General features: G+C 36.6%; 11 protein-coding genes and 1 pseudogene across 19 annotated transcripts; 10 read left to right on the top strand and 2 right to left on the bottom strand.

Moving 5' to 3' along the window:
* Positions 1-27,550: 27,550 nt before the first annotated feature.
* Positions 27,551-44,832, top strand: LOC124645527 (hemicentin-1; the record flags this gene model as incomplete). The annotated part of the gene is made up of 13 exons (XM_047185331.1): positions 27,551-27,700; positions 28,351-28,534; positions 29,900-30,094; positions 31,600-31,794; positions 31,883-31,954; positions 32,065-32,185; positions 32,386-32,532; positions 32,732-32,916; positions 33,836-33,991; positions 34,619-34,717; positions 35,009-35,042; positions 35,266-35,462; positions 43,508-44,832. Coding segments are annotated over 12 exons (1,722 nt in total), but the record flags the coding sequence as incomplete, so codon positions are not given.
* A 345-nt stretch (positions 44,833-45,177) lies between these two features.
* On the top strand, positions 45,178-114,527 carry LOC124645528 (G-protein coupled receptor Mth2-like). 9 transcript variants are annotated; one of them, XR_006986250.1, is made up of 9 exons: positions 45,178-45,744; positions 98,656-98,827; positions 105,283-105,474; positions 107,803-107,881; positions 109,570-109,751; positions 109,842-110,010; positions 110,289-110,495; positions 111,076-111,490; positions 112,977-114,527. XR_006986250.1 is itself a non-coding variant. In XM_047185334.1 (8 exons), the coding sequence occupies exons 1-8, from the start codon at positions 82,051-82,053 to the stop codon at positions 113,089-113,091; spliced, it is 1,530 nt and encodes a 509-aa protein (XP_047041290.1). In that variant the 5' UTR covers positions 82,036-82,050; the 3' UTR covers positions 113,092-114,527. The 9 variants fall into 9 exon arrangements, 3 of the variants coding, with proteins under 3 accessions (XP_047041290.1, XP_047041289.1, XP_047041291.1); XR_006986246.1 differs by lacking the exon at positions 45,178-45,744 and adding an exon at positions 55,889-56,380; XR_006986249.1 differs by lacking the exon at positions 45,178-45,744 and adding an exon at positions 55,891-56,380 and having other exon boundaries at positions 110,310-110,495.
* On the bottom strand, positions 64,510-64,627 carry LOC124645546 (annotated as a pseudogene).
* Positions 114,528-122,769: 8,242 nt separating the features above from the next.
* LOC124645526 (probable G-protein coupled receptor Mth-like 3) lies at positions 122,770-123,235 on the top strand. The gene is made up of 2 exons (XM_047185330.1): positions 122,770-122,924; positions 123,022-123,235. Exons 1-2 carry the CDS (start codon positions 122,770-122,772, stop codon positions 123,233-123,235), a joined length of 369 nt encoding a protein of 122 aa, XP_047041286.1.
* A 5,910-nt stretch (positions 123,236-129,145) lies between these two features.
* LOC124645529 (G-protein coupled receptor Mth2-like) lies at positions 129,146-139,134 on the top strand. Its single transcript, XM_047185336.1, has 8 exons — positions 129,146-129,571; positions 129,755-129,920; positions 133,080-133,271; positions 133,529-133,607; positions 136,635-136,825; positions 137,341-137,509; positions 137,658-137,843; positions 138,845-139,134. Exons 1-8 carry the CDS (start codon positions 129,146-129,148, stop codon positions 138,903-138,905), a joined length of 1,470 nt encoding a protein of 489 aa, XP_047041292.1. The 3' UTR covers positions 138,906-139,134.
* Positions 139,135-141,861: 2,727 nt separating this feature from the next.
* LOC124645524 (G-protein coupled receptor Mth2-like) lies at positions 141,862-147,669 on the top strand. Its single transcript, XM_047185329.1, has 9 exons — positions 141,862-142,105; positions 142,805-143,052; positions 144,221-144,392; positions 144,928-145,119; positions 145,436-145,514; positions 145,809-145,993; positions 146,243-146,411; positions 146,733-146,927; positions 147,525-147,669. The coding sequence occupies exons 1-9, from the start codon at positions 141,862-141,864 to the stop codon at positions 147,667-147,669; spliced, it is 1,629 nt and encodes a 542-aa protein (XP_047041285.1).
* Positions 147,670-149,512: 1,843 nt separating this feature from the next.
* On the top strand, positions 149,513-157,334 carry LOC124645535 (probable G-protein coupled receptor Mth-like 3). The gene is made up of 8 exons (XM_047185345.1): positions 149,513-149,947; positions 150,535-150,706; positions 150,875-151,066; positions 152,203-152,281; positions 152,371-152,546; positions 155,680-155,848; positions 156,833-157,018; positions 157,226-157,334. Exons 1-8 carry the CDS (start codon positions 149,513-149,515, stop codon positions 157,332-157,334), a joined length of 1,518 nt encoding a protein of 505 aa, XP_047041301.1.
* Positions 157,335-165,938: 8,604 nt separating this feature from the next.
* LOC124645543 lies at positions 165,939-170,723 on the bottom strand. The gene is made up of 3 exons (XM_047185356.1): positions 169,470-170,723; positions 166,709-169,089; positions 165,939-166,629 (listed from the first exon to the last, which is right to left on the bottom strand). The coding sequence occupies exons 1-3, from the start codon at positions 169,708-169,710 to the stop codon at positions 166,336-166,338; spliced, it is 2,916 nt and encodes a 971-aa protein (XP_047041312.1). The 5' UTR covers positions 169,711-170,723; the 3' UTR covers positions 165,939-166,335.
* Positions 170,724-173,211: 2,488 nt separating this feature from the next.
* Positions 173,212-181,822, top strand: LOC124645536 (G-protein coupled receptor Mth2-like). Its single transcript, XM_047185346.1, has 8 exons — positions 173,212-173,517; positions 175,807-175,984; positions 176,734-176,916; positions 177,330-177,408; positions 177,833-178,020; positions 180,531-180,699; positions 181,062-181,244; positions 181,533-181,822. The coding sequence occupies exons 1-8, from the start codon at positions 173,212-173,214 to the stop codon at positions 181,675-181,677; spliced, it is 1,431 nt and encodes a 476-aa protein (XP_047041302.1). The 3' UTR covers positions 181,678-181,822.
* A 1,578-nt stretch (positions 181,823-183,400) lies between these two features.
* Positions 183,401-188,177, top strand: LOC124645532 (probable G-protein coupled receptor Mth-like 4). The gene is made up of 8 exons (XM_047185342.1): positions 183,401-183,772; positions 184,147-184,318; positions 185,585-185,764; positions 186,041-186,119; positions 186,198-186,382; positions 186,649-186,781; positions 187,340-187,531; positions 187,700-188,177. Exons 1-8 carry the CDS (start codon positions 183,428-183,430, stop codon positions 187,797-187,799), a joined length of 1,386 nt encoding a protein of 461 aa, XP_047041298.1. The 5' UTR covers positions 183,401-183,427; the 3' UTR covers positions 187,800-188,177.
* Positions 188,178-190,616: 2,439 nt separating this feature from the next.
* LOC124645538 (G-protein coupled receptor Mth2-like) lies at positions 190,617-196,831 on the top strand. Its single transcript, XM_047185349.1, has 8 exons — positions 190,617-190,984; positions 192,818-193,001; positions 193,625-193,804; positions 194,122-194,200; positions 194,291-194,484; positions 194,861-195,032; positions 195,326-195,505; positions 196,163-196,831. The coding sequence occupies exons 1-8, from the start codon at positions 190,673-190,675 to the stop codon at positions 196,263-196,265; spliced, it is 1,404 nt and encodes a 467-aa protein (XP_047041305.1). The 5' UTR covers positions 190,617-190,672; the 3' UTR covers positions 196,266-196,831.
* A 6,968-nt stretch (positions 196,832-203,799) lies between these two features.
* On the top strand, positions 203,800-221,680 carry LOC124645537 (G-protein coupled receptor Mth2-like). Its single transcript, XM_047185347.1, has 8 exons — positions 203,800-204,168; positions 206,755-206,929; positions 212,784-212,963; positions 213,524-213,602; positions 217,099-217,292; positions 217,558-217,726; positions 218,867-219,049; positions 219,613-221,680. The coding sequence occupies exons 1-8, from the start codon at positions 203,833-203,835 to the stop codon at positions 219,776-219,778; spliced, it is 1,482 nt and encodes a 493-aa protein (XP_047041303.1). The 5' UTR covers positions 203,800-203,832; the 3' UTR covers positions 219,779-221,680.
* Positions 221,681-222,078: the final 398 nt, after the last annotated feature.

Here is a 222,078-nt window from a genome sequence, read left to right as displayed (position 1 = left end):
ACTTATACTATTATTAACATAATTGTTAAATACTTGTTATTAACAAAGACTTAAGATATTAAAGCAACCTGCCCGAGCTAGGTTTATGTAAACCTGTGTTTCAGGCCATCACTCTACGACTTATTAATATAACAAAGGGACAAATACAATTATGTTACTTAAGTAAAAAATATTTCTTATGACTACGCAACTAAACATTCTATATAAAACATATTTAAAATAATATTTTAAGGTGTTTACGTGTCATTGTACGATTTCTAGAAGTTTTTCTGTGTCAGTATAATTTAATTTTGAGATATATTCAGATATTTTTTGAGATTTTAAGTTACTTGGAAAGAGAAATCTAGCAGTGGTGCTGGTGAGTATACTTAAAATTTAACCTTACATCTTAATGTTCTCCAAGCAGTTAAAAATGCAATTATTCTACTAGCTTACTTAAAACCACTTATAACCCTTTGAAGACTCCATAATGGACTCCCAATTACTTACCGATATTACAAGCATTCCACTAAATTACTACTAAACCACAAATCGCAGTACAATAAATTATTCTGCATACTAAAGTCCATAATAACTTATTTAAACGTACCCAACTAATAATTTATTGACGATTACCGCATAACCATGAAACGTTTTGTCGATAGTTCTTTTTTATTATGAAAAAGAGCAAAAACATTGACCTCAAGTTTACTGCTACTGACGTTTATGCAATGAGTAATCTATTATTATGACTGTTGTTTCACGAACAATTGAGAACCTAAATAAAAAGCCTCTCCTACCAGTGTTTTACAAGGAGCAACTGCCTATCTGGCTTCCTCAAGTCCAAGGTTTGCTTAGAAAGTCGTATAAACTTAGAAAAGTGGCATATCTCTCAAGGTTGGTTCTTTACCCTCTATCTAGGGGACCACGACTATGTGTAGGTATTTCATATACGAGTTCATGTAAAATGACATATTTTATGCCTACTTTAAATAATTATTCTTTTTTGTTGTGGCATACAAGCCTAGACCACAACTAGGTACAATTAACAGAGCTACGGTATGCTTTAATTTAAAAATAAGTACGATATGAAGTCATAATTTACAATAATTCCCCTCGTGCCATAATCGTAAAATTGCGAACATGAAATAAGTACTATTTTTGAGTCATGCTTAAACGTGAACATAATATTTTAATGTTGATTGAAAATATAGCAATTGTATAAAAAATGTAGTAACTTAAGTTTTATTTATTTAGTTTTTTCCTCACAAAAAGATACTATAAAAATGAAGAAAATGCCTTCTAAGAGCTAAAAACTAAGTCCGTAAAGAGTATCGCAGTCGCCTGTACGGTGGACAGGTCATTTGTATTACTATCGTCCGCCGCAGTTCATGTTTCACGTCAAACCAGAAAGCGTTTTCACCAGCATGCGGCTGACATTTCGGGCCCCACACGTCCGTATCCGGCACTGACGCTGCTAAAACACCACTTTTTAGTTTTCACCACTTTTTACCTTTTGACACGGCTCACAATTTTATAGTGATTACATTTTTGCACGAGCCTATTTTTTTCGGCGAACCTACACGTGTGTTTTTTTATATTTACTGACATGTTAAAACATAAGTTTTGTTTGTATTTTGTTTGTCCTGTTTAACTTTTGTTTTTGGACGGATTAGACCGTGTTTCGGTTTAGTTATGACTTTATTAGTTTTTCGTGGGAAGGGCTGCCGGTAGCGGATTATCGAAGCTGTTATGAGTTTTGGGCTTGTAAGTTATTCATTGGTTCGTGATTGTGTTGATAAATAATTAAATGAGATAATATTTAGGGACACGACATGTTTTTTATTTGGTCCTATTTTTTAAACTCTGTTCCATTACGTAGTGCAAATGATGTAATAACCTTTATCAGGTTGCCATTTTTATTACAGACTTTACGTAGAAGTGCTCTGTAAGTGCATAAATTGAACCTAAGTTTAACTTGCATATATTTTTAACCTAGAGACCCATAACTTACTATTATTACAACTACTATTTTAAGTTAGCAAGCTTAGATGTAATATTCAACGCAGAGTCTAAAATGCTAACATTTTAGAATTACTGCTTTGTTCGCCTACAATTTGAATGTAATTTACCCACGAATTATCCTGTTCCGCATAACATTTCGCAAAAATGTTTTAAGAACTTATTCATTATAACCGCTCATAAAATACCAGAACCAATATTGCTTTACACAGAATTCGTATTGTCCAAATCCGAACAAAAGGCTCCACAAATGCATAAAAGACTTTACGGGCCCAAACACATGGTTGACAGACCGACATATTTTGTGACGTCAATAGTTTTGCCAATATGCTGTGACAAAGCCCTTTAGTTTATCTTAATCTTTTAGGGACGGCATCCGTCACGCCAATTAGAGGGACAATAGGCCATTATTGCGCAGTCACCACGATCCTATATAATACTGGCCCATTAGTCATTTACATCTGATAAGGAACCATCCACTGCTGAGCTGACTCATCCGTCTTTTTGCATGCTCTTGAGAAACGGGCAGTGGATACAAAAGAATGTATCGATGATAGATGAATCGATAAGAGAATGCGAAGTCAGATATAGATCGGTTTGCTTGATTAGAGTTGAAATGTGTCTGAGTTGGTCAATGTTAATGTGAATTAATATTTGAATTCCCTTTAGGCTTTTCCTGCTTGTTCTTGAGCATGACTGTCACATTAGGAGCCTAGTAAATTGGATGGACTAATGTCTCGGTGGGATGACGTCGATATAGCGAGTCATTTTGGTTTAATAGCATGTCGAACATTTAATACATATAGGCGGCCCTTTTTTTGTATTATTTTCACTATCTTCTATTTTGAATTACGGACATAATTTTGATCCATATTGTACTCAGCTTTACCTATTGGAATTAGGATATATGATACCACGTCAATTACCGGTAGCTGCCATTAGTTTTAAAAGCCGACATAGGAAGCAATATCAATTTGTTTTGGACATTGAAACAAGACTTTTTTGTATTATTTGTACAAAAAATTTACTATTCGTTCTGTTCAATATGTATGGGTTTCACACGCAACGGTTCAGATTCAGGCAATTGTGAAACCCTATAGTATTTTTGTCAGCAATTTGGGAACATTGCAGAGGAATCTTTTCAAATATTTAACCATTACCGAGTCGCAGGTGCGTGTGATTCACGCACATCATTACGTGGACGCACAGAACGGAATATCCTGCATATATCACCACAAACTGTAGACGTGCTACGTTCTGTTGGTTTATTGCCAATATTACATCCTTGCGCTAGTTTTTTTCCTACTCATTTCGAAACTCCTTAGCAAAAGAAAACATTCTTTGCTATCTGGCTGCGGGATGTGCGAGATGGCAAAGGGAAGTGGGTCACTGCACACGTGTGCACTAGTGCAGCTACCTCCATATTTCATGTGTTTACTATTTTAAATTAAAACCAAGTACTTGATACAGCAAGTCGTTATTTCAAGCGACATACAAAGCCCGCGGCTCGGTACATACTCGGTTATTCGCTTAAGTGCATCGCGCTGAAATACAGGACATGTTTTATACCTATATGCAGTAGGTGTTCCCACGGGCTCGCCCGCAGTAAATATGTTTTACGATACATAAAATATCTTGATTAAATATCGCTGAAATGCATGTTCGGTCGGGAATTAAAAATCTTATACAGAAATTGTATTTAACGTGTGACAAATTATAATTAATTGACATTTATAGAGAATTCCATGTTCTTCCTTTAATACAAAATAAACATTGAATATTAATTATGAACCTCGACGTATTATCTGACTGAGATGAAATCAATAGGAATGCAGAGGTCAGAGGGTACTTCTTCCCCATAGAATACAAAACTTTCTGTAGCATCCGCAAATGAATGAGCAACTCCTCATGTCGTGAGGGCTATTCACAATCAATAGCCACCTTTGTAAGCAGCCCCTCTTACACAAAGGGATGTAGGTACCAAAGCAAAATAAACGCCTCGTCCTTCAATCATAATCCCCGTATCTTTTGTGCTCATAGCCATCCACAAATTCATTAGTTTATTAATAATTACAAAGGGAGCAGTCAAAACAGATTTCATATATTTACTTTCACAGTTTCACTTGTCACGTACTACTAACAGTGGCGGTTAGTTGGCAAGTTTTCCCATTTAACTTGTTGTCGCAACTTATTGATATATTTACCAAGTTTCGAATTAGTTTAGCACTTTTAACACTGCGCTGAATACGCCTAAGTGCTCGGCGTCTTAGGGTTATGGAACATAAATTGCTGTACCTATGATTTGTAGCGATAAGTAGATTTGTTTCGAACAATTGGTATCGGTTTTGTAAGCATTAAGATGTTCTTATTTATTGATTCGGGTATGGTTTTAAAGTTAAATGTAGTAGAAAGATTAGAGGTTTTGGAGAAGTTGAGTTAAGAAATTGAGGAATAAAAATGTTTATTTATTTTTGGTAACTCTTTGATACTTGTGTTAACTCTCAAACTAGGTTTATTCGGTTATGGACTACCCCAAATCAACCGCTTTTCCACAGTCAGTCTAACTTCGATCGACACACAAAAAAGATCCTTGTTCCTGTTCCGTGTGTTCACTTTGGCGAAGCCAGTAAAACCGCTGTGTATACCATACAGAAGGCTCAGCTCAAAGATAAATACTCTTCTATACGTTCTCCGGGAGTTTTAACTGCGAACGGTATTAAACTAGTTCGTGTTTTAGAACAGAAAAGGCTTCTGGATCGATAGCAAAGCTCTCCTGCCGACTTCGATGAATGTTTGAAAAAAAAAACTTGTGTTTACAGCTTAGAATTTCATGGGTTTAAAATAAAATAAGCGTCTCGGCTTTGCACGGTTTCGCAGTAATATCTATCTACACTAATATTATAAAAAGGAGATACTTGATTGTTTGTATTGATCTACTGAACTGAATTCAATAATTATTTCGCTGATAGGAAGCTACATTCTCTTTGTTGAAAATGGGCTATGTTTTATGCCGGTACGGGCAGTAGTTCCCACGGGACGCGGGTGAAACCGCGGGAAAACTTCTAGTAAATTATAAGTCAATTCCTCATGAATCATCATAACAGTCAGAGGACGTCCACTGATCTGATGAATATGGTGTAACACTATGCAAATCCCTAAAAATATAACTAGTTTTTGAGTATATCATAAACAGACTGATGTAAAATAAAGTTTTAAAATATGTAGTGATGATAAAGTTGGGTGAATATTTTGATTATCCTTTCAAAAAGGTCAGGCAATCATGTGGAAAATGCAAAAGTATTCGCTCAGAAAGGCAAGTTATTCAATTTATTTTGTTGTCAAATCTCATTTCAACTTTCGTGATTAGTTTTTAGGGTTGTTCACAAGGAAGCTTTGTAATTTTGTCGTGTTGTGCTTTTAATATTAAATTAATCTGTTCACCTGTCACTCATTTGTTTAAACTCAAGAGTACACTGCAAAATTTTAGACAGCCTACAGTTTGTTCGGGCTCATAATCAGTGTGGGAATAAATGTTAGTACGCATATAATATTTGCCGGTATTAGACCGACTAAACAGTTTGATTGAATTTATGATTTTCTTAAAAAAAATATTTTTCATCCCACCATCTCGGAAAGAGTAGTTTTACCCTTTGATATCTGAGCGCAAAAGCCGTTTTTATCCTCTAGAGCGGCAAAGTGATTTGAATTTAGAACATCGTGTGCAAACTCCATTTGTTACAATCTTGATAAGACTTTTCAAACAAATACATATTAAACAAATAAAATATTGCTTAAAATAATTATTCAATTAATTAAGTTATTTTTATTATTGTTTTAACATAGATTTTAAACTGAGTTTTCAAATAAATGAACTTTAATAGGTACTTCTTTTTAATTTGATTCTCATATGTGCGCGCCATTTTGTTTTTTTGCATTTAGTAATTTCCTCGATGAGGTGGGATGAAAAGTTACGTGTTGCACTCGAGTGCAAAGATTTTTCACCTTGTGCTCTTTTGATTCCCTCGCTATCGCTCAGGATTCTAATTATTGAAACACTCGCTACGCTCGTGTTTCAATTTTAGAATCCTTCGCTTGCTCGGTCATCAAAATTGAGCCCGCGGTTAAAAAGCAACTTTGCACTCTTGTATAACAAATAACTATTGTTGTATGTTCAGAATATTTGATGTAAACTTTAGCACAGCAGTTACCAAGAAGATAGCTTTCGAAAGTCTACTATTATATTATGCCTGAATTAATTGTCTATTTAACGAAACTTGTGTAGCAATCAGGGGCCATATAGCTTTCTATTAGAGAAATATGGTTTGGAACCTGTCCAATAGTTCCAGAATTACCTATTGCTGTAACTTTACCTGTATTTAAGTATTCAACTGAAATAATGAGCAGCTTTAAACCTAAAACTAAAGTCAAACACGTTATCGAAATACAGCAATAAGACAGTAATAATTATAGTTATAATAGTTTGAAATATCACACCACCCTTTTTGAGCGTGCTAAGCAGAACTCCCTCCGGCATCATACATTTGTTTAGTTCACAGCGCTGGTATTTTACAAATGACAACAAAATTAACCTTTCTACGTTATTATAGACATGCAACTGCCTGCCCCCTGTTAATCTAGCGTGACGTGTACCCACCTCGTAAAACAAAGTGTGATCATAAAATTCTAATTCACTTTCTTAGAAATCAAGCATTACTTTACTCCACTCATGACCTACACGGTACTATTACGTATTCTTAATTGCCTATATACACAAGTCATACTGTTATTAACTTCAAAATTTTAGTTTCTGCTTCGTAATATTTTTATGAAACCCTATTCCAGCTAGTGCCTACAAATTACAAACTTAGTGTATTTTAAAACTTCCTGTATTTTAAAGGAGTCACATTGAAATTGAAATCCAGAGAAACTTTAATTAGTTCGCTAGATTTTGATGGTGGTTTCAGGATTAAAATCTAAAGTAGCTTCTGCCTGTCTCGAGAAACTTGCACATGCATGGAACAAATTAGAAGTGCGAGATATTCTCGAGTCTATTTTTATAACTGCTACGACTTCTGCCCGCAACTTTGTCTGGCTTCTATTATGGACTATGATAAGTTTTTCACGAAGTACATATTTTACGATAATTTAAGAATCTTTGCACCGTTACTCAGACATATTGAAACATTCGTATACCTTTTAGTTACCAGAGCAGCAGACTCGGATATATATATCTAGTAAGCAATCAGAAATCTATACCACGCACAAGCCACCAAACTAACAATTCACACATGAACAAATTCAATGATACTCTCATATACCTCACGAGCTTGCGAAATACCATCAAGATTAAGAACGGAATTTCAATCATATCCCTCTGAAATAAAGACGATTTTCCAACAAGGCAGTTTTGAGACCGTTGTAGAAGAGGATTAAGCTCAGCGATTATCCGGTGTATTACTCGATGCAGTCACCTCTATGCCCAAACAGACAAACAACGTAATTCGCATCGTACCTAGGTACTGTTCAACCAGCTTTACAAGCGCATCTATGAGGTACGTACCTGCATTGCCGCTGGGAGAACGTATGAACTCCCTAAGCTAGCGTTTCGAGGTGTATGTCAAAGGTATCCGCGTCAAAGAAAAATTGTGGTGTGAATTTCAAAAGTACGTTCAAACTTATAAGCTTATGAACATTTGCGGTTGGTTTTTACACAGTTACATTTTCCGAATATAGGTTAGTTTAACCCGTAGAGGAAGTATGGTTTTTACTTACCTCCTTTATAAATTGTACTTCATGTTTTAATCTTGTGCTCTCAAACTCATTTAGACTTAATCCGAAAGCTTGAATACATTTTAAAACAATACACATTTAAACCCATTGAAGCTTATAAGTAATTAATGCTTACATCGCCTGAACCATGATTAAAGAGAAGAGAAAAACACGTGCATCGTTAAAGTTAGGCCATACTTACCTTTTCAAAATATTTGAGACTTCTTTAGTGACAACACAAATATCAGCCTCACTTTCCAAAGGGTTTGACAGGCACTTAGTTTCTCAAAGCCTTTGCTTGCCTTCAGCATCTGTTGCATTTACCTATTGCCATGTCGGCACATATCTTTTGCCACACTGTCAAGGATATCACGTTGTCTCAAGAGAACTTCCTAGATACTGTAGTGTTAATAAATCAAACACACTCGTACCAGATTAACAGGATTAAGCTAGATAGAAGTTGATCCATGATTCAGACTCAGTGCTTATTTGATTAGAAAGTTATTTTGTTCCTTCGAGATTCCTTTCTTTAGTTAGTGAAACTTATTAGTGCGGAGTAGATAGATGATGTGTCTATGAGTCTGTCTAAAATAAATTATTTGCTAGGTTATATACTAGATATCTAAATGATAATGGATGAAATATGTAAATATGTATTGTAAATATTAGTATTGTAATTAATAAAAAAATTTAACAAGCTTCATCAATAAAAAAATTTAATGGATGAATATTTTTTTTCATTACATTTTTTATACCCAAGAAATACGAAAGAACTTGTATTACCTATTGAATGGTGTGGTAACCGTAACTCAATTGAAGTCTAAAAAGTTTTTACGGATAAAATAAGACACTATTTCGATAATGCCCATTACTGAAGATAATCACTCTGAGTACATTCCAAGGTCTTCATAGAACGTAAGATTTTAAAATTAATTGATAAATTGACGACGGAGTCGATCTAGCGCTCAAATCCCAGTAATTTGAGCATTTCATCGTCATTACTCGCACTTTAAGTAAAAGCTTTCATGGTTTTGATAAGCACTCGTTCAAAGTCGTGAGCCCCTTTTATGAAGGTAGCTTTTACTTCGATTTTCACTAGATTTTAGAAAATCTAGGACCATAATAACATGACCAACACCGACTTACCTGTTACCTATGTCATTTTTGCTGAATCATAATAGCCACAAATAAGGGTTTCGGCCATAACGACAAAAGTATTAAAAAAAGGCGACTTTAGTGTTATAGGAAGTACCAAAAGATACTCTATAATTCAAACATAATAATAACATGTGCAAAACCGAGGCGCGCCATTAACTGTCAACACCACAGCTATTTCAAGATCGCAGGTCGTTACAAAAGTATCAGGTAGCATGAGTGGAAGGCATCATATAAAAGCTATAGCCTCACTATACTTCGCTATATTGACGCGATAGTGACCCGATTCTCTGAATCGACTCACCCACCGTGATACGAATGATAAGTAGCCGGCACTGGTTTCTTTCATAGCGAGCCATGACAAAGTTATAAAATATTATTGTTTTGTCACGACGTAGTCTTTGCACAGCTAAGGTATATTTCCCAATACATACGTATTTTACGGCAGTATTTTTACGCTGGCTTTGTTATCAGCTGAATAGATAAAAAAACAGCCTGGAAGTTTATGCCGCGAACGCAAATATGACAAAGAAAATATTCTTGCGCTAAAAACGAAAATAAAGGTTTATATCCTGAGTATGTATGTTACCTTATGTATCTGAATTTAATAATAATTCAACCAATAAAACCCCAATTTCATACTAATTGATCTAACTCAAATCATCCGCAAAAAACAAACGCCCGTACACTATGAGATCATTTTTTATCTGAATTAATTAAATTACGTTGCGAAATGTGTAGCTATTATTTCTGAGCGAATTAAATCTCTTCGGATCGACAAATTATAGGGCAGACCACACATGTTTGTAGTTAATTGCAAGCACTGTCTCACACACGGCGTCACGATAATTCGGTGTTCGTGACTGTACATTTTAATATTGCTGTCTGAGACGCGTTGCTATGCGTTGATACATCGATACTTATGAAAGGTTTAAAGGTCTTTCACATGACCAGGTAGCCGCTGCGAGAACTCAAGGGTATAAGATTGCTTCTGACATTATTGTACTCGAGTTTGTTGGCTTAAGAAGATGCAGCCTATTATTATACACGCAATAATATGTTTTGATATCAGTTAGTGAATAGCACTTTTTTCTCAACACAACCGCTTTAAGCTCATCACTTCCGCACAACTAACTTATTGTCAAACACTTGAAAACACAATGATTACGCAAGAACGTGCAACAAAAGGCAACTCCCTTTCGGCTAATCCTTTAATTGTTTGAACACAATAAATCCTTAAACTCACCCGAACGGGTCGCAAAAAACATACGTTGACAGTACATTATTCATAGCTGATCGTCGGACGCACACACGTGTGATATATTGTGTGAGCGACCTTTATTTCAACCTCTTGCTTTCATTTCGCCCCCAACTGCTTATGAATAAAAGGTTCTCTGTTCGTCGGTTCTCAAGTACATTAGCGATGTTAATATACGATAATCGTGTTCATAATTGATGTTTTAGTATTGAATGTCTGTGAGGGACCACTTCAAAGCTCTACTGAATCTAGCAGGACGATTATATAGGTTCGTTTCAAAGGATTCAATGTAAACCACGTGAAATAATCTCTTATGCGGGCGGTTTGCAAATTCAACCCCTATTTGATCTCGTAGTCTTTTTGGGTGTGAGTTTTATTTCCATTTATATTTAATCATTCGTTTTCATTATGAGTGTGGGTGAATTAATAAACGAGTTGATTTTTTAAATAACTTTCTTTTCGATATTAATGAAATATGAGTTTTCATGATTTGAGCCCTGAGTTCCGGGTCTAAAAAAAGATAGGTACTTATAATACTTTTGGAATAATAAGCTCGTAAAATTGTACTAGTCAATAACTTATTATAATACCAGTAAAACCTGGCTATTTTACATGAACAGTAGTTGGTTCTTCCATAAAACTAAATGGCAGTGAGTAGGCGGGTCGGGTAAAGAAAGCGTTAAAATAAGAAGATATTTTTATTTCACAACTTTGGTAACGGATATTTCGATGATATAGTTTTGTTTACGTGTCATGGGAACTCCTTGGGGGTTTACGCGTAGAACGTAGACGCTCACTGCAAGATTGGGGAAACTACCTTCTAACAGCATCAGAGATTTCACTTTGCCTTTGAAGAAAATTGATTAAGTTCAACTTTACTTAACGTAGTTTCTCACCATTCAAACAAGAACTTGATGATTACGCCAGTTCCCATCGATAGTAAATCAACAAAAAGACACACCTTCTAACGCATCACTATGAATAAAGTTATGACGAACAAATCGACCGAACCTATGACCCAAATCTGGCAATAACTCAACACAAGCCATCTTCAAGGTAGATAAAGGGCGGCCTTGGTGTTGTGGACTGCTCAATGGGCCTTACGGTGATTTCATGGCGTATTGGCAGGATGAGGCCGATCCCATCATTGTTCGCTAGTACGTGGGCGAATGTACGCCACATTGAGTGCTTCGGAATGTCCGCGTTGAAAAATGAAGGCGAAACACGATAGCAAGATTGATTGTTGCGATACCGAATTGGTGCCTTTTAATCATTTTCTTTTTTTGTGAAAATGTGCCTGGATTTTATTCAGGTAATGTGTCGATGGGTATCGCACGGGAATCTGTTCTTAACTAGCTAGGCAAATTATTTTTTCCACAAAACTAGTGGTAAATGTGTGTAATATAAAATAGCAATGAAAACAAAGGTCGTTGTTAGCTGAGCTTTATTTTAGTAATAATCTGCCTACACACGAGCGAAACCATAAAATTATAACTAAGCACTCGAATTAATGAAGCTTCACATTTAATTAATTTGCGTTGACCACAAATAATTAGCTCAAACAAATGTTACAATTTTATTTCGTTTCTGACTAATGTGTCCCACAAATGTAAGCCGCGCAAATCCCAGTTTCATTTTACAAAATTTCACCTTCATACACCTTGAAATGGTATCTACTTTCCACGCGGTTGATATTCAAAGCATACGAAGCGGTCGACCCTGCCAATAGTTGGTACACAAGCCGAAATGTTTATGAAACTCCTTTAAGCCGCTTTTGAGCATCGCTACTGAATGCCACTCAACCCTCCAGTACATCAAGAGGTTCCATTAACCCGTCACTCGCGAGCTAACGTTACAGTATCTACTTAACCACGTTTTATGAGCAGACAGCGCCATCTATACCAAACTGGAAACGATTGTTTAATTGCACTACCCTAGGGAACCATTGCACGGATGGGTTAAAAAATAACGGCTATCCACAGGATGGCACATGGTTATTTGTTGGGCGTGGAAATTGAGATAACAAATGTATTTTTGTTTCATTAAAAAGAGCAGTTGTGGCACAGTTGTAACTCAGCGGGGTGAAGCTGTCTGTTGGTTTCAGGCAAAAGTGCACTTTACGTTGCGCGTCTTATTTCATCACTGCAGCTTTGCAAAAAGCGAGAGACTGTGTCTTGAGAAAATTAATAATGTTTAAGAATTGAAAAGGACAACGAGAGACTAATGATTATGGGTGTGGTAGTCAGTAGCGTCATTACCGCATTATAAGGAATAGCCTTACCCTTCAGGAAACTCTAGTGGGATGTTTTATTACATTTATAACGACCTAAGCCTTTTTGTCTTGCGTGATGACAGATCTTGTCTTTGAAGTTTAAGCTCTAAGCACATGGAGTAAGGCAGTTAGTCATATGACTCTAGAACACTGACCAAGTGTTTACAGCTATCAAGTTATGAATAAAGGGTTGTATTATGAAGACACCCTATGCTTATTATCGGATCAAGTATCAGATATCAAGTAATTACGAGTTTATGAGCGCAAATACAACAGATGCGTTATGTTAGGCAATACGATAATTATGTTTATTAGTTTCATTAGAATGTTTAATTAATTCGTGGTTTTTGGGTTACCGGGATTTTGATTATTAAATGTGCAGTGAAAATAGAGACTCGTGAGAGTACTTTGTGTACGATTTTTTTAATTAAAATATAAATCAATGTAATGTATACAAAGTACGTACCTACTATGTAGTATGATTATCAGATTCTGACAAAGCTTAGAGTTAAATCGATTTTCGAACAAGTTAGAAGTATCCACGGTGGTAATACGTAGTATTATGTTTAAAGTAAAGTTAGTATTTGTTCGGCACAACAATTTGTGTTGCGATTTTTGTTCGGAATTTCATCCCAGAGGATTTTTATCTTTTAAAGGCTTGTTTTGTGTAGATCCAATGTAGCTGAATACTGTAATAACTTCGAAGATACATACTAAAGTAGTTTAACTAGCACCGTAATGTTTTTATTTTTTATTTTAGGCAACTATTTTATCTCGTATACAATTTCCAATCATTCTGCATCAGTTAACATCATCGTATCAATCAGCCAATTGCCGCTACAAGGAACGCCAACCATCATTAGATATGTCTCAAAGAACAAAAATATTATTGAAACCCTAAAAATAGCTGGTTATTATTCCCGAAGATGTTATGACGCCGATAATTAAGAACGGACCTGAATATTCCAAAAATACAAATTGAACAAACCAATTAATCAATACGCGTGTTTTTAAAAGCCTTTAGGCTCAAGAAATATGCTGATTACGAACTGTTTTCGTGTGTTTCTCCCAGAAAAGAGGCCTAATTAACCTCAGGTGTTTTATTGAATAACTTCAGGCTTCATAACTCATTGTTATTCCGCCCACGCAACCTTATTTACAATTAGTCATCGCGAATAAATCGAGAAGAGAATACATTCCGAGTAGGTATCGGTAATCGAAATTGTTACTCGATTGTGAGTTACGTACGGCAATCAGCGGCGAGTTGATGATTTAAACACATACAAATTATATTTTTGTGAGATTGCTATTAATTATACGGAAAGCGGTATATTGAGCTTCTATGTTTTAGGGTACCGTTTAGTTTAAGACCATTGAGGCTAAAGCTTAGGTATTTAAGACAGAACAAAATATTGTATAAAATGAAAAATAATCTTAAATTTGTTTTTCGAAGTAAAATTAAGTATATTGTTATTGGTAAAAGCGCAAATAATACTTAATATTTTATGTGAATGTGATACGTGACGTACATTTTAGTCACAAATCACTTAATGCTTTCAATTTATGACGGCAATCACTTTATTACAATTTCTTTTCAATCGTCTTTTGGAGCGGCCCATTTAGTTACGCCTTTTATTACGTTATAAAAATTATTTCGATAAAATTTCGTCCCTACTTTTTGAGGCTCTACTCTGCTCTATTATCATTTTCCAAAATCACATAATAAATATTTTGAAGATTTCAAGGGAAAATATTTATATTTTATTTGTTACATATTATGAGCACAGAGAACAGATAAAATATAGATATGAGCACAGAGAACAGATAAAATATAGAGTATAACATAGGCGTTATAAAACCTTAGAAGGCTGAATAAACTATTTAACACATAATATTTCGTTGAATAACTCAAAAATTAAGACAACTTTTACCAATTTATTACTCTTCAAAAGCTACGGAACCATCATCTTATAACATTACGCAAACCTAACCTTTGACATTGTATAATAACAGCAAGTGCAAAAGATTGTTCACGTTGAGAAATGAATGATGGGGCCGTATGGTGTGTAAATGTCTTGGCCATCCATCTTTCGAAGTAAATAACTATGTATGTGGCAATCGGAATTATAACTGGCGTATAACGTGTTAGGTTCTACCTACCTCTTACTACTTGTTCCAATCTTTTCGATATGTGCCAAGTCCTGTCTATACCTAGCCGTGTTCTAGGTTTTAAGGAGTATTATGAGTAGGTATTAGGTGTACTTTGTCTGTGGCCTGTGAATTCTAAGGGTGCGTTTAAACTAATAGACAAATGCACATTGTGTCCTGACCTTTCATTTTTTAAATGAGAAGAGCGGAAAACTGTACCAGCTTCAAAAATGTTGCGAAATAACGTTCTAATTAAATAGCTCTATTTCTTTATTCGCTTGGGTTTAAACGCACCCTTAAAGAAAGATTGTACTTACGAACTTACGAAGAAACTTATACTGAATATTAATGGCGTAACTTTTCTGTAACATCTTAAGTTAGCTACAGATTATGATATCAAAGTTTCTTTAACATAAGTTAATATTTAAATAATTTGTGTTCACAAGCATGTGTGAGGATAAATCTTGACTGTTAAAAGAGATTCATATACTTTCACTTTAACAGGCTTACCTACATATTGTTGTTAATACTGACATGTTGGTATTAAAACAACTAAAGCTATAATAATAAATACTAAAGTAAATTGCTGTGACTTTCACGCTAAAACTGCTCAACCAATTTAAATATGGAAGTAAAACGCATATAGTCAAGGGCCTGAGAAAAGACATGAGGCACCTACTTATTATTAAAGTACGGGCTAAGTTCCTTCAGGACGCGGGTAGAACCGCGTGAAACATGTAGTATCTAAATAATTATTACAAGTTTCATAACCATGTTAACACATTTTATAAATTACAGATAAATCTCACTATTAAATGTACATACTACACCTACCTTTCAACAGATAAAAGGAGATGGTATCAATGAATGATTTGAAATATTCACACAGCCTTGAAAGTCATTGTCAAGCCATTGAGGCGAGGAATAAATATTATGTACGCATTAACGTTCCCCAGATATCTGCGTTAATTTCCCACGATAGTAATCGAGGTAGATATGGCATGTTATACCAGCTGATTACATGATACTACAAATAGTAGTTACCGTGTTTTAATTACTGAGTTACGCAGTGTTGGTAATTTTTGTAGACGGTTAACTGAGCAGTTTTTGAGATGGAGATATTTTTTATAGTGTACGAATGGGTTATTGATGGTTATATAGTTGGATTTTATGTGGCCCCGTTTTTTTCATTTTATTTATTTTGTATAGTGTAAAGCCTAATAATGCAGTATTTTTAAATCATCATCGTACTTTTACTACATATAATAATGTAAATATTAAAAAGCATTTTATATCGGGTGTGTCGTTCATAATCACATTAAATGAAATGCGTTAATATACTGGTTAATATATGTCGATTATAACAAAGAAAAAAGAAAAATACGTAAAAATAAAAAAAATATTTTTTCAAACAAAGTAAATAGAATAAAAATGTGCGAAAATTAGAACACCATATAAAAGTCAGTCATTACAAACAACGGAAATTCTCCCTTGAAAACTGACAGCTGTCAACTGATCAAAACATTCGATACTCCTCACTTTATCTCTGTTTTATACAAGATGTTGTAAATTATAAAAACGAAAAATGACTCCTGTGGCTAAACCACTGAATGGATTAGGATATTTTTTTTACAATTCGCCATAGAATATCATAAAGTATATGCGATAGGATTTAATGTGATTGTGAACGACACACTCTGTATATCTACATAAGTAATTGGTAGCTCTTTCCCACACTATTTCAATCAAAAACACTGTTTTCATTTAAATACCACAGGATTTTCATTGTTTTTTTTTTCGAAACATAAGGCATGATTTAGCTAACCAGTTTTAAAACTAGCAACAGGTCTATTTAACACAATAAGTGCACGAACCATGACAGCACCTTCTTTCATCCTCAAGCCTATAACGGTGAACATGTACCTACACTCTATTGTTATTCAGGGGTACCAATTAACTAATTAGTAAGGCGTAAACGATGATAAACAATCGTTGCTATTTATAAGGCCATTGTTACGAACAGACAGACTAACTTACTGTTATAAGTGATTCATATTGTTTTAAAGAGTTTCTTCTACATCCTACGCATGTAAATTGTTCGTTTTTGGGTGTACGCATAATCAATGTTTGAGGAAGTATGTAAATACTTTATTAAAGCAAGCGTATCACATTGTAGGTTCACAGTATGTCTTCTTGATGGAAAGTTTCTGAAGTACACCAGAGCTAAACTTGGCCTTATCGTAAGTCCGTCTCAGTTTTAGCTTCTGCGAATGCTTCTCAAGGAAACCGATGGGTAAATAGGTATTATTATCTAAAGAATAAAATGTAGGTACTATAGCAGAAATGTAAACCTTTTCTCTGTAAATTCAGACAGACAGCCATACTTACTTCGAATATTCTGGTAAAAGATATCCATTGTAGTCATATTCTAATAACTGAAAAGTCTAGTATTCTTATAAAAGAAGTCTTCCTAACTTAAAATCTCCCAAGAAAGGAAAGAGGGAATACATATAAAACTCAACGAGATCAAATGTAAGGGGTAGTGGTGAGTTTTCATGACTGTACTAGTGATTCTTCACGTGCAATTTAATACCAGAAGTTAGCAGAGTAAACAAACCACACCATTCTTAACTAATTTTCATAGTTTCTAATACTAAGACAATATTACCCGCTCGTATTACAGATTATGCGTTCATTTTATTCACACTTTAGAGGCTCTGTTATTTTTTTTGTAATTTACTTGGTAGTCCAAAATTCCTAACGATCTTATCGGAGGAAAAGAGCATAAACAAAAGGCTTATAATTACCTACACGTACAAGACGTGCCTCAAAACGTCTAGAAAAGTCCATGTGTTGTAGTTGCATCCTTTGGAAAACGTATGCAAGTGACAGGAAAAGATATGGCTGCAACTCCGACCAGGAACAATTTAGATAAATCGCAAAAGGCAATCTAAGTCTTTCTTCAAACGAGATTTGTTTTTAGACCTTTTTGAAACGTCAAGTTTTACTGGCGAAATACCTAAAAATCCGTATTGAGTACAGGCTTAACGGCTAGTATTCACGTATGCGTATTGGTTATAGGGGCAAGGCTTTTTGCCGTATACCGGCCATAATTCCAAACTTTAGGGCACACTTATCCCGCCTCAGGAATCGTATAAAACCGCAGCCAGGCTTTCAAACAAAATTGATGTGCCAATTAAGGCCTTTTATTTTTTTTCTTCTTTATCAAAGAGAAATCCGCTGTTTTAAATGTTAATTCGTATGTGTTATTCTGTATGTAATTGTGTGCAATTTCTATTTACACACCAAACGTTTACCTTTACGTTAATTGTTAAATAATATGGCATTGTGTAAGCAATTGTTGCAATCAAAACAAATTGTTATAGCCGCGTGTAGTTCTGGGGGAATTAACATTGTTTTTGTTTGTCTTGCTCGTCCCATAGTTGTGTAATCTAATGTGTTGTGTACAATGACTATATTGGCTTGTAGTTACTTAGTAGGTATGTGTCCCGTACAAACCCATAGGGATTGTTATCGAAGGTATGTTAATACGTGTGTATATTCCTAACCTCGGTAGGAACTACAACAAAAATAGGCAGAGAATTGTTTATGAAAATGAAAGGTTTTATTTGCACAACAGCAGGCACAGCGGCCACTAAAACAACAAGCAAAAGAAAATATCCACAAGAATAGAGGAGTAGGCGTTCTAGGACCGAACGTGTAGGCCTAGTAAACCAACACTCGTGCAAACATTTAGGGCCTTACTACAAAAACTTTAAACCCTGTTTTACACTTGTCTAATAAAATTTTGGCTGCAAAATGAACCATATGTCAACGTCATAATTTGACATTTTTTTAGACAAGGCATAAACTGACGTTTAAAAGTTTTTGTGGTAAGACGGTTAGTATACGTACCTACTAGCTTAAAAAATTGTCCTAAATACTTTTTGTGGGGCCCCTTGAGGCCGCGACCTTCTGGGGCTGTGGGATAGTACGAAAGAGTTACCGCGGCCTTGGTACCCAAAGGAACAAGGACGAGTATGAGTCAGTAAAAGTCTGCCTCTCCACTGCACCCACAGCGGAAAGGGTCATTTGATGATTTCCTAACAATAAAAGACCTAAATATTTATTTAAATGAAAAGTTATAATCCAGCCTCATAATTATATGCTAGTAAGCATGCTTATTGCGAAATGCTTTACAGAAGCTTTGAGCTGCATTCGCTGTGGTAGCTTTGACTTGGTCGCGATGTCTCGTGGAAAATAGGTGCAATATTATTTTGGGCTTTCAAGTAGACATAAAGCGTAGACATAATTTAGTTCAGAACAATGTTGCTTTAGTGTAGAACATAGGCAGTTAGCCAGGCATGATGAACAAATGAAGAATTACGGGTTATACCCAATGCAATAGCAGTTTCTTAAAAATAACTTAATTTAAACAATAAAAACTAAACATAACTCACAAAAATTCAATAGGTAAAACTATTGGGAATTCACTCAGATTGCACGAAAATACATAATCCTGCCGTGTATTTCATTAATTACGCTTACTCATAATATACTTATTTTCAAAATTACTCGTGTATATTTTGTAGAATATCGAGAAATAAGAATTATTCAATTTCCATTGAAATTAAATTTTCATACTTAAAAAGTCTTATTTTCATGGTAGCTGTTTATTGGAAATCGCGTGTGCGATAAGTATTTAAAATTAATCTTGGTACTCTATCTACTTACCTACGTAGCTACATACAACTGTAAAATATACTTCACATGAAATTATTAATACGATAAATGTACATATGTAAGAAGCAATATTTATCGTATTTTTCATAAATAAATAATTGAATACAATATTGTATTTTGCTATTTAATTCGTGATGGAACATAATAATGAATTCAACAAGGTTTATTTTTATAACTGCAGCATTTCGCCTGAAGGCGGGTTTGCTAATCGTATCTGTTAGGCGTTCATCACGTTTTACTGTTTAAACAATAAAAGTATGCGTAAATAGTTATATTTTATTTACTCATCAATTATTTAGTTATCAACGGTTGTTTTCATACTGAACGCTTTTATATTAATTTAAAGCTTTGGTCTTTGATTTGTATTTATTTAACGTATCAAACATGATATTTCAGAAATGAATTTGATTTTTTGATGCATTTTCGTTATTATGTAAACACCTCTGTTAAAACCTCCACCTATGTTAAAAACTGGTAAATAACTATATTTTTATTGTAAATATGTCTAAATTAAAATACTTACCTTATTTCAGAAATCAAAAACAAACAAAATTTAACCTAGGTACTTCATAAACTAAGCTACAAATCTGAGTGGTCGGTAATGGGTATATTTTTGTAAAATATTTCAAACGTTTTCGACTGGAAGTATTCCCACGTTTCTTACTCGCGACGGAGCGTTTCCTTGATTCGCTCTTGGTGGGTCGGACACGTACAAATTGAAGGTAGACGTAAACGTTACTTCGAAAAGGACTTCTTAAAAAATTGGAACCGTTGACGATTGATCGTAAAACCATCTTATTCGATATTATACGTAGTTACTCTGCCGACGCATCTTGTGAACGTTTCAGTAAGATATTGAACACCTGTCTACCTATTTATATACTTTTTTGAGGTGTTGAATTAAGTTGATTGAAGAAAGCTAAATTAACTTGACACATTTTCTTTTAAGGAAAAGGCTACCCATATACGACATAAGTGTCATATTTTTATATAAAGGTCAGGCGAGGTGTTAGGGAGGAAAATCTAAAGCAAAAAGACAGCAATGCGAAATCGTAGACACCAACTTCAACCAACATAACAAACGCGGGCGCGGCGCGGCGGGACGGGACGGCGACGTGAAACAATGTACTAGATCGTCGCGTCGCGTCGCGTCGAGCGGGGCGGCTCTGTGTGGCGGCCTCCGTAATATCTAGTACATTACAACTGCTCAGTGTCGCGTCGCCGTCCCGTCCCGCCGCGACGCGCCCGCTGTGTGCAGGGACCTTAACTTGGTCATTTTAATCAAGTAGACCAATCCAAACATTCCTATAAAATGTTAACGTAATTCAACGTATTTACTTAATCCTCGGAACACGAGATACACTCAAGATCGGCAGACCCAATGACAGACATTGAGATCCCTACGCAAGCTCAAAGGCTCAATAGGATCGACGCCCCAGGACTGCATTCGGCATCTCACACTACGTACCTATACTTAATTACCTAGGTCATTAGTTTGTGTGCTGAAACTGCATAATTAGCACCACAGATCTCGCCAGAGCGCTGGTATAACTCATTTCCGACACTTGATTTGCAGCTAACGTCCTGATAAGCTGTTGATGTAGCCTCCGTTTCGGTAACTAGGTAACTAATCTAATGTTTAGCTCGTAAATATCTAAGTGTTATGTTTAACTGTCTTAAGGAAATTAGTTTTCTTGTATTGTTGTGGTGCGTTCAATGTTTTGACGAAACTTTTTAAAGCAATGCACTGTCTCGTTCGTGAAGTGATACAATTTTCATGGAAAAAGTTTGTTTGTTTGTTATGTTTTTATGGTAAACCTCAAACATTGCCGTAAGTTTATAGTCTGTACAGGAATAGGTAGTGAAGACTTGAAAACGAAAAGTTTTGTAACCGAGGTGCTTAACCCTATTCGAAGGAAAGGTGAAAGTTACTTTGCGTTTGTCTTCAGTAAATTCAATACCTCATTGTTTATTTTAAAACTTTATCTATTAGTATTAGTATTATTTGGTAACATTAAGTAGGATACTAACACCCCACGTAGTGTACTTAGGTTTAATGCAAAAGGTAATACAAAATTCCCATTTCCATTTCTAAAGCTGCGTCATTTACGATTCCAGAATGTGCAAACTCCGCAATAGTTCTCACATATGGCGTTAATGTATCCTCTTACGGGATATCACGCGCTGGAAAGTAAAAGTACCTTCCCAGATGTTCATAAGACGTCCACGGGTCATAAACCGCTATAAACGCGAGGCGCGGTCCACACTGGCGGATATTGCGTCCCGTATTGTTCTCCGCGGTTATTAATCAGACAACTGTCTCTGTTTTGTTTGTGCGCCCTAACAACGTCACGCATGGCTTCGGAGAAGGTGAAACTTGCGTCTAGTGTGCTCGCACAGACGCGCAACTTTTTACAAACATTAATTCGTATTTGTTGTTTCTTTTTCTTTGTCCACGTAGCAAAACTAAATGCGAAAACATGATTGAATTCTTTGACTGAAATATTACTTTGGAAAACGATTGTGGATTTGACAAGTTACGTACCTAATGTGTTTTATGTTTCGAATACGAAATGCCTACGTAAATAAAATAATTGTTAAACTCGTTTCTATTTTACATGTTCTGTGCCGTGTCACGTCGACAAAGTTACCGTTTTTCATAAGCTTGTTCTAATAAAGTCCGCTTTGAGCTCATTAGGAAGAGAACTCTACCTTTCTTCATTAGCATCTCCACGGGAAAGTGACATTATTTTTTTGAAGTGTAGTCGGTATTTATTAAAATGTTTTCTAATGAAGCAAAGGAGTGCGAGCTTTATTAGTCGCACACGTATCGGAAAGAATTAATAGTTAATTAACGTAAGCTATGTTTAAATGAATACCGACGTTGTTCTTTGTTGTGCGTTGAACTATTTTACTCTTAAACTGTTATGGTAATTAGTAGCTTATTGGATTTTTTCGAGGTATCCTAACAATTTATAAGGTATACGTAGTAAACGTTTTTTTAAACAAATGTAGTCTGATGATTGTTCAAATCCAGTCCAGAAGAAACTTAGGTGAGTTTTAGATAGACCCCCCAGATACTCACTTATAAAAAAAAGCCTAGGATCCAGATTGGATACAATATTAGTTCCTGTAGTAGGAACTAATTTTTTAAAAAATTTAAAAATAGTTTTCAAACATGCACTTCTATCTATCCTTACCTCTAATACAGGCATTATGTTGTATTTATACAGGAATGAATTTTAAGCAGTGCGCAAAAAAAAAAACTGGTGGACCAGAATCGTTAACAGAACATATCTGCATCATCAGTAAAAAAATTTTTCATTCTTTTGTCCGCCCTAAAGTCAGCAAAATATGGATACCAACTATTATTACGCGCGCCGAGCGGAGCTCCGTCAGTAAACCGGTTTCGCGTTGCCGCCGTGCATACTATGACGACTGTGACCGTACTATCGGTTACAAAATAAACATCTTTCGATATCAATAACTTTTCTTTTTTGTACTAAAACACTACAAAATAAAAATATACGTATCTATAAAACTTATTTAACTATAAGTTGACAAAGTTTGCGCACTGGATAAAATTCATTCCTGTATAGTTGTACTGAAATATGGCAATAAAGATTAAATTGTTTCATATTTTATATGACAGTTTTCCCGCTTACCAATTTCATAGAAAAAGCAAATTCATAAAATATACTTTTTTACCTTTTAGCTTTGTCATGGAGCGAAATTGAAATATAGTTTGTTTTACCTATTTTCTTGTTTCTACCTACATTCAATGGTGCTGTTTGCTATATTGTTGTTGTATTTAAGCCTTATTGTGAATTACAAATTTTCATGGTAAAAATCTTACTCGAAGTTTTTTGTTACGTTTCATGGTAAACCGCAAACATTTTGTCCAGTTATTTATGCGTAGTTAATATACGAATTCATGCGAATTTTGTAGAGTAAAAGTCGCTATGTGAAATGAGCATCATAATTTTGTTAAACATACATACGTACCCAGTTTCGCAACGGATGAATGGAGAAACTTAATGTTTCTGGTAATATCAAATACACATTTCCTTTCAAAATTAACGTACCTACTTATTGCGAATTCTCCATTAATTTACTAGGCTGAATTCAGGAGGCTCAATCTATTCTAGACTTGACGACAGAATTTGCGGCTGCAAAACGTAGTCCTCTAATAATTAACTGAGACCTAAATGTCAAACTATGTATTGTTTAAATTAAAATCAACTCTGAGTGGACAATCTGACCCAACCCTTCTCGCTTCAAGTATTCTACACAAAATACCCTAACAAGTGACATTTCAGTGGCCATCTCTATTGAGAGATACCTACATCAAGTCCAAATGAATAGTTTTCAAATCGTAAATTCCAGAGGTCGTTTATTTGAGTTCAACCACAAGTAATGTCCATTGAAAACTGCCGTTTCCTTCCCGTTTCGACTTAGAACCCCTTTTTAACGGGCCTTAGCATTATTGGAAAATATATCCAGCTATTTGTTAGCCGTTTTCGAATTATTTCGCCGTGTTTCAGGTTGATATCCTAATCTATGAATTTGTTCATTTTTGAATATGTCTATGTTTATATTCCTCTTATTTGTAGGAATAAAAACGAAATACGAATTCATTATTTATTGGACTTTTTTATGAAACTGAAATGAGAAAGATAATAAAATATTAACTAAATAACTTATGTAAATAATTGTCTTGAATCATACAAATATTTTTTCATGTAAGCTGTAGAATATTACCAAGTACTCTATTAACATTTTCAAGATGTCTGCAATTACAGTCGAAACTATTTCGAAAAAGACAAAAGAAAGTTCAATTCATCCCCAGATTATCTTCTATCTTACTTAGATAGCTGTTTTCTTTCTTTCCTTCCTTCCTTTATTGCATGTTCCCGAGTTCCCATTGTTTCCATTACATATCAGTTTGGAGTTATTATGTGCAAATATTGGCCAAAAGAATTTCAATTACGAGTCAGGCTTGGTTGAAAAGATCATTGTTATAAATTCACATGTTCGAATTTTATACTCAAACGTGTATGGAATATTTTTCATAGGCAGTATTTTGTTTGGATACCATTTCGGGGTTTTACGAAAAAATCATTACAATTATAATGCCTTTTGTAAATCCCTTAACTAATGTAATTCAATATGTTTAGGTAGGACATACCTACGTAACTGAAATTTCGAATTAAATTCTACGCAAAATGTTGAAATGCTGTTATTTAAGAAGATTTACTAGCGGATATTAAATTATCTACTTTCGAAAAACATTATAGGTACTCCTACGGCAGAAAAGTAAAAGCAGACATTACTTTGTAGCTAAGCCGTATTCCTAAATAAGGCTATTTGAATACAAATAGAATAAGATTTGCTCAAAGCGAAAGTCTATTATCCTCATACAGGTAATCAGCAGCTAGTATAACTCTGTCGAAACATATAACACACCTCTTTACACGAGATTGCGTGCCTGCAGTTACACATCACAATAGTAAGGTTTTCTCTGTGCACTCGCTCTGCAATTTAGCAAATCGTCCGACCTTATGTTTTTCACGAATCGTTGGCAAAGATAAAAGGAGCAACCGCTGAACCGTGCGCTTATGCAAAGCGTTGAAATCTCGTTTTTAACATGCACGGCCACATACTACAACAGCCAAAAGAAAACAGACGCACAGGGATTAGCGCAAAACTTAACTCGTTTCTACTTAATTAAAATAGCTGTTTCTATTATTTCCGTATCGCTAAAGTTAGATTTAATTTGGCCAACTTTAGATTTATTAGGACTGACCGTCAGATTAGTTTGTACTTTACTAATAAATTTAAATCCTATCTGTTTGTGTAATTAAGGTATCTTTTTAATTAATGGTCGGCGTATATCGTATTAATTTGAATATTTAGCCCGGGTTAGTCTGTTTAGTTAGAATAATTTAATACGGCCGTTGTGGTTTACTGACAAATTAATGAAGCTATTTTGTATACAATTGGTATCATTTAATTAATACTTATCCGCACTACGTGTTTGCCACCCACATTCATGAATTAAACTAAAATGTGTTCAATAATTACGTTACTATTGATAGAAAAGGTTTGTTCATTTATTAACGTGCATTTATTGCGAAGTATATGGTAGAAAATTGACCTTTTGTGGTAAACAAAGTCCCGCGTCTTCAGGGAATTAAGATGGAGGACAATCCCAGGGTCGAATAAGTTTCTTCCGATAGATAAATAGACAGTCCAAATTCAACACAACAAACAAAAGAGTGAACAACTTTATCAACCGTAATAATGTGTTTCCTTTCCCCAAAATATGCACGGGAAATGCGACCGACTATCGTATTTTTACGTAGCTAAAGACAAACATGAGTAATTTGAGTTATATCAACATCATGTTCTACTCTTTTTTTTAAGAAGTTCGAAATCGTTGGAAAAGTGCTCTCACTGAAAGTGGTGCTCAAAGTACATAAAATACATACAAGCTTTGTAGGTTTCAAAATACGTGATAAATAAATCAAAATTATCAGCCTGTATAAACGTCCACACGTCCGCTATCGTATCCCCAAGGAACGCCACAACGACAATGTTCGCGTTCCATATACCATTAAATTGAAAAATAATTTAAACAAAAAAAAAACTTTGCTTCAACATCGAATGCTGGACTGCTTCCTAAAAAGACATGATTGCTTCCACTAAACTATTACTCGCCTACCAATTGAACGCTGTCATTCAATGAAATTAGGCCTAATAATCCTATTTGTTCGGCGACATAATCCGATGCTAAGCATGTCGCTACATATTGATAAACAGATCAACGATTAAGATCCGCATTGACGGTTATTCTCTACATAATAGGCTGATTAGACATCGATGGCATCGGTGGGGTATATACGTACCTACCTCATTATACCTGCCTCATAGTGTATATATTCTGGATATTATATACCACCGAATTTGTTACACAATTATATCAGAACTTACCGAATGAAACCAATTAATGAAATTAATTAATTTCCGTGTTTTTAACGAAATGTTGATGCGAATGATACTGTTGCTGACGTTTCAATTATACAGTGACGTTTGACGAAAAAAACAGGAAATAGCATTATGTTTATAAATTATTAAGGCAATTTTTATTATTTGCTACAAGTTTCAAAACAATTTTCAGTGCTCATGAAAGAAAGGGCTTTTCTTTCCCATAAAATATCTGAGTGCAAAATTACTTTTTTTAAATTACCCATAAAATAATTTTAATTCTTGTTTTTAAGACTTACGAGCCATGGTTACTCTATTAAGGATTGATGAAAATCTGTCATTCCGTCATAATTACCGTCTGAATTCAGGTTAAAAAAAATCGAGTTATGTAACGTCCAAATATTTACAACAGTTTATTTATTCCTTCTTCGTGACATTATTAGCTTAGTTTTCAGAACACAGACGAAATAAAACACAGCAATAAACGTATATTATATTTCTATTATAGGCAGTAAATACACTACACTGGCCTATAGATCTAGTTTGGATATTTGCCCAACGCTTTTTTAAATCGATATTCAGGCCACGAAATACTTATTACAACCACGAAGTTTGTTCCACAAGTATTTAATATAACTCGAACAAAAAGACCCCTATACACATTCATACTACTTCCTGGTTTTTATCCTTTGAATTAAAGATCTCCATTCATGGTCCGACTCTAGCATCCAATTTAATCTCGACAAGTGATTTAAATGTAATTTGATATTTGAACGTAATAACAGTATAACATGCTTTAATATAATTACGGATATCTGCTTTAATTTGCTTCTATTTATGAACATACTAATTTTGATCAATCTCAAAATTAGTATTGTTAAGCTTAAATTGATTGGGTTTTAGTTTTTATAGCCAACGAGGAGATGGAACATTATTTCTCACGATATGTAATATGCAGCCCATTTGTGAAAGTATGTAATCACTATATCAACAAATAACTAGATAATAAGTAAGTATGTAACTATTTAGTAATCTGTGCTTATGTATGTACATACTTATTCTAATTATTTTTTTAAAAAGGTTGTGTAAAGCATCAACAAAATTCCAATTAACGAAACTCCTTTGACCAATTAAGTCTAAAACAATTTGATTTCACCCATTCCCTTAGAAAACCGAACTTTGAAGGGGTTAAGTAATTTACCGAACTTTCTTTTCAGCCGGTGGGCATTTACCGCGGGAAGTACGAGTGGGCGAATGAGAACAGTCCAGTTGGGGGAGACTGCTCCCTATGGGTGCGCGCTGCAACCCTGCAACTAGACGATGGACAGTGGCAGTGCCAAGTCACTGCCAGCAACTACGATGTGCAGGTAATAATTCCCTACAACAGTTTAACTTGGCCCGCTTGCCAACTTAGAACAAGGAATTTAAGGTGCAAAGAGACTTGGAATGTTGTTTCAAGACTTGACGATTCAAATTAAGGCGATGTCTTCCAGGTGTCGCGAGTAGTGTTTTTTATATCTGAGTTTAGATAAAAAATGCAGTCACATGCGTGGACAATTCTGAAATTGAGGACCTTCTCCTTTTTTAGATGTAATCGGCTTAATAAAAGGAGGATTAGCAATGTTTATGTGTTCATTTGTTTTATTCTGTTGAATCTGCTCTAAAGTTTAGCACTCATGTAGGTATACCAGATTAGTAATTACCTACTGTGTTTCGACAACACCGGGTATTGGATTGTTTGTTCCGCCTTTTTTCACTATTTGGATACGTGGTGCTGAATGCTTATTACAAAACGAGATTTAACGAGTCTGTGTTTTGCTGAAATGGCTTAAAAGCCTAATTGCTCGATTGTTCACTAAACAAACACAATGACTGTGTTTGAAATTGATAGCTCTACAACCTTGCGTTAAGTAAAAATTGTGAAGAGGCCTAAAATAAGACTCTTAGAACTAACTTTCTTGAGTCAAGTTTTATAAAAAATCCAGCCAAATAATATAGTCTTATACACCTTCTCCAGGATGCCCTATCCAGTCCACCAGCAGCACTAGCAGTGCGGGTACCTCCACAATCTCCCCGGATTCTCTTCAATGGGTCCCACGTGATGCCAGGACAGAACATCACGGTCCCAGCAGGGAATAGAGCTACGGTCGTCTGCGAGGCCAGATATGGCAACCCTCCGGCGTATATCGAGTGGTATTTGGGTAAGTATCAATAACAAAATAGATTTTGAATGCTAATTTAGAAAGTAGATATACTGAATATATAGGTAGTAGATAAGTTGTTCAATATACGAGACCATTAACATATCATATGTATGTTTCTAGTGGAACTTTGACTATCGGACAATGAAGGATTTAAAGCCAAATACGATAGATAGGATCCTCAATTAATGGGAAATCTATGCACACATAATTCAACGAGAAACCCCATAGTTTACTTAGAGCCCCATGAAAATAAACAGTTTGTAAATGCCAAATAGTAATTTATCGATGTCGGCCAACTAATAGCGAGTACATACTGGTCTTTTAATCAATCTAAAGGGGTACAGCCCTCGATTAAACGGATCCCTTCATATAAAATTCTAAATGTCATGTCATGTGTTTGATCTAAACCAACCTACAAAGCGCCATGCATTTTAGACGAAGCTTCGCTGTCAGGGATCGACATTGCATTAGCCTGCTTTTATAGACATTATTAATTGCTATTAGTTGCACTAGAGGCCTATTTTAAGGGGCCTTTTAATGAAAATTGGCAGAGTTACACGGAAAGGGCTGTAATGAGATAAAGTGAGCTCTCTGTAATAAAATTATGCTGTAGGTTATTGAATTCTTCAATATCATTCGTATTTTAAAGTACCTAGTCTATTTGTAATGTATAAACATTTTGGGCCAAGTTTCCTAAGAATTCTTTCCTTCATTTGTTCATTGGATTTTTCGTACATTATTATTTGATCAAATCTCAGTTCGAAAACGATATTCGATGATGTTTGAAACTGCCCACATGTTCGATCACGATATTTAAAAATGTAATACTGAATGCCATTCACAATAAATGAAAATCTATAAATAAGTATTTGTGTGATTCGTACAGCCATAAGAAAATATTGCTATCGTCTTCATAATCCATTAACTTCTAGCTTATCACGTGTGACATAATAGGTGGTCTGTAGTCTACACATTAACACATAGGCAGTTTTGATTAATCGTGTCCACAATAGCGTGCCCAACAATACTTTGTCAATTTGTCCACACTGTTACAACAGTTACCTTTCCTTGCTTTGATTTACTTATTTTTAAATGGGCTGTAAGAAATAATGGGCTTTATAAATTATTTTTGTCGTCAGCTATAAATATGTCCTTTGAGAAGTCACCTTTGAACTTATATCGCCCGTAATTCTTATAGTTTTTTTGCATGATTGCCTTATAAATAGCAGTCATAATGAGCTTTAAATTAATCCTATCAAACAAGGAAAATGGATTTGATATGAACACGAAAATATCGTTGCATTTCATCACAAAAATAACTACATTAAATTATTGCTAAAGTATCCAAATATTATTTTTCAGAAAAGGAACGCCTGACAGCTTGGTCACAAACCAATGCCTCAGAAGTGGAAAGGCCACGGGTTTGGGCAGCGCGATCCGTGTTGGAACTTGGAGCCACCAGATCAGCTCATGGCCGTCAGCTGGCCTGCAGGGCTCATCATCCTTCATACCCCTCACCGTACTACAGGGATTCTTATACGATGCTGGATGTAACATGTAAGTATGATTATAATACTCTAGTTTCTGTAAATAATGCAGATTATGTAGATTTTATCCGCGTCCCGTGGTAACATCTTTAAAACCTAGAAAAGACATAGCATTTGTCACCCGTGAATAGTCTAGCCTCTCAATAGTTTTTGTTTCAAATCGGTAGTTTCGGGATTTACCCTAAAGAGTACGAAAAACAAACAAAGAAATATTACAAAAGGCTATTTTAAGAATTTATGTCTTAGTAAGATATGAAAGTATGGACTTACAGGACTTTATTTAACGACAGCACAGGCGTATTTACCAAATAACTTAGTGTTTATATCCTAATGTTTCCTACGAGTGCAAACAGCATTATTTGAGCAGAATTATTTCTCCATTTCTTTGCTAAAGCAGTCAACGTTAGTTTCGATGTTTACTACCTCAAACTAGCTAAAACAAACGCTCTAGTAAAACAGGCTTCCAAAGTGAAATTCCTTGAGCAAACAGGCATCGCGCCAGTTTTTTGTAATTAGGTCCCTGAAGAAACAAGAATGTTTTCAAAGGACGTAAGTGTAGCTTGTAATCACATACAGTTTGTTCGTTTTTATTTTCTTTATTTCGAGAGCTCTGGCTCACAAAATAGAAACAATCAATAAGCAATTAGCAACCAGCATTGCTGTTGTAGAAAACAATTGGCATTCACAAATTGATCCTACGGAATCGTAAATAGGTTGGAAGCCCGGATCGAGTGGTATTTTTCTATTTTTCCTTTTCTATTTGTAATTACGGTCTCTTCACACGTAATTTGTGGGTATGGAGTAGATTACTATAGCGAAGAAAAGATCTTTATAGAAGTACTATTGAACTGAGGATTGGTTGCATTGCAATTCGATAAGTGGTTTGGTGTTAGAAGTTGCCTTGTTTGTAGTTCTTGTAGTACCCACTTGAAATAACAGTTGCATTGGCTTTGCAAGGGCTCAATTAATAAATGAATGTTCAAAAGGCTTTATGATTATCGTATATTATTTATCTATGGCGTTATTTATCTATAATGATTGCGAAACAGATAATTTTGATCTTACATATATAAAATGTTACAAGCTTCATTTATATACTGAGTCAAAATCTTACATAGCCGCATCCCACCTGGACAGACAAAGTTCTCGTAAATATCAATCGTTGGCGACTTAAACGCCTTACAGGTTAAACTTTACTGTCCCGCGTCGTGATTTACTCGCCTCTGCATAGCTGCAAGACTTTTACTCGGAGATTGCAATTTATTGCGCTAATGTCTCGATGAAGAGGAACCAAACTTTTACCTGGATGACATCATGTTTTGTCTACAAATGCCGATGGTTGCATTAATAACGAAGGCAAATACGTTTATTGCGAACTATAATATTAAACTACATGAAGAAGATGTTCACTTTAAAGAACACTCTGTATACAATGACACAAAACGTACTTAAATTATTTATGAATGAATTTGATTTGTATCTTAAACTAAGCGCATGTCATCTCCTTTTTTCCAGTTGTTCCGGTAGTTTCCATAATCGGAGGTGATGCGAGTACCCTGGCCAACTTAGAGGAGGGTTCTAGTGCTCTCACTCTGGAGTGCCGAGCTGATGGCAACCCCAGTCCTTACGTATGGTGGACTAAGAACGGACAAGTCATCGCTACCAATGGAGCGAAGCTGATCCTTGCTCCAGTATCTAGGAATCATTCTGGTAAGGATTGTACTAAACATAAGCCCATTATTTGTAGGGTTCAAATTGAGAGTTGCTTATTAAATGATTTTCGTTGGATTGTTTTCAGGTATTTACGGCTGTCAAGCAAGGAATTCTTTGGGAACATCAGATTCAGTGAAGATTGAAATTGATATTAAGTGTAAGTATACTTTTCATTGCCTTTGATCCACGAAATATGTCTTTCTATGTAGGTCAACATTCTTGTAATCATGACCAGCCTGACTACAACTTTGATTCTTTATGTTTCAGATCCTCCACGAGTGACCTGGGTGGGACCTGATACCGTGGTTGAAGCGAACCTGTTCTCTCAAGTTACGTTAGAATGCAAAGCTGAAGGCAATCCCCCGCCCTCTTACACCTGGTACCACAAGTAAGTTATTTCACTCCAACAAAATATTACAAACTTGTATACTATATACTTATGTAGTTCTTGAAATAAAGTTCTTCGTTCGTGCCCATGTTCCTGTTTTACTCTAGCCGATTAAAGTTATATACTTAGAAGAAAATAAAATAATGAAAGAGGAATGTATAGCTTTCCATATTAACAAAACGTGATTTAATTTTCTCCAGCCCAGCGTCATCAGCCCGTATCAACTCGTTACAAGACGGCGCGTACCCAATCTCGGTGACTCCTCAACTACAGCTGCACAATGTGTCGTACGACCAGCATGGACGATATACCTGCGTGGCTACCAATCAGATCGGATTGGAAGATCGGTGAGATATCCTTTTGATACTTTATTATGACCTCTCGTAGCCTACCTTACCTTTGCAGCGCATGTCATTGCGCCAGTTCCTTAGCATTCCTTCTTTGTCTTCTTTTTAAATGGAATGGAATCATTGAAATGATAAGGGCAGATGAGACTATGTAAACTAAACTATTGGACATAACCTAACATCATCACGTCTGTTTCAGGTCCCAGCAATCAGAAGCAGTAACCCTGAACGTGCTAGGTCCACCAGTGGGCGCCCAGTCCGGCGCAGCGCATGCGTGGAGCGGCGGCGAGGCGCGCGTGTGGGCCGCCGTGTGCGCCGACCCGCCGCCGCGCCGCGCCGCCTGGCTGTGGGGCAGTCTGCGCCTCGACGTGCCCAGTCAGATCGGTATGTGACGTCACACTGTGCTCGTTAGTCTGTGCCAGCACTCGTGTGGGCCGCCGTGTGCGCCGACCCGCCGCCGCGCCGCGCCGCCTGGCTGTGGGGCAGTCTGCGCCTCGACGTGCCCAGTCAGATCGGTATGTGACGTCACACTGTGCTCGTTAGTCTGTGCCAGCACTCGTGTGGGCCGCCGTGTGCGCCGACCCGCCGCCGCGCCGCGCCGCCTGGCTGTGGGGCAGTCTGCGCCTCGACGTGCCCAGTCAGATCGGTATGTGACGTCACACTGTGCTCGTTAGTCTGTGCCAGCACTCGTGTGGGCCGCCGTGTGCGCCGACCCGCCGCCGCGCCGCGCCGCCTGGCTGTGGGGCAGTCTGCGCCTCGACGTGCCCAGTCAGATCGGTATGTGACGTCACACTGTGCTCGTTAGTCTGTGCCAGCACTCGTGTGGGCCGCCGTGTGCGCCGACCCGCCGCCGCGCCGCGCCGCCTGGCTGTGGGGCAGTCTGCGCCTCGACGTGCCCAGTCAGATCGGTATGTGACGTCACACTGTGCTCGTTAGTCTGTGCCAGCACTCGTGTGGGCCGCCGTGTGCGCCGACCCGCCGCCGCGCCGCGCCGCCTGGCTGTGGGGCAGTCTGCGCCTCGACGTGCCCAGTCAGATCGGTATGTGACGTCACACTGTGCTCGTTAGCACAATGAGCCCGGTCTTCAGTTTATCTTCTTTACCTGAGAATCAATCAACGAGCTTCAGTTCTACGCGTCATTTGCCCACTGCAAGCCTAGACATTTGACCTCTAAAATGGATCAAACGACTTTGCTCTGTCAAGTTGCTCCTGTAGTTTGTTCCTTATAGAAATTCCGATCTAAGCTGTTCCTCATTGTTGCTGGTATTCCTTGGTTAAAAATTAAATTCCCTTTACCCCCCAGGTCGCTACCGTACTTTAGAGCCAGCGATGGACGGCGGCTGCTATCGCTACACTCTCCTCATCTCCAACACGGGCATGTCGGACGCGAGAGTCTACGTGCTGCACGTAGAGAATGAGAGGGGATTCTCTTCTCATGCCGTCACTCTTACTGTGCATGGTGAGATTTTAATCTGATATTATTGCAATAGGATTATAGAATTGTTATTACAAATTAGTAGAAACTTGATATTATTTTGAACAATGACGTCTTAGGGGGACGAATCCCTATATCCTTAGGAGGTTAGGAATTATGGAAAGCGTCTATTTCTTGGTTTGTTTATGGTTGACTTAAACTTTAACGAGGCTTCTTCAAATTATTTTACATTATTAAAAACTAGATTAAGCTACCTTTACGCATGATAGCATGATTTATTTTCCTTAGAGGATAGTTTTACATTTTCTTTTAATGGATGCTTGACTTTTTGCACAATATTGACCGTTGTTCACAATTATGAAAAAATATTTTCCACATTTGTAAAAATATTCCAAACTAGTCCTTTGATTTAAAAATCAATAGAAAATAAATTACATATTTTGGTAGATTTTTATAATCTACTTTAATTATTTTACTTTATTTCACAAAGCTGCCTTTTGCAAGCAAATCTTCAATACAAATTATTACTTTGGTTCAATCTACATTTTACACAGCATGACCTATTTCAACCCCTGTAACCTATACCAGTGCCTGTATGCATGTGATAACGCGCCAATAATTTTGTTCACGCAGATAATTTTTCGCTAACAGAGACTGCGCATGTGGCGCCTCTGATTGCGGCGGCGCTCGTCATCGCCGCGTTACTCGTCATCGTGCTGTGTTTGATACTGCGGTGTAGGAGACGGAGAGGTATGTTTTGCTGTATTAATAGTACCTTTTATGTAGAATTCTCCTCTATACATATGTCTGGGCTATGAAATGACCCACTCCAGCTATGGGTGCAACGTGAGGTGAGGGAGTTGTAGACTTTTAATAACCTAAATCCATCATGTTACTTCTTTAGCCCTTTATGTATCAAGGCCGCGGTAACTTTTTTGAACAATCCCGCAGCAAATGTCGATAACTGCGTTTGCAATAAGTAAGGCAGAGTACATAAAAAAATGAGATGTTCTAATGAATCTTTTCATATTTTTTTTACAGAAACTGTGGAATATAAGACTGAAGATTTAGATAGGTAAGTTTGTTTTTCTATGGATAGTTATTTACTTATTTATTCCAAAGACATCACATAACTGTTGTTGACTGAATGTTTGCGTCACTGCCCAGTGCCGCATTAAAATTCTTATGTATGGAATAAATGCAATATATTCCCTTTTTATTGTTATCCAACTGTAAAATCCTGAGCAGTCAATAACATCAACTTTATCACAAAATTCATACTCCAACTCAATCAACAGCGAAAAGGCAGCGTTACCAGCGGACGCGGTGTACACGCCGCGTGAGGCGCCGCGCGCCGCCACAGGGTCCGTGCTGGGCACCGCAGGTCCCCCAGCAGGGGCCGGCACAGGCGCGCGCTACTCGCCGGGCGCGCTGCAGGTGCGGCGCGCGGCCGTGGTGCTGCAGCCCCCCACCACCGTGTGACCATCGCGCACAGGTGTGAATGCACGCATGTTACTAACAATACCTACTCATTACATACATTACGTTAGAAGATATTTTGGGAATCTGAAGTTAGTTGAAGAAAAAGTTGAAAGCGGTTATTGAATTAAGGTAACGTTTGACTTTATACTTTAGTAACATTACCAGTTTTAAACAGGAAAATACTCAACTTTTCTTTGAAGTTATGACTGAAAACATAAACGGTGATGAATGAACTTTCCAGCAACACAGCTGTCTATTATTAGGTACTGAACTTTCATTGAAAAGGACAATGCTATTCTTTGTATGGAAGTTGGGCTCAAGAGTTGCCCACAGTAACTGCATAGTGTATTATGTTCCATAGGCTTATAATAGGTCCCAGACCGAAATATTTCGAAATCTATCCCAGGAGTCCTGAGAAAAACTGGTTTGACTCTTATTCAATATTACGAAAAATATGCTTACGAACTCTTTAACTATTCCACTTTTATTACCTTAATTGAAATGCATTATAATATTAATCGATAAATACGAGGTATTGAACGAGATTTTTTTTTACCGACTTCAAAAAATGGAGGATTTTCTCAGTTCGTTTGTATTCTTTTCACGTAAGTACGTGCATAACTCCGTCATTTACCAACCGATTTAAACAATCATTTCGATGCTTCCGGCAACAAATGTCGTAAACGCCATTTTGGCGAAAATGAGTTAAGAATGCAGCCCTACTTAATTTTTGGCGCTGCGTCGTTCTAAAAATGTGAAAAAAATATTCGTCTAAAAAAATACTTTTACATCCAAAATTTTTACTAGTATAATCAAAATTTTTTAGAAAAGAGGGTATGTATAACTCATATTGCTTAGAACCGAATAAACGTGCAGGTCGTATAATACAACGTACAAGCAGCTGTCGGTCGTAAAAACATGAAGACATAATTAATGGTAAATACACCCTACAATCATTTTTAAAACGTAAGCTCTGCTGAGAAACAGTTGTCGTAATGTCACTTGGTCTTGGAGAATCTACAATCCACAGATTCACTGTTTATTCACAAAATATTTACATTAATTGAAAAAAAAAAACTTATATATATATACAACTTAAAACTAATACAGTGCATCAAAAAATTGCTCCTCATCGCTGTCACTGGGTAATGTACCCAAAAGACTGGCGATGCCACATGATTGCCACGTTGGATGGCAATGCTCAACCTCTGTGCGAAGCCTTTAGGTCCCGGGAAGTGTCAACCAGGCGCTGGGAAATATCCCTGGCAAGAAGGTGGGCGCTCGGACCCCACGGCCCTAGAGTTTCAACCCCAAATGGCTCAAACATGTAATCTATATATATAAAAATGAAACCCGATTTCCGTTGTCACGACATAACATGAAAACGGCTTGACCGATTTGGCTGAAAATTAGAGGGGAGGTAACTTAGACCAGGGAGAAGGTTTAAGAATACTTTTTGTCACCATCCGGCTACGGGACGCGAGTGAAACCGCGGGAGAAAGCTTATAAGGTTACTATATTTGCGCCGCTTGAGGTTCCCTGCTTGTGCAGCGGCGGAGCCAGCACAACATGCAGTTCCGGGAAGGTGAGATGGCGCAAGAGTGTCGACACATGTCGCGTCCCACACTAAAGTCCTACCCACCTTCCACGGAAATAGCGACATGCCGTCTGGTCTCTTGCCATCGTCGCGTGCCAAGCCATTTGGTTCGAGTACGGCTGGCACGCCGACGGCAACAAGAGCGCGACGGATCACGTCGTTTATGTTGGCATGTCATGGTATGCGGCCGGCACTCCGGCTGCACGACAGGCCGTGGTGACCGAGGCTGTTGACAGCTTCCCCCCGCAGTGGCAGCAATGAGGAGAGCAGCATGGAGCACCTAGTCGGAAGCAAACGGCGAGTCTGAAGGTGGTGTCATCAAACATGGTGCCTGTGTTTGAGGACACAATTATGTCAATTTGTGTTTTATTTTTTTGCTACAAGTAATGAAAACTCAACTTACAGTCTTAAATTCATTATTTGCTTCAGATATTTCCATGTTTGTTACATACCATCACATCAGGTCGTGGTGTTTACACTCATTTTTATTTCAGTATATGGTTTTTAAAACCAAACCCAGAACTATTGTATTTAAAAACTGGTGCATACTTCTAACTTCCGTTAGACAAATCGTTCTCCATTGATTTGTTAGTGGTCGTAAATACCAACTTCTTGAATCTTCTGGGGTGTATGTCCAAGCTAACTTTTAAAATAAGGCTTTGACATAAATAGCAATAATATATTATGAAACACCAACGTATTTTACGTATTTCTTGTATAGAACACAATTTTACAACTTTTAAAATTAAAAAGATATAAGCCAAAAACGAAATTATTTTTTGTTTTTCGTTGATTACCAAAAGTGCTATTTTGGTGTTTACGACCTTTGTTGTCGGAAGCATCGATTTTATTGTTTGAAAGAATTTACTTTCCAAATGGTTCCTTTGTTATTCGGTCCAGGGTCTGGTGATAGAAACCTTAAAACAATAGGGAAATCTCGGAAATTGTAAGCACATATCGAATAAAAACTTGTCATTTGGGTATATGTCTCCGACACCACAAAACAGTGGAGGTTAAGACCTGACCTGACGGTGGAGACGACAGTGAGACGAGGGAACTCCTCAACGGTATCTATTTACTACCTCGTGTTCGAGCTTATTTTATTTGTCTTGATAAGATTTTTCCATTGCCATTACGGATATTAATTGCATGACGCTACACGAACTTAGGACTGATTGTGGTAGAAAGAGACTGAAAAGCAAGAGAAACAATAGTTACTTTTCAATTTATTTTTTTTTTTTTTCCTGTTAACAGTGAAACCACTAACTATCTGAATATTATTTCAAGAAAAGAGGTTGTTAGGTTTGTGGCTGCTTAAAATGGCTTGCTAACAATGGCTGGCTAACATTAGAACCGGTTTTTCTCGGGACCTCTGGGACCGATTTAAAAAATATTTGGATTCCGTCTTAAGAGTGAAGTAAAGAACCTATCTTAACCATTCCCACTACTGGGCAAATGGCTTGGGCTTTATAAAGTGACTGTTCAAGTTTAACATTAGAACCGGTTTTTTTCGGGACCTCTGGGACCGATTTCCAAAATATTTGGATTTCGTGTTAACAGTGCAGTAAAGAACCTATTTCGACCACTTTCACTGCTGGGCAAATGGCTCAGGCTTTGTTAAGTGACTATCTATGGAGAACATTTGAACCGGTTTTTTTCGGGACCTCTGGGACCAATTTCCAAAATATTTGGATTTCGTGTTAACAGGGAAGTAAAGAACCTATTCTAACCATTCCCACTACTGGGCAAATGGCTTGGGCTTTATAAAGTGACTGTTCAAGTTTAACATTAGAACCGGTTTTTCTCGGGACCTCTGGGACCGATTTCCAAAATATTTAGATTTCGTGTTAACAGTGAAGTAAAGAACCTATTCTAACCATTCCCACTACTGGGCAAATGGCTTGGGCTTTATAAAGTGACTGTTCAAGTTTAACATTAGAACCGGTTTTTCTCGGGACCTCTGGGACCGATTTCCAAAATATTTGGATTTCGTATTAACAGTGCAGTAAAGAACCTATTTCGACCACTTTCACTGCTGGGCAAATGGCTCAGGCTTTGTTAAGTGACTATCTATGGAGAACATTTGAACCGGTTTTTTTCGGGACCTCTGGGACCGATTTCAAAAATATTTGGATTTCGTGTTCAGAGTGCACTATGGAACCAGCTGGAACTACTCCCACTGCTGGGCAAACTTTGAGCCCAGACCCTGGCATTGTCCTTTATTCTTGCCGAGAGATTGTTACTGTTTTGTTTTATAAAATTCTACATTGAAATTAATTATATCTGCGATTATTCTAGCGTGTAGCCAAAATTATCTTATAATATTTCTTCTCTGTTTGACGTAATTTTACAAATAAAGTTTTAATTATTCTTTCAAATAGAAACAAAGCTTCCTAAACCGGTCAGCAACGATTGAAAATTGATAAACACACAAATATGAAATCAACAAACCCGTGTTAAAAACCAATTAAACTGTAGTGCCAAAATACTTCAGACTCGCCACTTACTTCGACTACACTTTACAGTCATATCCTGTTTTCACCCCCGTAATATAAGAGACCTATCATAACACCTGATGATTACTGCATATTTTGTATAAGCAGATCATTATGTATGAGTTATTCTCAAGTATCACAACCAAACCACGTGATTGAGTGAATATTTCGTATTGAAAATGAATTCTATTCCATTCACACGTAATCAATGCTTGACGACATTTTGTCGTAGCGACGTGGTGCGGTTGTGATACCTACTGGTGAGCCCTAAGTCATCTCTAACTACATAAGCTCATTCAAGTTTGTAGTCTAAGCTCTGACTTAATGATCTTAACAACTTTGAGTGCTGTTCTGCCTACAATGACTGTATATTAGAGAGTGCCATATGAATAGAAAAATAATACATTGTTGTCAATTTGAGACAGTCATTTAAAGATATTAGGATCCTCAATAACATTACAAATAAAATATTTCACCTTATTTGCAGGCCTCATATTTAGAATAGCTTAGATGAAATCATTTATGTTCCTTTCATCATTAAATTCATAAACAAATCCATTAAACTTGGTTATGGAGGGATAAGTTTGTGAGGTTCAATTTACTAAACTAAGGGCGTGTTCATACAAAGCGTCCACGGCGTCTAAGGCAATAAAGTCTCGAAAAACTCATCATAGTAATAAGCTGTAAATCTCTAACTTTATTGCTTAACCAATTCAATCACTGACCACATTGAAATAAAGACGAAAGTAATCAATCTTTCTACTTGACTGCTTTTACGTTCGCTTAGTATGGATACGCCCCACCACGATAAGTTTGATATTGGATTTTCCGCACCATTAGATAACGCTATACATAAGGCATGTCATACATTATCCTTAGCTCCCAAATTAATTAGGACTTCACACACACTGATAAAATTACACGAAAACCTGTGTTCGAGATAAAATTTATTTATGTTCCGGGAACCGTTCGTACACATGAAAAGATACGGCGCATTGAAGGATCTAAAAATAATTTATCTATCGATAATTCATTATGAGCTATGAAAAACATCGGCATTTCGAGGGTGATATTTTGAGTACTACGTAATAGAGTTCTCCCTTATGCCAAAAGGGAGAACTCAAACTCTGATTTGCTACTCGGATAATAAGTCTTGGTATTCAAGGACGCGTCAATCAATCAATTGAGTCGTCAATCTCAGCAATTATAAGTCCGATTAGAAAAGTTCTTTTAGTGCTAGGTAGCCCATTTGTCAAGAGGCTTTTTTATCCGGGTGCGCGAAGAATTTTCCAAGGGGCGCGGATAGCGGGACATACATAAACATTTTTCTGCTGCAATATACCTACCTATCGTATGCAATACGTTTGTAATCGTATCGATTTCAATACTATCATGGTCATTATTAATGAGCTTGTCTGTTTTTAATATGAACTCTGATGCCTGTTTTTCTCGTACAAATATAGGCAGTTCATATCCTTGTAAAAACTGAAACAGAACTAGTTTTTTTTTTAAATTTAAAATTAATAGTCCTTAATTCACTATCATAACCAAAACACTCTTGGAACACATCAAATCAAAGTAAATTTTTAATCAATGTAAAATTTTACTTCAGCCTATTTCCATATGCCACTTCATTCCGATTCTTCTAAAAAACATCCTAATTCAAGGATGTCCGATTAAGTCGTCGGTGAACTTGGGCCATAATATTTCCAAAACGACGACCATGTTTGTTTTAACCGTTTAATTTGTTTACGTCTGATACATATTGTGACCTCATGGTGAACATGAATGTGCTGGTATCGAAACCCCGTTTCTACGAAATTTGATGAACTCACCACGTCATTTGTTTTTATACGTCATTTGTATATCCGATAATAATAAAGTAGAACTATAACGTAAGTATAACCACGGAAGAAGGAAAGATAGCGGAGATGACTTAGGGAAGGTAGGTCAGGCGCTTTCTTGTAGGTCGAGCAACGTAGGGTAGGCGTGATCATTTGCTGGAACAAACGAGACGTTCCTAGGGTTCCTTGTACAATCAAAACCAATCAAAAGTCAAAGATTGATTCAATCAATCTTTGACAGATTGGTTTTGATTGATTGGTGATTTTATTTTGAAATTAATAGGCGGGGTAAAGGGCGGACACGGGACTAATGTTCCTCGTCCCCCCAAACACCTGCATTTTGACGCGCATCTTTCTTAGGTGATTTTGCGTTATGACATCTCTGCTGTTCATTCTGTTCTCCATGATTATAACTAATTTTATGTAATTTTGTCTAATAAAAACTTGATGATATAAAGTAGACCGTACTTACCAGCTGTTTATCCGCGGTTTCACCCACGTCCCGTGGGTACGCCGCCTGTATCCGGATTATTCTTATTTCCCGGCGCATACATTTAGGTATATAGCTAGTACCGGATTATAGACAAAATACCTATATTGAGTTTGGAAATTTTAATGTTGCTCGAGGATAATGTAGAAAAGAAGTAATGAAAAATTTTTTCAAGGCGATTCAGTTTTTTAGAAGTCTTTACATAATAAATAAAAAAACAAGTGAACAACAACACTTCTTGTTGTTGTTGTTCACTTGTTAAAGATAGATTTTGTAAACTAAATAATTTTAAAATAACGAACGTTGCGTAATATTTAAATGACTAAAGCAGTATATTTTATTTCTACACATATTGCACACAAAAAGTATCATTTATGAGGCCACAATAGAATAGGCAATTAAACGCTACAGTTACGGGATATAACAATTATGTCTATCAACCAAACCATTAGCTATCATAAGCAAGGTCACATTTTTATTATCTAAGCCGAATATAGTTAACAATAATGTCTAATTATCTATTTTAACGATGGTTTTAATTTTGGCAGAACCCTATAAATACGTGACGCGATTTTATAAGTAGGGGCGGCTTCCATTATTTCGTCGATATTAGCATAGACTTACAGTCACAGCACACTTATCGTGTCAAAAAGGCATCATCCTCATTTTAATTCGGTAACAAGTCGTTCACAATACTTATACTGTATGAAACTTTACAATACAATGTACCCTAGTAACCTACCATCATCTCGCCCGGTCGTCCGTCGGCGACTCGTAAGAGTACCTTTGTTTACGAGCTTAGTTGACGCCTGTTTGGCGGCACAGCGAGACCTGTTGACCCTACAACAATATTTAGACGAGAAGAATAAATTATTTAAAAAAGAAGTAGCCAGAATATTCGATTCAATAAGTTCGAGGTACCTTCCTAACTTACAAATTGATGACACACGAAAAACCTTCACACACCTCACTATCCAAACTAACAGAACAAAGCACAAGGTGCGGGCAATTAACGAAAAGTGTTCAACCTATTCCTTAGTCAATATAATACCAATAAAATGGACCATGTCCGTCAGCATGATTCACTGGTACGTTATCTAATTACTTTAAGTGCACACCACGAATCACTTGGGGCCCATGACGGTTCACGACACCTCTCTTTCAGGAATTCTTTCAACACTCCGATGAAGGTCCAATGTTAATTTATTCAGGAATTGTTATTTTAAGTCTGCTTGTCAAGGTTCGATACACTCTCTCTTTATGATGATTGCTGCCAATGTTTCAAAATGTATCGCGTTGAAAGTTAAATTCGTCTGCGATATGATGTGTGAAACAGCTTTCATAGTAACGGTACCGTTCTTTGTAAGAATTACATTTCACGCTAAAATATGTAAGAAGCGATGATTTAAGATTTTCAGTAGTATTAGTGAGACAACTTCTAATAATCTGCTAAAAATAGTTTGACTAAAGCTGACCGGATTATTTGTTATATTCTTGATCAAGGGCAAATCGAACCGATATAATAGTATTAACATTCTTTATTCAGACGCGTACTACGACATTTTCCTCCCACTCAACTACGGTTGACTGTAAATATTTGTCATAATTAATAAAATGTTCTTTTGTTTCTAGGCAGCTTTAACGTCGCTGGAGAGAGAAGCCAAAGAGAATGTTTATGCGGTATTAGATCCGCACATTCAGTACGAAATAACGATAAATAAGCACGGAGAGCCGCCTAAATACTTATCCTTATCGAAGCCGCTAACTCACCAAAGAACTCACGCCTTTGACCCCCATAGCATTACAAACGAGATCAACAATAATGATAATTACGAACGATTCTCCACTTTCAAAACTGGACCACCGAAAGCCAGAAGATCGAATAAAAGCTACGATAAAAATAACAAAAACTACGTTTGCAAAACAAATAACGATATCGAATACTCCAAAGACCCATTCTTCGGTAAAGTCAGAAGTACAGATACAATGCATCAACACAATGCACAAAAATACAACGAACATAAAGATACCAAAAATTATTCCCGAATGTATGACAGGAATAATTCTGGACGCAAGGAGAACGATAAAAAGAACCAGGATGGCTTTGAAAAGGACTTTCAGAATAACAAGAGATCTTCAAACCGCAGCTGGAAAGGCACAAAGGAGAAGGAGAGGTCTTTTGAGGATTTTACAGAAGTTGTGAAACAGGATGCTGAAGAAGAGTTTAGGCCTCGTCCGGGGAAGGTCAGGGAGATAGCTTCGAGGTTCAACAAGTGTAGCACTGGTAACGTAACTTTGAACGCCAGGAAGGACAGACCCAAACCGCTGCAAAGTTACGGCCACCAGGCGTACCTCGACCACGTGTTCCCTGACGCAGTGGAAATATAGTGTAATGAGTGGACATGACAAGTTAGATCTCCGTTTAATTAGTGTGTACTTAATAAGGACTAGATTTCTCACTATACTTATTTATTAATGTAGTTTTGCCATATTCTTCTAGATATTTCAACTGACTCGTGTGGAGTCGCAGAAATTTTGGAATACTTGAGCATGTAGTTGTAAATAGTTCCGCTATTAGATAGCTGCACATCATAGATTATGCACGCAGGGTGCAGACTGGACGAGGAAACGCGTAGAGCCGCATTCACATGTATTTACATTAATCCTTTAACTATTAAATAAATGAATAATACCATAAAATGTTGTGACGACCGTTTTACAATTTGTATTAAACTTTTTTTGTATCGGTGTCTCTTTTGTATTTACATGATGTTGCATTTACTTGTAAATAGTCAGATTATAGGATGATTGCTATATCAAGTTTATGTTCTTTCGCCCTACGTAATATAAGTATACCAGTTAGTCTAGTTTGTTACAGATTATTTCCTTGTGTGTATAGTCTCTATTACTTATGTTTTGTATTGTTGAATTTTAACAGTATTAAAATTATAATTTTAGTGTTTTGTTTCATTTCTTATATCAGTATATCGAACTATGGAAGTACTGTTTACGATTAGTCAGTGACCTTTGTCGATAATACTTATTTTAGTAATAACAAAAGTACATATCGCTTTCTTATCTTGAACGTAGTAGCAGAACTTCTTTAAATTAAATTCGTTTTCTTCAATTAAGTTCAGACATATTGCTTTACTATCATAGTAAAAGAAATTGTAAGTGTAAGTTCATTCACTCTCATCCATCGTAACGTCTATAAAGTACATAAAATCTGGGGTGTACACACTCTCCGCCACATACATCAAGTATAATGATATCGATGAGCTCACCAAACGCCTGTCACATACCAATTAGCACGACACGATATCAATTACCATGCCAGATACCTCGGCTGCACCTCCTCCAGCTTTGTACGTCAATGTAACACGATTCTCCAGTCAATACATCTGATAAGCCAAACCGAACGCTACAGTTCATATTCTGCAGCCGGCCGACACAAACGGTATTATCCCGACGACAAAAAAAAAAAAACAAAAAAATCCGACCAAATGTTACTAAAACTCGTAGTGTTCCTCACGTGCCAGTATTACGTTATGTGCGAATTAGATGAAATAGATAATAATCGGACGGTTTTTATTAAAGTACCGGTGAAAACGGATAATAAGTGTTTTAGTAATAATTGTGTTACCAAATGTTGCCCTCGAGGAATGGTGTTTCTTAAAGTGAGGGATGCTAACGGTGCAACGAAAAGTTTGTGTGCGAAAGCCAGTGATGGGGTCTTTCTGTCAAAACAATTGATTCACGATAGGACTAAATTATGGGGTTATGTGCGTTTGAATGAAACCTTCGATGTATTGTATGGGAAGCCGTGCGATTCGATGTATGTGTCAAATCATCCTTTTTATTTGCAAAAGGTTAGTCCATTTTTATAAAGACGCCTGCGTTTTCTATTTGAATGTTCACTCGCCTTTGTTTTTGCACATTTTAAATAACAAAGTATTTTTTGGATCAACAAATAATAAAAGACTAATTAATCTTGAAAGCTTAATTTACGAACTGATACACTTATATGCGTTTATATATCAGCACGTGAAACACAAACACTTTCGGATTTACTTATGTTCCAATTAACACTATAACATAGCAAGTTTTGTGCACGAGAACTAATTTTGGTAAATCAATAGTGTGATCTGGTAGCACCGATAAACTTAATGTTTTAAGTGTTTGTGATATAATGCGATATACTTCCAAAAATGTTTTTAACATTCTGTATGCACATGTATTGAAAACAAGATAAGCATCGCTGTTGTTTTGTTTTGCTTCACATGCGTTTCACGTTGATATTTTTTCTATACATTTTGACATTCGGGTATTTTTTTCCCAAAATGCCCTAATTAAATTATTGAAAGTGGTCGAAAAACTTTCAATAGATGTTCTGTGTGTAATTTTGTAGTAGAAATGATACGAGCTTTCTCCTCCAGTCAACTTCAACCATGAACTGAAAAATATAGTCACTGTGTAAAGGTTGCCTACCCTTTACAATGTTTACGTTATGCTAGGTCGGTTACACCATGCTTGCTTTTTATTTTCCAAATCATCGTTTAAAAGTTTTCTTGTTGACATTATTCACGGCACGTTTTATGAAGTCTTTAAATGATCATATGTAGACTACGCCATTAGATTATTTTATTTCCAACCTTTTTTGGTGGGAAATCATCAATTAACCTCATCGAGTGTCAGACTTTTACTTCCATGTTCCTTCTGGCGGTCTTTATGTACCAGGGTTGCGGTAACTCTTTAGAACAGTCATGCAGCCCCGGACAGGCTTGGGTTCTAAGGGTGCTGGGGTGGTGACTCTCGAAGACTCGAGTCCATCGTCTTCTAGAGACGAAAGGATGATAAACCACCCATCTCCTCCTGTAGACGTGCAGTGGCCGGGAGTCGTCTCTCGACAGTGTAATACCACCCTTATATAAGTATTAACTGAGTTTATGACCAAGTCATAAATCGTAATACTTATTCAAGGATGAAGGTACGAATGAGTTACGTCATAATCACTTAGCAGTAGAATAATTAAAGTTGTTAAAATACTCAGATTGTTAGTCACAGGATAAGATAGGGGTGTCTAAGAAAGTTTTTTTTAATTGATAAGATTTAAGCTTGCCTGATTTATATTCGGAAACTCAAATAAAAAATAATTTGCAAGATTTGTTTATTAGTGATCTGTTTCTTATAAGGTTTTTACATTGTAATTTATACGTGAATGATTACACTATAATTTTGGATACCATAGGATTTTCTAAATCACAATTGAATGAAAAACGGTGAATTAAAACATTCCGAGAAAAGTCCGAGCGTGGATGTTTCTAATCACCACGGCACTCAAAAAATGTTGCTCAGATTTTCCAGCGGTTTTTACTGATTGATAGAACCACGGAACCACATGGATACTACTAACGCTGTTGCGCCAGGCCGCTACTAGGATTTCAATAAAGTTGATCAAATGCGGTTACTTTTGTGATGACGGCAGACAAAAGAGTATGAAAGTAGAAAACATGCTGTGCCTACCCCAAATAAAAAATTGGAATAAGGGATGATGATGATATTGATCATGTAGGTAAATAAAAATAAACACATATTATTCGTATCCTGTGATTAATTAATCCTTGTTGTTGAAGGAAGTTTCTAGTTGCTGTTTAATTATTCGAATAGCGTAACACTGACGATCCTTTCCATTATATTATGCAAGTATCGACTAGTGGAATGTGGCTTTGAACTTGAACTGTAGGTGCATTGTTGTCAGTTGGTCATTGGTACAATCCTTACTAATATTATAAATGCGAAAGCAGGTAACTTCTATATGTCTTTTCTGCTGTCACGCCAAGACTACTGAACTGAAAAACTTGACACTGGTAGGAACACGCATTATCTAGAGCCTGAGAAAATATACTCTTTAACTAGGTGCAGGAAATTGTTGCCTTTTGACGTAGCTGAAAGCTATTATGGTGTTTTGTTATCGCAGCACCAAATTACTTGAGTCTCTATAATACCTATTACTAGGCACCTCAGTAGGCTATAAATGAGAGACATTGACATCATAAAATACCAAGGTATATAATTGCTAGTCGGCTAGGGCTGAACTTAGGCCTGCCCGATTTTTTTTTTCATAAAGTTACGTTAGCCAAACTTGAAAACTTAATTTATGAAAGAGTGAAAGAGGTATGATTGTAGTGCTGACACTACAAATGCTTACGTACCCACACGATGACAAGGTTTGAAACTTTGATAAATTGGTCCCAAGTTGAATTGTTTACTGAGACCTCGACCCCTATTTGTACAACCTTAACAAATAAGTAATCGCAGCCAGGGATGGACCTCGCCTCATCATTTATCTTAGAATTGAAGTAGGCTTTTTATTTGGTGCGCGGATCAGTTCCCATGGTTTGCGGGTGAAACCACTAGCGGGAACAAGCAAAAATACGTGTTTTTGTTTTTAATATTTTCAACAACTGTAAATCCAATCTACAAAATCAGTTTCTTCATTATTATATTTTATACTAGCCGTTTTCCCGCGGTTTCACCCGCATCCCGTGGGAGCTACTGCCCGTACCAGGATAAAATATAGCCTATGTTACTTGCAGATAATATAGCTTTCTAATGGTGAAAGAATATTTTAAATCGGTCCAGTAGTTTTTGAGTTTATCCATTACAACCAAACAAACAAAGTTTTCCTCTTTATAATATTAGTAGAAGTAGATATAGATTAGTCTACAATAGCCCGAAAATAAACTAGTTGTTTTCATGACTATACACATATGTATAGAGATAACCACCGTTCCGTGAAAACTATTTCCCGAACCCGGATAAAATATCGTCACCCGGTGATAGCGTAGTCTCCCAAAAGTGAAAGAATTTCTCAAATTGGTTCAGTAGTAAACGTTCAGGACACAAACAAACAAACAAACAAAAAAAAAAAACATTTTTCTACATTATAATATACCCATGTTTTATTCTGGCGACAACTTAAGTGCCCGATATAAAAAGATTATCGGCGAGGGCTCGACAAATTACGAGCCGTTGTCGGTCAAATTGAAGCATTGTTTGTTTAGGTAACAAACAAGCTTTAAGTGGTTTTCTAAATTAAGGTCAAGGGCGATCGTTAAGTAGACTAACTTAGTCAAAAGGTTTGTTCAGTTCTGTTAAAAAATGAAACCTTTGTTAAAAATATTTCGTCAATTTATTTAACTTATGACGGAATTTTAGTTTATAGATACAGTAATTATAAATGGATCGTTATAATTAAATTTATTTAGAGATATTTTTTGCGTCTTTAGAGAAATAAATAGGTAAGTAAGTACCTAAGTAAGATCAACGAATTTAAATATTTACCTGTTACTATATTATGGCTCTGAGAAACATTACTAGATGCCAGTATTATAATTAGTAATATATAAATGGCATACTTACGTACAACTTAATAGTATACTTAGATCTGGACAACAAACAATAAGGTAGTTCTGATGATTAATCATAACATCGTGATCACTGACTTTAAAGGTTAAAAATCAATGCAAATCGCCTAATAACTAGATTAGACCATTGTGGCCATTCTATTGCTTCACCTGTAACCGTACTTATCACAAGTCATCTAAATAGATTCAGCAGTTTTGCCATGACAACGTTACAAACCGACAAACCCAATTTCGCGTTTACTGTATTAGTTAGGAAGTAACAAACTACTACATACTTATAGACAGGGAGGAATGACAGTTGATAAATTTAAGGCTAATGAATATTTAATTTAATTTCAAATGATGTAGGAATTAATCCCATTAATTACAAAACCCCGCCCAAAACTAGTTACGAAGATAAATGCTTAATTATATGCCAAGGTTACTTTCATACTTGTCACATAGGAGAAACATATATTATGTTTCTATGTAGAACAATAAATTGAAATAGAAAATAAAAAAATTGAAGATCACTCGCGCTGTTGTTGCAGCATCAGCTAAAAATGACAACCTTCTAACATCCCACCTTTGCTTTTTCTGGAGCCTTTTGTGTACCAGGACTTCGGTAAAGTCACACGTCGCTCGTTTCATAAGATTATGCTTAGTTTTTAAATCTTTATATTATTGCTGTGTTTCTTCTGATTACGAAGAAACGACATTCAAAGTCTATTTTTACAATTCTAATGTTCATAACTTCATATTATTTTAATTTAAACATTAATAAAATTTTAAGGCGCGGCTCCACCGCAGTGCACGCTGTGCACGGACACGCGGCGCATTTTAGCTGCGTGTATTCATTTGTTTGACAACGTGGGTCTACGTTTCCACTGAAGTACACGAATATGACCCACGACTATGTATAGCGTGGCACGGCGCACGGGTAGACCCACGCTGACAGCGTTGAGCTACGTAACCGCTTATTCGAGCAAGCTATGCGTGTGTCAATGATCATCAATCTCACTTTCGGATTCATCGTCAGAAGAACTGTCTAGCAAAGTCAGTACCAATGCCATTCTATGAGTACCTCGAGAAACACGAAACGCGTCCGTTCCACAACGTGAATGACTGAAAACTGCTCTGCGATAACCGAGCTGTACATAGTCGTGGGTCTTATTCGTGTACTCCAGTGGAAACGTAGACCCACGTTGACAGCGTTGAGCCATGTAACCGCCTATTCGAGCAAGCCACGCGTGTATCAATGATGTCAATTCATGCGTAGCCTCTCCGTGGGTTGCAGTGGACACAACCACATACATTTTCTTACAAAGCGAAGCTTAATACACGTGCGTAGCCTCTCCGTGCACCGCGGTGGGCCCGCGCCTTTATAATAAGAATCCCATGTAAAATCTAATGCCAAATTGTGACATTCACAAAAACCGTCGCGCAAGCACGTCAAAAATAAAAATAAAGAAATTAAAGAAACCTATTTTCTTTACATATTGCTAAAGGTTCCGTAACCACAAAGTCAGACACCTTGTACGATGGTATGTGCACTAATCGGATATTCATCTTAGGATTTATGATCACAGTGAAGATAAAGTACATTTACATAGTTATCGATATTGACGCAAAAACTTATGCATAACAAGCGGGTTCCAACTATAAGTCATGTCTTTATATTTTATTTGTTATTTAGATTCTAGACTGCATTGTAAATACCAATGCATTGAAGAAAAAATACCAAGCCATTAATGTATTAAACCTTAGCACTATAGATTGAAGAGCAAGTGATTAAGCAGAAATAACGAGAGTAGGACAATTTTGTGTAAAAACCAACTGTGTTGGTAATTAATTAATAAATAATAAATAAATAATGTCGGGACACCTTTTCACACACGGTCGGTTAGCCCCATGGTAAGTTATTAATTAACTTGTGTTATGGGTACTAACACTGATAAACTACATATAGCTACATATATACATATTTATAAATACATATTTTAACACCCAGACCACGGCTAACACACAAATGTCGACCGAGCCGGGAATCGAACCCGGGACCTTAGGTTCGGCAGTCCGGCATGGTGACCATTGCGCCATCGAGGTCGTCGTTAATGAGGAGCTTGTTGATGAGTGCCGATGGCCTTTTATCCTGTTACCGTATTTAGAAGATTGGCTAAGATATAATATCTTGATTAACACAATGCAATAGTTACCTTAGAAATAAAACAAAGCAAAATGATTTTAAATGAAACATGCTATTGCAAAAGTTTCAGGCGCGCAATGTTTCTTATATCAAAAAGCTTACCATAAATTCAAATTATTTTATTTATACCATAAGATGGGCTCTATTGTTGATTATTATATCGGCTGTAACGGGTAGATTGGTATAGTAGATATGATTCAGCTCGAGCTATAGTTATTCAAGTCAGTAATTTCCGCCTGGATGACTATAATGATATTTTTTTAAATCTGAATATGGATTCCTACAATGAACTTTTCTATCTTTCCTATAGTACGTTAGATCACTTATGCGTTACCAAGTAAGTCAGTGTTAAGCCTACAAATTAATTATGCAGAGCGGGTTAAATGGACAAAGCTTCACATACATTTTATAATGGATTAATTCTAAATTAAAAGTGCTTTAAACATCCCTATTCTGTTCTTTTATAAAAATATATAACTATGGTCGTTTATAATTTATATTTGTCGATAGAACTAACGAAAGGAGGCAAAAATTTGTGACTTTTAAAACATCCAAGCAAAAATAAGCAATCTACTGTATGAAATCGTGGTGGTAATTCCATAATTAAGTACTTCAGTATTTTATATACCATAAAATGCAGATCCGTGATTACATCACACGGAGATCCAAGAGAGATTATAAAGTGAGTACTAAGAACCTATGAATGTATAAATGGGTTATCTCTCTATAAATAGTAAAAGATAAATAAATAAATAAAAGATACATAGATATAAATAAATAAATAAAAGATAAATAGATAGTAAATAAAAGATAAATAGTGCGAAGCTAGAGATGCCGTATTATTTAAAAGGTTAAGAGGATCATGGTAAGAGAAGGGCTAATACAGAAACGAAGCAGCATTGTGTATTTTCAGTTACCAATTCAAGATTTTTGTAAATACGCCAAAAACAACTTCTTTTGGTGATTTACGAAGTTCAATAGAATATTACGTTTTGATGAATCAAACATTCCTACGCCATGGTTTGTTACTCCGTTTTTAATAACCCCGTTATATTTAATGCAGTCATGAATAACTGACAATAAATGCATCATGCCTTGTCTAGGAAACACAAAGGAATTTTGCATAAAAGTGCTTCTCTAATTAGGTACGCGTCATGGAAAGCTAATTTATGTTTAAGCGTACAATTTACTTAGAAATATATTAAAACCTATGTTAAGTACTATACCTCCCTAAGTCCCCACTCAGAGACATTTAATGGTTACTTAAGCCATTCCTTAGTGAAGGATTTGTGTGACACTAAGGAGTGACTTAAGTAATCATTAAATGTCTCTGAGTGGGGACGATAGAGTACCAGCACACGACAAAAAAAAAAAACAAATAAAAGAAAATCTTGATTCCAATCAAATCAGATTGTCTGATACCATACCGGCTAATACCTAATCATTTTAACGTGCGTACGACCATTCTACTTTGTAGGTACTGATTTATGAGTCCAAACAAAGTATTGGCCGACTATAGGTGTAAGCAGGTACTCTTACCGTCTTACCACAAAAACTTTTTAACGTCAGTTTAAGACCTGTCTAAAAAAATGTCAAATTATGACGTTGACATATGGTTCATTTTGCAGCCAAAATTTTATTAGACAAGCGTAAAACAGGGTTTAAAGTTTTTGTAGTAAGGCCCTTAGTGTCTATGAAGTGGGCACGGCTTAGCCAGCAGTAAAGATCTATTAGCACAACCAAAATACAGAAAAAATAAAATCTCCTTTAAGTGGATGACGACCTTTGTCAGGCCAATGCCTTGGCCAGTGAGCTATTGTCGTTTGAATAATATGCGTATTTTATTTTAAAGAAGTTTAATTCTAAAATCAAACTACATAACCCTTATACATTACCTTTGTAATTTCTTTTTCAGTTTCTTTTTCAAGTTTTTTGTTCTTTTTCTTTTTCCTGTCGTCTTTTTCTACTGTTTCTACAAAAATTCGTTAATAAAATAAACCCTTCTTGGCAGTTGGGTAAAAAAATAGGAGTTTTTCGTAGAATTAAACCGGTGAGTAATTTGGCAAATAGGCCTTATGTTAATGCGGATAGTTTATCTTTGTTCCCTGAGGAACTGTCACATTATAATTCGGACAATTTACTTTATTTCGACAACATTTCAATTGGTTGCGAATAAAAAGCTGCGTTCACTGTGTTCCGTTTAAATAAAATATTTCAAACTTTGGGTACTATATTAGGAAAACATTTATCATTTTCAACAGGCTTAGGTAGGCCTACAAGACCATAAATAACCTTAACAAGAAAAAAAACAATGGCAGTACAAAGGTTAAACATGGGTTAAACTGACAAAAAATAAAACAATAGGCAGGTATAACATCCACTAACATTTTGACATTTGTATGTAAAATACCTGAATCCAGGAAACTTACCTATCAATGAGATAAACCCAAGTTCAATGATTCAAAACATTGTATGCACATAGATGTAGTCATTTAAGGAAAAAACAAAATAAAACGACAAAAATAAGTTCCTTATTATTTTGCTTTGCAAATACGGAGTACGTGACAGAGTCTGGCTAGAGCAAAAGGCTAGGCAGATGATGAATGTCCATCAATTTTCTTGTGCCGTTTAAAATCTTTCCATGGAATATGGGAACCGGCTGTCTTGGTATGGGCATGTTATGCAGAAGAATGGAGATCATATCGTGAGGGTGTTGAGTATGAAGACGATAGATGGCTCATGCTCATGAGTGTTACTAGTGAGATGACACCAGATAAAAAGTATGAATGAAGAAGGAGTACTTACTGAGCAAAACTCAAATGAGAAATTCGGATAAGGTCCGGGGAATGGATATATCCCAACAATATGTTTTAGACTACGTATCTTTTTCTTTGTCTGTCATTTTTATGATTAACATAGATCTATGATGAAGTAAATTAGTCTAGAGTACAGAAAGATGAACTAATTTACTTCATGCACAATTACTTCTTATAGTATCATCGTACGGAATAGGTTTCTTGGTCTCCATATCTCAGAAAAAAATAAAAATAAAATGGGCTTTGCAACGCCTATATAAAACGTAGCCTTCAAAATTCCCTTTCACCATTCCTTAGAGTTTATACTGCAAGAGAAATATGATTACGCTCCTTTTGATTTGACGTATATTTTTAACAAGCTTCCACGAGTGGTTTCACCCGAGTCATATGGGAAGTACTACGCTCAACCAGATAAAAAGTGGCCTAAAGCCTTTCTCTAGTACTTCCAGTACTTCTTGAGACTATCGCGGTCAAACAAACAAATTCTACAGCTTTATAATATTAGAATGGATGACGAATCTCATTGACAAAAACTTTTTATCAATATCAAAGCTAACATAATGTTTGATGCTCATATAAAAATACAAATAATTTTGTTTAAAATTATTTGTATTTTGTTTAAAATTATTTGTATTTTTATATGAGCATCAAACATTACAAAATTATTTGTATTTTGAGGCTCGATAAGATCCATAACGAGTACGTACGCGGTAGCCTTGGAGTATGCGATGTCGCCGACAAACTACAAGAAAAACGGCTGCGATGGTACGGACATGTTAAAAGGAGACCACCTGAGTACATCGGCAATGCGACACTCAATCTCGATATACCCGGTCAAAGGCGCAGAGGCAGGTCAAAACTGCGGTGGTTGAGTGTCGTAAAGAAAGATATGATAAGCTGCGAACTCGAAGAGGAAGATGTCCAGGATAGAGTGAAGTGGAAGAAGAAGATACGGAAAGCAGACCCCGTCACAAGACGGGATAAACGCTAAGAAGAAGAAGAAGAATTTTGTAGATACAAACATGTGAAGAATTCTTGAAATATCTTTTGTATGAAAAATAAGATTTGCATTTGTCCCCATTCCATGAATAACTGGCTGGCGATTTAATTTTGGAAACTTAATAGGCCTATAATTTTAAATTAGGTCGCTTCAAAGCTTTTTTTTTGATTTAGAATAGAAATATAACTGTTTTAATTTAATTAAAAACACACGAAACCTGGTTGACAAATTACAATAATAAATTATTTCTATAGTTATTAGACACGGCACAAAAGCTATTGTTAAATAATAAAAATACCTAGTTTGCTTACTTTAGGCAAGACTATCTCTGCAAACGTAATTTTTAAATATAGTGACCGCAGTAATGTAATTTAGGTACTATTATTAGGACCTATTTTTCCTCAAATTCGGTGACCTAAACTCTGAATTTCAGGACTCCATTGTGAAAGCCCCTCATAGGCACTATGGAAACAATTAATATTCCCTAATGAACTCATGCCCTAACTAACTTCATATAAATAAATAAAACTTGCTTGTTTGCGGCCAGTGCAATACGTACTACATTATGAGCCGGTCGTCGGTATCAAACACAGATTACAAATATTTTAGATCGTGAACGCATTCTTGGCATAAAAACTATTTTTTGACTGACTTATAAATATGTTCCTACTACTTCTCGTTTTAGTGGCGTCGTGTGCGGGAGGGCAGCCGTGCCTTGATAGTGAAAGTGTCGATATCAGTGCCGGACAAAGTTTGGCAGACGGGTCTATGGTGCAAGATGGCGTCCTCTTCCCGCCAAAATATGTGTACACCAAAGAGGTTGATGGTGAAAAGAAAACTTTTGGGTGTTTGTGTCAAAATAAAAATTGTTTTCACAAATGCTGTCCCCTTGGGTCAGTCACATACATGAGGAATTGTACTGAAATGCCTGACAAAGATCTGGTGCTTAGTGGTTTAGATACATATTACAAAAATAAGTTTCAAAAGACTGTGGACGCGAACAAAACTTTTGACTTCATGTACTACAAGCCTTGTGTAAATCTGTATATGGAAGATAATAAGTGGTACATCCAGGAGGTAAATATATTCTTTAATGTTAATTATTTATTAATATCTCACTATTTTCAGGCCGTCAAATAAGGATAAATAAATTAATTCACTAACCTTTAACCTAGGCATTTATTAGTCACAGTGACCTTAACCCTTTTCTTTAAGTTTTCGTCATCAAATGTGGGTTAATAAACGTACAAATGCGTAAGAGGTATTTTTAACACTGACAGTTATTGGTACCGAATAGTAATACGACAGTTACTTTAAAAATAAAAAAAAGTAAACCGTACACACGAAGTTATACATTTAATTTAGACGATAAAATCTCTGACACCATTGTTTCGGTTATTTCAATAAATCACATTAACAAATCATCATAATAATTGTAGATAACAATTACTATTTCCGGATATTATCACGAAAACAGTCAAATACAATAAATGTTTAACCGGGAAAGCACGTCCACAGTATGTCCACAGTTTTATATTATTTGTGTTTACAATTTTTCGAGAGTTGCCCACGATATCTCTAGGTTCTCACCATCAGATCCTGACTGATGACAATGGGGCTCGCACGACAGTATACCCGTTTAAATAAAGAAACCTCGGTTGGCAAATAAAGTAGAAATCACAAATAAGAAACTATTCGAAAATTGCTCATGAAAAAAATCGTTTGAAAATATAATTCAACTTTTTTACGCTGCATTTTCCTACTTTTTACGAATTAACAAGCTTTTTACGAAACCGTGTCAATGAACTTTGTCGTTGCATAAATATTTCAATGATATTCCCTTATGACCTTTTAACAGGTCAAATACCGTGTTACTATGACATCAAACTTTGAAAGTATTATTATTGTGTATGGTCGTATGATAATTAAGAATGTTTTGTCCTATATGTATCGTAATAACGTTATTTTTTTAAGTTTTTGCAAATTTATCCTACATATATTGAAATTATACTTTGCTCGTCTAAAAATAAAAGGATAAAATACTTATTTTCTCGGAAAAAAATACTACTAACAGAAGCAGTTTTATAAATGGCAATGCATAAAGTACTTATTTAAGTCAAGGATAGGAACGAAGTTATCACAATGTCAATAACAGGATGTCAGTAGGATGTCGTGGGTGGAACAGACAGTCTAACTAATTTTATAACAATAGATATTATTTTTATAAAAAACACTTATAGTAATTAGAGTTATTCATTTACCAATTAAGATAACAGTTACAGCCTTTTTTTATCGTCCCACTGCTGGGCACAGGCCTCCTCACACGGAGAAGGATTGAGCAATAATCACCACGCTTGCTCAATGCGCGTTGGTGATTGCAGACTTTTGTAATCCAGTTAAATCCAGGTTTCCTCTGGATGTTTTCCTTCACCTTTATACCATTGGTGTCTAAGATATGCTTAGAAAGTTATTGAGATAACACTTTAAAAATTTTCACCGACCGTTTTTCTTCAAAAAATCTGGTTACTTTGAAAGTTGTTGTGAAAATTTGTAGGAAACATCTCTGTTTTAAGTTAACTGACTTACCTATCTCGTCGTAGAATTTGGGCCTTATTGTGTTCGATAAGTCCAAGCTGACACGATTTATTTAGCAAAAACTTCATCATCAGCCTTTTTACTGCCCCTGTGCAGGGCAGGGGCCCGATTCTCCTAAGTTAATAATGTCAAAATCGAATAGAAATCGAATCGCAATATGATTGCAATAGCAGTTTTAAGCATATCGGGCATTCTGCTACTAATAAAAGACCAATCGTATTCGATTGACATTTGATTGGTGTGCGATTGGTCTGCTATTTTGGTGATTTTGGTCTATACGGTAGTTTGCTGTACAATCATTTTGCAAATCGTAAATCATTTGTAGACAAAATGATTCATTATTGAATGACAGGAGAGAATAAAAACGTTTATTTCAAAGAAAAAATAGCGGAATGCCATATAGGTACGCTTCAATCGTAATCGAGTCGGGATTGGATCTCAGTCGATTCGAGTCGAACGTGAATCGTATGTCGCTTAAGTAAAATTAGGAGAATCGGGCCCCTGGTCTCTTCTCATGTAGTGTCAATGAGCGTTAGTCACTTCCCTGCTCTGCTCTACGTACAAATGTTAAACCTAAATAGCGTATGAATATTAAATATTCTATAAACAAATACTATTATTGATAAGGATAACGCTTCATCATAATAAAGATTTTTAGTTTTTATTTTAAACTATAAATTAAGCACTATTAAGCAGGTACTATGTATCTTGCCAAAAATATTTTGAGTAGGAGACCGTCATTAAAAATCTTTATGCGTTCAGCAACCGCGTTTTTTACAATATGCTAATGTATTGATTGTTATGTACGATTGCAAAAACAAGGCATTGTTTGAATAGTAAGGCATTTTTTATAACACAATTCATCTTCATCAGTTTGCTTAAAGCAGCAATTTAAAAATAAAGTTAGCATCCTGTACATTTCAGCCCATCCAGACAAAAAGTACGAAGATTACAAGACTAAATAATGGGACAAACTAACAAATAAAGGAAAAATAAACCATATTCTTGTAACCAACTATTTGGTGTATTTTTCCATGATTTAAAAGTAACTCAAGTAAAAGTTAAGAATATTGCTAAAATTTTGACTAAAATACTTGGATAGATACTGTTAGGTCTGCATACCTGACTCAGTTTAAGTCAGTTATATTTTATGAATAAACATACCAAGAGAATGATATCAGAATTTGTATCCTTGTGACTCATTTGTATATCAGCGAATAGTAAAATCTATAGTTGTGTATGTATAAATAAACTTGAAGTCTAGCTGATATAAGTCAAGGAAGTAGTGACAAAGTGTGTGGCAAAAAAATTGGAATTTCAAATCCCTGAACTTTTTATAAATAAAACAAATTATGGATAGGCTGGAATACTTTTACAACAATATGCAGTACGAATATTTTCATACTTTAAAAAATTTAATGATTGAGCATGACTTTCAAATCCGGAAGTTTATGCGTATAATGCCAATTTTTAAGCGTGTAGATAAAAGTTGAAGTGAAAATAATCTTCCTCAATCAATCCATCTCTATATGAGCCAGGTCTCCTGTGTTGGGCACAGGTAATGCGACGATAAAGGCTGACGATGAGATAGAAGTGCAAAAAATAGAAGTACTTAACTTTATACAATTTTAGTATTAAAGTCAATATACTTCCTTGATAAGTGGCAAGACGTCTATCAGTCTATACTCCTAATTATATGCCGTCAAGTCTCAAGTGTATACAGTCAAGGTCGTGAGCTCGTAATAAAAAGTTCAACACAGTTCATTGCACTTTATCTTCGTAGTTACTCGAATCATTTCCGACTCTAAACAGCAAAGAAATACATGTTTTGCAACCCACTCTGCAGATTATTTTGCCTTGCTATGTTATTATCATTGTTGTGTTAAGAACGTTCACTTAATTTTTTAGGTCTTAAGAAGTTGATGCTTGAATCAAATTATACCTACTTATGCAATAATGATTCTGACCCACTGTCCACCATTTTGAAGGTGATGTTCGATAAGGAAGTTACGTATAATTTTTTATATAAGGTAATGCCTATAACCCGGATTCTAGAATTACGTATCCTTTTGCTGGAAACATAGGTGGGCAGTTGGCGAATCTATGTGGAGTCCATAATGTCTTTTTACCTAGGTAACCTCTTCCTCTCGTGTTGTGTTCCTGTCGTCTTCTTATCGTGTTGCTTTTAACACTTTTAAAAAAGGGTTCTTATAAAACATTTCTTGTTTTTTATTATAAAACATTATAATTTATACTTACCCAAGTTTTGTCAAAATTTAATTAATAATTAAAATTTAAATACTTTTATTTTTGTTTTAAGGAAAAGGGATAGTTGTCGTGGTCAGAGAATTTTGTTGCGTGATTCAATCTTGCTTCATTTAACCCTGAACTCAAATTAATATCTTCTTGCGATTCTGTGCAAATATTACAAGGTTGGGTTAAGGAAAAGGCACGGGATTGTTTTACTAATAGAATTTGTGAAAATAAGAAATATTTAAAACGTCGGAAATCGCAAATTTACCTTGAGAGTAGGTGATTAACGAATGCTAATTCCTTCTCTATATGAGAAGATGCCTGTGCATGTAGTGGGACAACAAAAAGGCTGATCATGGTGTTTCTTTATCAATATGTACCTACATAGCTTTTGAACAAATCTGGTTAAACCAGTGGCGGTTAAAATCGTGCGAACAATCATTTATTTTCTGAGAATAACGCGATTTACGTGTCTGCTAGGAATTCTTATTAACTTTATAAATAACTTGTGACAATAGGTTTGAATGATTTTTGGCGACAATATTTTTATAAGTTCATGAAAGAGATTGTTGTTTTTAGAGTTGTTATAGTGAATTAGAATAAATGTACTTTCATATCTGTAGGTAATGATTAAAAAAAATGATGATGAAAAATGTTACCACAAGCTGGACTAATCAATAAGCAAGTACCTACTTAGATAAAAATAGTGAAAAAGCTCCTGAAACAAAATTGTCCATAAAGAAAGTTACGAAGAAAGGATCATATTTACCTACTACGATCGAAAGACATTATATACACATGATATACATAATTATATGTACACTTGCATCAATTATAAAGAACTTACACAAAGCAACTATACCATGGTAACATACCTCGTGGTCATTCTTTAAATAGATAACATCATAGGAACTTCCTTTAGTGGTGACTGTGTTATTTACCACATAATCAAAATATTATTTTTAACATACTCAGTTAGGTAGGTATAGGGCTGCCATCTCGAATTTCGCCAAACCCGGACAAACATTTAAAAAACCCGGACATTTGGCGTAAATCGCATTTTTCCCCCGAACCTAATTTGTAATCCCTTTACTATTAACATATACTTAAATTCAATGAGGTGCTTCCTTACATGAAAAGTGTCCGGGTTTTCCCCGGACACTTCTTGAAACCCCGCCCGGACGGCCCCCGGACGGCCTCCAAACGAGGACAAATCCGGGGAAACCCGGACGGATGGCAGCCCTAGGTGGGTACCTATATTCACTTCAAGTCGCTACATGTCATGTAAAACAATGTTATTCAGTTGAAAGTTGCAACCGATATAGATATTGAAAGCCGACCCGAACATAGTTGGAAAACGGCTAAGTGGATTATGATATTCAGTCAACAAGTAGTTAAACAAACTGAAAAACCAAATCACACTGTTTCAAAACAAGATGAAATAAACTGATGTCTATCTAAATTGCTTCCTGAAAAGTAAGTTTTTACGATGTTATTGACAGCTTTATGCAAAAATATTAGTAGATGGGAAGTAAATAATAATCTTTTATTTCAACACGCATCACAATTATTACTAGTCACTACTTTAAAAACACACATGCTAAAAGATTAACATCGTTTGCGAAGATTTATCAATCACTTCCCATTAGGAACTAGGTTACGAGTCTATTCCACGAATACCTACTGTTTTTCGGTGTCAAGGTTAGAACCAAACATACACACTAAAAGCTAACGTTTTAATTGTCCATAAATGAAATAAATTAGCACATTTTTTCAAAAGCTTGGAATGTATTTCTTGCTTCTGCCGATTGATATATAGCAAACAGCGCCATCTATACGGTGAAGTTGGAACTTACGAGATTGAAAGCTAAAGGAAAATTGCCCTGACAGTTTTCCCGCAGGACGCTTCATTAGTGTAGCTTTTTGGTTTGAGTTTACGAACTTAACATGTAGATGGCAGCACTTGTTCTCGGTTCAACTTTTACAATATTGCTACATAAATAGTTGAAAAGTATTGTACTTTTTAGAGTAGGTATATTCGCCTGTAATTAAGTTTTGTTTTTCTACATACCTATAATAGATATTGCTTCAAGCTATTTACTTAGGACACAATCATGATTTATATTGCTAAACGGTTCTGTTCCGCCAAGTAATAAAATATTGTTTTTAATCCTTTCAAGTCTTATTATGGTAAAACAACTCCATAAGAGTAACCTATGCTTCTAATTGCTCATAAAATGTACCATAATTTTATTGAGCTGAATTCCTCAAATGCCAAGACATTCAGACTCCTAATTTGGTTATTAGAACCAGCTCCATAGGTCTTCTCACTGTGTTGTGACAGATTGGGCGGATACGATTAGTTTTCTATACTAATATTATAAAGAGGAAAACTTTGTTTGTTTGTTTGTTTGGTTGTAATGAATAGGCTCAAAAACTACTGGGCCGTTTTTTAAAATTCTTTCCCCATTCGAAAGCTACATTATCCACGAGTAACATAGGCTATAATTTGTCCCGGTACGGGCAGTAGTTACCATGGGACGCGGGTAAAACCGCGGAAAAACGGCTAGTTTTAGAATAATAACGAAACCAAATGAGATGTTTGATTCAATGCTAGAATGCTTTTTCATATCTACCTACTCTTGAAAAGCCTGATAACATCTTACTTTTCTTGCATTTATGCTAAAAAAAGAACTAAAAAAACTAGAGGTAAGGAAAGAGCGTGGTCTGTAGGATTGTTCGAAAGAGTTACAGCCCTGGTTCAGAAAGGGCTTCAGAAGGAACATGGTGGGTCACTATGAGTCTTAAACTCCCTCACGCTGCACCCATGGCTTGAGGGGTGATCTTATGACTTCCATTTGTTTAAAGCGTGGGGTACCTTTGTATTAAAATTTTTAAACACTTGCATTAATTGCTTAAATGCTTTTACAAACTATAGCAATATCATAATTGTCCACTGCGAAAAAAAGACAAATCGCCGGTTATATTTATGTCACCATTATCTTAATTAATTTAATTAAAGTCTGCGATTCAGAATAGGGTTGTTGTGCCAGTGTGTGGCCACTTGTGAGTTTATCGATTTGAAATGTCATACCTACTTATATGTTAAGATTTTTACTAGCGTGTAAAATGGCATTCGTATTTTGAAATGCTGTTCCAAAAAGATGCCCTTTTTTTAACGACGTCAAAAATCATCAAATGACCCCTCCCGTTGTGGGTTAGCAGCGGTGAGGGAGTGTCAGACTCTTACTGACTAAAAACCGTCGTGTTCCTTCGTAGACCTTTTATGTACCAGGGCCGCGGTAACTCTTTCGAACAACCCGCAGCCCCGACAGGCCTTGGCCCTACTAGGACCCGATGGGGAAAAAGATGCCCTTAGACATCATCAATAAGCAGGCACTGTCAGACTTTCTGTCTGTCGTCCATAAAAGGAATATACAACTAAAAAATCTAAAACGTCTGTCTCAAAAAATATAGGTAAGTAGGTACCTACTGTTAATGAATTTTCGCACGCAAATTCGTCGAATAATAAAACACTCCCAGTTTTCTTTAATTTGTTGTTTGACATTTAAATATCATGTAAGCAGCGTCATCTAATTTCAATGAAATTACTGCGTCACTACAAGTAGGTACCTAGGTACCTTAATTTTCTGGTTCATAAATATTTTTACCTCGAATCAAGAGTTAGCAACTCGACATAAAAGTTCCCACATAGGTAGGTAGATATGTAGGTTGTGTAACATCTTTTCACCTGTAGGTACAAGATTAACTATTGCTTTTAAGGAAATAGTAGTTTCCATTGATATGATCTTTATAAAAAGGAGAAAATGAAAAAAAAAAAGTTTAATTTAAGGATGTAGCCTTCAGTCAAATATTACAGTATTAACATTAAAAAAGACCTATTGTAGTATGGCTGTACATGACTTTTCGGTCTTTAAAAAAAGTTTTTCGGTCTGGTAGCTAGCTCTTGCTATACATTTTCACAGAACTATCCCCTTGCCCTCCACACATTACGACCTACACACTATCATTTGATGGAACATAAATAAGAGACTTTAGAGGTCTCGAAGGAGTTGAATGGATCATCAAATAAATAGGTGTCTACGCCTGCAGGTGTGATGTGCTTAAAATTAACATTTTAATTATAAAGTCGTATAAATTTTACGACATGAATATGTATGTACCTAGGTAGGTGCTTTTTTTTAACGACGTCAAAAATCATCAAATGACCCTTTCCACTGTGGTTTAGCAGCGGTGAGGGAGTGTCAGACTCTTACTGACTAAAAACCGTCGTGTTCCGACGTGGGCCTTTCATGTGCCAGGGCCGCGGTATCTCTTTCGAACAACCCGCAAAAAAAGTCAACGTCACGCGGTATTCCCAGGCGGTCACCCATCCAAGTACTAACCGCGCCCGATGTTGCTTAACTTCGGTGATCGGACGAGAACCGGTGCTTTCAACGTGGTATACCGTATTAATATTTGTTGCATTATGACCGACGCAGAGAATTTATATTTGAGAAAGCCCGTAGAATACCTTTTACCTAAGCCCATTGCAGACTAAACAGTCGGCCGAAGGTTAACCCAATGATTGGATTTTGTTTTTAAATAAATTTTGATTCCTAAGTATCAAGGTTTTCAGTCGGTCTGTTACAACTTAATACCATGCATCTTCATACTGATTTGCGATACCATACAAACTATCGACCAAGTAAAAGTTTGCATTGTGCGGGTATTCTATATGGTCCCATTTTGTAGCGAGTACCCGTTTATAATAACACAGATAGTCATGTACACTTGTAGTTTATTGTGGTAACATTATCTATTTCAATGAGCGAAACATACACCGTTTCATTAACCGCTTCCCACGGAATGTGTACCTACTATACGAAAGTCGTACGTGCAATCGATCTACAAGCTTTCGATACATAAATCTGTCTTTGCAAACTAAATTACACTAAAAGGCGCTTGAATTTAAGTACTCAGATAACATTTTAAAGATAAAAAAAAAACGATTCAAATAAACTACTTATAAATACACAAGAAGCGTTTAATTTTGTATTTAATTTATTGTCTTGGCAAGAGTAAAAAACAGTTCAGTCTTCATCTTCGCCTACGAATATGTTTAAAAATAACATCATAAATGTGATTCTGTCTGAAAAAGTGCCCTTAACCTGAATTTTTCATTATGTAGGTATTGTCAGCAAAACAACAATTGGGTCGGTTTCCTCGTTTCTACTAGGTCTGGGTAACAGGGAATATGTACTTGCGCGTCTAGGTTCAAAACAAATAATATAAATACATACTTCGTGACAATAGGCATGATGACAGTAATCAAAAATCATTAAAATAATATATTTATTAAATTAAACTTGAAGCTTGGAATATAAAACGCGCATTGTTTTCTTTATTAATAATGTGATTAATATGTATTTTTATAAAATAAAATTACGAAATAAGGCAATCCGCCATGATATCTTGAACACCAATCAGAGCTCGTGACGTCATTTCTCAAAACAACTCGCGCGAAAGCGCGCGAACGTCACATTTCGTTATTGTGAACTTCCACTGCGATCTTTGTTTTTAATTAATTAATTGTTTATAACACGAGTTATGGAGCCCGGATTTATCAAGGCAAACAGCGCTAATTTGCCTAGAATTGATATCATAATGCTGAGAAAGTTTTTGGCATCAAATAAAGATTTTTGTTCAGCAAAATTTAGAAATGTTAAAACTTCCATGTAAGTATACTAGTTTAATTAAAAAACAATGAGAGATGAAACCTAACCTCGAAATAGTTATTTACATTATAAACTATGCTAGAATCTAGAGAACTACGTAATAACTTACATCAAAGTGATCTTCACAAAAATAAAGTTGTACCCTGGGCAATAGGTATTGCTTTTGAATCTCGCCTTGCAAGTTTAAGCCACTTGTTTCGTATTTTTTTATTGTGAGGAACGTACACAAATAACTTATCAGGAGTTGTTTTGGATGTGTTCTTACTTGGTCCCCCAGTGACCCCACAACACCTATGCCCTTTCGAATTCATATTTAATAACACAAAAAACTTAATTATTGCACGAGCGTTGTTTACTTGCGTCTTGTAATTTCAGTCGTGACGTCACAAGTGACGACATGACACTGACAAGCGTTTTCGCGCCGGATTCAAAGTGGACAGAGAAAAATGCAATTATTTGATAAAAAATCTTCGCATTTTCTTAAAATTAATAATTTTTCATATAAAATAGACGTATACCTACATCATACAAAGGAATTTAAAAATTTGTCATCATGCCTATTCCATTTATTCACTTTACAATGTTTCAGACGGTTTAAGTAAAGTTTTAAAAATGTGTAGTTCAGTTTTTTTTTTTTTTTTGTTAACGACGGACGTCAAAAATCATCAAATGACCCCTCACGCTGTGGGTTAGCAGCGGTGAGGGAGTGTCAGACTCTTACTGACTAAGAACCGTCGTGTTCCGTCATAGGCCTTTTATGTACCAGGGCCGCGGTATCTCTTTCGAACAACCCGCAGCCCCGGCAGGCCTTGGCCCTGCTGGGCCCCGCTGGGTTTGCTGACATCTCTTTGAGGAGCGCGTGGAACAACGCGCGCCGTCGACACGGGTCTGTCGTCTAAGCAGACAGAGGGACGATGATGAGGCACCCGAACTCACCGCCCACAGACCCAAGTTCAGTATTACGTGCACTAAAATTATGTAAACAGTGAGTTTAATAGGTAACCATATATTTAAGGAAAACTGGGATAAAATCTATTATTTAGTAGACGTATGGCCTGACCGTTTTTAGTGCAGTTGACTATGCTGTACTATGACATAATGTACTTACTTATCTATAAGAATTAGGTGTGAGTTAGGTTGTGAGTTTATGTGACAGGGGATTCACTACCCCGCAGTTACGTGTTTCACTCAATTACGTTACTCACCATAGAACTTTAGCTAAGGGCACGTAGGTAGACGCTCTTTTTTATACATTCGCATTTTAGTAATTACTCGTAATTTAAACTAGGGTAACAATATTTTTGGAATGTTCGTTTTATTTTTAATTTCTAACAAAGAAATAGCCATTTGCGTGTTGCGTGTTGCGTGTTCCGTACTCCCTAAAATATTTATTATATCCTAAAATATTTATTATTTTCAGTATTCATTGACATAGCGGCAACAGACAACAGAAATACAATATCTGTGAACACATCAACTGACTTGGAATCATGGTATCTTATGTATAAGATAGGTAAATAAAGCCTTATGCAGACAGACGAATGGACAGATAGCCAGCAAAGTCTTAGAAATAGGGTTTCCCGTTATTTGCCCGGGCATTTGGATACGAAACCCTAAAAATTCAGTAGGTTGAAAAGTCGAATTCGCAGATTTTGTTCTGTTTTTCGCCGAAGTCAATTTTATAGCGCCTATGATTAATTTATGAGCAAGAAGTCACATTAAAACGAGTTGTTACTCTCTTTTTGCTTACAAGCAATTGATTTTATCACGAATAAAAAATAAATGAATAATGTACTTATTGCTCACTTGTGATAAAAAGGCTAGTGTTGAGTATTATACGAGATATCTTTTTGATCCACAATAAAATCCTGTATCGCGGGAACGTGTATCATGAACATCTTTGGCAGTGGATAGTCAGAAGCCAGAAAGTATCACAACCAGTCTTACCAAGGGTATTGGGTTGCCCGAATAACTGGGTTGAGGTGGTCAGATAAGCAGTCGTTCCTTGTAAAGCACTGGTACTCAGCTGCATCCGGTTAGATTCGAAGCCGATCCCAACATAGTTGGGAAAAGGTTGGCCATACGATGATGAGATCTATTTTTGATTCACAATAAAATCCTGTATCGTAGATACGAGTGATTACAATATACATACAAGGTGTTGATTTGCATTTGTGCCATACTTCAAGAGGAGGTCATAAAATACGTAAATAATCGATTGGAATTACAGTTGACCGGAAATAGCTAATATGCACTGCTTTTTTTGTCATTGTTATGTCGTAGTATTTCAGAAGTAATCCAATTTTATGAATGAAAATTATGAATGATAATAATTATGAATGATCGTTGCGTATGCTTTATGTTTGCGTTTGTGTGAGGGCGCAGCACGGTTTTAAGGCCAGTAACACACACGCCAAGTTTAAATACGGCTAGATGATATTGACGGAATTCTGAAAAAAAAAAAAAAAAATTACGTACCAAAATTTTTGCTGATTTGGGTCGAGAATCATTAGTATAATTACGTCCTTGAATATGGTAAGGATGCAAATCAACAGCTTGTATATTGTATAAGAATACTTTGAGGTATTTACAGAAATCTAAACTAAAAGTCGTTCTCAAGCTAGATATGTGTTAACCAAAACTTAATCAGCATATTACATATTTGCCCTTGCGTTGTGTTCATCATTCCTCTTGTTTTTCTGTTCAACTAACCGTGAAATACGAGGCAAAGAAAAACACATTACAGCCAGATAAATCTTACTTCCTACTTATATTATAAATGTGAAAGTTTGTGAGAATGTATGGATGTATGTTTGTTATTCAATCACGCAAAAACGGCTGGACGGATTTGATTGAAATTTAGTATGTAGATAGGTGATACCCTGGATTAACACATAGGCTACTTTTTATCAACACACCATGCGGGCGAAGCCGCTGGCGGCAGCTAGTATATTATAAATGTGAAAGTTTGTGAGAATGTATGGATGTATGTTTGTTATTCAATCACGCAAAAACGGCTGGACCGATTTGATTGAAATTCGGTATGTAGATAGGTGATACCCTGGATCACAGAACACATATACCCTGACGGGAAGAACGGCAACTTCATACAAAAAAAATGCCAACAGCTATTGACACTAGCGCCCCAGTATTTGATCCGTGAAACTACTTTTAGCGCCAAATTTTGAAACTGATGTAATTTTTTGTTTTTTATTGTATTTTTTTGTAATTTTCTGACATATGAAAACAAAGAGAAACTTCGGTATTTGTTGACCATTACCTGAATTTCGCTTTGTTTGCATGATACATTCATGTTTACGGAAAAGTATTTAAATGAAACAAAATTTTAAGCGTTTTTAGAATATTTATTTTTCGTTTTACAACTTTTTTCGGAGCGTCTTCGATGAACTGTCTATTTTTTAAAATACAGTGTCGATTTTTTGTGAAAACTCGGGTTTCTATCTTCTATTGCAGTGATGTTACACTTGGCACACTCTCTTCTAAGTTCATAGCGTGTATGACGTGACATTTTAACAAAATGATGCACAAGTAGGCACACAAAACAGAGGAAATGAATCTATATCTCGTAAAATTGACCAGGCACAAATAATAAACAAAATCCAAATAAAACTAGAAAATGAGTCCATATCTCGTAAACTGTCCAGGCACAAACACAAAATCAAAATGATACTACGAAATGAGTCTCTATCTCGTAAGTGTCAATCAAGCACAAAAAAAAAAACAAAAACACCGCAGCACGTAATAATTACAAAAAGAAGTAATGAGTCTCTATCTCCTGAAAATCCTCAGGAAGTTAGAATTAAAATAAACGAAACAAATTACAGGGTCTCTCGTCCGATGAACCACCATATTTGTTTTTATTTTTACGCGTTGTTGCCAGACTAAAACTATTAAAAGTTTCTATGAAAATTATAAAATGTAGTAACAAGAAGATAATAAGTCACAGATAAACTGAGGACATGAAGTTAATTCTTAAAATAAATACTGATTTATTTTAAATTAATCACCATAATTTCAAAATTAAATTTTTAGTGTGTTTATAACTAAAGAAATGCTACTCATAGGGTAGAAATGTTTTTATCTGATCAAGCAAAACACCAGTATTGATATCTCTGTCTAGCGTTTATCGTTGTTTCTGTTTCGCTTCTTTTGCCCGACGTTTGCATTGGTTACTTGAAAACTTGACTCCCCGTGCCCTGGATTAACACATAGGCTACTTTTTATCAACAGACCACGCGGGCGAAGCCGCTGGCGGAAGCTAGTATATTATAGTTATGTGCTCATTGTCATCATTAAATTCCACCAGATGAGTTGAGAATTCACAACCTATTAAATTGCTCGCGCACTCGTGCGAAAATTATATGTGCCTATGTACTGACATAATCATATACAACAACTACATAGATTTCGCCCGTGGTTTACTCGTAACCTAAGGGATAAAAGTTTCTGGATAGAGATAAAACGTAGCATATCTATGTGTTTATTTGGCATATTTATTTAGCTACATTACTGCTAAGTTTCATTATAATCTGTTGGGCCGTAAGTGCGTTAAGAAGTACCTAACAAACACACACACAAACACACTCACAAACATTCGTCACTATAATGCCAGTGTGATGGCATTGATAGAACAGTTTTATTTTTACAGTTTTGTTTTCAAAAGATTTTTTATCTGAACAGTGTGCGCGTTCGATTGATTCATTTCCCATAACTTTTCAAGAAGCCAATAATAAAGGTCTGCCATTCATAACTTTTCTGACACGTCTTATAAACGTGTTAGGAATAAATTAATTTCAGAACGGATTTAACTCTGCAATAAAGCTCAGACAGACATACTTTTCATATAATGTATTAGATGATGCCCTCGGTTTCACCCGCGTCCGGAGGGAAATATCCAGATGAAAGATAGCCATATTCATACATAACATAGTTAGCTGTAAGTTAGTACATGATTTTAAAAGTGATTCTGTGGATTTTGAGATTACAAAAAAAAAATACCTAAAATTATACATATTGACATGTGTGATAAAGTGATCTAATACACAAGAGTCTCTGATTAGGTGGTACGTGAAGTGATTGCTTTAAGAGGCAGTAGTAGTTCATAATTCGGCTTATATAAACTCTGTTTCCGATATCTTTGGCCCCTATTTGTCAGGTTTTTTTAAATGTTTAAAAATGGAAATTACATGTAAATAAATAATCAAAGTATAAATATAGACGAAGTCATTAACCAGATAAGTCATCTGGATAGTTGCATGGTTGGGGAATTACAAGGCATGCTTATTATCAGCTCAAATCGGGTTTTCCCGATGTCTAGCTAGTTTTATCTACCTATAAGTTCATCGCGATAGACTGCAACTGCTCCGGTTAATTGAGTATCTTCGATTACCTGTAGCTCGGCGGCTATAATCAAACCGGTAATGTAGCAGCTGATTTCCACGATATTGATGAACATCCAGATTATAGAGAGCACATCTGTGTATTCTTAGTAGGGAGGGTAACGTACTTAGTATGTTCTCTGACTACCAATTATGCTGCTCTCAAGCGCGGATCCAGCCCTCAAAAAAGGTTGTGGTCACAGCTACTAGAAAATCGGCTAAGTACAAATCGGAGCATGAACATGCTCAGTAACAATCATGCAAGTCGTTTATGAACTTTTGAATTAAACTATTTCCTTTTTTCTGAGCATCAGGATTTTGGCATTAGGAATTAAAATAAACTTAGGAGGAAGTCGGACCGATTTAAAAAAATATACCGGGAGCAATCATTGCTAAAGCACCCCTATGTAATGGAAAGATTGTGAGTAGTTTTTTTTTTTAGGAATATATCTAAACGCATATTATGCTCACTATCAGTTCCGTCTCTAGCTTATGTACCGGGAGCAATCATTGCTAAAGCACCCCTATGTAATGGAAAGATTGTGAGTAGTTTTTTTTTTAGGAATATATCTAAACGCATATTATGCTCACTATCAGTTCCGTCTCTAGCTTATGTACCGGGAGCAATCATTGCTAAAGCACCCCTATGTATGGAATGGAAAGATTGTGAGTAGTTTTTTTTTAGGAATATATCTAAACGCATATTATGCTCACTATCAGTTCCGTCTCTAGCTTATGTACCGGGAGCAATCATTGCTAAAGCACCCCTATGTATGGAATGGAAAGATTGTGAGTAGTATTTTTTTTGCGCGAGCGTAGCAAGCCGGAAAATTTTTAGATTTTGTTGTAGGTACCAAGTTTTAAAATCAAAAGTGAAGACGTATAATAGAAGCATATAAAGTTGCGCGAGCGGAGCGAGCGCGAAATTTTTGAGTTCTGTGCCACAAATTACCTAAAGAAATTATAAAAAAAGTACTGTGAAATTAAGAAGCTGTGAGCGCAGCAAGCGCAAAATTTTGGAGTTTTGGGACACGAAATCACCCAAAGAAGTAAAAAAAAGTAACTTCTGTGGGAAAAACTTTGGAACAAAACAGTACCAAAACAACTAAAAAATTGTAAAAAATGTGCCTATTGTAAATAATAATAATTTTACGGTAATAGATAGCTGTGTTGCTGAGAAGTTTGTTCTTCACTGCTTCTTCTTAACCAGAAAGTGCTGAAAGAGGGCGTTATTTGGGTGCTATCCCTTTCTACTTCTAAATTTTAACTTAAACTAATCGAACGTTTTGGACTCAAATTACCGCAAAGTGAAGAAGCCGCGAATTTTTTGAGTTTTGGGACACAAAAGAACCTCAAAAACTAAAGCTGTTAGAAAAAAAATATCATCATCAGCCTATCGCAGTCCACTGCTGGACATAGGCCTCTCCAAGTGCACGCCACTGAGATCGATTTTCGGCTTCTCGCATCCAGCTCCTGCCAGCCGTCTTGCGCAAGTCATCACTCCACCGTGCCTGAGGACGTCCTACACTACGTTTGCCGAGGCGTGGTCTCCACTCTAGACCTCGTTTACCTCAACGGTTATCGGTTCTTCGGCTAATATGGCCAGCCCACTGCCACTTCAGCTTGCTGATTCGGTGGGCTATGTCGATGACCTTGGTTCTCTGACGGATTACCTCATTTCTGATGCGATCCCTCAGAGAAATGCCGAGCATAGCCTCGACCTGATCCCGAAAATGAGGATTCTAGAGCCACATTAACACGCCATTTCACCGAAGACCTGCCAGAAGTCAGCAGTGGCGAAATCGAGATCGCTCTGAGACAGCTCAAAAATGGAAAAGCCCCTGGCGAGGATGGCATTACAACAGAGCTATTAAAAGCAGGAGGAAACCCCTTACTGGGGAAAAAAATATGGTGACCTCGAATTAGTAAACAACGGTTATAAATAAAATTAAATGCAACAAAAAAAAGTATTATTTCGTTCCCTTGTGTTATGATCAGCCTATCGATTTCAAAAGACCGTAAAAGTGTGAGGTCACAAGTCTTTTAAGGTTGTGGGCATGCCCATCGTGCCCACAACGGTGGATCCGCCCTTGGCTGCTCTGCTGTATGAAATCGCTACGTATGATTATTTAACACAAATATGTTGATTTATAAGGACATTGGTGAATTATAAAATAAATTGAATAATGGAAATAATGGCTTGAAATGGCAAAGAAAAACCTCCTCAGCCTCCTCTAACGTTCAGGACCCTATTGTGTATTAACGTAAGTATAACATTATTGGGGCTCGCGTCTGACTCGAACTTGCCCGGCTCAAAAAAAACGCTGGCTGATATTCCAAAAAGCTTCTTAATCTTTTTCAAACAAATTCTCAATCCCGTTCAAGTCTCTTTTTATCTCATCTATCCTGACATGAAACAGATAGGTGGAACATATGTACATATAATATCAAAGTGCATAGGAATTTTAAATTATAGCCTGTCAATTAGCTGTCTGCCTAGATGCGTTAGAAATAGATTTTGTTAGTATCACCGATTTTTTCTAGACTTGTGTACTTGCCCCTAATACTTGAAGATTTGTCTCAGGTACCTATGTAATTACAGTTTGAGGCCAATATAACCTTTTGTTAAAGCCTGTTTTATTTACATTTGTTGACTATTGTGAAGTCACTAAACATCTTTTCACAAAAGGGCAAACCTTTTTTATTTGATCACAAGTCATCAAATGACCCCTTCCTCCTCTGAGTGCAGCGTGAAGGATTGTCATACTCTTACAGACTAAAACCCACAATGTTCCTTCTTAAGCCCTTTATGTAATAGGGCCGCGGTAACTCCTTCGAACATCCCGCAGCCCCGGCAGAATGTGCAAAGCCTAATGTATAAATAGGATTAGTAATAGGCCGGTATATGAATATGCCTGACCTTACACAATCGAGGGGAATTTTGCTATACCTGGAAGTCAGATTAATTGTAAATACCTCTACAATAGGAAGACGTCATACAATGTATATTAAAAGCATGAATAGTATCACATATTTACCTTTGTACCTGGACAATAGGTACCTAAAACCTTATTACTCAGAATTCTCAATTATAATGATAAGTCATAATTTTGCGTTAATTGTTAAATTGACCGCTCTGTCCCATTTCAAACATTGACAACTGTATAGCGAATATATTTACAGGAAAATTACCGTGTTGGTTAACCTAAATGAGTAACATTGTTCTTGAAGAATATATAGCTAAGTCCCAATATTTTCCATGCTTCAAAACAATCGGGACTTAATTAGGTATTTTATTATAAAAGTTCGATACCTACCTTTTTATTTTACTGTTATTTATTATTTTTCCGATTTACAAAAAGGAAGCTAAGAAAAAAACTAAAGATAAGTAGGTATAAGTGAAGATATTTCTAGAATCTAGATCCCCCAGTTAATTAGTATGCATTGGATGTCAAAAATAAATAAACAAGGTTTTATATACATTGCAATAAAGTGCATCTTTTAACCTTGGCAGAACATTCAAAGTTACAATTCGCAAGTGGTCACAACTTGATTACTTCCTTACTATTATTGGTTGTATTTAAATATATATTGCAGTATAAGTATTTATTACTAGCTTTTGCCCGCGACTTCGTTCGCATGGAATAGTGACTTCCGGCATATTTTTGGTTTGAACAATAGATGGCGCTATATGTCCGGAATAAATTTTATTTTTTATTTTAATATATTTTTTTAAATAAAAACTATCCTATGTCCTTTCTCAAGTTCCAAACTATGTCTGTACCAAATTTCACACAAATCGGTTCAGTAGTTTAGGCGTGAAGAAAAGACAGACAGACAGACAGAGTTACTTTCACATTTATAATATTAGTTAGGATGTATATATAATTTTATGCAACTACGCACATAGATATACCTACTTACGTTTGATTGAACTACTGGAATATCAATAACACCTATTAGCATTGTAAAGCAGAAGATTGATTTTTTGCTTGACCAACTAATCTCACGAAGTTCTTGAAATGACAGAAATTTTTTCAGTGTTGGTCATTGACCGGGAAGGTTATAGAGTACTTACTTATTATCGTGAAACCGCTGACAAAAGCTAGCTGTAAGATATCGACTGCAAGCAAGCAATACCTCCTATCTGACTCCGGGTGGATTTTAAAGGGGAACAATAAAACTTAATAAAATCCTTATTCCGAGGAAGGTATAATGAGATACTGAAAATCCAAGTTTTCTTTTTCTAAGCATAGTATTGATTAATAAAGTTTTTTGTTTTTATTTTGAATCTAAAGGTAGTTTATGGTAGATACAAGTTTTTTGGTTTTTTGAAACAAAAATGTCAGATAGGAGGTATTGCTTGCTTGCAGTCGATATCTATTTTTCTTTATTGATATAAGCTCTACTTTTGTGAGATTGTAGTAACGCTGATGAGGTTCAAAATCTGCGGAAAGTGATCGTTTGTTTGCGTATCTGAGTATGAGCAGGTTTTAAAGCTCAAAAATATCTACCCCCTATCCCTCAGTGTCGTTTTAGGCACTTGTTCACCGACAAATTAAACGTCCATTTTTCTTAAAACAATTGTTTACTTACTTCCAATATAATGTATATTTGTTTTCTACGAAAGGAGCATTGTACTTACTACTTACCGCGTCAATTATTGTAAATGAAAATGTTCACGGGGAACTATGACAAATGACTGTTCTAGTAATATCTTGCATAAATAAAACAAGTCAGCTTTCATATTAATTTATTAGAACCGTGCTAGAAAGGAATGGGTCGATGTCGCTGGTTTGTACTTAATCCAGCTTATGAGTCACTTACCAAATGAAATAAAACACCGATGATGTTACTACAAAAACTTAAACATTGTGTCGAACACTTGTCTAAAAAAAAGTGTGGCTGCAAAATGCACCTTATTTCAACGTCATAATCTGACATTATTTTAGACAAGTGTTAAACTGACGTTTAAAGTTTTTGTGGTGCGACGGTGAACGTTTAACTGCCGAATACTGAAACACCATTCAATTTTAAAGACAACACAAACATCATTGTTACACTTACGTTAATTGCTGCGATTAAGACTTTTAAGACCTAAGGTGACTTGCACCATTACACCCAGTATAACGATAATCAAATTTTTTGACAATTGAAAGTCAAAGCCGTTAAAGTTAACTTGCATTAGAGTGTTTCGAAATAATTCTACAATTATTCTGATCAATAACAAAAAGAGTTTTCTGTTTTATCCTTTGTCTTTTTCCCAAGATTTTCCAATGTTGGTTTTCCTCACGACTACCTTGTAGATACGAATTACTTGCATCAATGTTTTATTCAACTATTCAAATAATATTAAATACTTATAGAATTCAAACGAGATAAAAAAGTACAATGAAGTTTATATTGAAGAGGGCAGTACCCACTAAGTTTCTTGACCTTGTACTGACTTAAATAATATGAAATCCACACTTTTTCATTAATAAGAAACGAACTTTGACACCACATATCAGTTTTTGTATCTCTTGTTTTTATAAATACGGACAGACCTAATCAAGTCATTTCGTTTTTTTTTTACTTTTAGGTAGGAATATATTAATTATTATAATACTCTTAATTGTATTAGCTTAAGTACCAGGAAATTTTAGTTTCTTATAATAAGCGTAAGTAGTATGGTAGGAAATACAATTAAACATTTCAATTAATTTATTTGATTAAATAAAAAAAATAGATGAACTACAGGGACTTATATTATAAAAACTTCGATTAATGATTGTTTACCTCACATTTTTAATCCCTGAAACGAACGGACGTTAATAAATAGAAAAAGTACACAATGTACACGAATACTCTTTTATTTGTGTAAAATCTTACCATCCATCTTACCGGTAAAATAATCAAAATAAACAAGTCAGTATGCACTCTAACATGCAGTGGTTACCTAGTTGTAACCACTGCATGATTTTAAATATTTTTAATTCGTGTTTATATTCCCGGAAAATAATTGAGGATAGTGTTTTTTCTAGAATAGTCACAAAGGTCATATATATTGGCATTTAGTGAAGATTACTTTAATAATAAAAATACAACATTAACAATGAAAAACTCTTTGCCACCTAAACCTAATGAAGGCACAATACTTAGTATAGTTTGCAAGGCAACTTGCTTACCTATCAACAAGCACGTACAATAGAGGCATTTCAAATTACCGTTGACCCATTTCGAGGCATTTTCCTGGTACTGTATTTACTCAATGACAATTATGTCTCATCCCATTCAATAATATTTGAGTAAACTGTATTTCCACAGTCACTGGGTACCAGTGAACTGTGACGAAGTAGCGGCCGTGAGTCAAGGCAAGCCAAGGAAAACAAAAAACTGTAGCAATTATAATATTATCTGAAATTAAGAATTTGTGGGAGTGAAGTCGTTTGATGTTCGCCTACTGAGCCGTGAGGATCCGCATTATTGATTTGCATAGTGAAGCGTACCTAGTCAAATCTTTTGCTGTGGTTTTTCCCAACGCCAGTTTTCTTGACAAAATATGTGCAACCAGTACCTTAACCTACCTCAACATGTCAACTTTTTTCAAAAAATTTTCAACCTTATCACAATAGTGGAAGATTCGATTGTTAAAATTTTACGGATTCGGGTAGGTTGACCTGCTGGCGTCTGTGTCTAAAATGGTTTCAAGAGTCACCCATCTTACCTATATATCAGCTGAACATTGTTGGGTCTGCAATTTTATCATGATTAGGAAAATTACGTTATTCACTTCCACAAACGCAACCAAAAGTTGCCCAGGTCACTGGGCTGAGGGGGTCAGATAGGCAGTCGCTTCTTGTAAAGCACTGGTACTTAGCTGCAACTAGTTAGACTGGTAGCCGACCCCAACATAGTTTGAAAAAGGCTCGGAGGATGATGATGACTTCAGGAAATGCAAAAAAATACGTCAAAATGAAATAGAAGGAAATTAGGTATAGGTTTCTTATTCTGCTTAAAAAAGTTACAGTTTCTCGGAATCAAACGTATGATAGTGAATAATGAAGATTTTTGGTATATGTCAAGGTTAATGTTTTCGTCTTTAACGTTAATGACGTAAACTCATGAACATCATAATTTTTACGATGCGTTTCAAAAAAATTGTCATTTATGATCTTACAACAAAAAGTTGAACAGGCGTTCGGCACGTGTTTTAGAAAATTTTGTATATTACCTTAAATACGTGTCGAACGCCGCGTTAACTTTTTTCTAATCTTCCATCAATGTTTTTACTAATAATATGCCCTTTTTCGCAAGGTGACGCAACTGCAGCGTTTTTCTGTGTATATGTTTGCTTTGTCATTATAGTTCGGCCATTCAGAGAATGCGTTCCTGACACGTCGCGATTGAACTGACGACGTAACTTTGCAATGGCGTTGCAGTTACGATAAAAATATTTTTGCTGGTTGTTTACCGTTTTAACAATTGAGGAGCATTAAAACAACATTATTATATCAATAATCAATGAATGTTATAATTTTGTGCCAAACTGAGTGTCAAATAACTTGGTAAACAATATTTTTCTAAATCTATACTGCGCTATTACAAGGTTATGTCAGCGGTTTATATTTTGTAGTGCTGTGCTAAAAATAACAGGCAAGTATCGTAATCTGTTCTTATACAGTTATAATATAAAATAATACGTTTTGATTTTCTTTTTAAGAATTGGAAAATAATGGACTATAAGACTTAATTATAACGTTTATGAAATATAAAAATAAAACTATGACCAAACCGCATTTTTATACTTAGATTAAAAATGGTAACCCCAAATGGCGTTATGGGCCGCCATTTTGTGACGCTAAAACAGTCGTCCGTTGTCGTTTCGTGCGCATAGACCACGTTTTTCAAGTGTTTTCGATCTGTTTTTATTTGATTACCCGGCTTTTGTTAGACCGAGATATCAGGATTGATTCTGTTATTGATAATAATATAATTATACATGTAGGCGAAGATGATGATGAAGACACCACCTCCTCAAGCAAATCGGAGTCTGATTAATATTCTGTTCGCACATTCAATTCAATGTACTTGTAACAAAGAATAAATAAAACAATTTTATTATATGAATATTACCTTTTTTTGGTTTCCACTTAAATAACTAAAATATAAAACAAATGATTCCGCCAATTTAAAACGAAAATAATCTTAAAATAATGCGGCGGTTCATTTTGAAGGAACGGTAACGAACTCAGTGTTATGTTGTGCCCATCACTAGTCGTGACTAACTGATAGGTGTCAGGAACGCATTCTCTGAACGGCCGAAGTATAGTTTTATATATTTTATTGCTTTTGCGTCTTTTTTTGTAAATAAATAGTTTTTCTTTCTTTCTTTTCTTCTTTCTTTATATTCTAATATTCACGGCCAAAAAATTGTAAAGCACTTGTTTTGGAAAGACACACTGAAAATGAAAATATTTGATGACAATGACAAATGACGGATATATCATCCTAATCAATGTTTGTGTCGTGATAATCAATCTTCGTATGAGTATAATTATTCATCTACTTTTCAATCTAAGTCCCGTTTTGTATAGGTGTGATATTTACTGTATTTTTTTGGAACATTGACATTGTATGACGCGGTCTCAGGAAATAATAGGACATTCCGAATGCTGTCATCCAGTTGACCTATAGTTACCTTTTGAGTTTCTCACAATCAGTGTCTAATCTGTTTATAGTACTTTAGTATGCTTTAATATTTAAAATCATGCTAGCAACAAAAACGGCCCATATTTACGGTAGATAATAATTTTATAAAGAGAGTTTTAGAAAGAGTTTGTTTGTTTTCTTGCTTGAACTCACTATATAGTAGCGAAATAATTTACACGGGACGCCGGTGAAACTACTAGAAGAATGTAGTAATATATTAAAAATAGACAGAAACAGATGAACCACCATATCTATATATTTTCAACTACCAAAAACTACCCGAAAGTAGGTAGGATCAATTCGTTGGGGAGTTACGATGTCAGACAAACTTACACACACACACATATATACGTTAACTATATCGATCACAAACACCCATAACATTTTCAGTAATTGACCAATAAACAAACCGACGACGAGTAAGCACAATAATGCATGAGTATACTAATGTAATGCATTGTAGATTGATTATGGAAAGAGTGCAGCGTATCTATCCTTTTTTTATCTTACTATATAGTTACTCTGTCTGCCTATCTGTCGCCTTTCTACCCGAAAGCGAATCCTAAATCCAATGCTAACCTGGAGCCTTAAGAAAGGCATAGGCAATTTTTTTTGGATGCGTGAAATATATTCAGCAGATGGAACCGCGGGGAAAAGCTAAATGTATGTTTTCATTGAGCAGGCTAAAAATGTACCGTTCAGTCTAGACTTCCCCGCCAGCCAGCGTTACCCAATTGCTTATTGTTTCTAATTTTTAATAGTAGAGATCGGTAGATCAGTCGTATTTTAAGTAATGACGTCTCAAAACACACTCATTAAGATTGGCTTACAAAGTGATCTGAAACAAGTACTATGTTTTTTGTTAAAAAAATAATGTGGTTTAAAATATGAGTATTTATGGTCACTCTACTGTTACCTGTCAGGTGTCGCATATATTTTTATTCCTCTGCCAATAATGTGGAGCCAATTAGTCCTAATTTCGGGATTCAGTTACTGTTCGAGTCTGCATATAGGCTGCCGCTTTCACAGTGCTCCAAGTATTTTCCAAGACATCACTGTTCAGATAAGTTTATTTTTTGAAGCTAGAATTAGAAATATTTGAGTCAGTTACGTTTCTCCACTGATAAAGTCGAGTTGTTGATTGAATACTTCGTGGTTCTTACTGTAGTGTTTTTTTGTGCCAGTGATCAGTTATTTGTCCAAGTATGTATCAGTAAAGTGTTAGGCAGAACATTTTTTTGTAAAGTGGTATAACTTTTTGTAGGCTATCTATAAATGTATAGGTCAGTGAGCAGTGACCCCTTTTGGATATAAACAGGAAAATGCTGATTAGTTCAAATCAGTTCAAATCTTGGTTTGTTGAGAATTTCTTACAAAAATAAGGAAAAATAGTTTTGAATATGTAGTTAATCGATTAGCCAAAATAAATCGAATGATCTTATTTTGGCAAGCAATTGAGATTGAAAGTTGGGAATCCCTCGTTTATGCAATCAATGCATATAAAAGATTGAGGAATTTCGTAGATCTAAAAATAGTGATAATTGTTTGCTTTTACTTGCGCGGGCTGGATAATCTCATTGTTCGGTTTAGGATTTTTGATCCCATTTTATTATTAATGACGATAGAGAGTGAGCGCTAAATTTCGTGATACTGGCCCTGAAAGGCAGATTTAAGGAAACTCATTCCTACAATGTTACTACCCACTTCTGTATGCAGGCATACGAAAATATCGAAATAAGATACTTGTTTTTTTTTTTATAAATCAATATATTATGTATTACTTACCTGTTTATTGCAACGAAACTTGTTTTAAGAATTTAAATACATGATAAATGTCTGATTTTTAGATCCTGTCTTATCGGCCAGTATTTCCATCTCGTATTAAATATAAGCGAAGATTTTAATCAATTTCGTTAGTTCAATCGAGTTTTGAGTCGCGATCATTGCTCGATTGCCATTCGTATCGTTACAGGGTTACTTTGTCAAATATACTGAGATTAGTATAATTGGGTTAAAGTGTGAAAGTCCTTTTGGAAAATTAGTGAAAAGTGCAAATATTTATGCGTGAAAAATGCGCACCATATTGGCTGTTATATTCGTGGTTGCTATGGCAACTGGATTACAACCGTGCAAGCATGCAGCCAGTGTTCGACTGACGAATCTTACGTACGATGGCCAGATATACCATAAAGGCGAATATTTCGTGGACAGCAAAACGGGTGAAGAGCGGGGATGCATTTGTATGAAGAAGCCATGTGCACAGAAATGTTGCCCCTTTGGACAAGGGTACCAACATGACAAGATACACCCTAACCTAGGCAAGTGTGTACCAGCTTCCCAACCATTCGAAGTACCGGTGTACAAACAACGACACACCAATAAAATTGAAGGCTTCAACGCTACAAAAAAAATACATCTTTTAATTGGAATAGCGGGATGTGCAGCAGAGTTGGATGAGGCTCGAGTCTATAGTCCAGGAATGTCGGACCTTATTGGTATGCAAAGGGTGAGGATATAAACTTATTCTTCTAACATTGTAAATATGCATGTTGTACATTTGTAATTATGTATGAAAGTCTAAGACATATATGTAAACGTTTTTTCAACTCAAACTCGTTCATTACGGACCTAGGATAAGATTAAACTTATCAACATATTGTATAAATATAAAACGAGTTACGCAATATACTATTTTTAAAAGTTCTTTTCCTCTAAGAAACTTATGGAGAACAAAATAAATAGTAGAGATGTCATAACGTAAATCTCCTAAGAAAGTAGCGCGCCAAAATGCGGGTTTTCGCTCGACGTTAAACGTTACTAGCTCTGCCATAACACGCCTTTTATGTAACCCGCCCATTATTTTAAAAAAAAAATTACAAATCAATCAAGACCAATATTTGACAGATTGGTTTTGATTTGGCAAGGAACCCGAACGCCTTGTTAGTTCTAGTAACTGATCAGACCTACCGTACGTTACTTGACCTACAAGAAGGCGCCTGACCTACCTCACTTGCGGCATCTCGGCTATTTTTCCTTCCTCCGTGGTGAAACCTGTATTCGTTGTGATGACGGGTAAAGCCGCAAAAGTAAATAAATAACATAATAAGCTGCGGCGATTTGTACAGATAAATATACAAGCTGTTGATTTGCATCCGTGCCATATTCAAGGACGTAATTATGCTAATTATTCTCGACCCAAATCAATAAAAAAATTGGAACGTATTATTTTTTTTCGGAATTCCTTCAATGTCGTCTAGCCGTATGTTACTGGCTTGGCGTGTGTGTTACTGGCCTTAAAACCGTGCTGCGCCCCTACACAACCGCAAACACAAAGCATACGCAACGATTATTCATAAAATTGGATTACTTATGAAATACTACGACATTACAATGGCAAAAAAAGCAGTGCATATTAGCTATTTCCCGTCTATTGTAATTCCAATAGATTATTTACTTTACGTATTTTGTGTCCTCCTCCTGAAGTATGGCACAAATGCAAATCAACACCTTGTGTTAACGTGTTTACAATTGCGATATGAAACACCCCAAAACAAGGACTATGTATTATTTACTTAGTGAGGTTATCTAAATAACAAATACATTGTGCAGTATGTCGATTTTTATTTTGTAATTTTTCAAATGACTAAACATATATTCATGCTTATAAGAACGTATACTACTAGGTTGGTTAGCGTCTAAAGCTATCACAAAATTATCGTTTATTATCAAAAATATTAAATTATACCTATGTTTATTTTTTTCCCAAAGTCTCCTAGTTTTAGCGAGAAAATTTCATTTCTATTAATTTTTATTTATTTTAACTATCTCTAGGGTATGAAATAGATTTCACTCATAACTACATCCCACGTCGAGTTTGACCGGAATTAGATGATACATTAATTTACTTATTGAAAATTACAATGTCATGAATTTTTTTCTAGTGACATATATTCGACATAGATTCGATACAAGTATTCAACGCCATACATAGCAATCTAACACACATGCTACATAAGTATGAAAATTTTCCTTTAGGCGATTATCACACTGCCCCGCATGATGCAGCGTAGCGCGTGGATGCGTTTTTTTCCGTTGCTTGTAAATATCTCCGTTTGTATGGAAAACACGCATAGTCCAACACACTGAAAATGCATCCACGCGCGTTCATGCGGATCACGCACATACACACGGAGAAACATGCACCCCCGCGCGTAGGTGCGGGGCGAGACGCAAGGTATGGCACACCGAATCCCGCAGTGACGCGCGTGATTTTGAATGGGCGTGACGTGTATATTTGAAAATGGATCTCTATGAGAGCCGCCGTGCATGAATCTACTAAACGCACCTACGCGCGTGAGTGCGTGAAAAACCCGCACGATGATGCAGATCTGCACTCCCGCAGGAACGCGCGTAGGTGCGTCGACACGCAAGATGCAGCGTGATGCGGGGCAGTGTGAAGATCACCTAATTTCGTAAATGAAAGTTTAATAGGTGTTCTTTTGATAATATTTGACAGTCACCCTACTGTGTCACGTCATTATGTCCACTTTCGAACGATACTCTAATAAAAAGGACGAATATAGGGTGGAGTTACGTTCGTGGATTAAAGGGTTCTGTACCCACCCACATCATATTGGACTTGTTTTGTATCCATCTGGTTCTTCTAACTTAACAGACAGACATGTGTTGCTGACGAGTTTGTTGCGCCACTTATTTCCAGAAAAAACACATAAGAAGTCGTGAAGTGTGGACGTCTTGGGGGCTGTCTTTTGTTTTTGACGTACAAAAGTACTTTTTTATCAGCCTAATTTGAATAAACGTTCTCGATTTTGAATTTAAAAAGTTTTTGACTTCGTCTGCCTCGTATTTGCCCAACTATATAGGGTCGGATTTTAGTCTCACTGGATACAGCTGAGTACCAGTGCTTAACTTGTATCGACTGCCTATCTACCCCTCAACCCAATTACCTTGACGTGCAATCCGAAACACGGAGAAACTCGTCATGACAAGGTGGTCACCCATCCATGGAACTGCCGTGCCAAGCGTTGATGTTAACAACTATACCAACTGACTCGATAGAGTTTCGACAGTATGTTTTACGTACAGGGCGATGTCATAGACAGAGCGAAGTGGAGAAGAAAAATTAGGAAAGGTGACCCCACCATCATGTGGGATACGTAGCAGGAAAGAGAGTTTTACGAACGGAACCCTAAAATTGCCGAACCGTTCGGCGAAATTTAACTATCATTGGTCAGTCATAGTTCGGAACTCTAAACTGTCGTGTGTGCCTAATATTACAAACTCGTGGTTTATATTTAGTTAACTGTTTCGATTCGGCGTTCTATGGGTTATTTTTGTAGATATGATGTCGAAACTTCTTAGATTGTATCTGGACTGTAGAATTAAAATTTTGATAATTTAATTAAAAAACTCTAGAGAATTCACCTTAGTATAATATACTTGCGCCCTTTTGTATATTTGGTCATTTTTTTCATATATAGCGACTGTTAGTCATAAATGTAGACGTATAGTTGTAAGTACATACATACATAGCCGTGAACTTTTGTCAGTAATTACCAAATTTAGTGATTAAAAAATGTCGTTTAAAATCTAATTAAAATTAATTTTGTGGTCACATTACCTAATGTAGGAGTACGATTATGTAGGTAGGTATGTAGTTTTGATAAATTGATACATTTCGTAGAAAAGAATTTTACCGCTTTAGTACCAGTTTTTTTAAACTACTTTTTAATATTATTTTCATAAAAACGTCACAAACATACCGAATACCCAGCAATCTCGAATCATATCAAACATAACATTATTAAGAAGGTTGAATTCCGGTCTCGAGATTTTTTGTTCAACATCGTACCTAACTGAATAGGACTCATACATTATAAAACGGGTACCTATAAAGTTTGCGGAGCAAACATTTTGCAATCCGCATTATGTTTTTCTAAAAAGGCTACTTTTAAACCGGACCTTCACAGGAATTGTAGCCAGAGTATTATAAAATGTTCGAGGATATTATCATTTACATAAATTTACGTAAGTACCTACAATCGCACCTACCATTGCATATACTGAGTGCTTGCTTACTATATACAATACTTGAGAATAAACTTTTTTCCTCAACTTCAAAGAAAACCAGTTCTCGAGGGCGCCATTGCCAGTTCAATAACCAGAGGCGAAAAAGTCGAGGTAAAAAAATACTATCTGACAACCAAAATGAGACTCATATAAAATATTTTACTATTACAGATATATTTTTGAGCAGAACGGTAAATAAATGAGTCATAGTTAATGAGAATAACAAACTCCACTTCCAAACCGGTTTGCCATTACGACATAAGTATAAAAGTATACAAAGAATTTAAATAAAACAGATGTTTAGCTTTGTTTATAACCACGGAGCTTAAACTAATACTTGCATCAAAATCATGTCAAAATATATGTAATTTTTTTCCCAATAATTTTCAAAATTACCCAGGTACTTATTACACGACCTCGCAGATCAAAGACAACAAAAGCTTCTCAAACAAAATTATAAGGAACTGTTATAAAAAGAAACCATAAAAATTAACAATAAACATCTAAATAGTAATTTCATCTAATTCGCACACCGGGGTTTTTTTCCTCCGACTAGGTATAGAGCCTGTATTTAAAGAGTTAAATAGGCTGTACTCATCGCAATTGCTATGTACCGTGCGACCACGGAAAACCCTCATTGAGTAATCTCAAAATTGACAGTCAGTCCGAGACCTGCGTACGCGCCGATCGTACCGAGGTAGTCGCTCAGTAACAACATGCCCACCGTACTGGTTATTGTGTTCGCGATAATTACACAAGTAACTTCGCAATGTGGCTTAGAAAACAGTGTAGAACTAGTGAATAAAATGTACAATGGTGTTAAATATAAAAATAGTGAATATTTCGTTGATAATGTGACGAATTTAGAAAGGGGTTGTGTGTGCTTGAAAGAAACTTGTGCTAGGAAGTGTTGTCCTGCGGGCACGGCTTACCATCCACCAGACAAGATGTGTGTCAACGTCAGTGAACCCTTCAACCCACCTGTTTGGAGAGGACATCTTGTGGTCGAAGGATTTAATGCAATGGAGAAGTTCCATTTTTTGTACGGCAAAATGACTTGCTTGGACCCGATAGAGGTCAGAATACCTGCTGCAGAAGCTACGGATGTTTATCGTTTAATGACGGTGAGGTTAATGTTAAACTAGATTAATATGATTTAGGTTATTGAAGAGGCTTTGTAATAGGTATAGTAATTTTAAAAGCCTTCGCAGTAGTTTTAATCCTGTGATCTAGTGAAAGATTAAAATAGTTTTCCTGCAATTATTCTTGTATCTAGGTTTAAATGAATTACTACAATCTACTACATGTATATATTTGTAACAAAATATATAAATATTAACGAGTGTGACGTTCGCATCAAAAAAAACTGTGGTCAAGTTTCGACAGTAACAAAATTGAGAAAGTTGATAGTTTTTTTTATATATTTTAATCGTATATGCCCATGTCAACTTTCATTCGACAGCTTCATAGGAGGAATTTGCAATAGCTTTTATCATTCTTGAGACATGCCAAACTAAGTCAAACAACAAACTTTTGCCAAATAAACAAAGCGAGTGGGATGACCTCGAAATATCGATTTGCAAGAAACCGTTTTTTTTTTGCAAATATGTATAAGCATTCCGCAATGTGATCAATACAATTTTTATAAAAAAAAGAACTTAGAGCAATTACGATACCATAATAACAATTTGATTACTTAATACCAAAAATTATCATTTAATTTGCATGTTGTTTGAAAACAACACTTTAGGACGTCAAACGTACGATTATTTTTAAAGCGATTATCGCAGTTTACAAAAAAAAAAAAAAATGCATAACAATTCATTTTTGTATTCTGTCTATAATTTTTGATAAGTATTTCCGAAATGAATAATAAATGACATAAATAAAAAAAAAACAATTAGTACTCATAAAAATATCAGTATGTGCACTGATGTGTCACAGCCCGACTAGATTAAGGTTGCCATTTTGACCGCCTCTCAAGACAAGATGGGCTAGCATGGGTACGAAAGGTGGGCTATGTCCATTTCTTCCATCTTCATCTATTCAGATGTTTTGTGGAAACAAACAAACAAACAAAGAAGAAAGAAAGAAACGATGGATGGATTGTATGAAAGCAAAATATGGTTGGAAACAATGTTAGAAGAAGTGTAAGAAGACGAAATGTTGCATCGATCCCAAATAAATTGGGATAAGGGCAGGAGGTTGTGGACGATAAATATTGGTAAGGATAACTAAGTCAGGAAATGCGCATAAGGCTACGTAGCTATTAATCGCTCAATGCAAGTCCCAAATTGCTGAAACAAAAACCTGTGTCCTTGCACTTAATGAAAAATGACAATGTTAAGCATGCACTTAGCCTTTGACATTCATAAATAATATAGCATCGAACGTCTCGAATCTTAAAAACAAGTTTTTCTTCTCTCGGTTGAGGATGAATAAGATACTGGATTCGGTATTTATCTCAGAGGTATCTAAAATGTTTCTTAAAATAACATTTAGTTCCAATAAAGTTGTCAAGCTATGCGGTTGTGATATCCTTAAAGTAACAAAGTTTATAATAATGATTAAGTTCATATCACTGATAGTATGTTTTGTGATTATTTCGGGGGTTGTATCAGATCCTCAACTTTGCGTTGATCAAAAAAGTGTCAAACTGGTGAACAGAGCTTACAACGGCATCACATTTGGAGACGACGAAATTATACTGAGTAACACAACTGGAGAGGAGAGAGGATGTGTGTGTCTCAAGGGAACTTGTGCCAGGAAATGTTGCCAATTTGGATGGGTCTACAATGAGCCTATAAGACAGTGTGTTCCAAATTCTTATGTTTTCGATCCTCCCGTCTGGATACAGAAATTTGGAGTAGTAAAAGGATTCAATGCAACGAAGGAGTTCATTTTCATGACTGGTAGAATGAACTGTACAGAAAAGTATGAAGGTAGAATAGGAGCACTACCAGTTTTTCCGGCAATCCATCTTACAATTGTAAGTTTTTTCAGGAGTATAACAGTTTCAAATACTTTTAGATGACACTTCAAATTATTGTTTCTGAAAATATTTGTTTCTATTTCATGATTTTTGGCCAGAGTACCCCGTTTTAAAGAAAATAGGGTTTAAGATCTCATCTTCTTTTTAAGTTCATGAGTTTGCCAAGACAGTTTGCTCGTGCAAGATCAATTTATCTATTGTATTTTTATTTCAAATCTTGTCAAAAATGTCTTTAATGTCGGTGCTTATTAATTGAACCGTCTTGAGGTAATTCCCTCGGTGGGCCATTGGTCTGGTCATTTTCTACTTATCTGACTTCTTAATTGTTTTTAAACATTTATTCGAAGCAAAGTTTATTGATATCGGAAATACCACATCTATTAATTATCTCACTTAGTTTATTCAAAACAGCCTATCTATGCAGACGTAAAGCCTTCTCTAAAATTAACTTCAAATTAAATTCTTACAATTAACGAAATGTCAAGTTTAATACCACTGATAATATTTTATACTTTCATATCGGGAAATGTATTATGTACTCAAGTGTGTGAAGTTCAAAAAAGTGTCGAACTTGTGAACAGGGCTTACAACGGCATCACATTTGGGGACGATGAAATTATACTGAGTAACACAACTGGAGAGGAAAGAGGATGTGTGTGTCTCAAGGGAACTTGTGCCAGGAAATGTTGCCCATTCGGATCAGGTTACAACGCGGATCTTAAGCAATGTGTTCCTAGTTCCTATGTGTTTGATCCACCTGTCTGGAAAGGCAAAAGAATAATTAAAGGATTCAATGCATCGAAAGAGTTCATTTTCATGTTAGGCAAAATGAACTGCTCAAGAGAAAAGAATGAAGTGAGACTAGCAGTTTTAGGAGCATCGGACCTGGGTGTTCATTTATTAAATGTGAGATTATCTTCTTTACGTCAAGTTTATTAAACTATCAAGCGTGGATATTTTAAGAATCATGATCAGGCTTCCGTGAAGTTGTCATTAAAAAAATTTGATTATCTTAAGGTCACAGAGCAACCGGTTTGTTAGCGAGTTTTTATTTCTACGATCAGTCTTTGAACTGTCCAAACGTGTACAATAACAGCTGTAAAGATTTTAGACCGGTGTTTATGTTATGGACCATGTGATTAATTCGGGCATTATTTATAATGCCCGAGCATTATGAATAATGTCTAGCTTTATCGGGCCAAGTGATTAATAACTATCTTAACTTCATTATTTATGACATTGCACGGGCATTATTATATTGCTACATGATAGTTGGGCAATTTGATAATAAAGCTATATTTTATGCAGTGCGAGGGTGGCAGTTGTTCTAATAAATAAATCCTGTTACTTGCTACATATTTTATGATTATTGTTTTAAATTATACGTTCTATTTTAATGGGAAATTATAAGACTAGCCACAAAATTATTAATTGGACAATTGTCATCTAATTTACTAACTCCGCCTCGTTTTTCTTGATCTCATTCTTCTTGGCTCGTTTTTTTTATATGGTAGAATTTAATTTGGATTCAAAACATTGTATTAAAAATTGAATTTAGTGACGAAAACGAGTCGCTGCAAAACCGACTCCACGTAGTCTTGTCTGCCCTACCCCTAGAGTGCAATTCAAAACCGTGTAGGCGCGGAGGGGCGAGGCGGCCTGCGAGGTGAGGCGCAGGTAGTTGAAGCGCTCGCCGCGGTGGTGAGCGTGAAAACCATCTGCGACGATAACCTCGCATGGGACCGCCGGAGCCACGCAGCGCCGGAGCCGTGACAGAAGCCATGCTTGCTGTATGTTGCATGCTTACTTCCATGCTGGGTAAATTGATATGGGATGTTATATTTTAAACGTACTGAGTAAAAAAATTAAAAGCTAAATAAATATATTTTATGATGTCATTTAAGGCAGAAGTCCTTCATAATTAGTCCAAATCATGAGGCTGATTATTTAAGTGGTTTAATATTTAGTTTATTTTAAGTTAAATGTCAATAGCAATAAAAAAAATGAAATTAAATATGTTTGTATTACTTTGCCCAAAAGGTCACGGGCAATATGTATAGTGCCCGGTCAATTTGATTATTTGAATAATTATTATCAAATTGCACTCTCATATTGGGCATTTATCATAATGACCGGGCATTATGTATACTGCCCAATTTATCACTTGGTCCATAACATTTATATTCCAAAAGTTTTTGAGAACGACTGAAATGATTCGGAGAAATGATTTTTCAGGTGCAAATGCATTCTAAGCAAGTGATATTGATAATAATAATAGAATTTGTTCTAAACGTAACTGGCGTATCATTTATTGTGTTAGAGTAGGCGTACCTTTCGGTAATACGCGAGTGTTGATCTTGTGCGTCAAGTTTATGCTTATGTTTGACAGTTCTGTAGTGTGCGAACTATCACAATTTGTTGTCCTGCCTCGCTCTTCATTTCCTCGAATATCAGTGCTCATGGCTACTCCGATCGGTTAAGTGCTCTAAAACTGAACTTGGAAATTTTTCTTATAACTTCTGATGTTATTTTTCCGCATATTTTGCTAGTTTTTTAAGAATAGCTTTGTTCATGATTGATTGTCATCCCAAGGTTTTGTTTGCGTTCTATACAAGCGTGTCGTTGAGGGCCGAAATGAAGATTAGGTGGATTTATACCCACTCCGTATGACCTATGTCGTATGTAAACTGAAGTTGGCATATCATCAAAGAAATTAGAGCTTATTTCAGTGTCAGAGTTTATAATCTTATAATCATCGAATCGAATATAAGTATCTTCTCAATTGTTAAAATAACTTCCTCGTGTTACTACTCTGTTAATGACAAAAAAAAACATTAAACTAAAAGCATCAAAAACTTAATCCCCATCGCTGGACTGGGAGTGCGCCCAAAAGCCTGGCAGCATTACCTGGTTGGATAGCCATGCTAATCCTTTGTCCAAAGGACGAGTACCTAGTAGTTAGTCAGTAAGTAGTTTTGGTCACGAGAAGCGTCGTGTTACTATTACATTTATCCATCTTAGTTACGTAATTTAAAGTTCATTTCTTACTTACAAAGGTACAATCACATTAAACGATATTTGTGGTTTGGAGGTCGATCGCAGGCGGAACTACACTCGCGGCCAATGAATCCGGATCAATCACTTTTAAATTAACCATGTTTAACCACAGATGACCAAATAGTTACTAACGACTATAGATATGTGAAAAGATAGTACGGGCCAGTTTGTCTATAAAATAATCGTCGAGAGTAAGAACAAATAGAACACATAGATAGTAAAACACTGTATAATGCAATAGCTATAACAGTGAACTATTCTTTAAAGTTCAGAAGACAAAAACTCCTAAAAGCTAAATTCCTAAAAAATAAAGGAATCAGGCGTTACTTTGCGGAAAAGCTTTAATTTTTCCGCGAGTTATGTTATGAAATTGAAATGAGAAAATTCTCGCTTAATTAATGCTATATATTTTTCCCAGTAGTTAATCCAAAAACATAATTATTTTTAAATTGATATTCATTATGCAGGAAACATTTAAAATTACTTAGCCATGAAAGATGACAGAAGCATAGGATACGCTATATAAATACCTATATCACACCTAGATTTAAAGGAGGATGCGCCATGCACTCACCAAAGGAACACGAACTAAAACACGAACATAGGTACCTAAAAAGACGTAGGAAGGGGGAATATGGTGTAATTTCGACGAATTTGATATCACACCTTTTGACGTCATGAAGAACGACCTTTTGACGTTACTATAAAAATAGAGGGAATTAGAAAATAATATTCGTACCTAGTATAATCAAGAAATTAAACTAAATTACCAGCAAAGTGCAAGTCGGACTCGCGGACGTAATGTTTCAGTACATATCCACAAAAACACATTTTTTTTGTATGGGAGTCCCTTAAAATATTATTATTATTCTAGTTTTCTGTATTTGTTTTCATAGCACCAACAACAATACAATCATCTGTGAAAATTTCTGCTCTCTAGCTTCTAGTTCTTGAGATACAGCTTGGTAGCAGACGGACGGACTGACAGACAGCAGAGTCTTTGTAATATGGTCCCGTTTTACCCTTTGAGTACAGAAACTTATTATGAGAGTCAAAAATACAATGCAAAATTTAAAAATATATAAAATAAGTTTAACTATGTATACAGTTATAGTTTGTACATATTTGTATAGCAAAATAACTACTTATAGATTTGTTTTGGAATATTATTAAGATGAAAAAAAAAAGAATAACATTTATTATTTTCCTGTTGATGAAGGAAAAATCTTTTTTTAACATACCCCAAGTTAGATATTTTATTGTAGTTGCGTATTTTTTTATCATATTCAAAACAAGTTTATCGGCATAACAATGATGAACAATAGCAAAAATAACTATTGTAATACAATAGTGAAAATACTTATTATTTTAACGCAAACAACATTATTTTAATAGCTACTATAATAGTAGGATAATAAATATTCAAAAATATATAGATAGGGATAGGGATAAATTACAATACTATGTATAATTAGGCTTCATAGTTTTACCTTTAGTTTATATTATTTATTAGCACATATAAGCTCATTATTCTACTGTTTTTCCCCCGTTTTTTATGCCCAGTGTTCATAAAAAATATACAATACGGGTTCATAGAATAAACGTCAAATCTACCATTCGAAAGAAAAACTTTTCTTGTCTATACTCGCTGGTGAAGTTACTGGCGATACTGCAATCTCCGTTGAAGTCCCCGTTGAAACCCCGTGACTCTCAATATGATTGGAAAAGACAAACTTACCTGGGAAACAGGGAAGTAGACGGGAAAGAATCTGCCAACGACGGCGCACTCGATGCCGGCCGGCCAGCGGGAAACTTCCTCCGCACTTGCGTCAGTAATGTCTCTCCACGAGTCAGGGTGATACAGGCACTAACGGTCAGCACTTCTAGCAAGGTTTTTTTCATAGTTTTTTAATCGGGTTTGGTCGCGCGACGAACCGCGGGCGATACCAATATTTTGACAGACCGAAGTGAAAAAAAAAAAACAAAACAAATGCGAAACCCGTCATGGCAGAAAAAATAAAAAGAAAGAAATGAGGAGATGACCAAGAAGTCTGAACACTGGGCATCAGTGCTTTTGCTGTCAAAAATAGACATTTCCGATGCAAATGGCACATGCCCAATGTAAGTTTTGTTTGGTTTAGGTACCGAGACTTATGTGACAAAATTCTCTAGAACTTCATAAAAAGCTGTCTCGCATTATTTCAGTTAATAGGTTTAACAAAACTTAAAATAGTTAGATAAGGCTGGTATTTCCTCTTTCAGTTCGATGAGACCACCGAAAGCAACTCAATAAAGTCGCTTGAAATGCATTCTGTATAAATGTATCAATTTGAATGGAATACGTCCAACCAGCTGGCAAGCTTAAAGTCAAAGTTTTTATTACAAATAGAAGTAAGTCAAAACAGCTGGGGCTGCGGGATTGTTCGAAAGAGTTACCGCGGCCCTGGTACATAAAAGGCCTACGGCGGAACACGACCATTTTTAGTCAGTAAGAGTCTGACACTCCCTCACCGCTGCTAACCCACAGCGGGAGGGGGACATTTGATGATTTTTGACGTCGTTAAAAAGAAAAATCAAAACAGCTAGGTACATGGTTAAAAGGCGATGCTTCCATGAAGAAGAATTGACACAAAAGTCATTGACAACCTTTGACCAGTCTTTATTCAATTACGCAATGTGTATACCAGTGCATTGTATTTCTAAGTTTGTAAAAACTGTTTCTAAGTAGTAAAAAATGTTTAGAATCATCGTCTTAAGTAGCTTTGTATCCTTGAGGTTGGTTACTAATGATTAGGTACATAAAAAAGGCTAGTCGGGAAATTGATGATTTCATGGTCAAGTGTAGTTGTATAACTGTAGATTCGTGCTTATTGGCAAAATAAATATTTGTTTTTTAGATTAGACTTCACCCAATTATGATGATGACTTTGCCCAACTAAAAATTGTGATATATTGAATAACAGTAGCTGGATCAGGAACAAAAACAGTTGTACTTGCTACAGTTGCATCACGTTAGACTACAGGCAAAACTCAAAATAATTGGAAAAATGCTATGCAGATAATGGTCAGCAACAAAACCCCACTAGTCGTCCCAATTGGTATTAATCGAGTTTTGCTACAAAAATAGGATCTTCTATTTGTTAAATGCCTATTAATAGCCTATGTTATTCGGGAAGAGTGTAGTTTTCCAATGGTGAAAGATTATTTTAAATAGGTTCAATAGTTCCGGACTCTTTAGGGCACAAACAGACAAAAAAATGTTTCCTTTTTGTTATATTAGTAAAGCTACAGGTCAGTTTTAAAGAAAGAAATCTTATTGTGGGTAAGTGGAATTCCCCTGATGTAATGGAGCATTTTCTAAGTACTTCTATCAGGTACCTACCGATTTTTTTTCTAAAGCTTTTTATCTAAAGCTTGCAATAAAGACGAACCGAATATTATCTATGGAATGGCAATGTAACAATGAATTTTAAAGAAATACTTACCATTTGAAAAAAAGCCTTGCCATATCTCTTAAAAAGTGCTGATTCCTACAACAATAGGTTTGTTTGTCTGTTTGCCTGATTCATGCTATATTGGTAATACTTACGGCATTGTTATATTTGTGGAAATGATGGGTTTTTGAATATTTCACTATGTATGTATGTATTGTCTGTTTTGATTATTATGTACGTCAATAAATAGTTATGCACAAGTTTTCCTGTCAATTAAAGAAGCAACAATACATTTCCTATCGAATTTGGTGCCGTCGTTTAAAATTATCATCGCAAATATATAATGCGTACCTACCTACATACATATGTTTTGATGACATATTTTAATTTATTGGTGCTTTCGTACGTGACCCGATTTTCAGTATTGGGGACGGATCCCGATTTGTACCAGATCGGGACGCTAAATGTCCCGATTAATAAAATACCTAAGTTTTTTTAATTAATATAATACTATATTTGCACTAGTACCTAGTTTAAATCCCAATAATAATTAAGCCCAGACTTAGAAACCTTTAAATACCCTATACAGCTTGGCAAAAAAGAGTCTGACGCGGTGACAGTTGGAACTAAAAATCAAAATCAAATAAAAATTGTTAACATCGTTAATACTGGACATTGAAGTGTCCAAGGGACATCGCCTACTTAGGATTGAATATCTCCAAAAATAACAAATATTAAAATCTGTGAGTCGTAGTATTCCGGGTTGCCACAGGTGCGATAGTGCTGACCTCATTTACTCCACACTCTTTTTTGCCAAGCTGTACATCTAGTATAGATTTCAACATATAGTAGTTAACAATTATATTCCACGGGAAAGTGTAATATCTAACAAAATTAAATAAATAAATTTTATTGTACAGTTTTGTTTGAGGAATGAATTTTGAAGTTAATGACAGGATAAAATGTATTAAAAACGTAGATGAATAGTTATTCCTGTTTACACATCGTCTATTTTCTAGTTTACTTTTATCCTGTTCAAAAAAATATGGGCTCAGGAAAAAAACAACTATATTACCTACTTTTATTAAATATTGGTATTTGATACTGTTAATTGAATGTAACACATTCTATATCTAATTAATGTGTTATGCCATTAAGTTAACAATAGAGCATTCTGTTAATTGGTTAAACATAACAGTGGTATTTGACACATACCTATGTAGACACCGTGTCTATTTTTACTATATTACGTATTAGATGATCATACCTACTAAACTGCCAAAACCTCGATGTGTAGTACCAATAGCCTAAACGAAAAAAAACTCAGGGAAACAGTAGGTAGGTTCCTATCTCAATTTTTGTATTAACTATGTATTTCAAGTTGCCTTTGTGAGTTCCAGCCAGTCCAAACTCGCGCACCAAGGGTTTTGTGCCATTATATATATACTTAAAAAAAATAAAAAAAAAAAACAAAAAAAAACGTTTAGTCCCTAAAATATTTAGGTAAAATTATCAGCTTTTACAACTTGTTGTTACAACGGCAGTTGTAATGGAAAGAGAAATACGTAACCAGTAAACAAACAACTACCTATCACGGTTCATGAGATACCTACAGCTTGGTATAAGACGGACAGATGGACAGCCTCAGTAACAGGATCCTGTTTTACCCTTTGGTCTTAAGAAAAAATCCTTGTGGTCATCATAAGAATGTGATTGCTTAGCATGACGTCTCTACGTCCGGGTCAGGCCAAAATATGATTGGGTTTTTGGTAGTTATGGGATTTCCCGATTGTCTCTATTTTGGTATTAATGGAATGATAATAACTAGAGGTATATGTGTATAGTTGTACAAATATCTAGTGTTAGGGGTGATAACACCAGTCATTAGAAAATGTTATAGATATTACGGATGACCACTTATGCACCACTTGGATAGTGCGTATTATGATAAGAAACACCTCACGTTTTATACTTATCTACTTATTTTACTTAAGGTTATATGTATAAAGTCATTCTCCATCGTCATCATCATATGCTTAAGCTTTTCCAACTATGTAAATGCCAGCTTTCATTCTAACCGCATGCTGCCTGTAACAATTGTCTATCTAACCTCGTCAACTCAGTTACCCGGGCAAAATGGTACATAAAAAAACTATGACACTTTTAACAAGACCTGTGACTATGTATTCACAGGTCTTGTTAACTACGGTCCGGTACGGTACGGCACGGTTGTCAGGGTAACTACGGATCTACGTAAATACAAAAAAAATAATAACTTGTTGTTCTATTAAACAAATAATTTACCGTGACGTCACTGTCGAAACTATAAAAAAGTTGATAAAATGTCAGACTCCGTAATTATCATACGTATGAGACGTATATATACACTGAGTATACAACGTAGTATAAACCTAGTTGGTTTTGGCAAGAAACCCGGTAGTATCTGGTCCTAGCTCAACAATTTCTACGTAAATCCTTCGAGCGTTGTTACGTCAAACAGACGTAAAATAAAGGGTGCGTCATAGCGTCAACCGAGATAATACGACTCGACCATGGAGAACAAAATGACGAGCGGAGATGTCATAACCTAGAATCTCCTACAGATTGACTGTGATTTGACAAGGAACCAGAACGAATCGTTAGTTCTAGTAACTGATCAAGCCCAAGTACGGTATATTGACCTACAAAAAGGCGACTAACCTACCTTCCTTATGATATCTCCGCTATCTTTCATTCCTCTTTGGATAGGACCTTATCACATTAATAATTGCAATTCAATTATGCAATTTAATTACATTGATATTATCTTCGATTTTACATTATATGCGGTTTTAAATTACCTATACTATGCAATATTTGTTCTCAGAAAATCAACATCCGCATTAATGATTTTATTATTCTTGACTTGGTATTATTAGACGCTGTGTTTACAGTACATACAAACAAATTACTTATAGCATGCCTAGTCAATGCGATTATCTATTAACTTTGTTTAGGTAATAGTTTTAGTTTGCTTTATTTAACGCGTCGTGTACATATAACAGTTAATAAAGCTGAAGTAAAAATATACCCATCTAATATTTTTTCCATTACTCTTTTACAGGATGGCAAGCTATACGTGGAAATTCCTAATAACATACCAAATGCGATCATCTATGAGCCCGACAAGTACTGTATTGACACATTCCTCGATGAAGAGGGAAAAGGGGTCCTGAACGCGTTGATTTGCTTCGCATCAAAACCAGAACAGAATAATTATGCACTCAGCAGTAGTTGTAAGTATGACAAATTGTATGTTTATTTTTGTAAATGCGAAGCCCATGCTTTTTTACTATCTGTTTCGCGCGTCTCAAGATAATTTAATTCCTGCTCTCGAATAAAAAGTAGCCTGTCTTTTTTCAGACTCTAGACTATATTTTTTAAGGGACATCATAAAATGGCCTCACCGGCTGTGAGTGCAGCGTGAGGGAGTATCAGACTCTTACTGCCTAAAACCCATCATGTTCCTTCTTAAGCCCTTTATGTACCAGGGCAGGGCCGCGGTAACTCTTTCGAAAAATCCCGCAGCCCCGGCGGGCCCACTGGTGGCTCTAGACTATCTGTGTCTTAAACATATCAATCGGTTCTGTAGTTTTGGGATGACCTAGTCCAGACATAAGTACTTATTGAGCTACCTTCGTATTTTTAGCTTAAAAGGGCATGAAGTAGTCCCCCACAAATGAAAAAATGTTTTGATATTACCTTATTGAAACCCATATCCAAAAAGATGATAAACAAAGAAAAAAAACCGGCCAAGTGCGAGTCGGACTCGCGCACCGAGGGTTCCGTACAAATGCTGTACAGATAAAAAGTGAGTTTCGCGCCAACCGTTCAGTTTAGAACAATCATAGTTATGGTAATTTCGTGAGAGTCAAAATAGTTAATATTTTTTATTTTATAACTAGCTGTTGCCCGCAACTTCGTCTGCGTGGGCAATATAGAATAGTCAAAATACTACTTATCCCGCAGGTGCATTCTTTCACGTGACAGTATAATTAGGATTAGCACTTAGCAGTCGCATAGATTCATTGATCAAGGTTGTGTTGTGGATGTGACCATTTATCTAAACAAAAGAAGTAAAGTTTGTGACGTTGTGAATATCTCTGGATCTAGTCAGCCAATTTGGAAAATTATTACGTATGGTGCGTAAGTAATTTTCACAGGAAACAGTTATAATCTATGTCTATATGCTTTGAGTCTGACAAAGCTGTCATTTGTACATTTTCTGCAGCTGCTGCGACTAATCAGAAGCCAGAAAGTCTGTCAGTCTTACCATGGATATCGGCTTGTGTAGTTGACTGGATTGAAGATAGGTAGATAGGTAGCCGCTCCAAGCAAAATATTGGTACTCAAACAGATTCGGTGACTGGAAGCCAACACCAACATAGTTGGGGAATAGCTGGATGGATGATAAAATGAGTCATCATCATCAGCAGGCGCATAGGGTAGGATAGTTTCACTACTGGGGAGAAACACTTGTATGACGGGGATTTTCTGTGCACTTACTCACTATGGTAAGGCTGACCCCACATTAGGCGTGCGCGATCCTCGGGCGTGTGAGTAGCGCGGGCGTCGCGAGCACGCTGCATGAACGTCGCGTTTTGCTGCCCTGCGGCATGTGTGAAGAGTGCAAGCGACGCGCTCGCGGCGAGCACGCGGCGCTCGAGTTGCGTTCTTACCCCTTCGCCTGCTATCCCCGCCGCCCGCTAAACGCCTTAGCAGTTAAACGTCAAGGAGAGCGGCGCGTGCGCGCCGCGAGCGCGCTGTAGGTAAATGCCGCAGGGCAGCAAAACGCGACGTTCATGCAGCGTGCTCGCGACGCCCGCGCTACTCACACGCCCGAGGATCGCGCACGCCTAATGTGGGGGAGGCCTAAGCCGGGACTCCACCGAAATGTTTGCATTAGTTCACGAATAGGCAAAATGTATGTATCTGTGAGAGTCCACTTCATGTTTTGGTACTTGAAACCTGCAGTTTTGCCAAGATTTTCAAAATGTACGCTTGCAATTTGTCATTTCTTGGTGGAGCCAGCAAATCGAAAGGAACATAAGTGTTGTATACTGTGCGTCACTACCGCACACCGGGAAAATTTCGCTCTTGCGGAGGACGTTTATATACCATATTTTGTGTCACCCAGGACGACAGTAAGTATCCACCGAAACGCTTTCAAAGATCTGATGAACGAACACATCAGACCTGACTTGGTCACCTGGGGCCAATCAGAGCTCTATGAAGCGATCATATGCTTTGGCTCCTACTGTTATTGTGGTTTCTGAAAATTTATTCACCTCATTCAACGATGAATGTAATTCTGATGGTACTATTAAGAACACTTGCTTAGCGCAGAAGCTGACGTTGGCAGGTCGACTCTTTTGACTTCTCGAATAGGATACCATTGGTTTTTGTGCAATGCACACCTGCAATGCATGCTGGATTAGGATAGGATACAGGTGGATAGGATATGCAACAGAGAACAATTCTGTCTTTGTGATTGAATGACATCAAACGTAGTTTTATATAAAAGGTGTTTTTTTAGACTTGGCTCGGGTCTTACTGAGACTGTTCGTAATCGTGACCAGTGTATTTGCGATCAGAAGTTGAAAGTAAGCATGTCTCTGGTATGCGACGCGCAATTTGTACGTTTTCAGACGCATAAAGCATTTTACGTGTGTATGGTATTAAATCGAGAAAGCTCCCATTTCTTATCTGCACTTTGTATCTGGGCTTGTTCTTAAAGCTACAGAATCCTACATTACCTACCTACCTCACGCTTAGCAGCGCTTGCGAGAGACAGATACTCCTTTCTTCTAGGATTAAGTTAACATATTTTGCATCAGAAAAAATAATGGAGGTCTACTTAATACTACTCACTCAAAGTAATTTGTTTTAAGGCCACCACATTAGTGGAAGATAAGCTAAACTATGTTTATGAAAAAATCCTGATATAAACTCCATCTGTAACTTTAAATGATAATTAATTGTTATACTAAAGTCATCATTTTTGACATAATATTCAAAAAATAATTTAGATGGCACCGTTTTAAATTTGGCTGAGAACTATTATTTTCCTTTCATCAAGGTAATAATTATAATTGGATTTTGATGTGGCTCGGCAAACTGACAAACACTATTGAAATGTCTATCGAAAAATTACACTACGTGTTAAAATATGGTGAATTACGGAAAATACACAACTCCATCTGTTGAAATAATAATCCTCTATAAAGAATGTATGGTAATTTATTGTCATTTACCACTTCGCTCCTTTGACAAATTTTATGTATTTTATTTAACACAGATTACCACAGATGGAGCTACTTTAACCTTGGCTAAACACAATTTTCATTTTTTTTTCTTCCGAATATACTTATGAAGGTGTGATTTTCTGTGTAAAGGTTAATAATAGGCCGATTAACTAATATAAGTACAACATTCAAATGTACAGTTTTGACAAACAGATTGCGTGTCGTAATATTTTACATCTTGAATTCACAAAATTAATCATATCTTTTGATAGAGTGAATCGATTTCGATGAAACAAAAACTAAATAATACCCCAAGTTACGTAGAATTTTTGTATGTAAGCATTGTCTGCATTGAATTCGTAGATTTTACGTGAATCCCGAACAAACAAACAGATAAACAGACAAACAGACAAAAATGACAAAAATGATGGAAATGGGTTCTGTTAGTTATCCTTTAACATGCTGGCTATTTTTTTTGCCAATTTCTTCAATGTACAAAAATTACTTTTCTACAGATTTATTATATGTATAGATATATCTAAAATAGTAAGCCAGTACCTTGTAAAAGTTATTTTATTGAAGTTATTTATATACAACATTTTATAGTCATCATTCAGAAATCTGATTGTAAATAACTGTCTTACGTGTCTTAAAGGTCATGGGGCATATCTGACCCGCTTTGTAAAAAGTGGCGGACATGAATCAAAGTAGTTTTAAATCGTGGAGAATGGTATGACGTTTCTTTGAATATAAATATTTTATTAAAATTCCATGGAGACGAATGTCCAGGATCGTTTGAAAAATATAAAAGACAAGCAGTTTCAGAGGATTGTACAGGTTGCAATGCTAGTTTTTATTGTTAAAGACATTTCATAAAGAAGGAAGGTGCCAATCCGGATGACCAGGATCTGATGAGGATCTGAAAACCCTGAGAAATCGAGGGCAACTCTTGAATATTGTAGGCACGCATCGAGTCATAACCAGACATGTGAGTGTATTTTTGAGGGTACTGGTAAACAGTGAAGGTTTGGAGCTGATTTGATTATTGAGACTACAGAGAGTCAAGGGAACTCCCGAACGGTATGTTGCAACTACCACGTGTTTGGGGATATTTTATTCGTATTGGCGAAGACTTTCCACAAAGATAGGTTTGACTGCCATTGTGGGATCGACAGCTAAGATCAGATTAAGTATGGGAACTCCTTTACAATTTATAACGTAACCTTGTGTTGGAGCTTATTTTATTTTAGGTGATGAGAATTCACTACTAACTTGGGTTAAAGCAGCCATTGCAGGAATGGGATCTTTTATTTTTGAGGGATTAATCACCTAAAGAGCCCCAGTTTCAGGTTTTTTCGAAACCGCCGGACGACTTGTAGCTTTCGAATTGTAACAACGACTTCTAGAGAGTAGGATTGGGGGCTGCTGGCTTTACGTTTCTAGAGCCTTGACAAAAGTGTAATTCTGTCCCTTTCTTTGTTTTATAAAGTCGGCATTATTTTATTTTGTAGCATTTTACAAACAAATCCAACTTCAAACATATAAAAAAGCAACAAGAAAACAAAAGCAAGAAAGAAATTAAAAAGATGTTAGGTGCATCGGTCTAGAAGTCGGTGTCTAGCTAGAGGATGCATCTATATTTATTTAACCACCGAGATCTAGACCGATGCATATAAACAGTTTTGTTGAGAAGTTGTTTTTTTTTTGTAAAAAGTTTTTATTTTTAACTTTTGTGAAAAGTTCTCGTCAATACGAATAATATAAGCCCAAACACGACGTAACTAAAACATACCGAGTTCTCTCGACTTTCTCACGTCTCCATCATCAGATAAGCTCTTAACCTTCACTGTTTGATAGTATCACCAGACATACATCTGAGAATCAAGTTTTAATCCTATGCATGCCTACAATTTCTGATAGTTGCCCTCGATTTCTCAGGATTTCCATCATCAGATCCTGACCTGATGACAATGGAAATAAACGGCGAGTATACTCTTTCACTACAAAGAAATGATTTCTCAAATCCGTCAAACTTGGTCGTTTAAATTCCCCATTGAAATGAGGAAAATATTTGATGTTTACACCTGATTTTCTCTAGATTCCCATGGTTCACATTGATGCGACTAATGCCATAGTAAATCAGAGCCTTTATCATTATACTGTGCTATATTTCGTTCGTATCCGCCGTGGGTATGGTTTTCATACTAAGGTGCCCAATGACCTTTGAATGATTTAAAATTTTTCACAGTTTAGAGGCCATTATATAAGAAGTGTTTGATATGAATTTCACGTTTTATTCAAAACTTTAATATCTCAACGCGTTCATGTGAAAAAGGGTAGGTAGTAAGTTTATAATTATTAAAAAAATATTTTATGTCATGTAAGCAAAAATAATATTTTAATATTTTATGTAACTTCAAATTTATCATTTTCGCAATTTTTCCTTTATCTGTACTATATAACGTTGCTTCGTGCCGAATTTTAAGATTCTGAGTTCACGGGAAGTACCTTGTAGGTTTTGATTCCCTAGCGTGTGACGGAAATTCGTCTAAGGTGTCGGTAAAACTGCTGTATCTTTTGATCGCGTTAACTTAGAAGTTTGATTTTTTGACTGCCTAAAGGGACAATAAACCTTGGTATTTGATTTAAATTTCAATTTGATACCTTTATTCGTTCGTGAGAAATAAGGTAGTAAGTTTCATTTTATTAAAATATTTTTTTTATATTATATAACTAAAAAAATGAGATTTTCGAAATTTTTCCTATATTTGCATTATATGACAATGCTTCGTACCAAATTTCAAGACTCTGAGTTTACGGGAAGTATCCTGTAGGTTTTGATTCCTTTGCGAGTGTCGAAAATTTGTTGAAAATATCGACATAATCGGATGTATCTTGTGATTGGCTTGGTTTAGAAGATTGATATTTTCACAGCTTAAAGGGACAATAGACCTGAGTATTTCATGTGAATTTCAGCTTGATACGTCCACGCGTTCTTGAGATAAAGGGTCTTGACAGACAGACAGACAGACAGACAGACAGACAGACAGACAGACAGACAGACGGACAACAAAGTGATCCTATAAGGGTTCCGTTTTTTCCTTTCGAGGTACGGAACCCTAAAAATATATAAAACAAAAACCTATAAAAATGTATAGCGCTGGTGATAATAAGAAATGCTCTTCAGATGAAGACCTTATTAAACTTTAATGATGACATCGCCGATTCTGCCCGCTTGAAAATACCGTTGTCAATACTGTTATTCTATTGCAAGGCGACGTTCATTATCTTCTAATAATGGAAGATACAAGTTTTGATAGATATTTACATATTTACAATAAAGATAAAACTATCCTAGTAAAGCAAAAAAAATGCATGTTGCCATACAGGTCAGATTGAAGTCAGTTAAAGTACATATATCACGTAATTTCTGAATTTGTTTCCAGGTATGCTGATCTCGTGTTTCTTCATCTTGCTAACCGTGGCAGTGTATGCGTGGATACCAGAGCTCCGTAACCTTCATGGCATGGTCCTCATGGCGTATCTCCTCAGCTTCTTCGTGGGCTTTCTGTTCCTGGCAACCATGCAGATCTTGATAATGACCCAAGAGATCACTGAAAACATATGCCTTGTTCTTAGTAAGTATATTTTTTACTTTTACGTGGCTACGCTGGGTGAAACTGGAGTGTCAAAAATTTATTAATTCAAACAACACGATCTCACTATCATTTTGAAATAATTTAGACCGCTTAAAGCTCTATGGATTATTAAGACCTCTTAAATCTCTGTGAGTCTGACGACATTATAAATGCAGTACTTTATTATCGAACCTCTAGCGATATAAGGACTTTATGTATCGGGCCAAAAGGGGCGCTAGCCCAAACAACCGAAAATTTTACCTGGTCAGATAAAACTTCTATGTGCGTTACGATTAGGACGAAGGGTACCTATGGGATTTGAATGCCATATATTCTGTAGCTATATGGGGAATAGCATTAACCATCACGTTTTGACGAGTCATATATGTATGTGTTTTCCTTCATCATTGAAAGCCATATTATTTACCACGTTAGCTACACTATGATTATATTTTTCATCGTATCGTAAACGTATATTAACTTAATGTCTTTGCTTACCGTTGCAACATGTAGTATGTATTTGCTTTACACTCGTCTTGAGTCTCCCATTGATTAATTCATAATGTACAATCCCTCTCTATCATCGTCAACGACTCATTTAATATGCATTGATATGATCACATTCGCAAAAACTAATTCTGATGTCACTGTTAGTATCTTGCCTTATTTAACTTCTTATTATAGAACAATAGAAAATCAATTTTATTGTGTCTCGCGCATGTCTGAGCTCCGATATAACGAACGACTCTTATTTAACATCTGGTACCCGTCTAGTATTACCTATATTTTTCTTACTGCACCTGTCAGCTTTGTCGGGAATGAATTGTCTTACCTTTCTGGATAAGTACAGAGTAGTCCTTCCATATGCTAGCTGAAATTTAAGTGAAGTATTTTCTGTTTTATTGAAACTCTGAAGACTAAAGCTGGATTTAGTTACCTCGATGTTCAGAGTAATATTAAATCAACGATATTTCGTACGATGCAACTCAGATCGTCCCGAGTATTATAAAGAATTCTTTCCAATAACAAAAGTGTCTAGAAGTTTCTATTTATTGTAAAAAAAAAGTAAATTTAATACTGATGTTCGCATCAGTAAGTCCGGTATATTTTGGTATCGAAGCTATGTAATAATAAAGATTTGATACAAGGCTATGAAATTATTTTTATCTACCGGCATTTCTATACAAATATTATAAATCTGAAGAGTTTGTTTGTTTCCTTGAACGCGCTTAAACTATGCTCGTAACTGCTGATCAGATTTGAAAAACAATTTCAGTGCAGATGACTCATTTTTCGAAAAATGCCTCCATGGGGTGGTGAAAACGCTGGCAGAGGCTTGTACAAAAAAAACTAGAAATTAAATATTGAACTAAAAATGAACCTTTAGGCAAATAATTCTCATAGGTGCCAACATTAAATATACAACCTAAGCAAAACTGTAATAAAATATATATGTAACTATTAAAAAAAGCTGTTTATCTTTATCCTTTTTCCAAAATTACGTGATAGTTTCTTAATGTGTTTTTAGTCGCATCTTCTGACGTACATTGATACGATATGTATTTCGATTTATAAACATCTGACGCAAACAACCGCATTAATGTAATGTGACATTTGGGTACCAAAACGTAGGTATATGAATATTTTTACGAAAAGGCATAAAAAATAATAAGTATAAAATGAAAACAAATCTCGATATCGCTGGAGATTTAAAGCGTAGAAGATATATTTTAGCGTATCGAAAAACCATCGCACACTTCATAGCAGTGAAACCGGGAGCGCTCTGGTCGAGTCGCCGATTTACGATGATGATAATGTTCTCCTAGCCGAATATCATATATTTCTCATATAAGGAGATTAGCCAACTGCGCAGGATATATGTATTATAGCGCACAAGCATTTGCGCAGACATAGGTGCACCCACAATTCCTTCAATCTCATAGCTCGTTGGGCCGGTATTCCGACACGAGGGGAAAGAGATCAGTCGCATGGCCGATATTTATTTGCAATCTTCGATGTGTCTCGAACTGGTCTCGAACTGGTGCATCGGAAGTATATACTTCCGATGCACCAGTTTTGTACCCACCAATTTTCTGGCTCCGGGCTGCTTTCCGAATGTTTCTAAAACCCACAATGCGACCCGACGCGGTAATCGAACCCGAGACCTCGAGCACAGCAACAGGTCTATGCGATTTATACAAAGACAATGAGCATGTACATTTACACATACAAGTCCATCTACTTTCATGAAATATAACATGTCAAGTCGTTCAAACATTTTTTTGTATTCTTGATTAAATTAATAAAACATGGGTGTTGTTATTACAGCGTTCATCGTGTACTTCTCCCTGCTGTCTGCATTCTTCTGGTTGAACGTTATGTGCTACGATATTTGGTGGACTTTCAGGTAAATGCAAAAGATTTTTTATAATTACCCATTTGTTGTTTAATGCTATAATATCCAGCATAGTAGTTTGCATATTCCTAAGATATTGTTTGATTTTTGAAACGTACCCTATTTCATCAATCACTCTTAATTTATATTTTTGTATGTCTCTAACCGACCACGGGACTACAGAGTCCCGGATTTTTGGAAGGCGAACGTGGGGCCGAAGCCAACACGCTGAAGCCCTTTTGAGACAACTTTAATGAAATGGCGACACAAAACCGACGATTATCCCTGTATAAACCATAGAAATGTACCCAAGGACAACCCCCGGTTCTGTGCTAAACTATTGCTAACTGTGGATGAAAACTACTTGGGCTATTGTGACGGGATGCTAATGGACTAGGAATGGGGAAACTATGGGAACTATGGCACCTGCCGATGACAATGTATTAAATACATGTAAAAATGGCAGGTGGAGACTCCACCTCACTTACTTGACCCCCGGGAATCAGTCGCTAAATCGCAACAAGAGGGCAACAGGTACATGAGGGCTGAAGGGTGAGGATACCTCGGCGGACTTTAAACGCAGATCACGCGCTCCCTGTGGGTCCAGCATCACCGGCCCACTCGCCACTTACCACGAGGCACCTACCCTCCGAGTGGGCTGCTAACCCTGCTCTAGCGACTCCACTCTGACCGGCCGATGAAGGCAAGTCAAGAGGCGGGAGACTTATCCCCCGTTATGCTTCACTCCGGCAAGCCGGAGATGGGGGACAGTATACTCTCCCTGGAGCACTCGGATATATAGCCCCGCGGGTCGCTACTCCCCGTCATCCGTCTCAGATGCCCTGCGGGGCTTATTTATATTATTATTTAAATTCTTGCGATGGCCCAGCCCCAAATAAGTAGCCGACTATGTACAGATTTAATTTTTACCGATGATAATAGTTAATCAAAAAATAAACCATAGATAATAATATGCAAATTAACATTATTATGTTTAAAATTCAAGTATCGATGAACAGATTCATAAGCTATTCTAGACAGGAAAACCCTACTAACTGGTTTTATAGACTCAGGTAGATAAACTAGTCAGCATAAGTAAGTAGATGCTGCGTGCTTCTATTTATAATCAGGAGCCTACAAAACTTCAATATTGTGGCAACACTGGGATTTAATGAACTGGCTACCATTTAACATCCTTGGCTGTCATTACGGGTAGTCAGAAGCCAGTTAGCCTGAAACCAGTCTTACCAAGAGTATTGGGTTACCCGGGTAACTTCAGTGAGGCGGTTAGAGAGGCAGTCACTCTTTGTAAAACACTGGTGCTCAGTTGCATCCGGTTAGACTGGAAGAGGAATCCAACATAGTTTAGGAAAGGCTCGGGAGATGATGACTGAGCTTCAACATACTTTAGAAATACATTAAACCATAAATTATCTACTTTCGGTAATTTCTTTTTACCACAAGGCTCAAAGAATGGTATCCAAACTACGCCGAGGGGAGTACGGGTTTATAAAAAACAGGAGAAAGAGGGATACTTACTGCCTACTAAGGGAACAGAAGAGAAGGGAAAGAAAAATTTCGTTATGCAAAATTTTTAAACTTCTCCACTCCGCTTTGGTAGAGTCTTAGCATCGGAGAAAGGACAGATAGATCTAATCTCAAAAAATAGTATAAATTACAACTTCTTTTAAACTTTCCAGTGGCAAACGCGCACACGGTCGGTCAGGAACGCAGCATAAGCGCTTCGTATTCTACGCATTATACGCGTTTGGTGTGCCAACTGCGCTCACCGCTCTGTTGGCAACGTTGGAGTTCTCCGAGTCACTTCCAGTGCAACACCCCCTGCTGCCAATGATTAGGCTACAAGGCTGCTTCTTATATGGTAAGTTCTTTTATTAAAAACCCCTTAAACAAAGAACAGCCTTTATTGTTAACTTCGACTTTCTAACCTATGGCTATTTTTAATTTCCAGGTAACAGCAAATTATTGTACTTGTACGGGCCTATAGTGGCTCTCTGTGTGGCTAACATGACATTCTTTGCGCTGACGGCGTTCAAGATAGCGAAGATCAAGCGAGAGACGCAAGTGCTGCAGGGCAGAGAAAGCTCCACACACGACCAAGCAAGAAAAGACACACAAAGGTTAGTACCTAAATAAGTAGGATACTTAAAGTATAGATTTGATTGGTTAAATGAGTAATAGAATCTGAACTTCTTCTAGTAACATAGTTTTGTAATATTGTAACTCATATTGAGAATTTGATTTGTTTGTTTATGTACAAACGGTAAAACAGCTCAACTGGACATAATGAATGTATGAGGTTCGTGGATGCTAGATCCTTCTAATTGCGAACAAAATCATAAGATATAAAATTACTACTCAATAAGATTACTAAAAACCATTTCACTGGGGCCAAAAGTTTGAAATTGACCTGTTCCAGATTCACTCTTTACATCAAGTTGTTCACCGTGATGGGGATCAACTGGATCCTAGAAGTCGTCAGTTCCTTCTACCCTGATGCTGACGTCTTCTGGCAATTTTCTGACGCCTACAACGTCCTGGTCGGCCTCATCATCTTCATCATCTTCGTGTGTAAGAAGAAAACTTGGAAAATGATCAAGAAGAGGTTCGTCTCGTTTTGTTTTTGTCCGGGAGGGGATCAGGAAATAACTAACAGCTCGAGTTTACAAAAATGTTAATGATTTTTTATTACTTTGTAACTACACCCACCTTTAACGTAATGAAACAGTGGCATGTATTATACTACTTCACATCGATGTCTGCAGTTGAGTGATCTTCATCTAAAGTGAACTGTGGTGTGTTTTCACTGAGATATTTAATTGTAACCTGAATGTAATTGTTATCCTCATAAAAGTGAACTTTGTCGACGATGTACCGTGTGTGTGTTGTCAAACTTATGATGCATGCATACATTTTATGATCACAAGACAGGATAGAAATGATGAGATGGAGAGAGAAAACTAATTATCGAAACCAAATATTTTGTAGATTAGGTTATCTAAACTAGGTACTTATTACTCTTATGGACTGCAAGTGCATTTATTATTTAAGTTTATAATGTAGTTTTAGCAAACAATATATTAAGTGTAGTGATAAACCTCGGGACTGCTAGCAAAATATGCAATATTACTACTTGCCTAACTGTAGCTACCGACAATTTTATGATTGCCCTATTCTGTGCACAGGATTAAAGATTATCAACGATCCGAAACTGCTAACGGAGGAACGACCATCAATAATGTTAAATTAAGCCGTTGGCAAACTAATCACGATAGAGATGCTAGTCTCGAGACTGTTAAAACAACGGTTGGTATAGGAACTGATTCCAGAAACAGTAGAATTAACCAAGAAGTTCCGACATAGCGAAGGATAAACATACAGCCGTTGACGCCATGGACCAGATTTCTACGTAGGAAGTAAACACTGAAGAACAAAAATAGCAGAACAGTAAATTGAATGGCGCGCATCAAAATGAAAGCAAAAAAGACAGTTCCTATTGCCAACCAAAATAGTGATGAGACTAATAGCCGATCGATAACAACCAATCATTGTATTCCTGGGGCAGTTTTAACATATTTGGAATACAGTATGAGTGCAAAGGTACAGAAAGTTAAAGATTTTGAGAATTACTGACTGGTAGTTTGACTAACTTGCAAGGATGTTTTCGCAATTAATCGTGAGGGCTTGTGTTTAGTAGTGTGTGGTTTGGATTTAGACAAAGAATTTGTAATTTCTTTAATTAATTTATTAATGAAATATAGAGATTTTAAAAAAGGAAACATCTTTGTATTTAATGCACCAATCGAATTCCTAGTTGCACCTGTAGCTAATACGGTTTGGGAAATATAGTTTGCACGTCAAGATTAGTTTTTTTTGCGTTGATTTTACAAGGTGGTCGGCAAATCAAGATGTGGACGAACAAAATTACACAAAGTACGTGAAATATTGACTATTGATTTATAGAGCACTTATGCTTTATTTGAGAACGAGATTTTAATTCGGCTTTATAATGCTTCGATTTTTATTCATTTTGAATGTTGAAACAACGCTCGCGTATTTTGTTTTTGTTTTCGGTTAGAAACAATTCGGCCTGAACAGCTTTTTAACCTGTGATTAACTGAACTGATGCAATAAAATAATAATTAGAAATATGCCTACAAGATTAAAAATAAATATTAACATTGAATGACTCTTTTCTCATGATACTGGATTTGCATTTATTTCTGACGATTAATTTATTGGCTTGATCTAAGCACTTACTAAAACCAAGAATAACAAAAAAAATACTTTTTTTGACTTAACCGTAACATAGTAAACTCGCAAAGTTTCGCGGAAGGAGATAAAATTAAAGAGTGATTGAAATATGAACATATGCTCTTTGCGCGACTTTGGATTTATTCCGTTTTGTAAAAAAATGATTACTTGAACTGATGGTTCTAGGTATTTCAGCAATTACATTTTTATAAATACAATAGATAAGGTTGCTTTATACCTAACCATTGTCTACTATGTAACCAATTATCTAGTCACTGCTAAACACCTTTTTTTTAACGACGTCAAAAATCATCAAATGACCCCTTCCGCTGTGTGTTAGCAGCGGTGAGGGAGTGTCAGACTCTAACTGACTAAAAACCGTCGTAGGCATTTTGCTAATCACCTCAACTATTGACATGTAACTATGTAAAACTTCTTTAATTACACTACACTTTAATGAGCTGATTTGTACATAGTTTGTGCTCGATGAATCATGCACCTTGTATTGTATCGATAGTTTGCACATCACTATTGCTGAATGTAAATCTTTGCGAATAAGTTAGAATTATGGCAAAATATCATAAAATCTTATTAAGTTTTTTTAATGATAGTTTTATTTGGTTTTCTAACCGATTAAAACTGGACCAAAACATATTCTTACTGAAGACTGTACCTAATATTATTAATTCCAATAACGTTTTTTTTTTTTTTAATAAAAACTTACTAAACATTTTTCTAGCATGAAGCTATTGCTAAATAAAATTAACTACTTTATTTTATTTAGTTTTTTTTTTCTAACAATTTATTAACAAATGCATTTGCTTTTATACAGATACGCGCAGATGAGAGGTGACCAGCTATCCCGGTCGCAGACGACCAACTCTTACTCGACTAGAACTCATTCTGCCTCCCGGGATGACCTGCCCATGAACTCAATTAAAAAGTAAAATAACCTTTTTACCTCGGTATCAATCATTCGTATAGAATATTGTCTGAACTGGATGTTAGAAAACATTCTCGAACCATATAGTAAAACAATATTAATAGTATGTGACATGGAAATTTGAACTTTATCCCTTAAAGATAAGGTTCAATTTTTAAACGTTTGCAGTCAGACAATATCGCTAGTTCACTCTTTCCACTGCAAGCTGTATTGAGCTTCAGATTGTTATTATTAATTATAAATATTTGAATAAAATGAGTGTTTTCTTGTCTCTAATTAATTTAATAAAACTATATGATAAGAATATTATTTTTGACACACTTCTGGCAAATTTAGTTGACCGAACAATTAATTTTTTCTCGAGTAGACAGCTAGTCCTAAATAATTATCACTTAAGTACTTGTACTCGTAGTTTTAAGTCTATTTTATATTGCACACGAAAAACAGTGTATTTATATATATTGTGTACACTGTTAATCACATCTAAGTAATTTTTTGTTTGTTTTTAAGAAAAATAAAAACTGTAGCTTTTCCTTTTTATCAAGTTGACGATCTTGCGCTTTCAGCAAGGAAATATTTATCTTTTTTTATAAGTGTTCAAATGTTATATACCCATATCATATGCTTAAGATTTACCGCACACTGAATACTTTTAGTTGGCCGATAGTTTATTTGGGCTCATAAATCAGTATGAAGATGCATGGTAGTGCGTACGTTACAAAGATCAGGTATATAACCAGTATCAGACCGACTGAAAACTTTGATTGGAATCAAGATTTTCTTTAAAAAAGCCAGTCATCGAGTTGACTGTCGGCCGACTGTTTATTCTGCAGTGGGTACGATAAATACGCAAAACTAGCATTTACTAGCAATAAAGAAGACGTTATTTGACATTATAATATTATCTAGTTCTTATGATTTACATGTAAAATTACTCCACTATTGGCATTGGTTTTCTATGTATATTTGTTTCTTTGAATTCCTACAAGAGCTAGGATTATTTTTTTATTTATTATTTATAATGTATTTAAATGGTTTTGATCTCAATGAAATGGTGGTTTCACTGTTAAAGAAATGAACATCACAAATAATCTTTGTTATAATGTGCATGTATGTACGAATGCAACTCATGACATGCTTAATATGGTGGTTTGCACCTTAACTCACTAAATAAGTATAATTAAACTACAACTGTGTATACAATACAAAACGTTGAACATACAGTGTAATTAACAGTGAATTGCACTGTACTTATTCGAATACATAATTCAATTTATTGAGTAACGGTGCAAACCCTAAGTATAATAATTGTATAACTAATAAATGATCATCATTTTGTCATATTTGTGTTATCTATTTATTGGGCTGAAGTTACTCATTCACGACCCACAATGAAGAAACTTAATATACTTATTTTGCTGCAATCGCAAAAACGTTTAAGTGTGAATTTTATTTTTGACTCGATTCATGCCCTCTCCTTCATCCCACCATAATTTTTAATATCACAGAACGAATTTGTAGATAAAACAAACGTCGAATGAAAGACAGTTACATGCGGCAGAGATGAGAATGTTAAGAGGAATGTGTGGTGATACGCGAATGGATAGAGTGAGGAAGTATATAAGCGGAAGTTTGAAAGTGGCGCCGGTAACAGAAAAACTGCGAGGAAACTGGCTGTCATGGTATGGGCATGTGATGCGGACGAATGAAAGTCATGTTGCGAGGAAGGTGATGAGTATGAGCGTGGACGGATATAGTGGAAGAGGAAGACCAAAGAAACGATGGATGGAGTGTGTGAAAGTAGATATGGTAAAAAATAATGTTACTTGTGAGATGACGGCGGATAGAAGAGTATGGAAGAAGAAATAATGCTGCCCCGACCCCAAATAAAATTGGGATAAGGGCAGGAGGATGATGATAAAAACTTTGTTTATTTCAAAAAGAACCTATTCCAAAGTTTTGACTACAATATAATATGAAGAGTTAAATAAATATACAGATACATTATGAATGACAGACATATATGTATATTATGTCATAGTAACACCTACACATACTTTGTGGAACAAGAGAAAAGGATAAGTTAGGACAACATGACCTTTGGGTTCCAAACTAATGTCGTACCTACCTGTGCTCGAAAGTGACCTATATCATAGTAAATAAAAAAACTCAATTTTTCCGCAGTAAATATATCAGGCACTTGCAGAATAGAGGTATAAAAATAGTGTAGTACAAGTAAAATCCATAGATTTGCGGGAAAATATTGGGTTCTTCGTCATATAAAGTTAATTACAGATTTAATTACCTAAAATGGCTTAGTGCCAGACTTTTATTAAATCCGAATGACGACCTATGACCTGGAATTTAGCAGAGACTTCTACTGAGTAGCAGTCGCATTTTATTTCGGGAGTGCCCTCTCACACGCACGACCTCACCCAAACTACAGCTGATAATAATAATTTAATTACGTCCAACGGCCGTTCTGTGGACGGATAGAAATTGATATTATCTACTAGTATGAGGCTAATGTCAAAATTCTACCCCTAATAATTAAATCAACGGATAGACAGAAAATTGGGAACAACTGTAAGGAAACAAAACAATTAAATTAATCGAATAAGCTCGAAATATACGTTCGTACAGTTACCGGTTTGTGCATATATTTATTTATATATGCAAGATATTAATATACATTTATTAAACTTCTTCCGAAAACATAACTCTTGTTTTTTTAATTTCAATCGAAAAAAATTGAGGATTTTCCCCGAATTTATTAACTCCGTCATCAGATCAACTAATTCTCATTAAGTTGTAAATGCATACAATTTTTGGGGATGTCATCATCGAATTCGGACCCGAATTAGACCACATAGTACGGAGTTTGTTTGTAGGTATGCTTTTTCATGCACATGCAACGAAAAAAATTCGACGATTGACAACTCCATTTTTGTTAAAGTTGGATGGCTATAACATACTGAGGGGCAGGTGGATTACCTATTACTAACCCGCAGCCCCGGATCTAGGGGGGAAGGGGGGGGCAAGCCGGGGCCTATGCCCCGGGCGGCAAATTCAGGGGGCGGCAAAATCAAGCGGCTGCCAAATTCACACTTCACAGACCAATGGACAACTCATCATTTATTTAACTTTGACCACGGAATAAATAAAAGCACAAGTACAGCAATTTCATGGCCATATCAACTTGTCCGGTACCCGGAGCGCGGAGTGAGATATGCTGCACGACTGCATGAACATTTATTATTCACGAGGCGAAGTTTTAGCAAACTAAAACTGATCAAAAATTATTTGCGATCATCTGTGAGCCAGGAACGCTTATCGCATATTTATTGTTATTTTAAATCCTACATCACAGACTACTATAATAGTTAGTATAATAGTTATTATAGCGCCTCGGTCTCAGGGACGCCACGGGATCCCCCACCTCCAGGAAATTTCGATTAAATTACACCCGTTTGATAAGGAAGTTCAACATTGTATAATGATATTGACAAGCAAAGTTTCTAAAAATTAAATTATAAATTAAAAAAAACCCCCGACCCAAAAAAGTACGCAATTATTATGACAAAATGTTATCTAGACACACGGCAGTGTGTCCGCCAAGTTCGAGCAAAAAAGCGACACACCGGCCGTGGGTTATATTACACGAACCATTTCGGGCCAAATTCGACCCCCTTGTAACTCAAAATCTATTTTATTTACGCATATCTTTCTAGTATCTATTGAGACCCCCTCACTTATCTAAAATACAAAATTTCATTAATATACCTATTGTAGGTCTTGAGATATTGACATCAGAAAATCGCTATTTTTACTACCCAAGTAGCATTTTGTTCCATTTAAGAGTACACATTTAGTTCACAGGTGAACTTAAAGCATTACTACAGTTCACTCGTGATGTATTAGCTGCATTATTGTAATTAATTACACCTATGCCTGTCTAAGGGACTTACAGGAGTGTAGAGTAATACTTTTATACGGTTATGGGTGTTATATTACTCTAACAACTATCCTTTAGTCAGCTTTCTGACTAAGAGCATTATAGTAGGGTAGAGATACGGCAACCGCTGTTTAACGGCCTACTTGTTCGATGTTATAGAGCTAACATTTTAACAGAACACTTCTGGTCATTTATAAAGCCAAAGGCTGTTATGTCTACTTGTCTTAGACTGTTATACAGCCAGTAGCTGTATTAGGACTTGTTTGTGATACTTAAAATAACCTTTTTTTTACTATCTGTACAGAGGTGTTTAAATCATTCACATGTGGACTGTAGGCTGTTAGAAGGGCTATATAACAGTTCACATAGCCGTATTTCATTTCCACCATTTTGTTCTACGTAACCTAAAATATTTACCAAATAAATCTACAAGATTAATGCAGATTTATCACAAAATACGCAGATAGAGCGAATGAGTTTTGGTTTCATGTTAAAATTAATTACCGTAGTATAATTATAATGCCAATAAAATATCAAAAACTGAAGATGTAAATTTTCCTCTCAGCCAGTTTTAAATATTTCAAAATGAATAAAGCGTTTTTACAGAGGCGCGTGAAAATTTTAATTGTCAATATGTATACATTTCACGATAAAGTTGCATTCCCATGGCATTAACATGATATAGTATATAAAACAGGTACTACCGCATGTTATTTTATAATAATAATCCGCCGGAGTTAGTTTGCCCCGAATCCATGCACTCCTTACAATTGTCAAACTAATATATGAAAATGTGGAAATAATTTAGGACACAAGTGAATTTAAGGTAGCTTACTGGAGTACTTTTGTCCGATTTTAACTGTGAAGGCTGTGTATTTAGCCACTTATTACTCTTTATTACACTCATGCACGTTGAATGGTTCACACTGCGTTCCATATAGTGCCGTAAGTCAGCCTTAAGTCCGATGTTACTACTTAAACTGCTATTATAATGCTATTATACTTCTAATGTACAGCCATAGTGAACTTAAGGCTGTCTAATTTGTGCCCAAACTGGTTCAATAAAAGCATTATATCAAGCTATACAGCTCATGTACAGCTGACATACACAGCTTGTAGAGTACATGTGAACGACTAGACATCTTATATAGAACCCCGAATGCTACTTGGGTATACACTCACTGACTGACTGATTCACTGACTCACTCATCAAAAACCTAGACCACTTCCAATGGTCGTATTGACTTGAAATTTGGCATGGAGGTAGGTCTTTATGTCAAGGTAAAGGGAAAAATCTGAAAATGGCCAAGTGTGAGTCGGTTTCAAAATAATGAAGGTGTTTTATACCCGGTGTAAATTTATACCCCTAAGGAACTAAAACTACTAAAGGACTATGGGCAAAAATGTATGAAGCCTGGGCTCACCCACCAACAGAGATGAGACCACTTTGAATATACTTGTAAAGCACTAAATATAAAGATTTAAACTCATTTTTGCGAAGAATCCATGGGGTTATTTTGTTATAAATATTTTTCTCCGACCATAAATAAACTAATATTCTGCAAAAAGTAGTGCTGTTATGGCAGTGTAGGTTTTGTTATTGAACACCTTTAACTAGTTTTAATTCCAGGTTTAATGTATACATAAAAAATAAAACAGCTGCTAAAATTATCAGCGTTAAAATTATTTTTGTTAACATTTCAATCAATATCAATAATAATGTCGTCTAAATATCCTGCGGTGGATTAAATTGTGAGTGCCTGCCTAACCCTAGATACCATATTATTGAAATGATATGAGCACAACTTCCTACTGAGCGTCTACCTGTTAGACACGAGCAGTAATGCTGAGCGATGGCATCTCGACCCATTTCGTTTCTGTTAACCAGAATGTATACCTACGTAATATGTAAACCTATTTAGGTGCATATCTTTTTTTTGCCATGGAATTGAAGGTAGTGCCCATAGTAACAATTTTAGTACAAACAAAAACCTTCACAACGGCATATGCTATAACTCTGTTGGACAATGAGCCCAGTTTGACTCATGGTCCTTTATCTATATTTATATAATATATCTTCGAATGGTACAAAGGTTTGTATTTAGTCAAAGTAAAGTAAAAATCTGAAAACGGCCAAGTGTGAGTCACTTTCGAAAATAACGAATGTGTAACTTTGATCCACGAACATAATATATGATAACATGTCATGTCAGTCAGTTGGTAAATCTAGTCCATTTATTTAATCTAGTTCATTTCTTTGTAAGAAACATAGTGCATATAAAAAAATCTAAAAGATAGTATAAATGAGACATTTCTTTAACTAACTTCATCATAAGAAAAAATAAAAATAAACAACCTTACAAAAATAAATGAAATCCCACCCAAAACAAAAATGTGAAAGGCTGCCAAGTTAAATAACAAGTAACATCATTAAATAGTTGCTTTTTAATGATGTTACTTGGCAAGTTTTAATAGAAAATTAAATACTTGATTCATTGCGTTTAGTAGGTTTATAACGGTGTATGAAAACTTGCCAAGTAACATCATTAAAAAGCAACTATTTTTAACTGAGGTATGTGTATGGAACTTGGTACTTATTCAGATCTCACTTCTTTTATAGGCGAAGCATTCCCATATTATCGAACTTGGCAGTCTTTCACATTTTTGTTTTGGGTGGGATAAACGATAAACCCTATAAAAAGCAAAAAATAACTTTAAACACTACGTAAGTACCAACTAAAGCATGTCAGACTAAACAAAATTTTGACGTTTATGACATTTTTTCATAATAATTGCGTACTTTTTTGGGTCGGGGGTTTTTTTAAATTTATAATTTTATTTTATTTCATGGTTTTTTAAAGGAGCTCCTTAATTTTTCCTTCTTTTTATGATGGGTTCGCTATATGCGATCTCAGCCAAAGGAAGCTGTTTAACAATCCTCATGACAAACTGGCTCTGAGAGAATTGCACAGAGTGAGAAACAATAAAGATTAACCTTTGGTGATCCAGGGTTATATCGGGTGTGTCGTTCATAATCACATTAAATGAAATGCGTTAATATACTGGTTAATATATGTCCATTAACACAAAGAAAAAATAAAAATACGTAAAAATAAAAAAATGAATTTTTCAAACAAAGTAAATAGAATAAAAATGTGCGAAAATTAGAACACCATATAAAAGTCAGTCATTACAAACAACTGTAATTCTCCCTTGAAAACTGACAGCTGTCAACTTGTCAAAACATTCGATACTCCTGACTTTATCTCTGCTTTACACATGATGTTGTACATTATAAAAACGAAAAATTACTCCTGTGGCTAAACCACTGAATGGATTAGGTTATTTTTTTTACAATTCGCCATAGAATATCATAAAGTATATGCGATAGAATTTAATGTGATTGTGAACGACACACCCGATATACCATTCTAGGGTTTCATCCGCCCCATCCCATTTCCAGCATTAGGTTCTCGTCAATTAGAAACATGAAGAGAACTAGTCAAGACAAATTAAACGAGCCCAAACTCGATGGGTTTACTAAAAGACAGTTCAGGGTTACGTCTCCTATCTTCGTGTCCTAACAGCAGACCAGCTCAGTGGTTCCAGAAGACATTAGTATTTCAAATTTTAGATCCCACATATGCTTGCAAGTAAACTGAGCGTGTAACATTCCTATCACACCTAACAAACGAGCTGATGACCTTGAAGACCTGAACCGATTTCCACCAAACATAGCTAAGAACACTCCCGAATGACATTCCTTTCAAACAAAAAAAACCGCATTACAATCGGATCATCCGTTTGGGAGCTACGATGCCACATACACACACACACACCCACACACACCCACACACACACAGACACGTCAAACTTATAACACCCCGTCGTTTTTGCGTCGGGGGTTAAAAAGTCGCCTTCGCTTTGTTTGATTAATCATTTTGATTATTTTTCACTTTTAACATCCTCCAACTAAGTGAAAAAATTCGACTAAATGACACTGTATTATTTTTATTGACGCACCGAATCAACGAACACAAATGGAATTCGCTCTAATCACGTTTTCTTTTTATTTGTACATAATTCCCAGTTTAATTTGTGAGTCTTCAAACAAATAATTTAGAAAAGGTTGCGTTCACTGTTGCGCTCGCTACGCTCGCGGCTACTTGTTGCTTTATAATGTACTTAAACAGGTAGGTACTTTTGTGTCGTAGGCTCATTTAACCAATATCATTAAGATGCAATTCCTAATTTGAAAAGTCCTCCAAACTAGTCCTGTCATTAACTTTGACATTTAATTAATAGAAAGTACTCTAACAGCCAGTTTCTTCATCAAAAGTAAAAGCCAAAGTAAAAATCAAAGTAATGTCTAAAGTAAAAGTAACGGTCAAATTCATTTTTTCTATTAGTTTTGCTGTCACTTTAGCCTTGAAAAAACGAATTTGACCGTTACTTTTACTTTAGACATTACTTTGACTTTTACTTTTGATGAAGAAACTGGCCGTAAAGGGTTTAACTTAACTTAACTTTGCCGAATACCGCCGATAATGCCGAATAGCTTGAGGTATATATGTACATATTATATTGTATGGCGAATATTAGAGTGACATGAGTGTTGTTATTACAGCGTTTATCGTGTACTTCTCCCTGCTGTCTGCATTCTTCTGGTTTAACGTTATGTGCTACGATATTTGGTGGACTTTCAGGTAAACACACATAATATAATTATACATACCTGTATCTACTAGTTCCTATATGACTGCCTCGTTAGTCTAGTTGTCGCGCAGTGCAACTGTTGTGCATGAAGTCTCGGGTTCGATTCTCAAGACGGGCCGAAATCCAGTTTTATAGATTCATTAGTTGATATGCAGTAGGTAAGTAAACGCTGCGTGCTTAGGCCTAAAACGTATACAAGCGACGTAAGGCAGCAGGCGTGGAACGGCACAGACGCGATTTGAATTATATCACAAGAGGCGCGGGACAGGCAAGAAACTTTCAGATGCGGCATTTACAGGGTGACTTTTGTGCGATAAGATAGATGTGTTCGTCTTCAGAAGATGAAGATGCGTTTGCTTTGCTGCAATTAATTAATGTGCAAAGGTCCAGAAGATATTGGGTGCACCCAGTTTGGAAATTGTCACAAGAACACAGATATTTTAAAATAATGGAACAATTACATGTCCTCTACTTAAAATTGATTGGCATTGCAGAATCCCATTGTAGGCTATATTTTAAAACTTTATTAATTGTATTAACTTATTATTTTAGTAGTGTTTATTATAACTTTCCAGTTGTTCGTCCAAGTAAGGCCAGCAAAACCGCATAAACGGTTCAAATACTATTCATTATACGCGTTTGGTGTGCCAACTGCGCTCACCGCCCTGTTGCTGTTGTTGTTGTTGGCAACGTTGGAGTTCTCCGAGTCTCTTCCAGTGCAGCACCCCCTGCTACCAATGATTAGGGTACAAGGCTGTTTCTTAAACAAAGGATAAAGTAGCTGATTATAAATAGCACTTAAGTTAAGCCAGCGGTGTGCGGTTGCACCTAACTCTAGCTGCTAAACCTACGGAAGATAACCGTGTGTGATCGGCTGGTTTAGCGGGCTAACCAGTAGCCGCGCAATGGTATTAGCTGTAACATGTAAAGATAATACACATATTTTATCAACCCATTTGACCATAGAACACAACCTTATGATACTAAGTTTTTAATATTTCCAGGTAACAAATGATTGGAGGCTTGCCCATTGTGATTCTCTGTGTGGCAAACACGACATTCTTCGTGCTGACGGCTTTCAAGATAGCGAAGATGAATCGAGAGACACAAGTGCTGCTGGGTAGAGAGAGCTGCGCCAATGACCAGCGAAGAAAAGACACACAAAGGTTAATTATATGGCTATTGTATCAAAATGTAACCAAAAACTGGAGCTGGGCCAAAATTGCAAATTGAGATTGTCAAAATTTTGCAATCCTGTTCCAGGTTCACTATTTACGTCAAGTTGTTCATCTTGATGGGGATCAACTGGATCCTGGAAGTGGTCAGTTCCTTCTACCCTGATGCTGACATCTTCTGGCAATTTTCTGACGCCTACAACGTCCTGGTCGGCCTCATCATCTTCATCATGTTTGTAAGAAGAAGACTTGGAAGACTTAGAGGATTGTCTAGTTTCATATTTGCTTTCAAAGGTCGATAAAATAGCTATATATTTATTTATGAACAATCATCAATCATGTATTAAATATTTATTTCATGACACATCAGTGGCATTACCTACCTCTACATTCATCGAGGTTTCGTTCAGTCCTATCTACATAGTATAATCCCCATACCATTTCTGTTTTCATCACTACCACAATAAAAGAACACCATTCCATTAAGTCGCAGACATGCCACATTTAGGCATCGTTCAGACCAAACGTATTGTCGGCCGCTGACTGTGAGCGCGCGTTACGCAGTTTATTGCTTTTCCATATATATTGAAATTGTCGTTCACACCGAACCGACTATACGCTATTACGTCGTCTGTTGTCGCTGACTCTCAGTGGCCGATTATTTTACTACGCGACTATGCACGGCGGACGCGGATTGGCTACGCGGACGCAGTTGCCGAATAGCGCCGCTCCGCCGCGCCCGCACCGCCGCGCGCCTCGGCCGCAATACACTCGAGAAACAAACTTCAATGAGGACAGACGTGACACGTGACACCTCGCGATGTTCGACACCGAAAAGTTTATTGCAGAAGTACATTCTAGAAAATGTATTTGGAATGCGAATTCAGACGAATTTAGTGATAGAAACTTACAAAGATGCGCTTGGGAAGACATAGCATCTGTTATGTATGAAGATTGGGGGGTTCTAATACTGAGCTCTTTTATGTGTAGAATAGTCAGCCGCTCAGCGTACGCATCTAGTGTGAACCTACACGAGCCTATTCTTTTGTTCACACATGTAGCGCATCGTACGCGATAGCTTATTGTCGGCTTGGTGAGTACGGGTACTGCAGATTGAGTCGACGTTCACACTGGGGCAGACAGTGAGTATACTCACAGTCAGCGGCGGACAATACGTTTGGTGTGAACAATCCCTTACTGTCTTTTTTTTTAAACACATCACGCTTACTCTCTGAGTCTTCCACTGATTGTTACAAAATTCCAATAAGCACACCTCAATCTTACTTCCAGGGCTAACCTCATACATTTCTTCGGACATTGTCATCAATGTGAGTTGGCTTTCTCCGCCCGGGTTCGTCCATAGCATTAGTCCACTTTCCACAGGATTGGATCTTTAGTCTCAAGCTCTCTTGGCATTTTGCAAAATGAGTTGGCTCCATTTTTTATATTATTGAATTCATCGGCAATAACCCTCTGTGTTGTGGTTCTTGTAGGATGTTCCTTCTGGTTTCTGAACTAATGGATTTATTTTACACAGGTTCGCACAGTTGAAAGGCGACCAGCTGCACACAACACAGACGACTAATGGCGGATTTTAATGACAATGAAATTTTTTCAAAATTTTCCTTAAACTTTAGCCGATAAAGGGCGTCAATGCACTTCCCAATCCTCTGGTGTTACGGACAACAATACATTAATTGTTTACCATCAGCACATCTCTTCTTTGCTTCTTATCAAATAAAAAAATAACGAGGAAAGATTCTTATAAACCTAAATGTAATTTTAGCGTACACCTACTATTTGTGGTGCAAAGTTTTTGCAAGAGGTCAGAAGACGGAAAAGACTGCTGTAGTACCTACTTAACTTTATTGTCTTAGCATTTACTCGTAATAAACAAGTTATTATTTTCATCATCATCATCATCATCATCATCTCAGCCATAGGACGTCCACTGCTGAAAATAGGCCTCCCCCTTTGATCTCCACAGATACCTGTTGGATTATTATTTTGCATGGTTTTTATTATTTAACTTGACAGACAAATCCTGTGACAAGAAAGAAACAGACAAGAATCCGTATTTAAATTGCGCTTTATACTATGGGTCCAACCCCTAATGCTCATTTAATATTTGGCCACAGTAATAATATGCTTTGTGGAACGAGAGAAAAGAACAAGTTAGTAAACTTTCGGTTCAAAGGACCATGCGTCAATCTGTACCTATTTTCTAACATTGCTTAATAGTAATGAAACCCATGTCATGCTCTTGACGAGCACTTTTACAGTTCTTTGGTATACTTTTAAAATGGTCGGAAACACCATGTTCAGAAATTAAGTACTCGCTAAGAGCTTGCATAGGCGTAGGTTTGATCATTATTGAGCAATGGTGAAAAGTGGGTACAGTTTGCTGGAAGAACCTGGAACTGGAGAAACTGGAAGATGATCCATATAAGCGTGCTAAGAAGTTACCTTTATAAGAGCAAATAATGATATTTTAAATTAATTTTGCTACAGTAAATACATCAGGCACTTGCAGAATATACCTCTAGATACAAATAGAGTATACGATGAGTAAAATCCATACGTCCATTCATAATATATTTTTATTATATCGCATAGATTTCATCACTATTGAGCAATGTTGAAAAGTGGGTAGTTTGCTGGAAGAAGCAAGGTTTAGCTTTAAAGCGTGCCCAGAAGTTACTTTTTTTGTAGCAAATAAAGATATTTTAGATTAATTTTGCTACATTAAATACATCAAACAGAATATAGATACAAAAAGAGTATAGGACGAGTAAAATTCATTCGTCCATAGTCCATCCATAATATTAAATGATTACATTAATTAAGACGCCACCGTGATTTTGATAGCCGTTTGCCATGCCAAATTATAGGACTACCAGCTTACCAATGGATCTGAAATTTTGATATAGGTAAATTGATATCTTTATCTAGATTCTGCCAGAACGAAAACACGATACTTACTGATAATTTTACTCGATCATAATTAATTCCGAAAACACGTCTAAAAAAGTACTATTTTTGAAACTACAAGGAAGTTACACTATCTTTATGTTTCAAAATTACTCTAATATATTTTTAACATCAATATTAACGTTCTGTCAAAGTCATTTTTCCATAACTATTACCAAACATTTTTAATTAAAGTTTTAAGATATTGGATTTTTTGAGCGGCAGCGATCATGGTAGACGCTACGCAATACTGAACCTTATGTCCGTGCTCTAGCGATTGATACACAATGTGTACGGAGACGAGCCAGTCCGGCGATAGCCCTCGTCGAGGTTGGACCTGTGCATGTTGTCGCTCCGGCCGTAGGTATAATAATTTGTGACGATAACTCAGATTTGCGCGCGGCCCTATGTGTGCGTCGGCTTGTAAATATACAACTTTCGTTCGTGTGACAGTGACGTCGTCCGAGCATGACGAGTTCTTATCGCTTTTTGTTATGGGTACAGTCGTTTACAAAAATGTCTAGTTCTTCACGGAGAAAATGTTTTAGGAGTCAGGTAGCGTTTCAAAAAATGAAACAACATTCAAAGCTTTTTATTATTACATCTTACAGTTTTTCATTATTTTCTCATAAGTTTTTTCAAATTAACATTGACAGTATCTAAGAAATAAATGAGGTGAAATATCTAAGATGAATTAAATACTCCTTACTATTTTCTAGCTCGGGGTACGAGGACAATAAATAAAAGTGTGGACTTGATTTTTCAAGTAGCGATTCAGAATCATTATAAATAAATAAACATTTTTATTGGGTATTAAACAAATCAAAAACTAACTTAATAATTTCAATAGATATTTACACAGATAAATAAACATTAACCGTCTTACCACAAAAACTTTTAAACGTCAGTTTATGCCTTGTCTAAAAAAATGTCAACGTCAAGTGTAAAACAGGGTTTAAAGTTTTTGTAGTAAGGCCCTAAATTACGTAATAACTGTTTTTCCTTAAACAGCCGTAACCCCTAAATAACTGTATTTGTACCCGACTGTACCTCTTGTCACGCACACAAAGTCACTGTATATGTACAAGGGTTACCCACACATAAGGCCGCGCGCAAGACTGAGTTCAACTTACACTACGTAAACATAAGCACTCTGAGAACAAAAAATCTATGGAGACCGTGTTATACTATAAATTCTTTTTTTTTACATTATATTATTATTTACATTTCATCAGTTTAAATAAATATGTTTGAAAATGAATTACTTAGATTCATTACTTCTTTGATACCTTACACTTCACTAGATACATTTTTTAAATGGTTAACACACAAGATCTGCGACGCTTTTATTCCTTAACCACTTAATTTTTACTAGCTGTTTAACGCGATTTTAGCCGCATTCCCCGGGAACTTCTTCCTGTGCCCGGATAAAATATGGCCCACATTCACTGAGGATAGTGTAAATCTCTAATTGTGAAAGCAAATCAAATCAGTTAAGCAGTTTCAGAGCTTATACAATCCACAGAAACAAACAATCAAATCTTCCCTCTTTATAACATTAGTATAAATTATTTAACACTAGTCAAACCCTTTCATTTGATACCCATATTGAGAGAGCTATAAAAAAACAATGCATTCAGCATTTTCTGGCGGTGGCTATCTTGGACTTTAAATAATATTATACATGATTCTACTAATCAAGCCCTTTCATTTGATACCCATACTGAAGGAATTGTAAAAAAAATATGTTATTCGCCATTTTGTGGCGGCGGCCATCTTGGGCCGATATTCACCAAATAAAGCTAGGAACACTCCCGATTAATTTTCATTTCAAACAAAAAAACCTAAATACATATCGATTCATCCGTTCTTGATATACAAACACACATACACGACACACCACAGATACATACACACAACCATACGCGTCCAAATTATCATATTACTCTTCATAAAAAGTTTTCATTACAAATAATTTTTGTAAGTACAACAAAAAAAAAATCCGATCAAAAAATAAAAAACGTAGGTAAGTTGCGGCTCCCTATCTTCCCTGTTCGGTTCTCCTGACCCCGCGCTGACCTCGGCGTGTGCGATTGGCGCGAAATTCAAATTTTACACATTGAGTGAAGAGTATAGCTTGCGCGACGCGATAGACTCGGAAGTGTAGTGGGCGGAGCTATCTAAAATCAAAAAATCCGCGGTGCGGTCTTAAGTTAGTAACAGTTTATTCACCTTACAAGCCAGAGTTTTCTCCAATCCACCTGACGGACGTTAACTGCTACTGAGTAGCATTCAGAGACGCAAACTTTACCAGCCCGCCCGCCCACAAAAAAGTGCTTTAAGAAAGTTTCTAAAATCCACATAGCGATTTTGGCCTGAACTACAATTGATAACATTATTTCAATTATGTCCAACGGTCACTCCCAATATTCTACCTTCCTGTTAAGTAGATAATATAAAACTATTCCTAAAATTTGATATTATCTACCTACTTGTATGAGGCTAATTTCAAAATTCTATCCCCAGTCAGCAAAAAAACATTTGAAATCAAGAAGAAGCACACAAAATTTTATTTTTACTTTTTATTCATACCTACCTACTTACCGAAGCAAGTCTAACAAGGAACTTTTGTCAAATAAACAATACAGATGAAAGAAATCGAATGAGCTCGAAATAAACACGTACCGGTACAAACCGGTATGCACAAGCATAATAATCGTCTCACGAAAACACGTTACCTACTTTTATAATTTTGTTTTTAATGTCAATGGCGAACAAAGTTATAGATTTTCCTCGACATTTCTTAAAAATGAATGCAATGCATGTATCATGTAACTAGCTAAATGCAAGTCCCCAAATACAATGAATGAATGTACAGACGAAAATGTAAATGTGCACATATCAACCTACCTCAATCAACATTTTCAACCTTATCACAATAGTGGAAGGTTAATTTTCGATTGGTAAAATTTTACAGAATCGTAGGCCTGCTGGTATCTGTACGTAGTCATACTACTGAATTTCTTTATCAAGGATGCGTTATTTATATTGATGATAAAATATGCAGCCCATTTCTTGAATACCAAATCTCTACTTTGAGGATAAACTTGTGAACACCTGCATTTTTGGCAACTATTTGATAGGTACTAAATCTGTTTCTCAAGATGCTATGTGATATAATGCTAGCTTAGTTTCAATAAGGCTACCAAGCCAGGCGGGTGTGAAATGTTAAGTTTGTTACAATGATTACATTCATATCAGTGATAGCATTTTGTGTAATTATATCGGAGGTTGTATCAGATCCTCAACTTTGCGTTTATCAAAAAAGTGTCGAACTGGTGAACAGGACTTACAATGGCATCACATTTGGGGACGATGAAATTATACTGAGTAACACAACTGGAGAGGAGAGAGGATGTGTGTGTCTCAAGGGAACTTGTGCCAGGAAATGTTGCCCATTTGGATGGGTCTACAATGAGCCTATAACGGAATGTGTTCCAAGTTCTTATGTTTTCGATCCCCCCGTCGGGAAACAGAAATCTGGAATAATAGAAGGATTCAACGCAACGAAAGAGTTTATTTTCATGATTGGTAGAATGAAATGTACTGGAGATAATGAAGTCAGAATAGCAGCAACACCAGAGTTTCCAGAAATGCTTTTATTAAATGTGAGTTTCTATCGTCTTAAAGAACTGAGTAAAATAATAGGTGTCGAGAACTTTTAAGAACCTTGATTGCTCTTGCCACTGTAGTTTTTGTTTCTTAATGTTATACTACACAAAAATACTAATAATATATAACAAATTATCAAAGTTTAGAAAGATCAAAAACCCCAGCACACTCTTTCACAGGATGGCAACCTCTATGTTGGAATTCCAAACAAAATGCTGATCATCTACGAACCGGATAAGTACTGCATTGATACATTCCTCGAAGACGATGAAACAGCTCACCTGGGCGCCTTGATTTGCTATAAAGGGAAACCAGATCCAAAAAACCATGAAATTAAAAGTAGTTGTAAGTACAATAAATATAAATGCGAAGCTCATTTTGACATACGGGTTCGGTTAATACATAAAATTACCCCTTTCCGATTAACGGCCAGTTTCTTCATCAAAAGTTAAAGTTAAAGTAATGTCTAAAGTAAAAGTAACGGTCAAATACGTTTTTTCAAGACTAAAGTGACAGCAAAACTAATAGAAAAAACCGGCCAAGTGCGAGTCGGACTCGCGCACCGAGGGTTCCGTACAAATGCTGTATAGATAAAAAGTGAGTTTCGCGCCAACCGTTCAGTTTAGAACAATCATAGTTATGGTAATTTCGTGAGAGTCAAAATAGTTAATATTTTTTATTTTATAATAATATAACTAAAATAGTAGGCCAGTACCTTGTAAAAGTTATTTTATTGAAGTTATTTATATACAACATTTTATAGTCATCATTCAGAAATCTGATTGAAAATAACGAATTATGTCTTAAAGGTCATGGGGCATATCTGACCCGCTTTGTAAAAAGTGGCGGACATGAATCAAAGTAGTTTTAAATCGTGGAGAATGGTATGACGTTTCTTTGAATATAAATATTTTATTAAAATTCCATGGAGACGAATGTCCAGGATCGTTTGAAAAATATAAAAGACAAGCAGTTTCAGAGGAGTGTACAGGTTGCAATGCTAGTTTTTATTGTTAAAGACATTTCATAAAGAAGGAAGGTGCCAATCCGGATGACCAGGATTTGATGAGGATCTGGAAACCCTGAGAAATCGAGGGCGACTCTTGAATATTGTAGGCACGCATCGAGTCATAACCAGACATGTGAGTGTATTTTTGAGGGTACTGGTAAACAGTGAAGGTTTGGAGCTGATTTGATTATGGAGACTACAGAGAGTCAAGGGCACTCCCGAACGGTATGTTGCAACTACCACGTGTTTGGGCTTATTTTATTCGTATTGGTGACTTTCCACAAAGATGGGTTTGACTGCCATTGTGGGATCGACAGCTAAGATCAGATATAGTTATGGGAACTCCTTTACAATTTATAACGTAACCTTGTGTTGGAGCTTATTTTATTTTAGGTGATGAGAATTCACTACTAACTTGGGTTAAAGCAGCCATTGCAGGAATGGGATCTTTTATTTTTGAGGGATTAATCACCTAAAGAGCCCCAGTTTCAGGTTTTTTTCGAAACCGCCTGACGACTTGTAGCTGTCGAATTGTAACAACGACTTCTAGAGAGTAGGATTCGGGGCTGCTGGCTTTACGTTTCTAGAGCCTTGGCAAAAGCGTAATTCTGTACCTTTCTTTGTTTTATAAAGTCGGCATTATTTTATTTTCTAGCATTTTACAAACAAATCCAACTTCAAACATATAAAAAAGCAACAAGAAAACAAAAGCAAGGAAGAAATTAAAAAGATGTTAGGTGCATCGGTCTAGAAGTCGGTGTCTAGAGGATGCATCTATATTTATTTAACCACCGAGATCTAGACCGATGCATATAAACAGTTTTCTTGTTGTTTTAGAAGTTGTTTTTTTTTTTTGTAAAAAGTTTTTATTTTTAACTTTGTGAAAAGTTCTCGTCAATACGAATAATATAAGCCCAAACACGACGTAACTAAAACATACCGAGTTCTCTCGACTTTCTCACGTCTCCATCATCAGATAAGCTCTAAACCTTCACTGTTTGATAGTATCACCAGACATACATCTGAGAATCAAGTTTTTAATCCTATGCATGCCTACAATTTCTGATAGTTGCCCTCGATTTCTCAGGATTTCCATCATCAGATCCTGACCTGATGACAATGGAATTAAACGGCGAGTATACTCTTTCACTACAAAGAAATGATTTCTCAAATCCGTCAAACTTGGTCGTTTAAATTCCCCATTGAAATGAGGAAAATATTTGATGTTTACACCTGATTTTCTCTAGATTCCCATGGTTCACATTGATGCCACTAATGCCATAGTAAATCAGAGCCTTTATCATTATACTGTGCTATATTTCGTTCCTATCCGCCGTGGGTATGGTTTTCATACTAAGGTGCCCAATGACCTTTGAATGATTTAAAATTTTTCACAGTTTAGAGGCCATTATATTTAAGAAGTGTTTGATATGAATTTCACTTTTTATTCAAAACTTTAATATCTCTACGCGTTCATGTGAAAAAGGGTAGGTACTAAGTTTATAATTATGAAATAAATATTTTATGTCATGTAAGCAAAAATAATATTTTAATATTTTATGTAACTTCAAATTTATCATTTTCGCAATTTTTCCTTTATCTGTACTATATAACGTTGCTTCGTGCCGAATTTTAAGATTCTGAGTTCACGGGAAGTACCTTGTAGGTTTTGATTCCCTAGCGTGTGACGGAAATTCGTCTAAGGTGTCGGTAAAACTGCTGTATCTTTTGATCGCGTTAACTTAGAAGTTTGATTTTTTCATTGCTTAAAGGGACAATAGACCTAGGTATTTGGTATAAATTTCAATTTGGTACCTTTATTCGTTCGTGAGAAATAAGGTAGTAAGTTTCATTTTATTAAAATATTTTTATTATATTATATAACAAAAAAATGAGATTTTCGCAATTTTTCCTATATTTGCATTATATAACAATGCTTCATGCCGAATTTCAAGATTCTGAGTTTACGGGAAGTACCCTCTAGGTTTTGATTCCTTTGCGAGTGTCGAGAATTTGTTGAAAATATCGACATAATCGGTTGTATCTTTTGATTGGCTTGGCTTAGAAGCTTGATATTTTCACAGCCTAAAGGGACAATAGACCCGAGTATTTCATGTGAATTTCAGCTTGATACGTCCACGCGTTCTTAAGATAAAGGGTCTTGACAGACAGACAGACAGACAGACAGACGGACAACAAAGTGATCCTATAAGGGTTCCGTTTTTTCCTTTCGAGGTACGGAACCCTAAAATTGAATTTGACCGTTACTTTTACTTTAGACATTACTTTGACTTTTACTTTGGCTTTAACTTTTGATGAAGAAACTGGCTGTAAGTGATCTTATTAGAAAAGTGGCAAAGATTTGCAGCTTCCGCTATTAAAAAAACGTTAGCTTTCATATATTTCTATTTAAGAATATGAAAAATCTACTCTACTGTATATTTCCAATATGGAATTTATCAACCGACATGTTGATGATTCAGATTTTTTTCCAGGTATGCTGATCTCGTGTTTCTTCATCCTTCTGACCGTGGCAGTATATGCGTGGATACCAGAGCTCCGCAACCTCCCTGGCATGGTGCTCATGGCATATCTCCTCAGCTTCTTCGTGAGTTTTCTGTTTCTGGCAACAATGCAGATCTTGATAATGACCGATGATATCACTCAGAATATTTGCCTTGTTTGCAGTAAGTTCATTATATGTATTATTTTTCCTCTGTGTATTTGGAGTCAAACCAAACATGTGCTTAAGTATAAACCAATCCCCTTATTAAGATAGGGGGAACGCTTAAAACTTAGCTGAAAACCATTTGCATGTGGTCATGTATGAGGAACATTAGAGTGCCATACCTATACTATATAGGGCCTAAATTATTGAATTCCCAAATGTTTTGTGTTCAAAGTAATTAAAGTGGGTGTGTTAACATGAGTGTTGTTATTCCAGCGTTCATCGTGTACTTCTCCCTGCTGTCTGCATTCTTCTGGATGAACGTTATGTGCTACGATATCTGGTGGACTTTCAGGTAAATACTAATAGTATACATACATTATTATATACCTACAAGCCACCATATGACACCCTCAAACAAATGGTTTTTCTATTGACAAAAGCGTTCATAGAACATAGGAATACCAAGTGTCCGACTACCAATAGCTTTTCTATTGTGCCTAGGACCGATGCCTCTCAAAGTATTTAGACATTTTATAACCTCATAAGCACAACTTCTATACATATAATAAATCTGTAAAAAAACTTTGTCTGTACATTGAATATATTAAAAAAATAATAATTGGGTGGGGTTTAGAAACAGTGCAAATCCAAAAAAAAATTCTGTCTGTATGTCTGTTTGTTTGTACACGCTAATCTTCCGAACTACTGAACGGATTTCAATGATTTTTTCTTTGTTGTATCAGTATTAAGCCTGGTCAGCATTAGGCTATAATTTATCTTCGAAACTTGAGACCAACAAAACTATAAGAGATACAAAAATGGTGCCATAGCAGAAATTGTTTCATGTGATGAGCATTTTCAGCTGAGATAATAAATTTGAAGATCTGGAACACCTGATGTGGAACCCCAAGAGCCCAGCTTCTCTGTACCATATTCAGGTATGACGTTTTAGCAAAAGTTGTTCAATTTGATAAGCACTTTTTATTGACTTATACAAATTGAAGATCTAAAACACCTGATGTGGAACTCCAGGGCCCTAGCTAGACTATAGCATATAGAGGTATGACGTTTTAGCAAAAGTTGTTCAATCTTATAAGCACTCTCTGTTGACTTATAAAAATTGAAGATGTAAAACACCTGATGTGGAACCCCAGGAACCCAGCTAGACCATAGCATATAAAGATATGACGTTTTAGCAAAAGTGGTTCAATCTGATAAGCACTCTCTGTTGACGTATAAACATCGAAGATCTGGAACACCTGATGTGGAACTTCAAGAGCAATACTTCACTTGAAACGTATAGAAATTAATGTTATGAAATAGGTACCTATGGTGAATCAAAAAAAGTAATTAGTCCGACTTTTAGATAACCCTAAAATAATGGACACGTATTTTTTCTTTTCTCCTTCTCACAAGCAAATAATAACGAAGATATAATACGCTTGAATTTTGTGTTAAGTCACTGCATAGTACAAATTTTACATACCTAGACGTGGCGTCACGAGCACCCACTCTCCGAATTTGTTTCGTTATATATTTCTCATTATTATTTTGTATGTTCGATATAATCGAATTTTTGGGAGGCAAACGTTAGGCCGAAGCCAATACGCTGAAGCCTTTTTGAGACAACTTTAATGAAATGGTGACACAGAACCGACGATTATCCCTTTATACACTATAGAAATGAACGCAAGGACAATCCCCGGTGGACGTCGTTAAAAAAAAAGACAATCCCCGGTTCTGTGCTATATCTACCATTGCTAACTGTGGATGAATACTACTTGGGCTATTGTGATGGGATGCTAATGGACTTGGAATGGGGAAACTATGGGAACTATGGCACCTGTCGATGACAATGTATTAGATACGTATGTAAAAATGGCAGGTGGAGACTCGCCAGCTCACTTACTGGGCCCCCGGGAATCAGTCACTGAATTGCAAAAAGAGGGCAATAGGGACATGAGCGACTGAAGTGTGAGGATACCTCGGCGGATTTTAAACGCAGATTACGCGCTCCCTGTGGGTCACTTACCACGAGGCACCTATCCTCCAAGCAGGGCTACTAACCCTGCTCTAGCGACTCCACTCTGGACGGCCAAGCCAAGCCAGAGGCGTGAGACCTACCCCCGTCATGGTTCACTCCGACCGGCTGGAGATGGGGGACAGTATACTCTCCCTGGAGAACTCAGTATATATGCCCGGGGTCGCTACTCCCCGTCATCAACCTCAGATGCCTCATTATTATTGTCGTTATTATCTCAAGAGCCTTTGTCCCAATTGTGTTAGGGTCGACTTCCAGTCACGATGCAACTGAGTACCAGTGTTTTACAAAGAGCGACTGCCTATCTGACCTCCACAACCCAGTTAACCGCTCAACCCAACATCCCTTGGTCAAACTGGTCAGACTTACTGGTTTCTGACTACCCATAACGACTGCCAAGACAGCCGGAACCTACAATTTAACATCCCCTCCAAATAACGGTCATTGGTATCCAAAATATACGTAGAAAGTACATACGAACTTAGAAAAGTTGCATTGGCAGGTACTTGCCAGACCTGGAATCAAAGACGCACGCTCATACTTGAGAGATTGGTTCTCTACCCACTAAACCACCACGACTTCCACTAAGTTATCACGACTATGTCATCTCAGTAACATTTAATGTTTTTTTTTAAATATTACACGTATTAACGTGTAATATTTTTGCCACACACAACTTAAATGAGGATTAATTAGAATCACTACTTTTATCCCTATGGTCACGTCTATTGCGGTTCAGTTCTCAGTGCTCATGGCCAAGTCAATATTATTGTAATGTGAACAAAACTATTGATATAGTCACAAAATATTGATTTATTATTACAAATAAAGTAGAACAGGACTTGGCTTCTATGCGATCTCAAAACTTTTTACGGTGGAGGAATTGCGTAGAGGATTTGCTTTTTTTTTACATTTAATGTTTTTGGTGGGATATCATTTTGCAAAATATTTTTCCTATACCTAATCTTACCTTCTAGTCAGAAAAACACGACAGACAGGTTTTACCTATGGACTCATCTTAGTTTGAATGTAGTAGGTAACAAGTAGATGTTGTGTGCATTATATTTATAATAATCAGGAATCCATAATATTGCAGCAACACAAACCTTCAACATTCCTCACAAATAAATTAACTACAGAAAGTACTTCTTTCCTTGAAATAATCAAATTTAGGTAATTTTATTTTTACTAGATAAATATTTCTTTCGATGCAGCATGATGTTTGATCCCACTTAAAAATTGTTTAGCGTTTCAGTATTAGTATTTTACTAATACTCGAGTGTTCAGTTGTTAAGACTGAGATTTTTTATTTAATTGGTTTTTATTATAACTTTCCAGTCGTACATGCTGCAAGAATAGCCAGGTACTGCCAGAAAAGCCGCATAAACGGTTCACCTACTACGCATTATACGCGTTTGGTGTGCCAACTGCCCTCACCGCCCTGTTGGCAACGTTGGAGTTCTCCAAGTCTCTTCCAGTACAGCACCCCCTGCTGCCAATGATTAGGCTACAAGGCTGTTTCTTATACGGTAAGTTGATAATACAAAGGATAAAGGGCTAGACAATCTGTTGATCGTATAACTCTTGCACCAGTCATTTCAAGTCAAAGCTACGTCGTTACCACCTGCCTAGCCTTTTTCCCGACTATGTTGGAGTTGGCTTCCAGTCTAATCGGATGCAACTGAGTATCAGTGTTTAACAAGGAGTGCCTGTCTCTGACCTCTTCAACCAAGATACCCGAGCAACCATACCTCTACATTAGTCACTGAAAACTTTGTTTAAGCTGATCATAGTAGCACACACTATGTAAGTTTTGGCAGCGGTGTGCTGATGCACCCAGGTCTAGCTGCTAACGTTGAAGGCTGAACTTACCGAAGATAGGAGACACATTTAAGTTTAAGTACATGTGACTGGCTGCTTAAGCGGGGTAACTAGTACCCATGCTTTGGTATTAGCATTATATGTATAGATAATACACTTTTTTTGTCATTCCATTTGACTTTAGAACACAACTCATTTGCTATTAAACCCTTAATATTTCCAGGTAACAGCAGGTTTATATACTTGTACGTGCCCATTGTGATTCTCTGTGTGGCAAACACGACATTCTTCGTGCTGACGGCGTTCAAGATAGCGAAGATGAAGCGAGAGTCACAAATGTTGCAGGGCAGGGAAAGCGGCACCCACGACCAGCAAAGGAAAGACACACAGAGGTCAGTACCTAAACTGCCTATCTAATATTATTTTTAAATTATATGGCTATAGAATCTAAAAATAAAAATTACTAAATACCATTCCACACTGGGGCTGGGACCAAAAGTTTGAATTGGAGATTAAGAAAATTTTGTAAACATGTTCCAGATTCACTGTTTATATCAAGTTGTTCGTCTTGATGGGGATCAACTGGATCCTAGAGGTGATCGGCTCCATCTACCCTGAACCGGATGCTTTCTGGCAATTCTTTGACGCCTATAACGTACTGATTGGCCTCTTCATCTTTATCATGTTTGTGTGTAAGAAGAAGACTTGGAAAATGATCAAGAAGAGGTTCGTCTAGTTTTGTATTTGCTTTTTGAAGGACTAGGATATAGCTATTTTTTTTTTAAATAACTATATAATTATTTCATGATACATCAACGGCAAAAGCAAAAAAAAAAAAAAATACCAATGCAACTTTTCTAAGACTGTATGTACTTTCTAAGTATATCTTAGACACCATTGGCTGTGTTTCGGTTAGCACGTTAAACTGTAGGTCCCGGCTGTCATTGAACATCCTTGGCAGTCGTTACGGGTAGTCAGAAGCCAGTAAGTCTGACACCAGTCTAACCAAGGGGTATCGGGTTGCCCGGGTAACTGGGTTGAGGAGGTCAGATAGGCAGTCGCTTCTTGTAAAGCACTGGTACTCAGCTGAATCCGGTTAGACTGGAAGCCGACCCAAAAAAAAAGGCTCGGAGGATGATGACATCAACGGCATTACATTTATCAAGGTTTCTTTCAGTTTCATCTAACACGATTCCCACACCATTTATTCTTTCGTCACTTCCTCAAGAATATAATTTGTTTCCCTCACCAATTTCTCTAGCATCCGTACCATTCCATTTAGTCGCTTGCAAAAATGCCATATTTCTTTCTTTCTTTAAACATTAAACATGCTTAATCTATGAGTCTTCCAGTGATCGTTACAAAATTCCAATAAGCACGTATCATTCTTACTTCCAGGGCTAACCCCTTGCATTTCCCCGCCCATTATCATCGTCGTTAGCCTTTTTATCATACCACTACAGGGCACAGGTCTTCTCTCACACAGAGAGGGATGCTCGCATTAAGCAATGGTGGTGATAAATGCTCATCACCATTGCATAATGCGAGTTGGCTCTCCTCGCCCCCGGGTTTGTGCAAAACCTCAATCTACTTCCCACAGGGTTGGATATTTAGTCTCATTTTCTCTGTGTATTTTGCAAAAAGAGGCTACATGTTTATATTTATGTTGATGGCTGTTTTAGGGCGTTCCTTCTGGTATCTGAACGAATGGATTTATTTTTATACAGGTTCGCACAGGTGAAAGACGACCAGCTGCACGCAACATATACGACTAATGGCGAATTTTAATGACAATGTTAATTTTTAAATCCTTTCTTAAATAAATCTTAGCCATAGAATTAAGGCCGTCAACACACTTACCTATCCTCTGGTGTCGCGGACAACAATATATTGATTGCTTACCATCAGAGTATCTCTTCACATTCTTCGTACATCGATGTAATTTAGAGGTCAGACAGTCCGCTGTACCTGCTTAACCATATTGCCTTTACTTGTAATAAACTAGTTATTATTTGCATGGTTTTTATTATTTAACCTCATCTACAGATCCTGTGACAAGAGAGAGATAACAAAGTAAAGTAAATGAATCATGTTTTATAATGTAGGTACCTAGAATACAAGAATCTATTTATTTGTTACACTACTCCACGCAGGAGCTTAAAAAAGCACATACATCATCATCACGAGTGTAAATTCTCTGAGCACTCTGAGAGGCGATACCACCACTTTCAACACAGTCAGTGTAGGAATTAATAAATAAAATTATAAGTGTCAGGATTGCAACAATTTTTTTATCTTATTGGGAATCCAAGAAGCAATACACTGTTGATCTTTCAACCTGTGAAGCTGAGTATATGGCCATAGCAGGAGCCTGTAAGGACGCTATTTACTTGGGAGCTTTACAATTTGAAATAACAATAATTACCATTAACAATTATTTCTCTATAGTTAAATAATGTCAAGTAGTAATTCTCAGAACTTCCTGATGGTATGTGTGTAATTTGCTGACTGAAATATTCAATTATGTAAATAACATATTTATTATTTTGTTATTAGTACTCCTTGGGCCTTAAAAGTGCTAGGATTTTTCGTGGTACTAATATACTATACACAATACTTATCCGCCTTTCTGAGGTAGGTGGGGCGGTCACGGGATTTGTGTCTATCAGGTTTTCAAACGGGTTTTGTAACAAGCTATAATAAATTCTGACTATATGTCACGGTCAATAGGACATAATAGGTAGTTAAAATGAACTCTAAACTTTTTAAGCCTTTAAAATCATGCTTTTAAAATCTGTGTCCCATACAGTATTTCTCAACTGAAGTGATAATGCAGGTCCTGCCTACCTTTTCCAATTAAATACCCGGCAAGTGCTAGTAGGACTCGGGCACGAAGAATTCCGTATAATTATTTATAAAATAAGCGCGAAAATCACGTTTGTTGTATGGGACCCCCCAAATTATTTATTGTATTCTAGTTTTCAGTATTTGTTGTTATAGCGGCAACAGAAATAAATAATCTGTGAAAATTTCAACTCTCTAGCTACTATCACGGTTGATGATGCTTGACGAAATCCCTGGTGAGTATTTAATTAGCAGACTTATTGCAATTCAGAAATTACCACAAAACCAAAATGCATGTGAAGACGCATTAAGATTAAGTTAAGTTTATGTCAATTAAGGATAGCTTGTTTTCAAAAGTCAACACAATTAGGATAAGGAAGATTATAGTGCAATAAGAATTACGTAATTTTAATAATGCCAACAAAATAACTTTAGCTAGATTTATCATAGAAATACGAAAAATAAAAACCATATTGTGCGTCACGTCTGCCAAACCAGTTGGATTAGATGTTTTGTCTATTAATGTTTGTCTGTATTCACAATCCGGTATTGTAAGGAATACTATATTGTAGTATTATGTGTATGCTATAAAATACCTGATTCAACAGGAAAAATCTAAGTACCTAATATGGTAAGTTATTCCGTAATAATCTACGCAACTATAGGCGGATTATTCAAAACTTTTTTTTGGGAGCCAACCATTTTAAACACTTTTCTCTCCACGAAGCATACACAGTAGTTAAACAATCGGTGTACCTACATCATTTATGACTCATGGAACAGTGAAGGCGTTAAGAATTGAACATAAAGTTATGTGAACTTTAGAATTAAATCTCTAAATGATTCAAGTAGGTAGGTACTTAATTGATTTGTGAACTATACTATAAGGTATTTATTAAATATGTCGACTGACACTGCCGAACTTGAGGTAGCGGGTTCGATTCCCGGTTTGTTCGACATTTGTGTGATGAGCATGCTTGTTGGCCGTGGTCTGGGTGTTACAATATGTATTTATAACTATGTATGTATGTAGCTATATGTAGTTTATCAGTTGTGTTAGCACCCATAACACAAGTTAATTAATAACTTACCATGGGGCTAACCGACCGTATGTGTAAAGGTGTCCCGACATTATATATTATTGATGAAATGCTTTTATGTAACTTGCAACCTTATTTTTTAATACAAGATAACAAATATGAAAAAAAGTCTGATATTTTATTATAATCACGGAGAATGGAAAGATAGCGAAGATGCCATAAAAAGGTAGGCAGGTGCCTTCTTGTCGGTCAAGTAACGTACGGTAGGCGTGATCAGTTACTAGAATGGGCGGAGTTAGTAACGTTCCTCATCCCCGAACACCCGCAACGAAGTAACTATTAAGGTAATCTGTGATGATACTTTCTTAGGAGACTTTAATGACCCTTAGACTTCATATGGATATCTGACCGAAAATCTTCCTTTTATCCGCTGAAATGACCTAATTGTCTTATATATTAATGTTAAGACTTGAGAAGTTAGAGGAATCAGATAATGGTAAAGTCTGGTTTGGCTTACTATAGTAATCGTATTCGTAATAAGGATCAACTAAGAGCCTTTTCCTACCATCCTAACTCAAGTCGATGGAACTGTTTCAAAGCACGACAAAAGGTTTGGGTGTGTACTCAAAATAATAATATTTTAGTATGTTAAAGAATTTAAGCGATGACTTCAATTTGCCTAGCAGGTTTTTAGTATATAATAACATTATAGTCTCCATAGAAATATCGTCTATAACGGTCGTGTGAAACATAAATCTTGATACAAGTTTGTGAAAATGTGGATTCGTGATGTGACCTTATTAATGATTGTGATTACTAGCTATTTCTCTCCGTGTTACTGCGATATTCCTATTTTACAAATGTTTCGGATTGACAAAGCCAGTTTGGAAAATGATGGTGTAGCAAAACCTTATTATTGGCATGATCACGAAGATGTTGACGAATTCTCGGAGTTCAATTATGTTGAATACGATGACGATGATAATAATACAACAGAAATCCAAAATGAAGAACTATACATTAAAAAAGATAGTGAAAATAATATTAACTTAAAGACTGATACAGAAATCTACCAGCACACCGAAAACCATTATCATTTACACGGTAAGTTCACACGAGACAAAGTTTTACCTATTAACACAATATGTATTATTGTTTTTCTTGTTACCATGAGCAAGCTCAGGCTAGTTTTACCTTTTTGGACATGACGAGATACATATATATAGTCAAGATTAGAAGCTAAATCCATATGAAAATTCGTTTAGGTCAGTTCAGCGTTCCTTCTCCGTGTGAGAGGAGGCCGCAGCCCAGCAGTGGGACGGTAAAAAGGCTGTAACAGTAACAGTAACAGTTCAGCGTTAGAAAGGTGTATCAAACAAATAAACAAACTCAGATTTGCTATATTAATTGTGTTATGTTTAATACCAGCTGTTTTCCCGCGGTTTCACCCGCGTCCCGTGTCAACTACTACCCGTGTCTGGTCAAAAGAGACCCTATGTTACGCTTCAATTGTTTAACTAACCAACAGTGAAAAAAGTTTTCAAATCGCTTCAGTAGTTTCAGAACCTTTAGGGTACTCATAGACAAAAAAATGCCTTCTCATTATATCAGTGAATATTTCGTTCATCACAACTAGCTTTTTATCAGTATTTATAAATTATTCGGGTTGTCTCTCTTCAGACATAGGTCTCCTCCAAATCTTTAATCTCAGCCTAATTCTTGCCACTCCCATCCAATTTGGATCCAAATTCAAGATGATAGATTATAATTTGGAAAATAGCAAATGATAGATATTATTTACAGAAAATAAGAGAAGTTTATGTCCAAAGAACAAGACATGTGCAAGAAAATGCTGTCCTCTCGGATGGGGTTTCAACGTAACTGCACACAAATGCAGCCCATTGCTTAATGAATTTAACCCTACATTGTGGAACAGGTATAAAATGATGAAAGGGACAAAAGCACTAGATGAGCTGCATTTTTTGTTCGGTTATGTGACCTGTAGGACGTATGATGCAATTAAACCGACAACAAGCATACGATTGCAATCGGTGAGTAAAGCTACGAAAAAATTGTTTGGACCATAGTAGGAAACTTCGAGAACGATGACATTGCAAACAGCCCATAACTTTTCGACCAGTTGGCAGGATTCTTTAATCACGTAAGGAAACATTTTGTTTAAACTAAACAAATAAAAAATCTGAGCAATAAATCAATAATCATAAACAACTAAATAGTATTTTAGGCAGTGGAAAGCTTTTTGAATAACGTAAAAAAAGTATTGGATCATGCACTGTCAATTGTCGCTATCTTTCCCTTATCCTCAAAATATTCAGAAAATATCTGACCCTAATAGTACATCGTTATGATGAAATCACCTGATAAGTTTTTTTTTCTAACTATGACATTCAGCTCAGGTGGTTAGACTGGAAAGGCATTAAGCTGATCTCATAGGTTTCTAGTTTAACCAGATGCAGATGATAACAGTACCTATAGATAACGAATCTCAGTTATCATGTGACTGTCAGATTTTTTTGTTAAAAATGCTCAGAGATAATTAATTTCGTGCAGTCGTGGTGGCCTAGTGGGTAAAGAACCAACTCTCGGGTATGAGGGTGTGGGTTCGATTCCAGGTCTGGCAAGTACCAATGCAACTTTTCTAAGTTTGTTTGTACTTTATAAGTAATCTTAGACACCAATGGCTGATAAAAAGGACAAGGAAAACATCTTGAAGAAACCTGGACTATAAAGTCTGAAATCACCAACCCGCATTGAGCAAGCGTGGTGATTAATGCTCAATCCTTCTCCTTGTGAGAGGAAGCCTGTGTCCAGCAGTGGGACGATGAAAAGGCTGCAATAGTAACAGTAACAGGAATTATGTAATTTATATCAAGTCAAGAAAATTACACTCTATGTTAAGATAGACCCAATCAACATCACACTCCGAGCCTTTTCCCAACTATGTTAGGGTCGGTTTCCAGTCTATCCGGATGCAGCGGAGTACCAGTGCTATATAAGGAGCGGCTGCCTATCTATCCTCCTCAACCCAGTTACCCGGGCAACAAAATAGATACCCATTCGTTAGACTGGCTGTCAGACTTACTACCCGTGACGACTGCAATGATGTTCAATGATAGCAGGGACGTACAGTTTAACGTACCATTTTAAGTCAAGTCTTCGGCATAATATTTTAATAAGTAATAATAAGTAATTTTTCAGGATGGTACCTTAATGGTGGAAAGGACTTCAGCTATGGGACCCGAGCTGGTCTTCAAAGTAAACCAGTATTGTTTGGACTTGTTCATTACAGAAGAGAATGACATTGAGTTGAATGCATTTATATGTTATATTCATAAAGAACAAAGAAGGCATTTTATCGTGTTTGAACTATGTGCGTGTATCCATTTCTTTATCATTTTGAAATTTCGAAACAATTGAAGAGTTTACTCCCTTTATTGTTTATAAATAACTTAATAGTACCCACACACTAACTTTTGGTCGGCCATTAGATCAGATATATAAACTCTTTTGCAAAAAAAGCGGGCACCTATGCGAAATCTTGGTTTTATGGGCTTAAGGTATGTTTCAAATGGTTTTAATGATTGGGATATGTTGCTAGCATCAAAAGGGGTAGTCAAGCATGCGTAAGAGTGTATTCTAAATTTGAATTTCGGAGAATTGCTAAGAAAGTGGTAAAACCTTGTTTTAGACCAAGATAGGAGACGAGTTGTGATGGGTACTCCCAACTTAAAATTGGTTAAAATAATAACATAATTTCTCTCATAATTTACAGAAATATTCAAGACATTAAAATTGAAAAAAAAAATGAATGATAATAATTTACAGAACTATTATTATAGTCTCTAAGTTGGAGAAAAAAAACCGTATTGATAAATATTACCTTCTAATTTCCACAACTTTTTCAGGTTTGGCGATCAGTTGTATCTTGATCGTATTAAATTTGATCGTATATGCATTGTTACCGGTGCTTCGACCTCGTCACAGGTTGCTGATCATGGCGTACCTCATCAGTTTTCTAATCAGCTTCTCTGTCAAATTCATCGAAGTATTCCTTATTTTGTGGAAAGTATCATATCGGCATATGTGCCTCTACTTCAGTAAGTATTCTTACAACATTAAAATATTTGCAACAATTGAAACTAGAGGTGAATTATGTCCCTTTGTATGACCAAATGCGAGGTCGCTACAATGACTATTTTTCGAAATAAGTAACTTTAGCAGGTCAACCACCAACCAGCATTGAGCAAGCGTGATGATTATCGCTCAACCCTTCTCTATGTGAGAGGACGCCTGTGCCCAACAGTGGGAGGATTAAAATGTTAATGATGATGTAGGTCAACTTCTTACGTCTTTTCTTTACAATTTCAGTTTTAGTACTCAATAACTGGTTGTTTCTTTACATTGACTTTTCAGCATTCACCTTCTACTTCTTCTTCATATCAGGTTTCTTCTGGAGAAACATAATGTGTTACGACATGTGGTGGACTATCAGGTTAGTCATACTTGTTAGAAAGAAATTGTCGGCGACCGGCACCAAATGACAGATGATCTATGACTTGCAGTTTATTCAATCTTCTAAATCCATTATGTGAGGACATACTTTTAATACCTATATTTGCATACCTACACTAACACATAGTCACGTATTCTTCTGTGGACTGCAGACAATGTGACGGATAATTTGTTTTATAATTTCTTTTTTTTATAAACGTTATTCTATCAAAATCGTTCACTGCAATATTGTTATTGGAAGGGTGACCATATGTTCTTTCTACTATTTCCGCAGAAGCAAAAGACCGATGTCAGGACAATGTTCAGAATCTCGTATACGAATATTCCTCTACTTCGTGTACGGATTCGGCGCACCAGGAGCGGTGACTGGCATTGTCGCCCTACTTGAGTTCTCTGATTACAAGAACGATCATCCATTCATGCCTAATATACAAAATGAGGGATGCAACGCTTTATATGGTATGCTTTGTACATTTTTTTTATCGTAGCTTAGTTTTTATTTTATGCGTACAATGTACAGCAAATATATAGAAGGCGTAGCCAGACAATTAATATTTAGATCTTTTACCGCTACTAACTGTAAAAAACTCATATTTTTATATTAACTTCAGGTTCACAAAAAAAATATTGTATGTATTTAATTTATATTTAATCCCCTATCCCCAATCAATTTATATTTAATCCGATTAATTGTTATTTAATCCCCAGGTTACAGCAAAGCAATTTACCAGTATGGACCTGTATGTTTATTATTCCTTATAAACTTGATATTTTTTGGACTAACCGTTTTGAAAATCAAGACGATTAAAAAAGAGACTAAAGTAGTACTCAAAACTCAAGATAGTAAAACTCACATTACAAAAACTGACAAGCAATGGTAGGTGTAACATTATATTATTTACACCGCGACTACTTTTTTTTACTCTCACCACTAACTATTATTAGGATCAACAGACGCGCATCTTGATTTAAATCATAAAAAATATTATATTAAGCGCCTAATAATTAGGCGATATTAATAGTCAGTGAAGTTTGATTGCTCGCCATCATTTCTTCAGGCTTTTTGTCTTCTCCCGTGTGTCTCCATCTGACGTCACCTTACTTGTACCTATGCAATCTTTACAGCGTTATATCATCTCTCACACTCTTCTAGAAGTATTTCCCTTTAATAATTTCTTTAATTGTACATTTCTTTCAGGATGAATCTCTCTGTGAAAATATTCGTTGTTATGTTAATAGCTGAGGTGAACTGCACTTTCGATTTCATTTCAAGATTATTCCCTGATCACCCAATATTTTGCCACCTTGCTGACTTAAACGTTCTGACTGTACCTTTTATAGTGTACTTGAATTTCAAGTGCCAGGGGCAATCGTGGAAGAATATAAAAACAAGGTTTGGAATTTTGTATCACTATTTAAAAACGTAAGTTATTGTGTTAAAATTAACAATAAGTAACTCTGTAGGTTCAATTCACGACCGAATTCATATTTCAAAATAATCTCTTAATATTTGTTGCCTGAAATTACATTGCCGTGTCGCTTAGTGGGTACCAAATCCTAGAGTTATCAATAAGTAAGCGGTAATTGAATATCTGTTTTACTTGCATCCCAAGGGAACGTTTTCGCGCATTAATTATAAAGCTCCAGTCGATAGTAGCCTCTAGAGAACCATCTGTCTTCATTCCAAAGATCTAAATCATCACCGAAATTCTTTAAGTACTTATCTAGCTGTTTTCGCGCGGTTTCAGCCCCGTACCTTGGGAACTACTGTCCGTAAAATGCGTATGTTATTCGGCAAGAATGTAGCTCTCCAAAAGTGAAATAAGCTTTTAAATCAGTTCAGTAGTTCCGAGAATTCCGAATCCGAAAGTTTCCCTTTGTTTTATTAGCATAGAAGTATAGATTTGCATCCCATTCTACAACTGCCTTTTAAGTATATGTCGTGTCATATTTAAATATATTTTTAAGACTTTTTTGTTCTTTTATACAGATACAGACTGAAGAGTTCAGAAACAGAGAAAACGATGATGTCATCAGTTCGCACTATGAGCACAGTAACACACAGTCAAGAAGGCTTTGGAAGTCAGGCCAGCGGCTCACGCTATCCCAGAAGTATTTCGGTTATATCAGCTTAAACGGCAAAAAAATATAATTGAATCACATGAAGTTCGTGAATGTCTGTCGAAATCAGACACTAGAAGGTGTACAGCTAGTCTTTTTTCCAGATTTGTGGACTTTAAAACTGACGTTGTATGTGTAGGTAAAATAGTAGATAGAGTCTGGTTTATTTCTGCAGTCGACAGTTGCTGTCAGTTAGTGTATTTATAAGCAACGGTATTTTCAGAACGATTTATATTTATTTATTTTCATCAACAAATGCCACCACTGTGTAAAAAAATAATATGAAAATGTTGTGGTGCATGCTGTGTTCACTAAATATGAGATGAACACAGCATTAAAAAAAAAATACAACTTTTTTTTTACTTTATCACTTCTCACACTTAAAGTGTTGTTTGAATTGGTTACTAGGTATACCTGAAACTATTCAGAATATTAAAAAATATATATTTATATGTATATTTGGTATACCTGGATATTTTTAGTATAAACTTAGTAGGTATACATAAATTAATAAAATAAGATATTCACTAGGTATTATATTGGTGCGATTCAAAAAGATGACTCCACTTAATAATAATTATTATGTTTACGTCATGTCTATGTAAAAAGTTTTTAAGTTATTTAAATTAATACCTACTTTTTAGACATAAGGTAGAAGAAGCTTGTAAAAATTGTTTATGTCATAATACATAGCTATAGTAGGTACTCCAACATTGGAATTTTATATTTGTTTAATTCCGAATGCGTAAGTAATTAAAATGTAAAAAAATAAAGTTATTTTATTATTTTATGTTTGTTTACCTTTTACCGTCAGTGCTTTTTACTTGTCCAGAGTACTTACAGTACATCAACCTATCAGAATCTGACCAATTTCTTCAATAGATTTTCAATTTTATCACAATAGTGGAATTCCAATGTGATTGGGTAAAGACAGGTTCGGTTAGGTTGACCTGCTGGCGACGACTGTACAATAAAATATATTTACTGACAACCCTAAAACTTGGACAACTGCATGAAAATCCGTACCTCCAGTAGTTTAGAGTTTATTGCGGACAGGCGGATACACGCGAAAGCAGGTTTGTTTTATAATAATTAGTTAAAGTTCCTAGTAGTGAATAAAGTAATCGAAAAAATATATGATAATCATCGCCTAAAACAACTATCTACCTAGTAATCGTCGACTAATCACCACAAACCAAGTACCTACTGCACTGCGGCCAGAAAGAAGGTCCACTGCATTGAGTTTTTAAAGCTGGAGTCAAATACCAGTTCCCTTATTACATACTCACAGAAATGATGTGCTGTATTTATATCTGTGAATGAAAACTAGATGATAAAATTCTCATTAAAATCATATAATTTTTAGGTAATAATGGACTGGTTTGAAACACGTTGTTCATCTCACCAAAAATCTGATTCTAAAAGCCGTTTTACGCTAGCTTATTCGGTCGCACGTACGCTCAGTTTACAGAAGTCATCGCTTGAACCAGTAATTATTAACTGTCTGCTATCGAGCTTATATGCTCTACTTACAACGCCCGTGAAAACCGAACATATACGCGCTACATGTTTCGAGCGCAAATATTATTTTTATATTGGCTAAAGGCGTCATCTTTTGTACCGGTAGGAGATAGATGTCAATTTATAACCGCCCATACGAATCTGGCATTAGTTATCACTCATAAAGTCCCCTGGTTCGAAAGCACTGTGAACAGAAAAACCGAGCGGCAAATTCGATAGTGTGAAGGCACACTGAGGTGCGCTTATGATCACGGAAATACCACTATCAGATATTCAATAGTTTCACGAAGACTGCCGAATGATGCGGTCGTTAATACCTGGTCAAAGTTCAATACAATGATCAATTTTATATCTCTGTTTACTATTTTAGTGATTATTTTGGAAAGTGTATCAAATACAAAACTTTGTAATAGAGAAGAAAGTGTCGAACTGAAGAACCAAAAATACTACGATTTAAAGTTTGAGGATAATGAAACTATATCAGATATTCACCATGGCCGGGAAACGAAGAGAGGGTGCCTGTATCTCAAGGGTCCTTGGACCAGGAAATGTTGTCCAATGGGACAAGCCTACCACATGACTGCACGAACATGCGTAAGATACCGCAGGAAATTATATCCGATGGTTTCTGCACTGAACAATACATTTTTAGAAAGATTTAATATAACCAAGGAGTTCAATTTTAAATATGAGAAGATCGTCTGCGAGAAGAATCACGGCGAGAAAAGACTGCCAGTGTATCCTGCAGCTAGGAGTTTTTATCTACTAAAAGTTAGTTATTTTTTTATATTAGTCGGTTTATAATTGTCATCCGCAAAATTGCCATTAAAATAATAGTATTGCGTAAACAGGTTGCGCAAACCTGCAAACCGGATTAAAAATATTTTCAGTTTTACTGACTTTCCTTTAATAATTAGGTCATCTAAATAAAATCTTTTATCTTCATAATGGCTGATTTAAGGTGAAACCTGGGAAACCTGAAGTATAAAGTCTGGAATCACCAACCAGCATTGATCGATTCAGCATTCATCGAGATTAACGCTGAATCCTTCTCCATGTGAAAGGAGGCCTGTATCCAGCAGTGGGACGATAAAAAGGCTGTTGATGATTCTTAATCTATCACTTATCGTTTTGCGGAATGAACAACGATCAACAAACGAGTTATTGTCTCCATATTTTTGTTTCGATTGACGTAATCAAAGAATTTTGATATTGAGTGTTCTTATTAATAGAATTCAAATGACTGCGGATTTTAGATTATTAATTTCGTCAGTAAATAAGGTCACCAGCATACGAAAGCCTAATTTTATAAACCATGATTATGTTCCAATACTTACTTATATGTGATTTTTTTGCAGAATGGCAATTTGGTTGTGAAAATACCGGAGCATAACCCGCCTTATCTCATCTATACGCCGGATAAATACTGTTTCGATACATTTGTCTCCAAAACACAAATATTTCACCGGAATGCCCTAATATGTTACCAAAGCAAATTCAAATACTCTAACATAGAACTGAGCAGCAGCTGTAAGTACCTTACTTTGGCATTAGTCCATGGAGAACAAAATGACTAGCGGATATGCATAGAGCAAAACCAAACCATTTTATTTCTCGAAATATCATCCCACCTTCTTCAGAAAATGACACTGTATGACACAGACCTAATCAACAACTAACAAATAAAATTGTTTCCAGGTAGGCTAGTATCATGTTTGTACATAATGCTGACAGTGGTCCTATACGCGTGTCTGCCGGAACTCAGAAACCTCCCTGGCTTAACACTCATGACGTTCCTGTTTTGTTTCTGCATTGGCTTTCTGTCCTTATCGATTAAACAGATACTTATAATGGAGAAGTTGATTACACGAGAATTTTGTATTGGTCTCAGTAAGTATTTTAAATTATAGAATAACAACAATTAATTAAATCCATTTAAAAAATTGCCTCGTTGTTCTAATTGTCGCATAGTACTATTGAAGTATACAAGTCCTCTTACTGTACGGATAGGGCTGACATCTCGAATTTCGTCAAACCCGAACAAACATTAAAAAAACCCGGACTTTTGGCGTAAATCGCATTTTTTCCCCGAACGAGTACGTTTTTTTTTAAACAAAATAATACCTAATTTGTAATCCATTTACTTTTAACATATACTTAAATTCAATGAGGTGCTTCCTTACATGAAAAGTGTCCGGGTTTTCCCCGGACACTTCTTGAAACCCCGCCCGGACGGCCCCCGGACGGCCTCCAAACGAGGACAAATCCGGGGAAACCCGGACGGATGGCAACCCTATGTACGGACAGCCTTGAGGATACCGTGGACTACACAATCCAGGTGTGCCCTGTGTAGCAAGGGCACCGCCTCCGTGTCCTGGTCGAGGCAATTGGCAGCGACCTCTCGCGTCCGGCCCTGATTCAAACCATGGTCCGGGGTGAGAGGGAATGGGATGCCGTCGCCTCCTTCTGCGAAGTAGTCATGCTCGAGAAGGAGACGGCGGAATGACTGAGAGTTTGCACCTCTCATCCCAGCCGTTGCGATGGCCCAGCAAGACACCAGAGATAGAGAGGTGACTCCTGGCCACGTTAGGGGTGGGTTTGTGGTCGTTGAGTTTCGGCGGCGAGCGTTATTCCACGCGCTCTTCAAAGAGATGTCAGTAAGCCCCAGCGGGGCTCAGCAGGGCCAAGGCCCGCCGGGGCTGCGGGATTGTTCGAAAGAGTTACCGCGGCCCTGGTACATAAGAGGCCTACAGAAGGAACTGCCTGGCTATTGAAGGAACATGACGGGTTTAGTTAATGAAAGTCAGCCACTCCCTCGCCACTGATAGCTCATAGCGGAAGGAGTCATTTGATGATTTTCCATCGGGAAAAAAGATTCGATTTGTAGGTGGAAACTTCCACAAAGCAGTCTGGATTCTAGAGGTAGGCATTAGTGTTTGATACACCCGAGCCGGTCCTGCACATCGAAAAAAATTTATTCATTTAATTATTAAATGCAACATTGATTTGTGTAAATTATGTTACAGCGGTCATCACATACTTCTTTCAGCTATCGTCAAAGTTCTGGTTGAACATAATGTGCTACGATATTTGGTGGACTTTTAGGTAACGGCGCCTTGTTATTTATATTTTTAAGACAATTTAAAGGTATTTTATGAAATGCCATACCTTCACATATCTGTTTTTTTTTATAGTTTGAAACGCACTCGTCCATGGGCAAGAACACAGCACATGCAGTACCTGTTTTACTCTTTTTACGCGTTTGGCATACCAATTGCTATGACTTCGCTAACAGCAGGATTGGGCTACTTCCTTAACATTCGGCATAGACTGCTGCCAAAGATCCAGACACAACCCTGTTTTTTTAATAGTAAGAATGTATTAACGGAATCGAAAGTAAAATAATTTAAAACTTTTGCTACGATAGACATTTTTTTAAATTCAAAAACTCGTTTCAAATTACAGTTTATTTACTAAAACCAATTTGTGTACATTTGCTGTTAAAAATAAGGTACGTTTTGAATGCCAGCTGCCGAGTGCAACTGCAAAAGCACTGCCGCGGCTGCAATCGGCCGCAGCTATACTACTGGTTTGTATGTATGTATTTACATGAAATCTTTTTGCATCGCAGCAACAGTCGGCAGTTGCAGTCGGCAGCTAGACTTCAAAATACACCTGTAAACTCGTTCTAACTGTAATACAATACATATATGTGTTACCGGCCGAACCCGATTTTAGGACAAACCAGTTTTGCCTAGGCTCAACTAGTTCTTCCTATAGGCGTTAGGATTAACTAGTAGAGCCTAGTCCAAACTAATTTGTCCTAAGCCCGATAGGACGGACCAGTTTAGGCTAGGCAACACTAGTACTGGGATTCTATAAAACTCGATCAACAACTCGCATTTCACTTCGATTCGTAATGTCATTTCATACTTTAGGGGAGGTAGGGGAGGGATGGGCACTTTTTCACAATTTATTGCATAAAAAATCAGATTTTACAGATCATTATCAACTTTTATTGCCATTTCTTATATTCGGCTAGATATAATGAAAGAGCTTTCCTAAAAATTACAATCAGTTTCAACATTACGAGATATTTAAACGGTTTTATTTAGCTCACCCCGTTTGTTTTATTATTTATTCTTGGATCAAATTTAGTAATTCAAATTTCACCCTCTTCCTGTCAACCGATTGGTCTGAAATTTTGTATACACCTTTAATTAAATCCAATATGGCCGCCGGCACAAAATGGCACAGCCCCCTCAATATGGGTATCAAATGAAAGGGCTACACAAGTAGAATACTGTCAGCAACCCCAGCGGGGCGCAACAGGGCCAAGGCCTGCCTGCACGTCGATTCTATAAAATTCGAACAACAACTCGCATTTCACTTCGCTATTCACTCTCACTTCGCATTCGATTCAGAACGACCTTGATTTTGCATTCTGTAAACATCACCTAATCACTTGCGAAGTGAAGTGAGCTCGACATCGACCAATGCTGTGCTAGTGACTTCCCCACTCGACAAAATGTCAACCGAGATTAATCAGTTTTTAATTTTATCAGTTTTGACACAGAATTTTAGCTAAATATGATGTTTTAGTTATAATTTGTTATTGTAAGGAATTTGAGGCAGCTTTTAAGTATAAAATAAACAGAAATCTCTAAATTCGTGCTGTGAATATAATCTATGCTTACCCTACGAAAAAAAATACTGACAGCGCCAATACCATTATTAATCTGTGGACAATATTTTCTTCTCTTCTGTCATAGAGGAAAGTAATATATCGGGTATCTTCTGTCTTCATATTGTGTTTAAGCTTGTTTGTTTTCGCCTGTTTTCGCCGTAATTGTGATAAAATCATGAAGTAATTTTATATTTCTTGTTATAAAGTTAAAAATAATATTAATTAAAGAAGTGTTTATTTTATTAATCCAACAATAATTTCAGTCCAAATGACAGGTCGTCTCACAAAAACGACAACTCACAGAAATGACAGATAGTCTATGGATGAACACCGTTACCAGTCGGTAACGTAAACTACCCAATTAAAAAAAAACAAAACTATGATCAGAAATCAGAATAAAAGGACCCCCCTTTTATTCTGATTTGATCATGTCTCCCAACTGCCCATCTCTCCCCTACCTCCCCTATAGATAGACAGATTTTGACAAATCTGTCAAAATCTCGACTTTGATTTAGTTCAACTTGTCAACACGCTCGATAGTGAAGCGCTAGTGTAGTTTGACAATGTCAATCACGAAACTTTAAGGTAGAATTCCGTGGGTCGCGATTGTCGCAGCCGCGCGCGACAAAAGTCAACCTATGAAAATGTATGGCACCGCTGCCGAGGGCTGCGACAGTCGCGCGCGGACGACGAATTTCGTGAGCCGCTCGCGGCCGTACGCTTCTCAACATGGTCTAGCGCTTAATAACATCTATAGAATTTTAGTAAAACCAGAATTAAATTTTTGACAATGCCGCGAGCAGCTTACGAAATTCGTCGGCCGCGCGCGACTGTCACGGGCCTCGACAACGGTGCCATACATTTTCAAAGGTTGACTATTGTCGCGTCCACGGAATTCTACCTTTAGATCGAAGTCGAAGTGAGAGTGATGTCGAAGTGAGTTGTGATATTTTATAGAATCGACATGCTGATATAAGTACGCACACTCTAGGATAAACTGGTATAGCCTAGTCAAAACATATACATATCTAAAAGTGTAAATAAATAGATGAACTAAATAAACTACTCCGTGTTTAGAAAAATAATCATCTTTATTAAACTATAATGATTCGTCGTTATGGATAAATTGATAATACGAACAATCATACTACATATATGTAGCAAAGTAACAAATAATAGGTAAGTATTTTTTTAAATTAACTAAATACGTTATTAGGCGCGAGGCGCTCGGGGCGTGTACGTTATGCACGGCTAGCAACTAGACGCTAAATGCGTTTAAAACCACGCGACAAATGACGAACGGGGAGCGAGCGGCGTGGGACGTTCGGAGCATTCCCGCATGAACATGTTGTTTAGACTAGGCCATACCAGTTTATCCTAGAGTGTGCGTATTGATATCAGGATCAACTAGTTTTGCCTAGCCTAAACTGGTCCGTCCTATCGGGCTTAGGACAAATTAGTTTGGACTAGGCTATACTAGTTAATCCTAACGCCTATAGGAAGAACTAGTTGAGCCTAGGCAAAACTGGTTTGTCCTAAAATCGGGTTCGGCCGGTAACATATGCATACATATTGTAATAAAAGCGACCATATCTATTTCTTCAAAATTGTTAGTTAAAAAGCAGTTGTTCAACAAGATCAACAAATCCTAGATTTTTACAGATACATTTGCAGATATTGATTTAAGACAGGCCTTTGATAGCCTTACTTAAAAATGGAAACTGCAAAAAATCCCTTGCTTTTGTTACTGTGAATAGACATGTGGTAGTCCTATGGAGGTGGTGTAGTTATTCATTGGTATTAAATATTTTTTCAGGTGAATCCTTTTTACTATACTTATATGGACCCACACTGGTTCTCTTTGTGGCTGACTTAGTACTCTTAGTATTAACGAGTGTGAAGGTTGTGAAGATCAAGAGAGAGACCAAGGTGGTTGACGACAAAGAATCCCCCTTGAGTGATCAGGATACGGAGGACATACGAAGGTCAGCTTTTAAGTCTGTACTGTCTACTTGTTTATGTTTCCAGTTAATATTTTAACTTGATAAAATTAAGACTACGCAAACAATGCAGTCTTTTTAGTCGGCCGATAGTTTGCTTTTGCTCATAAATCAGCATGAAAGGCCTCTTTTACGGAGACGCGGGGCGTCTCGCGTCGCGTGTGGCGTGGCGTCTCGCGGCGCGTCGAACGTTTTTTCTGTTTACGGTGGGGCGGCGCGTGAAGCGGCACGCATCATCGCACGCGTAAACACAAACTTATAGCAATATACGACCATGTTCATAGAGAAGCGAGACGGGAAGCGTGGCGGTGCCCGCCGCGGCGCCCGCGGTGAGTCCTCTAGCGTGTGGCGAAGCACGCGGCGGTCATCGCGGCGGCGCACGCTCGCCTCGATCAAATCTAAATAAATAAGACTGACAGAAGATTCCGCCTCGGACATAGCTGCATCGAGAATTGCCGCTGCGTGCGCCGCCGCGATAAACGCCGCGTGGGACGCGTCGGTGCCATCCGCGGGCTCGGCCGCAAAAAACGCCCTAATTCAAACAAACGCGTTTAAAATCGCTTTTCCGTAAACGCACACATACAACACCATATATTTGAATTCAGTGCGGGCCGCGCCGCTCAACGCAACGCGCGACGCCCCGCGTCTCCGTAAATGAGGCCTAAAAGATTCAAATTGAAACGGTAGTTTCCGTAATTAACCCGTTCAAGTAAACCGACAAACGTACAGACAAACAATCTTTAGCTTTATAAAATCAAATCAAATAAGTTTATTTCCAGGCGCATTGGTCCATAGATAAATACCTTAAATACATACATATTTTTTTATACAAAATTGTTAGTATATAAAAAACGTAAATCTATGTTAGCAACACTTCCTGTGGTCCACTTGTCCGCGGAAACGACGACATGATATTATATTATGATTGATGGGATGCGTTTATGATATTTGTACTTTCAAATGTTTCAGATTCGTTCTTTACTTGAAGTTATTCGGCGTGAAGTGTATCTACTGGGCCCTGGACGTCTTCACAAATCTCTTCCCAGAAGGTGATTTCGTCTGGCAGTTCTTCGACGCATTTAACCTGGTCGTTGGTTTTGCTATCTTCATTTTAGTCGCGTGGAAAAAGCGTAATTGGAAATTAATCAAGAAAAGGTTCGTTTGGTTTTGTATTTATCTTAACAAACTTACGTAGGCAACCCAATACCCCTTTGTAAGACTGGTTGTCAGACTTACTAGCTTTTGATTACCCGTAACGACTACCGAAGATGTTCAATGACAGCTGAGACCTACAGTTTAACGTGATCTCCGATAGTATGTAATATACATATGTATTAATCCGTATTTATTATTTTTGTACAGGTACAAGCAGCTGAAGGGATATAGAATGTACAAAACCGACTCCTCTATCTCATGTTCCACTATATCCCGATTCGTTTCTCTGGACGAAGAACAAATGAACTCACAATGATCTAACTAACTATGAATAAATTATAATGTTTTTCTTTGTTAATTATTTTACCACACATTAGCTGTTTTGCAAGGTTTCCCATGTCGCTCGGGGGTAGTTTATTGCTGAATTGTTTACGCATTTAACATATGTATTTTTGTTATTATTTCCATTGCTCTTCAATAATTTCATACCCATACATAAAGGACATAACATACATATATGAGCCTACCTATACTTCAGCATCATCGATTTAAGATTTAAGCACCCAGCTCTTGTCGGTGTAGCTCCTTCCATTTACGCCTATCTAGCGCCAACTACTGAACTTCCTCATACGTCACAACATTCACCTTCTCTTTAATTTGCTTGATGTAGCTATACCTTAGACGACCCCTTCCCTTCGTCCTTCCCTTCCACGATGTTTTTGATAAAATCGTCGTGACGGACCTGTAAGGTGTCCCCATCATTTTTCCTCTCCTGTTCTTTATGTCATGCAATAGTTGTCTTTTGATTTTAATCTAAAAAGCTCGCGAGAAGCTTGAATAACTCGTGGCTAAGTCAAAACCGCGCGGATCGATCGATCATAAAGTTAAGCAGTGCTCGGCGCAGTCAGTCAGTGGATCGTTGACCATCTTGTCAAGACGAAAGAGACGCTAAATAGGTTTCTCACACGAGCCCTTCATGGGGTCGACTCGGCCCTGCTTATTATGTTCGTATTACGTAATTTTTAATTCTTATGTGAATTACATCATCAATAAATAACGGGTGCTAATTAAGCAGTCAGCCACAAACAAGTCAGCTTCTAAATTACTAAGTCAGCCACAATTAATAAAGCGTCGAGCATCTAAATAATACTATCTTAGACACGAGTTATCTTCCACTCTAAATACAACTCAGCATGATGGTTATTTTTTTTGCATGTAAAGGACAATGCCAGGGTCTGGGCTCAAAGTTTGCCCAGCAGTGGGAGTAGTTCCAGCTGGTTCCATAGTGCACTCTGAACATGAAATCCAAATATTTTTGAAATCGGTCCCAGAGGTCCCGAGAAAAACCGGTTCAAATGTTCTCCATAGATAGTCACTTAACAAAGCCTGAGCCATTTGCCCAGTAGTAAAAGTGGTCGAAATAGGTTCTTTACTGCACTGTTAACACGAAATCTAAATATTTTGGAAATCGGTCCCAGAGGTCCCGAGAAAAACCGGTTATAACGTTAAACTTGAACAGTCACTTTATAAAGCCCAAGCCATTTGCCCAGTAGTGGGAATGGTTAGAATAGGTTCTTTACTTCACTCTTAAGACGGAATCCAAATATTTTTGAAATCGGTCCCAGAGGTCCCGAGAAGAACCGGTTCAAATGTTCTCCATAGATAGTCACTTAACAAAGCCTGAGCCATTTGCCCAGTAGTGAAAGTGGTCGAAATAGGTTCTTTACTGCACTGTTAACACGAAATCCAAATATTTTGGAAATCGGTCCCAGAGGTCCCGAAAAAAACCGGTTATAATGTTAAACTTGAACAGTCACTTTATAAAGCCCAAGCCATTTGCCCAGTAGTGGGAATGGTTAGAATAGGTTCTTTACTTCACTCTTAAGACGGACTCCAAATATTTTTGAAATCGGTCCCAGAGGTCAGTAGAGGTAATAGTCGTGGTGGCCTAGTGGGCAAAGAACCAACCTCTCGAGTAAGAGGGCGCGGGTTCGATTCCAGGTCAGGCAAGTACCAATGCAACTTTTCTAAGTTTGTATGTACTTTCTAAGTATATCTTAGACACCAATGACTGTGTTTCGGATGGCACGTTAAACTGTAGGTCCCGGCAGTCATTGAACATCCTTGGCAGTCGTTATGGGTAGTCAGAAGCCAGTGAGTCTGACACCAGTCTAATCAAGGGGTATCGGGTTGCCCGGGTAACTGGGTTGAGGAGGTCAGATAGGCAGTCGCTTCTTGTAAAGCACTGGTACTCAGCTGAATCCGGTTAGACTGGAAGCCGACCCCAACATAGTTTGGGAAAAAGCTAGGAGGATGATGGTCCCAGAGGTCAAGAGAAAAACCGGTTCTCATGTTAGCCAGCCATTGTTAGCTAGCCATTTTAAGCAGCCACAAACCTAACAACCTTCTTTTCTTGAAATAACATTCAGATAGTTAGTGGTTTCACTGTTAACAGGATAAAATAACAGAAATAGACGTTTAAAGGTAATTGTTGTTTCTCTTGCTTTTCAGTCTCTATCTACTACAATCAGTCCTAAGTTCGTGTAGCGTCATGCAATTAATATCCGTAATGGCAATGGAAAAATCTTATCAGGACGAATTAAATAAGCTCGAACACTAGGTAGTAAATAGTTACCGTTAAGGAGTTCCCTCGTCTCACTGTCGTCTCCATCGGCAGGTCAGGTCTTAACCTCCACAGTTTTGTGGTGTCGGAGACATATACCCGAATGACAAGTTTTTATTCGATATGTGCTTACAATTTCCGAGAGTTCCCTATTGTTTTAAGGTTTCTATCACCAGACCCTGGACCGAATAACAAAGGAACTATTTGGAAAGTAAATCCTTTCAAACAATAAAATGATTGTTTATATCGGTTGGTAAACGACGGAGTTAATATGCACGTACTTACGTAAAAAGAATACAAACGAACTGAGTGAGAAACTCCTCCATTTTTTGAAGTCGGTAAAAAAAATTCTCGTTCAATACCTCGTATTTGTCGATTAATATTATAATGCATTTCAATTAAGGTAATAAAAGTGGAATAGTTAAGAGTTCGTAAGGATGTTTTTCGTAATATTGAATAAGAGTCAAACCAGTTTTTCTCAGGACTCCCGGGATAGATTTCGAAATATTTCGGTCTGGGACCTATTATAAGCCTATGGAACATAATACACTATGCAGTTACTGTGGGCAACTCTTGAGCCCAACTTCCATACAAAGAATAGCATTGTCCTTTGTAGCATGCATTCTAACAGTAAACTTCTTAATTACTATTAAGTGACATCATAAAAATGTTTATTTAGCTTCTATTTTTTTAACTCGTACTGAGTTTTTTGTTTAGAATATAACCCATCCCATATTAATTGACCCAGCATGGAAGTAAGCATGCAACATGCTGCAAGCATGGCTTCTGTCGCGGCTCCGGCGGTCCCATGCGAGCTTATCGTCGCAGATGGATTTCACGCTCACCACCGCAGCTTCGGCTTTCTGGCCGGCTCCGCCGGCCAGCCTCAGCCGCGCCGGCGAGCGCTGAAACTACCTGCGCCTCAGCTCGCAGGCCGCCTTGCCCCTCCGCGCCTACACGGTTTTGAATTGCACTCTAGGGGTAGGGCAGACAAGACTACGTGGAGTCGGTTTTGCAGCGATTCGTTTTCGTCACTAACTTCAATTTTTAATACAATGTTTTTTAATTGAAGGTTATAAATGGCAATATGCTAAATAAAATGAATCCAAATTAAATTCTACCATCAAAAAAAAAAAACGAGCCAAGAAAAACGTTGATCTCGTTTTTCTTGGCTTGTTTTTGGAAAAATGAGGCTGAGTTAGTAAATTAGATGACAATGTATAAATAAGAAGGACAAGTTACAATAATTGATGATCTTTTATTGAAGCTCTCTAGTAGTTGGCGTTGTAAAAAAGACGAATTAGTTTATTAGAGGCTATGTCATTTCCCCGTTGCTTAGTTATAAAATTAGAAGTTTAATCATGTGTCCAATAAATAATTTTGTGGCTACACTTATAATTTCCCATAAATAACTACAGCTGGCACGGCGAGTTTCACGAAGATAAACCACATTATTTCCCCATTAGTAATAACAGTACACCACAACCACTTGGTATTATAAAAGATATAGGTTCCTAATTTTTAGAAATAAATCCCTTTTTGAGTATTAACTGGAATGGAATCATAATTAATTAATTAAAAGCATGTGTGAGTTTGTGGTTTACAAATTCTCGGTAAATGATTGAAACGCATTTTTGCATTCAGGTTGCTTACATATCCCCGCACTCAGAGACATTCATCGTCTAAGCATCATTTTAACTAATTACTAGATACTTAAAGCCTTAAGTAATGATTAAATGTTAGTTAAGACACGCTTAAGCAACATTATAAGTAAGAATTTTCCGAAACAGCCCTTAAGTATTACTTATTATTTAATTCACGTTTATAAGTAAGGAGGTTAATGATTACTTAAGTCCCTCCTTAGTGACAGATTCTCATAGAAATTCTGCACTGAGGAACGGCTTAAGTAACCATTAAATATCTCTGAGTGTGTCCATTAGACTTTTCAAAGTGGACAGAATTGCTATAAATGTGAAGTAAAAAAATACATACATCACATTAGTATCTGTAAATAAAAAAAATATTCTTTGCTAGAATGTTAGCCGTTTTTCTCAAATTAAAACCTCAAATATAATAGCCGAAGTTTAACGCATTATGTTTAGAACTTTTGATCCTTTAACTACTTATTCCCCACATAGTTGGGCAAGCAGTAGGCTTTACAAAAGTTTTAGTGACGTCGGTAAAATTGTGTAAAAAGGGTTTTAAGGTACCGTATAGAATCAGCAACCATTATTCATTATAACTGTGACACACTGTGAATAACTGTGGTTTCACGTAGCAACAAGCTTAACTATTTATTATAAATATTATACAGCCTTACTTATAAAGGTGAATTAAATATAAGTAATACTTAAGGGCTGCTTAAGAAAATTCTTACTTATAAACGCTGCTTAAGTAGTGATTAGTTAAAACGTTGCTTAGAAGGTGATTAGAGATTTTATAAGTAAGGGGGATAATGTTTAGCTAAGAGCAAACGTCATTGTAGCAGCTGCACGTTTGCTACAATGACGTTTGACAATGACGTAGCGTAACACATTGTTGAAAGGTTCTTCTAACCTACCGACAGATATGTGTTGCTGAGTTCTTCAGAATAAAAACCCCGAAACACGTGGTGAAAAGTGGGCGTTTTGGGAGCTGTCTTCTATATAGGTACTTTGACATTTGAAAAGTGCTGTTTTGCAACCAAGTTTGAATAAATGATTTTGACTTTGAATTTAGTGCAACCACATGACGACTCTTTTCTTATGGGAGTTGTTGGGAAATTATCAGATACAGATAATATATTTATGTTAAAGTCTATTTTAATTACGACATTCGGGTTAACTTTATTTTTCTATCAGAATGGATGTATTTACACTATTTACTTTATTCCGCTTTTCCCATTTTTTGTGGTGATATTATTTTTTTGTAAAGTAAATGACAGCACAATATGAGAAGTTTTATAGGGCCGATTTCGGGCATGGCGGCTGTGCTCATATTAGGAGATCAGGAGGATATTGGATATTAGCACAAGTGCACTCACTATTCCTTCACTCTCATATCCCGATGGGATGGCAATCTGACACGACCGGAGAGAGATCAGGCGCAGGACCGACATTTACGTGCTCTCCGATGCACGGGTGTATCAATCACCAACTTCCAGGCTCCGGGCTGCTTTCTGAATGTTTCTTAAACCCACAAAGCAATTTCGGTGCACAACAGTCGCGCTCCCGACCGCTAGAACAACAAGGCAGTTAGTTTAGTTAAACGTTTTAAATTCTAACTAAATTGTAATAGGAGGTATTTGTTTATCATATTTGTCTAACATTTCTGGTTACTTTATTTACGTCAGAAAACCAGAATAAAAATACCTACTACAAGTGTTGGTTTTCACCGGTTTGAATTTCATACACACATTGAAATCGATCTCTCACAAACATGTTTATAATTTATTATAAAGTACTGTTATTCAATGAATAAAATTATTATGTATAGTATAGGTGTAACGTTAATTAACAAGGGTAATACCCATTAGCTGAATCGCGAATTCATTCATCATAATATTAACCATAGAACGTGATATAGTATACCTACCTATTATGTAAATGATACATATTCATTAATTGATTGCTTTTAGTAGTATTAAAAGCAATCAATTGATTAATATGTATCATTTACTATAACGTTTTGTGTTTTTTACTTTTATAGTTAATTCAATTTTTTAAGGACATTCCGGGAAATCGTAGGTTGAAAATAACCTTTCTTACCTTATTCTCTGTCCATTTAATCCATTTACATATATCAAGTTTTGCAAATATTTTTCAATATACTAACCTCTGTACCTAACCTAATGATGTGCTGTAATATACACTTAAATTGAATTGAAAGAAATATTACCTTAACAACAATTTGCAGGAAACAAGGATACAATAAATATAAAATGTATTAAACTTACGTATATAACAGATAATGTTTTCCCAAAGGATAGGTATTCGTTACCATGTAAATACCATGTAAACAAGCCATAATAAAACCAAATGAACCGAAATGTACTAACACTTAAGGTTTTTATGTTTGATTTTGAATAAACTCTATCATTTGCCTAGCCTTTTCCCTTTTCCGGAGTCGGCTTCCAGTCTCACCGGTCGCAGCTAAGCCTACCTTTTACAAGAATCTTTCTTTTTAAGAAATCGCTATAAGTAAACTCTTTTGCAAAAAAAGCGGACACCTACGCGAAATCTGAGTTTTAAGGACTTTACGTGTATTTTAAAGGGTTTTAATGATTGTAGTATGTTTCTAGCATCAAAAGAGTTAGCCAAGCATGCGTGAGAGTGTATTCTAAATTTGAATTTTGTACAATTGCTAAGAAATTTTTTAAACCTTGTTTTGGACTAATTGCTGGCAGAAAGTTCGTCGGTGTTTTGAAAAGTTTTTGAAGTGATTTTCAGAAAACTGATAATGCAGTTTTAATTAATGATTAATGTACCTTTTTGTTAGATAAAACATTTTTGAAAAACTATGCGTATTTGATAAAATTTTCACCTGCTCTAAATGGGCTATACTGATGATTGATGGCAATGTTAAGAGTTTCGGTATTTTAGTGTAAAGCGTTCTACTGTTTAAATATTGTACCCACGTGTTTCAAAATATCGCTTTTCCATAATTAAACACTATTTAGAGGAGAATCAGTACATTGGGCTGCGACAAAACCAATTTAAAGTAAGCAGTGCCGATCGCAACTCGTCTCCTATCGGACTTTGACATTAAAAAATACCAAATTTTGTGATAAATGTTAAAATTAACCACATGAAAAATGATGAGGAGGGTTTAAGCTATCTAAAAAGTCTAATTATTGCCGCGTTGAAGCTCTCTATAACTCCATAGGTATCGGGTTACTAAACGATGATTTCGCTGAAAGGGAGTCAAGAATTCAAAAGTATTGACCAAACGTATGTTTCTTAAGAAATGAGCAGATAGCCAATTATTGTTATGATTTAAGCAGGAAAGTGCTGTAGATGTTATAAAATCTCGGTGCAGGCAAGTTTATTTAATAAAATGTCAGTGGGATGAAAACACGCTATTTGAACGCTCAGACTCATAGATCTTCGGAGGTCTACGGACTTTCCCAAGAGACGAGGTTGTTTGAAAATCAGTGATTACGAGACCTTAAGACCTCGTGCTTACAGTCTATGCGCTATTTTCTGTATTTTGTAGAATTTCAAGATTTTTAAAAATGTTAAAGTCCGAAAGGAGACGAGTTGTGATCGGCACTGCTTACTTAAAATTGGTTTTGTCGCAGCCCAATGTACTGATACTCCTCTAAATAGTATTTAATTATGAAAAAGCGATATTTTAAAACTCGTGGCTATAATATCTAAACAAAAGAACGCTTTACACTAAAATACCGAAACTCTTACCATTGCCATTGCCATCAATCATCAGTATAGCCTACTTAGAGCAGGTGAAAATTTTATCAAATACGTATAGTTTTTCAAAAATGTTTTGATCTAACAAAAAGGTACATTAATCATTAATTAAGACTGCATTATCAGTTTTCCGAAAATCACTTCAAAAACTTTTCAAAACACCGACAAACTTTCTGCCAGCAATTAGTCCAAAACAAAGTTTAACCAATTACTTAGCAATTGTATAAAATTCAAATTTAGAATACACTCTCACGCATGCTTGGCTAACCCTTTTGATGCTAGAAACATACTACAATCATTAAAACCATTTGAAATACACGTAAAGTCCTTAAAACTAAGATTTCGCATGGGTGCCCGCTTTTTTTGCAAAAGAGTGTATTTTCTAATACATATCGTCACCGGAAAACCAATACTACTTAAGCGACAAAAGGCCGTTTTACAATAAAGACGTTTAAAGTTTTTTTTTTTACAAAACCGTGTCTAACTTTTTTTCTAATTAAGTAATTGAAACACAGTAAAGGCAAAAAATAATTGTGCCACTATTATCTACGTACTGGAATCAAGATATTCTGCATATTTAATGTAATTCAGGAGATAGCTGTCACTTAAGTACATATGCTCTGCACACTTCTTAAGGAGAAAGTACTTATCTTCATAATAATTTTAAAGTGCAGTTATCGAAAAGTACTGACAAGTCACGCCCTTTCAAATGTTTGAAGGGAAAAAGTACTAACACGTATTAAAGGTTGAGTAGTCGCCGGATAGAAGTACTAAAACGTTATAATATGACTTAATACCGTACGGAAAAGCGATGTATAGCATTAAAATTTGGTATCACTGTGATGCCAAAAAAACTTAGGTAGAAGATATATCATTTAAATTTAAATATTTTTGCTTATCAGACATAAACAACAATAAGTAAGTGTAAATCAATGGTGGCAGCGAATAAAATAAATGAGAATACTACTGTAATTCCTAATTTGAATTCGACCTCATCTTTTAACTCTATTGGTTGGTAATAATAAATAAATACAGCTTGCTTAGTAATCATTTTTTATTGAAAAATTAAAAAAAAATCGACAGTATTCTTGTCACAATACCTGTAAGTATTCAAAAAAAACTAATAAAGGTAATTAATTATGCATCTTTTTTTTTTAGCCTAATTATCGTCCCACTGCTGGGCACAGGCCTCCTCTCACACAGAGAAGGATTGAAGAAAATAATCGGTAATAACGGTGTTAAAAATCTACAAAACCTATAATTATTGTTATTAGTAAAATGTTTCGAAATTAGGTATTGTCTTCAACATCCGTGTCTTGAAGTGTATCTTGAACATTAACGGCAGAAGGAAAATTTTCGTATTCATAGTGATACATTTCAGGAATTATCTTTGATGTACAAAGTTTCCACAAATCTTGGTATTTCTTCTTTGATATAGGCAAACGAGTTTTGTAAATGTTTTTGAGTTGTATATTTTTGTTTTTATTTGTTATTTCTATTTCTTCTACTGGACCATCTGTCGCCATCGTATATTTAATTGCAATTTTCTGTGCCTCAGATTTTTTAAATGTCGCTGTACGTACCTGCAAATTAATTCAAATATAATTAGGTTGCAATACATAGTCTAACGGGTATAACGCAAAAAGTAAACATTAGAATTACCTTCGATATTTTCCCCGTCAAATTTCCTTTAAAATATTTATCTCCTACAACATCCCAACCATAAAAATCCTTATGCGTTAATATTTCCACATGGTAAGGCTTAGGATTCTTTCGGGCTAGAGTAAAAACAGTTGCCCATTGTGAAGGTGCCCAAATGATTGTGTTTGTTACGCTTTTTTCTATTACAGAATGCATCGAATCAACTGGCATGTAACTATGACCAGGCAAGAGATAATTCATCTGAATGCTGGCAATGTTTTTGCAATTTTGCAGACAAATATGAATGCATGCAAGAACTATTTTATTTTTATTTTGTCCGGGACAAGCGTCGCTATATAACAAAAGATGTCTGACTGACCCTCGATCGTCTACCATCTTGATGTATTTTTCTAGGATGGTGCACACTTCATTAGCTCCACGCTTGCCTTCTGTCTCAGTCCAAGAATAACAATAGCCTTCTCTAGTTCTGGACTCATAAAAAGTAAGATTATATACAGCCAATTTTCGACTGTAGTATAATAACATACTTTGGCCATACGGCGTATTCAGAACTTTCTGTAAATCAAAGGACACGCAAAGTATGTTTTCATCCTGAATTTTCTGATGTGCTTGAAATCTTTCATAAGTTTCTTCTTTGTCTTTAAGATGAGCCAGTTTTTCTTCTTCTCTTTGTCCATTATCTTTTTCTAAACGCACACACTTAGCACATTTGTCTTTACGCGGGATATGAAATCCTATATTGAATTCCCGAAATATATTTTGAAAAACTCTTTCTCCTACTATCTGTTTGTCTTCACGAATCATTGTTTCCTTGTAAATTTTATATAAATTAGCCAAACTTCGGAATTCTTGAGGAAGATAAAATCTTTTTGAATTTTTGCGACAATAATGCGACGGTAAATAAGGTAAGTTTTTGATGTAATTCCTTGTTTCCTCTAAGTTTTTCTCTGCAGTTTTGTTTGATGGAATATGTTTTCCTCTTGAATCTTCTTTAGATGACCCGTGAGTGGCTTCTGTAATAATATTATATAAATATTTTTGTTTAATATCTAGCGTGTTCAATAAAAACTTCAAACAAACTTTTCTTTTTCCTTCGCCTTCGTTAATAAAATAATCAAAAGTGCATTGCCTACGACTTTGATCAACTATGGCACGCTTTCTCTTAATTGCCGTCACTTTAGAGTTGCTCACTAACCAATCTCTTCGTCGCTCATTATTAAGACTCCAGTAATGATTAAAAATAGCTTGTCTCTTATCTGAACTTATATTATAGCATTCATTGTGGCAATTTGCAAGTACACATGGGTTACTCTTCATTTTTTTCTCTGCTATCACTTTTCCCGATATAGAAGTATATTGCTTGCCACTGTTTTTGAGATGGGTTCTTAGTTTATTCTTGTTAATTTTTCGCTCTTTCTTTTTTGGCTCTGAATTTTCTTTCGTATCATCAAAATTATTATCTTTTATTTTTTTCTTTTTGGTTTTAGATGTTTTTCTTTGTTTTTTAACATTATTTTCATTCGAATGCAAAGCGCTATCAATTGATTCTGATGAATCCTTCCAAGAACTTGAACTGTAAATAAATTCCTCGCTGTCCGATAAAAAATCAATATGCTTATAAATTCTATTCCTTTTCAAATTCTTTCGGTTTTTTAAAACATTTTCGACCTCTCCGGATTGATCTGCGTTATCTTCTGGTTCTATATCAATAACGATAGTTCTCTCGATTAAGTTATTTGTCAAAACGTCTTCATCCCTTATTTCTTGTATGCAGTCTTCCACCTCTTTAAACCGCTCATATAATATCCTTTTTTTATAGGGTTTCTTCAAAGATAGTTCAGAAGATTTACTTTCAAAAGACGCGTTTGATTGAAGATCATATTTTGGAGAAGGTGACCTATGCACCCCATATGCGTCTTGATCATCATTTTTCTCTTCTTGGACATAATCTTCTGTTTGCAAGATTGATTTTTGCGATTGATGTATGACTTGGAACGTTTCTGTCTGAATGCTAACGCCCGTTTGTGAGATTGATGCCTGTGTGGGATGGATGTCTTGGACGAAGGGTCTCTCTTCCTGAACGTTGACTTCTGTTTGTAATTGATTTAAGACTTGGTATATGAATGTTTCTGCTTGAACGTAATCGCCTGTCTGGGAGATTGATGCATGAGAGGGATGAGTGTCGTGGTCAAGATATTTTTCTACCTGACCATTGTCTTCTGATTGCAATTCATGTATAACTTGGTTCAAGGTTGTCTCTTCCTGTATATTTTCGCTCATCTGTGAGATTGATGCTTCTTGGTGATCATCTGCGGCTTGTGAGGTTGCTTGTGGTAGGTGAATGCCTGGATCAAAAGATTTGCCAAGTTCTTCGACCGCACCTATTATGACAATACAATATGAAACAATAATTTATATACATATACAATAGTTATAACAATACAAAGCATGAGGAAGGTACTGTTCGACTCCTCTATTGTATGAAGTCTTGTAAGGTGTAGAGGTTGTTGTTAATCGGATAGTCTAAATAGTAAATAATCCCCTAAATAGTATTTATATCAAATAATAAAATAAAATACCTAAGTAATAACATAACTGGCATATAGGTGAAATGTAGGTGTACTTGCTATGAGTACGCCCCTCTTTAACCCGTCATGGAAAGAAGAAAGATGTTATGTCATACCCAGCAATCAAAATACCATGCAGAAGAAGTCGTAGGCACAGGTAGTACTTAATAAATAGTACATAACTGAAAACTAACCTGTTTTTTTCTGCTGTAACCCTAAAGTATCATATTCTTCCCTAAGTGGATGTCTTAATTTTGTGACGTAATTATCACGTTCAAAATCCAAATCATCATCGCTTTCATCTTCGCTAAATATTCTTCGAACAACATTTAGTTTAGGTTCTTGATTTTTATCCACAAAATTTCTAAAAAATGAGGATCGACGACTGTTCATGACGAGTTTCAAATTATTCTGAAAATATAAATAAGTAATCATAATAAATCATTCATAGAAATAACAGCAAAATGTATGACTCTTCATCTGCCTAGCCTTTACCCAATTATATTAGGATCCACTTCTAATCCAACCGGAGACGGCTGAATGCTAGAATTTTACATGGTGCTACCTATCTGTTACATACGGCTGTTATTACTCAGCCACAAATACCTCAAGAATGACTAATTTGAGTAAAAAAGAGTATTTACCTACATTTAAATAAGTACAGTATTCTACACATTTATCACTTAGTCTGTTTTATTTACCCACAAGTAAGTAGGTAGGTAGGTAAGTAGGTATCTCATCTAACTTCGGGCCTTCAACGAATTCCTTTTGAATGATTATCTGCATTCAATGAAAATAGTCCAGGAATTATTGCAAAGTACCTAAATCCCTATATTTACAAATTCAGCAATCGAAATAAGTAAAATAATTATTAATAAACTTCCTCGGATGTAAACTCAGCTGGGCAACAAAAATAACAGATTTATAGATGTGTATTATCTTTGTAGTTTAATGAAACAATTATTATAATAAATATTTACTCACCTAGCTCGACTCCAAACTCAAATAAACTGAACGATTCACTTTGCGTAAACTGCATAAACGCGTCATTCACTTTTCGCTGCGCGACGCCGACTACAAGCAAAAGCAGGATCGACTCATCGACTGACCGCCGACAACTCGCGCAAAATACAAATTGTAAGTACTCAACGCACCGTAATCAAAACATAATTTAATTTAAAAAGACTTATCTGAATATTTTTTGTACGTGTTTATGCTATCTAAATGCTAAACAAACCTTTAATATTTTGTCGTACGAAATAGTTCGTGCCTAATAAGAGTATTATTCAAATTCATTGAATGTTTAACATTCTAAATAGACACTAAAATACTTAGATATGAAAAGCAAAGTTACTAAAACCGTTCCCTCTCAGAAAACTACAAAGGCAAAATATACTAATGCGCCATGCTCATCAATTCTTACGTAAAGCAAATTTACTTAACTACATATCAACTCGTATTTACTGTTGGCAAAAAATACTAAAGCGACACCGATGACTAAAACTACAATATTTTGAGTTACTGAACAAAGTTAAAGTGGCTGATGTCAGTATAGAAAAATACTAAATTAACAACGACAAAAAAATAATCATAACTTGCATTACGTAAGTATTTGTTATAAAATGAAAATATAGAGAAATACCATACTTTTGCAGTGCTTAAACGCCAAAAAAGTGTTTGGATTGTTACGATAATTCGACTAATCGACGCAGCAAAAAAAAACGAATCCAACGATATATATAACTCATTTTGGCCAAAATGGCGCTTAAGTAGTATTGGCTTTCCGGTGACGATATGTATTCGTGTGATTATACCATGACCTACCTGAAAAAACTGTGTAAACTGGTTAATACATGCCAAAAGTCGCGCTCAAAAGTAGGTAGGTATTCATAATTTTTTCCTATTTAAATATAAGGTACTAATGGTATAAGGTAAACTTTTAAAAGCTGTGGGAACCAAAAATGAGGTACTAGCTATGTAAATAAAAATATAAGCAAGATACTAATTTAGTGGATCAAGATTTTAAGTTCGACCACGAGGAAAAACAAAAGACGTGCGACTGGAATAACATTTTTGTGTGATTTCTTCTCGAGCCTTTAAATCCCTCGACACGCTTAGGATTTTACGAGAATTGCTCGTGATTCAAACAGAATGCTTCGCTTGCTCGGGATTTAAAATCTGCACTCGCATACTCTTTATCTCACTAGGAACACAAATATCTATTTTCAATAGAAAATGAGTACTGATGCTGTTATTAAACCGACAATAAATTACTAGGTTTATTAGAAAGCAGGAAACAATGGCTGTCTGAAATCCAGTAGTAGGAAACACTTTACAAAACGTGTAATCTGTTCAGTGAAACACTGGTTTATGCATATGAGTCGCAGCGGTACTGGTAACAAACCTAACATTCCAAGGGCGCTTTCAACTTATGCGTTTCTTGACGGCCTGGTGAAGTGTCGAAGCGGTGTGTTAGACGTGCAGCGTACGGAAGATCCTCTTTTTTAGGGTTCCGAACCCAAAGGATAAAATGGGACCCTTTTGTTTTCGCTCCTCTGTCCGTCCGTCCGTACGTCCGTCCGTCTGTCACCAGGCTGTATCTCATGAACCGTGATAGTTAGAGAGTTGAAATTTTCACAGATGATATATTTTTGTTGCCGTTATAACAACAAATACTGAAAAGTAGAATAAAATATACATATTTTGGGGGCTCCCATACAACAAACGTGATTTTTTTGTTCATTTTCTAAATAATGGTACGGAACCCTTCGTGTACGATTCCGACTCTCACTTGGCCGGTTTTTCATACAAAAAGCACGATGTATCTAGGTCGAACGCTCGACAACAGGACTGTTGCAAAGCAAAGCACCCTTAAGCTTGAGGCACTTGAGGCCTCTCGTTTACAAATGTTCTTGCAGAGCTAACCCAGCAGTTTTCCAGCTCGATTCCTAAGGACGGTGGAACAAACTATTGACAATTACAGGAGCGAAAGGTAACATTTACAGCGTTCACACACGCGTGGTGGATTTTCCGAGTGGCCGATACGGGGCTCGGGCGATTTTCTTACAAAAAACACTATTTGAAATGGACTTTGAACTTCTATTATGATGATTTCTTTTGTTCTATATTTAAATACTCACTCAACTAAACGCTACAATGTACCTAATGGCATATTATGCATATTTGTCACAATTCCAAGTAATTACCACAAAATGAAATTGGAAAAATATGATAGCGAAAACTGCATGACTGAATGTCGAATGTGTGTAATAACTCATTCAGGAAAACTTGCGGCTAATAAGACTGTGTTCCCAACTGAAGCGGGTAGCGATTTTAAGCACGACAGATCAAAATGCAGGTGATTATAACCTAACTGTCCATTGTTTTTGTGAATAGAAAACTAAATTAATATAAGGTCATAAGAAACCAGTTTTTTTTTTTTTTTAATAGAATAACGAGTTCATCTTTCCTCCTCCTTACTTCGTTCCTCAATGTTCAATCAATCGCTGCTTCATGACTTTCTCGGTTTTCATTCCTCAGAGTTTCCCTAATGATATCAATCAAATATTTGAGTACTATATTTGTTTTTGAATCTGTAAAAAGTTGCTTTGTTAACTCGAGGTGTACCTATTCTTATAATTCTTTAACCTTATTCTGATAGAGAAATGAGTAGCATTTTTTTCTATTAATTCCTTTAGGTAGGTAAGTTAAATATTTCAACTGCTTATGGTTTTTTTTTCTATATTAAATTTCCGCTTCCCGCTACTGCTCCCGGTCCGGTCTCGCTGTCTAATTATTATTTACGTTAAGGTAATTCCTCAATAATATTATGCGATTGATTCACATCACTATACATACCTCATTACAGTTTGACCGCTTGTACTCTTCATACAATATGTCATATTTCAGTTAATTCTCGACAAATAAACGAATAAAATGTACCAACAGTGTTTAATTTTGTTAGCGGTCACGTCGACAGTTTTATGTGACAAAGAGAAATATGTGAATAAATGTTGTGATTCAGACCAATATTTGGGCCCAAAAAAAATATGTAAGCAAATTGAATACAAGACCAATATGAGTTTTTCTCAAATAAAAGTGTACGACGAAAATAAAAACGACATAGGGAAGTCCGTGGAAGATGTGTTTCGTATCATTCCAAACAGGTTTAAGGATAATCATACATTCAAAATGGTCACTGTCAATGTAGAGCGGCTGAATTTCAAGACATATATTACTGAGGTAAGTTTTCAGAACTCTTTTTTCTTATTCAACCAAATAAGCAAAAAATTTGTATGTTCCTATTTAAAAGGACTTTCAATGAAAGAGCCTAATCTTATGTAGCAGGTGTTCGGCTAGCCATCTGCAAATTTGAACCTTAAATAAAAAAATAAAATAACAACAGTAAGTACTGTTAGGGGTCCTGAATTGTGAAGAGTGACAATGAAGCATATTTTATTGCTTCCCAGACATAGGAACTGAAATGTCCGGCATAGCTAACAATGCGATTCTGATGCTTCGACGAAAACGATCAAAACACCGAGTGATTTTAAAACCATATACTTTTTTAACCGCAATGAATTTTATACTGGTTTTGGCGTTTTAAAATTCTTGTCCTTAAAATCCTTGTTTTAAAACATCACTTTGGTGAGATGTACAACCTCATAACGGATGAACCTGGACGATGCATCGTATACGCGGTCAGCAGATTACACATTTTTCCGTCCAGACCGTCTAGTTCCGTCTGAGTCCACCTGAGTATGCCCAAACAAGTATAAAGCAGTGGCGAGGCGTCCTTATAAGCCGATTCTCATCGGCTTCCCTTTCGAATTTCAAGAAAGAAGCATAGGTATAAGTTATAATATATGTATAGGTATAATTAATATAATCATTTTAACCACACAATTTAAATATGTAGGTATAAAAAAATGCCTAAAAAAATTGTCGTGCGTGACGTCATCCACGCCGCGCCGCGCGATGTTCGCGGCATATGGGCGAGCGGTAAGCCGGCTCACGGAGCGGCTTCCAGTAACTCATTATCACCTGATGAAAGACTTTTTTCAAGGGCCAAAGAACCGCTTCTTCAACGAGCATTCGTTGAAGGACCAGTTCATTTCAGTCACATTGAGTCCCAACATCATCCGTTCTGAGGTGACATGATTGCAATTATCATTATAATCACAATGAATTCTAAAACTTGCATTAACTGTCTGAAGGAAAGTATAAGAAAGCTTCTTTACACATAATATTTTGTAATCACTTTGATTACTCAGCCTTGACCAGTAGATAATTTTCATTTATATGCAATTAGCCGTATTCCCGTGGTTTCACCCGAGTCCCGTGGGAAGTCCTGCCCATACCGAGATAAAATATAGCCCGTGTTACTCGGAGAGAGTGTAGTTACGGATCATTTAGGGTAAAAAAAAAAACAAAAAATATTTCCTCTTTACTAAATTAGTGTATGGCGCAATATTACACCCATATTGGGTAACGAATTGACCACAACATAACATGTAGGTTTCAATAAATTCGTAAATAACTTGTCGATTGTCACTCATAATTCTTTCACATATATAACCAGGTTTTTCTTGCAATTGAGATACAAATCCAGAGTTCTCTCAATCACCGTCCAAAATATCATTGCATTTAGCCCATTTACTACGATAATATTGTATTCCATACTCTAACCATACATAGGTCAACCTGATTTGCATCCGAGCAATATTCAAGGACGTAACCTTGATACCGTACATTCAATTGATTATTTACGTATTCTTGCTGGTAAGTTTGCTCTTCACCGCTTCTTCTTTCCAGCCATAACACTAGGAAATGGTGAAAGGGGGGCGTTTTGGGGTTGCTGTCATTTTTGTAATCTTGACGTTAAAAAGTGCTAATCTAATTAGCCTACCTTAATAAATGATTTTTCACTTTGACTTATTGTATGTCAACCTCCTGAAATTTTGCACTGATGCAAATCAACAGCTTATATTCTATCGGTGGATAATATAGGTATAGGTTTAAGTTTAAAAATCTCGTGTTTGAGAATTAGTACCTATACCTAAATTTTTTGAAAGAATTTATTTTTTTTGATTTACAAAACCAAACACATTCAGCTGATATATATAATTATTCAATAACATAATTTTATGTAAGAACGAGAATGACGAATTAAAGAAGCCACAAACGTGAACAATTTCATCTTTGCTTCATCCTTTGCATTCATAAAATACAGACCTGTGTAGGTTTGTACCATTTATTAACTAAACTATCATCATCGTCTGCAAAGTTTTTTCCCAACGATGTTGGGGTCGGTTTCTAGTCTAACCGTATGCACCAGAGTACCAATGTTTTACAAGGAGCAACTGTCTTTCTGACCTCCTCAACCCAGTTACATGGGCAACAAAATTCGCCTTGGTAAGACCACGTTGGATGGCTATGCTTAACTTTTGACCAAAATAACCACCAACCCTTGGGTCACCTGAAGTGTGTGATAAGTGACTTTATTGTAATTACTATATCCTCTACTTCCAGACTGGAGTTCTTATCATGGAGTTGCCAAACGCCTACGATCGCTACACGTATATCAAAGTCAATGACTACTGCATTGATTACAGTCTTGATCCTAAAACTAATAAAACGACAGTTCCAGAATATAGAGTAGTATTACCCATAAATGATAATCAAGGCAACCTGGCAAGCAAAGCCTACGGTAAGACCGAAAAACTATAAAAAATAGATTTTAAGTTAAGCTATCTTCCTAAGGCCCGTTATATAGGCTGACTGGTAATTTGTGAGCAATATTTTAACAAGTGATAATATTAATGATTATAAAAAATTTTCATACTTAACTAACTTGTTTAGACACTCATTAGTTTAACTACTGGTTGAAACAAAACTTAGTACTGGTGCTTTTTCCCGACGAGATCAAAAAAAAGTTTTTTTTGATGAAAGTTGCTTGTGATCATTATAATTTCACTGGTTCAAGTATCGGTCACGATATGTGGAGATTGTGGAGATCAAAGGGGGAGGCCTATGTTCAGCAGTGGACGTTTTATGGCTGAGATGATGATGATGATGATGATGAAGTATCGGTCACGAATTACCAGTCACTAGTCTATGTATATTGTATGGTATTTATGAGTGGGAACTTCATAAAAACAGTATCAGCTCAAGTGCTCAAGTGCCCACAGACTTTATCGAGAAATTATCAAGTGATTAGTGGATTACTATACTTCGGCCAAAGAATATGCATTGCCATCCAGCGTATCAATGCAGCCAGCCGTTTGGGCACGATCCCAGCTGACAACGATGCGGATGAATTTTTTGATACTTTAGTTTTAATTTTTCCCCTTCTTTTATTATTTTTGTATGTACATCGTTGTAGGAATGTAAATATCATTGTCAATAAAATAAACATGAACAAAAGTTATGGATTTTATGTTATCTTTTTCCTTCCAGTGGCTATGATGATATCCTGTTTCTTCATGATGCTGGTGCTGATAGTATACAGTTTGCTGAAGCGGCTCCGAAACTTATCTGGTTTGGTGCTCATGTCTTACATCAGCAGTTTGTTCATAGCTTTCGCGCTGTTAATCGATCTCCAAATGAATCCGTCTACTAAAGAAAAATGCCTAATGTTGAGTAAGTGATCGCCATTTGTAAAAAACTAATTATTTCTAATTTTAATTAGATATTGGGATTGGTTTTTAATCCTTACATTATAAATGCAAAAATAACTTTATCAGTCTGTCCGTCGCCATAGCGTTTTAATAAACATGTAGTTTAGAGCCTGAGACTGAACATTTACATCTTTTCATCTGACTGTGGGAAGGAGTTCCTTCGGAAAGCTGATAGAATTGTGGGCTATAGCTAGAATAAACATAGTTTAGTAAGGAATAGGAGTATTTCATTAAAGGCCGTTCCCAATTTTCTATTAATCTGTTGTCTTGCTTTCTATCTCTATTAAGCAAGTCATCAGACAGATTGACTAAAGGGTAATACTAATAACCGTTATTCTGAGTTACTTGACGTGTATTTTGATTTATTTATTTCAGCGCTGGGCATCTATTACTTCTTCCTGGCGTCGTTCTGTTGGATGAACGTCATGTCCTTTGACATATGGTGGGGTGTTAGGTAATATTTTAACATACTACTTGTATTTACAAGTACCTCTATTGAATATGCATTCATTGAAAAAAATATATCCCTTGGAGGGAAGAAAGATGAGCTGATTTATCGTAAGCAAGACGATAAGTTACTAACAAGGTGTTCGGGTTCCTTGAGACACCGTTTAAAAATTGGTATTTATTGATTGGTGATTTAGTTTTTTTTTAACTTTGCGAGTTCAAAAGAAGGCGTGTGACGCCGGAGCTAGTAACGTTCCTCGTCAACCAAACATTCGCATTTATGACACTACTTTCTCGGGAGATTTTTCGTTATGATGTCTCCGATTATACACCTTCGCTTATCCCGACAATAATAGTTTAATGAAGTTGTAAAAAATCTAATGTAACCAAAAAAAAACAATAAAATTGATTACATGAATTGAAACTTTCAGACGCCCGACGCAGATGTCAACGTTTTCGAGAAGGAAGAAGCTCTCCCGGTTTCTGAAGTACAGTCTATATGCTTGGGGAGTCCCACTTTGTATGACTATCTTTTTCGTGGTAGTAAACTCAGTGGACATGAGTGACTACCCATGGTTTGTCACTCCGGGCGTACCCGATAGAGGTTGCTTTCTTCTAGGTAAGTTGAAATAATACAAATTTAAATCGGGTGCGTCGTACCCTATCACATTAATTTAAATACGTAAATGAATTTTTCAAACCAAGTAAATATAACCCACCCAAAACAAAAATGTGAAAGACTGCCAAGTTCGATAATATGGGAATGCTTCGCCTATAAAAGAAGTGAGATCTGAATAAGTACCAAGTTCCATACACATACCTCAGTTAAAAATAGTTACTTTTTAATGATGTCACTTGGCAAGTTTTCACACTCCTTGTTATAAACCTACTAAACGCAATGAATCAAGTATTTAATTTTCTATTAAAACTTGCCAAGTAACATCATTAAAAAGTAACTATTTTTAACTGAGGTATGTGTATGGAACTTGGTACTTATTCAGATCTCACTTCTTTTATAGGCGAAGCATTCCCATATTATCGAACTTGGCAGTCTTTCACATTTTTGTTTTGGGTGGGATTTCATTTATTTTTGTAAGGTTGTTTATTTTATTTTTTTCTTATGATGAAGTTAGTTAAAGAAATGTCTCATTTATACTATCTTTCAGATTTTTTTATATGCACTATGTTTCTTACAAAGAAATGAACTAGATTAACTAAATGGACTAGATTTACCAACTGACTGACATGACATGTTATCATATATTATGTTCGTGGATCAAAGTTACACATTTGTTATTTTCGAAAGTGATTCACACTTGGCCGTTTTCAGATTTTTACTTTACTTTGACTAAATACAATCCTTTGTAACGAATTTCAGATCGGTACGACCATTCGAAGATATATTATATAAATATAGATAAATTTAGTTCGTTTTAGTTCCTTAGGGGTATACATTTACACCGGGTATAAAACACCTTCATTATTTTGAAACCGACTCACACTTGGCCATTTTCAGATTTTTCCCTTTACCTTGACATAAGGACCTACCTCCATGCCAAATTTCAAGTCAATACGACCATTGGAAGTGGTCTAGGTTTTTGATGAGTGAGTCAGTCAGTCAGTGAGTGTATAGTAAAAATAGCGATTTTCTGACGGCAATATCTCAAGACCTACAATAGGTATATTAATGAAATTTTGTATTTTAGATAAGTGAGGGGGTCTCAACAGACACTAGAAATTTGATATGCGTAAATAAAATAGATTTTGAGTTACAGGGGGGTCGAATTTGGCCCGAAATGGTTCGTGTAATATAACCCACGGCCGGTGTGTCGCTTTTTTTGCTCGAACTTGGCGGACACACTGCCGTGTGTCTAGATAAAAATCTGCGACAATTAGAACACCGTATAAGAGTCAGTCATTACAAACAATAGAAATTCTCCCTCGAAAACTGACGGCTGTCAACTGGTCAAAACAGTCGATACTCCTAACTTCATCTCTGCTTTACACATGATGTTGTAAATTATGAAAACTGAAAAATGAGCTCTGTGGGGGAAACAAATGATTGGATTTGGTATTTTTTTTTACAATTTGCCACAGAATATCATAAAATATATGTGATAGAATTTAATGTGATTAGGTACGACATGACCCGTTATACAAGCTATTGATTTACATCCGTGCCATATTCAAGGACGTAATTATGCTAATGATTCTCGACCCAAATCAACAAAAAAATTGGTACATTTTTTTTTTCGGAATTTCGTTAATGTCATCTAGCCGTATTTAAACTTGGCGCGTGTGTTACTGGCCTTAAAACCGTGTTGCGCCCTCACACAAACGCAAACACAAAGCATACGCAAAGATTATTCATAAAATTGGATAACTTCTGAAATACTACGACATCACAATGACAAAAAAAGCAGTGCATATTAGCTATTTCCGGTCAACTGTAATTCCAATCGATTATTTACGTATTTTATATCCTCCTCCTGAAGTATGGCACAAGTGCAAATCAACACCTTGTATACAAAAATCCAAATAAGGTGCTCCACCCACTGCGCCGCGCCTCGTCACGTAGCCAGGAAGGCAGATTTTTCCCTGGTTGTGTGTTGTGCCAGGTGTGATTTCTATGTAAATTGTCATAATTGCATCCCGCGCTATGCGACACGGGGTGTGCTGCAGTGGCTTTAACGCCTAAAAGACCCGCTTAGTGCAGGGCGTACTCGCGCATGAACGTTTCCATCATCATCATCTCCCGAGCCTTTTCCGCGAAAGCTATGTTGGGGTCGGCTTCTAAACTTAAACTTAGAAAAGTTGCATTGGTTGAGAGGTTGATTCTTTACCCACTAGGCCACCACAACTTTTAACCATGTTAGAACTGCTTAATTGCTATATAATAATCCATGTATATGATATGGACCATATTCGCAATCAAAGTATACCATCGCGCAATCACTGTTTCGCTTTAAGTTCTCTCTTGGTATATAATTAAAAAAGGTGGCGGGCAGTGGATGGATGTGAGCTGCCCAAGACCTGTATGTTGAGTTCATTGTGAGAAACCTAGGTTCAACGTTCAGAAATAATTTGATATGATGGTGATGTTGATCTTATAACCCTGTATTCTCATAGGTGGTGTCAAACTCCTGTACCTGTATTACCCTTTGCTGATACTGAACTTCTGCAATTGGTTGTTCTTCGTAATGACCTTGTTGGGCTTTTTGTCCCACAATCGACGGACGAATGTGCTGGACACGGCGGCTGCAGGCAGTCAGCAGAAACATCGTCAACTGAAGAACCAGTAAGTATCTTTTTTACCTAATATTAGGATAGTTTTCTGCTTATGCGCAAAAGAACTCATATATTAAACATGAAAATGGAGTCAACGCATTATCTGCCAAACCTTTTACCAACTAGGTGGAACAGACAAACCGATATTCATTGGTAAGACAGATTGTCAGAATTTCTGGCACAAATAAATGGACAAATAATAACTGGGATCAACGCATTTCACGTGCCTTCCGAAACACAGAAAAACTTGCATATTTTAACAATGATGGGCTACGGAGGCTGTTTCTTAGACCACGAGCCACTTCTTAACCTTATTGTCGACCGATTCATATGGTACCATACTTTAAGTCATTCTAATATTTATCATTGCAGATTAATCCTCTACTCCAAGCTGTATGTGGTGATGGGCTTGAATTGGGTGCTAGAAGTAATAAGTTTCATGTACCCTGACATCAAACTGCTGTGGCAAATAACCGATTATTACAACATCCTTATAGGAGTATCAATATTCATCATATTCGTTTGCAAGAAGAAAGTGTTGGAGGAAAGTCAACGGTAAGTGGAATATGCTACAGTATACCTATACCTACGTGCATTTCTCCTATAGGTACGCTTGTTTATGTATTGTTAAGAATCATGAACTTAAATAATAAATGGAAATCATTTTTTTTTATACGCTTTTTTGTACCCTAAAGGCTCCAAAACTTCTTCACCGATATGAAAAATTCTTTCACTGTAAAGCCACACTCTTCCCGAGTAACAGGCTATATTTTATCCTACCTGCCATGAGTATTGTGTGTGTGATTTTTATGATATCCGTTACAATTACATTGTTTTTTTCAGATGTCTGGGGACAAAGCTAAGAGGTTTGCATTCGTCTTTTGTTAATTTTCGAAGCAAAGAAGCGAATCCAAGTAGCGTTTCTATGTCTGTGAGACCGACAAGCCAAACACATCATTATAGTGCCGTGCCAGAAACGGCCGTCTAAAACATATGCCTAATTTAATACGCTTTAAAGATCTCAACATTGTTTTTGTAAAGTAAATATCATTTATCTATACTAATGTTATATAGAGGAAAACTTTGTTTGTTTGTTTGGTTGTAATGAATAAGCTCAAAAACTACTGAACGGTTTTTAAAAATTCTTTCACCATTCGAAAGCTACATTATCCACGAGTAACAAAGGCTATATTTTATCCCGGTACGGGCAGTAGTTACCAAGGGACGCGGGTGAAACCGCGGGAAAACGGCTAGTCGGAAATATGAAGAAACGTAAGGGGACATTTTGTCGACGTTTAAATTATTAATTAGAATTAAGTAGCTCGAATGTGTTTAGGGATCTATCAGACAGGAAGCGGTCACGCGGTCTGGCTTTCAAGAGGTTAGTTTTGCGTTCTTTGTGTCATATTACGCTACATACCGGAGGCATTCTGGCCGCGTCGGTCAAATAGAAGTAGAAGTAGTAGAACGCGAACGCGGAACGCTCGACCGCGTGACGTCTCTCTGTCTGATAGATGCCTTATTGAGCATTTCCACGTGGAAAATCCATTGGTGTGATAGCGCTGTTACGCATGAGACAGACGCTTGGGACTGACGACTGACACCATATGCTGACTAATTGGCTACAAGTGTCTATCGTAAGAATCATTTCACTTACAGGACCAAAACCTTTTGCACCAGAATCTTTAGCAACGGTTGATGCTTTTTATGCTTCTATTGTAAGTGTAACAGAATTCCAGCTTATGTTGTAACTAGATACTTGTGAGTCTAGATAGAAAAATACTTTAGCATGTAAGCACTTAACGCCAGGTGGAGATTTGTGAAATGTTCACCAAATATTGTCAGTATTAGAATTATTAGCTGTAGTTTTGCTAATTGCTTGTCATAGATATCTGCGGTCAAAAAAAATACTAACTTAGGTACCTATTGGATCAGTATTGTATGGGCCAGTAGATGGCGATTATTAAATCATAAATAATACGTAAGCTATATATAATGTTTGTAAATAAAAAATTAAGTATAACGATTTCATTTTTGTTTCCTTCTCAACTAGAGCTATTAAGGGTGATCTACACCATCGTTAATTTAACCAATGAGCCGATGATGATGTTTGTGACACATAAAATGAATGTGCTCGACTGTAGATACTTTTATCTTGAATTCGGGTATAATGCTAAAATGATTCCAGTTGGCGAAAACATAAAAGTGATATCATTTAAGTTTCACTAACTGGGCACAAATGAAAATCTTGACGTGGCTAGTTGATGAAATGATGTATGTAAAAATTTTGAGTTTCACCAACTGGACACATTCGTGGTGAGTCTAGTGTGGCGAGATGACGAATAACCTTTGATAGTTTTTTCACTATTCGTCAGATGGTTTAAACCTTGCCACAGTGCACACATATGATTCATATACTTAGTACATATGTATAAAATAATAATCTGTTTGAAGTTATTATGCTACTTACTGGTCTTTATTTGACGTCAATATAATTATTTCAAGCTTCATGCTAACATGCATGGACTGAATCACCTCATACGCAACTTCTCTACTATTATTCAGACGGTAAGTATGTCTACATAGCTAAAATTACCATTATCCTCATACTATGTAATAACCACTTTATCTTGCAAGAGCAAATGCAAAACATATTTTACTAATTTAATAGATGCCTTTATACTTCATAACAGCAATTATTCATAAATTGTACAGACATCAGGTCAATCGCACGTCGCATGATGGTGCTTTTAGTCGTAATAAATGTGTTGTTAGTATTTACAGTCAGTACAAACGCTATTTACTTTGTGAAAGACTCTCAAAGAGCCCAGAGCAGTCGTTTTGAAAAACTTATTCATAAATGCTGCTCCACCGACCGTTATGTGGGGAAGAAGAGAATTTGTGTGGACTACAACGAAACGCTAACCTTTTCCAACATCAAAGTATATGACAAAGCATTAAACAGTACAGGGAAGTCACTTCAAGAGGTTTTCAGTCTGATCACGAAGAAATTTGAAGATGAAGCCTTTAGAAAAAACGCACTGGATGTTACTTTATTGAATTTTAACATTTATCTGACTGAGGTACGTATGTGTTTTGATGATCTTTTTATTTGATTATAGTGCTTACTCTTAAATCTGTAGACGTAGGATATCCACTGCTGAGCGTAAACTGCTCCCTTTGAATTCGAAAAGAACTGGTTGGAAAAGGACTTGGTTCCAGTACAGCCTATCTGCGACTTTCTCCAGATCGTTTGATCAGCTCCTTAGTAGCCGTCCAATGCTTAGGTATACATATTTCATTAGTCTTGACTATGCGTGGTGTCATATGGGCTTATGAGGTTAAAGAATGAATTGCATATTTAAAGGTTGATTCAGCATTAGAAAAGTACATCAGAGACAAACAACTAGAACTTTTTTGATGGATTTTGCTTTAATGGTCACCAATTTGATTTCAGAGCGGTGTCCTTACACTGGAGGTTCCAAACGCATACAATCGCTGGTTTGCAGTACCACAAGGCAACTACTGCGTTGACTATCATGTGGCAGACCCCGGTGGAATCACTCCTAGATTCTGGGCAATCCTGCCTAACGAAGAATTCATTGAAAGTAGTCTTTACACGACATGCGGTAAGTTTTTTTATATATGTTACAGCCAAAGTGATTAAATATATATTATACATAATGACTGGTCCAACAGGTATCTGTGGAGATCAAAGGGGGAGGCCTATGTTCAGCAGTGGACGTCCTATGGCTGAGATGATGATGATGATGATGATGACTGGTCATTGTATATAATACCCAGATTGACTAGACAGTGTGATAGATTAATCACTTAATCTGGATCTAATTCATAATAGCTGGTCAAAGTTAGCCAAAGTAATAAATATGGTATAATCATCTGACTACTTACTAATTCTTAGAAACGGCTCAAGTTATTATCGACTCTTTTTATGATAAATCATCAAATGATTCCTCCCACGGTGGGAGAGCAGCGTGAGGGACTCAGAGAGCGTGAGCGAGAGCGTGCAGCTTGAGGTCAGACTGTTAGTGGCTTAAACCCACGTGTTGAACAACGCGCGCCGCCGAGATGGGTCCGTGTCTCCCAGGAGACGGAAGGCCGAGGCACCCGAACTCATTGCACAGGCCCACGTCTACGGTGGCTGGGAGTCGTCTCTCGACCACACAGAAGGAGACGATGGCATCCCAGTACCTCTCGCCCCGGACCTTGGCTTGAGCCAGGGCCGGGCGCGAGAGGTCGCCGCTGCCGACTGCCTCGACGAGGACACGGCGGTGCCCTTCCCGGGCAGGGCACACTCCGGGCCGTGCGTACAGTGGCCCGAGCCACACTTTAAAGAGGGGACTTTTCGCTACTATTATGGGGTGCCCTGCACTGTGCTAACTAGCCTTTTTGAATTATATTAAGGTCAGCTACCAGGCACTTTAGTTAGTCAAAATGAAATAATAATCTTTACCTACTTGTTTTATTACATTATCTAAGTCTATGGAGATATTATATAAAATTGCTAGTTAATATGATTCATTCTGTGTCAATTATCACCTTATCCAAATTGAGTAAATATTATAAATAATAGCTAGATAATATGTATAATATGCGGACTTATTACTTTGGCTGTAACATATATATAATTTTAAAAATAAGTTTCTCAATGGCTTTCATGAGTACATAAAAATGACACCTATTAAAGTCGCTCCTTCAAAAAAACTGTTACTCAGCTGCATCCGTTTAGACTTTAAGCCGATCCCAAGATAGTTAGGAAATGGCAAGGCAGATGATGGCAAAAATAAACACACATAATATTAAACCACGTATTTGCATTACCTCCTCATGTCTTCAATTCCAATGTCCTCATAGTTTTACACTCTTCCTTGCAGCTACCTTCATTTCTTGTTTCTGTTTGCTATTGGTGCTGATAGTCTACATCTTACTACCAGAGCTCCATAACGTGGTCGGGAAAATAGTAATGGCGACTGTCGGTAACCTGTTTATAGCCTTTCTTCTGATGTCTATCATTCAAATAAATAAGCTCACCGAAGGATCTTGTATTCGATACAGTAAGTCCGATCGTTTTATCATATTGCTAAATTGTTCAAATAAAAATATAGAAGGTCAAATACAATACTTGTGCCTATTTTCATCAACAAATACCTAAATTAAGGGATCCCCTAAGAGCATTTAGGGAACACTTAATATGAATTTCGTTTTCACCAAAGTTTAAGTGTCCATTATAACCTTTAAGTATTGGGGGAGCCCTTATTCTAAGTGACACTTAGTTAGGGAAACGTTAAGTGATTGTTGGTGAAAAGTAACATAACTTTTGTATGTTTCAGCTATGTCCATCTACTTCTTCCTCTTGGCGTCTTTCTTCTGGATCAATGTCTTATCCTTCGACATATGTAGAACATTTTGGTACAAATATTTTATGATATATAAATGAATCTATCTGTATAATTATGTATTATTTTACTTTGTAATTTGGTTTTGAAGGAATATTAAAAGCGCTCTAATTCGGCGGAAAGAAGATCCTATCTACTTCGTGATTTACTGCATATATGCTTGGGGAGTGCCGCTTCTTATGACAATCGGTCTAGGAGTCCTGAACACAGCTGACATGCGAGACCGGCCCTGGTTCGTCACACCACGGATACCAGAGTATGGCTGCTTCCTGCAAGGTACGTGTCCCTCCCTCTTTATTTTAATTATGGTTACCTATTGTCCCAAGCTATTCTTCATCTTACCCTGTTTCCAATTTGAGGACAACGCAATATTTTTAACCGCTTCCATTCCTATCTATCAGCCGTAATACTAATGTTCCCTCCCTTTATGTACATGTCTTCTATCAGGCAATCTATCAATTTTGTCATCGGTATCAATATTGTTACTAAGTTGTTTGAATATTTGACCTATTTCATATGACACTAGTTTTCTCTTATTTTAGGTGGTGTCAAACTACTGTACTTGTATTTGCCGATGCTGATCCTGACCGGTTTCAACTGGATATTTTACTTAATAACCGTCTACAATATTTATATGGTTAGAAGAGCTGTTTCGGGAGCCTATACCAACAAGGGGCAAGTAAAAATAAGTGTTAATATACGGAGGTGGAATAGCAAAGGATTTTTTTTCAAAAAGGCATTCAAGCGCAACCTATACGAATTTGGTTCCTACAGCGTATTCCGTGGAGAAATGCTAAGGCACATAGTGGTTCCTCTTGCAATAACACACTTTAGAAACTTTCACAAAGCAGCCCGGAGCCTGGAAGTTAATAACTGATGTACCCGTGCATCGGAGAGCACGTAAATGTCTGCGCCTGATCTCTCCGGTCGTGTCGGATTACCGTCCCATTGGGCTATAAGAGTGAAGGAAAAGTGAGTGCACCTGTGTGTGCTCAATCGCTCGTGCACTATGTCTTATCTCTTTTTATGAGAACAGCCGCCGTAGCCGAGACGTGACGGCTAGGAGCACATCATTATCTTAAAAAACTGATGTATCAGACTATTTTGTGAATGGTCAGCCAGTAAAAAATTCTCTGCTACGCCATCCCATTAGCCGCAGTTTTGTTCGAAAAAATGATAAATTAATTATTTTTGTGTTTATAGGGATTTTCATTTATATGTATTTCCTTTCAGAGACAGCAACGTCGCACTTTTCCGAAAATTATCGATTTTAATGGGTTTAAACTGGGTGCTGGAGTTTGTAAATTACATGTACCCAAGCTTAAAGTTGTGGTACCTATCTGACACCTACAACCTCCTTATAGGATTGGCGTTATTTATAATTTTTGTTTGTAAGAAGAGGATATTTAGTCAGCTGGTTGATCTGTAAGTGGAATTGGTCCTAAAATAATCCGTCTTATTGGTACCGCTGTCCCCTTCATAAAACTGCCGATTGCCGTAGCTTATAAATTTGAAGTGACTACTCTTGCATATTAGTCAGAATATTATGAAATGTCCCTAACCTAATACTGGTCTGTATCTTCTGTCCCACAGGTACTGGACGGATAAGTATTATACTTGCCCAGCATTTTTAAGGTTTTCGAGTAGACGAATAACCACCAATATCGCCTTGCGGACAATTAGATCGTTTTAATAAAATTTCAACCTATTCTGATGACGACGGCGGGCAGAGAAGGAATACGGGCTACTCACGACCAGGGAACACCCTGGTGTTCATGGAATTCTGGATGTTCTTATTAGGAAAAAACAACTTGTCGTAGCAAGTTATCTAACAAATTCCAGAAGATGTTTTCTTTGTTTTTTGCATCGTAAGCCTTGTTCTTACGATGCAATACCAATGTTATGACTTATACAAAATAAATCTTACTAAATAAAGATGTATTTTTAAGATTTATAAAGTATACCAGGTTGTAGTTACTTAAGTCAAAGGTTTTTATTTCATATAAAAAACGTCAATAGCTAGGTGCACGGTTCCAAAGAGTCTTGTGTAAAAAGAAACTGTAAAACATAACATTTCCTTTCGTTTCATTTTACTTTCCCAGTCTAACCGAATGTAGTTCAGCAGAGTACCAGTATTTTACAAGGAGCGACTGCCCATTTGACCTTCTCAACCCAGTTACCCAGGCAAACAAATTCCCCTTGGTAAGACTACATAGTTGCCAGACTTACTGGCTTTTGACTATCCGTAAAGACTGCCAAAGATGATCAATGATAGCCGGGCTAGGAAGGGTCGAGTAAGCTAAATACCTATCAGAGAAAAAAGGTCTACTAGAAATAAATATGGTTACGATATGAAATAGCCAAAGCAACCGACGCTCTTACTCCACATACATATACTTATCTTACACAATGAATCATCTAAAACTCATACATGTACAGGAATAGACTGCTATACTGCTTATTTGCAAGTGGCAGCGTCAGAAAGTTGGAGAGAGAGCCACTCCAAGCGCCAAGATTGTTCCTCAACATAAAGGTGATGACTACGGAGAACAAGATGACTAGCGGAAATGTCATAACGGAAAATTTTTAAAGAAAGTAGCGCGCCGAAATGCGGATGTACTGGGGATGGAGGGGGCGTTACTAATTCCAGGCAACCCTCCCATTATTTTCAAAACAAAATGATCAATCAATAAACACCAATCTATGATTGTGGTGGTTAGAAGCCCTCTTTTTCTTATGCATATTTATATTAAGTAGGTATATGCTAAAACTCATCTCTTGCGGGTCACTTCGCATGTTACAACGCTAGAGCAAAGTTACTAATCGTTAACTGACCTCTAATGAATAGGCGTTTGTACTGCACTAACAAGTCAAGTTCGTAGTATCAGTAAATTATTTTGCCATAAATCTGCGTGGTAATTAGCGACCGATACTTAAACACGTGATTACAAACGACTTTCCCAAAGAAACTTTTTTTTATTGTAATTAAACTACACTAGCAAAACAGCTGTCAGACAAAGTTCAAAGTTGAAACAATTCCTTTGGGAAAGTGGTTTATAATCATGAGTAGAATCATGTGTTTAAGGATCGGTAATTACCAGTCACCATATAGACTTCGCTCATTATCAACAATTAGCTTCAGCCAGCGGCCGCGGTTTCATCCGCGTCTCTTGGGGTCTACCCTGCGCACCGGTATAGAAGGGAACTTATAGCCTCCCTGGATAAATAGACTACCTAACACTGTTATAACTGTTTAAATCGGACCAGTTGATTATGAGGTTTGAGGGTTCAAACAAATAAAATCTTCAGTTAATAAATGTTGTAAATTCTCGTCATTTTTGTTCATGTTCGCACGTACTTTGTTACGGTTTGCTAGAGCGGGTTGACCAGGCAAGTATTTTTGTGCGTCATAGCACACTAATATTTGAACCTGGGAGGAATCTTGGAATTATGAAGGTCTGCGCAAACGTGTGTAAGTGCTCGTTCTACAATTATGTTGAAAACATTACCCCTTATTATTGTAAGCATGAAATACCTATACTAAAAACAAGAATTAAATGTTTTTTTCCTGTTCATAGCCACAATTTAGTTAATTAACGAGCTATTCGATCTACTTGACTCGTGAGATGACGTTGGACAGAGAAGTAGGTATTAAAAACATGCTGATGACCTAAAAACTGTGGTATGTTTTATTATGTGCAAAAGGCAATAATTATGTAATTGATTTATTATAGGTATGCTTTTTTATTAATTCAATTCAATCGTAACCTTCTGTAAAGTTTCATCAAAATCCGTTTAGCAACCAGTTAAGTTAGCGTAAAACTGGAACAAATAAACAAATAAATTTATTTGAATTCTTAATATTAAGGAAAAATGTTTCAGTTGAATGGTTATGTAGTTCAAAAATATATGACCGAATAATTAGGTAATTAAGTTTTATCAATCGTGGATGTGATAACATGAAGGTCACTGGGACACTGTTTGCTGTTTCGGTTTTACCCAAGATAATACTCAGATTGATATTGAAAATATGACTAGTATTTTTTCAATTAAAAAGTAAATAATTACTACTTACTTTCAGCCAAAGTTCATAACAACAACTGTTTAAAACTCGTACGTAAAAAATTTTAGTAAACTATACACCAAAATGATGTTTTCCTTAAAAGTACCTAAGTCTAATTTTAACATATAATTTGTAATGCACAAAATTCCATCGAAAATGTGTGATTTTAAAGTTATTTTTCCATTTAAAACTGCTGTCTCAATGAGAATTAAATGCCATGTAATTAGTGTGAGCAATTTATTGTAAGCACCTTTTTCTGAAAAATAGAGAGGAAAATATAAAATGATATAAGGCTAAATTAAGTAATAAGTATTTCGTCCATTTTCTTAAAGGTTCTTATGCCCCACTGAATTTTAGGCACTGTAGGAGGCGTAAACTGTTTGCTGTTCCCATAAGCCACATCCTTCAGCCCACGTATACTGTATATATAGTACGCTTTTAACTTATGTTATTCACAGTATCGTCATTTGTCACAACGAGTTAATTGCGAGTACACGTTCAAAATGAAACTCTTAATATTTATTGTTTTCATAATAACAATTACGACAACTAATGTTTTTGGCACTGAAAATTTACAAAAAATAAACAAATGCTGTCCCCTTGGTGAATGTGTGAGTAGGAGAAAAATGTGCGTGAAGACACCGTTTTCAGAAAACTTTTCGTCGAAAATAACTGTGTATACGAAGGACCTGTACGAAACTGGGACGGCTTTTGAAGATGTATTTAATATAAGTGACAACAAGTTTGGAGACAAAAATTTTCGCAGAGAATCTCTTGATTTAAGCTACTTAAATTTTATAACATACATAACAGAGGTAAGATTTATCTTTTTATATAAAAATGAATTGCTGTTAGTTAGTCTCACTTAATTGAGAATGGCTCGATCGATTTAGCTTATTTTGGTTTTGAAATGTTTTTAGAGGTCTAGGGAAGGTTTACGTAAACGATACGAAGTTTGCTGGGTCAGTTAGTTTAACATAAAAAACAACTATAAATAAATAAAATAGGTAAGAGTATTAGAATAATATTTGCTCTTAGATCTATTATAAGTTCGTGTAATTGTAAAAGTCCGGATATTGACTAACCTAAGGATTCACCAGAAAATTGTAGGTTTCAGTAATACTTGTAAAAAAATACAATAACAACAGATTTGATTGGGCTTTTACCATTAGGATTTGGTAAATGCAAGGTCCAATGACGACTGTAAACATTGGTTTTATTAATAAATCAAATAATAATCAGTCAATCTGGAGTGCTAAACACTCCAGATATCACATGCATTTTCTAGGAATTGTATACATACATACCTAAGGTTAGACTTGGTTATACCTACAATAAAATTATCACTAACTGTTACTTAATAATTTGAATGATTGTCTGTTTTTTGCCCGTTTTTAGGGTTCCGTAGCCAAAATGGCAAAAACGGAACCCTTATAGTTTCGTCATGTCCGTCTGTCCGTCTGTCCGTCTGTCCGTCTGTCACAGCCGATTTACTCGGAAACTATAAGTACTACAGTGATGAAATTTGATGGGAATATGTGTTGTATGAACCGCTACAAAAATATGACACTAAATAGTAAAAAAAAGAATTGGGGGTGGGGCCCCCCATACATGTAACTGAGGGATGAAATTTTTTTTTTCGATGTACATACCCGTGTGGGGTATAAATGGAAAGGTCTTTTAAAATGATATAAAGTTTTCTAAAAAACATTTTTCTTAAAGTGAACGGTTTTTGAGATATCAGCTCTCAAAGTCGTAAAAAGTATGTCCCCCCTCCTCTATTTTTATAACTACGGGGTATAAAATTCTAAAAAAAATAGAGGTGATGCATGCTAATTAACTCTTTCAACGATTTTTGGTTTGATCAAAGTATCTCTTATAGTTTTTGAGATAGGTTGATTTAACTGTAATTTACGGAACCCTTCGTGCACGAGTCCGACTCGCACTTGGCCGGTTTATCTGTATAGTTTTTTCCGGGCCTGAATGAGTGGGCAGTATATTAAGATAAAACATTGTAGGTACCTGCATTTATTTGTTTGAAAAGATCTATCTAATCTACGTTTTGCTTGTAAACATTAATAGTCATTACCCAATTTTTTTTTTCATTACCATTACATTTTTTATTTCAACGTGCATTTATTTTGACATTTAAATAATTGATATTTAATTTATTATTATCATGAAATTATTAAAAACTTACGGGACTTATTTGCCGTTGGTAGGTTTCCAAAGAATTATTTTAGGGAGAAACTAAGTAACTAAGACTAAATAAGTAATAGTAAATAAGTAATAGTAAATAAAACTAAGAAAAAATATAGCGTATGTTACTCGGACTGACTGTAGCTTTCCAATAGTGAAATAATGTTTAAATTAGAGCCTTTAGGGTACACAAAAAACGTTTCCTCTTTATTATATTAGTATAGAAATATAAATCTATACTAATAAAGAGGAAAACTTTGTTTCTTTGTTTGGTTGTAATGAATAGGCTCAAAAACTACTGGACCGTTTTTAAAAATTCTTTCACCATTCGAAAGCTACATTATCCACGAGTAACATAAGCTATAATTTATCCCGGTACGGGCAGTAGTTACCACGGGACGCGGGTGAAACCGCGGGAAAACGGCTAGTTTATTATAAAAATGTTTCAGAATGGAGTATTGCAACTGGAGCTCCCGAATGCTTACGAACGCTGGTTGTCATTTTCGCCAAAAGACTACTGCGTAGACTGCAGATTACTCGTAAGGGGACGAAACAACGGTAAACCAAGGATCTGGGCGGTATTACCAACAGTTGATGATACTGACACAAATCATTCAATGCAGTTAAAGTATGGTATGTAAAGTTTTAACAATACCTCAATTACTAAAAAAATTTAGGAAAATAGTATTACGGAAGCATCTTTGTTATCTAAAGATGCTCTTTGCGAAGTTTTCGATTAGATAGTATGGAGAGGTAACTTATGGTAGGAAAAAAATCTTCCGATCTTTGTAATGTGCGTAGACTGATTTATGAGCCCGAACAAACCATCGACCGACTTAATTTTGCAGTGTGGGCGTACAAAAAAATTGTAAAATAAAAATTTTGTAATGCGTCCTAAGCATTCGTCAGTATGATTAGTTTCTTAATTCAACGTTTAAAATTTTTCTTTCAGTTCATGAAGTCTATTTGTATTTGTATCTCAGAATTTAGATTAGCTGGAGTTGTTCAGAGTCTGGAGATACGTAATTGCTTTACTACCTACATATTTTAATTTAATATTTTTGTCGTGGGTTACTTTGGGATGCTCTCATGGAGGAACTTGAGAATAAACCTACTTTTAGGAGCATCTAAGCGCGCGTCTCCATCTAGCAATGTGCAGCGAATGCTCGCGAACAACTCGCGAACGGCCCGCGAGCTACGCATTCGCTCGATATGGATGCAACCTTAAGCTAAATGTTGTCTGTCTTTGTCCTCAGCTACCTTCATATCCTGCTTCTTCTTACTACTGGTACTGATAGTCTACATGTTGCTACCTGAGCTCCGGAACCTGTCAGGAGTGATACTCATGGCATACATCATCTCTTTGTTTTCGGCCTTTTTACTACTAGGCATTATTCAAGTACATTACTATACCGCACTTGGATGCGTTTGTCTAAGTAAGTATATGTAGAGGATAGAGAGATAACGAGTAGGAATAGGGAATTGATGCTTCCCCTAATTCCAAGGCTGGCTGTTATTTTGAATATTTCCTTTGACCAATGCTTTGCCCCAGCCTCTTGGGCACGCTCCCAGTATCGATGGGGATAAATTTTTCAATGTCTTTTATTTCTTATTACAATACTTATGAAATTCAAGAAAAAGTAGGTGTGTGCAATTAGTATGATCATTGCTAATTGTCTAGACTTATTTTATGTTAACCATTTTATTATTGAACCTACCGTATTAAGACGTTAACGTCTTGTATATGTTACAGCGATGGGCATCTATTTCTCTTTCCTGGCTTGCTTCTGCTGGATGAATATCATGGCATTCGACGTTTGGTGGACCATCAGGTCTGTTATCTTGTTTTCTTTTATTTATATTCTACTTAACAATTAAAATATAAGATAATTCAAACTATATAACTTCATTCTATTTTCCAGAGGCTACGCGAAAGGCCGCCATATTCACAGACTAGGGGAACGCTTCCAGTTCGTCATGTACTGCTTGTACGCCTTTGGAATCCCACTACTAATGACTATTGGCCTCTTCCTACTGAACCTGTACGGCCCCAGCATGAAACACCTCCCTTGGTTCGTCACACCCCATGTGCCTGAGAACGGCTGCTTCTTAGAAGGTAAATATGCTATGAACAGCTTAGGCCGGCAATACCGCTTGAAGCAGTCAGAATCAGTTGCAACTGCTCGAGCGGTTCGTATACGTGCGCCCATAGAACTCTGCAGCTCACTGTGTGTAGTCGACGGCTTGAAGCTGCTGCCCCTGACTGCTTCAAGCGGTCCGTGTATTGCCGGCCTTAGAGTCTAGCTAGGCAGGCTCGTAAATCACTAAGAGGCAAAATGTTTACGTTAGGCTGAGCAAACCGAAATGTTTTACAACCTGTCGAATAATTAATTCATCCATACTCACGACCTTTCGCAATAATAATTTCAGCAGGTATAATAATTTGTAGGTCTTTATTTCTGTGCTAAATTCTAGTAATATTTCATCCTCAGGGGGTGTGAAACTGCTGTACTTATACATACCAATGCTGATTCTGATTCTTATCAACTGCGTGTTTTACCTCATGACTGCCTACAACGTCTTGCGATTGAGGAGAAAGCTCGTCTCGATTAGCACAATTAAATGTACTGGCGTTAATCAGGCACAACTTGCTCATAAGCAGAGGTCAGTTTTTTCTACATAACATACTGTAAACCTTCGTTAGACGTCCAATGACTACGTTTAGAATTGCAAAGTTATTTGGGACAAAACAGCTTCTTAAGGTCAGCACTCAGCAGACAAGAACCTATATTTTGAGCGACCAATGCACCTCCATTATCTAAACGAGATCATTATCTTCACCACTTCCTATATGATTTTGTTGGGAAGAAGAAGTGAAGCAACGACCTATGACAGTGCCCTTCCCACAATACTTTATTACTTATAAATCACACAATAAAAAAAAATGTCTTTTTCAGATTCAGAGATTATCTAAAGATTTCAGTGATGGTGGGCTTGAACTGGATTCTGGAAGTATTAAGTTTCTATTACCCTGGCGCGTATTGGCTCGTAACCGACGTCTACAATGCGTTGATAGGGATCGTGCTATTCTATATTTTTGTCTGCAATAAGAAAGTATTAAATTCTCTTTGTGACCGGTAAGTGAGAAATATCTACATACACACATCCACTTAAGAAAACAAAGAAATATTTAAGTGTAGAAGCCGGTCCTGAGCATGAACTGTATGATGATGATGTCCAAGCCGGCTATTCTCATACAAGAAGATTAGCCAACTGCGCAGGACACATAGTGGTCAAGCATTGCGCAGGCACAGGTGCACTCACTATTCCTTCACTTTCATAGCTCAATGGACTGTAATCCGAGACGACCGGAGAGAGAACTATGTACAGACCAGCAGGGCACAGCTTTGGTTACCGTCAAGCCTTAACGGGCTGTCAGCTTTGGTTGCAGGTTTATTTATTTTAGCTCATTTTACGTGTTAAAATAACATTCAAATATGATGATCGAAGTTGACGACCGCTATCGTAATCACTCAACAAGCAGTTCTATTTTGTTTTTGTGAATAAAGTTATTAATTATTCCGTTGTGCAGAAGTATTTTTAGCCTTCAGGATGAAAATTATTTAATATTATTATATTGCGCAGCTTATATATAAACTCGCCAAGTAATCAAAGTGTGGAATGAGAACCTACCTACACATTTAGAGTATTAAAATTGGTTTCAGTAATAATTTAATTATAATTTAAGTGATGGGTTACTTTGTACTTTAACGTATTCAATTTCTTTTTTGCAGCTTCAAGAGGAAGAAAACTATGTCTTTACCAAACGTTGGCTATTCGTGCACTACGGTTAACACGATTGAAAGTGAGACCCAACCTGCTGACAGTAAAAATTAGTAAAGGATTCATCATCATCTTCCCAGCCTTTTTCCAAATTATGTTGGGGTCGGCTTCCAGTCTAACTGTTGGGGTAGTCTTCAGCTGAGTAGCAGTGCTTTACAAGGAGCGACGGCCCTATCTGACCTCCTTAACCCAGTTACCCAGGCTACCCGATACCCCTTGGTTAGACTGGTGTCAAACTTACTGGCTTCTGACTACCAGTAGCGACTGCCAGGGATGTTCAATGATAGCCGGGACCTACAGTTTAACGTATACAGTAAAGGATTATAGTACAGAATATAAAATATGTACTACAGTTATACAATTATATGTAGTACATTGTGACCACTAGTCTAGCGAAAAACCGCACACTGCTGAATAAAATGACTGTCGATTTTTTTTAGTCTTGGTTTCAATCAAGGTTTCCCGTCGGTCTGATACAGGTTAAATACTCGACCTTTGTAGTATATGTAAAGGGCTCTATCAATCGTCTAATTAGGTGTTTTAAATGATTTAATGAAACTCATCTTCCTAAATGCGATTACATTTGTCTGAATTTAGTGACTCATTTAGACGACTGAATTTAGTCAAGTGTAATAAGCCCACAGCGGGAGGGGTCATTTGATGATTATTGACGTCGTAACATATCCCATCATCGCTTAAAATATTACCTGTATGTGGAAAATTTATCTTAAAAACAGGAAAATTTAATTCATTGTTTAATTTAGTTACACTTTAAATCGGAATTATTTACTACGCATTAAAATGTATGATGCAATAATATGAGGTGGAAGTTCCACCGCATCTGTACATTTTAATATGCTCGCCAGTCACCTCCATACTGACCCGTGATACTGATTTACCAGCCAACTAAAAGTTTGCAGTCTGTGTACGCTTAAGGGTCCGTTCAGACAGACCGGCTCGGAGAGCATCGGCGCGCATTTTTCTTTTCACACAGACCGGAATCGGCTCCGATTGGCTGCGTGAGCTAAACCAAGAAAAAGTACGCGATCGGAGCCGGTCGGCTCCTCTTATTATTTCACACCGAACGCCTTCGAGCCTTTTTAATGACAAAAGCAGTGCACATGCAAAAATAAACCTAACTTCAAATACTTAGTAACCGATTTTCAACGTGTTAAGAATTTGCTCTCTTCTGAGAGCCGCTCTGTCTGAACGGACCCTAATGCCTGCTATAGACTATACATTCGACCTTATTACTTACTGCCATAAATGTGATAACAACTAAACTCTAGTAAAAAATATATTGTAAATATTAATTAGTGTCCGTTAGTACACTACCTAGTTCATAGTTTTCCTTCACAAACAAAATTATTAAATCTGAATAAAAACCAGTGTTTTGTCTTCCTTCCTTCCTATTTCTATAGTACATGGTTTGATACTTGGTGTAATTCATCATCATCATCATCTCAGCCATAGGACGTCCACTGCTGAACATAGGCCTCCCCCTTAGATCTCCACAGATACCTGTTGGAGGCGAACTGCATTCAGCGTCTATACTTGGTGTCTTGCCGATTTCGGCCACGGTGGCTATTCTCATTTAAGGAGATCAGCCAGCCGCGCAGGACATATTATAGTGCACGAGCATTTGCGCAGACACAGGTGCACTCCCCATTACTTCACTCTCATAGCCCGATGGGACGGCAATCCAACACGACCGGAAAGAGATCAGGCGCAGAACCGACATTTACGTGCTCTCCGATGCACGGGTGAATCTATCACCAACTTCCAGACTACGGGCTGCTTTGTGAATGTTTAAGAAAACCCACAAAGCGATTTCAGCCCGACCTGGGAATCGAACCCGAGACCTCGAGCACAGCAGCCGCACTTGCGACCACTAGACCAACGAGGCAGTTAGGGTAACCCGGTAACCCGCTCACACAAAAGCCCGCATAAAGTGGGGACCGATATTTTTTCATACCAACCCTAAAGTGTGATATATACCCTAGAGAGTACATAAGAGAGTAAAGAAGAGAGTACATAAGAGAGTAAATAAGAGAGTACATAAGAGAGTACATAAGAGAGTACATAAGAGAGTAAATAAGAGAGTACATAAGAGAGTACATAAGAGAGTACATAAGAGAGTACATAAGAGAATACATAAGAGAGTACATAAGAGAGTACATAAGAGAGTACATAAGAGAGTACATAAGAAAGTACATAAGAGAGTACATAAGAGAGTACATAAGAGAGTACATAAGAGAGTACATGTACAATGCCTCGACGAGGACCGGGCGGTTACGTTCACACTACGTTCACACGCGCAGCCCGCCAGGCAGCCCGCCCGTCGCGGGCCGGCGGACATTCAAGCTGTTCACACGCGCGCCGTCGTGTCAGTCAGTGCAGGAATGGCGAGCAGCGAGGATCTCGGTGTTGTTGCTGTCATAGCCTTTGGCTTAACTTATTTTTATTGGAAAAAGAAACAAAATGATGAACGACGTTAACCATTCCGCCATGTTGTAATCTCCGATTGTAGCGACTTTCTTAGAACGCTGAATGAAGATCCACTCGTCGCGAAAGCACAGGAGAGACTGACTGCCCACGCGCGTGTAAACAGTCGCCGGGCGCCCGAACTTTGCCAAAAAACCGACACTCGCCCGATTCGCGGCATTCACGGGCACGGGCGCGTTCACGGGCTCGGGCGTACCGTTTACACTCTCGTGAACGTGACTGTGCCCGTTGAATGTTGAGTTGAACGCGCGCGTGTGAACGTAGCATTAGAGTTGGAATCAAGATTCAAGATCTTTATTTGCTAATAACGTAAGTACACGCAATAAGATGTTACATATAAATTCGTCACATCCACTACAATCTACCTTACGGCGTGCAAATTGTAAGTTAAAAAAATAATTAAATAAAAGAAAAAATACAATTTGGACTTAATTCTAAACATATTACAATTACCTATTATTGAATTATATATCTTAATCTTCATCATCATCATCATCATCAGCCTATCGCAGTCCACTGCTGGACATAGGCCTCTCCAAGACTATAGGCTATCTTAATCTTGAATGTCAAATATTAATAAATTAGTCTTAACAATCACAATTATTCATACAATGTCGTATCACTTAAAAAGTCACTTACTGAGTAATAAATAACATTTGGCCAATAGAAGTTGAGTCATCTTAGATTTAAAAATGTTTGTCGGATTACCCTTGAAGCTAAAGAGGTTCTTTATTATAAACTATAGGTCCAATTGTCAGAATACTTTTCCTTAAAAATGCGGTTTTATAATTAAAGGAATGTAACAGTTTCTTATATTTAGATTGCAATAGTCGGTTTCGCACTCTTAATTTGGCATGACGGAAACAAGTGCAGATTGGTTGTCATAAACATTGCCACCTCGAATATATGTATATTATGTTACCGGAAATGTATGAAGTCTAGGAATTGTATACAGCTCCTAGGAAATGTATACAATTCCGAAGCTATGTAGAAAATGTATAAAATATTCTTTCAATAATTATTTTGTACATACATATCCTGGGAAATGTATAAATTTGTCGAGACATTGTATAAAATTCCAATATCGTATTATAAGGAAACTGCTCCAAACCATGACAGGATCTGAAACGTTCCAGTCAAATCTGGAGAACCGATTTGCCGCCGTGGAAACCACAACAGACGTTAACCAGAACCATGAATAAGTGGTTCGGATTAGGGCTTTCAAATACCGGATTTTTTCAATACCGGTATCAATACCGGTATTTAAAATTTTAATACCGTGATCACGTGATCACGGTATTGTCGGCCATGCAAATATTGCAATACTCTAGATATTAAAAGTCGTCGCTCCTTTATGCGTCTTCGAAGTGCTTTTGCAAAATTTTGGCTTACGTCATTAGCTTGACCATCTAACTTCGTCAACATACATTTTAGCGCAATATCCGCTTTTAGTAAATTGGCATCCCGTTTACAAATTTGTAATACAGTTACTTTGACTACATGACTACAGAAAGGCTGTTGTAAATATTTTATAATATTGTCAAATCGAATTCGTCTAATTCGAAATCGGAGTTTAATTTTAGATCGATTAAAACTTTTAAAACGCAATCCTTTAGTTTCAAAAAGCATCCAATCATAGCCCCGACACTATGACTAAAAATGAGATTGACTTCATCATGACGAACAAGAAGCACATAGAAACGTCTCGGTGATCAATAGGTTTAATACCGGTAGCGATCACCGACTTGTCTGAGGCTCTCTGAATATCAACTTCAAGGCCGAACGTTTCCGTCTGATGAAGGCCAAGCTCCGACCAACACTGCTCCAAACCATTTCAGGATCTGAAACGTTCCAGTCAAATTTGGAGAACCGATTTGCCGCCGTGGAAACCACAACAGACGTTAACCAGAACCACGAATATGTGGTTCGGATCCTCGGGGAGGAAGGTTCGAGATTCTGTAACAGGCAGCGTAAGGGCAAGAAATCAAAGCTTTCGGAAGAGACATTAGGGCTTATGAAGAAACGACGTGAAAACCCGCCTGTCACTTCGTCAGCTAAACGGGCTCTAAACCAGAGATCAACAAGCACGTACGACGCGACCTCCGGTGCTCCAATACTCTTGCCATTGAAAGAGCAATTGAGCTGAATCGGGGATCAAAGGTGTTCGTACAATCTCTTGGAAGAAGCCACTTGACGAAGCTGACCAAACAAGTGGAGAAGTCGTTTCTTCGGTGCCGGCAGTCCTTTCGGAAGTGGAAAATTTCTATGGCCGGTTATACGCATCGCATGCATCTCAACCTGATCCCGGAAATGAGGATTCTAGAGCCACATTAACACGCCATTTCACCGAAGACCTGCCAGAAGTCAGCAGTGGCGAAATCGAGATCGCTCTGAGACAGCTCAAAAATGGAAAAGCCCCTGGCGAGGATGGCATTACAACAGAGCTATTAAAAGCAGGAGGAAACCCCTTACTGGGGGAGCTCCAGAAGCTTTTTAATGCCGTCCTGTTTGAAGGGAGAACTCCAGAGGCGTGGAGTAGGAGTGTTGTCGTCCTGTTCTTCAAAAAGGGAGACAAAACCCAGCTGAAGAACTATCGACCCATTTCCCTCCTAAGCCACGTCTATAAGCTGTTCTCAAGAGTGATCACGAACCGACTTGCGCGAAGACTCGACGAATTCCAACCACCGGAGCAGGCTGGGTTTCGGAGCAGATACGGCACCATAGACCACATCCACACAGTGCGGCAGATTATACAGAAGACCGAAGAGTATAATCAGCCCCTGTGTCTAGCATTTGTGGACTATGAGAAGGCCTTTGACTCGGTTGAAATCTGTCTGTCTGTTCTGGAGTCCCTGCAGCGTTGTCAAGTAGATTGGCGATACATCCAAGTGATGAGATGTCTCTACGAAGCCGCTACAATGTCCGTCCAAGTACAGAATCAGCAAACAAGGCCCATACCGTTGCATCGAGGAGTGAGACAAGGGGATGTTATTTCCCCGAAACTGTTCACTAATGCAATGGAGGATATGTTCAAGACGCTGAACTGGAAAGGACGCGGCATCAACATCAATGGCGAACACAGCAAATCGCAAGTGAGAGATTCACTTGCGATTTGCTGACGATATCGTCATCATGGCGGAAACGCTGCAGGACCTACAACAGATGCTGAACGACCTGGCTGAATCTTCTCTACGCATCGGCCTACGGATGAACTTGGACAAAACCAAGGTCATGTTCAATGAACATGTTCTACCGGGACCGATTGCGATACACGGCGCCGTTCTCGAAGTTGTTCGGAAATATGTAGAAACAACTTTGAGGACGAGGTGAATAGGAGAATTCAGTTGGGTTGGGCTGCATTTGGGAAGCTACGTCGAGTCCTAACATCGTCGATCCCACAGTGCCTAAAGACAAAAGTCTTCAATCAGTGCGTCCTACCTGTCATGACTTACGGAGCCGAAACGTGGACACTGTCGGTACGGCTGGTTCACAAGTTTAAAGTCGCTCAGCGGGCTATGAAAAGGGCTATGCTCGGCATTTCTCTGAGGGATCGCATCAGAAATGAGGTAATCCGTCAGAGAACCAAGGTCATCGACATAGCCCACCGAATCAGCAAGCTGAAGTGGCAGTGGGCTGGCCATATTAGCCGAAGAACCGATAACCGTTGGGGTAAACGAGTTCTAGAGTGGAGACCACGCCTCGGCAAACGTAGTGTAGGACGTCCTCAGGCACGGTGGAGTGATGACTTGCGCAAGACGGCTGGCAGAAGCTGGATGCGAGAAGCTGAAAATCGATCTCAGTGGCGTGCACTTGGAGAGGCCTATGTCCAGCAGTGGACTGCGATAGGCTGATGATGATGATAAGGAAATGTATTAGAACAATGGTTTCTGTCGGGTTCCTTCTATCTAGCAGAATTGGCGTACTATGAAGTTGGTAGAATTTCATTTGGATTCATTTTATTAAGCATATTGCCATTTATAGCATTCAATGAAAAAACGTTGTATTAAAAATTGAAGTTAATGACAAAAACGAATCGCTGCAAAACCGACTTTAAGTAGTCTTGTTTGCCCTACCCCTAGAGTGCAATTCAAAACCGCGTAGGCGCGGAGGGGCGAGAAAACCATCTGCGACGATAAGCTCGCATGGGACCGCCGAAGAACCGCAGTGTCGGAGCCGTGACAGAAGCCATGCTTGCTGCATGTTGCATGTTTGCTTCCATTCTGCATGCCTTCTTGCATGCTTCGCTTCAATCAGGTAACATTGTGCCTGATCGGATAATGCAATACCCTCGCTCCGCTATCCCCCTTGATATCTTAAATATACATTTCCGATTACTACTTAGGAAATGTATAGATTTCCTAGGAAATGTGTCTGATGTAATTTATTTTACACATTTCCGGGCGGTTTTAGGAATTACATAGATGTCCTAGGAATTGCATACAATGACGGATTACATACATTTCCGTTAACATATACATTATTATATAGACATGGGAAAGTGAGTAGGTATATTCAGAAGCCGAAACATAGGCTCACAACTGTCTGTGCTTTTAAGGTGTTATAAAGATAGTAAAACAAAACAAAACACTCGATTTAATCATAATATCTAGACTTGTCGTATCTATGATTTTACTGTGACAGCCGTAAAATATACCTTGACACTTAAAACACTCCTTTAATGGTACTTTTCCCCACTTTACATACGTCTAGATTAATTTCTCCCCTAATATTATATTTTTCCACTTTTTATATTTGCAGTGTGTCGTCGTAATTTATTTTTATTTTATATTATTATAATCGGAAAACATACAGTATTAACAACTAACAAAAGCAACAAATTATGCAAATAATAACCAATGATATGTTTCGCTTTTAGTTATTTATGAAAAGCATGCTTGAAAAGGATTTAGGAATATAGCAGTTATAATGCATTTAAATTGGAGTTCTGAAAAATCTCCAAGTGTTTTTCAGAATTACAGGTATATTGTGTATAGATTAGAGTCCTTGAAATATATATAGTGGCGGTTATGCGTCATACCGTTAAATTAAGGATATATAATTGTAAAGTGTTACACTCATTGTTATATTAAACTCCGGAGGCGGCATACGTGACAAAATGTGTTGGCTGGTCCCGAGCATATTGTTAGCAGTAGCAACTGTAAAAGCTAATCAAATTCATAATGATACTCTTAGTTTACCCGGCAATGGTGACAAGATTCCTATAAATAAATGTTGCCCTTTCAACCAATATATGGGTCGCAAAAAAGCCTGTGTGAACTACACCTCCGAGCTTTATATCACAAATGTGACGATATATGATGAGGCTTTTCGGAAAACCGGGAAATCTTTCGAAGATGTCTTTGAATTAACACCGAATAAACTGAAGGACCAAGACTTTAAAAATCATGCACTGGACACTCACTACCTGGATTTTAATATATATCTTATAGAGGTAGGTTTATTTATTTACTTTTTAACTGTAAGCTTAAAGATCAGTTTTAACTTGGAAATATTCTTGCATGTATGAACTATATTATTTATTTATTTATTGCAAAAATGTATACAGATGCATCCTTAGCCTAGGTATACATTACCCTGTTAGGGGGCAGCAAATTAAAAACAAATTAAACTTAAAACTAGATAATTGTATTACAATATTATCAACAGCCTTTTTACCTTCACACTGCTGGGCACAGGTCTCCTCTCACACAGAGAAGGATTGAGCGTAAAAAAGCTATATATTAGGGTTTTGTAGTCAACTGGGAACCCTTATTGCTTAGCCATGTTTGTCTGTCTGTCCGTCCGTCTGTCCGTCCGCGCCTTAATCTCAGTGATCGTTAGCAATAGAAAGCGGCCATTCGGTACTTACATGTATATCAATGACGCCGAAAAAGTGCAAAATATAAAATAAATGATATTTAAAAATTTTTTTGATGACGTAAATATTAACGGAAATAACCGCTCCCTTTTGATACCGGCCGATCTTTGTAAGACCATTCATCTTCATACTGATTTATCTAAACAAACTATTAGCAGACTTTAATATGCAGTGTGCGGGTGCTCTAAATCGTGCCAGGCACTTATTTATTTTCTAGCAGTATTTAGGGTTTTTACCCTAAATAAATATATCTAGTCAATTTTCATGATTTAAATAAAAAAAATATTATTAATAACAAAAAAGCATTGGCTAGCTTTATTTGAATCGGATAAACTTAGGTAAACAATCGTTGATATATGTCTCGAAGAACCTGAACGCCTCGTTAGTTCAGTCGTAACGGATCGTTTTGGTCATACCCAACGTACGAATTTGACCTAAAAGATGGCATCTGACCTACCTGCATTATAGCTTCTCCGCTCATCTCCATACTAGATGTGGGTTTTCAGAATCATACTACCTACTATTTTTCAATCCTACCTAACCTTTCTACAGGTCTGCTTGCCGAAGATTTCCTTAGAATTAAGTGACACCTTTTGATGATTCAAAGATTATAATATGATATAACTTTTCCTAATTTGGTTTTTAATTATTTTTAAATTAAATTAGTGAATCATTAGCATTGACCACATATTGTTATATTTACCCTAAACACTGCAGGAAAATGAAACAATGGTTCATATAAAATTACCACACTGACAGTAATCCTTTAAAAAGACATGGGTAAAGAACCGACCTCTCAAGTACGAGTGCGTGGGTTCGATTCCAGGTTAGGCAAGTACCAATGCAACTTTTCTAAGTTTGTATGGACTTTCTAAGTGAACCTTGGACACCAACGACTGTGTTTCGAATGGCACGTTAAACTGTAGGTCCCGGCTGTCATTGAACATAGTAGGCAGTCGTTGATGATAGTCAGAAGCCAGAAGTAAGTCTGTCACCAGTCTAACCCCTTGTATTGGGTTGGTCGGGTAACTGGATTGAGGAGGTCAAATAGGCAGTCGCTCCTTGTAAAACACTGGTACTCAGCTGTAACCGGTTAGACTGGAAGCCGACCTCATCATAGTTGGGAAAAGGGCTCGGGAGATGATGATAGTAATCCTCTTTTTTTGGAAATTTTTCCTATTAACTTTTTTTTACATATAGAGAAATTTAATCTCGACAGATGCTATCCAGCCACTGTAATGATTTCCAACCGCTGTGATAATATCCAATCGGCTGGACCGACTCTTAATGTACTATGAAAATGAAATTCTATTATTTACTTACCTTACCCTTATCTATACTAAGACAACTATCTACTGCGTGATGCACCAATTCACACTGAAATGTTCAAAATGAACGAGTAAACTTAAAGGGATTTAATGAAGAATATATGGGCAAACCTTAAAGTTTCCTCTTATAATCTATTTATTTGTGTCACGTATTTCCAACAAGCATGAGTTATTAGTCCCCATAGTAGTCCCCATTCTTGTTTGTTTCCTTTATTCCCTTTAACAATGTAATTTTACAATAAATAAGTGTACAATTCTCTAGAAATAATGGGCACAGCAGAATTTAATTAAACAGGATAAATATGAGGATAAAATAATATGATACTGTTTATATAAAAACTAACTCTAACATGAAGTACATCGTATAACAATAAATGGAGCCCTGCTCGAGTATCGAGATGAGTATCATCATAGTATGCTATCCTAGCTGTTTTCCCGCGGTTTCAGGTCCAGCAGTGAAAGACATTTTCATATCGATTCAGTAGTTTCGGAGCCTTTAGGGTACAAAGAAATAAAAACATATTTCTTCTTTGTAATCCTGTGTAGATGTAGTTTTTTTTAAGGCACGTTAAATAGGCGTGTCCAAATCCATGTCAGGTATTTTGGACATCTTCGACAGTCATGGGTAGTCGGAGGCAAACTTATACAACCAGTCTTACGAAGGGGTATCGGGTTGCTCGGGTAACTGGATTAAAAGATGGGATAGGCAGACGCTCCATGTAAAACTCTGGTTCTCAACTAAGAACTGTTAAATTGGAAGCCGACCAAAACATAGTTGGGAATAGGCTAGGCAGATGAAGATGACGACTTACAAGGATTTCTTTGTTTACAGAATGGGGTACTTCAACTGGAGCTCCCAAACGCCTACAATCGTTGGAACGCAATAGCGAAAGAAAACTACTGCATAGACTATCGCATATTGAAAAACAAAAGTTTGATAAACAAGCGGTTTTGGGTGGTACTGCCGGATAATGAACCCGCTGCTAGTAACCCCTATTTAACGTACGGTAAGATACGTTTATCTTAAGGCAATTAATGCAGGCACGAACTTTTCAATAAATATGCTGCATAAGTGTTGTACAGACATCCTACCACAATCTGTCAACTTTCAACCTTACCACATCATCATCATTAATTTAAGAGCCCAGCTCTTGTCGGTGCAGCTCCTTCCAATTACACCTATCTAGCGCCAACTCCTGAACTTACTTATACGTCACAACCTTCACCTTTTCTTTTATTTGCTTGATGTCGCTATACCTTGGACGACCCCTTCCTCTCTTTCCCTTGATCTTCCCTTCCACGATGTTTTTTGATAAATGTTGTTCTTACCACAGTAGTGAAAGGCTAATGTTCTATTGGTATTTAACAGATTCGGGTAGGTTGTCCTGCTAGCGTCTCTAGGTACATAACCAGGAAAATTGCGTATTTCATCTCGTAAAGGGGTATTTTCTAAACTATTAAGGCACCTACTCTGTATTATTAATTGTAAATTGCTGTGGTATTCCTATAATTAATTTGATTTTGTTTTCTGTGTCTCCCTCGTGAACGGATTCAATAAATTAAAGTGTATTCCACAATATGGTTCCTTGATTAAATCCGAGTACCTATTACTCTGTCCTACAGACAGGTAATTAAATATATTCACGGAAACATCGCTAATTGTACCTTTCCTATATTTCCTCATAAATATACCTAATGTTATTAGGAATTAATGTTTCTCAGTTTTATTAACAAGAGCGCAGTTTTGTTGGATAAATTTAATAATACGTTTAAAGTAAATAACAAACTAAGCGTTACGCATCTTTGAACCCTCAGCGACCACGAACAGATTAAATGAATCATATTAATTAACAATAATATCATGTTTATATTTGTTTTGTTTTGTAAAGAATTTTCATAGAATCATGTTTTCAAGAGAAACATATAAATGTGTCAGTTTAATATTGTCAGACGTTTTGGTTTATAACTCAACTGTGACGGAGCTCAAAAGGTTTAAAAATTATCATTGTGTGAAATGACGAATATGATTCATCGTCACTGCAAAGTTTCCACGTAGTCTCGGCTAAAGGAAAACTACAATATGTCGCATTTTACTTGATACTTAATAAAACCAATTTCTTATGCTTGTTACCAATAAAAACACCATTTACAAAAGCTTAGAGTTTTCGGCTAGTCTGTTGCCTATGAACTGACCTACTCAGAAACAATAAGAATGGGTGGCACATGTACTAACACTACACTGATAACCAAACCATAACCAGCCGTAAAATCGCCGATTTGACCAATTAATGCCAATTTGACGTCTGATCAAGGATTCGTTATTGTTATGATTACATGATGCTACCAAAAAACCACCAAAAAACTATAACATGATTCTGATGGCCACGCCCTCTTTGCAATAGCTCAAGTTTTTCTAAAGTCCCATAAAAACGCAATTGCGATATCACTCTGCAATTGCGATTTATTAGTTAGTTTAGATTTTATTTGTTTATCAAGAATTTGATAAAGCAAAGCTAAAGCAACGTTTTGATGGCATGCGCCGTAAAAAAGCACTATGTCGGTGTACATGTCGTAGCCATATCGTAGATTTGGCCACTTCATGAAAAGCTTGAGCATTTCATGAAATGGTTGCGTTTCATGAAGTGTTCATGTTAATTTGACCAGATCGTTAAATCGTCAACATTTCTCGATTTAGTCATCCACGTCTGGCCGTATGGTATAATAGGGTATCCATAAAATATTTAATATAAATCCACAATATTTTGGGTCGACCCATTGGAGTTTAATTTCATAAAATCTGGTAGTTGTGAAATTTTTCACAGCTCAAAATTGTCAGGAGGCAAAAAAACTTAGTTTTTAGGGTTCCGTACCTCGAAACGAAAAAACGGAACCCTTATAGGATCACTTTGTTGTCCGTCTGTCTGTCTGTCTGTCTGTCTGTCTGTCTGTCTGTCTGTCTGTCTGTCTGTCAAGACCCTTTATCTTAAGAACGCGTGGACGTATCAAGCTGAAATTCACATGAAATACTCGAGTCTATTGCCCCTTTAAGCTGTGAAAATATCAAACTTCTAAGCCAAGCCAATCAAAAGATACAACCGATTATGTCGATATTTTCAACAAATTTTCGACACTCGCAAAGGAATCAAAACCTACAGGGTACTTCCCGTAAACTCAGAATCTTGAAATTTGGCATGAAGCATTGTCATATCATGCAAATATAGGAAAAATTGCGAAAATCAATTTTTTTTAGTTATATAATATAATAAAAATATTTTAATAAAATGAAACTTACTACCTTATTTCTCACGAACGAATAAAGGTACCAAATTGAAATTTATACCAAATACCTAGGTCTATTGTCGCTTTAAGCAATGAAAAAATCAAACTTCTAAGTTAAAGCGATCAAAAGATACAGCAGTTTTACCGAAACCTTGGACGAATTTCCGTCACACGCTAGGGAATCAAAACCTACAAGGTACTTCCCGTGAACTCAGAATCTTGAAATTCGGCACGAAGCAACGTTATGTAGTACAGATAAAGGAAAAATTGCGAATATGATAAATTTGAAGTTACATAAAATATAAAAATATTATTTTTGCTTACATGACATAAAATATATTTTTTTTAATAATTATAAACTTACTACCTACCCTTTTTTACATGAACGCGTAGAGATATTAAAGTTGAAATTCATATCAAACACTTCTTAAATAATTGCCTCTAAACTGTGAAAAATTTTAAATCATTCAAAGGTCATTGGGCACCTTAGTATGGAAACCATACCCACGGCGGATACGAACGAAATATAGCACAGTATAATGATAAAGGCTCTGATTTACTATGGCATTAGTCGCATCTATGTGAACCATGGGATTCTAGAGAAAATCAGGTGTAAACATCAAATATTTTCCTCATTTCAATGGGGAATTTAAACGACCAAGTTTGACGGATTTGAGAAATCATTTCTTTGTAGTGAAAGAGTATACTCGCCGTTTATTTCCATTGTCATCAGGTCAGGATCTGATGATGGAAATCCTGAGAAATCGAGGGCAACTATCAGAAATTGTAGGCATGCATAGGATTAAAACTTGATTCTCAGATGTATGTCTGGTGATACTATCAAACAGTGAAAGTTTAGAGCTTACCTGATGATGGAGACGTGAGAAAGTCGAGAGAACTCTATGTATGTTTAAAAAAATAAAAGATCCCATTAGTAGTGAATTCTCATCACCTAAAATAAAATAAGCTCCAACACAAGGTTACGTTATAAATTGTAAAGGAGTTCCCATAACTATATCTGATCTTTGCTATCGATGCCACAATGGCAGTTAAACCTATCTATGTGGAAAGTCTTCGCCAATACGAATAAAATAAGCCCAAACACGTGGTAGTGCAACATACCGTTCAGAAGTTCCCTCGACTCTCTGTAGTCTCCATAATCAAATCAGCTCCAAACCTTCACTGTTTACAAGTACCCTCAAAAATACACTCACTGTCTGGTTTTGACTCTGGTTGGTCTGGGTTTCCAGATCCTCATCAGAACCTGGTCATCCGAATTGGCATGTTCTTCCTTTATGAAAAGTCTTTAACAATAAAAACTAGCATTGCAACCTGTACAATCCTCTGAAACTGCTTGTCTTTTATATTTTTCAAACGATCCTGGACATTCGTCTCCATGGAATTTTAATAAAATATTTATATTCAAAGAAACGTCATACCATTCTCCACGATTTAAAACTACTTTGATTCATGTCCGCCACTTTTTACAAAGCGGGTCAGATATGCCCCATGACCTTTAAGACATAATTAGTTATTTTCAATCAGATTTCTGAATGATGACTATAAAATGTTGTATATAAATAACTTTAATAAAATAACTTTTACAAAGTACTGGCCTACTATTTTAGTTATATTATAAAATAAAAAATATTAGCTATTTTGACTCTCACGAAATTACCATAACTATGATTGTTCTAAACTGAACGGTTGGCGCGAGACTCACTTTTTATCTATACAGGATTTGTACGGAACCCTCGGTGCGCGAGTCCGACTCGCACTTGGCCGGTTTATTTTTCATAACTTCAATTGCAAATATTAAGAGTAAGAACTTGTTCATTGTCCTTTAAGTCCGACATACATAATAATTTGAATAAAATAGGAACTTTAGTAACATTTTAGGAATCTTAAAATAGAACACGTAATCTAAAATGACGTAACCTGTAGGTTCACTGCCTCGTTGGTGTAGCTGTCGCAAGCGCAGCTGTCGAGCACGAGGTCTCGGGTTTGATTCCCGGGTCGAGCCGCTTTGTGGGTTTTAGAGACTTTCACGAAACAGCCCGCAGCATGGAAGTTGGTATTTGTGCATCGGAGAGCACGTAAATGTCGGTCCTGCGCCTGATCTCTCTGCGGTCGTGTTGGATTGTTGTCCCATCGGGCTATGGAAGTGAAGGAATAGTGAGTGCACCTGTGTCTGTGTGTCAACTCGCAAACTCTTGTGCACTATAATATGTCCTGCGCAGTTGGCTAATATCCTTACATGAGAACAGCCGCCGTAGCCGATAATTGGCTAAGAGGAAATTATTGTTGCATACTATGCTGCAGACTATCGGGGTAGATGAGTTTCCCCACCTTACCTAGGTCTGCGCTCAGCTGGCTCGTTTGGGATGCGTTCTGAGAACGGTGGGTTCTTGTATCTGGTGGATGTTACACTCGCTACTACTCGCAAGAGGTTATAAGGGTTACATCGCTGGTAAATAATTCCATGGGGTTTGGAGTAAGCAAATTAAACAACAAAGTATGTTCCTGTCATATATATTATTATAATAACACATTAATAGTCAATAAATAGCGCAATGGGTTTCTTTGGGATATAAACTTATTTTTAATGTATTGAATCATTTTTAGTCGTCCACCATGTCCAACAGTTTTATGAACTTTCTTTAATATTTCAAAATATTTCTTCATCGGAATTATACGGATAGTAGGATCGTCGACGCATTTTTTCTTAAATAGAAGATATTCTTCATTTGCAGTTTCCATAACGTCATATTTTGACAGCCAGTAATAGTCCATGGACTTCTTTGGCGTGGTCACCCTACTGTTCTTGATTTGTTTTATAACCTTATAATTTTAAAAAAGTTGTTATAATTCACCAACGTAGAATTATTTTATATTATTATTATTTTCGTCGTACACTCTTTTGTCAATTTCTTCCTCAAAAGAATTATTCAATTTTTCGCTGCGAGAATTTTCATTGCAGTCAACGGCCGCCATCTTCAAACGTAAATAAAGCGCTGGCAGCGCCCCTAGGGGCAATTTACATAACTATTTTACGATGTGATCAATTAATTTTGATCATTTCATGAAGAAGCCGAGCTTTCAGTTGCACATATCAAGAAACGATTTCTCATCATTGATTTGCCCAAGCCACATCATGATGTGGCCAATAGACAGTGAAACATTTCATGAAACGGGACCATTTCATGAAATGGTCGAGTCATTTCATGAAGTGGTCAAGTCTACGATAAGGCCACCACATACATACTCCGCGGCTTTTATTCGAGACATTGTTTATTTACACTGATAACAAGTCACAAACAAAAACAAAACAATAAAATGGCGTTCACTTTCCGATATACCGAGACATACGTTTCCGTGATATTCCCCGTCTCACCAGGAAACTTCTGCCCAAATCGGGATAAAACATAGCCCATTACATAAATACTCGGAATAAAGGCTCGGAAATTAATGAACAGAATTTAAAAAATTGCCAACTTGGCAAGAACAACAAACAACAAACTTACAAAAAATATTTAATCTTTGTTATATCAGTATGGATAATCGTTTTCTCTTTGTCAACAGCTACATTCATATCATGTTTCTTCATGATACTGGTGCTCATAGTGTACGCGATGCTTCCCGAGCTTCGGAATCTATGTGGCATGATCCTCATGGCATATGTCGCTAGTCTGTTCATGGCCTTCCTACTGCTGGCCATCATACAAATAAAGATACATCATCCAACAACCTGCATTGGTTTGAGTAAGTCTTTTTATGTTACTAAGGTCGACAATACACGGACCGCTTGAAGCAGTCAGAGGCAACAGCTTCAAGCTGTCGACCGCCCGAATCATTTGCAACTGCTCGAGCGGTTCGTGTATGTGCGTACATAGAACTCTGCAGTTCACTGTGTGTAGTCGACAGCTTCAAGCTGTCGGCTCTGACTGCTTCAAGCGGTCCGTGTATTGCCGGCCTAACTGTTTCCCGCAGTTTCACCTGTATCCCGTAGATACTAGTTCCCGTAGGTCCAGGGGACAGTGCAGCTTTCGAACGGTGAAATAATTTTTCAAATCGAGCCTGTCGATCTACTACAGATTAGTTGCTACAACGACAGAAAACCTCTTAATAATATTAGTATACGGAACCGAAAAATGTATTTGGGTACATTTCTTTAGTGTAAACGGGGATCGTCGGTTTTGTGTCATCACTTCATTAAAGTTATCTCAAAAGGGCTTCAGCGTGTTCATGTTCGCCTTCTAAAAATCCGGTACTTTGTAGTCACGAGTCTGGTAGAGATACTTAGTAAAGATGTTTTGTTTCAGCGATGGGCATCTATTACTTCTTCCTTGCTGCATTCTGTTGGATGAGCGTCATGTCCTACGATATTTGGTGGACCTTCAGGTATGTTCTGCTTGCCATACTAAAGCTTTGTTAAACTTGAACGGTGACCTACATTCATCCTGATTTGAGCTTAAATATATTTCAGCTAGTCGAGAAGTACTATGCGGAGCACCACAGGGAAGTGTCTTCAGCCCCGGATCTTTAATTTTTTTTAGGCGGGGCAAAACTGAAAAATGCCGCCCCACCTACCTACTTATGTTATTTTCACCTTTATCATCCATATAATTTCAGCTATCAATATGTAGGCAGGCTTTTAAAGACTGATGAATGAAGAAAATGAGTGGAGCGGTGTGCTCCATCATAAAGCGGTGAACGAGGGCCTTGTAAGAAATGTATGTGAGGATGAGGTCAGATTAGCAGTGAATGGAATGAAAAATGGAAAAGCGATAGGGCCAGATGGAATACCAGTGGAAGTGTGGAAATTATTAAAGATGGATGGATGGAAATGGCTGGCTTTATTCTTCAATAAGTTGTTGCAAGAGGAAACTATACCAGACGAGTGGTGCAATAGTTTCCTGGTGCCCATTTTTAAGAACAAGGGTGATGTGTTGAATTGCAACAACTATAGAGGAATAAAGCTAATGTCACATAGTATGAAAGTGTGGGAGAAAGTTATTGAAAGGAGGCTGAGAGAAGAGAGTGATATCGCACGAAATCAATTCGGTTTTATGCCTGGTCGGAGTACAACGGACGCTATATTCTGTATTCGCCAATTGTGCGAAAAGTACAGGGGTGCACACAAAAACTTGCATATGGTGTTCGTTGACCTCGAGAAGGCATATGACCGGGTGCCTCGTGAGGTTTTGTGGTGGGCCCTTGAGGAGAAAGGTATACCAGGGAAGTATGTGCAGTTGATCCGAGCGATGTACGGCAGATGCCGTACAGAAGTCCGGTCCGTAGCGGGCACTACCGCCAGCTTCAGTGTAGGTGTTGGCTTACATCAGGGGTCGGCCCTCAGCCCGTATCTCTTCCTGCTTGTAATGGACGCGCTTACGGCAGATATACGGGAGGAGGCACCCTGGTGTATGCTTTTCGCCGATGACATTGTTCTGGTGGGGGAGAGTGGGCCAGAGGTCCAGAGTAGATTGGAGGCATGGCGGCTGAGACTGGAGACAGTGGGTTTAAAGGTGAGCAGGAGTAAAACCGAATACCTTCATTGTGATTTTGGCGGTATTTCGGGACCCATGACCATAACCCTAGCCGGCATGCCCCTACCAGTTTGCTCCGACTTCCGGTACCTTGGTTCACTCGTCCAAAGTGACGGTGAGGTGAACAGGGACGTTACGCATCGGATCAATACTGGATGGATGAAGTGGCGACAGGTAACTAGCGCTATTTGTGACCCGCGGATGCCCCTCAAACTGAAGGGCAAAATTTACAAATCCGTCATTAGACCTGTCGTCCTGTATGGATCGGAGTGTTGGGCATTGAAAAAGAGGGACGAGAAGAGAGTGCATGTAACAGAAATGAGAATGCTGAGATGGATGTGTGGTGTTACAAGAATGGATAAGAGAATTTTTTAATTTTGGGACACAAAAAGTTAATAAGTTTTAAAAAGCGCTGGAAAGTAACAAGCAGTCGGAGGCATAAACTTTTTTGTTTTTGAAGACTCCATAAATATTTTTTTTTTGTTACATTTGACTTATAAAAGATAAGACAGTGTGGATTTGACTTATGAAGTTAGCAAGGATTTGCATGTATAATATTGCGCGAGCGAAGCGAGCGCGAAATTTTTTAAGCCTACGACACAAAAGTATCTAATTTGAGTGACAAAAGTATTTGTTTGAAGACTCGCAAATTAAACTGGGAATTATGTACAAATAAAAAGAAACCGTGATTGATTCGATGCGTCAATAAAAATAATAAACAATCAGAAAGATACTACACATATTGTCATTTACCCGCGAGCGTAGCGAGCGAGAATTTTTTCATTTATAGTTCGGCCATTCAGAGAATGCGTTCCTGACACGTCGCGATTGAACTGACGACGTAACTTTGCAATGGCGTTGCAGTTACGATAAAAATATTTTTGCTGGTTGTTTACCGTTTTAACAATTGAGGAGCATTAAAACAACATTATTATATCAATAATCAATGAATGTTATTACGTCGTCAGTTCAATCGCGACGTGTCAGGAACGCATTCTCTGAATGGCCGAACTATAGTTATAGGATGTTAAAAGTGAGCGCCCCTGAGACCGAGGCGCCCGGGTTATTCATTCCATTGGTCCGTGAAGTTTGAATTTGGCAGGCGCCTGATTTTGCCGCCCCCTTAATTTGCCGCCCAGGGCATAGGCCCCGGCTTGCCCCCCCCCCCCTAGATCCGGGGCTGAGTGTCTTGTGTCTCTCTTTCGTTTCTTGTCTATATCGGGAGTGTCGTACCTAATCACATAAAATCCTATCAAATATAGTTTATGATATTCCTTGGCGAATTTTAAAAAAATAACCTAATCTATTCAGTGGTTTGGCCACAGGAGTCCTTTTTCGTGTTCATAATTTACAACATCATGTGTAAAGCAGAGATACAGTTAAGAGTATCGAACGACACATCCGATATTTATGATTTACCACGACACATACAACAACCCATGGTACTATTCGCAGACGACAGTACATATTTAAATGTAACAATAAAGAAAACTGTGAAAGAGAAATTAATATGACACTGGAAACACACTGGCTTGATACAAATAACTTAATAATCAATTTAAAAAAGCATCATAGCATCAGCAGCATAGACTAACATACACTACACGCGCCGATGATATAAGCGTTAGGTATTTATTATGGAAAGGAAATAGATATGACATATGTAACAAAGTTTCTAGGTATTCAGATTGACAACAAAGTAACTTGAAAACCTCAGACCGATGAATTAGGGCTGCGGGATTGTTCGAAACATAAAAGGCCTAAGACGGAACACGACGGTTTCTAGTCAGTAAGAGCCTGACACTCCCTCACCGCTGCTAACCCACAGCCGGAGGGGTCATATTTGATGATTTTTGACGTAAAAATAAAAATAAATTAGCATAATTATACCTCTAGATTTGATCTTACAGCACAATGTATTTTGATGTTATTAAGGAAATAACTCCCGGTAACACTGGTCAGTATTAATTGCAGCTATGTTTAAGAATGTAGGCATGCATTCCATGAATTCACACCGCCGTAGATTGCGCATGAGTAAGCATGTTATGTGGCAAGCACAATACTCCCCTCATGTGTACACTGGAATCTTAATATATTTGCAACCCTGAAGTACAATCACTACATAGTATAAAACAAAGTCGCTTTTTCGGCCCCTATGTCCTCATGTCCCCATATGTCCCTTTGTGACAATCTTAAAAACTAGAGTGTTTTAAGTGGAAGGTTTATATGTATAATAACATTCAATAAATAGTGGGGATATCCCGTGCGAAGCCGGGGCGGGTCGCTAGTATGTAGTAAATTGCTTATGGTTTGCACTCTTCAACATTTTGTTAACTTTTAATTCACAGAGGGTACGCAAAAGCCCGACCCATCCATCGAAGAGGAGAAAACTTCAAGTTCCTGATGTACTGCCTCTACGCTTGGGGTGTTCCTCTCCTGATGACCATCGCCCTAGCCTTGCTGAATACCTACACGAAGAAAATGAAACATCTGCCCTGGTTCGTCACACCTCATGTACCTGACTACGGCTGTTTCTTGGAAGGTAAACCGCAAAAGTTTATTTTTGCAACAATTCTGAGGGTTCTCCATATGAAGCCTAAAGTTATATGAAATTCTAAGCTGGTAAATAGGTCCTATATACACATATGCTATAACAAAGTTTTGATTTCGACCTTTCGGAACTTAAGCTATAATTATTCCGATTTTTCAATGTCCGGACCAAAATTGCTACTTTATTTACATCTGCGACCTTTGTTCGGCAGCTAGCATTCAAAACGTACCTTAACACTACATACATTTCTCTGCAGGAGGTGTAAAACTGCTGTACTTATACATGCCAATGCTGATCCTCATTCTATGCAACTGGATATTCTACTTGATGACTGCGTTCAACATTTGGCGGTTGAGTCGTGGAACTGCTGTCCTGGACTCGGCCGCTGCTGGCAATCCTCAGGCCCATCGCACACATAGACACAGGTATACTCAATACCATCTATACTAATATTATAAAGAGCAAAACTTTGTTTGTTTGGTTGTAATGGATAAACTCAAAAACTACTGAACCGATTTTAAATATTCTTTCACCATTAGAAAGCTATATTACCTGCGAGTAACATAGGCTATCTTTTATCCCGGTGCGGGCAGAAGCTCCCACGGGACGTGGGTGAAACCGCGGGAAAACGGCTAGTATTTTATACAGGCGGTATATTTTATAATAGTTATATAATAATAGCTGAGTACAATAGCTTTACAAGGATCGACTGCCCTACTGACCGACTACTGATCGACTGACTTACTGGCTTTTGACTACCCGTAACGACTGCCAAGGATGTTCAATGACAGCCGGGACCTACAGTTTAACGTGCTATCCGAAACACAGTCATTGGTGTCTAAGATATACTTAGAAAGTACATACAAACTTAGAAAAGTTGTATTAGTATTTGCCTCGAGAGGTTGGTTCTTTGTCCACTAGGCCACTACGATTTTTTAGAATAAATAGCTTTGACTTTGACTTTGACTTTTCTAGGCCAACACGACTTTTTATAATAAAGGTATGGAAACAAAATGGACCCAATAGGTCACAGCTTAAAGAAGGTTGTAGCGTGTGTGTATGCAGGTATATACATGTGTTTGTGTGCGTGTGTACATGTATATATGAATGTTTCTGTGTTTGCGTATTCCTCCCGATCATGTGCCACAGGAACCTATGTATCTACAGGGCAAATTGAAACTGTGTTGAGATACAGCCATGTTTTCCTTAATGCCTGTCCTATAAGATTACGCTATTTAGCAGTGGAATATTACAGGCGGAGAATATAGCAATTTTCTGAATATGTTTTTCCTGAAGCGCTTATTGCACCACGACTTTATATAACACATACGTGCAAAGTTGTGATGTTAATTTTAGCCATTACTAACGTTACCGCTACGTTCAACATTAATGTTGCAAAGATGAGATTGTTTGTCTCGGGCACTTCTGGTCCACATCGAAAAATTGTTAAAAAGTCCATCTATCGAGGAAACCCATAAACTTTTTTCAGCCACGAGATGCAGATTGCAGTCTAAGCTAGTTAATAATAACCATGAACTATATAAATCTAATTACCTGCTTTACAGGTTCATGGTGTACCTGAAGCTGTCAGTAGTCATGGGTTTGAACTGGGTGCTGGAGATCGTGAGCTTCCTCTACCCTGACTTCAGTATGTGGTACCTGAGTGACGCCTACAATATCCTCATAGGACTGGCCATATTCCTTATATTCGTTTGCAAGAAGAAAATCTTGAAAAAATTGTGTAAACGGTAAGTTTAATAGGAGTTATATTGTAACTGCATCTTTGTTATCTCGTTTCTGGGGATGTTAAACTGCTAATGGGTACCTTGGCGGAATTTCATTTTCTTGTTTAGTTTCATGATGTCCTCCTAGCTGATTATCGGCTACGGCGGCTGTTCTCCTATATGGAGATCAGTCATATATAGTCATATATACTGCGCAGGACATATATAGTGCACAAGCATTAAGGAATAGTGTAAATCACTCTCATAGCCCGATGGGACGGTAATCCGACACGACCGGACACAGATCAGGCGCAAGACCGACATTTACGTGCTCTCCGATCCACGGGTTTATCATTCACCAACTTCCAGACTCCGGGCTGTTTGTAAGTGTAACTTTCTAAAAACCCACAAAGCGATTTCGGTCCATCCCTGAAATCGAACTCGAGACCTCGAGCTCAGCAGCCGCATTTGCGACAGCTAGACCAACGAGGCTGTTAGACCTTTTATAACAATACGGTTTTACCGCCTTCCTATATTTTGTCTAACAAAAAAATGTTTTTTTTTTTATCAATATAATTCGTCCGCAGCTATCTCGGAAGGAACACCATGCGCTGGTACCCCTCATCCAAGAGTTACTCGAGCAGTACATCAGATTCCAACAACGAGACAATGACCCTACAGTCGAAAGTGTCATCTCAACCAAATGGATTGAACGGCTATATAATACACAACAGAATTAAGCCAGAATATTAGAAATCTCGACCTACTAGGTATTACTTATTTAGTCATAAATCATACTCAATAATTGTAAATAAAGTGGTACTTATTAACTTCCTGGAAGTTGATACTCAACATATTATATTAGTAACAAAAAAGTAATTATATTAGTAATAATAATAAGCACACGTTACAATTAAAGTGCGCGATATGTCACATATGCCATCGACTGTATTTCAGTCTTAGAGCGAACAAGCGCATAAAATACTACTCTTAGAACAAAATATCCCATTAGTTCAATTAGTTGTACCGAGATTTTCATTGTGGAACTGGTGGGAATATAACTTCCCACTAGTTCTACTATTTTGTTTTACCTCATATCGTAGGACTAGTGGGAAAAAAACCCATTAGTTCTACCGTAGACTGGTACAGTAGAACTACGGGGAAAAACCGTATCTATACACTTATTTATTGCATGGTATTCAATAACTACTTACACCACTAGTAGTAGCATTATACGTATCTACTTGAAATTATACCTAGAAACATATCATTCACTTTAATACTTTAAGTTTAAGTACCGTGACGCAATAACAGTCTATTAATATTTAGATATCCCAATATGTAATTAATATGTGTATGTCTCCTAATATGTAGTTACACTTAGGTGAGCACTCTGCAGACTTTTAGTCGGCCGACAGTTTGTTCGGATCGAACTCATAAATCAGTATGGAAATGAATGGTAGTATGCACACAACTCGATCAGACATTAGATATAGGATTTGGCCGGTATCAGGCGACAAAAAACTATGGTTGAATTCACGAGTCTCTTTAAAACTGTCAGCCGACTGTTTATTTTGCAGTGTGTGGGAATATGAAACACAAAATGCGATTTATGTGAACTTGGAGCATGAACCAACTTCTTCAGATGAATGACTTGGAGAATCTAGTCCATTCCCAAAGTCTGTAGAATTTTATGAACACCCACCGCCATCTGTCGACGTTTGTAACAAATGGGATTCTAGCGTTAGTTCCATTGGTCCACCATTTCAATTATTTCCTTAAATTAATATAATTAGTGTCGCATATTGATTTGTAGGTACATTTTTATATTCGTCAACAATCTGACTTAACTTTTTCAGATGTAGTAGTGCCATCTCACAAAATTATGTGAAGTTGAACAAAAATCTAGGGTGCAACTTGCAGGTACTCAGCTAAAAGCTGCAATACGGAATCGTGCAAGAGCAACTAGATGGCACTGCAAAACTTAAAATTGAAATAGCTTTATAATTCTATTTTACTAGTTGCCCGGTGCGTTCAGCACCTAACCATAATTTTGATAGTTTGAGTTATAAAATTACAAAGAAAAGTAGCTGAGGTACATTTTTATGTACACAGATATAATTTAATAATTTTCATAATTGCGTTTTCTTCAGTACTGTTTTTGAAAGGTAACATCCATTCATATGATACAAAATTGTATAAGAAAATGTTATTGTTATTTAGTTGTAATTTCAATTACTTTTGAGACGCTACATGGCCATACAGGGTACAGAAAAATACGTGAAGTACTTAAGTACATTTAGCAATAAGTACCCTTAGTATTTTTGCTTAATAACATGATATTCCAATATAATTAATAAATCGATTGATATGTAAAAATATTTGCTGTGTACTAGTACATTGTCAAAAATAACTAACAAAAATACGTTCGACCTACTTATTAACACAAAAATAATTAAGAATTGTAAGCGGAGTAAAATTACTTTAATATGTAAGGAAAATATTCAACCATTTGATAAGTTTCTATTATAATGTTTTACCTTAAGGTATTCTATACCTAACATACGTAATAAATGTATAATGTACGACAATATCCCAAAGAAAATAATTAAGTATATTTAAGTTTTTATGAATTAAAAAGGTTAATTTGTCAAATAGCTGTTTTATTATTAATTCCTCAGACCAAAGTTTAAAAAATTTGAAAAAAAAATGAAAAAGATTTCTTTGATTTGAGATTAATTCTTTAACTTTTAGGGCTATGTATGCCAGAATAAACCAGTTGGAAAAAGCATATCTACTTACCTGCCTAACCAAAATAAGGATTGCTACTGACAAAGACCACGATTGGAATCAGTTATCAAACTTAGGACCTTTTTTTTTCCGACGTCAAAAATCATCAAATGACCCCTCCCGCTGTGGGTTAGCAGCGGTGAGGGAGTGTCAGACTCTTACTGACTAAAAACCGTCATGTTCCGTCATAGGCCTTTTATGTACCAGGGCCGCGGTATCTCTTTCGAACAACCCGCAGCCCCTAGGACATTAAACTTAGCATT

Source organism: Helicoverpa zea, unplaced genomic scaffold (assembly GCF_022581195.2).
Source record: "Helicoverpa zea isolate HzStark_Cry1AcR unplaced genomic scaffold, ilHelZeax1.1 pri_000016Farrow_1_scaff_4_deb, whole genome shotgun sequence".
NCBI lineage: Eukaryota > Metazoa > Arthropoda > Insecta > Lepidoptera > Noctuidae > Helicoverpa > Helicoverpa zea.
Note: the sequence above shows the minus strand (reverse complement) of the source record. Positions and strands in the feature narration are given on the sequence as shown.

Excerpts from the sequence above, each read along its gene's own strand:
- LOC124645528 (XM_047185333.1), top strand. The coding sequence starts at position 82,051 with ATGCGCACCATATTGGCTGTTATATTCGTGGTTGCTATGGCAACTGGA. Across the intron at positions 109,752-109,841 it reads ACAAGGCTGCTTCTTATATG|GTAACAGCAAATTATTGTAC; the intron begins GTAAGTTCTTTT and ends TTTAATTTCCAG. Across the intron at positions 110,496-112,976 it reads TGGAAAATGATCAAGAAGAG|ATACGCGCAGATGAGAGGTG; the intron begins GTTCGTCTCGTT and ends GCTTTTATACAG.
- LOC124645526 (XM_047185330.1), top strand. The coding sequence starts at position 122,770 with ATGATTGGAGGCTTGCCCATTGTGATTCTCTGTGTGGCAAACACGACA. Across the intron at positions 122,925-123,021 it reads CGAAGAAAAGACACACAAAG|GTTCACTATTTACGTCAAGT; the intron begins GTTAATTATATG and ends ATCCTGTTCCAG.
- LOC124645529 (XM_047185336.1), top strand. The coding sequence starts at position 129,146 with ATGATTACATTCATATCAGTGATAGCATTTTGTGTAATTATATCGGAG. Across the intron at positions 133,272-133,528 it reads GAATATTTGCCTTGTTTGCA|CGTTCATCGTGTACTTCTCC; the intron begins GTAAGTTCATTA and ends TTGTTATTCCAG. Across the intron at positions 137,844-138,844 it reads TGGAAAATGATCAAGAAGAG|GTTCGCACAGGTGAAAGACG; the intron begins GTTCGTCTAGTT and ends ATTTTTATACAG.
- LOC124645524 (XM_047185329.1), top strand. The coding sequence starts at position 141,862 with ATGTTTCGGATTGACAAAGCCAGTTTGGAAAATGATGGTGTAGCAAAA. Across the intron at positions 145,994-146,242 it reads GGGATGCAACGCTTTATATG|GTTACAGCAAAGCAATTTAC; the intron begins GTATGCTTTGTA and ends TTTAATCCCCAG. Across the intron at positions 146,928-147,524 it reads TGGAAGAATATAAAAACAAG|ATACAGACTGAAGAGTTCAG; the intron begins GTTTGGAATTTT and ends TCTTTTATACAG.
- LOC124645535 (XM_047185345.1), top strand. The coding sequence starts at position 149,513 with ATGATCAATTTTATATCTCTGTTTACTATTTTAGTGATTATTTTGGAA. Across the intron at positions 151,067-152,202 it reads AGAATTTTGTATTGGTCTCA|CGGTCATCACATACTTCTTT; the intron begins GTAAGTATTTTA and ends ATTATGTTACAG. Across the intron at positions 157,019-157,225 it reads TGGAAATTAATCAAGAAAAG|GTACAAGCAGCTGAAGGGAT; the intron begins GTTCGTTTGGTT and ends ATTTTTGTACAG.
- LOC124645543 (XM_047185356.1), bottom strand. The coding sequence starts at position 169,710 with ATGATTACTTATTTATATTTTCAGAATAATTTGAAACTCGTCATGAAC. Across the intron at positions 169,090-169,469 it reads GTTACAGCAGAAAAAAACAG|GTGCGGTCGAAGAACTTGGC; the intron begins GTTAGTTTTCAG and ends TTGTCATAATAG. Across the intron at positions 166,630-166,708 it reads TGACGGGGAAAATATCGAAG|GTACGTACAGCGACATTTAA; the intron begins GTAATTCTAATG and ends ATTAATTTGCAG.
- LOC124645536 (XM_047185346.1), top strand. The coding sequence starts at position 173,212 with ATGTACCAACAGTGTTTAATTTTGTTAGCGGTCACGTCGACAGTTTTA. Across the intron at positions 173,518-175,806 it reads TCAAGACATATATTACTGAG|ACTGGAGTTCTTATCATGGA; the intron begins GTAAGTTTTCAG and ends CTCTACTTCCAG. Across the intron at positions 178,021-180,530 it reads TAGAGGTTGCTTTCTTCTAG|GTGGTGTCAAACTCCTGTAC; the intron begins GTAAGTTGAAAT and ends GTATTCTCATAG.
- LOC124645532 (XM_047185342.1), top strand. The coding sequence starts at position 183,428 with ATGATGGTGCTTTTAGTCGTAATAAATGTGTTGTTAGTATTTACAGTC. Across the intron at positions 186,782-187,339 it reads GGAGCCTATACCAACAAGGG|AGACAGCAACGTCGCACTTT; the intron begins GCAAGTAAAAAT and ends ATTTCCTTTCAG. Across the intron at positions 187,532-187,699 it reads TTTAGTCAGCTGGTTGATCT|GTACTGGACGGATAAGTATT; the intron begins GTAAGTGGAATT and ends TCTGTCCCACAG.
- LOC124645538 (XM_047185349.1), top strand. The coding sequence starts at position 190,673 with ATGAAACTCTTAATATTTATTGTTTTCATAATAACAATTACGACAACT. Across the intron at positions 193,002-193,624 it reads TTCAATGCAGTTAAAGTATG|CTACCTTCATATCCTGCTTC; the intron begins GTATGTAAAGTT and ends CTTTGTCCTCAG. Across the intron at positions 195,506-196,162 it reads TTAAATTCTCTTTGTGACCG|CTTCAAGAGGAAGAAAACTA; the intron begins GTAAGTGAGAAA and ends TCTTTTTTGCAG.
- LOC124645537 (XM_047185347.1), top strand. The coding sequence starts at position 203,833 with ATGTGTTGGCTGGTCCCGAGCATATTGTTAGCAGTAGCAACTGTAAAA. Across the intron at positions 206,930-212,783 it reads TAACCCCTATTTAACGTACG|CTACATTCATATCATGTTTC; the intron begins GTAAGATACGTT and ends CTTTGTCAACAG. Across the intron at positions 212,964-213,523 it reads AACAACCTGCATTGGTTTGA|CGATGGGCATCTATTACTTC; the intron begins GTAAGTCTTTTT and ends GTTTTGTTTCAG.